The sequence below is a fragment of the Stegodyphus dumicola genome, chromosome 2 (assembly GCF_044657685.1).
Source record: "Stegodyphus dumicola isolate Sdum_Otavi_A_Nest chromosome 2, ASM4465768v1".
NCBI lineage: Eukaryota > Metazoa > Arthropoda > Arachnida > Araneae > Eresidae > Stegodyphus > Stegodyphus dumicola.
In genome coordinates this window covers 212922817-213168903 of record NC_140769.1, presented here as the reverse complement: position 1 = coordinate 213168903, position 246087 = coordinate 212922817, and the positions used below count along the sequence as shown (strand labels likewise).

The following is a 246087-nucleotide window of genomic DNA, read 5'->3' as shown; positions in this document are numbered from 1 at the left end:
TCCTTCGGTGTCCCTCTTGCCGCCGAAGACTCCGACATTGCTGCTGTGGACGGTGCGTTTAAGCTCCTAACATCTAGGGACCCACTCGTTCGCAAGCTTGCTTGGGATGATCTTTGTGGATACATTCGCGCTCGGATCCAGCTGTCTCCATCTCCTTCTATCGTCAGCCAGTTCCTTTCTGCATCGGATGAGGGACCATTCGCCGCCACCAGCAACCCCACCTCTTCACTATGGTCTGCTGCCCGCGCTGCCTCTCGCCGCCTTAACATCTCCTGGAGCTTTGACAACGACGGCTGCCCTTCCATCTCCTGTGGGAATTCTACCATCTTTCCTAGCAACAGGAACTCTATTTTCAAATCCTTTCGTCACCTTAGAAGATCTTGCAGGCTCCAAGATTTGGTGAATCTCCCAAGTCAAGGAAAATCCATGGAATGCGTTTCGGCTGCACGTGCAAGCTCACACTTCTTCCATGAGGGATCGTTCATTCGCTTTGCCGACTGGCGCTTTATCCACCGCGCCCGCCTCAACCTCGTGCCACTGAACGCCTCCAAACCATGGGATCGCACTCGCCGTGCATGTCGTCGCTGCCCCTTTCCAGAGGAGACTCTGCCTCATGTAATCTGTCATTGCATGAAGTATTCGCGGCTCTACCAGAACAGGCACAATTCCATCGTCAAGAGGTTAAAGGATGCTGCTTCTGGTCGCTGGAACGTCCTTTCTGAGAATCTGGCTATTGAAGGATCTTCCCTGAGACCCGATCTTGTCCTTTCCAAAGACGACTCTTGCCTCATTATTGATGTGACCGTCGCCTTTGAGAATCGACTCGCCTCTTTTCAACATGCAAGAACTGAGAAGGAGACCAAATATCGTCCTGTTGCCGACCTTCTAAGAAGAAAGTTTAGAAATGTTCGTACCGAGGCCATTGTTGTTGGTGCTCTAGGATCATGGGATCCGGCAAATGACAGAGTTGTGAGACGTCTCTGCACAAATAAGTATGCAAACTTAATGCGCAAACTTATTGTTAGCGAAACCATCCGGGCATCGAGAGACATTTATATCGAACATTTAACAGGCACACGCCAAAACAATCAAAACAACCAGTGATGTACATAATGCTAAATATTTTATTGTAAATAACGTTAAAGAAATTATATTGTTACGTCTTCATTGTTTTATCTTTTTGTCGAAATTCTTTATATTATTTATTAATAACGAAAATCGCACTGCGTGCGTCATTGTCTGACACGCCATGATCAGATCAATGCTGTGTAAAATGGCATGGAATATTTTAAATAAAGAATCTGTTCTTATCAGCTTAATATCTGATACGACATCCATAGGGTGTCAAGATATTAAACTAATTTTTGCAGAGAGGCTTGTGGTTAGGAATTTATTCCGCCCTTGCCACGGGTTGGCCTGCTATTGCACTACTTGCAGGATCGGCCCACAAAATTCAAAGAGAAGATTAAATTACTTCCACACTCTTCATCTATCCTTGTTAAAAAATTATGAGGTTGTATTTTTACTTATGAGAAAAAATGTAATATAATCCAGTCTATGGAAAGATTTATAATTTTATATTGTAAGTAGCAAAAAGAAAGAATTACTAATTAGAAGAGGTTTGTTAATTTCTGTGTTTTTTAATGTCTCCGTTTTTCCCCCCAGGATACCAAGGAGACCAGCTAACCCAACAAGAAAAAAAAAAGGAGAATGCAGGGTGTAACTCATAAGTCTGAAATTGCTGTCGTCCCCAAGATGGTTGATCTGTTTCGTATAACCATGACAAGAGAAGAATTTGTCCAGCGATTACGAGAAGGTGTTCCCAGCAGTGAAGCTTATGTCAGTCTAGTTCAAGGCACCATAATTGATTACTGTGACAAAGCTCGTGCCAATTCCTCACTTGTAGAACCTTCTAATTCCAGAGGAAAAACCGGACAGTAAGGATTGACCGGTCCAAAGCGAAGATCAACTCAAGCAGTGCCAGTTAAGGCTATCAAGGGGCGACTATTAAAGCCCTCAAGAAAAGGTACAGGACATAGACGCACCCCCATAGAGGAATTTGTCCTGAGTTGGAAGCTACTACGAGCTCAGATGAAGGACTAGATGTTGAAACGACTGGACCAACCTTCAGGCACATATGATTAGGGCGTCTCCATCCGAACCGGAACTGTCAACGGAGAACAACACCAGAACTTAGTACACTATTAACCTTCCATTCAGCAATTCCTCAGCAACTCCATCTCAGCCTCCCGCCAAGGCCACCTCCTTAGTTACATGGAGGGCCAAGTCATGAAGATGCACAAATGACCAGATTGGATGCCGCATGACTCATGATTAAGTTGAATTCTAACAGAATGAACAATAACAGAATCAACACTCGAGATTTGCACAATAACTCAGTGTCAATATTTTTAGTTATATGAAGGCAAAGCTATCCTTGCAAAAAGTTGCCTGAAGCTACCTATTTTAGAATTTTAATATGCTGTGGCAGCATATTAAATTCTGTTAATTGTAATTGTAATAACAAAAGTAGAACCCATAATAGAAAGGGCTTATATCTTCTCAGTGTCTCTTAGCATAATAAAAATCTTTTGAAACTTAGTTGATATTTTCATAACTGAAAGATAAAAATTTATGCCTTAATAATAGCAAACTCACTCGAAAAAACATTTCAGCTGTATTTTACGAAGAATATACATAACTAGAGGGAAAAAAATGGGAGAACTTATAGAACGCATCACAGAAAAACCCCTTTCCAATAACCTTAGAATAAACATAGTCGAAGGGTATGGAACTCTACAGCTAAATCGAACAAAACCGAAAACAGCTAACTACACGTAACACAAATAAATCATTTCGTTTCCCACTAAAACACTGCTAGTCTGATAAAATCGTCACATCCGAAAGTCCCTAATGTTTCATTACCGAAACCTGATAATACTAGACCACAAGAGATTATTTAAACACTCTTTCTTGTTTCGCAGTTATGGGCATAAGAATATTTTCCTCTTCCGTGCCGTTACATTATATACACTGAAGGGAAGTAAGGGACTTTGTCGTAATGAACGACTTTAGGCTTAAAATTTGACGACTTCCGGATCCGTCGTTCAGCTTATTTAGGACTGTTAAAAGGTGTCTGGAACAATTAAGGAGTAAGTTATTTCCGTCGAATCGGATCCCATAAGCATATCTTCTCACCGTTCAATCCATGTCCTGTAGCTCTCCTGCCGCATCGGTTTCTCCTTTTTTCCGTAGCCAAGTTAACTCGCACTCGTGCACCAGTAGCTCTCGTGTCGTATCGGGTTTCATCTTCTCCGTCGCCTAGGTTACTCGCTGTTATGCAAAATTGTACATCACTTCAAATCGTATCTAAGTTCTTAAATGTACTCAGGCGATGAAGGCGCATCCGGATTGCGAGCAAACAAGAGATCATAAAGCAGACGAAGGTCACGACCGAAGAGCATCTAAGATAGATAACAGCCAGTAGTCTCGTGGACAATTCTGCGATAGGCCAGTAGGAATAGTGGTAACTTCCGGTCCCAGTCCTGTTAGTTTCTGGAAACCACCATGGATGGCTTGATTAAATCTCTCTATCATGCCGTTTGACTGGGCATATGAAAGTGTCGTTTAGATTTTGTCGATGCCAAGTAGAATGCGGAGTTTCTTAATCCCGGGTACAATTTCTTCTGTGATCGCATTGCAACTAAGGAGGCACTCCGAATCTGGAAATCCAATCATGTACATTACTTCTGCTACCATGGCAGCCTTTTTTACTTCCTTGTACGAAGTAAAAAGGAAGTATTGTAATCGCGAAAAGTTTCAGGCAGCATATTTCAACGAAAATATCCATTTTGACCGCTTTCGAATGCAATTTAACGATGTTTTTGCGTGATATCTGTACGTAAGGACAGAATAAAAGACTTTTCCTCCAAAAAAATTATAAAACTGCTTTAAAATGAATTCTGAAGAGAATTTTTCGTGGCGTCTGTACGAACTTATGTACGTACGCATCTCGCATAACTCAAAAACGAGTAGCCTCAGAACGTTGAAATTTTGTATATAGGACTACTATAACATGTAGATTTGCACCTCGTATTTTGGTTGCAATCGGCCAAATCTTTCAATTTTTTTCATGAATAGTTTCAGCAACAGAATTTTTTTTTTTCAAGGAATTGCAATTTTTTCAAGGAGCTGCCAATCGGATCTTAAAATTGTCCAAGGTAAATGCAATTCATTTGGTAAATGAATTGCATTTATCTTGGACAATTTTAAGATCCGATTGGCAGCTCTGCGTGGGCGTTCAAACACAGGTATGTAAAAACTGTTTCTCTGGATTCGGTTCCAATCGAGCGAATTTTAGCCATAAGAATGGGTAATGGTAAGCATGGTGGTATCAGGTCAATCAGGGTCCTTGAGTCATGGTTAGTCAATGACTCAAGGATCCTGATTATCACTTCTTGGTCAGCAGCAATTTCCAATCCTCGGCCAATATTCTTGTGAAGGATGCAATCTTGTCACGTTCCACGAGGTGAGATGGTGCAGCAACCGTAGATCCGTCGAAGGCAAGGTTAGGAACTCGCGTTCTTCCATCACGAAATCAGACACCATAAACTTGAGACGTTATCACATCTAGCGACGGTGCCTGCTAGACGGGACTTTTCTGAGAAACGAAATTCTGATAACCCTGGTATAAACGGGAGGACTCCTAGAAAAAACAGCTCCGCTGGAAGCGAAATCCCGCCTAGCTACAGAAACGATGTACCGGCTACGCGGGATTTTTTGAAACCGCGTCGAAAATGTTTCGGCTGCAGCTCTGTCCTTGTAGAGATCAACCAATCAGACGAAAGTTCTGCTTCTGAAAGATCACGTTATCCCAATCTTTGCGATAATCAATAACGGTTTGGCGTTTAAGTCCTTGTAGCTGAAAATGGTAACCTAGCTACATAGGTTTCGTAGAAATGTGCGGGTTCTGAGAATTGTCCCTTTCGACGTCCAGTCTCTGGTAGCGGAAATATATGTGATTGGGGCTTTAGGGAGAGACAAATTCCGCTTGAAGTCAAGCAAGAAAGGGATCCTGATCAAGAAAGATTTTTTCCTGTATTGGAAAAATCCAAGGGAATTATCTTGCTTCTCTCTCTCTCTCTCTCTTTTTTTTTTTTTTTTTTTTGACTCTTGTTATCAGTCTGCGTTTGAGATAGAGGGCGAATACAAGAGTATTAATTAAGAGTTGCCAGTAATTTTTTAGCTTAATAAGCAAACAGGGAAAATTGGGGTCTGATTTTTATAATGTAGTAGTTGCAATTTTGTGATAAACACTAATGTTCAAATTGTACTTCAAATTCTTTGAAATTTTTCCCCAATTTATTTTGTTTTAACTTGAGAATATTTCTGTATAATGAGGAAGAATTATTGCATTTTAAATTTTTTTCGTGTATTACTGTATTAAATATATTGGATAAATACACATACACACGCACATATAATATTTTTGTGTTTTTCCCCACATCTAGGCGAAACATTCAGTTTATGGAACAGTATGTTTTTTAAAATATAAGATAAGCATTTAAAAACTTTACTTTTGATAGATGTGATCTTAAGCATAGGCAAATGCTAACTTGAAAACGTTAGAAATGTGTTAACAAATGAGCATGATGTCATAAGTAGTAATTAGTAATTATGTATAGTGGTAAACGATTAGACATGGCACTTTGAAAACTGCATTAATTTTATTTTAGGCAAAATGCGTCTACCCAAGTTATTTCTAGGCATTTTACAGTAAAATTATTAAACATTTAAATAAGGTTAGGAAAGGTTAATTTAGTTGGGTATACGAAATAATTTTGGGCATTATTGGCAACCAAATTTTTCCTTTCAATTTTACTACTTTTCGCTTTGATAATGGTTGCTAAATAAATATTTTACCAAAAATTGCCGACCTTGTACATATAAGTACTGAAAATTTATCAGAATATTATATTAAAATTCTTTTAGTAATAATCTTGGAAGGCTGATGTACATTATCTGGTTGCTCATGGATTTCAAGTTTCAGTCCCTTTAAATTCCACTTCATGAAGTTTTTTTGTAGAAAGCACATTTTTGCAGAATATCATTTGGAGACGATACTTATATCATCTACATATTAAGCAGTCAAACAGCTTCACAATCTTGGAAAATCTTCCTTTTAAAGCGTCAAAGTGCAAAATAAATCACTTGACTCATAGATACGGTTAGAGAAATTTTTCATTTGGCTTGACTATGTATTTTTTTCCTCATGGCTTATAAAAATTAGAGGAACTTGCCTGTTAATTAATGTTAAAATTTTGCTCATATCAATTACTTTATGGCAATAACAAAAAGTTGTCACATGTCATTTGCAAATCGAAAGGGAAAAAATCGCTATATGTTCTCATGAAGACTTGGACTTTATATGACAGTTAAATAATTCAGATTTCGATAATCTACAGCACTGTTAATTGTGATAACTTCTGAACATCAGATTTTTTTCCCCCAAATCTGAAAAAAAGATCTGAACGAAGAGAAGCTCATGCAACATTTTCGAGTCGTCTTTTCAGGAGTAACTAATGAAAAAGTACCAAACTGTAAATCAAGGAGTTTGTATATTATTAAAGAATTTTGCTAATAAAGGTCAAACTTAATTAGCAGCAGTGATGCACTCCTGTGATTTTAACCTTAATCTGAAGCAAAACTAATTCAGAATCATTATAAATGCCTAAGGTCCAAATTTTCAGTAATCGATATGTGACACTTGATTAGTGTTTTGTGTTATATAACTTAACATGGAAAAAATTTAAAGATAAATTCCTTAGACGAATAGTAAGAAATGAATGGAAATTTACTGTTTTAGAAATGTTAAAATAAGTGTCTGCTGGTCTTTATTTTTCATCACAATAAATTAAAGCATGGCTGTGGAGAAAATCGCTGACAAGCTTTGGTTCCTGGATAGGCCAGATCTCAAAACATAATCCTGTTACTCAATCATGAAAGCAGGGAAAGGTAGGCATAACAGAACTCCAAATCTTGAAGCAGTTTATTCTGTTCCTTCTTTGGAGTATGAATTTATTAGGCATCATTTGTTTTCCAGCCAGAGACATCAAATTGCAGTTTGTAGCCGAATAATGTGCTTCTGACATGCACAATGGGATTATAAAGCAGAAAGCATACTGGCCAATCGGTCGACCAAGACATTCTCCACTTCTTTGGCTTCATGAAATGTCACATTATCATCCATGAAAAGGAATGCTTCGTCAGTGGCACCATGGTTCAAATGTAAATGCATTCAACAACCTCCTTACGTATAGTTTGTCTGTTAGGGTATTATAGTCTATCACTTGTAGCTCAAGCCAAACAGCGGCCGAGCAGTAAGAGTCGCTGAACACTGGTCGCTTGTTATTGGCTTCAAACGCGGAGAAACGAGCTTTGCTGCATGGACATTTTTGTGGTAACCCATGCATAATTTTTACATGATCCTGTTTCCTTTAGAAAATCCTCCTAAAGCCTCCCTCGTGTGCTGTGCCATAGATGAACTGATATGTAGCATCTGATTGCAGACTAAATCAAATGACATCAGAGAACGAGACATTGATGCATCATCCAGTTTAACTCAAAATTACAGCAAATGCCTTTTGGGTAGCTTAACGAAGACGCTTCTTTTCGAGCATATGATATTATATAATTTAAAAGTGAAATCATTGTTTCGTAGGATATCCTAGTTCCTATTCTGCATTAGAGGCGATATGCAATTTACGAGGCTGTGTAGCATCAGTTGCATTTAGCTGGTACTGCTAGGGTATAGAAACTTTAAAGAATCTAGTATATGATTTGCAAACTTCCATGCACGTCATAGCAGATATTAAGAGTGTTTTCTGGTGAATCTGCTGATGTTGAAAAGCGTGAAAAAATTGGAACTGACAGAAAGATATTCTGAAAGAGTTAGTTATAATGCTGAAGAAACACTTGTATTCGTTCATGCACTTCCGGAAAATAGTTTTTCTTAAAAGAAGACAAAAATGTAAAGGCAAATTTTCTAAAGGGGGATTAGCGATCTATGCAGTGTGGTGTTATTATGGCTGGTGCAAAAGAAAAATCGTTTGCCATTGGCAAAGTATCTCGACATCACATCTTTAAGAAATTTCACTCATCGAACATACCAGATCATTTGAAAATTAATCGCAAAGTATAGATGACTTAAGAGACAATGATTGATTGGTTAGTTAGTTCATAGTGAAATAAATCCTCCTTCCCAATGTATTGTTAATACTTTAGATCAAGCCATCATTCACTCATTTATAAAGTTTTTTAGAGAAAGAATCTTCAGCAACAGATTTTATAAAAGCAGTCACAGTTTTTGATGCCATCCAATGGTCTAATACTGCATGGAAAGAAGTTAAGCAAGAAGTAATCATATATTGTTTTACAATAATTGGTTTTAATATATCCTACATGTATATAGCCCAAATACTATTTTGAGTTCTGAATGCATTTTAATTGATGATATGGCAGTAGTAAAATGTCTTGAATCAAACGTAATAAAATTAGCAAAACACCTTAGTGGTTTTGAATAGGAACAGGTGAGGAAAATTATGAATATTGCATTAATTCAAATCGTCTGTTACCGAATTAATTTTAACATGCAGTACACTAAACATTTAAAAAGCATTTTTTATTCGTAATAATGTTACTGAAAGTTTTAGATTATTTCCTGAATTAGAAGTTTGTGTTGAAAATCATATTATAAATGCGAAATGCCACCAGAAATATATTACTATTTATTTTAAACCAAAATAAAATGCAAGTATATTTTAATCATTAATTCATGTTAATTTACAATTTTTTTATCATTACGTTTTTAATCTTTTTAATATTGACAAAATATTAAATGTTAAGGGCGAAATTAAAGCAAAAATTTTATTTTCAATGATAGTGAATTACAAATTTGTTGACAATCTCAAATTTAAGAACATCTGTCATTTCGGAACACTCACTTCCGTCCCAAAGGTATCCTTTAATGTGAGGTTTAATTAGTATACTAGTTTTCTGGGATGTTAGTAGTATGAATGCCATACATATGATAGAAACATTGGCACAAAAGGTATTAAATGCTATATTATGTATAGTGCATTCTAAACGTAAAATAATCTAAAGACAATTTATTCATTTAAAAGCTTTTATTTTAAATTAATTCAATTAAAAGTTTTTCAGTCTTTATTAAATTAAAAGACATATATATGTGCGGGAATTTGAAGATATCACTCAGTAAATAATGAGGAATTCTTTCTCCACACCACAGAATATTTAATAACGTAAAAAGGTGTAGATTAATTTGGGGTATAACAAGTGGCTTAGCTCCTTTTCGCGCTAGTTGAACACAAGCACAATTTTGTATCACTTTAAATGTTAACACAGTCATTCAGTGCCTACTCGCGCTCGCAATCAGAACAAAGTCCATTGTTACCACCTTTTCGTTGTCTGTCCAAAGAACATGTTATGTATTCAATACATATTCTTTGGTTTATCATCTCCTAGTCTGTCCTCTGCTTTGTCTCCAAGTCGAAGGCGATGAGTTTTCCCTGTCAGGTGATGCCCTCAACCGTTCCCACAGTTCTATAATTTTAAAAAAGAAACGATTTTTTACAGTCTTGAGTTTGAATCGAGTATTTTATCTTTGTGAGTTATGTTCTGATGACTTTTTCTGTCTTGTAGCTCTGTATTCGGTGGAAAGCTGTTCTGCTAATTGAAACAGGAACTCTTTCCGTTGTATTTGTATTCCTGTCGTTTCTTTGTAAAGGATCCAAGCATTTATAGCAACCAATCCTAAAATATTGAAAAATATTTGGAGGGGCCATCTACGAGAACTAGCTTTTAATGTTCATTTTCTGGCCATTTGATCTGTCATATCAACTCTAAATTTTGTGCTGTTATAAAATTGAATAAAATCCGGTACCATTTTTTGAAAATTTTGTATCAATTTTCACAAATTTATGCTTAGAATTTAAAACGGCTACTCTTTTATTTGGTTTGCTTTTATACGAGGGTTGGAACTTTAATAGTGGCAACTATTTATTTACAAGGAATACAAAAGTGATTCATGTTACCATGTTTTACAGTCCTTCAATATAGTCGCCAGCATTGTGTACAACCCGTTTCCAATGATGTGGAAGTTGCAAAATACCTGTAGCAGCGCCTGTTTTGTTGATAGTTTGAATGGACCGGTCTACTGCTGCAAGAATCTCAGGAACAGTTTGGAAGCGAGTGCCACGAAGTGGTTCCTTCATCTTAGGAATCAAGTCATAGTCACAAGGGTTTAGATCTGGGGAGTATGGTGGATGGTAAAGCCCTTCCCAGCCCCCATCGCTTGAAAAAATCAGTCACAGCTTGTGCTGCATGTAGCCGAGCATTGTCATGCAAAATGAGAGGAGCGTTCTGCAGAAAGTGTCGCCGTTATTTTCTCAAAGCTGGTCGGAGATGAGCAGTAATACTGCGCAGTGACGGTCTGCTGTGGGGGAACGGTATGCGTTAGGATGACACCATCACAGTCGTACACGAGAATCACCATAACTTTCACATTGCTGGGGTTCTGACGAAATTTCGAACGTCGTGGTGACCCGTGACGACGCCATTCGTTTGATTGGCGTTTCAGTTCTGGCTGGTATGATTGGGCCCAAGTCTCAGCCAGCGTAATGATACGGCATAAAAAAGCATCTCTTTCGCGCTCATAGCGCTCCAGGTGGGTTCGGACAGCATCGTATCGTAGCCATTTCTGCATTTCCGTCAACTGATGTGGAACCCATCATGAAGCAATTTTTCTCATGGACAGGCGTTCCTTCAGAATGTGCAGCACAGTCGTATGCGCTAATCCTGTTTGTCCGGCCAGCTGACGAATCGTTTGGCGGCGATCACTGTCCATTAGTGCGGCAACAGCTTGCACGTCTGCATCGCTAACACTCGGATGACCTGGCCGCAGCATGTCTGCCACGTTTTGGCGTCCTTCATTGAATGCTTTCACCCATCTTGCTACGGTTCTGTAAGGCAATGCAGATTCCCCGCAAGCCTCTTGAAGCCCTTGATGACACTGTCGTGCTGTACGACCTCTGGCACATTCAATTTTTATTCAACATTGTTGTTCTTGTTTTGAAAACATCCTGACAACACTTACTTTATACCGCGAGCAGCAATACAAGCATTCGTTCTTCGCGTCACTCCGCATGCGCGTGACGTAGGCAGGACGAGTCTTTTTGCTGAGAGGTAAGGTAGCTATGTAGTTTACGTGTGGTATACGCGATATTCTTTGGTTTTGTTGCGTAGCGTTTTTTCAGCTGTGTTGCCACTATTAAAGTTCCAACCGTCGTATATTGTAAGAACACAATTCTCTGATTTATATAGCAGAGTGGAAAAACGAGGCATGTTATTCTGCGTTTGTCTGGCTGATTTGGGTAGTTCTCTTTTGTTTCCTTTGATAGTACCAATTAGAGTCTTTTTTTTTTGGCCAATAATTATGTCGCGAGTGACATGCTAGTGGAAAAGTTATCGGTCGTGATATTTCTTCCACAGCTTGTATATCGCTCGACAAGTTTCAGAACGTGTTCTTTGAGATTCGAATAACAAGTACTACTTTAGCATGTTGAGAACCTTGTCAAGTATACGCCGAAATCGACAATTTATCATGTATTTGTATGTTATCATGTGACGGTAATCGAAAAAAATGAAAACCGTTATTTAAATACAGAGCCAAACTGGTCATATAAGAAATTTACTCAATTCAATAAGAAGAGTCATTTGATTATTTAAAATTTCCCAAACAGTTAAAATGACTGCTTTTGGGCAATATAGGTGTAACACATATACAGTCAAAAGTCTTTAGTCCGGACTCGTCGGGACTTCGGCGATTCCGGATTATCGATTTTACCGGATTATAGATCCTCAATTTAAATCTGGTAAGATGACATGCAGAAATTATAAAATTAAAAATATGAAATCGTAATTTATGAAATAAAGAGCAATTTTGATCTAAAGGGTATCAAAATTTACAAAAAAAAGAAGCTTAATATTTATTTGTTTACTTTATTAAACTTTCTTTTAACGCGCGCATGCGTAAAGCATACATTACGCATAGTCGAAATTAGAAAATTGCAACCAGAAAACTATTTGATGTGTATTCGTGATATTTATAACTACGAGGAATTTGATTTAAATCATATCTGAGACGGAGTACATCGAGATGAAATACTACATTTAGTAAGGAATAAATAAATAAAATAAAAACATCTGCCCTGAAGATAAGGCTAGTGCTGACAGATCAACTTCCAGTTCATTGCGCACCGCGATGTTTCCCCCCTTCCCCGCAGAGCAGCGTGAAATTGATAAACAGATTTCATAGTTAGGAAACAAAGGATATGCCTTTATCCATTTTTTGCAGCATTTCCACTTTTTGTTTGATGGGCATCGATCGAAACATGCTTTCGCTTTGCAGATCCTTTGGCAGCTCCAGAATCGGAAATTCTTTTTGACATAATCGAAAGTTGAAGCTTACTTTTATAAAATTGCTCTAACAGTCTGCAAAAAATAATAAGCCGGATCCAATTAGAAGATTAAGGAACAATGCAATCTGCAACATTAACTGAAATAGATAATTAGATAATATTAGTTTGGCTTATACCGTCCGTTATACATTAAACGCGCATGCGTTATGCGTTTACGCATGCGCAGAATGTTTGTAGCTTTGACGTCCGGATTAAAGACTTTTGACTGTATATATACAGGAAATGAAAGAAAGGGGTAACTACAATTATTAATAAACGCATTTATAATGTTGTCCAAAAAGCCACAAAATTCTAAGAAATTGTGTCATTATATACATAATTGTTTTTTTAATTGAAATTAAAAAGCAGTCAAAATGACTTCCTTGTGCAATCTAGTGTTAAAATAGAGTTATAACTTACTTACCTTTAAGTTACGTTTTTAGAATTTAAAAATAGTTCTAGATGGGGTAGTGCATTGTGCGTGGCACCGTGGTGTCTAAGGCCACTGCTCCCTGTGGACTGTTTCAAAGGGTTGACAGTTCTGAAAAATGATATTGCTAAGTATTCAAGACTTCTGAATGACCCTTTTTCTTTGCATTGCAAAATGTGAATGACTTTTTATAATGTAAATTGTTAACAAAGTTTTATGAATTATTATTATCGAATTAATTATCCCTTTTAATGCTGGATTACTCAGAGCCGATCCTAGCGGAGGCAAAGTTGATGCACAGCACGTAGAAGCCAAATTTCTGGGCGGTAGAATGATTATTAATTTAAAAATTTAAAACATAAGGTTTGTAAAAAAAAAAAAAAAAAAAAGGGGGTCATGCCGTATCGTGACACTGATGGGGCATGTCTCGATTTTTCAAAGTGAACAAAATTCGCCAATTTAATTTCTGTGTAGCCTGGTACATAAAGTTGAAAATTTTTAACACCTAAATTCTTCCTGTAGTTTCATCTTCATGCGCAATAAGTTTTAATTTCATTGTAAAGATATTTTACATCTTATATTTGTATTAAATGCAATTTATATCATTACGTAATTTTATATTTTAATTCTTTTCCAAATATTAGTTTATAAACACATAATTATTAATAAAAATTGACATCGTTGATTAGTGCTAGTGAGTGAACAGTCCGTTGGCGACCCTGCATGCACCCAACGTCTATTATTAAGGAACAATACATATTCTTTGTTGCAGGCTCGCTGTACTTCTCGACTAGAACAGTGAGCAGCAAGTACATATAAGTACTAAGGCCGCCTTTTCGATCTGAAGCCATGCGGCAAAAATGAACCTTCATAAATAATACAAATTCTACAGAAAAAAAATTTAGTCCTTCAAATTGTCTGTCATTGATAAGGATCTAAAACCTGAACACATCAGCGACGGCGTTAGAAACTGCTATTAAATTTTATGAAACATGATAAAATTAAGTTGTTTGAGAACTCACCTTTCAGCTGGAACAATATGCTTATCCAGTTAATAGTACAGTTACTTAATTAAAGCTTCTATAATTTTCATCTTCTAATAATCTCCTGTTACAGTTTCATTCTTATTTTGACTTCTAGATGGCGCCACATAACAATGATTTCTAGCAAATTTTCTGTCCATCAACATGAATTTTCAACTGAAACCAAAAATTAGACGTTCTCTAAGACTTTTCTGTTACTAGCTCAATATAAGTGCGTATTAACATTTCTAAATAGCATGGAGGAAAACAACCTTCACCTCAGTTTCACCATTTAAGCCACGTTTTTTTTTTTTCGGAATAAATTGTCCCTTAATGTGGTTAGAAAGGGCGCGGCTAGTAACGCCTCTTTTGAAAATGAATGAAAAGTTTACGTACATTTTCTAAAATATATGTAAGAAAGTGTTAATTTTTCTTAGTAATAACTCAAAAGAAAATCAAAGATAACGGCGTTTCTAGCAGTCTTAAAATTTTTAATATTTAATAGAATCCGTTCATTTAAAAAAAGGGCGTGACTAATTTCCTGCTTTGCTAAACTTCCGATGCAATTCAGAATAAATTGTCACTTAGTTGGAAAGGGCGTGATTCGTAACGCCTCTCTTGTAATTGAATGAAAAGTTTATGTATATTTTCTAACGGTTGTAGGAAAAAATGTCACCCGGAAAAAAGGGAAACGGAAAGAATGTCCCCGGAAAATAAGGAAAGGAAAAAATGTCACCCTTCGTTTGCAATGAGAAATATAAGGCATGTTTAGAAAGATCGCCAAGCTGGGTGATAAAAGTTTTATCTCAACAACCGTAACCTCGGATGACCGGAAACATGTGCAAGCAAGCAGATGTGTTGGCTGCTTGTTTCTTCCATGGAGAATAAGCTGCGGTTTAGTGAAACATGTATTGACGCACAACAGAAAACTAATTCATCCTGAGCTTTGGTATAAGAAACAGTTGTAGATGCAATTTCAAGTTACGGTTTGCGATACGAACAGGACTAAATTTTTTACCTAATTAATTTTCGCATAATTTTTTTTTTCTCATTTGATTTTAATTAAAAGTAACGCTTCTGCACAGGAAACAATTGTTTAATTTTGCATTTAAGTTTGAAAACAAGAATACCACAGTTATTAAAATTAAGAGGTTTATTTCAAAATTATTAGTTCCTGAGGGACTAATGTTTTCATTTTGTGATTTTGCGTCGAATCACTCTGAATGTCCGTTTCACTTTTGAAACTGTTGCCACCAAATATTGTGATAAAACAACGGTACCTAGAGCCATCGAGTTTCGAATGACGTAATCCTACTGCGAATATGGGCAACTGGAAGCCCAAATTTGGAATTTGTTTTATTATCGATTTTATATTTTGTAACGAATTTTTGATTAACAAACTCAAGAATTTCAAAGCGAGCCATGGCAACGTTGTACAGAAAAAACATTTTTATCTCCAGTGCGTGAGACTGTGAATCGGAAATTCTAAAAATGTGCTAAATTTAAAATTATTTTGCGATACTGCTCTTGAACTGAATTTTATGGTTTAAGTGCGAAGAATATGATATTTAATAAATAAAGGTAACACACAAAATGTTAAAAAAAGGCCCATTTGGACGTAATTTAAAATCTGAAACCTTTCAGATTTTTTATTTTACTAAAATTTTAAAATCTAATTAAAATGGATCCTATAACCACGCGATCTGGATTTAAACATTTAATATGCAATGAACCCTCTTATGGCGACCTCTTCCAAAATAATTTCTCAGAGTAGAAATTAACACTTGTACCGAGCATTATCTCTTTAAGACGACCACTTCCACCAAAGGCCAAAATAATTAGAGACGCGGATGATCGTATTAGAGAGGATTTAATGCATTTTACAATGCACCAATGCTAACCTACTCAGAGCCTGACTATCCAGTAGCTCATAAACGATTGGTGACCATCTCCTTAAGACGATCACTTCCAAAAGTGACAGGCATTTCTATAGGTATAAACAAACGCTTGCACTGAATATCATCTTTCTAGGGTGGTGATCTTCACAGAATACCAAAAATCAACTAGAAACATGGATGGATTAGGATTATTCAATTATGGCAAAGCGCACGAGAGCTATCTACCTAAAGGGAGGGATGCCTTCGTGGAGAACTTTCTAAGGGAAACTGGCTCGTATACATATTACACATGGGGAAAACCACGAAAGTGCCCATGCAGCCAGCCCATTCGCGGTATTGGAATCTCGGACCGAACTACCAATGTTCAGCGTCTTTACCGCTCGGCCGCTGATAGGCTGAAATCTGATGGATGGCTGATGGATATCTTAGAAAGTATTTTTACTTATAGTAGTTATATTAATTACAATTACGTGTAAAGCTTATGGAAACTTAAAAGCGGCCGAGCGGTTAAGTTGCTGAATACCCTGGTTGTTAGATCTGGGTTCGATTCCTATCAAAGCAGCTTTTCGTGGTTTTTCCCCGATATAACGTGGTTACGAGCTAGTTTTCCTTAGGAAGCCCTCCACGAAGGCAACCATTCTCTTAGGCAGATACCTTTCGTGCGCTTTGTTATAGTAAAGTAAATCAAACCAAATTAAAGAAGCTTATTTCTTCTACTCTCCAAATTGAGCTCCAAATAAGTCATACGTGGGAGCTTTTCGTATTCATAACGTAAAACGTATCAAAACGGAAAATTAAATAAATTTAATTATTTAACTTGGTTATCTAGAATTCCAGTTTTTAATTTATCTCTTGTTTCCAAAAATCTGAGCATGAATAATTGTGTAATAAAGCATAGACCGATAACTTTGAAATTCAGAGAATAACTTAAATGGCCTTCGACCACTAGCAGCCGAGAGGTAAAAATCGTTGAATATTGGTAGTTCGACTGGCGTTCAAACCATGGCGGATGTGCTGCTTACCAGGAAATTTTCGTGTTTTTCTCCATGTGTAACATAAATACGAGTCAGTTTCTATCAGACGTATGAAATAATTTTTGTCAACTACTCGCTATAAACAGTCCTCCATGAAGGCATCCATATTCACTTCGGCAGATAATCTTATGGTACTTTGTCATAACCTAAATAATCTGATTTGATGATCATGCTAATTTTTTCTCATACTGAAGCCTGTGATGCTTTAATTGATGTTTTATTTATCATAAACTGTGTTAACTGCTTTAAATTAACCAAATCAGGATTTTTTTTTTTTTTTTTTTTTTTTTCTGTTACATTTCCTTCTTGAAATTTTTGACATCATTTTAGAAGCCTAAATATGTCAGATCGTTTTAGTAAGACGTATTATTTGTAACTGTTTTACATATAAGTACAGAGAATCTCATGACGGTGAACTCTAAAAGTGTTTCCTACAACATAAACAAACAGGCTTTTATACATTTGCCTCTCGTATGCAAGCATCTATAGAAGTGGCCTAAAAATCGCTTGAAGCGGCCGTTAGTGGTCGCATTAGAAAAGTCTCATTATATTTGCATTTTTGTGGCATTTAATAATTTCAGTTACATGTCTGCCTTATTGATTTTTCAAGGGCGTTTAACAACTTTCAATATAAATTAGAATAGTAATAATCTTTTACATTCCATTCGGATTATTGTATTCGTATGAAAGCCTTGAATCAATTGTTGATCATTATTTTGTACTATGCTATTGCAAAAATTTAAAAATTCTTAATTATGATATTTTCCGATATTCGGGCTTTAAATGCCCAAGTTATTTAATTTTATGCCAAGATTTAAACTTTGTGCATTTACAATAAGAAGATCTTAATTCTGGAACTTTTTAACATCTGAAGCTGGTTAAAACTAGTTGAAATGTGTTGCAGTCGCAGTTCGTATGCAAAACCATTCTCGCACTGATTTGTTTTATGCTTAATTTATAGCAATTTCCGTAAGTAACCAAATTTTAGATTTATATCATTTTTTTTAAATTGTGAAAATAAACAAAAAGAAAGGAGAAAATTTTTCTTTCTTACATTATAATTATTTTCAGTTCATCTTTTATGATAATTAGTGTATTTTTCAATTTTCCTCAACTGTCAAATCTTGTATTTCTAAATATTAGATTATTTACAGTCCCTGCAATTTTAGAGTTTTTATGTTAAACTCTAAAATAGTTATTAGAAGAATTATTAAAAGCATTTGATGTAATTAACGACGCACGTCGCCCATAGATTTACCCATAGATTCGCAAATTTTGAATTTTCAATATTGTTGGAAGCACTTGAGCAGAAAATTCGTCTTTTCTAGCAAATTGCAAATTTTAAAATTCAAAAAATTCAACTCCATCAATCCAATTTTCAGACTCAATTAAAGGCACTGAAGTTATTTAACATTTAAGAACTCTCGGTGATTTGGAACTCCCTGGAATTGGTACTCAAGAAATGATTTCAAAAATGCTCTTCTACATCTATTAATAATTGTTCTATCCCTTGAATAGCTAGTATCTACTGCATTTTCTTCTCATTTCTTCTTTGGTGGTTATTTGAATCATGGCAAAGCACGGGAACTGTCTGTCTAAGAGAAGGGATGAATTCGTGGAGGACTTAACGAAGTACGAGAAAGGGAAACTTGATTATATTTACCTTACACATGAAGAAATAACTAAATTATCTTGCAACCAGCTTGTTTGCTGGGATTTGAGCCCCTGTCGAACTATGAGTGTTAAGCGACCGCCTGAGTCGTAGCTAGGGTTTTCAGCGCCCAGGGACAACTGAAGATTTCGCGCCCCTTACTGCTTGCCAAGGATGGAAAACATTTAATTCTACAATGTCTAAATTCAATTTCGCCAGATAAATTTTCCATAAAATGAAAAAACAATTTTCAGTACACATAAATAATTAATTGAATGAATGTAAATTTTTACTGCAGAATACATAAACTTATTTTCAGCTCAATGTAAAACTGTTCCCAAGCAAAATTTATATTATAAGAAAAAGTTAAATGTCTGTTATGTCGAATATTTCTTCACTTAGATTGCAGAGACATTCGATATTTTATGGAAGCAGGAGACTTGAAAAATGAGCAACCCCCTCTCCGGGAATCGAACCGCGGATCTCTGGAATACGCGCCCAGCGTGCAGACCACTACACCACGAAAGCACGTCAATAAGGCTCAAGTCTAAAATTTATGCATATTTAGCATTAATTATATATTTTGCATATTAACATTAAAAAAAATACCTGACTAAATTACTCCTGGACGGTTGTGTATAAGCCTATGGTTTGTTTGATCAAGTGCGACTCATTTGTAAAGTATTGAATGGTGTACTCGCTTGCAAAACCTTGTGAATTTTGTGTTTCTTGAAAAATCGGCAATACTAAGTATGATTGCTAAATATTACGTTCTTTTTAAGGGAACATTATAGTATAATAATAAGAATATTTTCTCCTGGGATATACTTTCATCAATGATATGTTACTGTAGCGCAGTTTTGCTAAATTCCTATAAATCAGTTCTAATTATTCTAAGCTGATTTACTAAGACTTGGAATGATGCTCAAGGCCGGCGCTAGACGTTTTGCCGCACGGTGCCTGCTTTACAACTTCAAAATTCTGCCGCCCAGCTCTTTCCAAAGTTCTAAAAATTTTGCGTTCTCTCAATTCTGCCGCCCGGTGCGGCAGCACCGATTGGATATGCTCTGGCACCGGCCCTGATGATACTAGGAATGACTAGGATTGTCATTTCCTCATAAACATGATGCTTACTAAAAATTACAGATGTTTTAATTAATAACAACCTTAAAAACTCTTATTAGTAGCTTTAATTTTGACTCCATACACTTCAACAATTAAAAAAGCCAAAAGATAGGAAGTTTCCTTGTCAGTCTTTTTGAGTCCTTTTCTAATACTGCTAAAATTCAACATGATATTTTTTTTAGAACTGCTAAGAAACTGCTAACAAAATTTTAAATACAAAAGTTATACTGCAATTTTAAGTCTGAAAATTCTGTAATTCAGACTTGAAAGCTCTTGAAACATAGAACTTGAGCTCAAAACAATAAGAATAGAATTTTGCGTTCATTTTTTTTTTAAATTATACGATTGTTGCTTCATTGATAACAATGTTATAATTAGTTCGCTGCATTAGAATCCATATTTCTTACTAATTATTTAAATATGAAAAATGAGAACTATAATATTTATATGTACTTTTTAATCTCAAAAGTCATAATAAAGTTTTCTCATAAATAGGAAATTGACTGTTTTCAACAGTTTTCACCTCTTCTTCAAGAAAATTTCTTTTACGGTCCTAATTAAAAATTACAGAACAGCAGAACATAATCTATCTCACGAAATTTGCTAAAACAAATTCTTTCGCATTAATTTTGAATTTTATTTAACTCAAATTTATTCAATATTTCGAGTTCTGGATAATCAAATTAGCGGTATCATTCTAAAGCTGCAAAATGTAATTAAGAAGCTCAGCTTCGTTTTTAATGATTCATTTTACCACGCCACTGGGGAAAAAAAAAATATCTGAGTTTTCAGATTTTCAATTACGTCCAAAGGGCGTTTTTTTAATGTTTTGTGTGTTACCTTTATTTATTAAATATCATGTTATTCAATAGCAATGCCGCAGCATATCTTTAGAATTTCCGATACACAGTTCCGCGCGCTGGAGACAAAAAGGTTTTTCCCATCCGTAGAGTGTTGCCATTGCTCCCTTTTAAATCGCTGAGTTTGTTACTCAAAAATTCGTTAACGTTTTGCAAAATATAAAATCGATAATAAATCAAATTCCAAATTTAAAATTTGGTCTTCCACATGCCCATATTCGAAGGAGGATTACGTCATTCAAAATTCGATGGCTCTATGTACAATTGTTTTATCACAATGCGAGAAATATACATACATTTATGCAGATTTTTCATTATTTAAAGGAAAATCTGAAAGCTTTCATATTTCATATTGCGCCCAAAAGGATTTTTTTTAACGTTTTGTGTGCTACCTTTATTTATTAAATATAATGTTCTTCGCACTTTACCATAAAATTCAATTCCACAGCAATATCACAAAATATTTAAAAAGCGCAAAATTTAAGAATTTCCAATACACAGTTTCGGGCGCTGGAGATACATTTCTTTTTTCGTACAGTGTTCCCGTTGCACGCTTTTAAATGGATGAGTGTGTTAATTAAAAAATTCGTTAAAGTTTTGCAAAATTGGGAATAGCTAATAAAACAAATTCCAAATTCGGAATTTCAAGTGCTCATGTTTGGTTGGAGTACTACGTTATTCAAAATTGGATGGCTCTAGGTACCGTTGTTTTTTGAAAATGCGGAAACATTCATGCGTTTATGCAGAATCTTCATTATTTAGTTTCTTTAAATACAATGCATGGCAATAATATTTTGTAGCAACAGTTTGAAAAGTGAATCAACGCAGAAAGTGAAACCACGCAAAATGTCGTTTTGAGACTAATAGTCCTTTGGGTCTAACGCCCCTTTGGGCTAAAAAATAAATAAATAAATAAATATTAAATTAGCAAGTTAAAAATCGGAAATAGCAACATTTAACCGATAAGAAAGTCAGAACTCCTTACTACCTCGCTCGAAAAATGCAATTTTGAATACAATGATAATTTTGCTTCTTTATTAAATTATTCTTATACCAGGGCTTGCATGAATGGATTATATTCTACTACACGAAATTTTTTCATAGCAATAAATTGCTACAGTTAGAGAACGAAAGTACAGTAAACCCTTTCTAAGATGACTAGCACAGGTTCATAAGATTTTGGGCTTTTGCGAATTATAGAAATAGCTCTCAGCACCAATGTCCAAGTTCTCAGAAATATTAATCAAAGTAGGAAGATAATCACCAGAAGAAAAAATACTGTTCACATTCAGAAGTGCATTATTCTATAAATGAAAATACATTAAGCCGATTCGATTGCGTGTATGCCCGTATCTATATTTATATATAGTAAAAATTATAATATAAAATAAATATAGTGTAAAATATGTTACCGTTAAAACGTATAATGCAGTTATTTCCTCGAATATGTGAGTATTTGACAGGGAAAAAACTAGCCAAAGCTAATTATTTTAAAATAACTATATTAATTTGTATAGAATATAGTATTCTATCAACTAACTAATGATAAATGCCGCACAGACGGTGTAGTGGTTAGGGGAGCCAGCTGCGATACCTAACGGCCTGGGTTCGAGTCCAAGAAAATGCATAGTTCTAATTGCCCGTCCCTTCATAGGAGGCAAAGGTGGCCCACTTATTAGCTGCATGCATAATAAAGTGACAACTACTTCTGGCCGAAGTCGGCTGAAGGCCCATCATTCATATTAAAAAAAAAAAAAAGAAAACTTAATAACCAAAAAATCTGAAAGGTTTCAGGTTTTAAATTACGTCTAAAGTGGGCGGTTTTTTAAATTTTGTGTGTTACCTTTATTTATTAAATATCATGTTCTTTGCGCTTAAATCATAAAATTCAGTTCAATAGCAATGTCGCAAAATAATTTTAAAATGAGCATATATTTAGAATTTCCGATACACAGTTCCGCGCGCTGGAGATAATTTTTTTTTCGTATAATGTTGCCATTCTTCGCTTTTAAATCGTTGAGTTTGTTAATCAAAAATTTATTAAAGTTTTACAAAATATGAAATTGATAATAAAACAAATTTCAAATTTGGGCTTCCAGATGCCCATATTCGCAGGAGGATTACGTCATTCATAATTCGATGGTTCTATGCACTGTTGTTTTATCACAATGCGAAAAATACACATACATTTATGCAGATTTTTCATTATTTAATTTCTTCAAATATAATTCAGGTCTCTAACATTTGGTGGCAACAGTTTGAAAAGTGATTCGCCATTTATAGGGATTCAACGTAAAGTCGCAAAACGAATAGTCCTCTAGGAGCAAAGTCTCTTTAGCCCCACCTAATGATAAACCGTTAAAGTGAAAAAGAAATTGACACTAAAAAATATCTATCGTTTTATAAATTAACTGATGATAAATCCTTAGTGTTTAGAAAATTATATTTCATATTACGGATAGATTAAATAATAAAGGAATGCGTAATATAATATTATTGCTATATTCGCTAAACCGTAATAAAATATAACAGACTATACTACGCCAATAGTTCTGTTTAAATGTTTACAGCTTATCAAATTATTAAGCTATTTAGTCCTGCAAACAAGCAGCTTTCGCGTGCCGTCTTTACTAACGATTCCTCATTTATCAACACTTTAATGTGACACAAACTGTTAACTTCCAGTTAGGGATGGATGAAATTTAGTTTTAAGGGCGGCAATCATTGATATAACAGAGAAGAAACATTTGCTCCCCATGGATTCTTTCCTTCCGGGTGATGTGAGTCGATTTCCTAAATGAAACGGATGAAGCAAACGCGGGGGAGAACATACCATTTTCCCGCAGGCAAGTTGGAAAAACCTCCCATCGAAATGACCTTGCTCGGCTGCAGCCAGCTCAACGTCTTACCCTTAAAACCTCCCTCAAGAGAATTCGCTATAACCCTGCCGGTTAAATTAGAATTTGGCCGGTTTACAAAACTAAGATTGGCGGCATTATTTGGCGAGATTTTAGAGTTCCTTTTTTTCCGTTCCTTATTTTCCGGGTGACATTTTTTCCGTTCCTTATTTTCCGAGGACATTCTTTCCGTTTCCCTTTTTTCCGGGTGACATTTTTTCCGCACACCCTGTTGCACATAAATCCCTTTCTTACATAAAATATAAATGTATGTATAGAATAACTAAATAAATTGTAAAGGAAGTTTAATTAGCAACTATGAAATCTTAAAAAAGTACATAGTATGAAATTTATAATGGCAAACATTAAAAATAGATGAAAGTAAATAAAATTTAAATTATAGAATGTACTTTATAAAATTAATAATAAGTGGTTAAAAATATATTTTTTAATTACTTAAAACATAGAAGTTATTTGGCAGAGATTGTTGGATATGAAATTACTACTTCAAATTTTCAGATTACTATTGTTCGTATTTAAAGTCTCAACTTGCAGTCTTAATCCACATAACAACCATTGTAAAAATCACCCGTTATCATATTCCAAAGATCAGCAGCATACATTTTTTTCAAAATCGTGCATAATATTAAATATTGGCTTTTGATAGTCAAGTTGATACAAATAAGATGAACTGTTTTTATGATTTTAGACTAAGTTTATTCTTCCATTCACTTATTACAATATTTCATTTTTTATATGCTCGGCTATCCAAAATTTCAAGAGCTTTCCGGATATTTTTTTTGTCGAGTTTTTACTATACATACATTTCAGCATTTACATCGTCAAAATTACACAGACACATACTTGAAGTGAATTTACTTTTACAGCTAAACACAGGAACTGGAAAACAAAAAGTACTTATTCGGAGATTGTATTTCTTTTTCGTTCATGAAAATCAAAGTTCATTACACAAACATGCATTCACACTGCACAAGCATGTATGGAAATTCTTAATACATTTAGTAAATAAATCAGAAAATATTTTAATGTATAACAAATGAATAGTAAGTAACTAAGCTTTTAGTTAGTAGTTAGCTTTTAGAACTAGTTAAACTTTTATAAAACAGAGCATAATAACACAGTTACAAAGATATTTAATGTTATAAAGTTAGGTAATTTAGTAAATTTCAGTTGTTCATCAAAGCAATGAATTATGAAGTTCCTTGTGTATCTTTATAAATGAACTTTATTGCTGTTTTAAGCAACTTGAACAGCAATAAACTGTTCAAGTTATTTTAATAATTTTGAAATATATACACTAAAAGAAACAATAAAATGTATTAATCTATTTGTCAAACTTGATTTTGGCACGAAAGTCTGCAGAATGCTTCGTAGTTTTTAAGCACATAGAGGCACTGCAATTCTTATTCCTTGATCTGAAGTTTTCTGCAATTTTTTTTTTTTTTTTTATTTAAATTGCTGTATTGGCACACATATAATTTTTGTATAGTGGCTTCAGATGTGGATAAGTTTTTCAAACACTTTCGTTTATTTTACTGGCGTCGCTGAATTTTGCGATGAAATGCAGCACATTTATTGCCGAGTATCACCTTCCAGACTTTTCATACTGTTAATGTATACATCAGCAGTGAATTATTCTCCTCTTTCCTCAAATACACTACGGCGTTAAACAATAACCATTCACTAAAGATTTTGCGTAAATTTCCACTCATAATAATTTAAATTGCGAAAATCTCACAATTAGCACCTAAACACACTATTCAGGAGCACAATTCTTTCGAAAGCGCACCGTAGTAGTCAAAAGTGGGGTAGGCGTCTTGCCAAACTAGTCGATATTTCCGTGACGTCAAAAATTTGAAAAGTGGGGTAGGGTTTGGAAATACGCGTCTCCTTCCCTATGAGTATTAAGATATAGGTACTTTCGCCTCAGACGAAAGAAAAAAAAGTTCTGGGACTTGTATATATTATTTTCCATTTTTACTGTACGATACTGTGTCAAATCTACGATAATGTGTAAAAGATATGCCAAAATTATTAGTTGCTATTATAGCTTATCCAACGAAAACTTCATCTGTGGCCGATATATGGCGTTGTAGTGACCCAGTTATTGCATGAGAAATAATTATTTTTTATTTCATATATTTGTTCATGTGTTTAATTATTTTATAAAATTAACTTTAATATTTTGTTAATATTCATATTTATATTTAAATTTCTTTATGCTGAATGGCAACTAGTTCTAGTTCTGATTCATGATTGCTAGGTTTTGGTTTCAAAACGTTGCTCGTAGCGTCGCATTTCGATAGCTGGAAAATAAAATGCAATAACTTAGCTATTTGTTTATAATTCATGCTGTTACTAGTCATAAATTAATTTTAAACATTAGTAGCCAAGGCTACATCGTGGTGACCCTGATTAATTTTCGAAATGTCAACAAATGACTCTTCTGAAACTGCTATGAAAGATACGATACAGTCACCGGAGCTTCATAAGGTGAGTGTGAAAATACCTCCTTTTTGGATTGATAAACCGGAAATATGGTTTTTTCAAGTTGAAGCTCAGTTCAAACTTAGAAATATCGTTTCAGAAGAAACGAAATTTAATTATTTAGTTTCACAGCTTGAACCTAAGTTCGTCGAAAATATTTGGGACATTGTAACGAACGATAGTGCCACAAAATATTCGGATGCTAAAATTAGGTTATTACATTTATTCAAAGAAAGTGAAAATGTACGGATTAAACGTTTGATTACTGGTATCGAACTTGGAGACATGAAACCAAGCCAACGTTTGCAGAAGTTGAGATCAGTTGCTACTACAGATGTGTCTGAAAATCTAATCAAAACATTATGGCTGGAGAAGCTACCTGACTCCATAAAAATATATTATTAGTTAGTGATGAAGATGTAACCAAGTTAGCGTCTATGGCAGATAAAATTAGTGATATGAATCGGAAACCAGAAGTATTTAGTACTAATGCTCCTTCTGTTCCCGCAAATGATTTGTTGCAAAGAATTACCTTTCTTGAACAAAAAATTGATCAAGTAACCATTCGCTCAAGACGAAGGGACTCGGATTTACGTAATTCACGTTCACGATCTCGAAGCCAACCTCGTAAACGATATGACCCTACTGGCAAATTTTGTTTTTATCACTTTCGTTTTGGAGCAAAATTCATTCTAGAGAAATGCAAGCCTCCGTGTGCTTGGGTAAAAAACGATTTCAAAAACCAGGAAAACTCGAATCTGCAGTAGGTTCAGCGGCAAACGCTGCTGCAGAAAATATGAAGGATTGTCGCAAATTTCGTTTATTCGTTCGTGACCGAAGATCAAATTTGCACTTTCTTATTGATAGCGGAGCTGACGTAAGCATAATTCCTGCTACTTCACAGAATAAATGTAAAACTGAATATAAACTGTATGCAGCTAATGGCACAGATATTTCCACTTATGGCATAAAAACGCTAACTCTTGATTTGGGATTACGTCGTGATTTTCAGTTTCCATTCATAATTGCTGATGTCACAAAAGGTATTTTAGGAGCTGACTTTCTTCACAAATATAAATTGCTTGTCGATATAAATAAGAAAAAATTAATTGATGGCGTAACACAGCTTTGTGTCCAGTGTGATGTCGCTGCTATTTCCAGTGATTACTCAGTAACCACATTAAATAAATCCATAAAAATTTTCGATTTACTGTCGAAATATCCCAAAATTTCTAAACCTAACCTTTTTCCTACACAAATTAAACATGGTGTTACACATTTTATTTCGACTGTTGGTCAACCCGTTTATTCAAAGGCACGACAGCTCGATCCAAAACGCTTAGCTATAGCTAAAGAGGAATTTAAATTTATGCTTGACAATGGAATAATTCGTCCATCAAACTCCCAGTGGTCAAGCCCCTTGCACCTTGTTACGAAAAAGGATGGTTCATATCGTCCTTGCGGAGACTACCGACGATTGAATGCGCAGACGATACCTGATCGATACCCAATTCCTCGCATTGAAGATTTTCATCATATTTTAAGAGGTACAAATATTTTTTCTAAAATTGATTTATTCAAAGCTTATTTTCAAATTCCCATTGCAGAAGAAGACAAATGTAAAACGGCTATCATCACTCCTTTCGGTTTATACGAATTTAATGTAATGAGTTTCGGTTTAAAAAATGCTCCTGCAACGTTCCAAAGATTTATTCACGAAGTCTTTAGAGGATTAGAATTCGTTTTTCCCTATTTAGACGATATACTTATTGCATCCAGTACCCATGAAGAACACGAAAATCACCTTAAATTAGTTTTCGAAAGATTACATACATTTGGGTTAAGAATTAATGTTTCAAAATCTGTCTTTGCTGTTCCCCAAATCGAGTTTCTAGGCTACCTAATTACACCTAAGGGTTCCCGTCCTTTGCCAGAAAGAGTTCAAGCTATTACTAACTACAAACGACCAGAAACAATTCATGAACTTAGAACCTTTCTTGGAATACTTAACTTTTATCGTCGTTATATAAAGGATGCAGCGAAGAATCAAGCATTGTTACATGCGTATCTCAAGGGAGCTAAAAAGAGGGACAAACGTAAAATCGAATGGACTGAAGAAGCTGAAAAACAGTTTGAAACGTGCAAGAATGACCTGGTGAACACGGCACTGTTGTCTTTTCCCAATTCTGAATTACCTCTGGCGTTATTTACAGATGCTTCAGATACGGCGATTGGCTCAGTGTTGCAACAATATGAAAAAAAAATTAAGTGATACTCAGCAAAAATATAGCACCTATGATAGAGAACTATTAAGCATATATCTTTCAGTTAGACACTTTAAGCATTATCTAGAAGGAAGAGTATTTACAATTTATACAGATCACAAGCCCTTAATATTCGCCTTTCGTCAAAAACTTGACAAAGCAACACCTAGACATGCTCGCCAACTTCAATACATCTCCCAGGTTTCGACTGATATCAAATATTTAAAAGGTGAGAATAATATTGTGGCGGATACGTTATCTAGAGTTAATGAAATTTCATCGATAGATTATGATAAAATAGCTGATGAACAAACTCAAGATGAAGAACTGAAGAGTTTGCAAACCACTACTTCCTTGAATTTCAAGCAATGTTCTCTACCATCGGGGAAATATTTGTGGTGTGATACATCAACTAAACATGTTCGGCCGTATATTCCTCAGGCTTTCAGAAAACACGTCTTTCAAAGAATTCATGGTTTATCACATCCAGGAATAAAATCGACTATGAAATTAATGACATCAAAATTCATTTGGCCTAACATAAAAAAAGATGTACAGTTGTGGACAAGAACCTGCATTCATTGCCAAAAAGCTAAAATCAATCGGCACACCAAAACAAAATTAGGTGAGTTTGAAGTATCACCAGGAAGATTTTCTGTCATCCATATCGATCTCATAGGACCACTTCCACCATCTAAAGGGAATATTTATTGTCTTACTTGCATAGATAGATTTTCGAATTGGATGGAAGCAATTCCTTTAGAAAATATTTCTGCTGAGAACGTCGCAAGAACCTTTTATAGCAACTGGATTGCGCGTTTCGGAACGCCAAGTAAACTCATTAGTGATCGTGGATCCCAATTTAAAAGTGATACATTACGAGCTTTGTCCAAAATCTGTGGCATCAATTTACAACACACTACTGCCTACCACCCCTCGTGTAATGGCAATGTTGAGCGCCTTCATCGAACATTGAAAACAGCATTAAAAGCCCACAACAACATATCTTGGACGGACACGTTACCAACAGTACTTTTGGGTTTGTAAACTATTCAACAGCACTATTCAAGAAGATACCAATCATTCTATTGCGCAAGTAGTTTATGGCCAGAGTCTCAGACTTCCTGGCGAGTTTTTCAGCGAACCAAGTATCCAGACAGCATCGGAGACTTTTGCTAATAAACTCCAGAAACAGATGGAAGTTGTTGGACCGAGACTAATTCGTAAAAATTCATCTGAACAGATATTTGTCCATAAAGACTTAAAAACTTGTTCTCATGTGTTTCAGCGAATAGATCGGATAAAAAAAACCTTTGGAACCTCCTTATGAAGGACCATTTCCTGTTATTGATCGCAAGGACAAATATTTTACTATTAGCACAAAAGGAAAACATGTTAATGTATCCCTGGATCGCCTGAAACCAGCATATATTTTAGCTGAGGAAAATTCTCAGTTGATACAACCTGACTACAGTAATTTGCAGAGACCGGACTCAAATTCGGATGTGAATCAAAAACCTTCTCGCACAGGCAGAACTATACGTTTACCTGTTAGATTCAAGGACTGACTAAATTATTTTGATAGTGGTTAACACTGCAATACTAGTTACTACCTATTTCTCCATCTTCGTAACGTAACTTAGTTACTGGTGGGGGAGTAGTGTAGTGGCCCAGTTATTGCATGAGAAATAATTATTTTTTATTTCATATATTTGTTCATGTGTTTAATTATTTTATAAAATTAACTTTAATATTTTGTTAATATTCATATTTATATTTAAATTTCTTTATGCTGAATGGCAACTAGTTCTAGTTCTGATTCATGATTGCTAGGTTTTGGTTTCAAAACGTTGCTCGTAGCGTCGCATTTCGATAGCTGGAAAATAAAATGCAATAACTTAGCTATTTGTTTATAATTCATGCTGTTACTAGTCATAAATTAATTTTAAACATTAGTAGCCAAGGCTACAGCGTCACCCCTGATCAACTTCTTCGCAACTGAAGACTTTGCACTTTTATTACAAATGCATACGACTTTTCCAGTTTATGGAATTTAACGAACTTTTACAGGTCCTTAGGGGATTGATAAACATGTAGTGGTAAAGGCCCTCGGGTCGAACACTACTTAACGAATAATGATCTCTGATCTCCCCGTTGAATCACTATTATAAATGTTCGTTTTACTTTTCAAACTGTTGCCACCAAATGTTAGAGTCTTGCATTATATTTGAAGAAATTAAATAATGAAAAATTAGAGTAGCTCCTAAACACTATACCATCTGGGGGGCAAGATCTTTTTATTATAAATTAATTTTAATAGAAAAGTTATTTTAACATATGTGCGTTTAAGAAAAAAGAGCAGGGAAAATTTCCCAAAAACGCAAGCACATGAATTTTGGCAGCATAGTTTTGTCGAAAATTGCGCGATTTGGCAACGTTGAAACGTAAAGCTGATTCGCTGGTTGTGTTTGCGCCAATGAACAAATGTGTTATTTACCGTGTGCTTTTCTTTTTAAAAGTTCCGAGACTTCAATGGATATTGATGCGGGTGATGAAGAAGAACGCTTCAAAAGGCTTGCTGTGTATGTATTCACTTATATATATATTTTTTCAAATACACAAAATATTGGTAAAAGTTTACAATTGGGTGCCCCTTGTTTTTTGGCGATTCTTTTTTTGATGCCAAGATCGGCACCAGGAAGGTACAATTTCTTGATGGTCGCTACACAAAACAAAAATAAGAAGTCAAAGAATTGTACAGACTCTGTGTCCATGAACACATTGATCTGTTTTCACTTAAAAAAAAATCCTAGAATTGCACAAACTAGGCATTGCGCACTGCCTTAAATTTGCCCATGTACACATCAATCTATTTTCATTTAAATAAAATCAGGAAGCTAAAACAGAGTTAAAACTATCATGGTAACCAGAAGTAAGGTTTCATCGCCAAAATTTAAAAAAGTTGTCGTGAAGCGAAGGGGCACTCAGTTCTACGCTAGAGCGAAAATATTTATATTCGTGATCTGTTTGTATGTAGGAATTCAATATACAATTAAAGTAAAATGTTTGATATCCAAATGTAATCGAATATGTGTAGTTTCCTAAAAAAGTGCCAGAATATTTAAATGTGCGAAACTAAAAGTATAAAATGTTAGTTTCCTTGAATTATGCGTTTTCTTAGTCTTCATTTTACAATAAATCCAGATGTTAAGTATAAGTTCAAAAATAGGCTGACTATATTTTCGTCATGTCACATGTTATATTAAGTTGACCATTATTCTTCAGAACTGTATGTTTAGCTTAAAATGCTCGTTAAAAATGGGACAAAATGCCATAATGCACAAAATACCTTAGATGGAGCTCACACTGTAAATAAACTAGAAACTCTTAAATTTGTTATTAGTTTGCAAGTAGAAAAAGGGAATTTTTTAGTAAAATTTTTGGTGAATCTTCGGATTATGGTAACTTGGGGAAACTTTGGCGACCATCCCTGCTACAGCAACCTGCTAGTTTTTTTTTTTTTGGATGCCATTTTGTTTTCACGAAGTAAAGCCATGTTTTATTTTATTTTTTTTTTTTTACTCAAAATTTTTTCCAACAATCTGCTAGCCGAATTACGCTTATGCTAGAACTTTTATGGAACAAAAGTGCTTAATCATGACGAAGATTAGGTGCGAAATTGGGAGGAAGTGTAGAATCGCCCACTGCTTGCTGCGTTTTTAAGAATTGCATATACACGATATCTATGTACACATCAACCTATTATAACTTAAAAAAAATCCCAGAATTGCACAAAAATGGCATTGTGCACACTTTGGTATTGCGCACACAAAAATGACTTTATCCATGTACACATTGACCTATTTTCACTTAAAAAATAAAAATTAAAAAAAAAAAAAAAAAAAAAAAAATTACAAAAATCCAATTCTTCTTACTCTTGTAAAAAGCACCAAACAAATAAGTGGGCGATTCTGCACTTTAGCAGCGAAATTGTTTCTAAGTGCTTATTAGCTAAAATCCTGTTTGGAATTTTCCGGAAAATGTCACATGACATGTCTCATGATCTCTCATTTCTCTGAGACAAAATAATCTGTGATTCGAACTGTGTACTTCTCAGATTATTGCTAAAATCCTAGCTAGTAACCTTTATCACCTTACCAAAATGTCACCAAACTACCTGTTACCATGTTCCAAAGATTAACCAAATTTTTGAAATGATCTTTCTGAAAATTTCTAAAATCATGTATTTAACAGCTTTTGACACTATAACATATTTTCTGAAGCAGGGCAGAATTTGAAAGGTGAAACCTCTTGGAAAACACACAAAGATGTCTTGTAGAATATAATACAGTATTATCAATTAATTACATAACTGCTTTTCTCTTACTTGAAGCAGAACTTTACTAATCTTGTGAGATATTTAGTCCAAGACAATTTAATTATAATATTGGGTACTTTTCCATTTCGCCGGCGCAAATCTCGCCAAGCAGACTTTATTGGCAGCAACATACAGTATACACATAAAAAATTTAACCAATGTTAGTTTTAAGAATTTTTTATTTTGAAGGCATAAGCATTTTAGTATGGTTTAAAATTTTGTAAAAAACCAATAAATAAAGACAATAAATTTGTAAAAAGACATTAATTTAAGAATTTACTTTGCTTTCATCCTGATTCGCCGGTTCATATCACGTGACCCCAAGTGATCTTATCTCATGTAAACTACGCTACAAAAATATAATTCTCTCAGTAATTATCTACATTAATTTCAAGTTAAATCTTATGGAATACAAGTTCAAATGCAAGAATTATTTTAATTCGTACGAATAGCTTACTCAGAAATTATGTAAAACCGCAGTGCTTTACTTCGCTAGTGCATTCTCATTAGATTTGATGAATTTAACCCTTGATTTTCCTTTTCTATATCTTTGCGTTCAGGTGAGTGGTGTGATTGCATCGTAATTAATTACCGCGAATGGTCTTAGGGCAAAAAATTTAACTATCTTGTAAAAATTCTATGTAATTGTATGTCAGTATTGAAAGAAACAATCAATCTGATAAGAAATGGCTGCGACTTGTTTTGAAAATGAAGGGTAAAAGTTTGCCTGCGAAGATATTCCGTTTGGCATCAGTTGTACCATTATTGGCGACTTTATCGTTTGTGCCGGCAAAACGGAAAAGTACCTAATATTATTTTTCAAACTTAGGTATATTTATATTGTAATAGATGAGTAAGAATTAAGGATACAGTGGATATTTAGCTGAAATATGCTAATCAGCCTAAATGCTACTATTTATCCAGTAATGTTAAATATTTAGGAAGAGAAAGATTTCCACACTTTTTTTTAATAATTCAGGATCTTTATTGATTATTTATAATGGGGATATTTCCATTCTATTTTATTTCTTTCTTCCTGTTAAATAGTCTTAAAATTTGTTTTAATTAAAAATAAATAAAAGTTGTAGATTGATAGAAGCTTTCCGTAATGTAAAACAACCTTTCCATGAATACGTTTCTTCCCATAATGTTATGCAATTGCAACTTTAAAATATTAGATTATGTTAATTAAAATTTGGGTAAAATCCTATAAGAGCCCTTGCGACAAACTGGGAGAGTGCAGAATCACCCACTGCTCCGCACGTTTCTCAAAATTGCCAACTTGAAAATAGCAAGTAAAAAAATTGGGGTAGAGTAGACTTTAAGGTACCCCTTGTATTATGGTGAAGTTGTTGTTTGATTTATCACCAAGTTGTTGTTTCATTTATGGTAGCCTGAGTAGTTGAATGTTATGGAAATCCTATTGTGACATAATCAGGTGCATGATTCTGGGAAATTTTGAATCATGGGATGTTTTGTAAGCGTTTTGTGGTGTGTGTTGGTTTGATTCTTTAGACAGTAGAATGGCCGAATGTAGTAAGATTAATTTGAAGTTTCTGTACAATTTGGAGCAAAAGGGGAAAAGAGCTTTAATTGACTGGTGTGTAAATGTAGGTTTACTTAGTAGCCATTATAAGTGTTTTGTATGTAGGAAGGATATGCGTCTAGTCGAACGTAAAAATCGTTTAGATGGATTTGAATGGGTTTGTAGGAAGAAAAGTTCAGATGGTCACTATGTGAAGTGTTCGATCAGAAAGAGTACCTGGTTTGAAAAAAGTCATTTGAGTATGATTGATATTTTGATTTTTACGTGGCTCGGGGTGTACGAAGCGAACTCGAAAATCATGGTAAGTGAATATTTGCTTTTGGTAGTGCTTAAATATATAACATGTTTTTTCTTTTCTATGTTATTTTATTTTTTGGTTTAAAATGTATTTTATTGAGATTTTGCATTTTTTTCCCCTATATTGTAGAATTTGGTGCTCCTTTGACTTTTTAAGTGTAAATATATCAATGTGTACATGGACAAAGTAAAGGGAGTGTGCAATGCAAGTTTGTGCAATTCTGGGATTTTTTTTAAGTGAAAATAGGTCGACGTGTACATGGATAAAGTTAAAAGAGTGCACAATGCTATTTTTGTGAAATTCGGGGATTTTTTTTTTTTAAGTGAAAATAGATCGACGTGTACATGGATAAAGTTCGTGAAATAATGAAGTATTTATGACCTAAAGGGTATCAAAATTTACAAAAAAAAAAAAAAAAAAAAAAAAAAAAAAAAGAAGCTTAATATTGATTTGTTTGCCTTATTAAACATTTCTCTCAATGCAAGTTGTTTAAGTTGCTCCGTTTGTTGCGCTAATACATTCTCTTTAATTCTGTAGACAGGCATAATCCTTTGCTTAGTTACATTGTTGAAGTCCTGTAACTGCTGTTTCGAGAATTCCGATTAATTTGTCAATCAAAATTTTCTCGTTGTCAGTAACTTCTCTGTCACTTTCTTCACTATCAGTAGCGTATTTTCTGGATCTAGAACTATACTACAGATTTCGCCATTCATTAATTGATTGATGATTGAGAAGGATTGTCATCACAATGAAAACTTCTTTTATATCATCCTCATTTATTACAGCTTGTCCACATTTCTTTACAAAATCCGTTAATTGGAAAATTTCGCCTTTGTTTTGCTATATCCGAAAACCTTTAAAATTAGTGGCTATCATCATCAAATTTAGCTATCCTTCACTGTACATATTTGGCTATGCATCATGAGCTTGGCGACTAACGACAAGTTGTTCTGTTAAATTTTATCTTGCTTCTATCACGCACTGAGACAATTATGCCTGAATTATATTAGTTTTGTTATTTATCATACTTATGTCTATTTCTTTCACGTGCTTAAGGCTTATTAGAGTTCTGAATAAATAAATTCCCACATATATTTCAGCCTTATTGAAGGCCGGCGCTAGATATCTTACCGCCTGATGCAGTCTCTGTGGGTCCTAAATTCTCCGAGTCTCTGCAGCCATACGAGCCCTGGTGCTGGTTCTGGGTTTATGTGAATAACAAATCAATTATTCTTAATTCAAATAGCCATAAATTTAATCTTTGAGTCTATGAGTATCATCAACAAAATCTATTTTTATCACATGGAAAGAAATGTTTGGTAAATGTTTCCTCGTAAACATTTTTTTAGCACATTTAACTTAAATCTGTAATCATCGCCAAGCGTAATGTCAACATATAAGGTTACCATACACCTTTATTATTCAATTACTAACAAGAAAAATTGGGTACTTTTCCGTTTCGCCGGCGCAAATCTCGCCAAGCAGACTTTATTGGCGACAACAGACAGTATACACATAAAAAATATTAAAAAAATCTTAGTTCTAAGAATTCATTTTTTGAAGGCATAAACATTTTAATATCACTTAAAACTTTATAAAAAGCCGATAAATAAAGACAATAAATTTGTAAAAAGACATTAATTTAAGAATTTACTATGCTTTCATGGTTCAAAATCCTAATTCGCCGGTTTATATCACGTGACCCCAAGCTATCTCATCTCACGTAAACTACTCTACAAAAATCTAATGCTCTCAGTAATTATCTACATTAATTTCAAGTTAAATCTTAATTTGGAACACAAGTTTAAATGCAAGAAATATTTCAATTCGTACGAATAGCTTACTTAGAAATTATGTAAAACTGCAGTGCTTTACTTCGCTAATGTATCCTTATTAGAATTGATGAATTTAACCCTTGACTTTACCTTTTCTATATTTTCGGCTTCGGGTAAGAGCTGTGATTGCATCCTAATTGACTTAACTACTGAAAATGGCCTTAGACATAAAACTGAACTATCTGATAAAAATTCTATGTAATTATATGCCAGTATTGAAAAAACCAATCAATCTGATAAGAAAAAGCTGCGACTTGTTTTGAAAATGAGGCGTAAAAGGTTACCAGCGAGAATATTCCTTTTGGCATCGATTGTACCATTATTGGCGACTTTATCGCTTGCGCCGGCAAAACGGAAAAGTACCAAAAATTGTTTAGGCATCGCTACATGAGTCATTACTGAAGTTGTCATGTTTTGATAAACATGCGGTGATGAAAGGAAAGTATAATAAATAATGATTCCCAAGGTTGGCGTCAGATCAATGATGTATCTATGTGGAATGTTTCAGTTTGAGATGTGTACCATAAAGCGGATACGCAGGAATGAAACCAAGTTACTGATCCTGATCGTACATATTTATGCTAAAAGTTTTGTTTCTTCAATAACAATGTATTTCATTTAGTGTCAAAGTGAAATTAAGAATTGGCACACTCCAGATGTTTTATTATGCTCGGAGGGGGGTGGAATCAAATGTGCATGCGTAAAACTTAGGAGAAAAATGTTGTTGGTGGTTTTGAGGTCCGGATTTTAGATCATTTCGGATAATGGACGTCTGGATTTCAGACTTTGTACTGAATTTCTTATTTATTTTGATTAATATAGCAATTGGATTATATGGATGATCTTTAACTTTGTTAGAGATTTCTTGCTGGTAACTTTATGCTTTCTTGACTACTGTTATTATAATGACTTTTGAAATTGCTTGTTTTCATGAATGTGTTTGATTGATTTAGAAATTCTGAATTTTCATCCACAGAGAACCCGTTGGCGCCGTTGCTGTTTTACTCGCCAAGTTCACCTATGGTTGATGGGCGTTGGTTATGAGATATTAAAACACATGGAAGTAAGCCGCGTAAACATGATATTTAAAGAATATAATCAAAGTAATTAAAGAATAAGTAACATAAATTCACGTTAGCAGAGAAAACAATATATTAAGCATACGAAAGTGAAAATTCAAAATTAACTGGTTAAACACGATGCACGAAAATAAATTTGTATTTAATTCAAGTTAGCACAGAAAACAATATGTAAAGCTTAATGGAAGTAGAAAAATCATGTAATATTGAGCTTTGTAATAATGACCCTTTTTCTTGGCAATTTCTTGGGAAAATTGAGATCTGTCTTTGAATATCTTTCAGTATTATAAAATTCCAAAATATTTATGTTTTTAACAGTGCAGTTTCTAAAGAAATTGTGAATTTACGATTAATATCTTCATTGCATAATTTTAAAGTACTTCCAAAACTACGATTGAAAATCCATTATGATCGCATAAATGAAATGAATAGATATTCTCATTTAAATAGAAACTTAATTGCAACTGATTACATAAAAGTTTTTTTAGTAATAAATTATATTCTGCTCTGACTTATTTTTTTAAATTTTATGTATATGTTCATGTATTGCACGAAAAAACCAACATATTAACTTTACATTTGGCATATCGATTTTTATTAAGACTTGCTTTTTTGCATGTAACCAAGGTTCATAGCGGTCCTTATAAGTGCTTATAAGTCCTTATATTTGAAAATAAAATATAAAGGCCCTTATAGGTGCTTACTTTTTCTTTAAAGCCCTTATTTTTTTGTTTTTAGTGCTTATTTTTTGCTTTTAGTGCTTTTTTTTTAATGAACGCGCTATTTTCCCCCTACCAAAGCCGAAACTAAATAAACAACTTTTCTTAATATTGAATGTCAGGTGGTGAATCATACTCCCGGAAATAGCTTTTCCCCCTTTCTCTGCATTAACATAACCTTTGGTGCGCACAAAGAGTACAGACAGGTGCCCGTCGTTATATTGGTCAAAGAATTGCGAAAGCAGTAGAAAATTTCGGTACATTCGGCATTCTTTTCCTCTCACCCAAATACTATACACGTTTAAATTTCTATCCAGATCTTAATAATTTGCATTCTCGTTCCGCTTGGTCAGTTCATATTTGTGTTTATTATGATCATTATGCTTATATTATGAGTATATGTATGAATGTTTATAATAACAGTTGCAGTAACTGCTGAAGTATAGTAAACTTCCAAAAATGGTTGTATTTTAACACAGCGTTTTAGGAATAATACTCGGAATGGCTTAAATAAAGGGAAAGTAATCGAATAGTCAAAATAATTTAAATTTTTTTGGCCAATACATTATATAGTGCGAAGATTGGGAGGTTCTCCCCTTTCTCCGCAAAATCTCAAATATTGAAACTGTTACAAGTTCGCTGCAAAACAAGCAACGGACTTTTTTTTTTTTTTTTTTGTCACTTTCCAATCTGGATTGAATAGGACTAAAAGTTCTGTGGTCTACCAACCCAAGCGAAGAATGATTCTATTGCGGAAATTTAACGCCGTCTGTTGAAAATTAGAATGAAAAACACCCCAGTTACTCATATTTAGTTCTTTATTCTCCCAATTTCAGCAGCTGTTGATTCCGATTGCGTAATATCACGTAGGGAAGAATTATGGCACACGTATTGTGCAATAACGTTTGCGATATTTCGCAGAGATAATTAATTAATTAATTTTGATGTTCTGTTTGAGATTTGTTTATGAACACTTAAAAGAGTTTTACTGTGCTTGCTAAGCAGAATATTTTTCAGTTCCATTGGTTTATTTTTATATGATTCAGATATCAAAATGTCAAAAGCATTTATTTAGCGGAAATATCTAAAAAGTGGCTACAGTCAACCCCCCCCCCTCCGCTCCTCTTTTTCAAGTTACGCTCAACTGTCCGAATATTCGCCAGTTTCCAAGTATGCGGCTTAGTTAAGCTTTTACTGTTAAAGGATGACTGCATGAAGCAAATTTCTGTCTTCTGATTTCAGAAATGTTCCTCTTTTTTACTTAAATTACTTTGCTTGCAATATCTGTTAAGAGAAAACTGATATACAATGAAAATTTAGAAAATATTCAGAATTTAGATTTAAATTATTTAAATATTAATATGAGTGGAAAAATAAATTGTATTTATTATTAGGTTCCAAGCAAATACAATAAATATGCCTTATTATTATTTATTTTCTCTATTTTGAACTGAAATTTCATCATTAAATCTTGTAATATAGTTTAGTTCTGCATAGTTTTTTTTTTTTTTTTTTTCCTCTCATTGTAAACTAGTTCTGTAAATTGAACTGTTATTTAAAATTTAAAGGGAAAAAAAAAAGTAATTATTTTCCATGGTTGAGGTAATGCTTATTCTCTCTTAATAAATACTGCATTTCTCATATTTTAAATTACAAGTCTAATTAAGGTTATGCAGTTGTGTATAATGTCATTAGACAGGTGCTTATTTTTTTTCTTAAAATGTGCTTGAAAAGTGCTTATTTTTTTAACTAAAATGTGGCTATGAACCCTGTGTAACTCATAACGAGAACCAAGGAATATATCATTTTTTGTGCACTGCTTTGCAACTGATATACAGCTCATCAGCAGCTAAACAGTAAAGTGACTGAACTCTGGTAGTTTAGTTAGCCAAGCTAATGGGCAAGTTGTATGATTGTTTTCATGGTATTCCCAATATGTAACGTGGATTCAAACCAGTGTCCTTCAGAAAGACCTCCTTGAAGGCATCTTTTCTTTTAGGCAGATATCTCTCCCATGCTTTTCCATAATTTAAACAAACTCAAATGATGTATGCTGCTAAAAATTTTATTTAAAGTCCATATTTAATAACATTACAAAAATTGCAAATATGGTCCAAGTTAGATCATTTTTAAATGCATATATTTATTTTAATTACACTAATTGTATATATTTATTATATGAATATTTTAAATGTCCATTTTATCATTAATTATTATTAATATATTTATGGACAACATTTCTTTTTTGATTGTTCTGTCCAATGTATCCTTGATTTTAATTTCACATTTAAATTTTCACACCATAATTTTATAAGTCTTCTGAAATTTAGTCACAATTTCACTCAATTTAACCGCGTAGTTCACAAATGCAGCATAAAAACTATGTTAATATCAGTCACCAAGGATGTATGGATTAGGTTTTTCATGCATAACCATGAGTTTTTGAGTATCCATAAAACTATTCTGTCATTTTAGAGAATCAATAATACTTTTTATTTCAGTTTAATCATCTCTTTGTGTGTCACACCTGAAATCTTCTCAAATGTTATTGTTTTGTTTATTTCATGCTTATGACTGCATAAGAAGACTTAAGTGAAACAAATGTGTCACAAGCAGTGACACTGAGATGTTATTTCACATATAACTGAGAAGTACAGCACTAATTAGCACTGTAATTGTTAAAGAAAGTATCCTGGCTTGTAAAAAGCTTCGTTGCATGTAATGTGAACTTAATAACTTTATCATTTTAAAATTAAGAAGGGTTTGTGTGTACTTAATTCAATATACAAAGCATGTGAGAGCTAGCTGAAAAAGGCATGCTTTTGTGAATATTTTCTAGGGTAAATAGGCTCATGGAAAACCACGAAAATGTCACAAAATTCACAAAACACATACGAAAAAAATAACCTGCACAACCAGCTCGTTTTTCAGGATTTGAGCCGAGATTGAACTACCACTATTCAGCCTTCTTAACCACTCGTAGGACTAAATATGTAATATGTAATATCATGTAATCAAAAGTTAACTATGTGTTGTGTAACAGGATTGCTTTCTCAAGTATCGAGGTAGGAAATACTTAATCTATTCTTTTTTTTAAGTGTTTGGTCATGGTATTATTCATTACATGTACTTTCCATAATTCATATAGAATATTAATATTTCTACTACAAGTGTCTTTTTTAAATTTTTAAGTGTTTTGCTTGTTGATATTCTCAAAATTGTATCTGATAATTAGTATAATAGGTATAAATACAGTAGACATATATAATCGATCAGGAGTGGCTAAACTTTATGTAAGTGAGAACCACAACTGCATATTTACATCATAGGTGAAGTAGGTTTCAGACAGCAAGAAATGTCGATTCCAAACAATCATTCAGTGACAGTCTTAGTTCAATAAGAGCCATGTGCCTGTAATAAATTAATGAATGCATGACTTTTAATACATCCATTTTACATAAACAGTTTTTCAATGTTATTTTTATCAATTTACTTGTAAACAGTTTAAAGCATTTTATGTTGAAACAACTGCCTGTCTTTCATAGTATATTTGACAGTGCCAATAATTTTCAGTATTGAAATTCTATTCAGTAGCATTGTTAATAAAACTTTTGAAGAGTCATTTGCACTTGGATTCATTACACAAGTAGTGGTTTGCTAATTTTGATGACTTTGAGTATCCATAAAACTATTCTGTCATTTTAGAGAATCAATAATACTTTTTATTTCAGTTTAATCATCTCTTTGTGTGTCACACCTGAAATCTTCTCAAATGTTATTGTTGGAAAAGCATTAACAATATATTATCTGGTTAAAGTTTTAAGCCATAAATATTGTTTTTCTCATAATTTTAGATGACCATACCAATAATAAAAACATTACTTAATTAATTATTTAAAATGCATATTTTGGCAGGTGATGAAGTCAAAATATTTTATCGGTTGGAAACCTCATGATTCTGTGTGCTTAACGCTACGTTAACAGCCATGTTACCAATTATCATTAACCCCTCTCCCGCCATATTTTCTTCCACAAACTAGCATCTGTCACCGAAAACTTCCTTTATTATATGAAAATATTTCTATCTATTTGTTAAAAGTTCATAAATAATAACGTGAAAATACAAAAAAAAAATAATAATAAATAAGTGAAGAATAATTTAAATTGGCAAATGCGAACAATGACGGTGATAATTCAACAAAATGAACGTTAGAGGAATGGTTGCAACCTTCTTACAAGCGAATAGGTTGAATCTGCCGGATTACCAGGTTTGAACTATTATCGCCAGAGTTGGCGATGTTTACATTTGCCGGGTTCTTTGCGGAAGTGTTCCGAAATTCTAATTAGATGTAAACAAATTTCATTTAATAATAATTAAATGCCGTGTAAAGCTTCAAACTTATTTTTTTTTTAACTAATACTTAAAAGATCTAACATTGTGGTTCTCAACCTATTTTGCCCTATTCCACCCCTTTCACCATTGCTAGAAGATCATTCCCATCATGCCCTTCCTTTTCAGTACTTGAAAAATGCATATATATATTTATTTAGATTGCTTTTGAACTTACTTTATAAATTAAACCAAAAAAAGTACAGAAAATGTTGGTATATACCAGGATTCGAATAAAAATAGTTTTTTATATTTATAAACCACAGCTGCCAACTCTGCTTTTTCTTCTGGTCTCCTGGTAGATCACCAAATCTCGATAAACTTGTCTCAGTTGCAACAAACAGGGCGAAAAGAATGACCGGGGTAAGAAACGTTTTTGTTATTATTTTGAAAGGAAAAATCAGTGACAAGATCTTACTTACCATTGTATCATTCATCAAGAAGCGCTTTGTGCTCGACATTTCCAGAAGAAATTTGCAAAGTTATGGAATTCATAATTATATTATTGTTAACCTCATTATTACTACAGCTTTTAATCATCGCCAGTTTAAAGAATTTTTAGTTGAAATGGAGAGCGAGTACTCAGATCTTCTGCTGAATAATAAAGTGCGTTGGTTATCAAGAGGAAATGTTTTGAAATGTTTTGCATCCTTATTAACAGAAGTTAAAGCATTACTCCTTGAAATGAGTGTTTATAATCCAGAACTAATGAATGATCAGTAGATCCAAAAATTTTATTTTATGGTAGACGTTACATCTCATCTAAATCAGCTTAATCAAAAAACTATAGGGAAGAGGTGTGTGTGTGTGTGTGTGATTATGGCAAAGCCTCGAGGGCTATCTGCCTAAGAGGAGGGATGCCTTCGTGGAGGACTTTCTAAGGGAAACTGGCTCATTTTTAACACGTTACACATGGGGAAAACCACGAAAACGCCCATGCAGCCAGCCCGTTCGCGGGATTCGAACCTCCTATAGGGAAGAGGAAACACAATTTTTCTGATGTTGGAAGAAGTTATTTCATTTGAAAGCAAATTATCTCTTTCTGCTCAAGATTTTTGAAACAGAAACTTTGGTTCACTTTCCAAGCCTGTTGAAACATTCTCAAGAAAATAGATCTAATATTGACATTTGCCATTTCAAAACAACAGTTTTATGACAGAAGTTTTTCTCAGCAGGTTTCAGGAATTCTGAATCAGCAAAGCAACATTAGCCTTTGTTAAAAAACCTCTTAATACTAGTGCAACGGAATTGCATTTCTCTGTTTAATATTCACATTGGCAACTCTGAAATCAATTGCTGAATTTAAAAAAAAAAAAAAAAATTATGAAACTTGAAATTTGAACATTTTAAGTGCTGATGTAGAAACATTGGAGAAAAATAAATGTGTGCTTAGTTCACAGCACAAGTAATCTGGAGAAGGAAAACATGTGGAATAATATTATTCCCGACTCATGTAATCAGCTTAAAAAACTAACGTTTGATGTTTTTCTTATTCGAGTCTACATATTCATACGATCAATAATTTTCAAGCATGAACTTTTTGTCAAGAGTAAATAGAGAAGTCATCTTATTCATGAAAACTTGTAATAAGGCTTAAAATGAAAAACAACATACAAAATGCAAACTTTTCAAGAAGATGCAAGGCCATTGTTTACATTAGTGTTTTGTTAGTCATTATTGCGATTCAAGTTTTTCAATATATTGCAATTCTCTTTTATCAATAAAATAGTATCGTTATTAAGTATAATATCAAGTTTTATTCGACATATATATATAGTTTAACTAAGACTTAAAAACTGAAATATTGAGTTAATTTTAGGGAGTGTTGTGGAGCGAAAAAAGATGTAGTGTTGAGAAAGGTATAAGATGGTTTGGACATATGCAGAGAATGAATGGAAGAAGATACTTGAAAAGAGAATACAAGTATTAATAAATACAGTGCTGAACTGTTGATAATTGACTCTGTTGACTAATGAGTTTGCCTTCACTGGCCAAAGGGATATAAAACTGAACTGAGAGCAAATTGTGTGCCATCTCAAACCTTTTCTGCTGCATGTACTATGCCCTAAAAGGCTGAATTGTTATTATGCCCAACAGTGTTATGTTGTTATATGTAAAGATTTTAAACAATTATTTTTTTGTAACTGTTTCTGAAATTATTAACTTAGTGTTTTATGTTCAGTTTCAGCAGTTTTCTTAGTGTTGATTAAAGAGTTACTGTTTATTACATTTGCTATTCCTTATTACTGCACTAAAGGCTATGATTCTGTATACATTAATTAGCAGCATGTTTAAATTCTTAGTTAAAGGTCTTCAATTTAGTTTCATAATTATTTATTGTATACCTTCTTCATATTCATCTTAAATTTCAGAAGAAATTTACTTCCCAGTTTAGTCCTTTGAAGCAACTTATATGTAAATATTGTATAGCATATTCTGTTATGTACTGACTATTGAAATGCATTTTTATTTCTTTTTTGCAGGACATTTTGCAGTTTGAAGTCTCTATGTACTACTGAGGTAAAAAAATTCTTTTATATCTAATCTGAAAATGAAATATTTTTTCATAGGCAATAAATTCAGTTCTTGACAACTGCATTCTAAATTAGAATTTTAAGCACATGTGAGAAAACAGGAAAGTGCTTTCCAGTATTTAATTTTAAAAAAAGTTGAATTTTTATTTTCAGAAATCATCTTAAATTTATTTAATAAAGATCATGGCAAATGATTCCAAAATTTTTGGTGCATGTTTTACTTGTCCCCAGAACTTTCTGAGTTGTCCTGCTGTGGATAATTTCTACATAACCACTGAATTTCTGTGATTCTGATTAATTCAGGCTCCTAAGAACTTGATGTTTGTGTCATTATTTGATTTTTAGGAAAGTGATTATTCTAAACCTCATGTTTATAAAAAAATTTACTGTAGTTTGAAAATATGAGGCTTGGATGATAATATCAGCGACTCTTTTAAATATAAGCTACAACTTGCTTAAAAGTATCTTATGCAGTTAATGCCACTAGATACCTTTCAACATAAAAAACATCTTCAGAATTATTTTTATTTCTTGCATTTGCTGCAAACATGAAAGAAAAGAAAAATCTTATAATTAAATTTTGTTGCTGTTAAACATTTCTGTAGTAGAAGATAAGCATGTTTAATTTATAATACTTTTTATGTATTGTTTGACATATTTAGAAGTATTAAATATGTATATGATGCACAATTTTGAAATCTACAAAATAAATTTTGTTGTATATAAAATTTAATTATAAATATTGAAGTAAAATAACAGACAATAACATTGCAAAATTAAAAATTTACTCTTACAAACACTTCAAAAAAGTGAGAATAAAATGCATTAAAAATTTAAGCAATATTTTTTATAATTTAAAAAAGTATCTCTTCATATAGTATTAATAAATACAGTACAAAGTTCGAAATCCACACTAGCCGATTCCGGATTTGGGATATTTCCAAATCCTGTGGGGGGCTGTAAAGTAATGTTGCTTTCTTACATTAAATTCAAACAAATAAATTTGTAACAAGTTTTTATTTTTAAGCAATAATATAATCACCCTCGTTATCAGCAACCTTTTGCCATCTAGTATGCAGATTTCAATCCCAGATCAATAAAAATCAATTGGTTTTTGAGTAAAATATCTCAAGATGGCATTTTGGACATCATCAAAATTTTGAAATTTTTTGTTACTAAGAAAATGTTGTAGGGATTGGAATAAATGGAAATCCGAGGGTGCGATATCGGGCGAATATGGTGGGTGAGGCAGTACCTCCCACCCCAATTCATTATGTTTTTCCAGTGTTCGTCTTGCACAGTCGTGTTGCAGAATGACGCCTTTTCCGTTGACAATCGCCGGATATTTTCCAATTAAAGATTGGTTCACTAGATCCAATTGTTCAGAATAAAGGTCTACATTAACAGTTTTTCCAGATTTCAGCAATTCAAAATGAACAATTCCACGAATACTCCACCAAATACCCAGAAGTGCCTTTTCGGGATGTAAACCCTTTGTAACCCCTATTAAAACTGCCTTTTGAGTTTTGGATTATCATATAGGACTTATTTTTCTGTCTCCACTAATCAAGCGATCAAAAAATGGTTCTGTATGGTGCCGTTGAAGCAATACATTGCGTGTGATGGATAGGTTGGCCTTGTTCTCTTCGGACAGATTATGGGGGACTCAAACACCTGCTTTGCTTATTTTTCCATTCTGCTTTAAATGTTTTTGGTCGACCAAGGTTGGTTAAGAGTGTTTGACAGTTCCTCGATTGTTTGACATTGATTTGCGTCCACTTCTGCCCTTAGCATGTTGTTGTCTATCGTTGTTGTCGACATGCGTAGAAACGACATTACTTTTTGGTCCCCCTAATAATAGATCATCAATTTAAATCTGGTAAGATGGCATGCAGAAATTATACAATTAAAATTATGAAATTGTAATTTATGAAATAAAGAACAATTATGATCTAAAGGGTATCAAAATTTACAAAAGAAAGCTTAATATTTGTTTACTTTATTAAACATTTCGTTCAATGCAAGTTGTTTAAGATGCTCCCACAAAAAATTCAAAAAGTTCCTTTTTCTTTTTTCTTGTGTCATATACAGTGGACTTTCCAATGCCATACTCCTCACATAATTTTAAGACGAATATGCCTGTATGCATTTTTTGCAGCAATTCCACATTTTGTTTAATGGACTTCTAAACATGGTTTCGCTTTGTAGATCCCTTTTGTAACTCCAGAATTGGAAACTCTTTTCGACATAATCGAAAGTTCAAGCTTAGTTTTTATAAAATTTCTGTAATAATAACAGTCTGCGAAAATTAATAAACTGGGTCAAATTAGAAGGTCAGGGAGCAGCGCAGTCTGCTACATTAATTTAAAATGCCTTAGAATCAGTAATGATAATTTTAGCCTAACTTAATAGCGTGTGTTATACGTTATTGGCTATGTATCACAAGATTGGCAATGAAACCCAAGTGGTTTCGCTAAATTTTGTCTTGCTCCTATAGCGTTCTGAATTAAGCCTGAATTGTAATAGTTTAGTTTTTTACTATACCTACGTTTATTTCTTGCACATGCTTCAAACTAATATGAGTCCTGAATAAATAAACTCCCACATATATACTTAAGGCTTTATCTAGGGCTGGCGCTTGAAACCGCCTGGTATCGCCTCTACAGGTCCTAAATTCTGCTGCAAAGCGCTTTTGTAAGTTCTAAATTTTAACCATGCCTAAACTTTGGATCCCAGTGCTTTCCCTAAATCATAAATACTTCTCATCCCTTAATTTTGACACTCGGTGCTTTCCCAAATTCCAAAAATTTCAACTTCCCTAAATTCTGCCGTCCAATACACACATATCTATAGTGCAGGACGGGTTTAAAAATTTTGCTTTTAATTTTTAGCCTATTATTATGTTTTTTTTTATATGTATGTATATAGGCATAAATAAATGCAACAAAATAAAGAACAAGGTTATAAGGTATTTCTCCCGCCTTCCTAGCATCCCTTCGTGGTATAGTGGTTCTGCATGCTGAGCCGGTATTGTCAGAGGTCCGTGGTTCGATTCCCAGCAAAGGCGTTGTTAATTTTTCATCTTGCCTGCTTCCAGAAAAAAATACCTAATGTCTCTAAAGTGGCGCCCGAACTAAAAGGGTGTTTCATAAGGATTCTCTGCGCCCAGGATTTGGCGATTGGGTCCCCTAAAAACCTCAGTCGCCCTTTCAAAAGGGGAGTATGTAAGGTATTTCTCGTGCCTTCCTAGCATCCCTTCATGGTGTAGTGGTTCTGCACGCTGAGCCGGTATTGTCAGAGGTCCGTGGTTCGATTCCCGGCGAAGGCTCTGTTAATTTTCATTTTGCCTGATTCCGGAAAAAAATACCTAATGTCTCTACCAGGTATAAAATATGAAAGAAAAAAATCTTAAATATACAATGTTCATTAATGTATGTATATGTATATAATATCAATATAAATGTTAGGTTCTGAAGCAATTAGAAAATTTTTAATTACGCATACACACACATATATATATACATTTTATAAGCATATATAAAATAAAGCGATTTTTAAATTACTTATATGGTTTGTTGTGGTTTATTTAAATATAGCAAAGCACTCGACGGCTATCTGCCTAAGGGTAAGGATGCCTCTGTAGAGGACTTTCTAAGCAAAACTGGATCGTATATGCGTTATACATGGGGAAAACCACGTAAACGCCCATACAACATGAAAATGGATTGTCTGGTCCGCACTTCTTAAGCAGAAGTATCACCAGAGCCAATAGGCTAAGGAAATTTTCAATTTTGGAGCAAGAGCTCAAAGATCAAATAATGCCAATTAGAATTTTTGAAAGACCTAGTTAGAATTTTGAGGTCTTCTGACTAGGAGATGTGTTGGCCTCGCCAACGTCTTTATTGAAAAAATACATTACATAGCATGTTTTTATATTTACAAAACAAATTATTTTTTGAACATAAATTGAGTTATACAATGCAACATAGAATGATAGGAAGAACAAAGTAAAGAATCAATATTAAGTATTACAATAATTAAATGATTAATAACATGGCAAATAAAAGTACAAAGATATTACATGATACGATTGAATTTACAAGTACAGATCTAATTCATTGTGATATGAGTATTCCAATATAAGTACAATAATATTATATAATACAATCAATTTATAAGTACAGATCTGATTCATTATGGTATATGTATTCCATAAAACTTGATAACAAAGATCGTCCCTTGTCGTTCTTAATTAGTTGTTTTAGAGTTTCTAAAGTTATATTTTGTTTGAAAATTTCTCTACGTTTTGTTGATACACTGGAACAGTCTATAATCATATGAAGTGCATCTGCGGATTCACTACCACATTGACACTTGCATGTAGATTCCTTTAGTTTGAATCTGTTAATATAAATCGGAAAGGCTCCGTGATTAGTGATAACTTGATTTAAAAAAAATCACTGAAATGCCGTTTCTCCGAAACATTCGGTAGAAGTGTGAACGTTTGTCGTCCTGATGCTATTACTCATAGGGATCTTGCAGTCTAGGTACGTGTTCGAGTAAATCCCTTGTTTGGCTAGCTCGTCGGCTTTTTCATTGCCGGCAGTGCCTTGGTGTCCTCTTATCCAATGAAGCTTTGCTTTTGTAAAAGCCAGTAATTTCTTTATGGCGATAATGTTCTGATTATAGATATTGTATTTATGGATAGACTTTAAAACAGCCTGGCTATCCGAATATATATGCGCAGGACTGGGGTGTGATTTTAACCATAGTAATGCCGACTTTAATGCTAAAGTTTCAGCTTGATATACTGTACTAGTCTTATCCAGTTTAAACATAAATTGATCGTGACAAACTCCATTCATGAAGGAACAGAAGCCAGCTCCAGTGCCGTCTTCACTTTTTGAACCGTCCGTATAAATTTCTAAACCTTTATCGATTGGAGGCTTGTTGTCCCATCCGAAGACTTGAATATGAGCTGGATGAGAATGCCATTTAGGTACTGGGAATTCAATCTGATCCCGTGAAAGTTCTAAGTCCTCATATTTAAAGTCAGTCCATCCTCGTTTGGTACGTTGGATGATGCTTTCCATGTCCAATTTAAGATCAAGCGGCATAATTTCAGCAATCACTTGAAGAGCTGCAGTAGGGGCAGTCTTATAGCTTTTGGTCATTGCAAGAAGTGCTATGCGTTGTATAGAGTTTGTTTTGTTTCGCATTTTTACCGTAGGTGGGTACCACCAGGCAGGACATGTGTATACTATGGTACGCTCTATTGCACGTTTATAAAGTTCTTTCAGAACTGGTTTGGGCATCCCAAGTAATCTAAGAAGATTGTTCATTATTTTACAAACTTTAGATTTAATATAATCTAGATGAGGTAGCCAGGTAAGGCATTCATCTATGACTATTCCAAGATATTGAATGGATTTTTGTTGCTTAATGGTATGATCGTTCATCTTTATTGTCGGTGCTGAATAGGCTGCACCACGCTTTTTGATTGCTATAAACATAGACTTTGACTTTTCGGGAGAGAATTGAAGTTTGCACTTGAGTGCCCATTCTGATAGTTTTTGAAGTGCCAACTTTGCCTTGGTTTGAATTTGCATATGCATAGATCCTGTTACTAGGAGTGAAACGTCGTCCGCATAAGCTTGGATGTGGATTCCATCTTCAAATTCGAGTTTTAAAGCTATATTCATTACTATATTCCAGAATAGTGGTCCACAGTTGGATCCTTGTACACATCCTTTTTCTTGTTTTATGGAGTATTGAACATTATTTATTTCATAGATTATATGTCTATTATCCAATAAACTTTCAATAACTTTATAAATATTTAGAGGACATCCCAGATTGCGGAGTTCCTGTAGTAGGAACGGCCACCAAATATTGTTGAATGCACTCTTGATATCCAAAGAGATAACGTTGGTGTAATTATTATTACGTCGGTTTGCTTCTATTTGTGAGACTATGTTGTCCTTGATGGCATCTGCTGAGCATTTTCCCGCCGTGAAGCCATATTGTTGTTCACTTAATTTGGAATTCGATACTAAGAAATAAGTCAATCTGTTAGTGATTAATTTATCATAGACTTTACTCCATGCGTTAAGCAAGCAAATAGGGCGGTAAGCATCAGGAAGCTCACCATTTTTTCCTTCTTTTGAGAATAATACTAATTTCGCTGTCTTCCAGCAGTTAGGAAATATTCCTCGACGGAAGAGTTCATTAAGTAACGCTACTTGTAATTGTGGGTTAGCATAGAAAACTTCAGCTATAATTTCTTTAGATATATTGTCCATTCCAGGTGCTTTGCCTGGATTGAGGGATTTGATAGCATTTTCCACTTCTGGAATCGTAAACGGAACATCATTTATTGAATTATATGGATTCCTTAAGTTGTTACGAATTGTCGTATGAAACTCCGTGTCTTCGCTGATTATATCTTTAGGAAAGTGGTAATCCATTAGGAAACGTATAGTTTCTTCTATTGTGGAAGTCTTGGTTTTATCTGGTTTGAGTAACGCTTTTAATTGTAGAGGGGATTGCATAGTCCCCTTAGCAATGTCATAGTGTACCCCGAAGGGTGAACTAGGACTTAGACGCTCCAGATATCTTTTCCAGGTTGTTCTTTTGGCTTGCATAAGCTTTCTTTTATAGAGAGCAAGGTCTTTTTCATAGACTTGCTTATAGTGTGCCCTTAGTTCGTCATCATGAATACATTTGTGATAACGCTTTCTCAAAGCGAGGATTCTTTTTCGTAATATTGAGAGTTCCGGGGTCCACCAAGGGACACCTTTGTGTTGAGTTTTAACATATTTTCCCTTGGCGGGGGTTGCCAAGTCACAGTATTCCTTTATTTTCTGAGTCCACTTAATTATAAGTTGATTAAGATCAACTGTATCTTTAGGCAAGTAAGATTCCATTGAACCAAAAAAGTGACCAATTTTTGCCTTCAGTAAGAGCCAATCCATTTGTGTAAGTTTATATTTGACTCTTTGAGTTGAGCTAGAATGTTGATACGTAATTTCAAAAGAGATATAACAATGATCACTTAAAGTGATACAGTCCATAACTTTCCAATTATGAATGAAAGACGTGGAAGAGATTGATCTGGAAGCTGTAATATCAACCCAGCTCTTTCCCCTTGTGCAGTTGTAGGTAGGGGGACCACCCGGATCGTTTTCAACAGCCAGTCTATGCATTGTTAAGAATTCTCTAAGTGTGCGTTTTCTGGGATCCTTGAAGGGGGAGCCCCAGAGCACACTTTTCGCGTTTAAGTCGCCAAGGAGAAGAAGATCATGTTGATCGTCAAAGTAACGTTCAGCTAAGTTTAACAGAGTAGTTAAATCTGTTAAGTCCGTTATAGGTTGAGTATAACAGTTAAAAATGGTTATTGTCCTATGTTCAATCTTTAATGTAATAACATTTAAAGTAGAAGAAGCGTAAGTATTCAGAACCGTAAGTCGTGGGTTAACCACCACTGTGGCTGTTTTGGGGTGGTCATTTGGAGAAAAAATGTTTGAGTCGGAAAGCCAGACGGCTTGTCATTGATACAGTATGGTTCTTGAATAAAAATCAAGTCGTATTCAAAGATACAAGTCTTTAGTTGTGCTGTTGCGACATGTGATCTCGCTAAATTAATTTGCAACGCTTTTATATTTTGAATAAGTTCTCTAGCCATAATTGATTTTTCTTCGAAGATCTTCAATTTCTAGCTGTCTGCTAGGACAGTCTTTTGAGAAACTTGAGTGCTGCTCGTCAAGGTGCTTATCACTATTCGCATTTCTTTCTGCACAATGAATACATCTTTGGTAGTTATTGTCACAATTTTTGTGGGAATGTCCCACTTCTCCACAATGTCCACATGCCTCTTCTGTTTGGCATTGTTTAGAAATATGTCGGTATTGGCAGCATTTAAAACACTGCGTTGGTCTGATGTATTCTCTTAAATTGAAACGTTCCCAATTAACGCACAGTTTGCGTAACTTAGTAAGTGTTTGAAAACCTCCGGTGAGGTTTCACAAACCCAATGATTTCTGTTCTTATGCTTGATAGGAAATTTAACCTGTAGGCCATCACCATCGATGCCTTCGTTTTGGGCTAAAATGGCTTCCTTAAGTTCTTCCTTAGTCAAGTCCCTTGGAATATCATATATTATAATTTTAGGAAGCCTACGTGTAGGACGAACAATTTGTAGGTCCTTTTTAAGTTCTGGTACAGTATTTATTTCATTTTCTAGCGTCTCTATGTCTTCCGCTTTATTGGTCTCTATTAAGAGACCACCTTTTGCCTCATTTTTAAGTCTTTTCACTCCAATGTGGAGCTTTGTGGGATCAATAGTTTTTAAGAGCTTCTTTCTGATGTTGTCTGGTTTATCCCCTTCATTTGTGGGGTATAAAATAGTGACATGTTGTTTATCTGGTTTTCTCCATGTTTTGGATCGGTCACGAGCTGGACGTTTAAGTACGTCCGCATAAGAGTCTTTAATGTTTGGCGTTTGATGAATTTGTCCTTCCATGTGTGCCATCTCGACACACTGTTCAGTTAGAAGGTTGAACATCAATTGAAATTGATGTCGAATATCAGCGGCTACTGCCTTGTTTATGCCAGAATATGCCAGAATTTGTCAATATTGTCTCTAAGGTGGCAATATATGCCTGTCCTTCTTTGAGAATGTCTTTAGAACTCATTTTGATGTAGGTAGAGTTATTCAACGCTTAACTAAATAAGATGCACTGGGTCTGTAGACCGACCTGGTACCCTGGGGTTCACACCAAGTCAGTAAGTAGTAGGCACTTTTGCTCAGGCTTTCGACCCTCCTTGGAGAGGGAGCCCCCTGACCTTGCCAAGGTACCCGAGCACTGGGAAAGCACGAATGAACAGGTGAAACAAATATTCAAAATTATATCAATTTTGCACATTAATATCGCATTTCAATCGCATACAAATCGTATTTCTAATCGCTTTCCCCGGGGAGCGTAAACGCCCATACAGCCATTCCGTTCACTGGAATGCGAACTCCGGACCGAACTATCACTGTTTAGCGGCTTTACCACTCAGACGCTAATGAACCTTCTCCTCACATATACATGCATATATATATTATAATATTTACATGTAGAACATATGTTATGGTGAAATACCGAAATCTGGAGAATGTCGACTTTCACCGGTGAATGTTGAACATATAAGAATATATTTCTTCTCCGTAATTCAGTCACGAAAAAAAGCACTTGAGACTTAAAATAAGAACTTAAAACACACAGTACATTGAAAATGAGAAAGGAAAATAATAGAAGTTAAAAACTTACTTAATTATACAGTGCGTTCTAAATGAGAAAATAAAATAATAGTAATAAAAAGCTTACTAAATTATGTGACTCAAATCTTATTTATTGCAACAACTTAAACTATTATGACTTCTTATGAACTCTCTTTTCGACCTACACCAGAGCATATCTGTGATTGTCGACATAACATCGGTGAGGGTCCGAATGTACAAGAATGTAATGCAATATTCGATCTTTCACCGATGTATGTGGTAAATGTTGTCATTCTCCGGTGAAAGTCGATATCCTCCAATTTCGGTGTTTCACGGTAACATATACGTACACATTAAATTATTAAATTATATTTGCATGTCGATAAATTATATTTACAGGTTGATCATTGATAAAAAATTATAAAATATTGTACGGAATTACTTCGCTTCCTAGATTTTTCGTAAGCTTCATCATATTTCTAAAACAGAATCTAAGTGGTGATCCCATTTGCAAGCTGTTTATATATCTTATTTTTTCTGCACTGAATTATATTTAGAGAATTATTTCACATGATTATAGCTGAAAATGCAGTTTTACAAATGAAGAATTTAAAGGCAAGAAGAGAATTAGGTCCTTTTCTAATTATTCTTGAAGCATTTAAATTAAGAAAAACAAATGGCAGATTAATAGAGATCACTGAAATAAAGTGCTCATAGAGGACAGATTAATATGCAAATAAATTTTAGTTTTCATTAAGTAAAACAGAATTCATCTGGCTTCTGTGAGAAAGGAATCAATCCAAGAAACTATTTTTCTATTTTCGCAATCATAATTTTTTAAAAAAATATTCAAAGAATTCATATTCAAACATTGCAGTCTATTATAATCAGTAATAATTACCTAAAATGCAATTTTAATCAATATTAATTCTCATTTTCTCTTTGATAACCCCTCTTTAGAGTTAAATAGCAGTCACAGCATTTTTCGGCTACATTTTCCTTTATAATATGCTTACGTTTTCATTTACAACTTTTAATACTCTGGGAAAATTTCAGTATGAGAACCCAGAAAATTATTCTTAGTGATGCTAAGATTATTGATCATTGTCATGCCGCTGTGCTTCAAAAGAAATCCTATTGTTTAAAGGTTCATATCCTTAACCTTCCGACGTTCATATCCTGGCCTTAACATTACATTCATATCCTGACCTAAAAATAAAAGCTGCGAGTCAGAATTAAAGGGGTTGCTCATAGGCAACCTTAGTTAAAAAGAAGTTAGAGGAAATGTTAATCAATGCATAATATTATCTTTTGAATTAAACACTAACACACTATTTGATCAAGTTCAAATAGAAAACAGATATTCGGCATTTGATTTGAAAACAGATTAGACTTGCAAACAGATATTCGGCATTTGTAAAGAAAATAAGGATGAATCAATATGAGTTTGTTTTCTGATTGCAAAACCATCTTAAGATACTATCGGATTTAATCTTTAAATTATTCCAATAATATTCAGAATAGTGGGGAGCCACTATTCTTAACTAAAATTCACTAACGCAAATCCTATTTTGGGTTGAAATGATTTTCATTAATTACGTTTTGGAATCTATTAGGTCATTTTTTTATAATACGCCGAGAGGTATTTTTGAAAATGAGCAATGCCTTTTGCCAGGACTCGAACCTGAACCTCTCGAATACGCGCCTAGTGTGCTAACCGTCACACCACAAAGGCATACTGGAAGGAGAGAGAAAATACATTATCCCTTTTAAAGGGCAAATGGAAATTAGGAAACCCGATCGTTAAATCCTGGTTGTGAAGAATCATCGTTCACAACATTTTAGTTCGAGCGCCACTGTAGAGTCATTAGGTTATTTTAAAGGAGCTGTGAAAAATGTGCAAAGGAGTCGCCGGAACTTGAACCTGCACCTCTCGAATACGCGCCGAGTGTGCTACGGTTACACCACGAAGGCATGCAGAAAGGAGGGAGAAAATACCTTATAACGTTAATGAAAAAATACTAAAAATATCTAAAAAGTTAATTTTTTAATTACCTCAGTTTTTGTACTGATAAATGATAAACTATTATAATATGAAAGAACAAAAGGAATAAAATTAATTATTTACTGATATTTGAGAACTCACTTTTTTACTTCCTTGTACGAAGTAAGTTGTAAATAATGAGACAGACAGTGAACGAAGTAAGTTGTAAGTAAATCAAACGAAGTAAGTTGTACTTTTGTAAGAAGTGTCGCAGCCATGAAAATTTTCGGGTATCATATTTCAATGAAAATACCCATATATTAACTGCTATCAGATACAATGAACGATGTTTTTGCATGACATCTGTAGGTAAGAACAGAATAAAGGACTCTTTTTCCCAAAACGGTTTGCAAAAAGGATTTAAAATGGATTCAGGACAGATTTTTTTGTGATGTCTAGATGTACGTATGTAAGTATGTAGCTCGCATAAATCAAAAACGAGTAGACTCAAAACGTTGAAATTTTGTATATGATATAACATGTAGTTGTGCACCTACCTTTTTGGTTGGATTCGGCTGCACCAAAAGTGTATAAATAAGCAAATATACCCACTTTGTAACTCAGCTGCGTGAGCTCAGTTTTTTTTAAAAATAATTTTTATATATTGGTAAATTGTGCATGTTTTGCTTTAAAAATGATTGAATTATGTTGTTCTTATCTCCCAGTTAAAGTTCTTATGCCTTTAGTTAATCTGCATGCAATAGTTGTAGAATTATTAGCTATTTAAAAGTTTTTTAAGTGCGGCTAAGCCTAATTTTTTTTTACTATAGCTGCCATATTTGTTTGCATTTGAAACTTAGCGAAATAGTGAATTCAGTTTCTGCACTTTTAGTGTCTTTTTGCCAAGTGGGACCCAAAGTAAAAGTTTTGTGCACCGAAAAATCTGCCTTCTTGTCGCTGGCATAACTACTTGTTTTTGCGTAGAAACAATAATTTTAATTGTAAAAATTGTTTTTTTTTAATTGTTTTAATTGTATTTGGTGTTTCAAGTCTCTATATTTTGCAATTTTTAATAAAGCTATTTTGAGGTTTTATGTATTTTTGTCTTGTCGCAAAGTGAGAATTGAATTAATTGAAAGAGAAAACTATCTCTAATGAGAGAGGAAATAAGTTTCAATGAAATGCAGAAAAAAAATGTGCGTATAATTTAATATTCCGCGCAAGGGAAGTCGTGGTCTACATATCAGACTTTTTAATGCTGTGCTTACAACAAGAAGTGAAATAGATTTTGACAAGTAAATATAGCAGTACAAAATTGGGTGTGTTTCATTCACTATATGCGTAAAGTTCTTGATATTATCTATATCCATCACATTTAGGAGCTCACTTTCAGTTATATTAATACCAAATAATTCAGTGAAATACTTAAACCAGCTAATTTAATAAAAAAAATTCACACTTGTATTTTCGTACACTGAAAATTTTCTTATCCGTAATATAAAACACAGCACAAGAAATAAATATTTTGCAAAACAGACAATATATATATATATATATATATATATATATATTAATATTTAATAAGAATAAATCTTATTATGCAAATTTGAAAGGTAGTTCTGAATATTTTTTAATTGGCTGTTACATTGGCGAATGGCAACTGTGTGATGAAATGACTTGAAAAAGTGGTGGCGCTGTCTGTTACAAAAGTAATAACTAAGTACCAAAATTCGCCACATCGCAAGTCACGACAATACCCCTTTCCTGGCTCCCGGCCACTTTATAGTTGAGAAAAACGGGTCATAGCAGTACAGCAGTAAAGTCGCTGAACGCTGGTAGTTTGACCTGGACTCAATTTTGGGCGAACGGGCTGGCTGCATCGGCGTTATCGTCTTTTCCCCCATACATAACGTGGGTATGAGTCAGTTTTCCTTAGACATTTCTCCAGGAAAGTATCACTGCCCTTACTGAGGTAGTGTGCTATGCCGTAATCAAATAAACCAAGCCAAAAATGTGAAGAAAACGACGAAACTGCGATGCAGCTAGGATATGAACCCTGTTCGAACTACCTGTTTTCACCTATTTTTCCGCTTTGCCTCTGGTGAGCTAAATACAATTTGAAATGAATTGTATTAAGGAACTGGCAGAATTGAAGACTTTTAAGATTATATGACTGAATGTTGCTAAACATGATAGAAGCGGTAAAGCCATGTAAGAAATTATTTGACTTTATATGATATATCTCAAGATTTGTAAGCAATAAAAATAAACAATTCTCCCTGAATAAAACAAAAATCGGCTGCGTTTTCTTTCGATCTAGTTCCTTTCCAGTTTGTAGAATTAAGAACTAAATTACGTTTAGACTTTTTAAAGGTTCATGTCGTAACAAGCAAACCTTTTCTTTATGTTTGAACGTAAAGAGCTCTTTGTCCCCGCTAAGGTCTTTGAAATATTAAATTATAAACTGTTAGCTAAAAGTTGATTACGTTCGATTAGTAATTTACTTAAATAAGTGATTAGACAGAAATTATAATTATTTAATCGTCCATGTATGAACTTTTTAAAAGTCGCACAACATATTAAGCAGCAAGTTTTCTGTTTATGCTTCAACCTAAGACAGACAGAAGTCTTTCTTCCCGCAGGGTGTTGATTTTGATTGATGTATTGAGATTACGGTAAAGCACACTAGAGCTATCTGTCTAAGGAAAGGGATGCCTTTGTGGAGGTCTTTCTAAGGGAAACTGGCTCGTATACACATTACACGTGCGGAAAACCACGAGAATGTGCATGCAGCTAGAGGATTCGAACCTCGCCCGAACTGCCAGTGTTCAGCAACTTTTACCGCTCGGCCGCTAGTGGGCCTCTCCTCGCAGGTCGAAAGATCAAGCTTAGAGCGAACAAAGGGAAATTCTGTGTGAGAGAAAGCTAATTGTGCAGCATTTTAATACAGAATTTTTTAAAGACCAGATAAAATACTGCATTAAAAAAATGTTTGATTGGAATGTATTAATTTCTTCTCATTCAAGGCGATTACACTTAATTAACCATTCACTTTTTGTTGGGAATTAACAGAAATATTTCGAAAACTAGATCATTTGGGATACGGTTTATATGCTTTCACTATAAAGAATCAAATTGGAAAAAGGTTAAAAAGTCGCGAAGAAAAGTCTCTTTTCTGTGTTATAAGGGCAAAAAAATATCTTTTACTTATATATGCTATTAAAGAAGTGTGTGTCTTAATACAGTGTAAATTGATGGTTTAAAATTCATTTTATCTGGTAGTATCATTTAACTTTTACAGTGAGTGTTATTTTATCCTACGAGTATCACCCATAAGGAAGGTTTCTTTCTAGCAAGTTGTAAAAAAAGTCGATTGCAAAATTTGTGTCGTATTTTTAACTGCCTACCTTCAAAGTGAAAATCTGATCTTTTGCTTTTGTTTATTATTTGAAAGAAAATTACTAAGTAGTAGCATTATTTTCAAATAATAATTGTGAGGGAAAAAATCAAATAAATATAAATAAAAAAATTTTTGAAAGCATTCAGATTTTACATTACGCCCAAAGGGGCGCTTTTTTAACATTTTGTATGTTACCTTTACTTATTAAATATCATGTTCTTCGCATTTAAACCATAAAATTCAGTTCGTCAGCAATATTGCAAAATAATGTTAAACGGGGCATAGCTTTAGAATTTCCAATACACAGTCTCGCGCTCTGGAGATAAAAATGATTTTTCCTTACAGTCTTGCCGTTGTTCGCTTTGAAATCGTGGAGTTTGTTAATAAAAAATTTGTTAAAGTTTTACAAAATATAAAATCGAGAATTAAACAAATTCTAAATTTCGGCTTCCAAATGCCCATATTTGGGTGGAAATGTTCAGTATTCAAAGTTTGATGACTCTAGGTATTGTTGTTTTATCACAATGCGAGAAACATACAGGGGTTGGACAAAAATATGGAAACACCTTTAAAAAAACATGTTTCTTTGCTTAATATGAGGTAGGAAACCCGTTGGCATCCAAAACAGCTTGCAGTCTTCTCGGAATGGATAAATACAGTTCCTGTTTGTTTGCCAAGGGAATATTATACCATTCTTCCTGCAAAACGGTGGCAAGTTCAGATAACGATGTTGGCGGTGGATAACGAGAACGCACTTTCCGTTCCAATGTAGACCACAAAGGTTCGATAATATTCAGGTCTGGTGACTGTGGTGGCCAGGGGAGATGGGACAACTCATCCTCGTGCTCAGAAAACCAGTCCTGGACAATGTGAGCTGTGTGAACAGGGGCTTTGTCATCTTGGAAGACACCATCACCATCGGGGAACAAAGTTTGTACCATGGGATGAACTTGATCGGCCAAAATGTTCACATAAGTCTTGGCAGTCATGTGCTCTGACACAGTTATCATGGGGCTAGCAGAGAACCACGATATGGCTGCCCAAACCATAACAGAACCCCTGCCATGTTTCACTCTTGGCAACAAGCAGTCTGTATTATAGGCTTGAGATGGCGTTCTTCAGACGTAAACTCGGCCAGAAGTGGGAAACAATGTGAAAGAAGACTCGTCAGACCATATTACTCGCTTCCACTGCTCTGTAGTCCAGGCTTTATGACTTAAACACCACCTTTTCCTGTTACGGGCATTAGCATCACTGATGAGTGGCTTCTCAATTGCAGCACGGTCAGCAATTCCCTGTTTATGAAGCTCCCTTCTAATTGTTTTGGTACTCACAGGGTTTAATAACACAACATTCATTCAGGCAGTAACTTTTGCAGCTGTGGTCTTCTTATTTTTCGTCACAATTGCCCTTAATGATCGTCTGTCACGATCACTCAGGACACACTTTCGTCCGCGCTGTGATTTAGCAGATGATGTTTTTCCGCTTTTCAAATATGCGGAATAAATCTTTGATACAGTACCTCTTGAAACACTAAACACCTCGGCTACCTTGCTTACGGAAGCACCTACCATACGTGCTCCAACACTTTGCCCACGTTCGAAGTCTCTTAACTCTGACATAATGCAATGACAACCTCACATAACTGTACTCCGACAACAACTGAACTGTTTACCACATTTACGAAGTTGTATAGGTGGCGTCAGTAGTCAAAAATGCCAGCGCCACCTACATATTTCATTAAAATCAATCTTTCTTTTCAAACGTGCATTTCACAAGGTGTTTCCATATTTTTGTCCATCCACTGTACATAACATTCATGCAGACTCTTCATTAAATATAACACAACGGGGCTCTAATATTCGGCGGCAACAATTTAAAAAGTGAACCGACATTTATAGTGAGCCAACGTAGAATGCTGAAACGAAATTAATAGTCCTTCTGGGCAAATCGCCTCTTTGGAAAAATAAAAATGCAATTTATTACAATGATGGGAACGAAAAGCGGAATATTGGGACATTAATTTATTCAGAAATGCTTATAAGGTATTTCTCCCACTTCCCTAGCGTGCCTTCGTGGTGTAATGGTAGTACGCTGGGCCGGTATTCCAGAGGTCCGTGGTTCGATTCCAAGTGAAGGCGGTTGCATATTTTTCATCTTTTCTGCTTCTAATTAACCTAATGACTCTACAAGTGACACCCAAATTAAAAGGGTTGTGGATGAAGATTCTCCACACCCAGGATTTGGCGACTAGGTCCCCTAAAACCCTAGTCACCCTTTCAAAAAGGGGAGTATATAATGTATTTCTCCCACTTTCCTAGCGTTCTTCGGGTGTAGTGGTTCTGCACGTTGGGCCGGTATTCCAGAGGTCCGTGGTTCGATTCCCGGCGAAGGCGGTTGTTAATTTTTCATCTCTCTGGCTTCCAAAAAATCCTAATGATTCTACATGCTTTATTAATGTCGCTTTTAATTTAGATGATTTTGTAGAGTAAACCATTAGGCCAAATTTTGTCAAATGCGATGTCCAGGAAGCAGGCAACGAAACAAGATTTATTATTAAAAGCTTCTGCAATTTTTTTCTGCTAAAATTGAGAATTAGTTGTTGAATGTCCTTGACGAAAGCCGAATTGATTATTCTGAATGTTGGAGTGGGATCTGACCTTTCAGGTCAGGTCAGGTCATAACGTTATACTTCAAGTTTTGTACTAATAAAAGTACATTACTTGACCTGTTATATTATCCATTAAAGGCCTTAGAAATGTATTGGTGCTTGTCTCATAGGGATGCATGTAAGTAGTAAAATAGATTCCTGAATCACAGTGTTAATTCGAGATGTTGATTACAAAAGTGACATCTATGCCAGGGATGTAATTTCAATTTACTAACGTAAGTCAGAGGTGCTGGTCACGTGTGCTATTTCCGTGATGTTGATTGGCAGAGTCGAGAGATGCTCAAGATGACATATTTTGCTCTATATTAAAATAAATAATAGACTATTTACAAATCTGATGAATAGAATTGTATTCTAACATTATCAGTAAACTTAGAAAAATATCAGTATGATGATGCTGATGCATGATGATTAAAGAAAAATATAACTTGAGTATAGAGGTGTAGCTGCTAATCGGCCAATACAGTTGCAGATAAATAAGGTAATTCCTTCAATAAAAATTCATTCAAGGTTCAAAAGAATTGAAGTATAGCAAAAATCTTGAGTAAATACTGAATAATAAAATAATAAAATACGATGATGAGTATATACATATGTTACCAACGAACATTGTGATGAATTGTCCTTGGTCTTTTGTACGGCTGTTCTATAATGTAATCGTAATTGCCCATGTTTTTGACGAGATTTGAGGGATGATTTTCGATTTTATTGTAGAATTTATAGACGGTCTTTAGTATTTCTTCGTTAGTTGTGTTAATTTTCATATGTCTATGTAGGACTTCATTTCTTACGAACCACGGAGCACCCAGCATGGTTCTTATGATTTCATTTTGCAATGTTTGCAGAGGCTTTCTGTTCGTGCGTGCTGCTGCTGCCCACTGGCGAACCGTAAAGCATTACAGGACTTATGAGTTGTAAATAGATATTTTTTTTTGTATTTATGCTCAGTTTCGAGTGTCTATTGATTATTGAATATACACTCATAAAAGCTTGCATAGTTTTGGCTTTGGTAGCTTGTGGATGAATTTTAAAATTAAGTTTGGAATCTAGGTTAATGCCAAGATATTTGACTAAGTTATCTGTATTGACCGGTTGATTATTAATGTACAGATGATCGCATACAGGTCTTCTATTAGTGCGTTTGAAGATGATATTAGTACTTTCCTGTGAATTAATTTTAATCTTCCATTTTTGGAGTCAATCTTGGATATTATTAACAGCATTTTGCAATTTGTGTTGAGCATAGGTAAGGTTGATGGATGTAGAAAAGATAGCAGTACTATCAGCATACTGAGCTAACTCAGTACCTGGATAATTTGGGAAATCATTTATATAAATAATGTAAAGATAAGGAGCCAAATTTGCTCCCTGAGGGACGCCAGCATTAATTTTTCTTTTGTTTGAGTAGTCAGAGTTGATTCTAACTTGGAAGTATCTGTTTTGCAGATAATTGAAGATAATGATGATTAGAGCAGGAGGGAAATTGTAGGTAATAAGTTTGAATATAAGGCCAGTATGCCAAACTTTGTCAAATGCTTTTTCCACATCGAGGAAAAGAGCAGCTACTGTTTCCTTTTTATTAAAGGCTTCACCGATCTTTTCAACGATGCGGGAGACTTGGTGAGTGGTGGAGTAATTTTTCCTGAAGCCAAACTGATAAGGAGAAATTATGCTATTATCTTGAGCATATTGTTGCAATCTTTTTTGAATGATTTTTTCAAATAATTTGGAAATAGTAGGTAAAAGAGAAAATGGTGTAACTTGTGGTTAATTTTTTGTCCTTTCCAGGTTTTTTAATGACAATAATAGTAGCAATTTTCCAGACATTAGGGATGTAATTATTCCTCAGGCTGTCATTGAATAAGTTGACAAGAAAGATCATAGCTTTTTTAGGAAGATTCTGTATGGCAGTATTTGAAATTTTGTCATAACCGCTGGCTTTTTTAGGATTTAAATGCTTAATCAGATAGAATACTTCAGAGGGAGTGTTAGGAGGATTAGCTGTGCTCCTATTGGAATTAATAAAGTTATGAACTTGTTCTTTAATGTTGTTGTCTTCCGGATGCGAAAAGTTATTTTTGAATTGTTCTTCATAGACATCTGCAAATTCATTGGCAATATCTACAGGATGATAAATAACTGTGTTGTTGTTCTCAATAGGTCCAATTTTCTGGTTGGTATTTCTTAGTTTTCTGGCTAATTTTCAAACAGAATGATCTGTATGAGATAAGTTTTCTACAGAGTCGTTCCAGCTGTCTTTTTTAAATTCAAAGATAGAATGATCTGTATGAGATAAGTTTTCTACAGAGTCGTTCCAGCTGTCTTTTTTAAATTCAAAGCATAATTTTTTGACTGTGTAGTCACATCTTTTATAATTATTATGATCTCTCTGGTCTCTAGTTCTCTGCCAGATCTTCCTTAATCTGTTCTTGTTTCTAATTTCTTCTACAATATTGATAGGAAGGGAGTAGTCTTTTTTGGATGAATTTCTAGTTGCTTTATTGATGGCATCCAGAATTTTATTGTTAAATTTAGTAGTTGCTTCTTCTATTAAGTCTGGAGTAGTCATTTTAGCTGCAGCAGAGATATTGTTGTATAAGATATTAAACTAGTATATTTAAAGTCAGTCGAGTTTACTTGAGTAGGCTGTGGGGGCATATAATGCTTAATATTATTCAAAATGAACATAATGGGATTATGATCAGAGTCCAGGTCTGTGATATTGATAAGGTCTGGAATTTGAGGGATATTGCAGGTAATAAGTATGTCTATAACATAAGAGATGTGGTTATTATTAGCCGAAATGTGTGTTGGCTCTGTGGTAGCTAGAATATTGATAGGAGAGTTTTGCATATAATTATACAATCTAACTCCATTACTGTTAGTAAGTCTGGAGTGCCATGCTGGGTGTTTGCAATTTAGATCACCTGCAATGATGATAGGGTATCCCAAGTTGGAGATATAGTCAATTTCGGCAGTATTGATAATTTTTTGAGGTGGTTTGTGCACTGAAACAATTAGATATGGAGTATAATTATTGCTTTAGATTAGGCAGGCACAAGCTTCTATTGTAGAAAAATTTGGCAGAAGATATTCAGTATGTTTGACTGAATTTTTTACAATGATAGCTGTACCTCCTCCACTTTTGTGCATTTTATCATTTCTATAGACTCCATAATTTGCAACTTTGAATTTTTTATTGGGCTTGAGATGTTTCATTGAGTAACATCATATCTAGGTTGTTTTCAAACAAAAATTTAGTATTTTGTAAATGCTGCCTTAGTAAACCATCACAATTGTAGAAAATTATCTTGGTGTAGTTTAGTCTATTAAAATTTGAATAATTTTGGAAATTGTTTGTATTAGTCATTATTGATATTTTTGTAGATCCTGAGTGCTTCAAATCCTACAGTCATTTTGTCAGTGACAAATTTAGCATTACAGAAGTCATCATAAAGATCATATATTGAAGCCATGAAAGCTATGAATTTGTCTAGGTTTTCCCCTGTACGTTCATGCCTGTTATTTATATTTTTTCTCGGGATTGTTCCTTTTTGGCATTAGAATTGGAATTTTTGATGGGATTTATTTTATTTTAAACTTCAGTTGCATATGAGTTAGTGTTTTCAGATTGGTTAGCAGTATCACGTGACCTGTCATAACTTTTTTGAGAGTTTTCTGAGGTAGCATTGCTTTGAATATTTTCCATTTCAGAATATTTAATATTTTTTTTATTTCTTCATTGTGGTTATCGTTACTATTTAGATTTCCTGGTCTGCGTGGGCAAGAGATAGAGGATGCTAGGTGCGGTCCCAGGCATAGGATACACTTTGCATTATAATTTTGGGTGCCCTTAAAAGAGCAGAGATGGGATCTGTGATTTTCAGCACATCTTACCAAGAACAGACACTATAGTACCATATGATTCCTGCCGCGCCTGAACACAGCGAGGTGTATTATGACACGCTCGCTGTGTATGATTGTATCGTTGACAGTTATAACACTGGGTAGGCCCAGGTTTAGATTTGTATTTAATAATGCGGACCCATAGTCTTATGATTTTTTCGAGGACTATGGGTCCGCATTATTAAATACAAATCTAAACCTGGGCCTACCCAGCGGTACAACTGTCAACGATACAATCATAGTGATAATTTTTCGCGTTTTCACTCTTCTGATTTAAAGCATAGTTGCTGCAGTGGACGATTTTTCACCAAATATAAACAAATATTTCACTTCTTTTCTCATGATTCACTCTTCCACACATGCAGATGCAACTTTTAAGTAATTTAAGGGGCGTTTTTTTAACATTTTGTGTGTTGCCTTTATTTATTAAATATCGTGTTCTTCGCACTTAAACCATAAAATTCAGTTCAACAGCAATATCCAAAATAATTTTAAAATCAGCATATTTTTAGAATTTCCAAAACACAGTCTCGTGTGCTGGAGTGTTTCTTTTTTCTTTTTCTTTTTTTTTTTTGTTTTGTTGTTGTTGCCAATTCTCGCTTTGAAATCGTTGAGTTTCTTAATCAAAAAACTCATAAATGTTTTACAAAATATGAAACAGATAATAAAGCAAATTCCAGATTCCCAATTTGGGCTTCCAGTTGCCTATATTCGGATGGAGACGTGCGTTATTCAAAATTGGATGGCACTACGTACCGTTGTTTTATCACAATGCGAGAAACAAGCATACATTTATGCAGATTCTTCACTATTTAATTTCTTTAAATATAATACAGGGCTCTAATATTTGGTGGGAACAATATAAAAAGTGATTCGCCGTTTATAGTGAATAAACGCAAAATATAAAAACGAAACTAACAACCCTTCTTGGCTAACGCCCTTTGGGCTAAAAATGTGTTTATCTGTAGGAATAAGCGCGTTTGAATAGAGTAAGTAAAAAAAAAAAATAAAAAAAAAGTTCAGATTTTAATGATTGCCCAGATGAACTATTTTAAAGTTAATATTTTTTAACAGTAGGAATTATCGATCGAGATGTCCATGGATAACATGGGGACGTTATGTATCTTCTCTATATTTAAAAAATGACAAGGTGTGGAAAGTAATTCTATAAAAGTACTGAATGTTTTTTATTATATATATCATGAACGAAATATGCTTATTTTTTTAAATAAGTCGGATTAAAAAGGGAGGAAAATAATATTTCTCTTAAACAGTTTAGTTTGTTCATGAATAATAGATAGATTAAATATGAAATAAGAATGTCACGTTTGCGAACGGGAACAGACTCGAAATAAATAGAAACGACGCAAAATCTCTTTTCGAGACCAATAGCCCTTTTAAGTAAAAAAAGAGAAAGGTAACTGGGTACAGGACATTTAGTAATTAAAAATTCAACTATTATTAAAAAAATGTTTTTTGTAGGTAATACTGTATTAAATCTTTTACGATGAAATTGATAAAACTAATAAAGGATGAAATTAAATAAAACTAATAAAGGAATTAGTTATTTTGTGTATTTAAGTATTTTGTTTATTTTATTTATTTTATCGTTGGAAAATTAAAGTTAAAAATGTCTTGGAACATTGCGGTAATAGGTATGAGAAAGAACCAGTTCTGATAGGCTTTTCTTGTAAAACAGCTGGAAGAATTTTAAACTTTTGAAAATATAAGGTTCTAGTTTTTCTTTGTTAAAATGCGTCGAAAAAATTCTGAGATATTTTTTTGACGAGAGAAAATATACAACTTGCTTTTTATAATCGTGGAAAATTGAAGAGAAAAATAAGTGTAAAGTAAACGTGCATGAAATCTATTAATTCAAAATATTTACTTCGAAATACAGCAGAAATTTTTTTTAAAAAAATAAATTGCGAACAAAGCGTCTAAGGCATTTCAATAGCCGTGGAAGCTGGATCATTAAAAATAATATTAGTAATCTTTTAAAACGATAGCAGTTAAACTGAACGAATATTTAGAAAATCTGCTAATTAAGAAACCGTTGGGCCTATTTTAAGAAAAAATAATTTTCATGACCAAATAACTTGAAATAACCATTTCTCGTTGAAGCGAATTGAAAGGCAAATTTACACTTCGTTAAGATGTTTTGAAAACCTTCAAGGTTCTTCGTATTCAGTCAAATTGTAGGATTTTATGGTAAAATTAACCGGTTATGATTTGAAATTTTACTATTAATCTTTATCAAAATGAAACTTGATGATTATTTAAGTTGATGTTTTGAATGTTTCAGAATTAGAGCTCGCTTACAGTTACATATTATCGCCAGCTCTGCCAGAATTTAATCCGGCTTTAGATATTTTGCTAGCCGACTTTTGAAAAAGCGCGCCGTTATTTACTTAAGTAAACTATTTTGTGTGTAGTATCAGCCTTCTTTACTTGAATTTAAACGCTCAGTTCTATGTTATTTTAAGTACCGGAGGTGGTAGAGTTTCATCTGTACACAAGCAGTGCCTCCTGTTAATTTCAACAGTTCAATAAAAATGTTATTGCCTTAAAAAAAAAAAAAAAAAAAAAAAAAACTTTAAAAAAGACCTTTTTAAGAAACCTTAAAAAAATTTCTGTCATTTGAATTCAAGCTGGAGCGATAACTTATTGTCATTATAATAGGATCTGGGATAGGTCTTACAAGTTTGTTATTGTCTTACAAGTGAAGCTTTTCACATTGAGTTAACATAAGCTTCAATGTAAGTAAAACCCTATGATATTTGTAGGTAAAAATGAAGTCAGCATTTTTGGGAGTGATAGAAATCGAATGGTGTGAGGTATGGAAAAAAAACCCCATATTGAACTTCAAATGAAAATTTTACATTTATAAGGTATTTCTCCCGCCTTCCTAGCGTGCCTTCGTGGTGTAGTGGTTCTGCACGCTGGGCCGGTATTCCAGACGTCTGTGGTTCGATTCCCGGCGAAGGCATTGCTCATTTTTCATCTTGCCTGCTTCCAAAAATGCCTAATGTTTCTACAGTGGCGCCGGAACTAAAAGGGTGTTGGATGAGGATTCTCCACACCCAGGATTTGGCGATTGGGCCCTCCAAAAACCCCAGTCGCCCTTAAAAAGGGAGTGTATAAGGTATTTCTCCCAGCTTCCTAGCTTGCCTTCGTGGTGTAGTGGTTCTGCACGCTGGGCCGGTATTCCAGAGGTCCTGGTTTGATTCCCGGCGAAGGCGATTGCTCATTTTTTATCTCTCCGGCTTCCAAGAAATACCTAATGTCTCTACAGGTTAGGTTATAAATATGGTAAAGCGCACTTGTCCAAGGGGAGAGATGCCTTCATTGAGGATATTGTAAGGTAAACTGGCTCGATATGCGCATGGAGTTCAGGATTTACGCCAGCAAAATGCTCTATCTACCGATTAAAAAGAGTCCTGTACCACCTTAGCGCGCGATTTCCGCGAGCGTATTCTATTATAAAATTTGCTTATTTTGGTCCCTTTGTACACTGCGCAAATAAATAAATAAATAAAAATACAAGGACAATTCTAAATCTCCCATTCTACTGGGCCTATTGACGAAATTCAAACTGTATTTTTCATGTCTCGAAAGTGCGACTTATGATATATATTAGATAGAAATGGGAGCTTTAGAACTGTCTCTTTTTTTTTTCCCAGTGTACATATTTATTTTACTCCCTTTTTACCAGGAATACATACCATATTCCCGCGCATAACAGGCACCTTTAATTTCAAATTGCATTTTTTAATTTTTAGGTATATTCGCTGCATAACGGTGTAGAGTTCTTGGGATTTTTGAAGGAGACATGAAAAATGAGCAGTGCCCTCTCCCGGAGACGTAGCTAAGGTTTTGAGCGCTCGGGGACAACTGAAGATTTTGCGCCCATTTCTGTGTGCAAGAATGGAAAACATTTCATTTTAAAATTCGGTAACATCAATTTGGCGCTCCCTCGTTGCTGCGCCCGGTGACAGATGTCTCCCGCCACTGCCGTCGCCGGGACTCGAACCTGGACCTCTAGATTACGCACCCAGTTGCTAATATACTTCATACTACAAAAGGAAAAAAAAAAATGACATCGTATGTTAATTAGCACAAGACACAAAATGTGTTCTAAACCAATGTTTCTCAACCGCCGGTCCGCAAAAAAATATTTGCCGTCCGCGAAATATCCAGCTATGTGTCCAAAAATTGAGCCAATGGGTCAAATTATTAAACTTACCGGTCCGCTAGAACGTACCGAAATATTTTACCGGTCTTTGGAGTAAATCTAGTAGAGAAACACTGTTCTAAACTACAGATAGATATTATTTTTATTATCTTTTTACTTCTGCAAATAAATCTTTCCTTCTACGTAAATTAGGTTTAGAAATTCGATGAATTTGAACAGGCTAGTCTATTGAACATGAAATTAATGGTATATGTCTTTAAACAAATTTTATTCAGCGAAATTTTCTGCAAAAATTTGCATTAAGATCATGTTTATTATATTCATACAAGTGTTTGTGGCTGTAATATCCCAGCTTTACTTCTTGAAAATCGTTAATCGCTCTTTACAATTCAGATGATTTTTTTTTTCATTTAATTCGCATTTTAGAAAAGTTAATTTTTTAAGAGAAGAACTCGGTCTATCTCAAATAATTTATGATAGAAATCTAAACTATAATCACATAACTGAAAACTATTACAAAAAAAAAAAAAAAATTCCAGCGCACGAGACTGTCTATCGGAAATTCCAACAATATGCTCTTTAAAACATTTTGTGATACTGCTATTGAACAGATTTTTATGGTTTAAGTAAGAACATGATATTTAATAAAGAATAAAGGTAACACACAAAACGTTAAAAAACGCCCCTCTGGACGTAATATAAAAATCTGTTTTTTTTTTTTTTTTTTTTTTTTTTTTGAGCCCAAATGGCGTTAGCCCAGAAGGGCTATTAATTTCGTTTGGCATTTTGCGTCGAAAACTTTAAATGTTCGTTTGACTTTTCAAATTTTTGGCACCAAATATTATCACCCTGCGTTACATTTAAATAAATTATATAATAAAGAATTTACATAAATGTGTGTATGTTTCTCGCTCTGTCTTCAAACAACGGTACCTAGAGCCATCTAATTTTGAATAACGTAATCCTCCCTCGAATATGGGCATCTAGAAGCCCTAATTTGGGATTTAAAATTCATTTTATTATCGATTTCATATTTTACAACACTTTAACGAATTTTTGATTAATAACTGAACGATTTCAAAGCGAGCAATGGCAACACTATAGGGAGAGAGAGGGGGGAGCACTTTCATCTCCAGCGCGCGAGACTGTGTATCGGAAATTCTAAAGATATGCTCATTTTAAAATTATTTTGCGTTATTGTTGTTGAATTTATGGTTTAAGTGCGAAGAAAATTTATTTAATAAATAACGGTGACACACAAAACTTTAAAAAAGCGCACCTTAGGGCGTAATGTAAAATCTAAAAGCTTTCAGATTTGTAATTAAAAAAAACATCTTTTTTCCCATAAATATTTTTGTTTGCCTGATTCCTAGAAATAAAATCAGGAGTAATAATCACTCTTACTTGGAAATTCTGTTTTCCTTTTACGAAATCGTTTACATTTATCTTATCTAAAAACAATAAATTGTAATTTAAAAAGTTAAACGTTATTGATGCTACAGATTTTCAAATAGTTTTATAAGGTAAAAGCTCCGTTAAAAAGGATGATGTCAAGCAGAATGTAATTGTTTAGTTCATTAAAATCACCGCACTTAGCGTTATTTATTCTCAAGAACTAATAAATTTAGAAAATATTTTAGGAATATAATGATAACAAATTGCCAAATCAGACTGGAGTGAAAAACAAAAAAAAAGTTCTAGAAATACAATTTTGGAACACGTTGTTTATGTTCAGAGGCTATATTCTCTCGTCAATGTATAAGGCTTAAATGCTTCTGATGAAGTAAAACATGTTAGAGTATTAATAATAAAATACTGTGTAAGAATTTTTTGCAAGCCCTTTTTACTTCCTTGTACGAAGTAAAAAGGAAGTATTGTAATCGCGAAAAGTTTCAGGCAGCATATTTCAACGAAAATATCCATTTTGACCGCTATCGAATGCAATTTAACGATGTTTTTGCGCGATATCTGTACGTGAGGACAGAATAAAATACTCTTTTCCTTCAAAAAAATTATAAAACTGCTTTAAAATTAATTCTGAAGAGAATTTTTCGTCGCGTCTGTACGAACGTATGTACGTACGTGCATGCGTACGTACGTATCTCGCATAACTCAAAAACGAGTAGCCTCAGAACGTTGAAATCTTGTATATAGGACTGCTATAACATTTAGATGTGCACCTCGTATTTTGGTGCAATCGGCCGCACCAAACGTATATTTATATATATATCCACTATGTTACCCGGCTCAGTAATCTCAGTTTCTTTACTCTTATATGTTTGTAAATTGTACATTTTTTGCTTTAAAAATAATTGAATTATGTTGTTTTTATCTTCCGGTTAAGGATTTTATGCCTTTAGTAAATCTGTGTGCAATATTTTTAGAATTATCAGCAATTTTAAAGTTATTTAATTGCCGCTAAGCTTTTTTTAATGGCGGCCATTTGATGTTTACATTTGAAACAGGAGACTAGTGGATTTGTTGCCAATCTAGAGAAACTTAGCTTCGCAACAACAAAGATAACGCCTTCATTTATTATTTAAATCATGCTTAATCCTTTCTGGAATTTTTTCGAGGAAATAAGCGTTTAAAATTTACTTCGTAATTTTTAATATAGATATTTTGAGTTTTTATGTATTTTTGCCTTCTCGCGAAGTGAGAACTGAATTAATTAAATGAGAAACACTCAATCGTCTGTGAAAAACTATTTCTTTTTTTTTTTTTTTTTTTGCTTAATTTCTTTTATACATCATTCTAGCTTTATTATAGTATTTGAATAGAACATGTGGCAACGATTAGATAATTCTATTCTTTAAATGATATAAATTTTGTGCATTATGAGTTATAATATGAACGAAATATATGAGTTAACTGTTATGTAATTATTGGATTATATAACAGTTAACTTAGTTTCCGTTATAAAATTATTATATAAGTTAACTGTTATATAATTATTAATACTGTTAAGTGAACCTAGCGCCAGAGTGTCGCTATGGTAAACAAATACTAGAGTTAATTTTAAAGAATGCATTTATTCTATTGTGGTTTATGCGCTGTCGGCGAAGTAGATTTAATTCAATCCAATAAGTTTAAATGAAATGCAAGAAAAAATGCGTATAATTTAATATTCCAATACAAGGAAGTCATGGTGTACACATCAGATTTTTAATTCCGTAAGAAAGAGAGACTGTAATAAAAAATTCAGATTTTACATTACGGCCACACAGCCGTTTTTTTTTAACGTTTTGTGTGTTACCTTTATTTATTAAATATCATATTCTTCGCACTTAACCATAAAATTCAATTCAACGGCACTATCGCAAAATAATTTTTAAAATGAGCCTATCTTTAGAATTTCCGATATACAGTCTCGCGCGCTGGAGACAATTAGCCCATAGGGGCTTTGTCCCTGAAGAACTGTTGTTTTCGCTTTGCGATTTTGCGTTGGATCACTATAAATGTCCGTTTCACTTTTCAAACTGTTGCCACCAAATGTTAGAGACCTGCATTATATTTGAAGAAATTAAATAATGAAGAATCTGCATAAATATAAGTATGTTTTTCGCATTGTGATAAAACAACGAGACCTAGGGCCATCCAGTTTTGAATGACGTAATCCTACTGCGAATATGGACATCTGAAAGCCCAGATTTGAAATTTGTTTCATTATCGATTTCATATTTTGTAAAACTTTTACGAATTTGATTAACAAACTCTACGATTTGAAAGCGAGCAATGGCAACGTTGTACAGGGAAAGAAAAAAAAAAAAAAAAAAAAAAAATATATATATATATATATATATATATATATATATACACACACAGTAAGACCCCGCTTAACGCTGTTTCGTTTAGCGCTGTTTCGGTTTAGCGCTCTTTTATTTCAACCCGGGGATTCCACGAAATCGCTCGCAGCATAAGGGGATTCCCCGAAATATTATGCAGCGATAGGTTTCAAATACATATCCGAAAGAGTGTACTTGTATTTCTTGTTTGGTGCGGTATTGTACAGACATATTTTTATTATTGAAAACATTTGTTGACATTATTGTAAGTATTAATTTACATATTTAATACTATATTACAGTGTCAAATATTTTGATCTTTAGTTTTTTACTATGGGTGATAATGAAAAAGAAAAGAAAGCAACCAGAAAAAGCATTTCACTCAAAACTAAAATGGAAGTGATTAGAAGATTAGATTCTGGTGAACGTTTAACTCTAATTAGTGCTTCATTGAATTTGCCAACTTCAACAATAAGGACCATCATGAAGAATAAAGAAAAAATACTGTCATCGGCAACTGCAACTACGTCAAGCTCTGCAACTAAAATTACCCGTTCTAGAAATAATATCATAGAGGAAATGGAAAAACGACTGTCTATATGGATTGACGACGAAATTGACCGCAATATGCCATTAAGCCAATCTATCATAATGGAAAAAGCTAGAAGAATTTTTTATTACATTCAGGCTGAGACAATTGACAAAAGTGAAACTTTCGTTGCTAGTCGAAGATGGTTTAATAGATTTAAACATCGAAATAACCTTCACAACATAAAGATTACAGGAGAAGCAGCAAGTGGTGATACAAAAGCGGCGGCTGAATTTCCAGCGATATTAAAAAAAAATAAATAATAATTGAAGAAGGAAACTATCCTCCAGAATTGGTTTTTAATGTTGATGAAACAGGCTTGTTTTGGAAAAGAATGCCGAAACGAACATTTCTATCCCGTGAAGAGAAACGGGCACCAGGATTTAAAGCTGCAAAAGATCGCTTAACCCTTCTACTAGGTGGTAACGCAAGCGGAGATTTTAAATTAAAACCATTACTAATTTACCATTCCAAAAACCCAAGAGCGATGAAAGGCATATCTAAATCAACTTTACTTGTAATTTGGGAGTCTAATAAAAAATCATGGATAACTGCGAAAATTTTCCAGGATTGGTTCACTGAACATTTCTGCCCGTCTGTTAAACGTTATTGCAAAATTAAAAAACTTGAACAAAAAGCACTTCTGTTAATTGATAATGCTCCAAGCCACCCAACAAATTTATCAGACTTAACAACATGCATTCCAGTCGAAGTGGTTTTCTTGCCGCCTAACACAACTGCCTTAATTCAACCAATGGACCAAGGCGTTATATCAAATTTTAAGGCTTATTACTTGCGGCGAACCTTTAAGCAAATGTTTGAAAAAACAGACGGAGAAGAGAACCAGTCCATAAGAGAATTTTGGAAAAACTACAACATCGTGGATGCTGTAGAAAACATAGGCCTTTCTTGGAATGAGGTAACAGAAAGATCTTTGAAAGGAGTATGGAAGAATATTTGGCCGGATTTAAGTAAGAGCGATGACGTTGGACACTCTGTCGATGTGGATGAAATAGTGGAAGAGATAGTGAAATTAACGAAGCAAACCGGTTTTGAAGGGGTAAATGTGGAAGATGTCGTAGAAATAATTCAAGAAGCAGCGGCTAGTCTTTCTAATGATGAGCTCAAGGAATTAACTGAACAAGAAGAAAACAAAAATGTTGACAGCAGTGATTCAGAAGAAGAGCAAAAAGAACTTTCGATGGCGTTTGTAAAAAGGAGTTTGTCTACCATAACTGAAATAATGGATCAATTCATTGAAAATGATCCGAATTTTGACAGGAGCTCAAAAGTAAGGCGTGGTGTTAGAGATGCTCTATCCGTTTATGAAGAACTTTTAAGAGAACAACGCAAAAGAAAAAAGCAAACAACATTAGATGCTTTTGTCACAAAAAGGCAGAACACTGAAAACGCGGAAGGCTAACTAAATATGACTGACTGAGAATTTTATTTGTTTTTTTTTAAGAATATTCGTTTTGTTATTTATATTTTGTTTTTATTTTTGCAAGAAATAATAATGTGGTATTAATTTGGGCTTTAAGAAATAAATGTTTGGTTTTATTTTTATTAAAAAAAACATACTTTTTAAATTTAATACCTAACCAATTTCCTAGCCATCTTCCCCTAACCCCAATATTTACATGTAAAGATAGCCTCGTTTAGCGTTGTTTCGCATTACGCTCTACTTTGATGGAACGTATCCCCCGCGTTAAGCGGGGTCTTACTGTATTTTTTATCCTGCAGTTGTTTCTTATCCTTAGTTAAAATTGCTCTTCTTGACCGAAAGAGAAATTCACCCCACCTCATAAATTATTCACTTCCGAGGTTGGGAAACACAAAGCTTGGACCCACATAAGCTTTGTTTTTCCCGACGTAGTTAGTTTTTACAGAAGATTCGCTGCTTCTGACGTAAAAGGAGGTGCATCACTAGTTTTCCGCTGATACCATCACTGACCAGAGTTTTCTGCAGATTATGCTCTTCCAGCGTAGTAAATCTTCAAGGGAAACTCAAATTTTAAATTCTGAGAATTTTTTTTTTTCAGGTGTACAGGAATATTAATTAAAAATACTGATAAAAGTGTTAAAATATCAAACAATAACGGCACTCTTCTGTTATCGGGACTGGATTCAGAAATGTATGTATGTGTGTGTATGTATGCATGTAAGAAATGTATGTATTCAGAAATGTATGTGTGTGTATGTAACATATATACGTCCATACATACTATGTATGTATGTATGTATGGACGTATATATGTTAGAGTTGCCACGCTACCTGCAAAATCGGGAAAACCGGAAAAAGTCAGGGCATTCGAAAATTGACCAAAAAAGTCGGGGAAAAGTCAGGGAATTTAAATATTTTAGTCAAAATCGGGAAAAGTCAGGGAATGTCATACGGCCCAAGGCCCAAGGCGTTTGACTTCCGGAGTACCTTCGCAACTTAATGCAATTACCTCCACAACTTCGATAAGGAAAACTGAGTTGAATAAGAAAAAGCAATGGCTAAAGAAAAATGAACAAACCGTTAAGGGTTTACTATGAAAGAAATGAATAAGGAGTCCGCGCAAGGGACGAGTAATTCTCTCTGCTTTCAACTTGTAATCCAAGATTGAAAGAGAGAGAGGTGTTGATTGAGGCGAATTCCAGAACGCATTGCATTAATGGAATCGGAAAGGTTGGAAGAGAACAGCCGGGAAACATGTTGTTCCAGGGCTTGGGAAAGGTAATATTAGGTAATACGGACAGCCGCAGTAATGGCTGATGCCTTGGGGATGAACGGGGGGGGGAAGAGTCTTGCGACTAAACTGGAATCCAGGGAAGAAGGAGCGAAGAGGCATGGAGGTAGGAAAGGAACTTCCTACCTCCATGCGAAGAGGAGGGAGGGGATAGCCTATTCAGGAAGGCGAAAAGTTCTCCGACCGCCCGTGGCGAGTAGAGAATGGGAGCAACTTTTCGAGCGGAAGAGAACCGTGAAGAAAGTTAACTGCGAAAAAGACGGAGAAATTTTTAGAAGAGGATTTAAAGGGACTGGTATTGAGCAAAAGAAGGAAAGCAGGGAAAATAAAGGAAGGATTAAAAAGAGAAATTATATTAAATTTAATTATGGAAAAGGGTCGTGAAGTGATGAAATGCAAGCTTGTAATACCTGTGAAAAAATAAGGAATTGGAACTTAAATTTAAGTAAAAGGTGGTCTGCAGGAATGATTAAATTAAAGATAATTTATTGCAGGATTATTTAAGTCTCAAATTTAACGAAATTTTACTAGAAGTTAAATTAGTTTAATAAGTTGATGTTTAATATTGCTTATTTTTAAAGTTAACTTTAATGCTATAAGTCTGGTCCGTGAAAAATGAAAAGGTGAGGTCCTGATAAATGGGGGGAGGTCATGTTTAGTGGTACAGGTGTAGGTCGCGATGAACGAGGCCAGATTAGATCCGGCGGGCAGTGATGTAAAAAGGAGAGTTAGTTAAGGGTCGCCGGGTTAGGCCCGTGAAGTGCTGGTTAAAGTTTAAAGTTTTAAGATTAGAAAGAATTCCTAGTCAAGCAAGCACCTCCGCTTTGGCTTCCTAGGAAAGATGTTAAATGTTCTATCAAGAACGCTCTTAGGTCGCTTAGCAGAGCTGGGCTCTGCTGGATTATAGGCAGGAAGTGAATGCAAGACTGGGTTTTCAATCTGAGAAAGTCTATTGAAAAACTTGGCCGAATTTTGCCGAAAAAAGGCATCTAGGGGTAAAATTTTGAGATCGTTATGGAGCACTTCATTCCGGACGAAATAATGAGCATTGGTGAGTATGCGAAGCGTGACGCTCTGGAATACTTGGAGTTTCTTTAGGTGGCTGTTGGCTGCGGTTGACCAGATGATAGCTGCATAGGTGAGGATGGGAAGGATTGTACTGCGATAAAGGAGGATCTTGTTGCTGAGAGAGAGGTTGCTGGTTCGGTTGATAAGTGACATTAGTTGGGTTCTGACAGTTCTTGCTTTGGCTATTGTATAGTTGATATGGGTACTCCAGAGCAGCTTCGCATCTAGATAAACTCCCAGATATTTATAGGAATCCACCCAGGGTATCTCCTCTTCAAATAACCTGAGTGGTTGGAGTTGACTATGGACGTTCCTCTTTCTGGAAAAGAAAACGGTGGCGGCACTTTTTGCGACGTTAATTTTGATTTTCCAGGTAATGAGCCAGGACTCCAAGTCTGTTAAATAAAGTTGAAGGTGATTGAGAGTGGCGTTAAGTGTTGGCTGCTGAGAAATGATGGCTGTGTCGTCCGCACAAAGGGCTAGATCGACACTTGGTGATTGTGGTATGTCATTTACATACAAGTTGAAGAGCGTAGCGCTAAGAATTCCTCCCTGAGGCACCCCCGCTAGGATAGGCCGAGGAGAAGAAACAGAATATTTAACTTTGACAGAAAAGGTACGATTATTGAGGTAAGAGTGCATTATGTGCACGAAATTAGCCGAAATTTCAAGTCGCATGAGCTTGAATAAAATTCCGATATGCCAACACCTGTCGAAAGCCTTTGCTACGTCTAAATAGACTATAGTTGTAGGCTTTCCACTGCGAGATCCTGTGTGAATGATTTCTACTACCCTCAGTAGCTGGGTCTGAGTTGAGTGTTTTGCGCGAAAACCGAATTGTTGAGGAATAATAATATTTCGGTTTCGGCAGAAATCATTCAGGTATCTAAGCAGTATAGCTTCGTAGATTTTACTAAGTGAAGACAGGAGGCTGATCGGTCTGTAATTTTGAGGGACTTTGGGTCCATACCAGGTTTTAGAATAGGAATGACTAAAGCATTCTTCCAGCTATTAGGATAATATTTTAACCTTAGCATTGAGTTAATCAAAACTGCTAGGTAAAATATGAATTTAATAGGCAAATTTTTAATCATGCGATTAGAAATCCTATCAAGGCCAGGTGCTTTTGCAGGGGTGAGATTTTTGACAATTGCAGAAATCTCAGTCATGGTTGTGGTAATGGGTTCCTCAGAATGTGTATCTGAGGAGAGAAATTCTTCAACTTGGTGTTGGACTTCATGCGTGTGCGTTGCACAGGTATCGAACATGAGTCCAGTGTTTAATGAGAATTGTGTTTGAAGACTGTCCGCTATGCGTTCAGCCTTCTCAGTATCTGTTAATGCCATCCGGTCATTGACCGTGCTCATTAGGGGGGGAATGTCATGTTTAGGTTTGCGAAGCCGTGCGCTAGCAACCCAAAGGCTATTGTCAGAAGTCTTTAAGGACTTAAGATAATTTGAGTATTTATCATCTGCGTACTTTTTAATGTCAGACTTGATCTCATTCTGGATTCTTCGCAGTTGTACTCGAAAGGATTCTAAAAGTGTGTTTTGCCAATCTCTGCGAAGACGGTTTTTAATTTTGATTTTATCCTTAATGAAGTCAGGTAATTTATAGTGATTAGGCCTGAATTTGGGTTTGGAAGCAGCCGTGAACGCACTTCCCAGGGTTTGGTTGAGCCTGTCAATGGTTAAGTGAACCTCCTGATTATCGTTAATTTTGATAGGGGGGAGAATACTGTTTTCCAAAACATACCGAAAGTTGTCCCAGTTAGTCGAGACTTGCGCCGGTAAATTTTGATTGATTTTGGTAGTTTTAAGGGTGAGGTGAACCGGATAATGGTCAGAGGACAATTCCGGAATCACTTTGATCGAATAATCTAATGGAATATTTTTAAATAAAGCCAAATCAATAATGGAAGGAGCACCTAACCCCCCAGGAAACTGGTAATGGGTAGGTGAGTTCGGCGCTATAATTTGGGTACGGGCGTCCTGAGCCCAAATTTTGAGTTTATCGCCATAGTTGTTGGCATTGACACAATCCCAACTTCTATGACGGGCATTTAAGTCTCCTGCGATAATCAGGTTATTTGCTACACCACTTAATTTTCTGAGATCAGAGAGAAAGGCAGGTCCCTGTCTCGGAGGCATATAGCAGGACGCTACTGCTATTGGGGGGGGGAATTTTGAATATGAATTTGAATAATTGTCGCTTCTAGGGCCTCCAGTGGTGGCGTGGGTATTCTAGAATGCTTTAATGAGCGTTTTACATATATGCTAGTACCGCCACTAGCACGAACAGTGTCACTGATGCATACCTCTCTATCATTTCGGTAGCATAACATAATTCGCGATGTTCGCGCTAAGTCCCTCAACCAGATGTACAATCCTGTACGAGGAAGAGGTCCATGTGGTGCTTATTAATAAAATCCCGGACTTCGTGGATCTTGTTCTTTATTCCGTTGGCATTCCAGAACGAAATCAGTAGCTCTTCATCTCTATTTGGATCGTTGAACGTGCTGGTTTAGTTGAGGAGTCCAACGTAGGCCTCGTAGATAAAAAATGCTCGCTCAGGTCCGGTGGAGACTGTCCTTAGCTGAGGCAGGGCATTTCTGAAGGCTTGTAGTAAGGTTTTGTGGTCGATTCCGAACTCAGATGAGATCTGGAATACTCAACGGAGAGTGTCGGTACAGCTGCAGTCCTCAGGAGTTGGGGCTAGAGCCTGGGCCGGTGGTGCTGGCTGTGATGCAGGTCGCAGTGCCGGGGCTTGCTATGTCATACGGTGATCCTCCAAAAAGCGAGTTTTGCGCCAATGTTGGAAACGATCACTTTGTTGGCGACTTATGTATCGGATGAGTGTCATTCGGCCAGCTGGCGTAGAGCCAATTTTCGCATTGTCTTTTAGAAAGGCAAAGCAAGTTTTCGAACCGCGAGAATCCTAAAGACTCGCTTGTGCAGATTATGTTAAAACTGAAGAAAATACTTTTCCATTCTCGTATGCAACAAAATCGGTTTAATCCTAATATACGGTACCATGGACTCTGATCTAATGTAAGAATGTCTATGTAAAGAAAGAAAGGTTCCATAGACGTAATGTAAATCAGTTTGCTAGAGTGTCGGTAGAAAGCGGAGGGAAAAACTCGCCAAGGGAAAAGAATGCCAAGGGGATTTGGCGACGGAACCTGACGGCCAGAATTTCCCTTTCCGCGATGTTCTTAGACTTTCGTGATAATTTATACTCGGATTTTCGTACTTTTTTTTGCTCAAAATAGCTAATCTATTAATTAATTTACTCGCACAAAAATTATTTTCTTTTCCTTTAAAGGAAATTTAAAACGATATTCGTTTTATGTACTCTTGATAAACTTGACCTTTGAATTTCGCGAGCTCCGGCGACAGATATTTCGCGCATACGGAGCTGTTTCCCTCAACGTTGAGACGGAGCCATTTCTGTTGCAGAGAAGTTTTTTTTATCTTAACAATACATATTTAGTTTATTCTAACCTCCATGTACGGTACACACAGGATTTGGTGATATTATGATGAGCAGTAACAACAGTTACCTTTTCCTGTCTCTTAGTCTCTGTTTAAGAAGATGTTGGGCAGTAAACCGGTCATTTTGGTGTTGGCGGCAGTTTTCAAAATTCTACCAAGGCCGTAGCAAAGACTAGGATTTTATCGCAAAATCTTTTAAACTTTTTTTTTTTTTCATTTTAATAAATGCCTTATTTTTCATTTTGCAGTAAAATAAAAAATCGTAATCAGTCAGTAAAAATAGTAATCGTTTAATCTGACTATATTCGCCAAAATATCATTGATTATGGTAATTCAATTTTTAAGTAATTAACTTCATTTTAATGTTATTTATAGCATTTAATGTTTAAATCCTCTAAATTTATTTATTATTAGTTAACAATACTTTCAAATTTAGGCAAATTTCTCTGGCATAATTCTGAAACTAAATCTAGCAGTATGATGACATACTATCACGAAATTTAATGCACATATTTTTGTTTATGTATGCTGCTAAATAAATATAAAATACCTGAATTTATTTTAAAATATCATTAAATAGATTTATTTATTTCGTTTAGCTGCAAAATGTCTGCAAAAAAACTCGTTTTTTAATCCAGATCGGGCAGATTCTAATCTCAATCTTCAGTGGAGAAAACAGCTCCTATTATAGCTATAATAGTAATTCTTTCAGGATTTTATTATATAATGCCTCTGATGCAATTGACAAACTTTTGTGTTTACAAATGGTACTATAATTAATTTACTTCTCAGCGCAGCCAACACGCACTATGCGAATAGACTGGAGTTTTCTCAAAACACACCTGGAAAATCTGGAAAAGTCGGAATTTCATTCTCCTCTTTAAGAGGCATACATACTATGTATGTGCTTATATGTGTATATGTATGTGCGGACTTACAGTTAGTCAATAAAGTCTGCGTACATCAAGAAAAGTAGTATCAAATCCAAATTTTAAGGTGCGAAAAGGGTAGTTTCTTAAAGTTTTATTTTTTAAATATTTAGTTTCAATAAGGGACTTTGAAATTATTTAACTGTAATATTTTCATATCTAATAATTTATGCACACTAATTTTTAAAAGATAAGTGGCCAGAAATTAAAGCCTATAAAGTTTGCGTACAACGCGAAGGAGGCAGGGGATTTCTTATCTAACTTTTAAACTTCAAACTTGAGAATGCAAAGAAGGTTACACTTTGAAGGTCATTGACTTCCGAAGCAAATTTCACGTTGATTGGAAGTTGCTATTTCTATTTTCTTTGACGAAAATGACAACCAATAAAGAAATTCCTTTAGTTACGAGACAACTAATTATCAAATTGAGAGATGAAGGTAAACCTCTTCGTTATATTGGTAAAACCATTAGAAAACCATTTTCTAGTGTGCAAAGAGTTATTCAAAACTATCTTGACACTGGTAGTCTTGCTGTAAAACCAAGATGTGGGAGACCGAAGAAGCTAACGCAGAGAGAAGAAAGAAAAATTCTTTTACGAATTAAACAAAATCCTAAACTTTCTTCTGCAAGCATTGCAAAAGACATTTTTTTAACTAGCAACAAGGAAATTTCTACTGAAACTGTACGAAAAGTGCTGCGAAAGTCCAAATATCATAGACGCAAACCTAGGTCTAAGCCATACATTTCCGAGACAAATAGAAAGAAAAGAATTGCTTTTGCCAAAACATATTTAAACTCTTCGCAGGACTTCTGGAACAATGTAATTTGGTCAGATGAAAGTAAATGTACAATATTTAAAGTTAATGACCACCCTATTGTATGGAGAAAACCAGGAACAGAACTGAATCTGAGAAATTTAAATCCAACTGTCAAACATGGAGTTGGCGGTGTGGTAGTATGGTGGTGTATGTCGTCGAAAGGAGTAGGAAATTTTCACATTATTGATGAAGTCATGGATAAGTATGTTTATCTGGATATTCTGAAGAAAAATCTACGAGACAGTGCCCGAAATTTAAACCTTTCTAATACCTTTATTTTCCAACAAGACAACGACCCGAAACATACAGCTAAAATTGTGAAGGAATATCTCCTCTATCACACTCCAAAACAGTTGCGTACTCCACCACAGTCACCAGACCTCAATCCAATCGAATATTTGTGGGCAAAATTGGAGAAATGAATTCGAAAACACAATGTTACGTCGCGAAATAAGCTAATTAGTAAATTGCAGGAAGAATGGGCGAAATTTACGTCGGATGACACTGAAAAACTAGTTCAGTCAATGCCCAGACGTCTGCAAGCTGTTTTGAAGAATAAAGGATATCGTACAAAGTATTGAAGTAATGTAAAAAACTTATATTTTGCTTTTTTTTTAAAGTGTACGCAGACTTAACTGGAGGGAATTTCTGAGTTTTTTTGACAAAATATATTTTTGAAAAAATGTAAAAAGTATTACACTGATATTATTTACTTTTTATTTAAGCTTACAATTTTAGATAACAGAAGAAAAAAAATGCAATGATTAAAATACATTTTTCTATGCTTTAAGTGTTTTTTTAATTTAAAATTTAGTCTGTATGCAGACTTTCGTGACTAACTGTATGTAGGTGCCTGTATGTGTGCGTGTATACACAGACATGCATACGTTTTTACACTGCGCGAAAAGCGGGGGGGGGGAGTTCTTTATACCTTGTTCTACTGGGCCGATTGACAAAATTCAACTTGCGTTTTTCATGTCTCGAAAGCGCGACTTAGGATATGTATTAGAGTTATATATAGCATTGCTCTAACATAGGCATTTTGACACAAAATCGGACTTTTTCTGAAATAACGTACCATTTTTTTTCCCCTCTATATTTCGATTCTACGAGTTAATATTAAATTTTCTAATTTATTCTACGAGTTAATATTAAATTTTCTAATTTTTGGTGAAAAATTTATGGAGAAATTTCAAAAATCCACCTTGGAGCATTTTTTTTTTTTTTTTTTTTTGTTTCCCAGTTTGAGCCAAGATTAATTCACTCAGCGAACTTCTTAATTGGTACTTACGTATTATCGCAACCAGGTTGGCGCTATTTGTAAGTTTGAGTAAAAAAGTATGAATAGAAAGAAAATGTACATTTATTAATTACAGATAATTTTTAATACAGTTTTTTATATTATTTTGTTTTAAAATATAAAATAGCAATTAAACCCTTCCGGTTTCCAATTTGAATAAGTTGCAGAATTATTTTTTCGGCGGAAATCTTTTGGCTATTGCTTTTAGCACTGATTGAAAACCGTATTCGCCATAACCATGTACACGTCGACTTATTTTTACTTAAAAAAACATCCCAGAATTGCACAAAAATGGCACTGCGCACACTGTTGACTTTATCCATGTACACTGCTATTTTCTCATAAATTACAAAAATTTGCACGAAAATGCAGGAAAATTTTGTGAATTTCCACATGCTCTTTTTACAAAACTACGTATAACACGTAGGGGTGCCGTAAGTAGGGTAGCCAAATTTGGCAATTTATGCGAATTTTGGCCTGGTTGCGATAATACGTAAGTACCTCTTAATTTATTGCAATCTATTTTCCGTTCCTTTTTTTTTTAATTATACAGGAGCGGGAAAAAGTCATCGTTCTTACTTTCAACTAATTTTAACAAAGTGCGTAAATGAGATTTGGCGTTATTATCGCTTATAGCAAATATGCCAAATTTCAAAACGCCCCAATGTGTAAATTCACGTATATCTTAGGAAATTCTGGATAAAAAAAACTCGAATTTTCGTAGATATGCTTAGAAATACAACTACTTTAAGATGATGGTAAAAATTTTATAGGTCAGAATTCAAAATTTGTTTCGAAAAAGTGATAAAATTTGTTTAAAAATACAAATTAACAAATAAATCATAAAAAATGGGTGAATTTGATTTGGAATGAACTTAAATTTCGAAATGTGGAAGGAAAAATACAAAAAGTTTAATAAAAAAGAGATATTAATAAATATATATATTAAATTCAATTAACATGGAGGAGCTAAAATTTTGAGAGCGAATTTTTTAAAAATTCCCGTGCGAGTTTTTACAAAACTTGGCAATCTGGCATCATTTGAGTCGTAGAATCGAAATATGGAAAGAAGTAACATACTGTGGGTAAAAAAAAGTATTTGCACACCTACATTTTTGTTTGCAATTCATAAACAGAAGCATTAAGAAATAAAAAAATTGGTATTTCCAAATCAGAATAAGTTTAATCATCCGAAACAAACAGAAAAATTACAATAATATAAATAACAATGCTTTTTTGTAACAAAATTAAAATATCTCATATCAAAAAATATTTGCACACCTGCATGAATACAAAAGAAATAAAATATATAAGCAAATTTCAAATAACTAATATTTAGTATGCATTCCTTTAGCATCTATTACTGCTTGTAATCTTGCTGGCATTGATTTAATTAAATTTTCTGTAACAGTAGGGTCAGTATTCGACCACTCTTCAATAAGGGCTTAAGAGCAGATTTGCTTGAAATCTTCCTTTTTCTTATTTTTAAATCCAAAGAATTCCACAAATTTTCCAAAGGATTTAAGTCTGGTGATTGTGGTGAAGTGGCAAGTTTTCTGGGTACATTATAAAGCAACCACATACGTGTTATACCGGCAGTGTTTTTGGGATCATTGTCTTGCTGAAAATAGTACGAATTACTGATACCAATTTTATTGCACTTTGTGGCAAATTATCTCGCAACACATCAATATAGGTTCGAGCTATCATATTCCCATCAATAAAACACAAATCACCAACTCCTTTGCTAGCCATGCACCCCCAAATCATAACATAACCTCCTCCATGTTTAACTGTAGGTAACACATTTTGGGTATGAAAAGCAGTACAAGGTTTTCTCCAAATTATTTTCCTGCCATCTGATTTAAAGATATTGAACTTACTCTCGTCGGAGAATATGACATTTTTCCAGAAATGAATTGGCTTATTGTTATATTCCTTAGCGAATTCAAGTCTCTTCAGACTATTTCGTTCAGTTATGAGAGGTTTTTTTTCCTTGGTGATCTCCCATAAATGTGTGCTTCATGCAGGACATTTCGAACACTTTGGGCACAGGTTTGAACTCCAGATGTTGAAGCGACATCATTGGCTAAAGTAATTGCACTAACAAATGGACTTTTTGATGCTTCTCTTATGAATTTTCGCTTCATTCGCAGTGAAAGTTTCTTTGGGCGTCCAGAGCGCAAGTTATTTGATGTAGATCCTCTTTCTTTATAACGTTTTATAATATACCGAACAGTAGAGAAGCAAACATTTACTTTTTTACCTATTTCTCGATAACTTAGGCCATTTTCACGTAGAGACACAATTTTTTCTCGCAACGAAATCGGCAATTCAGATTTCTTAGGTGCCATTACAATTTGAATCGACAATCAACTGATAACGTTTCGACAACACCTAGTCGTCTTACGTACGTTATTTACTGCGGGATGACTGTCAAATAATAGCATAAAAATGCAAATTTGCTAAAGTTGAGTTGAGTGTGCAAATACTTTTTTGACATAAGCTATTTTAATATTGTTGCAAAAAATGTTTTTTTTTATTAATATTATTGTATTTTTTAATTAATTTATATAAATAAGCTTATTCTATTTTTAAATGCCAATTTTTGTATTTCTTAATGCATTTTCTTATAAATTGTGAACAAAAATGTATGTGTGCAAATACTTTTTGTACCCACTGTACGTATCCTAAGTCGCGCTTTCGAGACATGAAAAACGCAATTTGAATTTTGTTAATCGGCTCAGTAGAACGGCAGATACGGGAAGTGTCCCATTTTGTGTTTTTGCGCAGTGTACTTCGCCAACATCACGCCAAAGTCGCCTAATCTGTACTTTTACTATTTTCACTTAAACGCATTTCTTGTATTATTTTCAATGCTTCGCATTGTATCAGAAGGGAACACGCATATTTTGTGATAGTATTAGAAGAGATATTTTTTCTAGGAACGATAACTTGTTCGGTTTTCAGTCTCTTGAAGCAAACATTTTTAAATATTCTTGATTTTTGGTACGATGTCGACGACACATAAATCCACATGGCTCAATTTCTCTTCCTTGTTCTAAATCATGGGTATCTAAACTAGGACCGTTTGAGGGCCACTTTGTAAAGGATAAAAATTTGCGAGGCCGCATTGCAAAGAAAGAAAAATTTGCTGGGCCACACGTACAATATTTTTAACAAATTGAAATAAAAATTAGCTCTATGTTGTTTTATTAAAATAAATTAATTTCTTTTTATTATTAATTTATTAATATTTGAATTAGATATTTATGTTATTATTAATTAGTAAAAGTTTCATTTCATTTAGTTCGGATTTCATACAAATGGAAAAAGTTCGAATTAATGAAGATGGTTGAATTTGCTTTTGTTGAACAAGCAAATCGATATCGGGTTCAATAGACGAGATAGCAATTCTTAATGCATTTTCAGGATGTTTGTCAGTGATCTTTGTTCTATATTTGTATACTTCATTCTTGAAAATAATTGTTCACGAATATAAGTGAAGACATTAATAAAGCATGATTGTTAAAATTAGGATATTTATCGCGGGGTAGGTAATCTTTATAAAACTCCAGTAAAAAAAAAATTTCAAATTTTTCTTTCAGTTGAATGTCACTTTGCATATCAACATGACATACTAAGATGTTTTTATTTAAATTTTTATTTTAAAATAAATGCCAACGAATCGAGTTCAAACATTTATTTTTTTAATAAAAATTTAAATACTTTCACAATTTGCGTACTTTAGACACCCATGTTCTAAATGTGTGATAACAAAATGGATTGCGTATAAATCTAATTAAAATTAAATCCCGCAAACATGACTCCCCATATCCAGACATTCCGTATAACTCGACAACCTTTTTAAGATATTTCTAGGCCAAACAGAGCAAATATTACGTACAGTACATATAATTATTGTTTATCTTTCCTGTTCTCTTCAAGGATTTGAGTGTTCTTTTTCCGTAATTTTTGCCGTTTTTGCATTTTGCCATTAATTCTTGGAACTGTCTAACAAATTTCAAGGTATGTTGTAATACATGGCAACGCTGTTTGCTTCTTTAGAGGTGGTGGTGGTGTAATTAATTATGGCAAAGCACACTAGGGCTATCTGCCTAAGGGCAGGGATACCTTCGTGGAGGACGTTCTAAGGAAAACTGGCTCGTATACACGTTACACATGGGTAAAAACCACGAAAACACCCATGCAGCCAGCCCGTTCGCGGGATTCGAACCTCGGACCGAACTACCAGTGTCAGCGACTTTACCGCTCGGCCGCTGGTAGGCCGCTTCTTTAGAGGATACGAAAAAAGTCGGGTAGCGGCTGGCCGCTGTCTCACATACCTTTATATTGTTGCGAAATCAGAGCTTAAATTGCACGGGTTCTGGTACTTAATTACCGGAACTCGGCTATTAAGTACCGGGTTCCGGTACTTCTTAGTTTTTAGGATAAATAATAATGCTACCCGGAGCCCTAAAAAAGAAGGCTTCGGTACTTCTTCTATGGAACTGAACAACAATTTCAGTGGAAATTTGATATCGAAAATTTTATTTTAAGCAATAAAATTATATTAAAAATTACTTATTAGATTTATTAAAATTAGAGATAAATTTAAAAAAAAAGACAAAAAAGAAAATCTGAAAGGTTTCAGATTCTAAAGTACGTCCAAAGAGGCGTTTTTTTAAACATTTTGTGTGTTACCTTTACTTATTTAATATCCTGTTCTTTGCACTTAAACCATAAAATTCAGTTCAAGATAAATATCGCAAAATAATTTTAAATTGAACATATCTTTGTTTCCGAGACACAGTCTCACGCGCTGGAGATAAAAATGTTTTTTCTGTACAACGTTGCCATAGCTCGCTTTGAAATCGTAGAGTTTGTAAATCAAAAATTCGTTAAAGTTTTACAAAATATGAAATCGATAATGAAACAAATTTCAAATCTGTGCTTTCAGATGCCCATATTCGCAGTAGGATTACGTCATTCAAAATTGGATGGCTCTAGGTATCGTTCTTTTATCACAATGCGAAACACATACTTACATTTATGCAGATTCTTCATTATTTAATTTCTTCAAATATAATACAGGGCGATAATATTAGGTGACTACAGTTTGAAAAGTGAAGCGGGCATTCAGAGTGATTCGACACAAAATCGCAAACGAAAACAATAGTCTTTCAGAGACAAAGCCCCTTTGGACTAATAATCTAATATATAGTACGAGGGCCATCCAGGAAGTAGATTACGTTTCCGTCTGTGTCCGCTAGGGGCGGGGCTAGCGCGGCCATCTTGGGGTCAGAGCGTTGCGCAGCTCAGTCTGCATCTAGCCGTGCTAGTGAGAGGTTCGTGCTGTGCTCCGTTCAGATACTGTGACGGTTTGAAATGTCTGCGTTAATTGAAAATCCCGCGAGGTGCGCTCAGTAATAAGGTTTCTGACTGCAAAAAACTGTAAACCGATAGAAATCTATCGGCAGCTTCGTGAAGTGTATGGGGACAACATTATCACTGAAGGTGGAGTGCGTCAGTGGGTCATAAGATTTGAAAATGGCCGAACCAATGTTCACGACGAAGATCGAAGTGGGAGACCCAGCATAGTGACCGCCGAACTTCTCGAAAAAGTCGATGCTAAAGTCCGTGAAAATCGAAATTTCACAATAATGGAACTTTCTTTGAGTTTTCCACAAATTTCGCGAAGTTTGTTGCACGAAATCATCAGCGAAAAGCTTGGTTACCACAAGTTTTGTGCAAGATGGATTCCAAAAATCTTGACAGAGGACCACAAAAATCAGCGAATGGCTGCAGCGTTGAACTTTTTGGACGCTTACCATAAGGATGGTGACTCTTTACTCGATCGCATCGTTACTGGTGACGAAACATGGGTGAAACATGTGAACTGTGAAACGAAATTGCAATCAATGCAGTGGGGGCACACAAGTTCTCCCCAAAAACCCAAGAAATGCATGCAAACAATGTCGGCAAGGAAGATGATGGCGACTGTTTTTTGGGACAGAAAAGGTGTAATTTTGGTGGACTTCCTGGAAAGAGGCACTACAATAAACTCTCAAAGGTATTGCCAAACTCTCCAAAAACTCAGAAGAGCAATTCAAAACAAGCTCAGAGGAATGTTGAGCTCTAAGATCTTGTTGATTCACGACAACGCCCGGCCCCACACGGCAAATGTCACTCGTAAAGTTCTTGAATCTTTTAAGTGGGAGTTGTTTCCTCATCCGCCGTACAGTCCCGACCTGGCACCGAGCGACTTCCACCTATTCCCAGCAATGAAGAAGTGGCTGGCTATGCAGCGTTTTGATGACGACGCACAGCTGCAAGAAGAGGTAACGAAGTGGTTGAAGGCGCAGGCGGCCGAATTTTTCGACGAAGGAATTTCCAAGCTCGTACATCGCTACGATAAATGCCTTAATTTGTATGGTGACTATGTAGAAAAGTAGTATTTGAGTGTGGCTTTCATCTGTATATAATAAAATTTGTTTCCTATACTTTGTTTATTTTTTTATTCCAAAACGTAATCTACTTTCTGGATAGCCCTCGTATATTTAATCGAATAATAAATTATTCGATTAAATTATTATCTAATAATAAAGTTATTAGATTAAGTTATATTTAAAATCACCAAAGAAATAAATTTTAATATATTTCTTTTATTATTTATCACTTTGATCATTAATTATTTTAATGATTAACAATTTTATTAATTATTTTATTTATTTATTTATTCTTGTTCCTCTTTCCTGAGGGTCTACGGTAGGGCTTCGGCTCTCCTAATCTTAGAAATTAAGCCCTGTGTGAAACGTTAGAACAGCAGTTTTCAACCTTTTGTCTAACGCGTACCATCTAAACAAAAATTGATTGGATTGGATTATTTAATTATGACAAAGCACACGAGGGCTATCTGCCTAAAGGTAGGGATGCCTTTGTGGAGGACTTAAGGGAAACTGGCTCGTATACACGTTACACATGGGGAAAACCACGAAAACGCCTATGCAGCCAGCCCGTTCGTGGGATTCGAATCTCGGACCGAACTACCAGTGTTCAGCGTCTTTACCGCTCGGCCGCTGGTAGGCCCTAAACAAAAATTGAAAAACTTTAGTTCCACCACTACATTTTACATTGATTATTTTTCAATTTCTCAAATGGAGGAAAAAAAAGTTTGCCATTTGCACAACCTGTTGGCTATTTGCATTAAATATGCACGCATAAAAAATATTCGATTAAAAATGGGTTTCCATTTTAATTATCAAAATTTAAGTTATAATAATTAAATTCTAAAATTGAGTGCGAAATTGGGGCCCATTTAAGAGAGATAATTTTCATTATTTCTGGTTTTATTTCACTTAGTTTTAACCGTAAATTAGGATCCACTTTTAATTTAGTTCTGTATTTATTTTTAAAATACAGCATGGAAGAAAATCCTTATTCACACAAATAGGTTTTGCAAAAAGGCAATAAAATTTTAATAACTTTATTTGAAATGCCTTTAATTTTTTTCCACGGTTGAGCCGCTAGTTAGCCAGTTTTCTTCACGAGATTTTTGTGTGTGTGTGTGTGTGATTATGGCAAAGCCTCGAGGGCTATCACAACGAGATTTTTGAATTTAATATTTAAAAATACTTTGTTTCTCTTGATCCCAAAAGTGGCTCCCAAAAGTGTTCTTACACTTATGATTTTCATTGAAATAGGGCTCTATCCATTAATTAAAAGTAAACTTTCTGAATCAGATTTTAATAATAAGAAACTATAATCTATTCGTAACAAAATGACATGTAATATATTTAAAATAAGCGAAACTTTATTTTTAAGGAAATAATAATCAAAAAATGACAAACATTTTATCTCACAAAAGTCTTCGTACACTTCAAAAAAATCTTGACATATTATTAAATATTTTCATTTTTCGTTCAATTAATATTAGTAGGATATCCTTTAGCATCCACAACAGCTTTTAAATGTCTGGGAACAGATTTTAATTTTTTTTGTAATTTCTGTATCAATGTTCATCCATTCTTCCATCATGGCTGTTTTGAGTTCGCTTTTCGTTTTGATGTCGTGTTTTTGTACTTTAACCTCTAGCTCTTTCCAAATGTGTTCTATGAGGTTTAAATCTGGCGACTGAGTTGGTGTTTTCAAAACCTGTGGACAATTGTAGAGACACTACAGGCGAACGTTGAGAGAACTTAGAATCGTTATCATGAATAAAAATAAAGTTGTTTCCAATACCCAAATTTTGGGCTGATAATTTTAAATTGTCTCTTAAAATATTTAAATAAAGAGAATGATTCATTATGCATCAATTAATACCAAATTACTTAGTCCTGATGCTGTTATGCCCTTCCCCCACACAAGTACACCTCCACCGCTTTGCTTAACTGTTCCAACTAAGTTCTTAGAATAAAGTTCCTCATTTTTTCTTCTCCATACAGTTATTCGACCATCGGAACCAAAAATGTTAAATTTGCTTTCCTCAGCGAATAGGACATTATTCCAGTACGTTTCGGGTGTATTTATCTCTGATTTTGCGAATGAATGCCTAAGCTTTCTGTTTTTCTCACTAACAAAATTTTTTTACGGGGTGAACGCCCATGTAATCCAGCTTCTCTGAGAACTTGTCGAACAGTTTAAGGTGAAATTGAAGTAGAAAATTTTGCATTAATTTCTGCAGAAACTTTTACAGCACTCAAATGTGGGTTTTTCACAAATTTTCTAATAATAAATCTCTCATCACGTTTAAATAGTTCGTATATCACGTTTAAATAGTCTCATCACGTTTAGTTAACTTTCTCGGTCGACCTTTTTTTACCTTGTTTTCAATCCGATTTTCTTCTTTAAAGCGTTTTATCACATACTGCACTGTAGAATGTGATACGTTAACTAATTTAGCGATATTTCGAATTGATTTAACTCTACTGTGGTGACAAATTATCAATATTCGAATGCTGTTTGTAATTTCTTTACGACTGCAACCCATTTTTCAATAATAAATAGAATATTATGAAGTAAACAATAAAAAATTAAAGCAAGCGATTTTTTAAATGTCACCACATTGCAAAAGTTAAAAAAAAGCGGCGAACTGTAATTCTAATTTTGATTTTATCTAAAAATATTTCAGTGTACAAAGACTTTTGTGAGATAAAATGTTTGTCATTTTTTTATTGTTAATTTCTTAAAAATAAAGTTTCGCTATATTTTAAAAATCATGTAATTTTGTTATGAATATGTTATAGATCTTATTATTAAAATCTCATTGAAAAAGTTTACTTTTGATTAATGGATAGAGCCCTATTTCAATGAAAATCATAAGTGTTCGAACACTTTTGGGAGCCACTGTACCTAGCCAACCGGAAAAAAGAAGAAAGAAACAAAGTTCTTTCATTTCGTTAGAGATATATCCGAGTTCTTTAGGGTGAAAGGCAACAGCAAGAGCAAAGTTAAATTCCCAGCGAGTAACTAAAGGACATGTCTGAATATAATAACAGAAAATACGAATAAAATTCTGTTGACTTTGCATCTTTCGATACGCGCCAAAGCGGAAAAATAGATACTGTTTATGAGCTTTGCATCTGCCTTTTAAAACACTGCAGTTGAAGTGAACTAACTTTGTGATTCATGAATTTCCTTACATCTACCTTTTCGTTTCCAACGTTTTCGTATAGTAGCTAGGGTTGCCATAAGGTAACTAAGATTAATTAGGAAAAAAAAAAAGAATACTATTTAAAACTGTGTGATTACTTTGAAAATGGCTAAATTTCTTACAGATACAAAGCATACTGATCGGAAATCATATCCAAGAAAGCTAAGCTAATTGTCATTCTAGCCCACGATGCAAATTTCCAGAGAATATTTTCATTAATGGTCCTCAGGAATCGGATAAAAGTAACAAGTTTGCAGTGGAGGCAGTTGAAGCAATTCTGATTTGTCATTACAATGACTCACGCTCAATTTTGAAATTATGTGAAAGAAGAAAATGATATAAGTAAGAAAGTAAAATCAACATAAAATATGACTGGCATAAAAAGGATTGGTTTTACATCTTTTTTATTACTCATTGTTTAGGTTCCAAAAACTTTATTCATTTTTTGTCAGAGTAAAATAAACCATTTTAAATGTAGCCTGTAAACATCCCCTATCAATGCTTAACAGTTATGCCATTCCTATTCATAGCAGTTAAATTTTAACGTAGGAGGTCCACCAGCTGCCGAGCGCTAAAGTCGCTGAACACTGGTAGTTCGAGTCCTGGCTAACGGGCTGGCATGGGTGTTTTCTTAGTTTTCCCCAGTTTGAGCCAATTTCACTTAGGCTTAGGAACTCCTCCACGAAGGCATCCCTTCTCTCAGGCAGATAGTCCTCGTGTACTTTGCAGTAATTTAACAAAACATTAATTTAGGAAACCTGCCGTCCAGACGGGAACGTAACCGTAACCGAAGAGCCTGATTTCGAATCCCGGAGAAGGCATGTATGTAAATTGTCTGTGCCTTCATAGGACGTAACGGTGGCCGCCGGCCCCATAATAAAACGACCTCCTTTTCTGACCTTAGTAGGGGGCAACGCCTATAATCGGTTAGTGCCCGCCATAATTTAAAAAATAAATAAATAAATAAAATAAAATAGAAAGGCTTTCACGTGTTATATTACTCTCAAAGGGGCCTTTTTTTTTTTTTTTTTTTTTTTTTTTTTTTTTTTTAATTACGTACATATACACGTTTGTGTTGGTTGTGCTGCGTTAACCATGAGGCCTATTATTATCGGCCAGGAGGGTTGCAGTACACTCGTATATATTACATTACGTTACACATACACATTTCGAGAGCATTTGGGCTAAAAATATTTAAAAACAGCATATCTTTAGAATTTCCGACAGATAGTCTTGCGCGCTGGAGATAAAAGTGTTTTTTCAATACAATGTTACCGTTACTTGATTTGAAATCGTTGAGTTTGCTAATCAAAAATTCGTTTTGACAAGTTTTACAAAATATGAAATAGACAATAAAAGAAATTCTAAATTCGGGTTTCCGGGTATCCATATTCGGGTAGAGAACTACGATATTCAGAGTTTAACGTCTCTAAGTAACCCCCCCTTTTTTTTTCCCGCACGATGCGAGAACCATACATGCATTCATGCAGATTCTGCATTATTTAATTTCTTTAAATATAATACAGGCTCTAATATTTGGGGGCAACAATTTAAAAAGTGATTCGCTGTTTATAGTGAATCCACGCAAAATGCCAAAACGAAATTAATAGCCCTGCTGAGCCAACGCCCTTTGGGCTAAAAAAAATAGGAAAGCTAAACTTCAGTCCACTTCAGGTAGTTTTTATTAGAATTTACGACTACCTGGATTTAGTGTCAAAATGGTCTTCAGTTTTTAATTTTTTTCGAAATTGTTTATGTCGCCAATATCGCCAATTTAAAAAATAATAATGAAAAATCTGAAAGGGTTGATTTTACCGATCGTCCAGAAGGGCCTTTTTTTCCCTTTGAAAGTGGAGATTATGGGCAGAGACGTCCCAGGTGGAATAACGGAATATTTTAAAGGATAATACAGGTACATAATACATTTAGGGTAACACAGGAATGTTCTGTATCTCTTGTGTACTTAAAAACTGAAGGAAATATAAAATGCAATTCTATATAATTAGATGTATCATGAATTAAGTGCATTTTTACTTAAACATATTAAAATGTAAATAGATAATATTCTTTAGAATTGCATCTATTTCTTTTAAATAGCTTAGTTGTTAATACTGGACAAACGAAAGAATTATATCTTCCGTTTTTCCGAAAGGCAACTGACTCGCATGAAAAGTGAAACAACGAAAAATCTTGTTTCAAGCGGGGGGGGGGGCGACAGAGGCAAGACAACACGCGCCAAACAATTTTCTCTAGACTAAGTTTCGATCAAGGTTAATTTTTCTAAACTAAAGTTTAGTTTAGAAATCTCTATTTTAATTAGTTACTGAAGTTATCTTTAGTTTCTAAACTAAAGCTGTCTTTAGTTATCTTTAGTTTTTATCCCTGTCTTGAGCTAGCTGTAACGATCTGTAAACAAGTAACGAAGTAAGAATCATATTCAGTTGCTTTGAAAATGTGGAACACATTTAGTTTAATCTTGGTTAAATAAATAAATAAAAATATTTTTTTTTAAAAAATCAATCTTAGCTTTTCCAAAACCCCACGAGTGACCACTCAATACCGGTAGTTCGACTAAAATTGCAAACCTCTTCGAACTAGTGGGCTACATGAGTACTTCTCTTGGTTTTTCACTTGTCTGTAACATGAGTATAATCTAGTTTCCTGAGAAAGACCTCCACAAAGGCGTCCCATCCCTGAAGGTGATACCCCTACAGTACTGTGTGTATTCAGTTAACATAACCTAATTTTTTAACCCGAGCGGGCGGTGAGCCAGAAGGGCTATTAGTCTCAAAACGGCATTTTATGGCGTTTCACTATAAACGGCGAATCACTCTTTAAATTGTTGCCACCAAATATTACCGACCTGTATTATATTTAAAGAAATTAAATAATGAAGAAGCTGCATGAATGTATGCATGTTTCTAGCACTGTGAAGAAAGTACGGTACCTACAGTCATCCAATTTTTAATAACGTAATCCTCCACCCGAACATGAGCACCTGGACCCCCGAATTTTGAATTTCGAATTTTTTCCATATTTTGGAAAATTTTAAGGAATTTTTGATTAACAAACTCAACGATTTTAAAGCCAGTAGTGGCAACACCGTACAGAAGAAAAGTGTTTTTATCTCCTGCGCGCGACACTGTCTACAGATGTTCTGTTTTTAAACATTTTGCGATATTGCTGTTGAATTGAATATTATGTGGCCTGAGTGTGAACACACAAAACGTTAAAAGACGCAGTTTTGAATGTCATATAAAATCTGAAAACTTTCAGAATTTTTTTAAAATTTTACTTACTTATTTGTTTATGTATTTTTCAAAATTGGTTTCACGCTGATTTCCTTCAAATGTTAGGTTAGGTTATTTGGCCAAGCACATTGGCCAAATAACGTAGGTTTGATTTCGTGGAGTAATTTCTAAGGAAAACTGATTGCATAGTAAAAATCACAAAAGCCAACGCAGTAGTCAACAGTTTTAACTACTCGGGTACAGTGGAGCCAGATTTGCTTCTAAAGAATTTGGAATTTAGTGACAGAATATTACAGCCATGCGCCAAAAAAAATGGATAATGATCCAATTCCAGATGAAAAAAAAAATCATATTTTCTTGAAAGGAAAATCATGCAAACTGTCATTCTGTCAACCAAGAGTTTGAATCCCCCCCCCCCTGTTAATCAGAAATTGTAAAATACAGTAAATGCCCCTTAATGTTATCATTTGGATATTGTTATCGAACTGCAGAAATTCCTCTAATTTGTATATGAAAACATGAAAAATACATCACTCATTGCGATTAACAGTTCGGTTAATACGATCCAAATATTACAAATACATTTTTTAAACAAAGGTTTCTTTTAAAGTTTAATATGGTTTATCAGTTTGAGTTTATGTATAAACATGGCTCAAGTGGAATAGCGACACATTTTACAGGATATTAGATGAATTATGCGTTTAGACTAACGTATTTCGTCCATTTTACGCCTATTTATTTCGTTTTTTCATAGTTGCCGGTTTTTCCCGGTTGCATATTTCCGAATTCTATCCCACCCCCTTTTCGAATTCAAATAAAATCGTGACTGTTTCGTATCATTTAAGTCGTTATTGTATTTTTCTCCATGGATAATTGATGTCATTTTTATTGCCGAAAAGGAAGATTGAGCGATTCTCCAATTGTATGAGGTTTTAGATTTTTCGTAATTAAATATGAAATTTGTAAGGATGCCGATGAAACCTCAGGAACTGTTGTATATTTTCTCAAAAATACATTTTGATATTTCACGCTGTTAGTTAATTTCTTAAAAATTAATCAGATTTATTTACTAAATCGTTATGTTTAGTTTCCAAATATAGTTTTAATTTAACAGGTTTCATGCATTCATTTTTCATTGCATTTAACACACAACGGATATTCATTTTCCACTGATAATGCAACATGTAAAACAGTATCTAATAAACTCTTCTTGATATTTACTTGATTTTTTATTAGAAGTAGAAAGAAAAATGTTTATTAGATGTCTGGCCATCATTCCCATTTTCACTCTTGCCGATTTAATCCCAGTATACGTTACACACGGGATTGGGTGAATTTTGCGACATTATTATAAGCAGTAAACGGGTCATTTTGGTGTTGGCGAAAATTTTCAAACTCGCGCCAAGACCATACCGCGTTCTAGGATTGTACCCTCTTGTGTAGCCATTTATCCATCAAACAAAACTGTTTTTTTTTTTTTTTTTTTTTTTTTTTTTTTTTTTTTATCATCCTTCAAGCACGCAATCGAATTTTCCAATACTTCGAAAATGTTATATGCTTGCTTGACAACAAATTTGGTTAGAAATAGGGAACACAAGTGTGTAAACTATGCATATTACAATTATCGCTGCGCGCTTTGAAATTCGATTCTCGAATTGTTCAAGCATAACGCCTGAATCAAGGGGAAAACAATACAATCAAAATTAATATATGGAAATGATTAATTTAAAATTCCTAGTAAATGTTAAACATCCAAAATTCTTTTCAAATGCCGTTATATTTTTTGTTGTCAAATAAATTTTTTTTGAATTTAGCGACCCCCCAAAATTTCTTCGCGACTTGCGTACCATTGCCATAATAACGCTTTGTATTCATGTAAACCTGATTAATTCTGAAGTGGTTTAAATTCTGTCAGAAACAGTACAAGTGATCTATTTTTCAATTGCATTTGGAAAAAATGATTTCAGACTTGTTTTCAACTGCATGTAACAGAGTATTATCAGAATTACGGGAAAGTGCGACTGTGAAAATGGATAAACATCAGCTGTCCAATGTGAAAAATAATGTTATCATTTGGATATTGTTATCGAATTGCAGAACGCCCTTCAGTTTGTATACGAAAACATGGAAAATGCATCGCTTATTGTGATCAACAGTTCGGTTAATACGATCCAAATATTACAAATACATTTTTTTAAACAAGGTTTCTTTTAAATTTTAATATGGTATATCAATAGAGTTTATGGATGGACATGGGTCAAGTGGAATAGCGACACATTCTACAGGATATTAGATGAATATGCGTTTAGACTAACATATAATATAACATCTTTCATATATTCCAAAACGAAAAAAGACTTTCGGCCCGCCGCGTATTTAGAGTGCCCCCCATACCGCACAGACACTATACATTTACAAACATCCATGCAGTCTCCGGGATTCGAGCGCGAGTCTTTCGGTACGGTACTCAGAGTCACTAATCACTATCCCGGTTGGAAAAATGTGATCACATTTAATGGAGTCTTGGTGTATCACGATGGAACGGTGTTTGGACACAACAAGGTGCCCAGGCACAGTCGCCTTAACCCTTCTACAACAAGTAAAAAATTCCTAAATAGTGCACGAAATAACTAGAGCAACGCATATAATTTATATGTATATTTGTATCTAATTTAATTCTTGCTTTTAATTTATTCCTTTTACAATTGAAATTTTGTTATTCATGATTTAATTCCAGTCCCCGTTAAACATTTTTAACAATTTTCATTCAAGTTGCTTAAAAACATCTTTCGAAATAGAACTTACTAAGTATGGATTCACTCTTTTCAGATAAATCTACTATAATTAATCTTAGAAGATAAATATAATCAATATTATTTAGTAAATAAATTATATATATATATATATATATATATATATATATATATATGGATATGGTATGTGTGTGTGTGAGAGAGAGAACACGTTTTAATTCTAGTTTGCAGTACATACGGGATTCGGCGGCATTATGTGTCATTTTGGTGTTGGCGACGATTTTTAAAGTCGCGTCAAATGCTGTTCCGTATACTAGGATTTTACCTAGAACAGGGTTTCTTAAACTGTAGGTCACGACTCCCGTGTTGGTCGCGGGACCTGCAGTAGGATGTTGCCAAAATTTTAGCAGTTTTGATATTTCTTTAACTTAATATAATAATTTTACAGTTATCAAATATTTTTACACAATGTATCTGAAAATAAAAAAAGCTAGACAATACAGACAAAGGGAAAAACGAAAACGTTTCGACGCATTCTTTTTATAATATAAACGTTCATTTTCCTTGCTTTGCACGTGAAGCTGTCATTTCGTTTGTTACATATTTAAAAATTTCACATCGTTCTATGTCTTAAAATTAGAAATTAAAGGGAATGACCTGAAACTGCAATAGTATATTACAGTACAAGTGAAAAAAATTGAGAGTTTCACTCACGCGTGTGTCTTATTTGCGCAATACTTATGGAGTCCCACAAAATTTGTGTAAATATTACGGGGTCCTGAGGTTTAAATGAAAGTTTATTGCAAGGTGGTAGTAGAAAGTTTTCCCTGCCATTTATATAACCGTACTTGCTACAATAAGATATTCCGCCTCTCCCGAGTAGCTAGTCAAATTATTTCGTTTGTCTAAAACTGAAGTGAAACTCATTTCAATTTAAATCTGACAGTTTTCGGAAGCGAAGTGTTTGTTTTAGACTAAAAAAATCACCAGCATTAATTGAAATGGTAACAAAGGATTCGAATTTGCAATGACCAATGCCTTTATCCCCACATCATCAAAGAATTATTTTTATCGCCAAAAAGAGGGTTCCTTAAAGAGGTAAAATTTAGTGCCAAATGTTAAATTTAACAAGAGTAACTGCCTTCTACAGTGAAAAAAAGGTAAAAACACTGAAGGACTTAATTTAGTAAATTTTTTTGTGTCAAAAAAGGGCCAGAATCAATTTTGTGAGGGGTTACATCATGAATTTTGACAAGCATCGACGTTTCCTTGATCAGTGGTTGTTAACAAGAGCAGAGTGAAAACGCTCGAACTTTATGTCGCCAAGTGCTTCGGGTCTGGGAGGGGGCCGAAATTTACAATTAGCAAACGGTGCAAATCCATCCAATGAAATTTTAGTGTAATTTTTAACTGATTTTTCTGATTGGCTAGAAAGGGCACATGACCGTTCGCCACTGACTTCGCGACGAAGTGCAAAAGCTTTACGGCTCATACTAAGGCTATACACACTACGCATCATCTCAAAAGCACACTGGTATGTTAGGAACGAAGCCATTCATAGAGAACTAAACATTACCCAAATACACGAATTCATGAAACACGTATCCACTAAATTCTACACAAAGTTACATAAATCCAATAATCCTAGCATACCAGCACTCACATATGACATCAACCTTCCCGCTAATCGAAGACGACCAAGAGCCATTTTAAGAACTGTGCCTTAGTCATGTACATGGTAATAAAAAAAAAAAAAAAAAAAAAAAAAAAAAAAGAAAATGTATATACATAGATCATACGTACTTATATGTATATCTAAGAAAATCTATCAAAAAATATGGAAAAAATGGAAAAATATAATGAACTAGAAAAATTAAACAAAAAAAAAAAAAAAAAAAAAAAAAAAAGGGGAACTCCTTTTGGTTCATGCGACTAAGGCACATTACACTACTCAACATACAGTAACAACTCTTACATTCACTCCCACTAATCCAAACACTTTGCATGTGATACCCCTCAGCAAACCCTTAAGCTTTCGCATCGAAGAGACGGCAGTGGATGGCCGCATGCACGTGACAGCCACCAGCTCCTCCAACACGCCAGCGCGACTACTCCAGTTCCAGACAAGACTTCACCGAGGAAGGAAGCTCTGCCTTACTGTATGCCGACCGTGAAAAGCTGCCTCCGCGGACTTACCCTCCGGCTTCTAATTGCAGTCGCTTTCTGTCATCCTACTTTTCGATTATGACATCTCATCGAAACATCTACATGCGTATCCCAGCCGAAAAGATATGTCATACAAAAATTATGCCATACAAACACGTCCAGAATAAGAATCGAAAAGCAACGAAGTCGTCGATCGGGATAGGACACTTCAGTCCAGGCGCCCGTTGAAAGGAACCTGCCGGTTCATGGATGATACTAAGGCTATACTAAGGTTTAGAGGAGCCTTAGCTCATACTAGACTTTAACTTTGTTGGATCTAGGTGCTATTCTTGCGATTATAAATTCTCTATATATTTTTCATTGTCTAATTTGATCTAATTTTCTAATTCTTTTTAAGATCTTTAATAGCTTTCTGTTTGATATATTTTTTGTATAATTTTCTAATTCTTTTTAAGATCTTTAATAGCTTTCTGTTTGATATATTTTTTGTATAATTTTCTAATTCTTTTTAAGATATTTAATCTTAAATATCTTTGTATTTTTGATTTTTTTTAATATAATTTTCTAATTCTTTTTAAGAATCTTTAATATTTTTGTATTTGATATATTTTTTATAAATTTTCTAATTCCTTTTTCAGATATTTTATCTTTGTATTTGATATATTTTTTTATATAATTTTCTAATTCTTTTTCAGATATTTAAGCTTTAATATCTTCGTACATAACTAACCTTACTAACATTTGTATATAAATACTAATTTTTCTTACTAACTATTAACATTTGTATATAATATTTTTGTAAATAATCTTTGTAATAAATACTTTTTTTCTTGCCATTAAAATTTTTGTATTGTAGTATATATATTGTAATTTACTTGTGTAATAAAAATAAAAATTTCTGAAATGGAGTCCGAGCCTTTCAGCTCCAGGTAATGTATATTTGCGTATTTATATTGTTTTATTTATTTTTTAGCACTTCACTCGGTTTGTCGGTACTACCAATGTCCCGGTTAAATCTTTGTTGATGAAAATTAAATTATCTGCATTAAGTTTTTCATAATAAACTGTAGTTAAATTCTTTTAATGTATTGCATCAGTCTATTCTATTGGTTATCTATTTAATTAAGTGTTAATATTTGTGTTTAATTTTTTACATCAGTAATTGTTACTTAACGAAAGTTCATCCACTCATTAGTATGTACATGATTATTAATTTTATTTTCATCGTATTTAAAATTACAGTTGGCGTCGTTTGATTTGCGTAACGTTTGTCTAGAGCTATTTTGTTAACTATATATATCGTTGAGCATAGCAGCAGAATTCAATTAATTTACTATAAATATAACTATAAACGGATAAATCGATGCTTTCACAGTATATTAGGAAAAGGAAACAATTGGTTTAATCCTCTGTTTGAAACAACGCAGCAAATATAAAATTAGGGTGTGAAGTGCAGAATCGCCCACTTATTTGGCGCTTTTTACAAGAGTAAGAAAAACTGGATTTTTGTCAATTTCCTTTGACTTTTTTACATCAATGTGTACTTGAACAAAGGAAGATGCACATTGCCGATATTGTGCAATTCTCTGATGTTTTTTTAAGTGAAAATACGTCGATGTGTTACCGGATAGGGTAAATCATCTTTATATGTCACAAATTTCATTTACATGATCAGCGCAAACTGATGCAAAACGGTGATATACAATCTTTTCTAAATTTGAAAAACTGAGATTTTAGTTGGAAAATGAGCTAGACAAGTTAAGGTACTGCTAAAATGCAGCTTTGTATTAACAAAACACAGAATCACAATGAACAGTATTTCGATAGACTTGCTTTCGATCGAATTTCGGATCCTTTAAATTCGGTGATATCGGAAAAGCTGTGATAGAAGTGGCGGTACGCCTCAATGCCGTATAGGCTATCTATCTTGTCCGGAAAAGGTCTAATATTTTTTGCCGATTTGAATATATTTTTTAAAGTTTGTTCAGCATATTGTGAATTTCAGAAATGTTGCATGAGTATATGAACACAAGATTCATGTAATGAGAAGTGCAGTGCATATGGATTGCTTTTGGAGCAAAAGCTTTAATCTGAGCTCCAATTCCCTTTTTTATCACGTTACCTGCTCCATCATAACTCATAGCTAATGTTGCTACCATCTAACCCGGATTTTGAAATTATTGAGATTATAGAATTATTATTGAGTGGACCTGTAATCTTAGCTAGTCTGAGAAAATGTAGGATGTCTTTCTTATCTAATATTTTTTGACTGTTCACAAATCATCTTGTACACCATCATAAAGTTTCCTTATTATTTGAAGTGACTTCATCAGTTATAATGGAATAAAAGTGAGCAATGGTATTGCTGTATGAGAAAAAAATTTTGTTACCTCTAGCACGCAAGGCTATTGGAAATTTTGAAGATAGGCCTTTTTTAAATATTTTTTTTATATAGCTGTTTACTTGAATTTTATGTGATTTATGTACGAAGAACAGGCTATTTGAGAATTAAAGGTAACACACAAAACATTAAAAGAATTCCCTTTGGGTGTAATATAAAATTTGAAATCTTTCAGCTTTTATTTTAATATTTTTAATTTTATATTTTTTTCTAAAGCACAAATGTGAATTACCCCAGAAGGGCTATTAGTTTCAAAATGGCATTTTGTGTCAAATCACTTTAAATGTCCGAAGCACTTTTCTAATTGTTGTCACCAAATATTATCACCCTGTATCATATTTCATGAAATTAAATAATGATAATTTGCATGAACATATGTATGTTTACGCATTGTTGAAAAACAATGTTGCCTATAGTCATTAAATTTTGGATAACGTAGTCCTCCACCCGAACATATAGGCACTTGGAAGCCTGAATTTGGAATTAACATATTTTTATTATCTATTTTATACTTTGTAGAAATTTAACAAATTTTTGATTAAAAATCATAGTTTTAAAGTGAGCAGTGTAATTATTTTACATTTTGTAAAAATTTAACTAATTTTATATTGTAAACTGAATTTAATAAAAGTAGTTAAATAAGAAATTAAAAGATCCAACTCAGTAAGTCAGAGCCGGAACAGCTAATGAAGGTTATGAGACTGTGATATTACTTTTGGTTTTGTGAAACGAAGGATTACTAGGATACTTTCAGATTGAAGTTCTGTAGAAACAAAAGTTTAAGTACCCTCCCCCTTTCTGAAGCTCTTTATTTGTTTATTGACTTTTGCTTATTAAAATGTCACTAAAGGAGATATGAGCAGAAAAACGTACATTCGGAGTTGCGATTCGTATGTTACGCTGTAAGAAAGAAACGTAGTGCCAGAGTGTCACTATGGTAAATAAATGTATTGAAAGTAAAAGTGTTATTTTCTGTAATGTGTGTGGTGTTATTTTATTGTGATATATAGCTATTCATGAGAAATAGAATAATTCAATTCAAGTGTGTTTGGTGAATTGAATTATTCTATTTCTCGTCAATAGCTATATATCGCAATAAAATAACACCACACACACATTACAGAAAATAACACTTTTACTTTCAATACATTTATTTTCCATGGCGACAGTCTAGCGCTAGCTTTCTTTCTTACAGAGTAACATATGATTCGCAACTCCGAATGTGTACAACAAGAATCAAGTTTATCGAAAATATATTTCAGCGGCGATTCTAGTGGCGCATGCGCTATTAGACAAGATTCTGCTCTGTCGCCAAGTATTTCTCAGCTAATACAAAACAAAGCCACTGTACTGAAGATAACACAGTTCAGTGAAAGAGTCTCTAAATGTCAATTACATTTAATGTTGCTGACGCAGACTCATTTTGCGTAGGATGCATATTCATAAATCGTTTCAGATGAACATACACTTGTTCGTGGTGATTAGAGAACCTTTCTTCTAGTAATGAAAAGGCTAATTTATAATTAGAGTCAACTATGGATATTGACTGAACAATACGATTAGCATCTCCTCTTAGCTCAGATTTTAAGTACTGTAATTTGACCACATCTGTTAAATTAGGATTTGAATCAACACTGGCTAAAAAATATCTTTAAGTGAAAGCTACTCGTGTAAGTTACCCGAAAACGTTGGCAAAATAATTTTGGATAATTTAACATTGACCTAAGCATTCGTGAAAACCAAAGGTTCCTATTCAATTTCTTTGGAAAGCTTAGCTAATTTACGATTTAATTCGACTTCTACATCTAAGACAATATCGTCAATCTCTTCTTTCTCTTTTACATAAGCATCAATACAATCAAAAGTCTTTAATCCGGACTTGTCAGGACTTCAGCGATTCCAGATTATCGGTTTTCCCGGATTATAGATCATCAGTTTAAATCTGGTAAAATGGCATGCATAAATTATAAAATTAAAAATATAAAACCGTAATTTATGAAATAAAGAGCAATTATGATCTAAAGGGTATCAAAATTTACAAAAAAATCTTAATATTTGTTTGTTTACTTTATTAAACATTTCTTTCAACAAGCACATGCGTAAAGCATACATTAAGCATAGTCGAAATTAGAAAATTGCAACCAGAAAACTATTTGATGTGTACTAGTGATATTTATAATGACAAAGAATTTGATTTAAATCATATCAAAGAGGGAGCAAATCGAGATGAAATACTACATTTAATAAGGAATTATAAGCCGATTAAAATAAAAACATCTGCCATGAAGATGAGGATAGTGCTGAGAGATCAATTTCCAGTTCATTGCACGCCGTGACGTCTTCCCCCCCGCAGAGCAGCTTGAAATTGATAAACAGATTTTGGAATGGTTAGAGAAACAAAGGATATGCCTTTATCCATTTTTTGCAGCAATTCCACTTTTTGTTTGATGGACATCGAAACATGCTTTCCCTTTGTAGATTCTTTGCAGCTCCAGTATCGGAAATTGTGTTTGACATAATCGAAAGTTCCAACTTACTTTTATTAAATTGCTCTAATAGTCTAAAAGAAAATAATAAGCCGTATCCAATTAGAAGATTAAGGAACAACACAATCTGCAACATTAACTGAAATAGATTATTTTAGCTTAGCTTATACCGTCCGTTATACATTAAACGCGCATGCGTAAACGTATTATGCATATGCGTAAACGCATGCGCGGAAAATTTGTAGCTTTGAGGTCCGGATTATAGATCATTCCGGATTATGGATGTCCGGATTAAAGACTTTTGACTGCACTTTCTTCAATACATAACCCGAACAAAGAATCGAAATTGGAATTTATCTTTGTCTCGAACACTTTAAACTTATTCTTCAGCACTTCCAAATCACTTCTTTGGATATTTTTGTCGGCAACGTTTTGTTTTAACTTTGTTTTCAATGTATGTTTTTTCGCTGATATCTCCTTTAGTGACCTTTTAATTACCAAAAGTCAATAAACAAATAAAGAGCTTCAGAAAGAGGGATGGTACTTACTTTTTTGTTTCTACAGAACTTCAATCTGAAAGTATCCTATGTAATTCTTCATTTCACAAAACCGAAAGTAATATCACAGTCTCATAAACTTCATTAGCTGTTCCGGCTCTGACCGCCTAAACAATTAATTAAACAACGTTGAACAATTTAATTAATTGTAACAAATTGCCTCAGGCTCTTTTATAAGTATTAGTTTATGTTTTATAAAAATTTAGCAAATTTTTGATTAAGAAACATATTTTTAAGGCAAGCAGTGTAATTAATAAAACATTTGTATTTTAAGTGTGCAAGACAGTCTGTCTGAAATTGTAGCTTTTAAATACTTTTAGTCCAAAGTAGCATTAGCCCAAACATCTAATGATTGTCTGTAAATGAAAAAAATTGCCCATTTGGACCTAATTTTTATCCTATAAAATCTGAGATTGTTTTCATTATTTATTTGAGGGGTACTGAACCCAAGGTTTGCATAACTTTTCAACCACAAGGTTTGTGCTTACATTATTTTCTTATTTTTTATAAAAAGTTTTAGAAAAGTATTTAAAATAAATGGATCTTATATCGAGTTAAAGAAAGTGCTTACAGATTGTATTTTTTAAATAAGCTAATTATCTTTAAGATAAATGCTATTATTTTTTTATGATGACAATAATAGGAAAATAAGGGGAATAAAGTCTCCTGAATATTTCTTTTTGCAGAGTTATTTATATTAAAATAAATTTCATAATCCTTAATTTTATTTGCATGAATTTCACATATTTCATAAAAAAACAGATGCATATTTGTATCCTATAAAATAATTTGTTAAAATTCTACAGGATATTTGAGTGGGCTTCCCAGACACTGTTATTTCATAAAATAACAAGCAAATATTTATATTGTATACATCAATGCCTTTAAAGATTACGTTATTTCATGTAATTGTAAGATACCTGTTTAAGTATTTATTCCATGCTAAAAGAAATTATTTGTAAATTAGGTGATATTAATTTCTTTAAAAGTAATTCATGGGTTCAGTGCAAATTGCATTTTATTTTATAGAAGAAATTTTGTTTCACAAACTTTTTGCATACACAAAGCTTTCGGTCGAAGGCTTCTTAGTATTTTTCGGTTTCGGCACGAAAATCGCCTACAGGTCGGCAGATAGTGTGGCTGGATACGAGGTTTTTATTTATGAACCTCACGCTGTAACATCTTTCTCTATTGATTGCTATTTCCCTACTGCCAGTTGCCGCATTCATTCGAAACCATTTCGTATTTATCAAAATCTGACAAGAATATTCTGCGTGTCGTGATTTGGAAAGCCATCTTTCAATACGAAATAATCCGTAGATACACCTAGAAGATTAAAGGTGCCATTTAGTTGTTGAGTTATCGATGAAATGGTTTCATTTCATGGTTCTTGGACTATAGTTTAAGCCTAATTTTCTATCACGAATGAGGCCCACCAGCGGCCGAGCGGTGGAGTCACCGAACGCTGGTAGTCGGTCCGAGGTTCGAATCCCAGGAACGGGCTGGGCGTTTTCGTGGTTTTCCCCATGTGTAACGTGTATACAAGCCAGTTTCCCTTAGAAAGTGCTCCACAAAGGCACAGGCAGATAGCCCTTGAGGCTTTGTCATAATCACACACAATCATGAATGATGCCTTTTCTTTGTCAAAATTTTATTGCAAATTTTTCATCTCTGGCAATTTCTAAATAGATAGATTCGATGCACTTTTAAAAAGTTTAAAAAGTATACCAGTATTTCAGTGGTAAATTAAAATTTAGAGCTATCTAAATTTATGTGCAGTCATAATTCACTTGCATTTAGAAGTATCTAAATTTATGTGATGTCAATTTATGATTTAAATGGATGTGTGTGCCAAGTTTGGTGCTTTTATGCATGTACTGTCACTGTGGTTTATTATGGTCTCGGTAATAAAATTGTACCTATTTTTGTTTATTATAGGAATGCGAAGCGCCCAAGAAGAGGATGTGAGCAAACAGGCCCTGTGGATGTGGAGGCTGAGAGGTAAGATACCAATTTTTTCTCTTGGCTTCTTTTTTTTGTTATTGTTGCTTCTTTGTCTTTGAGTATGGTAATAAAGTCATGCTGCGATAATGATGTTAATGTCACACTGCGACTTTTGTATAACTTCACAAAGTGACATAAATTTAATTGCTTTAAAGCAGCGGTTCTCAACCTTTTGACTAACACATACCATCTAAACAAAAATTTAAAAACCTTAGTACAACCAGTATAATTATTGTACATTTTATAATACTTATTCAGTTTCTCAATATAAATAGAAAAAATAAATGTTTTGCCATTTGCACAAGCTATTGGCTATTTGTATTAAATAGGCACACATAAAAAATATTAATTAAGAATTGGTTACCATTTTAATTATCAAAATTTAAGTTATATACTTAAATTTAGTGTAAAATTTGGGCCTGTTTAAGAGAGATCAATTTCTTTGTCTGGCCTTATTTCACTTAGCTTTAAGTGTGATCCACTTTTAATTTTATTCTGTATTTATTTTTCAAATAAAACATGGAAGAAAATCCTTGTTCACACAAATAGGTTGTGCGAAAAGGCAATAAAAATTTAGCTTTATTTGAAATGCCTTTAAATTCTTTTTTTCGGTGTAGCCAAAAGTTGTTATTTATGAAATCTTCAGTGGAAGTGCAATCACAGGAATTTTCTAACAATTGTTCTTTTTTTCTTCATAGAATTTTTGAACTTTGTTTCTTTGCCTTCCACCTATTTTTTATCTTGTGTACCACCTGTTGAGAATTGCTGCTTTAAAGATCTGTGTGGGTGTCGCACAGTGTTACATTAGTTTAATCAGTATAATGTCGCAATAGCAGTATTTCAGACATCTCCTCCAGTAAAACTGATAACAGCAGAAAAGCGTTTTATTGATCCAGTAAGAAGTTACTCTTCCAGTTATTAAAATCTTACTGGAATCTTTGGAATTTTTTAATTATTGAATATAGTCATCACAATCATATCAGATTTCCTCAGTGATTATTGTTATATCTCATTGTATTGAAATTATATAACAGATGCGTTTATGATTCATTTACATTTTTATGTAAAACTTTGCTCTCATAAATTGCTATAAAACTATATGCTCATAGTTTTTGTGTATCACTTTTGTGTACTTGCGTGTATTGCTATAAAACATATGCTAATAGTTTTTGTGCAAATAAAACTTACATTTCTTCATTCAAATATTTAGTATAGCCAAATAACTACAGTGAGCATAGTTATGTGAATGAAATTAAGCATATAAAACAATTTGTTTTCCAATAAATGTAAGAAAGTTTTAAATAGCAAATTTTCTAGTGTATAAGACGCACTTTTTTTCTTTGAAAATAAGTCGGGAAAAAAAGGAGGTGCATCTTGTATGTCGATACTCAGTTTTTGATTGCATTAATTTCTGGAAATTTCCTCTTTTTTTGGAGTTATGTGATTTTTTTCTTGTTTCCTTGCGATGTGTGGGAATATTACAGTTACGGAGAGCTTAGTAAATGTGCATCTGGCATGAAAACTGCAATTTTTGCGAACGACTTTTAAGTGTGGGAAATTTCAACTGTTTGGTGTTTCTTAAGTTTGTTGGCAAATTATGGTTCAAAAACAATGTTGAAATTGCTGTAACAAAGCATGCAAGCTGGATGCAGGCTTCAAATTTTGAGGTTACACCATCAAGAAGAAGGGGAAGGCCTAACATTTGGAAAGTTTGTGAATGGGTCAAAGCATCTTGGGATGCTGTGAAAACAGAGGCAGAGGTTAAATCATGTATGAAGTGTGGCATTATTAATACACTGGATGGTACAGAGGACAATCTGTTGTATGAGGACTCGAATGCTGATTTAGGAGAGGTTTCAAGTGACTTTTCATTTAGCTATGGTGATGAGTGTTTAGGTTTTGATGAAGAAAATTAAAAGCTCTTCCCCAGATGAATTGTGGGTATAAAGTATTACTTTGTATTTATATTTAAAATACTGTAAATTCATTATAATGAAATGTGTATAAAAAAAGGGGGATGTGCCTTATGCGCCTGCAAATACGGTAATAAAGATATAAAAATATCCATTCACTTAAGAGAAACTTAAATTCATTTCCTGCAAAAATTTTAAAAGATCCTTTTAATATATTTAATGCAGCCTTTTCTTAATTAATAAGAAGTTAATATTGTTAATAACATATTTTATTTATATCGGCAATTCTGTCAATGTATACATGTTTTTCGAATGGCCTTTCATCGAATTTTACAAAATATGACTCGTATTCATAATATAAGTTTACAATGTCTCCTTCAGCCTCATGAAATTAAACAAAATATGCATTATTATTATAAAAAATTATAATGCTATTATATGCATTGAGATGAGCAGTGACTGGCAAGAGTTTTAAAGCTATTTATTAAATTTTAAATTACTTTAAAATTGAAAGAAAGCTCCAAATTTTTAAATAGGTACTAAACATTTTGATGATTGTTTGATTTACTATTTTGAAGCTTTATTATTTATCATTTATACTTTTATTATTTTTGAAACTCGGACGCTTCCAAACATATGAATTTATAATACTTACAATTCAGTAAAAACAAATACAAACTTAAAATTTTAGATTCTAAGCTTTCAAGACAGCTTCTGTACACAAAAGTACTCGCTGTTATACACTCATGTCCATAAATTAAGGATAATGCAAAATCAGGCAAAGGAAAAGTTAGAAGCAAAACAAATTTGACTTATTTGTAAAGCTTATTTATTAAACAAAAGGTAAAGAGCAAAAACAGATGCTATATGTTTGATATTATTAAAAAAATTAGCGATTTTTTTTTCTCCCTGGAGCAAATTACCAAAAAAAAAAAAAAAAACTTATTTACAAAAAACCAATATTACATGGTTGGTTTGATTGTTAATACATTGTATGTCTCCCAGACGATGCAATACAGTCCGTACAACGCCTAGGCATCTGAGTATCAAATTATCGATCTGATCTTGGGGGATATTACATCACTCAAAAAGCAATGCACTCCGAAGTTCCGCTAGACATGTAGAAGGAGGTTGACGGGCTGCAACTCGTCGGCCAAGCATGTCCCACACGTGTTCTACTGGTTCAAGTCTGGTGAGAATGCTGGCCAGTCTGTACGGGTGATATCCTCCGATTGAAGGCATTCGCTTACGATATTTGCACGGTGAGGACTGGCGTTGTCATCCATAAACAAATTGTGTGCCCATGGCACCCCGAAACAAATGTACATGTTGTTCCAGAATGACGTCCCGATAGATATGGCTTGTCATGATTCCAATTTGAACATGAAGGTCAGTTCTGGAACCCAGAATAATTCCACCCCAAACGAGCACTCCTACACCACCGTAACGGTGTCGTTCAATGATGCTTTCTTGGTGGTAACGAATACCTGGAGCTCTCCATATGAAAGTCCGGCGAGAATCAGACTGCAAGCTAAACCTGGACTCGTCGGAAAACATCACACAAGCCCACTGTTGCGGTGTCCACAGTGCATGCTCTCTACTCCAGGCTAACCGCAGGCGACAGTGAGTTGCAGTAAGTGGAACGCATCTGACAGGTCTACGAACATATAAACCAATCTGCCCTAAGCGTCTGTACACGGTCTGCCTTGAAATTGTCGTACCAGTGGCTGAAGAGAGCTGACGAGGCAGGTCTCAGGCTGTGCTCCACCTGTTTGTTTTGGCAGTAACTGCCAAATACCGGTCCTTATTCGGCGCTGTAACTCTGGGGCGACCTGTGCTGTAACGTCTACTCACATTACCATCATCTCCAGTATCGGAAATTGTGTTTGACATAATCGAAAGTTCCAACTTACTTTTATTAAATTGCTCTAATAGTCTAAAAGAAAATAATAAGCCGTATCCAATTAGAAGATTAAGGAACAACACAATCTGCAACATTAACTGAAATAGATTATTTTAGCTTAGCTTATACCGTCCGTTATACATTAAACGCGCATGCGTAAACGTATTATGCATATGCGTAAACGCATGCACGGAAAATTTGTAGCTTTGAGGTCCGGATTATAGATCATTCCGGATTATGGATGTCCGGATTAAAGACTTTTGACTGCACTTTTTTCAATACATAACCCGAACAAAGAATCGAAATTGGAATTTATCTTTGTCTCGAACACTTTAAACTTATTCTTCAGCACTTCCAAATCACTTCTTTGGATATTTTTGTCGGCAACGTTTTGTTTTAACTTTGTTTTCAATGTATGTTTTTTCGCTGATATCTCCTTTAGTGACCTTTTAATTACCAAAAGTCAATAAACAAATAAAGAGCTTCAGAAAGAGGGATGGTACTTACTTTTTTGTTTCTACAGAACTTCAATCTGAAAGTATCCTATGTAATTCTTCATTTCACAAAACCGAAAGTAATATCACAGTCTCATAAACTTCATTAGCTGTTCCGGCTCTGACCGCCTAAACAATTAATTAAACAACGTTGAACAATTTAATTAATTGTAACAAATTGCCTCAGGCTCTTTTATAAGTATTAGTTTATGTTTTATAAAAATTTAGCAAATTTTTGATTAAGAAACATATTTTTAAGGCAAGCAGTGTAATTAATAAAACATTTGTATTTTAAGTGTACAAGACAGTCTGTCTGAAATTGTAGCTTTTAAATACTTTTAGTCCAAAGTAGCATTAGCCCAAACATCTAATGATTGTCTGTAAATGAAAAAAATTGCCCGTTTGGACCTAATTTTTATCCTATAAAATCTGAGATTGTTTTCATTATTTATTTGAGGGGTACTGAACCCAAGGTTTGCATAACTTTTCAACCACAAGGTTTGTGCTTACATTATTTTCTTATTTTTTATAAAAAGTTTTAGAAAAGTATTTAAAATAAATGGATCTTATATCGAGTTAAAGAAAGTGCTTACAGATTGTATTTTTTAAATAAGCTAATTATCTTTAAGATAAATGCTATTATTTTTTTATGATGACAATAATAGGAAAATAAGGGGAATAAAGTCTCCTGAATATTTCTTTTTGCAGAGTTATTTATATTAAAATAAATTTCATAATCCTTAATTTTATTTGCATGAATTTCACATATTTCATAAAAAAACAGATGCATATTTGTATCCTATAAAATAATTTGTTAAAATTCTACAGGATATTTGAGTGGGCTTCCCAGACACTGTTATTTCATAAAATAACAAGCAAATATTTATATTGTATACATCAATGCCTTTAAAGATTACGTTATTTCATGTAATTGTAAGATACCTGTTTAAGTATTTATTCCATGCTAAAAGAAATTATTTGTAAATTAGGTGATATTAATTTCTTTAAAAGTAATTCATGGGTTCAGTGCAAATTGCATTTTATTTTATAGAAGAAATTTTGTTTCACAAACTTTTTGCATACACAAAGCTTTCGGTCGAAGGCTTCTTAGTATTTTTCGGTTTCGGCACGAAAATCGCCTACAGGTCGGCAGATAGTGTGGCTGGATACAAGGTTTTTATTTATGAACCTCACGCTGTAACATCTTTCTCTATTGATTGCTATTTCCCTACTGCCAGTTGCCGCATTCATTCGAAACCATTTCGTATTTATCAAAATCTGACAAGAATATTCTGCGTGTCGTGATTTGGAAAGCCATCTTTCAATACGAAATAATCCGTAGATACACCTAGAAGATTAAAGGTGCCATTTAGTTGTTGAGTTATCGATGAAATGGTTTCATTTCATGGTTCTTGGACTATAGTTTAAGCCTAATTTTCTATCACGAATGAGGCCCACCAGTGGCCGAGCGGTGGAGTCACCGAACGCTGGTAGTCGGTCCGAGGTTCGAATCCCAGGAACGGGCTGGGCGTTTTCGTGGTTTTCCCCATGTGTAACGTGTATACAAGCCAGTTTCCTTTAGAAAGTGCTCCACAAAGGCACAGGCAGATAGCCCTTGAGGCTTTGTCATAATCACACACAATCATGAATGATGCCTTTTCTTTGTCAAAATTTTATTGCAAATTTTTCATCTCTGGCAATTTCTAAATAGATAGATTCGATGCACTTTTAAAAAGTTTAAAAAGTATACCAGTATTTCAGTGGTAAATTAAAATTTAGAGCTATCTAAATTTATGTGCAGTCATAATTCACTTGCATTTAGAAGTATCTAAATTTATGTGATGTCAATTTATGATTTAAATGGATGTGTGTGCCAAGTTTGGTGCTTTTATGCATGTACTGTCACTGTGGTTTATTATGGTCTCGGTAATAAAATTGTACCTATTTTTGTTTATTATAGGAATGCGAAGCGCCCAAGAAGAGGATGTGAGCAAACAGGCCCTGTGGATGTGGAGGCTGAGAGGTAAGATACCAATTTTTTCTCTTGGCTTCTTTTTTTTGTTATTGTTGCTTCTTTGTCTTTGAGTATGGTAATAAAGTCATGCTGCGATAATGATGTTAATGTCACACTGCGACTTTTGTATAACTTCACAAAGTGACATAAATTTAATTGCTTTAAAGCAGCGGTTCTCAACCTTTTGACTAACACATACCATCTAAACAAAAATTTAAAAACCTTAGTACAACCAGTATAATTATTGTACATTTTATAATACTTATTCAGTTTCTCAATATAAATAGAAAAAATAAATGTTTTGCCATTTGCACAAGCTATTGGCTATTTGTATTAAATAGGCACACATAAAAAATATTAATTAAGAATTGGTTACCATTTTAATTATCAAAATTTAAGTTATATACTTAAATTTAGTGTAAAATTTGGGCCTGTTTAAGAGAGATCAATTTCTTTGTCTGGCCTTATTTCACTTAGCTTTAAGTGTGATCCACTTTTAATTTTATTCTGTATTTATTTTTCAAATAAAACATGGAAGAAAATCCTTGTTCACACAAATAGGTTGTGCGAAAAGGCAATAAAAATTTAGCTTTATTTGAAATGCCTTTAAATTCTTTTTTTCGGTGTAGCCAAAAGTTGTTATTTATGAAATCTTCAGTGGAAGTGCAATCACAGGAATTTTCTAACAATTGTTCTTTTTTTCTTCATAGAATTTTTGAACTTTGTTTCTTTGCCTACCACCTATTTTTTATCTTGTGTACCACCTGTTGAGAATTGCTGCTTTAAAGATCTGTGTGGGTGTCGCACAGTGTTACATTAGTTTAATCAGTATAATGTCGCAATAGCAGTATTTCAGACATCTCCTCCAGTAAAACTGATAACAGCAGAAAAGCGTTTTATTGATCCAGTAAGAAGTTACTCTTCCAGTTATTAAAATCTTACTGGAATCTTTGGAATTTTTTAATTATTGAATATAGTCATCACAATCATATCAGATTTCCTCAGTGATTATTGTTATATCTCATTGTATTGAAATTATATAACAGATGCGTTTATGATTAATTTACATTTTTATGTAAAACTTTGCTCTCATAAATTGCTATAAAACTATATGCTCATAGTTTTTGTGTATCACTTTTGTGTACTTGCGTGTATTGCTATAAAACATATGCTAATAGTTTTTGTGCAAATAAAACTTACATTTCTTCATTCAAATATTTAGTATAGCCAATAACTACAGTGAGCATAGTTATGTGAATGAAATTAAGCATATAAAACAATTTGTTTTCCAATAAATGTAAGAAAGTTTTAAATAGCAAATTTTCTAGTGTATAAGACGCACTTTTTTTCTTTGAAAATAAGTCGGGAAAAAAAGGAGGTGCATCTTGTATGTCGATACTCAGTTTTTGATTGCATTAATTTCTGGAAATTTCCTCTTTTTTTGGAGTTATGTTATTTTTTTCTTGTTTCCTTGCGATGTGTGGGAATATTACAGTTACGGAGAGCTTAGTAAATGTGCATCTGGCATGAAAACTGCAATTTTTGCGAACGACTTTTAAGTGTGGGAAATTTCAACTGTTTGGTGTTTCTTAAGTTTGTTGGCAAATTATGGTTCAAAAACAATGTTGAAATTGCTGTAACAAAGCATGCAAGCTGGATGCAGGCTTCAAATTTTGAGGTTACACCATCAAGAAGAAGGGGAAGGCCTAACATTTGGAAAGTTTGTGAATGGGTCAAAGCATCTTGGGATGCTGTGAAAACAGAGGCAGAGGTTAAATCATGTATGAAGTGTGGCATTATTAATACACTGGATGGTACAGAGGACAATCTGTTGTATGAGGACTCGAATGCTGATTTAGGAGAGGTTTCAAGTGACTTTTCATTTAGCTATGGTGATGAGTGTTTAGGTTTTGATGAAGAAAATTAAAAGCTCTTCCTCAGATGAATTGTGGGTATAAAGTATTACTTTGTATTTATATTTAAAATACTGTAAATTCATTATAATGAAATGTGTATAAAAAAAGGGGGATGTGCCTTATGCGCCTGCAAATACGGTAATAAAGATATAAAAATATCCATTCACTTAAGAGAAACTTAAATTCATTTCCTGCAAAAATTTTAAAAGATCCTTTTAATATATTTAATGCAGCCTTTTCTTAATTAATAAGAAGTTAATATTGTTAATAACATATTTTATTTATATCGGCAATTCTGTCAATGTATACATGTTTTTCGAATGGCCTTTCATCGAATTTTACAAAATATGACTCGTATTCATAATATAAGTTTACAATGTCTCCTTCAGCCTCATGAAATTAAACAAAATATGCATTATTATTATAAAAAATTATAATGCTATTATATGCATTGAGATGAGCAGTGACTGGCAAGAGTTTTAAAGCTATTTATTAAATTTTAAATTACTTTAAAATTGAAAGAAAGCTCCAAATTTTTAAATAGGTACTAAACATTTTGATGATTGTTTGATTTACTATTTTGAAGCTTTATTATTTATCATTTATACTTTTATTATTTTTGAAACTCGGACGCTTCCAAACATATGAATTTATAATACTTACAATTCAGTAAAAACAAATACAAACTTAAAATTTTAGATTCTAAGCTTTCAAGACAGCTTCTGTACACAAAAGTACTCGCTGTTATACACTCATGTCCATAAATTAAGGATAATGCAAAATCAGGCAAAGGAAAAGTTAGAAGCAAAACAAATTTGACTTATTTGTAAAGCTTATTTATTAAACAAAAGGTAAAGAGCAAAAACAGATGCTATATGTTTGATATTATTAAAAAAATTAGCGATTTTTTTTTTCTCCCTGGAGCAAATTACCAAAAAAAAAAAAAAAACTTATTTACAAAAAACCAATATTACATGGTTGGTTTGATTGTTAATACATTGTATGTCTCCCAGACGATGCAATACAGTCCGTACAACGCCTAGGCATCTGAGTATCAAATTATCGATCTGATCTTGGGGGATATTACATCACTCAAAAAGCAATGCACTCCGAAGTTCCGCTAGACATGTAGAAGGAGGTTGACGGGCTGCAACTCGTCGGCCAAGCATGTCCCACACGTGTTCTACTGGTTCAAGTCTGGTGAGAATGCTGGCCAGTCTGTACGGGTGATATCCTCCGATTGAAGGCATTCGCTTACGATATTTGCACGGTGAGGACTGGCGTTGTCATCCATAAACAAATTGTGTGCCCATGGCACCCCGAAACAAATGTACATGTTGTTCCAGAATGACGTCCCGATAGATATGGCTTGTCATGATTCCAATTTGAACATGAAGGTCAGTTCTGGAACCCAGAATAATTCCACCCCAAACGAGCACTCCTACACCACCGTGACGGTGTCGTTCAATGATGCTTTCTTGGTGGTAACGAATACCTGGAGCTCTCCATATGAAAGTCCGGCGAGAATCAGACTGCAAGCTAAACCTGGACTCGTCGGAAAACATCACACAAGCCCACTGTTGCGGTGTCCACAGTGCATGCTCTCTACTCCAGGCTAACCGCAGGCGACAGTGAGTTGCAGTAAGTGGAACGCATCTGACAGGTCTACGAACATATAAACCAATCTGCCCTAAGCGTCTGTACACGGTCTGCCTTGAAATTGTCGTACCAGTGGCTGAAGAGAGCTGACGAGGCAGGTCTCAGGCTGTGCTCCACCTGTTTGTTTTGGCAGTAACTGCCAAATACCGGTCCTTATTCGGCGCTGTAACTCTGGGGCGACCTGTGCTGTAACGTCTACTCACATTACCATCATCTCCAGTATCGGAAATTGTGTTTGACATAATCGAAAGTTCCAACTTACTTTTATTAAATTGCTCTAATAGTCTAAAAGAAAATAATAAGCCGTATCCAATTAGAAGATTAAGGAACAACACAATCTGCAACATTAACTGAAATAGATTATTTTAGCTTAGCTTATACCGTCCGTTATACATTAAACGCGCATGCGTAAACGTATTATGCATATGCGTAAACGCATGCACGGAAAATTTGTAGCTTTGAGGTCCGGATTATAGATCATTCCGGATTATGGATGTCCGGATTAAAGACTTTTGACTGCACTTTCTTCAATACATAACCCGAACAAAGAATCGAAATTGGAATTTATCTTTGTCTCGAACACTTTAAACTTATTCTTCAGCACTTCCAAATCACTTCTTTGGATATTTTTGTCGGCAACGTTTTGTTTTAACTTTGTTTTCAATGTATGTTTTTTCGCTGATATCTCCTTTAGTGACCTTTTAATTACCAAAAGTCAATAAACAAATAAAGAGCTTCAGAAAGAGGGATGGTACTTACTTTTTTGTTTCTACAGAACTTCAATCTGAAAGTATCCTATGTAATTCTTCATTTCACAAAACCGAAAGTAATATCACAGTCTCGTAAACTTCATTAGCTGTTCCGGCTCTGACCGCCTAAACAATTAATTAAACAACGTTGAACAATTTAATTAATTGTAACAAATTGCCTCAGGCTCTTTTATAAGTATTAGTTTATGTTTTATAAAAATTTAGCAAATTTTTGATTAAGAAACATATTTTTAAGGCAAGCAGTGTAATTAATAAAACATTTGTATTTTAAGTGTACAAGACAGTCTGTCTGAAATTGTAGCTTTTAAATACTTTTAGTCCAAAGTAGCATTAGCCCAAACATCTAATGATTGTCTGTAAATGAAAAAAATTGCCCGTTTGGACCTAATTTTTATCCTATAAAATCTGAGATTGTTTTCATTATTTATTTGAGGGGTACTGAACCCAAGGTTTGCATAACTTTTCAACCACAAGGTTTGTGCTTACATTATTTTCTTATTTTTTATAAAAAGTTTTAGAAAAGTATTTAAAATAAATGGATCTTATATCGAGTTAAAGAAAGTGCTTACAGATTGCATTTTTTAAATAAGCTAATTATCTTTAAGATAAATGCTATTATTTTTTTATGATGACAATAATAGGAAAATAAGGGGAATAAAGTCTCCTGAATATTTCTTTTTGCAGAGTTATTTATATTAAAATAAATTTCATAATCCTTAATTTTATTTGCATGAATTTCACATATTTCATAAAAAAACAGATGCATATTTGTATCCTATAAAATAATTTGTTAAAATTCTACAGGATATTTGAGTGGGCTTCCCAGACACTGTTATTTCATAAAATAACAAGCAAATATTTATATTGTATACATCAATGCCTTTAAAGATTACGTTATTTCATGTAATTGTAAGATACCTGTTTAAGTATTTATTCCATGCTAAAAGAAATTATTTGTAAATTAGGTGATATTAATTTCTTTAAAAGTAATTCATGGGTTCAGTGCAAATTGCATTTTATTTTATAGAAGAAATTTTGTTTCACAAACTTTTTGCATACACAAAGCTTTCGGTCGAAGGCTTCTTAGTATTTTTCGGTTTCGGCACGAAAATCGCCTACAGGTCGGCAGATAGTGTGGCTGGATACGAGGTTTTTATTTATGAACCTCGCGCTGTAACATCTTTCTCTATTGATTGCTATTTCCCTACTGCCAGTTGCCGCATTCATTCGAAACCATTTCGTATTTATCAAAATCTGACAAGAATATTCTGCGTGTCGTGATTTGGAAAGCCATCTTTCAATACGAAATAATCCGTAGATACACCTAGAAGATTAAAGGTGCCATTTAGTTGTTGAGTTATCGATGAAATGGTTTCATTTCATGGTTCTTGGACTATAGTTTAAGCCTAATTTTCTATCACGAATGAGGCCCACCAGCGGCCGAGCGGTGGAGTCACCGAACGCTGGTAGTCGGTCCGAGGTTCGAATCCCAGGAACGGGCTGGGCGTTTTCGTGGTTTTCCCCATGTGTAACGTGTATACAAGCCAGTTTCCCTTAGAAAGTGCTCCACAAAGGCACAGGCAGATAGCCCTTGAGGCTTTGTCATAATCACACACAATCATGAATGATGCCTTTTCTTTGTCAAAATTTTATTGCAAATTTTTCATCTCTGGCAATTTCTAAATAGATAGATTCGATGCACTTTTAAAAAGTTTAAAAAGTATACCAGTATTTCAGTGGTAAATTAAAATTTAGAGCTATCTAAATTTATGTGCAGTCATAATTCACTTGCATTTAGAAGTATCTAAATTTATGTGATGTCAATTTATGATTTAAATGGATGTGTGTGCCAAGTTTGGTGCTTTTATGCATGTACTGTCACTGTGGTTTATTATGGTCTCGGTAATAAAATTGTACCTATTTTTGTTTATTATAGGAATGCGAAGCGCCCAAGAAGAGGATGTGAGCAAACAGGCCCTGTGGATGTGGAGGCTGAGAGGTAAGATACCAATTTTTTCTCTTGGCTTCTTTTTTTTGTTATTGTTGCTTCTTTGTCTTTGAGTATGGTAGTAAAGTCATGCTGCGATAATGATGTTAATGTCACACTGCGACTTTTGTATAACTTCACAAAGTGACATAAATTTAATTGCTTTAAAGCAGCGGTTCTCAACCTTTTGACTAACACATACCATCTAAACAAAAATTTAAAAACCTTAGTACAACCAGTATAATTATTGTACATTTTATAATACTTATTCAGTTTCTCAATATAAATAGAAAAAATAAATGTTTTGCCATTTGCACAAGCTATTGGCTATTTGTATTAAATAGGCACACATAAAAAATATTAATTAAGAATTGGTTACCATTTTAATTATCAAAATTTAAGTTATATACTTAAATTTAGTGTAAAATTTGGGCCTGTTTAAGAGAGATCAATTTCTTTGTCTGGCCTTATTTCACTTAGCTTTAAGTGTGATCCACTTTTAATTTTATTCTGTATTTATTTTTCAAATAAAACATGGAAGAAAATCCTTGTTCACACAAATAGGTTGTGCGAAAAGGCAATAAAAATTTAGCTTTATTTGAAATGCCTTTAAATTCTTTTTTTCGGTGTAGCCAAAAGTTGTTATTTATGAAATCTTCAGTGGAAGTGCAATCACAGGAATTTTCTAACAATTGTTCTTTTTTTCTTCATAGAATTTTTGAACTTTGTTTCTTTGCCTACCACCTATTTTTTATCTTGTGTACCACCTGTTGAGAATTGCTGCTTTAAAGATCTGTGTGGGTGTCGCACAGTGTTACATTAGTTTAATCAGTATAATGTCGCAATAGCAGTATTTCAGACATCTCCTCCAGTAAAACTGATAACAGCAGAAAAGCGTTTTATTGATCCAGTAAGAAGTTACTCTTCCAGTTATTAAAATCTTACTGGAATCTTTGGAATTTTTTAATTATTGAATATAGTCATCACAATCATATCAGATTTCCTCAGTGATTATTGTTATATCTCATTGTATTGAAATTATATAACAGATGCGTTTATGATTAATTTACATTTTTATGTAAAACTTTGCTCTCATAAATTGCTATAAAACTATATGCTCATAGTTTTTGTGTATCACTTTTGTGTACTTGCGTGTATTGCTATAAAACATATGCTAATAGTTTTTGTGCAAATAAAACTTACATTTCTTCATTCAAATATTTAGTATAGCCAATAACTACAGTGAGCATAGTTATGTGAATGAAATTAAGCATATAAAACAATTTGTTTTCCAATAAATGTAAGAAAGTTTTAAATAGCAAATTTTCTAGTGTATAAGACGCACTTTTTTTCTTTGAAAATAAGTCGGGAAAAAAAGGAGGTGCATCTTGTATGTCGATACTCAGTTTTTGATTGCATTAATTTCTGGAAATTTCCTCTTTTTTTGGAGTTATGTTATTTTTTTCTTGTTTCCTTGCGATGTGTGGGAATATTACAGTTACGGAGAGCTTAGTAAATGTGCATCTGGCATGAAAACTGCAATTTTTGCGAACGACTTTTAAGTGTGGGAAATTTCAACTGTTTGGTGTTTCTTAAGTTTGTTGGCAAATTATGGTTCAAAAACAATGTTGAAATTGCTGTAACAAAGCATGCAAGCTGGATGCAGGCTTCAAATTTTGAGGTTACACCATCAAGAAGAAGGGGAAGGCCTAACATTTGGAAAGTTTGTGAATGGGTCAAAGCATCTTGGGATGCTGTGAAAACAGAGGCAGAGGTTAAATCATGTATGAAGTGTGGCATTATTAATACACTGGATGGTACAGAGGACAATCTGTTGTATGAGGACTCGAATGCTGATTTAGGAGAGGTTTCAAGTGACTTTTCATTTAGCTATGGTGATGAGTGTTTAGGTTTTGATGAAGAAAATTAAAAGCTCTTCCTCAGATGAATTGTGGGTATAAAGTATTACTTTGTATTTATATTTAAAATACTGTAAATTCATTATAATGAAATGTGTATAAAAAAAGGGGGATGTGCCTTATGCGCCTGCAAATACGGTAATAAAGATATAAAAATATCCATTCACTTAAGAGAAACTTAAATTCATTTCCTGCAAAAATTTTAAAAGATCCTTTTAATATATTTAATGCAGCCTTTTCTTAATTAATAAGAAGTTAATATTGTTAATAACATATTTTATTTATATCGGCAATTCTGTCAATGTATACATGTTTTTCGAATGGCCTTTCATCGAATTTTACAAAATATGACTCGTATTCATAATATAAGTTTACAATGTCTCCTTCAGCCTCATGAAATTAAACAAAATATGCATTATTATTATAAAAAATTATAATGCTATTATATGCATTGAGATGAGCAGTGACTGGCAAGAGTTTTAAAGCTATTTATTAAATTTTAAATTACTTTAAAATTGAAAGAAAGCTCCAAATTTTTAAATAGGTACTAAACATTTTGATGATTGTTTGATTTACTATTTTGAAGCTTTATTATTTATCATTTATACTTTTATTATTTTTGAAACTCGGACGCTTCCAAACATATGAATTTATAATACTTACAATTCAGTAAAAACAAATACAAACTTAAAATTTTAGATTCTAAGCTTTCAAGACAGCTTCTGTACACAAAAGTACTCGCTGTTATACACTCATGTCCATAAATTAAGGATAATGCAAAATCAGGCAAAGGAAAAGTTAGAAGCAAAACAAATTTGACTTATTTGTAAAGCTTATTTATTAAACAAAAGGTAAAGAGCAAAAACAGATGCTATATGTTTGATATTATTAAAAAAATTAGCGATTTTTTTTCTCCCTGGAGCAAATTACCAAAAAAAAAAAAAAAAAAAAAAAAAAAAAACTTATTTACAAAAAACCAATATTACATGGTTGGTTTGATTGTTAATGCATTGTATGTCTCCCAGACGATGCAATACAGTCCGTACAACGCCTAGGCATCTGAGTATCAAATTATCGATCTGATCTTGGGGGATATTACATCACTCAAAAAGCAATGCACTCCGAAGTTCCGGTAGACATGTAGAAGGAGGTTGACGGGCTGCAACTCGTCGGCCAAGCATGTCCCACACGTGTTCTACTGGTTCAAGTCTGGTGAGAATGCTGGCCAGTCTGTACGGGTGATATCCTCCGATTGAAGGCATTCGCTTACGATATTTGCACGGTGAGGACTGGCGTTGTCATCCATAAACAAATTGTGTGCCCATGGCACCCCGAAACAAATGTACATGTTGTTCCAGAATGACGTCCCGATAGATATGGCTTGTCATGATTCCAATTTGAACATGAAGGTCAGTTCTGGAACCCAGAATAATTCCACCCCAAACGAGCACTCCTACACCACCGTAACGGTGTCGTTCAATGATGCTTTCTTGGTGGTAACGAATACCTGGAGCTCTCCATATGAAAGTCCGGCGAGAATCAGACTGCAAGCTAAACCTGGACTCGTCGGAAAACATCACACAAGCCCACTGTTGCGGTGTCCACAGTGCATGCTCTCTACTCCAGGCTAACCGCAGGCGACAGTGAGTTGCAGTAAGTGGAACGCATCTGACAGGTCTACGAACATATAAACCAATCTGCCCTAAACGTCTGTACACGGTCTGCCTTGAAATTGTCGTACCAGTGGCTGAAGAGAGCTGACGAGGCAGGTCTCAGGCTGTGCTCCACCTGTTTGTTTTGGCAGTAACTGCCAAATACCGGTCCTTATTCGGCGCTGTAACTCTGGGGCGACCTGTGCTGTAACGTCTACTCACATTACCATCATCTGGGAATCGTTGCCAAAGGCTGGAGATGACACTCTGGGCAATTCCAAGTTTGTCTGATACTTCCAGTTGGGTATGCCCACATTCCAGACGGCCGATAATTCTACCACGTAAAAAATCATCCAAATGCGTCCTTTGTCGGTTATTGCACTGAAATGCTTATAAAGCCCCTGCGAACTATTTGGTTATTGCACTGAAATGCTTATAAAGTGCCTGCGAACAATTTTACTTCTTTGCCTGTATTCGTTATATATCACTTTCTTACATTCTCGTCATTGTGAAGTACCATCGGTGTCATCTGGTTACTTCCTAAAATTTGCATATGATTCTTGAAGATGTGTGTTGTGATGTTACAGGTGATATTTTAGTATATTTTAGAGTTCGATTTCCGCGTGACTCCGAATTATCCTTAATTTATGGACATGAGTGTAGTAGCAACTTTGTTGCAGCATATTTTGGGTGCCCCCATGCTGCACAGACACTATACATTTACCACCCACCAACCTTTTTGAGATTAACTGTTATAGTAGCACCTTTCTTTTCAATTGTTGCAGGGAGATGAGTTTGCACTATCTCTAAAAAATACATTAAATGGAAAATTTACTTGTGAATTTTTAATTATAATTACTGCATATTTAAACAGAAAGTCAATTAATTAAAAACCATAACATTTTTGCGATGCAACTATCACACGGAGGACGAGTCCAAGGATTTTCAAGTTCTCTTTCCCTACGATCAGCTTCTTGAAAGAACTTTTCGGCTTGCAGCATATTTTGGGTGCCCCCATGATGCACAGACACTATGCATTTACAACCCCCGAACTTTTTCCGAGATTCGAACCCGAGTGCTTTGGTACGGCAGTCGGCCTGATCGAGCGGTAAAATATAATGTAAAAGAACAAAGCTTTACTTAATTCAGCTCAATTACTGACAAGTGGATAGATAACAAACTAAGTAACAATACATCATAAAAATTAAATAGCAGAACAAATGAGGATTAAACATCATTTTAAGAATAAAAAAAAGTTAGACATTTTAAATAACATTTTAAACATTTGCGATCAGATAAAACTGCTATTTTATGTTGTCTTCTAATTCATTTAAAGTCTTCTTGACATAACAGGTTCATACACTAAATATATTACTTTTCCTTCATGCATTGGGATATCTTTCCAGATGCTAATATCTACCTGCTTTATTTCTTCTGGGATGGTCACATATGCATTTAGTAGCACTATGCACTATTCATGGAAGTCTGGTCTTATTTTATTCGATTTTTTGAATAATTAAGATTTGACTCAGGCTGAGAGCTACGGGTGCTGGGTGTGACTTAATTTGGCAGATTTCATATTATACGTAATGTAAGTTATCAAGATATTTTGTAAATGATGATGTACATAAAAATATATTTATAAATGTTGACTTATGTAAAATAACCTATGATAACTTCAGGGATTTAAATGCCCCCCTTTTTTTTTTCACTTACCCAACTGTACTCTTCGGCTAGCGTGTCCGACATCACTTCAAAATATTTGTTACGATTACTATTAATATGTTTACGTTAGTCTCCTTTAACATTAATATGTTTCAATTCATTGACCTAAATAAATAAATATATAAATAAAAATTGACTTTAATCTATAAATGCATAACCAACAAGATTTCTTATTCTATCATTTAAGAAAATTATTTCAACTTCACAGAACACTCAAGAAATCTAACTTTCCTCAAAATAAAATGCAAATGTAATGGAAACTTATTTATAAAATCATAACGTTTTCATTGCTTTGAGTTCCATATTTGTATTTTAGTACATTTTATGCAGTTAGTTTTTATATAAAGAAAATAAGATAATACTGAAATAGAAAATTTCATTTAAGCAAAAACGTAACAGAAATTACTTTATAAAATGAAAATGTGTGCAAAAAGTAAACAAAATAAAATAAAAAAAAAAAAAAAAAAAAAAACTATTAGGATTAATGTAAAATATTATTTTACAATACCACAGGAGCTATGTTGTTGAGAAACATTCTCTCTAAAAATTGAAGTTCTAATTCAGTTTTTAATTGGAATATATTTAATTCTGAATTTTTCGGTTGATTGCACAGTTAGGAGTTTTCAGCAACTCCACCTTTTCTTGCAATATTTGTAATCTAGATAAAGAATTTAAATTTTTTAAGATTAGATGTTGAAGTTCTGCGGAAGAGAAAAGGTCAGGGTATTACATATTTAATTCAGAAGTCAAACAACAAAAATCAGCGTTATATTTACAAAATTTTCACAGTAAACAGTCACTGTGAAAATTTTGTAAATATAACGCTGATTTTTGTTGTTTGACTTCTGAATTAGTATTTATTCGGCGTGTTATTGTGTCTTTATTACATAATTATTCTAAAAACCTGAAAACAGAACACTTTTAAAAAATTGACTATTGGCAAATTCAGAAAGTTACTGTTAAAAAATTTCCAGCTGCGGTAAGATAGATTTCCCACAAAGCAGGTTTAGGATTTGCTAGATTTGGCGAGAAATCACCCATTTGGCAACATCTTTCAGCGAAATTGGCAATATGCCGTAGACGGATGGAGAACCATTTAGAACGAGTTCTTACTGGTTTGACTTAGAATGTTCTCGAATGCATGCTAAAAGCTATATAAACCCTGCCTGTATGCGGAGTAGCAGTAGTATCTCGAGTCTATCGAGTTGATTTTCAGTCTAGTATTGAGTTGATTGGGGAGTGCGTAGAGAGAGTCTCTTAATGTATCGCGAGTTAGTGCATCATCGAGTCTTATCTTGGAGTGTGTTGAGCTCCAAGAACGATTGAACTGAGTCAGAAGCTGTATTCTAGTGCTTATTGTGGAGTGCATCGCGAGTTATAGCGTCGAGAATCTCGACAGTACGTCGAGTTCTGAGAAGACTGAACCTAGTCGGGAGCTGTACTCTAGCACTTTGCTGTGAAGCTGTCTTCACTGTTACAGCCTAAAGGCTCTGTTGCTGATTGTTTCAATGTGCTTGTCGCAGTTTTTGGACGACTGTAAACATGTTTTTGGAGATGTCCTGAATAATACTGGCAAATACATTGTGTGTTTATTAAGTGTCATCGTTAATCACTCCAAATTGCATGAACCTGTACAGGAATGCAACAGTACGAAACCTTTATTGGGTCTTTCTGATGAGCCTGCTTTTGGAGTATTAGTCCTCAGATTTGCAGTGAGGACTAGCTAAAACAGATGCAGAAAATTCTGGTTGAAAATATTTTCCTTGTGTGCACTCTGGTAGCAATGGCAAGCACAGCTCTGCTAGCTTTTTTACTATAGTACTTTTTTACTGTTTTTTACTTGTTTACTTTTTTTACTCATCTGAAGAATCGGAGAATTTAAATCGCTGGTGTTTTTTTTTTTTTTTTTGTTGTTGTTGTTTCCGCACCAAATTCTGCACTTTTCGATGTCTGAAAACTTCATAGCCAACTTTAACTTTTCTATGCCTTTTTCACTGAAAATTTTAAATTTCCGTTATCACTCATAAACAATAATTTAACATAAAGCAAAAAGAATGAATTAAATAATCGTTTAATGTTAGATTAAACATCTAAATGTTCTAGCAGCATTTATTTGCTCATGTATAATTATCGAAATATTTGATGTAAAATTAAATTAACAGTCATGGCTACATTATTTTATAAAATTCTGCAAATTTCAGATATTTTGCAACAATTTATTCAATAAATAAATCAAATAGAATTTTTATGGTTTCGAATTGTAGGATTATACTATTTCATTATTTTTCCACTGCAAAATTAAGGTGACCGAATAGATTTTGAGAGCATCAAATTTGTATAAAAAAAATGCAGTTAAATGTTAAAGCAAATATATATTATATCCTGATATGATTGTTAATTTTTGAATTTTTTAATACATGCATTCCTATTTTTAAACAACTAGTCTGGTAATTAAAATAATGTTAAGATTCAAAAACCAAACTACCAACTCGTACTAATAATTTATGGATAAAAGTACTAAAAATGGAGATGTTACTATATTTTAAAAATATTTTGGTACTGATGTCATTCATAACAGCATTTTCCATGTTCTATTCAGCTTTCTAAATTATACAGTGAGAAAAATGAGCAACAAGAACACATAATTATAGAAAATATCATACTTGTCGATGCAAAAATTTAGAGAACCCGGTGAAATTGCCAAAGTTCTCAATAATCTGGGGCTTGATGTGATGCAATCATTTTGTTCAGTTTGATTCATTTTTTCATATTACATATGTCATTTATCCATATCAGCCCAAAACCAAGAATTTGGCACCGTTTGTACACCTTCATCAAATTCAGCAATGTAAAAGAAACTCTTGAAAAGCTAAAATAATTATTTTAGGTATTTTAGGTAAATTTAAAATAGATCAAGTCTTAAAATAAATAAAAAAGCACTATTTCATTCAAAATATTTCAGGTTCAAAGCATAAGTTTAGAGAAGAACAATTTACAAATAGATTTGAGTTTTAATACAATTTATTCCTGTGTTCTTATTAAATACGCATTACTGTTCTTTTTTAATCGATACAGATTTAAGTTTTGGTAGAGGGATAATTTTTTTTTACTTTGGTGTAATAAAGGCGTTTCTTCGAAAACATAAATTGGAAGAAATATTCTTGATGAATACTTACAAAATAATCTCTCTCTCTCTTTATTTATTTATTTATTTATTTTTAAATCTTAAATGATCATAAACAGCGTTTTTGTTAAAAATGCTATCTGTAAAATTTTCTTTAGTAAACACCAGCAAAATGGAAACTGCCCTAACATAATTAGAATTTTATTTATTTTATTAATGTATGTATAATGATGTATCTAAGTATGAAATCAATTAAAAATCAGCTTGCCATTTAAAAAAAAGCCTTGCTTTTATCAATTAACCCAAGTACATTTAGAAACAAATTTAATTGGTTTAATTATTCAGAGACTACTTTTAAGGAATGACTATATAGAAAATATTTCATATGAAATAAAGTTGCAACACTTAACTAATAGGATCACGTTCATTATTCTTTGCAGAACTTTATTGACATAGCTAATTTTATCTGCATATACATGTTTATGAATTAAATGTATATTCAACTGAGTAAAAGGAAATAATTATTTAATTTAAATTTTGTATATTTTGCTCTTTAAACAACCTGTTATTAGTAGTATATTCTGAGGCAGGAAAATGATGTTCTATTTTTATTGCATTGCATGATTATTTTCGTGTTATTTAAAAAAACATTAGCAAGCCTTGTGAAAACATAATCGAGTATATTTAGTTATCAATTAAATAAATTACATCATCAATTAAATAAATTACACAGACATCAGAAGTATGCAACCTGATAATGTAATGAAAGTATGTAGCATTTATGAAAAATTGTGGCTCGAATTGAAAGAACAGGAAATTTCTACAAATATTCTCATATTTAGAGTTGATTTTGGACTGACATCACTTTCATGAATTATTAGTTTTTTCTTCTTGATTGGTATGATGTCTCTTTCATCACTTGAGTATTCGTGATACAATTCTGCTTCAATAGATGATAAATTAGGGGAGATCTCACATCGACTAGACTTCATGATGAAATCCATAATTAACAATTGCCTGTTGTTTTTTTGTCCCCCTAAATCTTTTTAAACATCCGTATATAGATTTAAACACTTACTAAGCTCCCCTTGGAATCGGAGATTTCATTCGACATTTGTGTCATATTGTAAAAAATGATTACCTAATTTTCTTCCCAATTCAAGTCCTACACTGATGACTTTAGCTGTGAATGCAGCTGGTTCAGATTGGTCTTCATCATGTTTATTTGTTTCATGAATCATGTTAACTAACTCATCCTCATTTAGTTCTTCATCAACCATTATTCCTTTAATATATGCTTGAGCTAAATCCTCAAAACCTTCTCCTACTACAGTTTGAGCCAATTTAGTGATCTGAGAATATTCACACTCTAATGGTAATCTATCATTCTCATCTTTAGCAACATCCAGCGTATTGCTTTCCAGCATGCGTTGAGCATTGATTGTTTAATCTGAGTATATGACAGTCCAACACAATCTAAGATTGTAAATTTCTTCCAAGCATCCATAAGAGTAAGATTCATTATTCTCCATTTTTTCTAAAATATACCTAAAGGTTTGTTTGATATACACAATGTTGTAAAAGCCAGAAAATATTACTTGATTCAATGGCTGTAATAAAGAAGTTGTATTTTTTGGGCAAAAAGACTATTTCTACTTTTTTGTGTTGTAAATTTTGAAGATGACCAGGTGCATTATCTATTAAAAGAAGAGTCTTAAAAGGCAATCCTTTTTTACCTAAATAATTTTTGACATCTGGGACAAACATGGTAAGAAATCATTCATTGAACCTTATGGCAGTGACCCGTGCTTTCCTGTTAGGCATCCAATAAAAGGGAAGGTTATTTATATTTGTTCCTTTAAATGAACATGGTGTTTTTGATTTGTTAATAACCAATGGTTTCATTATATAATTGCCTGAAGCATTGCAACAGAAAAAAATTGTATGACTTTTCACTACCTTATGACCACTAGCTGATTTGCAAGGTACAGTCAAAAGTCGTTAATTCGGACACCTATAATCCGGAATGATCTATAATCCGGACCTCAAAGCTAAAAACTTTCTGCGCATGTGCCGCGTTAGCACAGGCGTTTTACGCGAGCGCGTAAGAACTTGACTACTGCGCATATGCGTGTGAGCAAGCGCAGAATACGTTTTCGCCTGCGCGTTTAATGTATAACGGACGGTGTAGGCTAAAATTATCTAATTATCTATTTCAGTTAATGTTAATGATTGCGTTGTTCCTTAATCTTCGAATAGGATCCCGCTTATTATTTTTTGCAGACTGTAAGAGCAATTTTATAAAAGTAAACTTGAACTTTCGATTATGTCAAATAGAATTTCCGATGCTGGAACTTCCAAAGGATCTACAAAACGAAAGTATGTTTCAATGTCCAACAAACAAAAAGTGAAATTGCTGAAAAAAATGGATAAAGACATGAAGAATGTGACAGAGAGGTTAGTGAAAACGAAAAAATTTCCATTGACCAGTTAGTCGGTATTCTCGGCACAGCAATTAACGGGACTTGAACAGCAGAACTCTTTAACTGAAAAGAAATTATGTCTGTTTATAGAATTAAAGAGAAAGTATTAGTATCACATAAAATGAAGCAACTTAAACAACTTACATTGAAAGAAATGTTTAATAAAGTAAACAAATAAATATTAAGCTTTTTTTTTTTGTAAATTTTGATACCCTTTAGATCATAATTGTTCTTTATTTCATAAATTACGGTTTCATATTTTTAATTTTAGAATTTCTGCATGCCATCTTACGAGATTTAAACTGATGATCTATAATCCGGAAAAATCGATAATCCGGAATCGCCGAAGTCCCGACGAGTCCGGATTAACGACTTTTGACTGTATTTTTTTTTTTTTTTTTCAGAACAACGTAGACACGTCAGCATTGAAGATCTGATCAGAAATGTAGGAGATCGTGGCAATTGATTTCAGCAAATTTTGCTGGATATTGTTGTTACATTCGAATCAGCAGATGCACTTTCTCCTTTCAATCTTAGATTATGTAAAGAATGCCTTTGTTTAAATATTATTAAATCTCTCAAACCAACCATGACTTGTGGAAAAAGATACCTTTTTTTCATCTGACAAAGTCGATAGTGACCGATTCTTAAGTGCTTTATAAATTTTTAAAGCCTTGTTTCTAATAGCATCAGTATCAATTGGAATCCATTTTAAATTTTCGTCTTCTACCCATATCTAATTCTTTTTCTAGTAGAGTCTTCATTTTTTTTTTTTTAATTGTCCTTATTGTGGCTTCGTTCATGGAGTAAAATTTAGCAACATTTGTTACTCCTTCTCTATTACATAGATGATCTAATATTTTAATTTTTGCTTCTAATTTCATTTTTGATTTTTTTTTAAAAATCGTTTTGGCATTATAATACTTTAAAAAATTTACATAAATTATAAAAAATGCCACAAAAACTATAAATGTTGAAAACTTGCTAGTAAACATTCAGATATGTAGATAAAAATGATGTAATCCTTGCTGCTAAAATACTGATACTGCATTAGTTCGCGTGAACCATATAATTTAAAATTTTACTGTTATGAAATACATATACATACTATTGAGATTCCCCTAACACGGGGAATCCCCATCCTTGTTGTTGCCACCAGTGTTACCAAAGAAATGAGATTAAAAAATGACTTCAAATGTATGTATTTGCATTTATGCAGCAAATACTATTTTACTAAGTTTTTGAAATCTGTTAATTTTTAAACTGTGTAAAACTGAAATCATGTAAAACAGGTAAGTACTGTATAAATCGAGGGATAGGTGTATTTCCACGAGATGTTAATACATCAGAACTTTAAATGTCTGTACATATATACTTGAAGATGAAATCCTGCAAAGTTGACAAATGTTTTTAGGAAAATGAAAATTAAAATGGAAATACAAATTTAAATTTCAATAAATTTGACTTTCTTATCGTCAAGACTGCACTTGCATTGTTTTAGAGTGGAATTCATACAGAAAAGCTTCTAATTTCAAAATTGTCGTGTAGTTTTTGTAGTAAAATATATTCCTGTTTCTAACTTTTCCAGGTCTAATAAAGAATACTGCTTTAACATATGGTTAAATAAAATGAAAAGGCATGATCTTTTGTAGTATTTGTAATAATTTGTCTGTCATGTTACCACAAGTTTTTGTTGGTGTTAATTGTTTTTTATTTTCATTTTTTACTCAGAATTGCAGAATTCCAGGTCTTTAAATTTCTAGAAGATAAGCAACAAAGCATAGTATTTAAGAAAAATTTTTATTATTTGCACTTCAAATGCCGCATATGTCAACTAAGTTTAAAGTTGTATATTTTAATACAGAATTAAAAAGAATTAACACCAACGTGCTGCTAATTTGTGTGTGTCCAGTGAATTAGAGGAAAGACCATTCTTAATGCCCATCAACCATGATTTACCAACAATGCGAGAAACAGGCCATCTTTGGAAATCAGAATTTATTTTAGCAACATAAACGTTATTTATACTAGATTTGCATTTGCTGTCATGTAAGTTTTTGATGGGCTTCTGAAACAAAAGAAAATATTTGTTGGTGGTATGATGAAATAAAATATTTGATACTAATACTCTCCGACTGTCATCTAAAATCACACAATCGTTTCCTTTGTTGAAACAATTTATTGTGAATAGGTTTTCTTTTCCTTTTTTATTTGGACATCTGCAGCTTCATTTAGAGTATGCCCTTCCTCGATGAACTAATGTTCAGTTGTAGTGGGTTCCTGGGCATAGCCTTATCCCAGTGTAGTAAGTTAATACTTTTACGAATGTTAAAGAAATAATGTTGCTGAAGTTCGTAAAAATAAAAATTCGAAGAGCAGTTATGGCAGTGAAATGAAATGAAAGCAATTGTGACATTATAATCAGTAGTAATGGCAGAGTTTGCAGCAAATATAAGATGATGAGTTTTGAAGTTAAAACCTAGAGCTAGTTGGAGTGTGAGCAGCAGAGGCAATCGGGGGCGGAGAGAGAAGAAAAAGCCCTTTTCTTCTTTTTTCTTCCCCCTCTCCTCGAGTATTCAAGGCTGAATGGTTCAGTAGTCAGGTGGTAGGCGGGAGCTTGTTGAACTTCTGTTGGCTGGCAGAGGAGTAATCCTATTGGGTGAAGTGTGATTTACAGTGTGCTACGGGGAAGGCCTAGGCTGTTTTCAATCCATACTCCTTTAGAAGGGTACAAAGACACACATCATTTCCAGGTTCCTGGGTTGTACCTTATCCTGTGTATAGCACGTGAAATACACTGGTGTGCAAAAATTAAGGACGAAGTCGAAAAATTAGCATATCAGCTGAACGAAGAGGCAGAGCGGACAGAAAGACCAATCCCGAGATTAAGTAAGGTGATCTACGGTAGCACTTGCGCAGATATGCAGGTAGACATAATGGGGGAGTGTCTGAGTTGTATAAAGCATGTTCTCGGTGAAAGATCAGTATTTCTGGCAAAGAGATTGCACACCGTATAGCAGTTAAAATCACACTGAGTTGCTGCCTCGGCGAGAAATGGCGAATAATCAATCTGTTAGATGACATCTGGATGCTTTTACCCGAGGTCATTGGGAAGTTGGAGGAAGGCCGCCGTGTGACAAGTGTGGCTGCAGAGATCGGAATTGCTCACAGCATCGTTTCACGACTTTGGAGACAATTTAAAACTACAGGAACAGCTATCCGGGGGTTTAGTAGTGGTCGTTCACGAGGAACCACACCTGCAGATGACCGGTATATTGCCTTACAGGCCAGAAGAAACAGGCGGCAGACAGCGGGAGAAATCGCTAGACACACGACGCAGGCGACTGGACGACAGATATCGCGTTTTACCGTGGCCAGAAGACTGCAGGGTGGTGGTCTGTTTGCACGACGCCCTGTACGGTGTGTACCTCTAACGCCTGCCCATCGGAGAAGGCGTTCTCTGTGGTGCCGGGAACACCGGAATTGGAGAGACAATGAATGGGGACGAGTACTCTTTACAGATGAGAGCAGATTCAGTCTGAGTAGCGATTCTCGTCGCATACTCATCTGGAGAGAGCGGGGAAGCCGCAATAATCGATCGAACATCATTGAAAGGGACAGGTATGGAGGTGGCGGTGTTAACTTCCGAAGGTTTAGCAAGACGGATGTTGTCTGTTTTTGGTTATGAAAAGTATAAATTGTTAGTGTAACTAACTGTGCGTTCTGTGTCTGGGTGTGAGATGTTAATGTAAAACTGAGTAGCGTAGTGATCAGCTAGTGACTCAGCTTTCTCAGTTTCTGTGTATGTGATCCCAGAGGGGCCATTAAGGGGCAGAATATTTGTGTAGCATCTATTATATCTAGAAGCAGCTTTCCATATACATGATCATCAGTAGAGAGTGATTCTAAATATCTAGACCATTTGTTTTGTGCGTGTACTGACTTCCTGATTCAGCCGATTTAAAATTCTCTTAACTTCTGGGCATCTGGTCCTCTGCCATATTTTTCTAGCTCTCTTTCTGTTAGCTAAAAGTTCTCTAATAGCAGGATCTCTGGCCCTACCAGTCAACGGGACCGCCTTGCTATTTTTCAGAGCACGGTTAAGTGTGCTAGTAAAATCTTCGATAACTGCGTCTAACTCGTCTTCACTGTGTATCGCGGGTAACGGGTACTGAGTGTTGTTTAGAGCTACCCAGTTCATAATAAAGGCTCTTTTGTGTGATGTACTATAGCTACTGATATTCACCTCCATTAAAACAGGGTTATAATCAGAGAATAGTTCACGTAATCTTTCTATCCTTGATGGTTGATAAATATTTTTTAGCAGGAAAAATTCAATAATGCTTGCAGATCTATAGCATGTTGGGTAGGAGGGAGCTACAACAGTAAAGTTGGCCGTTGAGGCAAATTGATTAACAATGTGACCATTTGAATTATCATTTCTGCAGTTCCGATTTTTGTGGTGTGAGTTAAAGTCTCTACCTATGATAATTTTATTGTTTAGTTTGGATATAGCCATTAAATCGGCGAAAAATCCTTCTGTGGTTTACGGTTGAGTAACTAGATCGAGACGAACGTGATTGGTTGTAGAGTGTGTGGTATGATTATGATAGCTACCGCCTTCATGGCCGAAAGCTGTTGAACTGTGATTACAAAGTGAGAGATGGAGCGCTTAAGGATCCTCGTTAAGCGCTCCATCTCTCACTTATTTCAATTTTTTCCACCAGCATTTTTTGTGATTGGTTGAAATTCTTTCTTGTCTTCAATCCATACTAATTTAAAGGGATGGCTGAGTGAATGAGGGGCTAGAGGACATGATGGACAAATTAAATTAAGCCTGCTTCAATATTAATTAGTGATGCGATAGGAATAAAAATTTTAATTTTCCCAATTTTTGGTGCTAAGCTAGGCAATTAGGTATATTACAATAATTAGTTAAAGAATAATTAATTAGTTTTTTGGGTCTTTTTTAAACTGGTGTAAAGGCCCTTATTTTCGTGAGCCCGTCGTAATCGCAAAAATCAAAGCTTTGCGAAATACTTTTTTTCCCCCCCAACTTTACTTAAGTACTTTTAAAATTTTTCAACTTTCTGTTCTGTTCATATAAAATTCGTGAAATTTTCAACTCGCGAAATCACCGATATATTCATTTTTGTGAAAATTACGGCCTGCAAAAATAAGGGCCTTTACAGTAATTAAACGTTTATCAAAAACCTTTATTGTATGTCTCTGAGGATGGTTTTAGGCCTTTTCCTGTGTTCTTCGGATTTGATATGATTTAAAATTGGTATTGTGGACTTGTTTGCCCTGGTTATATCATTGTAGAATTTTTGACTGGAGGAACAACTTTTGGTTGTGGTGGTGTAGGTAAATTTTGACTTGAAGTGCTTCGTTGATTTACAGTGTTAACTGCATTCTGGACATAATTAGTATCGTTTTCAGGGTCCAGAGGACGAAATATATTTTTCATGGCAATGAAATTTGATGCATCTCTAAGAATTACAGTTTTTTAAAATCTGTTTTACACGGGAACCGATTGTCCGATTTTGATGCGGTTTCCTGCATTCAATAGCAATTTCATGCTCCACAAATTTTATATCTGCATCTCAAATAGGATGCAAGTTGTAGGAAAATGCTTTTGAAAGCAGCAAGCCGCATCAAAATCACACGACTCGAAAGTTAATGATCCATTTTGATGCGTTTTGCTGCTTTCAACTGCAAATGCATGCCCCATCATTTTGATATAAGTTTTATGTCTGTATCTCAATTAGGGCGTAATTTCGCCGGGTTGTCTGTCTATACCAGGGTTTCTTAAACTGGAGTCGCTGGACTTGCAGCAGGGGGTTGCCTAGAATTTTAGCAGTTTTGATATTTCTTTAATTTATTATAATACTTTTACAATTACCAAATATTTTTACATAATACAATACATCTTAAAATAGATATGGCAATACAGACAAAGAAAAAAAAAATGAATCCGTTTCGACGCCTTCATTTTATAATAGAAACGTTCATTTTTCTTGCTTTGCACGTGACGCTGTCATTTCATCTGTTACTTATTTAAAATGTTCACATTGTTCTATGTCTTAAAATTAGAAATTAAATGTAGTGACCTAAAACTGCAAGTGTACAAAAGAAAAAATTGACAGTTTCACTCACGCATGTGTCGGATTTGCGCAGTACTTATTGGGTTCCACAGAATTTTTGTAAATACAGTCAAAAGTAGTTAATCCGGACTCATCGGGACTTTGGCGATTCCGGATTATAGATCATCAGTTTAAATCTGGTAAGATGGCATGAAGAAATTATACAATTAAAAATATGAAACCGTTATTTATGAAATAAAGAACAATTATGATCTAAAGGGTATCAAAATTTACAAAAAAAAGCTTAATATTTATTTGTTTACTTTATTAAACATTTCTTTCAACAAGCACATGCGTAAAGCATACATTAAGCATAGTCGAAATTAGAAAATTGCAACCAGAAAACTATTTGATGTGTACTTGTGGTATTTATAATGACAAGGAATTTGATTTAAATCATATCAAAGACGGAATACATCGAGATGAAATACTACATTTAGTAAGGAATTATAAGCCGAATAAAATAAAAACATTTGCCCTGAAGATAAGGATAGTGCTGACAAATCAACTTCCAGTTCATTGCGCGCTGCGATGTCCCCCCTGCAGAGCAGCATGAAATTGATAAACAGATTTCGGAATGGTTAAGAAACAAAGGATATGCCTTTTTCCATTTTTTGCAGCAATTCCACTTTTTGTTTAATGGACTTCGAAACATACTTTTGCTTTGTAGATCCTGTACATATTAGTAAATATATATCGGAAATTCTGTTTGACATAATCGAAAGTTCAAGCTTACTTTTATAAAATTGCTCTAACAGTCTGCAAAAAATAATAAGCCTGATCCAATTCGAAGATTAAGGAACAACGCAATCTGCAACATTAACTGAATTAGATAATTTTAGCTCAGCTTATACCGTCTGTTATACGTTAAACGCGCATGCGTAAACGTATTATGCGCATGTGCACAGGCAAAGTCACAGCCGTAAAGGTCTTATGAGCACACGTAAACGCGACGTATGCGCAGAAAGTTTGTAGCTTTGAGGTCCGGATTATAGATCATTCCGGAGTATGGGTGTCTGAATTAATGACTTTTTGACTGTATTATGGCGTCCTGGGAATCGCAAAAAATTCTCAGTGGTAATAAGGTATTGCAACTGAAAAATATACTATACGTATGTATGCCTTATAGGCTTACCATCCTCGTGGTTAGAATTAGCGTTTGAATTATCCGAGATTTCATGTTGTTTTCTTTTTATATTTAACTTAAAATTATCATTAAAAGCATTAGCAAGGCTATCTAAGGGTTTTTTTAGCATACTGAGATATTTAAAAACACACTTACCCTTAAGGGGCTCCAGTACTTTCAATGTATCACAGTTTGCTTTTGCCGTAAGAGGTGTATGCTGGTCCATGTCCGATGCGACTCTTACAGCATCCAATTGTTGCTTGAGGAGACGAGTATTCTCAATCTTAGCTTCTAAGGGGATGATTTGAGTATGGAACGAGTTAAGAGAAGATTAAGAGACATATCCTAAAATAATATGTCCAATTGTATCAAAATATTAGCAGTTTACAGCTATAAGGTGAATTATTCAGTATAATGATTTTTTAATGTTGACACTGATGGCAAATTGCTGCTAGAAATTCTGTGGTTTAGAGATATATAATCGTCCAGAATATAATATTTCATCACAATTATTCTTTTTCAAAGTAAAAAAATAAAATTTACAATAAAGCTTAGAACTAACATGAAAACTAATAGATAGTTCTTGTAACTATGCAATACATCTGGATTTATATCATAAAAATATTTTTCAATAAATAATAGATCAATAAATAAGTATCTTAATATTTTATTCATACTTACAAGCCAGATGATGGGTAACAGGTATAAGAACACACCTCTATTTTCCATGCAATGCAGAAAAATACATAGTAGCTTCATCTGCCAAACGGTCTAGTACATTTATGCAGCATTGTTGTCTAACAAGACTCCAGGTAACTCGAGAATCATGGGAATATTCCAAGTAAACACCACTTTCCCATTGAAATTTTTAAATTTCAGTCACTTAAATCTAATATCCATACATAATTTACATAATCTTACCACATAAAAGATTAATCATTATTATAATTAAAAGATTTACTTCAAAAGATATTTTACAAATAGATATTTTAGATAGGAGAAAAACATATTTATTATATATGCCTTGTACAATGACTAGAACTTTAAGCACTTAAGTGTAACTAAGCAGATGGAACAAATAAATATAATACTGGTTTTTGAGTAAATGGAATCTAATTTCAAATTTTTAAACAAAGTAAGGGGGGGTATCAAAGTATCAATATACGACAATTCCAATAATGAGTATAAGGATGGTACCTTACTCTAGATATAATATTACATGAATAATTAATTTTTATTAATCATGTATAAATATTCCTTTCTTTAGTTTTGTTAGTCAAAACATACTTTTATTTTTAATTATTAACTGTAGAATGTTTGTCATTTCACAGCAAAATGCATTGTGAAGGAAATACATAAAGTCCATGCGGTGACCAGACAAAAGGACGAAAGTGCACACGACAAAAGCCCACAAAAATGACCCCACTGGGATAATTGCCCACGCGACTAATACCCACACCGATGAAAGCGCACATTGATGAAAGCCCACACAGATAAAAGCCCACATAGATAGAAGGGCACGCTGATAAAAGTCCACACTAACAAAAACCCACACCGATATATACGTCATGAATAGAGATAAAATAAAAAATAAATGAATAAGAAATAATTGAACAATAAATTTAAGTAGCGGAACACATTTCATTTTCGTCTCCGGCTGAATTAAATTCGTATATATATATATATAGTACAGAGAGTCAATCAAAATAATATAATTAAAAACATATACATGTATGTATCTTTGTTTTTATATTTACGCAAGAAATGGAAGTGCCTTTGTATAAGTGTGACAAAGGGAGGTGAAAGGGAATACTGGCCACACAGCTTATTTTAATTCTACAAAATTATAAGGAGTATAATATGTATGTAAATTTTCATCATATACAGAGAATAATTTATGAATAATTTAACACTACAGAAAATTTTGCATTATATGAATTTAATATGGAGAATTAAAGCCGAACTTTCATTTTAACGAAAAAAAATAAAAGTACAGTATTCTATTATGATTAAGCGCAAACACCGTTTTAATGGTGAATAAAAAGCATGGTTTCAAATAATCCAGTTAAATTTTGACAACTTGGATTTTACATAAATTAATTTCATTCCCACTTGAAATTTAATTTTTTTAATCATAATAATTACTCGTAAAATTTTTCAGGAAGTCATAGTTATTTTGGATTTCCTGAAAATGTGTGCTGGTTTTAAGTGGGCATTCGTCTTGTGGGCTTTTGTCATGTAGTTTTCTAACTGGCCGCTGGCTATTCAGGCAGGAAACCATTGCCTTCCTTTTCTTTTGCCCCCAGCTGTGTGAAAAAGCAGTTAAAGAGAGGAGAGCCTTGCTTAATTGCTTTATTCCCTATGGAACCTGGGGCGCCAAAGAAGGCCTCAGAAGGGAGGGTGTGGCAGGAGAACAATTAAAGAGGATTTTAAATGTTTTTTGTTAGTTACCTACTAGAAAATAACATTATCTGAAATTCCCCTTGTAACTGAAGTTAACCCCTTTCTTACATTTCTTTAGTATAGTTCTTGAATAACCTTTTGTCTAAGGATTTAGTTAGAATTTCAATTATTTTAAAAATTTCAATAATTGGAAAATGAAAGGAATTAAATATTTTTTAACCATTTTTAAAGGGATAATTCACTGTTTTTGCAGTAAAACTGCAGAGTGGAAAAATATGCTAGTTCCTGATTTGATAGTGTCTCTAACAACTTTTTGATGAACTAATTAAACATGCTTGTTATATCAAAGCCATTGTTTAAAAGTAAAACTACTGAACTATTTCTAAAAACATTAAATTATTACATATATTAAAATTTACGTACAAGTAATATTTTTCATTTTAACTTTCATATGGTTGAAAACGCAACCATGTGAAAGTTAAAATGAAAAATATGAAACCGTAATAAAAGTTAAACTATTCGAATAATTTTAATAACACAGGTTTCTGAACTTAGCAACAAGAGGATTTTTAAGAACCATGAGCCCAGCGTTGTAAGAAAAGTAATCTTGCACATTAAAAATAATTTTTATTTCAATAAAAATATTATATTACTCGATTAACTGTAAACGCTTAAAAAACAGTTCATTTCAATTTACCGTAATTATTTATATACAAAAACTTTGATTGAAGCAAATTTAAACAGCATTTAGAAACTGAAAATTCACTGGAACATTTCTTTTGTGGGTTTTATGCTGTTATTATGTGTTGAATATTATTTCGCCTAGATTAAGAAAAAGAAACTCATAACATGTAAAAATTTATTAGGTAGAAAAACTATCAAATTAAGGTCATTTTCTTCTCCTCGAAGTGCATTGATTTCCTTATACGAATTTCATATTCTGACAGCACAGAAATAGTGGCCACATATCTTGTAGGAGGTATTTCTTAAAAGCCTCATGTGTTGACGATCAAGTAGAAAAAAAAATGTTTTGTTATGGAGTTACGTTTTGAATAACTTTTTTCTTCTATTGAATGAGTTCAAAGTTTCTAATATCTTGTTTTCTAGCATGAAATGTTTCACCAGTTTTTAAGGTTCTTTTCTAAGAATAATTCTAATTCATTAAGCAGAAGTTAGTAAGAACAAGTAAGGTGTACTTCAAATTTGATCTCTTAGGTTTATTAGGTCTGGCTACCAAATAACTGTTTTTGAATTCAACATCAAATTTTAAACATATATTTTTTTTTAAATTTGTGTCTTTTATTTTCAAAAAACATGCACGTAATCCGAAGTTTCTGTGACAAAAGTTAGTATAAGAAAAGTGGGACAAATTAAATTATCTGTATATTTAGTCACTATTAAAAACGAATTCTGGCTAGACTATGGGTCCTCAATCAGGAGGAATAGCCCTAAGGGGAATTTCAAAGTTTCAGAGAGTAATTTAGTCCACCTTTTCTTTACGTATTAAGTATTTAGATTTAGTTTATGAATACAAAAAAGAACATTTATTCAAATTTTGGTATTTACCAACATGTTTGATACTTGTTTAATTTACTTAAAAAATAATCCGTATTTAAACAAACACATATCTACTTTTCAAGTTTTGGGAAGGAGAGGTTGAATGATCATTTAGCAATGGTGGAAAGGGTATATGGGGAAAAAGCTGGTGAGAATCACTGGTCTAGACTGAGCCAACTTGATTTAAATTTAGAATTTTATACTCTATATAGAATTTTATACGAATCTTTAGTTCTTACTGTAGAGTCATTAGGTTTTATATATATATATATATAATGTTGTATGATCTTAAATCCATTTAGTGCGAATACAAGTTATTATTACTTGCGCAATTGCTGCAAAGTTAGTTAATAATAATTTATTTCCTAAACAGTATTGATTAATTGATTATATTATCTCCCGAGTTTAATTAAAGTAGAATTATTTTAAAAGTGTGAATCTATACTGTATATAGGTATACAAAGATACACATACATATACATGTATGTGTATCTTTGTTTTTATATTTACGCAAGAAATGGAAGTGCCTTTGTATCAGTGTGACAAAGGGAGGTGAAAGGGAATACTGGCCACACTGCTTATTTTAATTCTAAAAACTGGTAAGTTATAACTGGTAAGTTACTGGTTAATACTGGTAAGTTATATTTTGAAAGATGTTTTGAAGTAATTTGAAAGCAAAATGTTAATAATGTTTTAACGGGGACTGGAGTTAAATCATCACGAAGAATAAAATTTCAATTGTAAAAGGAAAATTAAAACATGTAATCATTGTCATTGATCGAAAATTAGTTGACTTTTCAAGGGAATCAAACCAACTCCCGTTCAATGAACAATAATTGATAAAAATACGTAAATACGAAAGTGTTTCGTCTGGTGTCCGCCGACAACATCGCGGCAAAAACATCGCGGAGGAAAACGTCGCGGAGAAAACAACGCAAGGCGAAAACGTCGTGCTACAAAACATCGTGGGAGAACACATCGCAAAGAGAAAAACATCGCAGTTCTAAAACATCGTGGTGCAAAATATCGTCGTCGAAAATAAAGCGGTTCAAAAACTTCGCAATTTAAAAACATAGTCGTCGAAAATATCGTGATAAAAAATAAAGTATCTACAAATCATCGCATGACGATAACATCACAGACATGCTTTTTTCAGACATGCTTTAATAACTGTAAATGGATATTCCCATAATGATTCGTGAGCGCAAGAGGGTAAGAAGGATAATTTTTACTTTCATATTTTTTATTAATACATTTTTGCTGAGAAAATAAAAAGGAAACTTAAGTATAGAAAATTAATGCAACTTATAGCACTTAATAGAATTTTAAATCGACATAGTTAACTAACAAAGACCATAATAAATTATTTTTAATAAAGATTTTACAGGTAATTTTTCATAAAAAGTATAATCTATTAAGTTGCATTTAATTTTCTATGCTTAAGTTTCCTTCTTATTTTTTCAGCAAAAATTTATTAGTTAATAAAAAAATGTGAAAGTAAAAATTATCCTTCCTTACATCACTTGCGCTCACAAATCATTATGGGAATATCCATTTACAGTTATTAAAGCCTGAAAAAAGCATGTCTGCGATGTTATCGTCATGCGATGATTAATAGATACTTTATTTCTTACCACGATATTTTCGACGGCGATATTTTTAAACTGCGAAGTTTTTGAACCGCTTTATTTTCGACGACGATGTTTTGTACCACGATGTTTTAGAACTGCGATGTTTTCTCCCACGATGTTTTCGCCTTGCGTTGTTTTCTCCGCGATGTTTTCGTCCGCGATGTTTTTGCCGCGATGTTTTCGGCTGTAACCGTTTCGTCTTTACTCGAGTTATAAGTTAAAGCCAAACCGGCAATTCTAGTCAGGCCAAATATTTCCGCGAATAGAAGGAATTATGAACCAATGCTGATATTGAAAGAACTTATTCTTATGAAGCATTTTAGTCAATTCAATTTGGAGTAAAAATCAATTACTGTAGAGAAATCCTATTTAACTCGAGTAATCGTCCCCGACACTTTGATGTTTATGCATTTGAGTACTATATTATTTGTAGAAATTAAACATTGGAAATTGTCATTATGAAATCGAATTCAAAGTAAAGTTGAAATAAACATAGAAGATTATAAAAAAAGATAAATAATGCAAAATTTGTAAAAACAAATCAAAGACAATATAAAAATAATATAAAAAATAATATAGAAAATAATATAAATAAGATCAGTGAATGTACATGAAGATATAAAGGCCAGAAAAGGTATTAAGTAACTGTCTATTAGCTCTTGGACAGTGAAAATGCTTTTTTCCTTTCTTAAATTCTTAATCATTGCGACACGACAATTAGCCAGAAATTAATTAATTTCCATTCACTAGTATTTTCAAAAAAATCTTAACAGATGGTGTCTCTCAGATAAGAACTCCACAAAATACATCCCTCAAGAATTCCAAGTCCCACCCACTACCATAAATTGCTTCAAGTTTTACCGACTGATATTATTCAAAGCCCCTACTGCCGTTAAGAATTTTCGGACACCCTACACTTCTGAGTCAGACACGAAGAGAACACTTTGCCAACTCCCCCACTAGAAAGAATGTAAGTTACTTAATACCTTTTCTGGCCTTTATATCTTCCTGTACATTCACTGTTCTTATTATATATTATTTTCTATATTATTTTTTATATTATTTTTATATTGTCTTTGATTTGTTTTTACAAATTTTGCATTATTTATCTTTTTTTATAATCTTCTATGTTTATTTCAACTTTACTTTGAATTCGATTTCATAATGACAATTTCCAATGTTTAATTTCTACAAATAATATGGTACTCAAATGCATAAACATGAAAGTGTCGGGGACGATTACTCGAGTTAAATAGGATTTCTCTACAGTAATTGATTTTTACTCCAAATTGAATTGACTAAAATGCTTCATAAGAATAAGTTCTTTGAATATCAGCATTGGTTCATAATTCCTTCTATTCGCGGAAATATTTGGCCTGACTAGAATTGCCGGTTTGCCTTTAACTTATAACTCGAGTAAAGACGAAACACTTTCGTATTTACGTATTTTTATCAATTATTGTTCATTGAACGGGAGTTGGTTTGTTCCCCTTGAAAAGTCAACTAATTTCCGATCAATGACAATGATTACATGTTTTAATTTTTCCTTTTACAATTGAAATTTTATTCTTCATGATGATTTAACTCCAGTCCCCGTTAAAACATTATTAACATTTTGCTTTCAAATTACTTCAAAACATCTTTCAAAATATAACTTACCAGTATGGATGCACGCTTTTAAAATAATTCTACTTTAATTAAACTTAGGAGATAATATAATCAATTAATCAATACTGTTTAGGAAATAAATTATATATATATATATATATATATATATATATATATATGCGGGAGAAAGGAAAAATAAGCAATGCCCTCTTCGAGACTCGAGCCTGGATCTTTCGAATACGAGCCAATTGTACTAACCGTTACACCATGAAGGCATTCTAGAAGGAGGGAGAAAATACCTTATATTAATATCAAGTGTCATACATTACAAGTTTAAAAAATTGTATTTGAACTCGAGTGGATAAACTTGAGTATTTTATGAACGATTGGAAATTCGAACAAGATATAGGCAGAGTGTGAGCTAATAGTAGAATTTTAATAAAGGCAATTTTACAGGAAATTAAAGTATTTCAAAATATTTAACCTCATTTTACACTTTTAAAATATATTAAAAGTATTTTAATTGAAATTAATATATTTATATTCAAAATTCTTGGAAAGAAGATTTGGCTTGTCATCCCAATCGTTTTTCTATTTATTATTCTTAATATTATTACGTTAAAAGCCTTTTTGAAAACAGTGATTTTTTAATATGATAGCTTTATAATTCGTGATGACGAAATTTCTTAAAAGGAATTAAAACAAAATGTTGAATTATACTCCATCCGTCCCAAATTAGTTGTTACGTTTAGGTCGAAAATTTTGTCCCAAATTAGTTGCTACATTTCAAGTCGGTGGAGTTATAAGTAACTTTCTAAGCAGTTTAGTAAATTGACATCCGTAAAATTATATTAACAGTTACAGCAGTTTAAAATCAGATACATCCCATCTACATTAAACATCTAAAAGTTGTTATAAACATAAAAAGCATTTATTATTGGAAACTTTAAATCATATGTTTCAAGTAAACCTTCAGCAAGGGAAAATCTTCAGCAGAGGGAAAAGAAAAAAACACAAGTAGTGTCTTTGTGTGTATGTATGTTTTACGAAAACGAGTACAAACGTTTTCGCTGGGTAAACATTGTTTGGTTCTTTCCACAAACAATCCGATACGGGCTAGTGTATCCGATTGTTTCGAGAAGAGCTGTTGAGTTGGCCCTGAAAAGGCAAAGACGTCTGTGTATATTCTTTGGAAAATTGTCGTAGCATTGAAAATTTTTTAAACGTTAGCGATGGAAAAATAGACGGGAAAATCGCATGTGCAAGAATTCTAGCTTCCCTCTTGGATGAAAGTTATAGAACCGCCTCACATACATACTGACGTTTCGAGATGTAGACAGGAGTGCTGTAATGCCACACTTTATATAAACACCGCTTCGCCTCAAGAGACAACGCAATTTGATTAAAAAAAGAGAAGATACGGCCACGTAATATTAAAATCGTAACACTAGCTGAATTGTTCTAACGTAAAAGTGTACGAGAAATCTGGTGAGTAATAAACAAGTAGTAATGTTTTGTAGAGACTACTAGTTTCGTTAACATAATAATAAATCTAGGATGCCTGTTATGAATCGATCACCCTCTCAAGCGCAACCCTGGTTGGCATTGTGCCAAAACACATAGACTCGTCCAAAAGGGGTGGTATTACTTGCTGCGACGTGAAAGGTCTTCTCATCTCCGGAAAAGCTATGCTGGAGGGAAAGAAAGTCCCCATCCTTTCACCCTATTTTGAGAATAATTCGGTCCGAAATGCGCATGCGTGTTTGCGATCATGGTCGCGGATGAGTCGGTCATGCTATATCACAGTTCTTTGTGTTGCCCTCTGCAGCTTAAGCGATGGTGTAAAATTGAAATTACAAACGATAACCGCTTCGCCGACACAGCGTAATGCAAAGTTATGTTCGGGCTGGTAACCCAACATAGCGGAGAGGCGTGGCTTATAGGATGATTATGCTTGGTGGAAGTAAACACAGGAATTTAATTGTAGTTTAAATAACAAGCTTGAAAGATGGTACGAGACAACTGACGAATGTTCGAATTCCGATAATGAAAGTAAACATGCTTTAATTCCGAGTTTTATAAGTAGTGCGAAAAATTGAGAACTAAATGCGAGATAAATGTGATAGATGAAAACTACCAGTTTAAAAGGCAGGTGGTTGATATTTGGAAACCCGTCAGGATACATAATCTAGAGTAGACACTCCCATATGATAGTCAAACATTAAGGCATTAAGCTATACATTGAGGCAAAATTTTAATTATTAATTACAAGTGAAAATTAAGTATTTGTAATAAAATATCAAACGAGAGCATGTTAATGTAAATCCGGGCATAGAATCATAGGTTTAATAATTGAGAATTTCTTTTAAAGGAATGCCATTGATGTAGAGTTGGCTTCGATCGCATCGATTCGATTTATTGCATCATCACGTAGTTTTGATAAACGTTAAGTTGGAGTAGAAGAATTAAACCACCGTGAAATTAAAAAGAACAGTAACTGATTTTCTGTTTGTGAAATCCGATAGGAAAGAATGCAAATAAATGTTAATCTTCAGTGAAGTGTAGGCTTCAGACAAGTGTTTTAGCCTTTTACATAATAAAAACGTTCCAATAAAACCGTTGAAAAAAGAATGCAGAAAATTAAAAACTTGCATTGTCGACTGGTAAACAAAGTTATTCATTCATGATACTGCTTAATATGAGAAATGAACACAAGTTTAAACTGACATGCAAACATTTTAACAATATCTGCTTCACAGCCTAAGCGATAAAATGAATTTAATAACTATTAATCACCCCCTGTGACAGCATATAATTGAAAAATCTCCTCTCTCCACAAACACTTTCATGCGTATGAGTTTTCCTATATTTTAGAAATTAATTTTATCAGATTAGTGGGAAAAGGTTTATTAGTGGTTTGTGACTCAGGACAGTTTAAAGGATTACTTGTATTCTTACACTGTTTAAAACATTCTGCTTTGTACATAGTCCTACACTTTACAAATTCTACTCTGTACAAATTGGATATATTACACACAATATTTGCCTTTGTTAATAAAATAATTTTATCTTTTCAAATATGTAGTAGTGCACAATATGGGACATCAAACTGAACTCTGACCATCATTAGTGCACACCTGCTTCCTGTTCAAAGTATATGAAATGCAGATATGAAATGTTCTCAGTGATAAATAAACTCACAATTAGGGTTAATTCCCTAGAGAACTCGAGCTTAAATAAGCCTGAAAATTAACCCTCGGGCCGACGCTATCGAACACTTTAGCCACGTTTATCATGACTAAGACAACACATTGTTTATTATTAAAGGCACCTCTAATAAATTCTGTCAGACGCACCAACTGCTTCGTCACAGAGATTTTTTCTAAAGCCAAATTGCTGTGCGGGAAATCTGTCAAAAAAGGATGTATTCTGGCATGGATAACCTTTTCAAAATTTTGCTCGCATCGAAAAGAGGGCTGATAGTACTCAGTTTTTGTGAGGTCTTTGTGAGTGTTAGGCATCTTTTAACAGATTACGCAACGAGTGATGGTGTAGCACCGGGGTGCCTGGGTCTTAGACCCTATCCACAAATGAAAATATGCCACTTCGGGTACAATACAAAGTTACAACTTATAGTATTATATAAATATGCCCAGGATATCTTAAGGGTTTTTTTTCAAATAATTATTTATAATGGCCTTAATAAATGACTTGATGAATATTTGTAACACGCATACATGATTCGGTGATGAAAATGCTGTCCAGAAAAGCTGCAAACTCCGTCGAGCCATTGGGAACAATAATAAATGAACACATGAAAATTGTCAAGCAAACATTTGGTAAATACAAGACCCAGTCAGCATTATTAAAAATGTGATCATAATCATAGAATAAATTAAGTAAGGAGCTCAAGTTAAAAGTAAACAGTTACATACAATACAAAATCATACTATATATAAGGTAGCCATGGTGCAGTTAAGCTTAATCAAGAGTGTAACTAAGAACGGCCATAGGACTTTTGATATTACATTGATCATTTGCGTCGTAATCATAAATTTTAATTGCAGTGTTGTTAATAAACTCTATGTCTTTATAGAATTTCTTAGCAAGGCGATAGTAAAAGGTTAAAATGTGGTCAATTTTCAGTTCAGCATGCAAATCTGTAAATCCGAAGCTACCATAAAACATTACTAATTTGTCTCAAAACCCTGTTTTGTGCAGTTTTCAATTTCTTCCTTAAGGATCAACTAGAATAAGCCCAAACAGAGCAAGCATAAGGCAATATTGGACGTAGAAGGGACTTGTTAAATGAGTAACTTGTTGTCTATAGAAAGAATGCTATTTCACGCTGTTAACCCGCGAAGACGCGCGCTGCTTTTAGCTACGCGAGGACGCGCGTCGGGCTCCGTAGGTCCGAAACGTTATTTCTTAACGAAATAAAAATAAAATTGTTTGTGTAATCGAAGAAAAAAATTAAATAATAAAAAGTATATAAAATATAAAAATATACTTTGAATTTAATAATTCTAAAAAAATTGTATTTTAATACACTTTTAAGATTGAAATTATTTATCATTAACAGAAAAAATCAGACTGATTTCTTTTTGTGAGCAAACGAAATTTAATACTAATTTATGTAATATTAAATTTTTACAGAAATATTTTCAAAAAAAAACTTACATTTCACATTTTTTTTTGCAAAAAATCGCGCTGTGTTTACCGCAAACATTTTTCTCTCACTTAGCGCAGCAAATTTGTGGTTTTCGGTCCTTTACGCTATTACATATATGGCATCTTTCCCTAGAACACTCCTGTTTTTTTGGCGAGTGTCCTTCCCAATTTTCCCTATATCTGCAATTTCATTTTTCACTCAATTCGCGTGGAAATTTTGCTGCGAGCTTCTTTCTTGAATGTGATCCTTGAAAAGTTCTAATGCAAATTCTTTGATAAATAAACTTCGTTTTCTATATTGCACTACTGGCGTCCTCGAAGATAACAATAATATTCTAGTATTCATAGCTGCAATGTTGAACATACTAAAGAATACTGCCATTGGTCATCTGTTGCTAATTCTAGCAGTACTATAAATGGTTACTACATCTATAGCACCCTTTGTTAAATCATTAAAAGTCATAATTTCTGTTTTTTTTATTTGCTTCTCCAGTCAAAACATCGATGGCTCTGTCATTATGCATGGTGGACAATAGAACAACGCATTTATTTTTGTTTGGTGTGTAGGAAACTAATGTCATATTTCTTTGAAATCCAAATAATGATGATCAAACTTCTCTTTTTCTGCCACAAGTAAAATATATTGGCAGTTCTTTTTTATTTTTTCTGATAGTTCCCACGAGCGTAATTTTCTTTTCAAGGTGATTCTTTACCAAGGTATAACTGGTAAACCAGTTGTACACGGTAAGGTTGCGCCCTGGATTCAAAATAGGCTCTCTAAACCTCTTGACTACTTTATCAAGACCATTTTCTGAGCTGCACGACCGTTTGGGTTGTGTTCCTGCATGAATTTCAAGATTTGAAGTACAAAATGTCCTTGCATCAAAAACAGCAAAAACTTTAATTCCATATTTTGCAGGTTTACTTGGAATATATTGAAGAAAGGAGCATCTTCTTATAAAAGGTCCTAATTTTTCGTCAGTTGTGATGTATTCGCCAGCATTTTTAACGAACTTTTCAAAATCATTTCTTACCGGAGCCAGTTTATCCATTTCTCTTCTAGAAGGACGATCTCTTAGGTCATCAAATCCCAAACATCTCATTAGGATTAAAAAAACGTTTATGAGACACTGTTCGATGAAAAATGTCAAGCCCTGTCCCGTCAGTCGCCCAAACTTCGCAACATTTACGTGAGAAGCCTTCTATTTTAAAACAAAATTCTCCAAAACAAAGAAGACAGATAAATGATCTGATTTCTGTAATATTCTTGTGTCGAGCAGCTCTCTACCTTTCAAATTTGATGGCTATCTTTGACAAGATATCAATTCACGGAAACAGAAATGCTGAATTCATTACTAGATTCATCGCTTGAATCTAATGTCTCTTCAGAATTCGATTGGTGATCACTAAACTGTTCTTCATCAATTATTTCTTCGTCTTCTTCATTAACTGAATTTTCATCAGTCAACATTTCGGCTAATAGTTTCTGTAATCTTTTCATTTCATCGTCATAAATCAAATAGCGTGACATTTTTGCAACTGATTGACATCTTTCACATTTTTAAATGACAATGCTAGCGAGGGTCTCGGGCCTGGGAAGCCCGGCTACTCAGTTTCTGAGAAAAGATGGAGGGATAAATTCCGGAAATGATTGTGAATGACATGTACCTGACCTTAAACTCAGCTACTAAGAAGTTCGATAAATTTCACCAAAGGGTGAAATTTTTGTATTATGTTTTTGTAACGACCGGGCCTGGTCGGACTTGCCTGTACCAGGGAATTGACACTCCGTAGAAATGTAGGTTTTTATTGAACTTCTCCTTTTTTGTTAACAGGATTGCCTGAGTCTTTTCCACATTAACCTTAATTTTCCATCTGATGAGTCAAGTCTCTAATGCATGTATGTGGTTTTGTAGCTGTTGTATAGCCGGCCTTGTGTAAGGATCACAGTGTCATCAGCATACATTGCGAGTTTTGTGTTGTTCAGAGTGGGTATGTCATTCACGTATATATTAAAAAGTATAGGTCCGCGAAGACTTCCCTGGGGGACGCCTGCAAGGAAAAGTTTAGGTGTAGAGAGAATTCCTGTGACACGAAAGACAAAGTGTCTACCTGTCATGCAGGATTTAATTATGTGTTTAATGTACTCTTGGAGCCCCGAAATGTGTAAATTGTAAATAAGAGCACCCAGCCAAACACGATCGAAAGTCTTAGCTTTGTCGAGAAAAAAGCCTCTTGTGACGTTATTACGTTGCAAGCCTTTACTGATTAATTCTAAATCTCTATACAGCTCTACACAGTAAAAGAGTCACAGAAAAACGGCTCAGAGTAAGTTTGTAATCACGTAAGTCAGGCACAGTCTTCTCATTTTCACTTCGATTAAGGATTCTGTACATACTAGCATAAGAAATATATTAGTTCATGCAGTTTTATACGTCGATATTTATAGATAATTGTTTTGGCTATGTTTATTATAATCTTGTTCATCGTAACGGCTGGAGTGCCTAAACCATCATGCTGTGTAAACAAAACTGAAATCTTCATCTCTGAATACTGTTTCACTAGTGTTTAAACCACTGAAATGGTGATTATGGTAGAACATCTTTGGTAAAAATTTACTCTACGGTAACCCTTGGCAAATCGTTTCTTATTTTATATCAAGATCGTCACCTGGAAGAATCGGCACAAATTTCAAGATTGCCGTTACACAAAACCAAAATAAGAAGTCAAAGACATACACAAACTTGGTGTCCATGTACACATCGACCTATTTTAACTTAAAAAAAAACAGAAAACTGCACAAACTAGGTATTGTGCACTGCCTTAACTTTGCACATGTACACATTGATCTATTTTCACTTTAAGAAAACCAGAAAGTTAAAAATATCATGTTTACAAGAAAATATTCGCCACTGTCTTAACACACAGAGACAACCAAAAATACAAAAACAGAGAGGAATAAGTTACCAAAAATACATATTTTCTAACATAAAAATATTAAACAACAAAAAGAAAAATTAACACACAGAGACGAATAAATAAATGAAGCGTCATTTTTTTAACATACCTTTTTTTTCACATGCATACGTTTAGGCTTTCCACCACCATTTCCTCCATCCTCCAGATAAGCAATTCAATTAAATTCATCGTCTGTTATTCACCTCAGACATACTCAAACGATGGTACCCACACCAAAATAATAGCAAGTTCAAAATACAAGACCATACCACTTACGTGCAACCAAACATAGCAATTAAAAAGAATGGTAAGAACCAAAAACACGGGTCCGTACAAAAGGGTTACTATTACAAAATGTAGCCCAAAACTAAATTTATCACAACACGTTGGCAATATTTCCAGAAATAACCCCTTTATATTGACAAAAACTTATTTTTTTCAAAGGCTATTTTCGCCAACATTATCAACATTACAATAACGGAAAAACTTATTTGTCGCAATGGGCTTCCAGATTTCACGAACAACCAATACCACTTGGCGATTTTTTCAGACAAAAAACAAGGTGTACCATACAGTAAAGATTAGCCGCATCTTGATTTACTACTGCTACAACATAAAATATACGTCTTTCGTAGATTTCTGCAGTTAAACTCAAAAGTTTAAAATTGCATTTTGCTTATCATGACCAGATTTTATTTTCTGCACGTAGTTAACAATTACTTATGTGTTGTCAGATAAATGTTACCAGATACAGTTAATTATTTTTTACTATCTCATGAGACAAGTTTTTTTGCTCCTGCAAGACAGCTTTACTTTGTGTTGCAAAATAAATTCCTTCTCACTCTTTTTAGACTTGCCTACACATTAAATTTTATGATTAGGTAAGATGTGATTATCATAATTTTGTTTCTCTCCTTATTTTGGCAACTTTATATGTTGATTCGTTATTTAGGTTACCTACCAGTGGCTGACTGATACAACTGCTCATATGGTTCAGCTGGTAGGTTGAGTTTAATTTCTGACATAAAAAATTTAAAAGGCATACCCCATGTTTATTTTACTATAATCGAATAGTCAAATTGAAGAAATAAATGAGCCTAAATAGATTGTAATATCAATGAACATTTTTAATGACAGAGATTAACTTAAACATAGTTGCATACAGCAGAGAAAAAAGGGCGAAGAAGTAAGAATGGTATACATATACATACATACGTAATAAACAGTTACGTCATCATACACCGCGCGGATAAACGCGAACGGCGCATGCGTCAGGAGAAGCTCTCTTAAGCTAAACGTCGTATTATAATTTATGATACAACACAAATAATGGCTACTCTGTTTATAGGTACTATATGTTAAAATATTTTAAAAGCTTCCTTTAATTTGCATTCTAATAGTGATTTGTTTAAATTTAATTATGAATTATATTCACATGTAGTAATTGCATTTTATTTATTTTTGGCAATGGCTAAGCTCCAGTTTAACTCCAGTATTTAGAGTTTTTATATACAGATGAATACATATTCCTCTTTTACATGGATATAAGATTATTTTTCAGGAATTTAAGGAAAATGTGATAAATTGGATTTATAAAAACTATTTTGAATTTTGAAAAGTGTTTTTCCTCTGTTAACCATAATATAGTGCCATAAATTTCTGAATGTGTTTAGTTTTCATCCAAATAAATAGGTTTACAAAAATTTGTCATATTAATAGTTATTGCAGGATTTAGCATTATTATAAATATTTATTATAACAGATTTAGCTGAACTACATGTTTAGTCTCTCTGCAGATGAAGTCAAAAGTAAGTGGTTAGATATTTTTCTGTATTCCCCATTACGTAATTTTATCTGGTAAATTACCATTACTTATATACTAAAGGTGAAAGAATAAGCTTTCCTTGAAAATACAAAAATTTTTAGACATTTAAAAAAATTGGTATACTTAAAAAAAATCTCAAGCTGCCACATATGCGAAACTGAAAATGTTATATATAAAATATTTCAGAAATATAAATATTTTCACTGTTTGTTAACTATAATTCACTGAATTTGTTATATATAATCACAGATTAAGGTAGCAGTGCTTTTTCTCACTGCGATTTCTCATGTATTTTGATTCATAAATACATAAATATGTTGTATAAATATTTTCAACATTTCTGATTTTTCGATAGTAACCATAGGAGAAGGATTTGAGACTATCTGTGTAAAGTAATTAGGTTTTAGATCATCACTACACCTTCATATACTTTCACTGGAAGTTTTCTCTGTATATATACTGGGATGTGACACTAAGCAGTTGACAGTATGTATTTAAGAGGTCAAAGGTATATTGTAATTAGTATTTAAAATCCTGATAACATCCCATACACTGTCGGTGGAACCTAGATAGGATGTCCAAAGGATATACTGGGATGTGACATTAAGCACTCGGGAAGATGAGTTTAGGAGGAAATTGGGATATTGTGGGATGTCCTGAGGATGTAGTAAGTAGGACTTTAAATCCTACCAACATCCCATACGCTGTTGATGGGACATAGATAGGATGATTTTTGGATAAAATGGGTTGTGTTTAGGAGATGAGTGGGATGTCCTGAGGATGTAATAAGTAAGAGTTCATATCCTAATAACATGCCGTACGCTGTCGATGGGACTTAGTTAGGATGTCCTGAGGATATACTGGGATGTGACACTAAGAACTCTGGAGGAGGTGTTTAGGAGGTTCGAGAGATATTCCGCGATGTCCTGAGGATGTGCGCATACCCCGCGAGCAACATCTTCGGGATATCCCAGGCATGTTTTTGTGCTATGTGGGTTATTTGTTTTTTCATCAAACTTGTTTTCTGATTCCAGTTACATAGCTTTTAAGGCCAGAAATTCGTCAACAAGTTAAAGTAAATTTGAATGATAGACGTTAGATGCAGTTTTCACAAATAGTTTAGCTTTCTAACAAGGTTTACTCATCTCAAGCGAACATAGTTTGCAGATTAGGTTACCGTGCTGTTTGAGCTGTGACAGATTAACAAATAGAATATGGTCTTTGTGCTGAAAATACAGCAAAGTCTAATAGATCGATACCATGAACTATTAGACCAAAACTCTGTTAAAAATTAATGTTTCATTCTGCTCAAAAACACTAATCTTAAAAGCTATTGGTCTGAACCTAGAGGCCATCCAAGTAATCTTAGAGAGCCAGCAAATGCATTTTTCTTCAGTTATTTAGCATTATTATGATACTATTTATCATGTCAAGGATTTGTAAGAACAAAATCGTGAAAATCCTGAGGATTTTCATGATTTTGAATTCAAATTTATATTATTTCGATTCTCACCAAAACCGGAACTGAAAATTGTGATATTAAACAAATTCAGAAATTTGAAGTTATTCATTTGATTATTTATGACTTGGCATTAAAATCGTTATAGACTATTTGGTTTTCATAATTATTTTTTACTTTCACTGCTGCTTGTATACTCATGTTTAAAGAATCAGGGAACTTCCCGAATTAATACAATATACACATTGACTACAGACACCTTGATATATAAAAAACTAAATTTAAGGAAAAAATATCTAGTAACAAAGTGCAGATCAGTGTTTTCACACACGCGTTTTGATACCCAATTGAGACACTTAAACTATACCTGGCTAGTAGAGAAAAATAATATAAAACTGTTAAAATTAAGACTTGGATGTTGAATAAATCTCACAAATACTTCGTTTCTGTTTTTGAACAAATGCATGGTATTCTCGTTCATTACTGTCGAGGAATATTATCATTTGTCTCCGACAGCTCTTAAAAAAATCTGTCATAACACTTTACTAAAACAAATGCATGCAACTTATACGGATTCGAGTATTAAATATTTAGGAAAATTAGTTCTTCAAATTTCACATTTCTTTATGCAATACATGTGACATGGAAACAGGTTTCGATACGATATTGCTATGGATTTTTAAAAGTTTATTTCAAATTTGAAATTATTATGAGAAAAGTTATTACCAATTTCTTACTCAGTGGTTTTTTCGTACATTCTTGAGGTACATACATTATTAAAATTGCGAACTACAACACAATATTTAAGAAGAACTAACACGGCATTTTATGACGCCGCTAAGGAGTGCCAACATATGGACATTTTCAACCTATTTCACTATGAAATTTTACACGAGGACAGGCACCTCCGTCCATATGCCGCTTTTCTACTCAGTGGAAATCAGGATTTTCCAACATAATTTGTGTTTTTAAGTATGTAGTACTCTGAAAAACTTATTTGACTTGTAAATAATGATGTTTAGAAATCTTAGCCGGATGATCATGTGACACACACAGCCATGCCCACAAGATATTACTTATATTTTTCCTGTATATACTATTTTACTTTTTGGAATCGTATTTTATTTTCTGCATTTATGACTGCAACACACACCTTTTATGAACTGATTTAGTACTATTTTATGTATAACTATTGTAAAACTTCAGATTTACAGCGCTACGATGCCTGGATACCTCATCGCCAACCAGATGTCTTATCGCTCATCACGTGACATTGGTCTCACCCCCTGCATCTGCTATCCTGTCTCCACGAGAACTACGTTCGGCATTTCCTTACCTGCAGCGCTCCTAGAAGCACCAAAGTTCGATAGCCGGAACACAACCTGCGATTTCGCAGGTTAATCGCGGCAAATAAGCGAGTTGGAGTTGGAGACTGCAACACATAACAATAAATAAACATTTTGTTTTAAATGAAACTGCTTTGTCTTTTTAAGGCAGAGCGGTGGCTTATGAATAAATTCTATTTTTGTATTAATTTGTATGCTAGGTTCTGTCCCTAAATTATTTCTACAGTTTTATGCCCATCACAAAAGATAATAAAAATGTAAAGCTTATGTTTGATTTGCAGCGTGTTGAAGATTTTAATATTTTTTGATTAAAAATTTGATTTATGCCTTCAAAAGCTGAATTATGTTTAGTTGAGGACCGCTTTTTATGTAGCCCTTTAAGACGGTCAGAGCATACGCTTGGTTTCAAGATTTCTTTCACGTGCGCGTTCGAAGTTTCATGCCGCATTTCGCTATATAGCTCCCCACCGTTCCCTGGGTATTTATGCCTGTTGCGATCCTTGCTGTTTTGTATTTTTTGAGTGATCGTTTTGCTGTGTTTAATTGCTGCGATATTTTTGGATTACTATGAATATTATTTCGGCCATAGATATTGAATTTTCCCGCTGGGACATTCTTCGAATTTTACGAGCTAAAATGGCACCAGACCTAGTTCGTAAGCCGATACCTCGTGCTCTTCGTATAAAGATACTATGTCCCTGGATGTGTAATCTTCTACTAATTTTTTTCGTGTGACACTTCAGACATTTTGGCTATTTCCGAATAATAAGATGTTCGACCATAATTATTTGGATAAATTATTATCTCTGGATGTTTCAAAATGTGATACTTCGCGCTGTGCACGTGTTGACTTGCTCATCGAAAATTTGAAACGTATCGGTATTGAAGCATACGCTTTCGCTCTTAAGGATAATATCGGTTCTCTGTTGCATTACTATAATTTACCTCAATCCAATGACCTTCAGGCGTGTGAGCAACAATTTCGTTGTGATAATTTCAAGAAAATTAACAAATGTGAAGACTGTTCTACTTCGATAATGGGTAAATTCGATTTCTTTTGCCAAGCAGAGAACGCGTATCATCAACGGGCAGTATCAAAGGAGTTCCTTGCAGTATGACCCTCGACATAACAGCCAATTTCACCATCACAGGGAAAAATTTAACTCAAAAATTTAGAGATAACCTCATTTAGACGCCATCCTGTGTTACACTTCAGATTCTGTATGGTGACAAAATATCATCTCTGAAAGATGCTAACTTTTTGCAAGGCTCCTCCCTAACTGCGCAGTGACATATTTATTCGCGATTACCAAACCAATTTTAGTTCGAATATCAGATATACAATTTACGAAATACTCGAATATAACTGACAAATGCCCTTCAGAATCACTTTCATTCAAAAATGTTTTCTTATATTACCGAAATTAATTTTATGCTTAGCTTTATGAGAAAACATTTACTATTTGTTTGAAACAATTGACACTTTAAATGATTAATCGTATTCTTGCAATGTTTACAAATCCTGTTTTTACATACTGGATATGTAACATACAATAATTTATTTTTGTTAACCCATTAACCGCTGGTGTTGCGTTCACGCAACGGTCAAAATAAATGCGTATATAAATATAACTACCTAAAATATTTTATACCAGCAGATGATTTTGTGTAGGGAATATTATGAAGATTATATCTGTAAAAAATATTTGCCTTCAACAATTCATTTTGTTTATAATAATTAATCTCATACTTTAAGCAAAATTATCGACCGTGTATTTTTGCTGAAAATATTTAAAGAAAGAATCGCCGTCTTTATGAGTGATCTATTTTTAGTCAAGGTCACCGTTTATCAGAACATTACATCACTCAGATGTTTAAATTTGATTTGGAAAGGAAAGGAAAATAAGTGTTGCGCTGACGTCAGCAGGAAAAGGGTAGTCGATCTTCTTTTTCACTCATTCCTTTCGATGTTCTGGTTCATGTTCTGGTTGTTTAAAAATGCCTAGAACGAGGTATCTTACATTAGAAGAAGCCCTACCCTTCAAAGATTTTTTGATGAAGAAATAGATGATGATAATGTTAATAATGACCAGAATGAAACTGATATTGTTGTTGTTCCCCCAGAAATTGCAGAATCTGGTGGCGAACAAGAAAGGAATGGCAAGACCTAGTATATTCAGCATTCAAAAACCATTGTATGGAGATGGTAGACATTTTATCGTAAAGTCCGTTGATAACAAAAGACTTTGTTGTAAAGAGTACCATAGCCAGACTATTTATAGATGCGAAGTATGTAATGTAGCTTTACATCATGATTGTAATCAAGCTTGTCATGCTTGAATCTTTCCATTGAAATAATCTGTATTTGTAAAAGAAATACAATGTATATTTTAATATTAAATTAATTAAAAGTAAAGTGATTTGGTAGATTTATAAAACGTTATACATCAAAAATGTAATCCTGCGCTCCACTCAAAAGAAACATCACACGAGTACAATCCTACTCACTAAACATCCGTAGTCTTATTCCGCTGACGTTGCGCGAACGCAACACTCGCGTTTTCCACAGGTGAGAGCATTTTTTTTTTTTTTTTTTTTTTTTATTTTCAATGTAAATTTATATTATAAATGCTTAATTTGATATTTGTTATTATTTTCATGAGAAAAGAAACATTCCTTGTAGTTTTGGCGATTAATGGGTTAATAAAGGTATTTTACCGTTTTAAATATGAAAGTCTTAAGATTCTCCTCCCCCGACCATAGCCTACTCACTTCCTCTGAGATTACACTTATTTTAGTATCATCTTTTCCTCTTTTTATCATTTTACGTCTCTATAATAGTTTTTATTTTTTAGTATTCCTTTCGCATTTGGTTATTAATGAGCAGAAACGGACGTTTGTCCCTGATGGGACATTAGACTCGAAACAGCATTTTTGTCGAAGCACTTATATCCGTTGTATTACTTTTCATGTTGATCACACACGATATTATCGCGCTGTACTATATTTAAAGAAATTATATGAAACATCCCTGGGTTAGGTGCTCATTTTCAGCCCGTTAGATCCTCGTGAATGGAAAAAATAAAAACTGGAGCTATATTCCAAGAAAACACTTTTCACAATAAAATGTTCAAATTGCTAACTTTTGCCTCTTAGTTCTTTTATTTAAAGAAACAAGTCTGGATTGCCATACTGCTGTGAAAATTATTACTATAAAATAATTTTGAAATTTTCCTATATATTCGCACACTATACATTAAATGCAGCATTGTTGGCACTGAAGTTTCCAATCTACGTTCGGAATTACGTTGCTGCAACGCATAGAAGTAATAAACATGCAGAAAAATTTTCCAGCTGTGACAGAAAACATTAGAAAACCACCGCTTCATCTCTAAGAGACAATGCAGTTCCATTCCAAAAATGAGAAATAGAACATTTCTTGATGCGAAATCAAGGAGAGTATATAAAGTTTTATACCGTATAAAAAATACTCGAAAACTGATATGGAAAAAACGAGCAATATTTTTTAATTGAAAGTACAGGATTCGTTTTGTTAATATTAAAATACAACCATTGCCATAAAAATTTGTGTAAAGAGAGAGTTGTCAGAATTAAACGAAATTTTACATATATAATTATTACTTTGATATAAGTAAGTGATTAGAAAATCAAAGAAAAGAGGATAATTTATTGCAGAAAAAAGTACACATGAACGGAAGTTTTAGTACTCTGTTAAACCACCTGTAGCGCGAATGCACGATGCAATACGAGCGAGCATTGTGGCATACAAGTTCCGTACGGTGTCCTGAGACATATCGTTACACAGTTGCTGTAAATGCGCCTCTGCTTCGGCTAATCTCGTCGGCTGACCAACTCGCCATCCCAAATGATCCCAGATGGACCCGCTTGGTGACGAATCTGGGGATCGAGCAGGCCAGATAAGGATGGTAATGTGCCGAAGGCAGTCTTGTGAGATCCGTGCTGTGTGTGGCCGAGCATTGTCTTGTTGAAAACAGGCTTTTGGGTGCCCTGCCATGAGTGGCAACACATGTGGCTGAAGGATGTCATGGACGTACCGCTGGCCTGCCATTGTGCCATGGATCAATATTAGGCGTGACCGTGTATCGTAAGCAATGGCACCCCTTACCGTCACACCAACTGTGGGAACGGTCTGTCGCTGTAAAGCGGATCCAGGATTGAGGCGTTCACCACGAGTGCTCCACACACGAAAGGGATTGTCATCACTGGTCAAATTGAATCTAGATTCGTCGCTGAAGGTGACCTGGTTCCATTCCGTTAAAGTACAATCTTGTTGTGCGCGAAATCACTCGAAACGGAGGCGTCGTCGGGTGGGTGTAGTTGGCAGCACACGTAATGGGTGCTACTATACTGGATGTCCCTCAAACCAGGCGCTTTGCGATGGTTCGGGAAGACACAGGATTCCGTATTGAAGCAGCTGCCTGTGTCCGGATAGCGGCCAATGAGGCAGTTGGCTCTACGCGTGCATGTTGTATGATGTGACGGTCGTCTCGACGACTGGTCTGACCAGGTCGTCGCCCTGTAAATGACGTCACGCAGGCCCACAATAAAAATTAATGGAGAGCGGATTAAGATAGTGTCGAAACTCAGATACCTTGGCGTCATTTTTGACGAAAAAATGAATTGGATCCCCCACGTGCAAAGCCTTAAACTAAGGACAACTGCAATAGCTCGACAAATGAAGATGTTCTATGGATATAAATGGGGACTGAACCCCCACATACAAAAGGTGCTGTATTCCACAGTGGTAGAAAGAATAGTCACGTATGCTGCGGCAGTATGGGCCTATCCAATGCAAGGGAGAAAGGTTAAACACACCTTAATGCCATTCAACGACCCTTTGCATTGGGTATTACCCGGGCCTATCGCACCACTTCAAGCGAAGAAATTAATGTGCTGGCAGGCTTACTGCCCCTGCACATCCGTGCTGAGGAGGAGGCGGCACGACAGCAAGTCTTACAACTAAAAAAATGGTCACATTTGATGAAGAAATTTACTCCCCTGAGGAGTATGAGGAAAGCTGCAACCCGTTGGATGTACACCCAGCGGCTAAAGGAAGAGGGGTATACGTCTCGGTGAAGCCTAAGGATAATAACCAGCCACTTGGCCTGACAGCTTACACGGACGGGTCAAAGTTGGACTAGAAAGTGGGCTGTGCCTACGCCGCCATGAGGCAGGGTTCATCATAGAAAAATGGAAGGGCCGGCTCAGACAAAACAACAGCGTTTTCCAAAGTGAAGCCTTGGCCATATTGCAAGCAATCCACTATGTACATTCCATAAGATGCAGGCAGGCCACAATAAAAACTGACAGCTTGTCAACATTACATGCGATATGGAACCCCGACCATCCCTCTGAAATTATTCAAGAGATACAGAAGGCCCTTAGAAATAATCCAAATTTTAAGATCACATTAGAATGGATAAAAGCACACGAGGGCCATGAAGGGAATGAAATGGCAGATCAGCTTGCAAAGGAGGCCACCACAGAAACAGCAATAGCAGAGACAGTTATACCATGGCCGCGTTCTTACTTTAAGCGTACGCTGAGATTGAAAGCCATGGGGAAGTGGCAATGTGAATGGGACGAGAGCAACACAGAGAGGAGGACCCATTACTTCTGTGGTTATGTGGACACAGACAGAAATATAGCAAACACGCAGCTCGCAAGGTTTATCTCAGGGCATGGTCCCTTTCCTGACATTTTCTACAAATGTGGTTTCTGCAATACAAGTCAGTGCGCATGTGGAGAACCGGGCTCGCCAGAGCATTACTTGGAGACATGCCCGCTGACTGAGGGTCTCCACATTAGACTACCAGATAATAACAGACAACCGTTCTGTAAATATCTGATTAAGCAACGGCACCTAATTAAAAAGATTGTGCAGCTAATGGACAAATTAGCGGAACTTAATCTGGATTTGTGCCAAATTGAGCTCCGTCACATAAACCGTATGTTATCCTCAAAATAAAATACCCTATGCAACTATAAGATTTAATTTCAGCAGTAAAAATTATAGACCCAGAATCAATGAGAGTATTAAGAATGTAAATATGTAAATAAATATAATAAGCTCGCGAGTAATACTATATAAATTTGCATGAGTCATACCTTCAACAAGCAATACAAACAGAAATGTAGAGTGGTGCAAGCAAGCAATGTACAGTGCATCCCCCTCAAAGTACAACGTAAATATGCTCAGTGCAAATGTGTTTATTAAGCAAGCGTGTTAATCAAGTGTGTTTTCAAGTGTACTCCAATTTACTGGCACACAGCATTATCACATATGTACCCGAAAATGTGCACTGTATACTCGAAAATGTGCATATAGGCCATCCTTAATATAAGAAATCTTATGCAATCATAAGGCCCAATGGTATCAGTAAAGATTATACATCTAGTATTTAAGAGAATACTCAAGAATGTAACTATGTAAATAGATTTCATAAGCATCGCTTGTAATATGTAATATGCTCCGCGTAAGTAAATATGTAAATATGATTGATGCGAAAGTATTAATCGAGTGCGTCGCAAATTGATTTCAGCATAAATAGTGCAAATATGTAATTAAGCCTCCTCAGTCTAGCAAGCAACATTACAAGTGTTGCCTCAATGTGGAAAGAGAGTTATGCAATGGTGTAAATATGTAAATAAGTTTCTATTGATAGCAAGCACTATTACAGGTGCAAAAACAAACGTTCACAACAGGATATGAATATAAAACTGCAGCAAATAAGGGATGTGAATATAAACTGCAGCGAATAAGTTTAGCAGGAACCCGAGGATGGACGACACTATGAATGTCTCAAAGCTTATAACACATGAACTACTACCAATGAACCGAACTAATAAACAGAAATCCAATGACTGTACTATATGTATCAGTAATTACAGACAATCATATGTAATAATCGAATAACAATGTAACAAACAGAATTATAATGTACTAGAAAGCAATATAATGTGCCAGAAAGAAAAATCTGTATGTAAAACCAGAAAATGCATGTAATCATATGAGTAGCCATTGTAATGCCATCTGTATATTATTTCTATGATTAAATAAATAATGTGCCCGGGCGGTAGGATGGAGTGAGCTCCCGGGGGCAGTTTTAGACAGTAGGACCGCCACCGGGGTGAATTAGGCGTTGGGTTTGGGCGCCAGGTGTGGGGCCCTTGTGTGGCTTCACGGCTGTTTTAGATAAAGGTGGACGTGATGCTACACCAATTAACCTATGGTGGAGGGGTGGTGCCCACGTCCTCCGTCGCATGTCGCATGTCCACTGGGTCGAACACCTCCTCAAAGAAAACTCAGAACGGCCAACCTGACGAGCTGCTCGCCGAGCTAACCACCCAGCTTCCATCATCCGGATGATTCTCCACCTCTCGAACTGTGACAGCTGCTGATATTGGCTTCGATGGCAGCGTAACGGCATGTCAACCTCAGCGTTTCCTGAGTAAAATATTAAGTACACTCAAACAATTCCTAGTTCTGCTGATATGCTAGAATTATCATGCGAACCTGCGTAACGTGATCCGTCTCTCTGAAGTAGTGCCGTTCGAAGCCTGGGTGTGGCATTTCTTGACTAACTGCTGTCGTGTTTGAAGGAGCGCTGAGGGTGAGGTAAGGAGTGTGACCATTGCCACGTGGGTGGGGAAATTTCAACTCATTGGTCTGGAGGAGTTTTGATTTGCTGTCCTGTGTCTCGTGAGTTGATAATGTCTGCTGATTTGTTGTGAGGATATTATACAGCATTTTTTACAAACAGTAATACAATATGAAACTTAAGATGGATAAGATAAATTTATTTACACTATATACAGGTCACGATAGCATTTCAATATTCGCAAATTAGTTAGGAAAATTTGTATCAATCATATGAGCTACAAAGGGTCTTAGTGTTCGATTTTCGTCTAACAGTTCATAATGGAAGGTAGCGAAATAGCTCAGAGTATCGCACTCAAGGGCTTTCGTAAAAAAACCTTCATTTCTTCGATTGAGATATTTTTACGTCCAATTTGAGGTCTTTATGCAGCTGGTCGTTACGCACGTAATAGTGTGCATTAATTACCAGACGGAGAAATTTAGATTGTAAAATTTTCAGTTTACAGATGCTCTTATCCGTAACCACAGCGCAAGCAGATGAGGCGTAAATTAGGATAGGCCTAAAGGTTAAAGTATAAATAAGTTTTTCTTCTTCAGGTCCACTCTGGAATTTTTCTCTATCATTGAGAAGACACTCAAACAATCTCTGCTTACCTGTTTTATACCCCAAGAAGAACCAAGTTCAACGCCATCAAGTGGCATTACGCAATTGGCTATTTCTAACGCTGCATTTCTAAGCATTTCCATATTTACCCGACATGTATCTTCATGCCAAATCTCCTTACGATCTCACAGTTACTTCTTGGTGTGCAAATTTTTATGGCAATGAGTGTATATTGCGTTGGCATGTGGATGCCTGTTTCCAGAATTCCCTTTGTTGCTGTTTCCAGCTATGTGTTCTGTATGAATCTACAGATGTTGATGAACGCTTTACTCAGATTACCATATTGGGTTTGATTACCATATTGCGCACCAGTACATTAATTATAAAAATTTGCAATCACAGAAATAAAAGCAATAGATTTGTAAAGATATATATTAAGGCAAATTCCTTTCTATTATTAAATTGCATTAAATATGAAAATTATTTGAAAATAATTGTAGTATCAGTACATACGGATTTAAACTGCTCTGAAATTTTGTTTACACTGTTATATACAATTTTAGAAGCTATTTCTATACGCTCAGCATGTGAGGGTCCCACTAGCAATAGAGAATTAAAGTCGCTGGGCACTAGTTCCAATCCACGCGAACGAAAGGGCCAGCTGCAAGGGCGTTTTCTTGATTTTGACTTTCTGCATGCCTTCGTGATGTAACAATAGCATACTCGGAGCGTATTCGAGAGATCCTGGTTCGAGTCCCGGCTGCGGTATTGCTCAATTTTTATGTTTTCACTACGTGATCAGTGCTGGTGTTGTGTTGTACCCCGACAACATCTGACGCATACGGCGAATTCCATAGGTGTCTGAGCCTCCATCCTATAGCTCCCATGTTGCTTTCAAGTATTTCCACTGGTTCTTGCATCTGAAGACTTTCCTGTCCGGGCATCACTTTACCACAAGAGAAATGTTGCAGGCAACTATGACAGGCTGCCTTCCTTCCCAGGCGGCAGACTTCTATGAGACTGGACTGCATATACTTAACCGACGATATAACAATTGATACAGTTCCGATGCTTGTTATGCTGAGAAGCAGCTGAAATATAGCTGTATCTTTTGCAGTAGGTCTTTAAAAGTTATAGTGCTTTGTTTTTTTTATGGTGTGCGGAAAATTGATTTTTCAGATGACCCTAGTATTGTTTAAATAATCATCATCTAAATCAGTATCTAACCCATTGAAATGATCATCTAAATATAAATCTTCAAAATCCAATCAAATTCATCCGCTAAATTTAAATCAGCATCTAAGTCAGCTAAATAATCATAACTATCCAAAAGATATCATCATTTCAAACCGTCATATATATATCATTTCATCATCATTGAAAACATCGCCAAATTAAGATAAATCATCATCGTTCAAATTAAATAAAAAAATCAGTATAATCTAAAGCTTCATCATCAAGAACACCATTCTCATTTGATCAGTATCTTCATCATCTAAACCATGTAAATGATCATCTAAATTTTTATCTAAATCACCAGAATATAGATTATAAAATTATCACCAGATAAATCAAAATTATCATCTAAATCATTTAAATTATCCCCATCATCCAAAACATATCATCAGGTTAAACCGTCGGTTTAACATCAGTTTAACATCGTCACTAACCTCATCGTCGAGATAGATAAATTATAATCCTCCAGTTCACCTAAATAGAAAGCAATGTAACCCAAATCATCTTCTTCTTCATCGTCATTTAACCATCGTCTCCACTGCCGAAACCCTCTAAACTATTCTATAGATCACTATCATATCAGCTATAAAATCCTCATCAGTCAAATCTATATCATCATCAAAATCATCTAAATATTCCTCACCACACAAAACACATCATCATTTTAAACCATCGGATCACTATCACCATCGTCAGAATAAAATAAACCACAATCACACAAATCACATCATCATTCCCATACTAATCATACGAAACTATATATCATATACACCATCATCATTGAAGTCGTCAAATAATAAAATCACCTGAATACAAAGTACTATCACCTAAAGTTTTATTACCATCATACTCATTTAATCACATTCTTCATCACTATAACATATAATCACGATAACTTAAATAAAAAATCATCAGCAGTTAGTATAAATCCTCATCCTTAAAATACCAGCTAAATTATTTAAATCATCATCATTTAAATCAAGATTTTTTTTTTTTGGTGTTTCGCTAGTATAACATCAAAACGAGCCACTTTCATTTAGATACATACATGTACAGGTAAAAGTGTTGGAGCTTCATTAAAGATTGCACATCTATAGCTCCCAATCACTAACCGAATAGAGCACGGACGGAAGCCCAGAAGAAGAATAAACCTGCTGATAGTTCTTTAAAGAGAGATTTAGAAGTTAGTTTTTAAGTGAGGAGGACAAAAAGGGAGAACGGTTAATAGAAGAAATGAAAAAAACTAGAAGAAGGGTCATTAGAAGGTAGTAGTAATATTGTAGTGGGTAAATCAATTATTAGCCCATCGGATGAGACCAGAACTCGAAACTTTGTGCTGTTGGGAAAGGAGGGAAATCTAATAAAACAGGTTTTACATCAAGCTTGTATAGAACACTAGCAGCTTCGTCTGGCTATAAATGTACCGGAAAAATGGCTGAAAGAAACACCAAACGGTAAATTTAAAAACAGCGTAGAATTTTACTCTGCAGAACAACTTCATAAAAAAAGTTATTACGTGTAACAAAACTACAATGAAATAAGCAATATCCCTTAATACAAATATTAATTATCCTAATAAATAAATTAACCAACTTCTCTTTGCAAAATCTTAAGAACTCAAATGGTATAAAGGAGGTTAAGAACTTTGTTTCCTAAAAAAATCACTCAGAACTTTTCAAAATCTTAAAAACAGTGAAATGAGCAATAAATAACACAAAATAATACAAGAAACAAAAAATTTCTTGAAAACAAAGTATAATTAATGATATTTTATCTTATATTTTCAAGAGAAAAAAATTACAATGAAATAAGCTATATCTCTTAATGCAAATAATTATTAACCTAATAAAAAATTAACGAACTTTCCGTTTAAGAAAAAAAAAATATGCAAAACTTTTCAGTATCTTACAAAAAGTGAAATAAGCAAAAAATAACATGAAAACAACTCAAAAAACATAAAATTCCGCGCAGAATTTTACTCTACAGAACAACTTTATCAAAAAAAATTAATAAAAATGTATTATATATATATATATGTGAAGAATTTCAATCATTTATGCTGTGTTTTTTTTAGCAGCACAAAAACGAGCAAGATTAAATAGTGTACTCAACAGCCAAGTAAGAACATATTTTAAGAAATTATTATTTTTTTTTGAAGAATCATAAATGTAGTCTTAGCTTAAATTATCAGATGATAAGTTTAAAAAACAGGATCCATTTATTATTATTCAGGCGAAATAGCAGTTACAAAAATCAGATATGCGGAGTAAATAAAAAAGAATTATTAATAACTTTTTGTATGAAGTTTACTGCATCGTAACATTTAACAAAAAGCCCCGATATTCCTTTTGCGAGTCTTTTTATAGCCTCTGGAAAGGCGGAGCTTCCAAAAATGACGTCAGCCAATCCAGTTCGCTTTAAATATTTCGAGAACATTCTATAACTGTACATGTAGAAAAGGCGGGAAAAACAACTTGACTACGGGGCTGTGGATTTAATTCCGCGTACTTTCAAATAAGAGCACGTCGCCATTAAAAATGAAAAGACATACAGATAGAATTTCAAGTGTATTCTTGATTATGGAATATTATTATTACATATATATAAATGACAGTGAAATATGCCAATCTCTTAAAAACAGTGACATAAGAAATACGATGAAAACTTGTTGCCAAACCCATATTTCTAAAACAATGGTGTATTGGTGTGTATTTTAATTATGGCAAAGCACACTAGAGCTATCTGCCTAAGAGGAGGGATGCCTTCGTGGAGGACTTTCTAAGGGAAACTTGGTCGTATACACGTGGGGAAAACCACGAAAACACCCATGCAGCCAGCCCGTTCGCGGGATTCGAACCTCAGACCGAACTACCAGTGTTCAGCGACTTTACCGCTCGGCCGCTGGTGCGCCCTAAAAGAATGAAACTATTCAAAATGATGCGATTTCATCAAAAATCTATCAACAACAATAAGACAGGAAAATTGTTTCCAAAATCACATTTTTAAAGATGTGAGATGTGTGAAGTGTACTCGGAAGCTTCATTTAAACATATTTTTAAAAGTACAAAATATTATCAGTTTTCCAAAATTACTTTTGTAAAAGCAGTCGCAAGGATGAAAGTTTAACGTGTCCAAAAATCAAAGAAAAATAAACTGTACATTTTTAAAAATAAACTTTTTTAGAAAATATCCCTTTGAAAATGTGTTAAGCTCCATTTGTTAAATAAAATCGTATTTAATCGATTTATTGAAACAAGAAATATATTTTAAAATCGTAAAATATCTAAGTGCTTACGTTTCATGACGATTTGAAAATGGAGTGTGTAGAGTAAAATCTCGCTTTCCTATAGGCCATTATGTCTCAAAACGACGCGATTTCGTCACAAAACATAAAATTAAAAAAAAATTCGAATTAGAATTTCGAAACAATCGCTTCGAGGTGCACTGGCCCTTGTCTAGATACACCTATGTAGCAAATTTTGTAGCCGTGTGTCTATTAGCTTACGCGCAGTGCAAAGGAAAGAAACACACAGAACACACAGACAGACTCTTTCTTTTATTATATGTAGAGATATCATATGGCAAATTTGGAATAATTCTTAAAATAGAAGAAAAATATATGTAGAATAATACATCAAGTATACAATAACACATAATGTGCCATTATAATAAAATTATAATTTTGAATAAAGTGCTAAAATATAGGATAATACATGATGAATCATATAATAAAATTAATAAAATATAAGTATAACATGTAGAAGAGAATAAAATTGTATTTTAGAATTCATAATCTCAAATAGTTTTCAGTATTCATTAGGCAGAGTTCATAAGTCAGTAAAGTGTTCATGATTAGAGAGATCATAAAAAGTTCCTCGTTTAAGTTCATATATTTTACATGATTCATACAATATTCATAGCTCATTTTTGTCATGACACAGCAAATCAGTATCATGACTCACCTATTCAGTTCTAGTTTACTCTCACGACTCAATTTTTATATTTCATTCTGTTTATTATGGATTTTGCAAGGCTTTTTTTATTACGATCAGTAGAAATAAGTATTTGTGACAAAGATCGATAATTATCTTAAAATTCTACAAGGGTGAAAATTAAATATTTTGTTATATTTCGTCTGTTGTAGATGGGGTTACTCTGCATGGATTTAATCCAATTGTGTTAAGTTTTGGTGAATTTGTTTCATATTAGAATGAACATGTTGAAATTTGCTGATCGTTCTTTTGAATGATATATCAATATTTCTGGGTGCGCGAACAGGATACGTTTTCTTGAGAGGAGATGAGAAAAGATAGTGATCACTGTCTCCTTTCTAGCAGCATATACAGAAGTCAGTGTTTATTAAGTTTCTTTGACGAAAATAAACACGATATGGCCCATGGCCAGTAATATTACATGTTAAAAAGGATTTTGTACTCTTGGTGTCAGTATTGCAATAGGGGTAGAACTAGTAATTTCGTCGACCTGTAGATGCGTTATTCCATTGTTCTTGGCATATTTGGGTAATTTGTTCTTTTATGGAGAATCGAAGATAAGATTTGGGAAATTTCGTATATAGGAAATTGCTTTCTTGATTAGGAACAGCTTCTTTGCAAGTTTGTCGAATGTTTCGTTACCGGCATTTCTGCTATGGCCTCTTATCCATGATATATGAATTTTTAAATTATCTGTTTCTTAGAGAGGTTATTGATGTCATGAGCAATAAAAGACTGATTTTCTGGGTTAGAGATAGCATAGATGGCAGATTGACGGTCAGTATTAATATTTGATTCTATAATTAAATACTTCAATTGAATTGTTTTTAGTTTTAGTTTTTATTGATGTTTTCATTTTTGGGTGTGATACAGCAGGAGATGTCTATTGTAAGGAGCAGGGCGCATTTCGTAATCCTCTGTGATGTATATGGTTTTGTTATAAGTAATATTATGGCGAAGTTGATATATTGTAGAATAAATTGCTTCTTGAATGGATTCCACATGGAGTAGAATAGTTCCAGCTAAGATATTAAGAGCAGTACTGGAGGTAGTTCCAAAGCCTCTGGTAATATTAAGCGTAAATTGTCGTTGTGTTGAGGTAAGAATTTTTTCTTTTCTTGTTGTTATAGGGAATGGCCAGATGGCAGAGCCGTATGTAATAATTTTGGTTATTACTGTACGATATAGTAATTTGGTGATATGGCGATTTAAACCCCAGTTTGTGCCATGCACATGTCGAAGATTTTGACTTATAGAATGTGTACGAATTTTAAGTTCTTTGAGATATTCGATAAAATTTTGTTTTGATGTATTATACTTTCCTAGGTATTTGATTGATTTAGTATGCTTGATTTTTTTTGCCATTTATTTTAAGAGAAAGTTGCTTAGTAAGATTTTGTCCAGGTTTATTATTTGTCATGATTCTAGATTTGGAGGATGAAATATCAAGTTTAATTTTCTTGCATTCTTGCTGGAATATGGCTATTATTTCTTGACAATTTCTTCGAAGGATTAAATGGGACCTTCCACTAATAACAAATGCGACATCATCGGCGAAAGCAGTAATTTTAGCAAAAGGAAGCCAGGCACTTTTTATAATTTTATTAAATGTAATATTCCATAATTCTGCGCTCATACATGCGCCTTGTGAACATCCACGAACTTGTTTTCTTCTGATTAAAGTATTATTATATAAAATGAGACTATGCCGATTATCAAGGAAATTATTGATAATTTGATAGATATTATAAGGACATTCAATATTTCTAAGTGCTTCTTTAATTGAGGGCTGCCATAATGAATCAAAGGCTGATTTAAGATCTAAGTTGATTATTGCGGAGTGTAGGTTATTGATTTTATTAACATTGATTTGGTTTAGGACTGCACTGGTTGCATGAATGGTAGATTTTTGCTGCCTAAATCCCTACTGATTTTCATTAATGAATTTATGATGGTGAAAATGGTATTCAAGTCTTCCTATAATACAACGTTCAAGAATTTCTCCAAGAGCTTGAAGAAGGTTAATTGGCCGATAGGAATTAGGAATATCAGGAACTTTTTTCGTTTTGAGGAAGAGTGTGATTTGTCCTGTTTTTAAGCAGTCTTGAAAAATACAAAGTTGAAGACATTTATTGCAGATTAGAATTAGCTTACGATTAGTTTTATGTATAATTTGGATGCAGATTCTATCTGGTCCAGGAGCATTTTTGTTATTGAGTTTTTTAATAATTCGATTGAGTTCCATGGATGTAAATGGGATATCATTTTCGTGGAAGTAGATTAAAACGAATTAATCTTTGTTCAGTTGAATCATCATATATGCTTTCGTTTGGTAGAATAACATCTAGGATGTTTTCTAAAGTCATCTTCGTAACATTTTTATCATTATTTCCCGTATTAGTGACTGTAAGTTGCGTTGGGTGGAAGATTTTGTTGGTTTCAATTTCGTACAATGAGCCATACGTATCCTGGTTGTTTGAACAATAGTTGCACCATGCTTAACGTTTTGCAGATATTATTTGCTTTTTATGTGAGGCTTTTCGTTTTTTGTATTTTTGAAGTAGGTTGAGTCGTTCTTCATCAGTTTGCGATGATTTGAGTTTTCTTGATCTTTTGAAGAAGGTACGTTCTTAGGTATCTTGAAACTTTCTGATAAACTCCTTGGTAATATTATTAAGTTCTGTTTTAGTTGTGCACAGAATAATAGAATTTAGAAAGTCATTTGAAATTGGATTGAACTTTCTTTTCTTTGTTATTATTGATTTTAAATCTTGTAAGTGCAGTAAAGGACGTATATTCAGTTATATCAAAAGAGATATATTTGTTATCAGATTCAGTGTTCATTTAGTATTGATCTGTTGTTAATTTTATTATCAAGATGTGTTGTAGAAATAAGAAGATCAGTCCAATCTTTATTGTAGGTATTATCAAAGGTAGGTCGGTCAGTAAAATGATTATGTAGAATGAGATTGTTTGCATTTAAAAATTCTTCAAGTATTTCTCCTCTGTGATCGGTTTGTAAGTATCCCCATTAAGTACTATGGGAGTTAAAGTCTCCACTAAAACATGCGGACTATTATTATTGTTGTAAGATTTCATTTAGTATGGATAAGGTTTGATTTGGATTTTTGACGGAGATATATAGATACTAGTAATAAGAAGCTGAGATGCATTAGTATTGATTGAAATTGTGATTATATCTCGAGTATTAATAATTATTGTAGAATTCCATTCATTGTTTGGAATGAATATGGCTGTACGAGGAGTTAAAACAGCAGTTGAAGCATGACGTTGAATAATTGCCCAGTTATTTGGACTTCTTACTAATTTGCCAGTGATGCAATAATGTTCTTGTTTTATAATAAAATCTGCCAGATAATCTACTTGATACTGACATAGTTGGTCGGTGGCGGTCTTTGCTCTTTGAAGATTTATTTTGAGAAAGCGGATGCCATTGTTATTCTTTTTATTGATGGAAAGGGTCTATAGATAGTCTGCAGGATCTTGCATTATTGTTGATAATATGTATTGGATTTTACTCGTCTAACTTTTGTTTGATATGTGGACCAGGAAATAGCTAAAGCTGGATGTTTACAGTCAAATTTTGTTTCATACTTTTTATTGTTAATCCAACAGATTATGCAGTACGGAGTTTGGGAATAACAGCAAGAAACATGATATTTTCCGCCGCAGAATGAGCATTTTGGTTTGTTTGTCTTATGAGAGAAATCCTGACAGACTTGACATCTGCGTACACCGATAAACTCGGTTATTTTATTGGTGCGCCATCCAATATATATTTGTTTTTTACTCATAAGATTTTGGAAAGTTTGACCGTGACATTTTATGATCCATTTATCAGTATTATTTTGATCATTCAGTTTAAATAAAGGTCTTAGCTCGGAAATATTTGATTATGTTTCTTGGGCTATAATTTGAATCAAGGCGTCAGAGTTGAAATGTTTTTGGAATATTATGAATTGTACATTTTGGTATTCTGGCTTCAGGAAATTTTACGTTAACTATATCTTTTACAACTGTTTTGGCAATGAGGTTATAGCTGATTTTTCCTATACCTTCTAGGTTATGACAGTGTATTCCAAGGCTTCCTTGAAGAAGGGTGTTTATTTTTTTGACGTTGATATTTAATGCTTGCAGTGGTATTATTTGCAGTGGTATATGATTTATTTGTTCTATTTTTCTTTTCCGGATCTTGCTTCGTTTGGTCATTAAATCAATCGTTCTACAGTCGTTATCCAGTTCTGGCTCTTTTCGGTGTTCATCCGGTTTCCTTTTCGGGTTTGACAGTTCTTTTTCGGTTCCAGCTTGTTTTTCAGATTTGGATTCTTTTCCGTTTTTTGCTTCTTTTCCAGGTATTGCGACTTTTCTGACTCGTCTATATTTTCCAGTTCTGGCATCTTTTCCGGCTCTTGCTTCTTTTCCATTTTTTGCATTTTTTCCAGTTTCTTCTTCATTTTCAGTTCTTTGTTTTTTATTTTTTGCATTTTTTCCAGTTTCTTCTTCTTTTTGAGTTCTTCTTTGTTTTTTAGTTTTTGCATTTTTTCCAGTTTCTTCTGCCTTTTCAGTTCTTCTTTGTTTACTTGTTTTTGTATCTCTTCCAGTTGTTTCTCCATTTTCAGTTCTTCTTTCTTTTCTAGTTTTTGTATCTCCTCCAGTTTTTTCTTGTTTTTTAGTTCTTCTTTCTTTTCTAATTTTTGAATCCATTCCAGTGTTTGCTTCTTTTTCAGTTCTTGCTTCTTTTCTAGTTTCTGTTGCTTTTCCAGTTTTTGTTTGTTTTTCAGTTCTCCCTTCTTTTCCAGTTTTTGCTTCTTTTTCTGCTCTTGTTTCATTTTCAGTTCTTGCTTCTTTTCCAGTTTTTGTTTCGCTTCCTGGTCTTCCTTCTTTTTCAGTTCTTGCTTCTTTTCCAGTTCTTGTATCTTCTCCGGTTCTTGATTCTTTTCTAGTTTTTGTATCTTTTCCAGCTTTTTCTTCTTTTTCAGTTCTTGCTTCTTTTCTAGTTTTTGTGTCAATTCCAGTTTTTTCTTCTTTTTCAGTTCTTGCTTCTTTTCCAGTTTCTCCTTCTTTTCCTGTTCTACCTTTTTATTCAGTTCTTGTTTCTTTTCCAGTTCTTGCATCTTTTCCGGTTCTCGCTTCTTTTCTAGTTCTTTCTCGTTTTCCAGTTTTTGCTCCTTTTCATGATCACAAGGAGGGTTTTCCAATCTACAAAATAATCAGTATATCTTTATTTCAGTAGTAAAAAAGTGAAAGTAATGCAACGACGATCACGTTTAACATGTACAACACTTTAATATTTAGATACTATATAACACTTTGGGCTCAGTTTCATAGGGAAAAATCTCCCCGTAGATTTATTGCCTGACAGAATATTTTTCTACAAAGGGCGAATTGGTTGTTTTCGTTATAAGGACCTAAAGCCAAGCAGAGAAGTTAAAGAATTTGGCGTGATTTGTATGCAATAAGCTACCACCATGAATCTCACGTAGAGCGTGATAATTTGCAAAGTTTCACTGCCTTACTTTTCCTTACTTAATTTTTACATATGTTGTAATAATAATAATAGTAATAATAAACAGGTGTCTTAAAAACAGAGGGAAAGAATGGCGAAAATTGCAAAATAGGAGGAAAAATGAAACTGAAATGAAAAATGAAACAACTACAAACAAAGGATGGAAAAAGCATTTCAGAAGATATACACCTAACGTACTTTCTGAATCAGCAAAACCTGTATTTAAACGAGTATAAGTTTGAGAGCTTTAGATTCATTTATTTTTTGAATCAATTACTATTTCTTACGCATGCCAGATATTTTAAATTTCTTCAATTTTTGTATAATTTACTTACGTATTTTGTATTTTAACCTTTTCTTATTATTATCCCAGTAGAGGTAACCTTACACATCATTAAATTATCTCCGAGTTTCATCATTTAAGTCATCTTTCTCTCAGAACAATCTCTTTGCATCGCTGGCTGCACAGGTTTCAAATTTTCTCTTGTTATTCCAAATTCGGAAAATATTGCTGGTCTATTTCGTCGTCCAGCAGAGCAGCACTAGGAGTTTTGCCACCATTTGTTTTCAATTGAAAATTTTATTCTCATTCTTCAGTTACATTCTTTAAGTTTTAATTATTTATACAGGAAGAAAGAAAGAAATCAAACACAGTAAAACAAATTAGGAAAAGAAATATCTGTTTTCTCCTATATTTATTGTTCCCTGTAATTTCTTTTGCCTGTTCCATTAAATTTATTGAAGGAAAATTTGCTAAGTTTTTCAAAATGTATTTCCTAAATCCTTATGCGAATTAAGCCTTTCGGAGCGTTTCGGCTACACTTTAATGGTTTTTAAAATGTAATGTTTGAATATTGACAGCTGCCTATACTGAAATATTTTCTCCATAGTCTTTAAAAAAAGAAGAATTAAAGTTCCAGGAGATTTTTTTAATGAAGGACACACATTTCTTATTTGAAGGGCAAGAGGAAAAAAAAAGATATTTTCGGATGGGAATATGTAGCATTGTAAACACCGTGTTTGTAAATTTCATCATATAGTAGCGACACTTGAGTCATAAGTAATTATGCACATATATGAGAGAGACGACATCGAGGAAAAATGAAATGGCAAAACAGGGCCGAAACAACTTTCCTGGCCGCTACAAACAACACAAAACACAAGAAAGAACGGACACCAATTATGCTTAGCACAAGAGAAATTAAAAAATAGGAACAAAATTAGACACTTATGGACCTCAAAGAAGGTGTTCGAAATTACGACCTGCGCCCTGATGCAGGTATCACATCTCTCGCACATCGACCATAAGATGTTCTGGAAAATACTGTGCATCCTGAGGACTTTCCCAGCAGCTGCCACGATATGTGCCACAAGTTCCTGTTGGACTTCTAACAGGGATTTCGTGCACTAATGTGTTGACGTACCCCGAGCGGAAGTGATAATGCAAGTGAACTCTCGTGATCTTGCTGAACAATGCACTGGACTACCCCTACCAAACCCATGTTTAGGATACTTTCCTAAGGAACTTTCGAATACTTTCTTTGATGACGATCCAATGTTTTTGTTCTTATTTCATAGTTTCCGCTGCGCTAAGAATAATAAAGAAATATCTTTACACTGTTCGTACCCTATTTTTCTTGTGTAGTCTCTCGTCACTATGGCGCCAGGAAAGCATTTCCGACCATGCATTGCAATAAACGATTATATATATATATAATTTATTTCCTAAACAATATTGATTAATTGATTATATTATCTCCTAAGTTTAATTAAAGTAGAATTATTTTAAAAGAGTGAATCCATACTGGTAAGTTATATTTCGAAAGATGTTTTGAAGTAATTTGAAAGCAAAATGTTAAAAATGTTTTAACGGGGACTAGAGTTAAACCATCATGAAGAATAAAATTTCAATTGTAAAAGGAAAATTAAAAACATGTAATCATTGTCATTGATCGGAAATTAATTGACTTTTCAAGGGGAACAAACCAACTCCCGTTCAACGAACAATAATTGATAAAAATACGTAAATACGAAGGTGTTTCGTCTTTACTCGAGTTATAAGTTAAAGCCAAACCGGCAATTCTAGTCAAATATCCTAAATATCTTCGCGAATAGAAGGGATTATGATCCAAAGCTTATAGTCAAAGAACTTATTCTTATGAAGCAATTTTGTCAATTCAATTTGAAGTAAAAAGCAAAATCTGTAGAGAAATCCGATATAACCCGAGTAACCGTCCCCGACACCTTCATGTTTATGCATTTGAGTTCTATATTATTTGTAAAAATTAAACATTGGAAATTGTTATTATGAAATCGAATTCAAAGTAAAGTTGAAATAAACATAGAAGATTACAAAATAAGATAAATAATGCAAAGTTTGTAAAAACAAATCAAAGACAATATAAAGTAATATAGAAAAATGTAAAAAATAATATATAATAAAAACAGTGAATGTACATGAAGATATAAAGGCCAGAAAAGGTATTAAGTAACTTACATTCTTTCTAGTGGGGGAGTTGGCAAAGTATTCTCTTCATGTCTGACTCATAAGTGTTGGGTGTCCGAAAATTCTTAGCGGCAGTGGGGGCTTTGAATAATATCAGTCGGTAAGACTTGGGTGAAGTAATTTATGGTAGTGGGTTGGACTCGGAATTCTTGAGGGATGTATTATGTGGAGTTCTTATTTGAGGGAGACTGTGTGTTAAGATTTTTTTGAAAATACTATTGAATGGAAATTATTAATTTTTGGCTAATTGTCGTGTCACAATGATTAAGAATTTAAGAAAGGAAAAAATAATTTTCACTGTCAGAGAGCTATTAGACAGTCATGAAATAGGCCCATTTTTTTTAGCTAAAGTCATGAAATAGGCCCATTTTTTTAGTAACAGTATAATAACAGCATGAGTCTGAAGACAATTAGCTTTTTACAATATATACAATTGAGTAATTACATTATATACAAATCCTTCAACTGATAGTCATACAACTTATACCGCCTTCTCAGGTTTAGGAACAAATTATCATATCCCTATCAGTTACATGATTTAGAGTGAGTATTTAACGCCTGCTCTTTTAAGGCAATGGTTGATAAATTGAATGGGTATTAGATTATTTTTGAGAATTTTAATAATGAGCAAAATTTCGCGTTGTAAATCTATTGTATCTGTGCATATAATTTTAATTCGTTGTATTTGATTAATTATACTATTGTTAATTACTTTTTTGGATATGTTGGAGTTCCAATTTATTAATTTCTTAGTATTGAAATTGAAGTTTCTTGTTTTGTCAAAAAGTAAAATTTTTTTGTAGTTAATGATTTGAAGATCTAGAAAGTCTATGCTATTTTGTGAATTATTAGTTTTATTAAGTGTAAGACAATTCGGATAAATCTCGGAGTGTTCAATTTTATCAAAATTATTAATTGTAATAAGGTCATCAATATATCTGTAGGTGTGTTTGTAGTAATTTAACTCTTGTGGTTGTAGATTTTTTTGGAAGTTAAAATCTTTGACAAATAAAAAGATATTACAGATCGAGGTGCTGGAATGTAAGCCCATTGGCAATCCTCTGACTTGTTTAAAAATTTGATTTTGAAACTTGATGTAGTTATGAAAAAGTGTGCATTTTAGGTAGGTTTCCCATTTGTCAAGAGTCATGATATTGAGCATATCAGGGAAGAGTTTAGTTAGATCAAGTAGACTGGTATAGATTTCTTCTAGAGGAAGTGAGGTATATAAGTTTTCAAAGTCATAGCAATTAATGTTTTGGATGTTAATGGTTTGAATGGTATTAATGACAGGAGTGTTATTATGAATGATCCAGGATTGTTATGATTAGTCTTACAATCATTGAAAATAAATTTACAGATTTTATTAAGTTGAATTAAAAAATAATAGTCTACATTTTTCTTGTAATTTATTAGTTCCATTAGCAATAAATCTGAATTTTAATTGAATTTTAATTGTGTTTTATGGAAATTGGGAATCGCCTAAAGATTAGTAAATCTGTTGTAGTTTGCATTGAAAGTAATATTGAGTTTCTTATGAAAAGTTTTAAACCTGTTTATTATAGATGTTTCTGTAAGGTTGGCTAATTGATAAGTAGTTGCGTTGAGAAGTTCTTTATGAATAATTTCTGCGTAGAATTGTTTTCATATAATAAGTTATTAGTTGCTTTATCTATTTTTGTAATAGTAAAAAGCTGTTTTAATGTTTTAATATCTGATGGAATTTGTGACCAATTCAGTGTACTTTTAAACTTGAGGTGACTGATTTCGGTGGATATGCGTTGAAGAATTTTAGCTTTCCATTTTTAGAAGGTATCTATGGGTAAATTCAGTTGATAGCTTGCTTTAACTATAACTTTGTTGATAGTGTTTTCGAAAGTCTTGTAACAGAAATTTGTAGTCATGTTTCTGACTGGTCTAAATTTTGTACCATAACTCATTAGTGTTTTAAGTTGATGGTTTTATATGATATTCAGGTTGCCAGTAATTATGTGCTGGTGATGAGAATTCACGTAATTGCTGTAAATTGGTGTCTTACAATGTCATTCTGCTGTTTCATCTATTTCATGGTGGTTAGTCAGCAAGTTGCTTAAGGTCCTTTGATATTTAAATGCAACCATAGGTAATGTGTAAACTGCGGGGAAGTAATCTTTACAATCTCTGATTATTCTTGAGAAATGAATATTGTCAAACTGCGGATGTAGAAAATTGACTTTAAAATAAATTTTGCGTTGAGTGAGACTATTAGAGAGTCCGAAAAGACTAAAATGGAGAATCATGTCTTTAATGATTTGTATATCATCGTAGCTTTCTTGAATGAATTTTTTTAGTTTGATAAGGAATTTATTAGTACAGGAGTGTAACAGTTGAAAAGTTTCTTGGGAAAGTTGTCTGAGTCAAAAAAACATTTCAATTGTTTTTTCAATGCAAATGTATCCAAAGTGGATAAAAATCTTGCATTATTTTTTATTTTGCTTCCTCTTATTTCTCTCTGCGTTTTGTTGCTGTAGTGCTTAAATTGGCTGAAAATAGACTTCTTAGAAGTATCTCTATGACTATGTATATAAGTGTTAAGTCCATATGGATAAAGTGAACGTTGTTTTAGTATATAGAGAGATTCCTAAAAAATTCGTGTTTTGTGATTGGGTATTATATCTAGTATCTGAAGTTGAATAGAGTTGAAGTCATGGTGTTTAAAGTGCTCTAATTCTGCTGTATTGAGTTGTGATGGTGTACTTATTTTAATGCTATTTTTTGTGCGTTGAATTTTTTGATTTGAGCTCTATGGTTATTGATTCGAAAGTTAAGATTGTTTTTAGTCTGTCCTATATATTTTATATGTCAAGTGCCGCATGTAATCATGTAAATACAGTTAAATGTTTTTTATAAAAATTGTTTTTTGGGTTTATCTGTAGCAGGCATGGCGTTAAATTTTCAAGTTTTTCATCTCGTGGAATGACATTTAATGATTTCAATTTCAGATAAACTAGCAAGATATAAAAGTAAGGAGGCTGCTAACCTTCAATACAGTAAAGGTTTTGTATAAGAACTTTATAAATTTTAAAAATTGAAATATTAAAAAAGAAGAATGGAGGTAATATATAAAGTGGGTACATTAGGCAAGAGATAAATAGCGCTAATAGCTGCTATTTAGCATATCAAATGTTGTATGATCTTAAATTCATTAAGTGCGAAAACAAGTTACTATTACTTGCGCAATTGCTGCAAAGTTAGTTAATAATAATTTATTTCCTAAACAATATTGATTAATTGATTATATTATCTCCTAAGTTTAATTAAAGTAGAATTATTTTAAAAGAGTGAATCCATACTGGTAAGTTATATTTCGAAAGATGTTTTGAAGTAATTTCAAAGCAAAATGTTAATAATGTTTTAACGGGGACTAGAGTTAAATCATCATGAAGAATAAAATTTCAATTGTAAAAGGAAAATTAAAAACATGTAATCATTGTCATATATCATATATATATATATATATATATATATATATATATAATCCTTATATATATATATATATATATATATATATATATATATATATATGTTACCGTAAAAGACCGAAATTGGAGAATGTCGACTTTCACCGGAGAATGTCAACATTCACCAAATACGTCGGTGAAAGATCGAATATTGCATTACATTCTTGTACTCGTACATTCGGACCCTCACCGGTGTATGTCGACACTCACGGATGTGCTCTGGTGTAGGTTGAAAAGAGAGGAGTATATGTACACGCTGTCATTGCAAAAGGAAGTGTTCCACAAATATATGCTGTTGTAAAAGCAAGGGCCTCTTGTGCAATTGAAAGTGTCATAAGAGTTTAAGTTGTTGCAATAAATAAGATTTGAATCACGTAATTTAGTAAGTTTTAAACTTCTATTATTTTCCTTTCTCATTTTGAATGTACAGTGTGTTTTAAGTTCTTATATTCTTAAGTTCTTAATTTAAGTGCGTTTTTTCGTGACCGAATTACGGAGAAAATATAATATTCTTATGTGTTCAACATTCCCCATAAGTAGATGGTGAATGTGGACATTTACCGGTGTAAGTCAGAAATAAGAGTATTTGGAAAATATTTCGGACATACAACAAGCGACTACGTGAATGTTGACATTCACCGGTGAAAGTCGACATTCTCCAGATTTCGGCGTTTCACCATAACATATATACGATAAACGTATATATATAGATATATATGTAAATGTGTGTGTGTGTGAATTAATGTTAGGAATTCTGATCGCACATATTGATCTATAATACAGAGCAAATTTGGCAGATGAATAAGATAAAATATTCAGATTTATTTCAATTCATATTTGCGGCTCCAATTCATTTGAAATTCTAAACCTACCTATTTCTAGAATATTTATATTTCTCATACTGTTGGAATAGGAAGAAAGTAGCACGACGTCGTGTCAGCGGTGACAGAGATAGAAAAAAATGTGCATAGTTCGACAATATTGTGGCTTAGTAAGAGAAATATTTGATTCAGGAAATTTAAATTCCCACTTAGCTAGATCATCATCTTTATGTAAATCATGTGATGGGGATATATATATCTACATAAATATATTTTAATTAATTAATTTTTATTTTTTAATTTTCTATTAATTCAAAATTATTTAATATTATATATTAAAAAAATAATTACAATGAAAAGTTGGAATCTGGAAATTTTTATTATGTTTGATGAGTACATTCTCAAAACTCGAGTTAAATAATATTCTAAATCTCTGTAAATCTAGAAATATATAGTCTAACAGAAACAGATGAAGAGAACAATTTATATTAGATTTGTTCCGAATAGAGTATAGGATGGATTTCAGTGTTTACGTAATTTGTTTTACATACATATATATTATTATTTATAAACATAAAGTCCTTTTTGTCTTTGTTACTCTAATTATATCAACTATTTGACATTCAACAACTAACTTCATAACAACTTCTCATTCACAAATTTTACAAACTGGCCGTTTAAACACGTGTATTTTGTATATTAGCTTTCTGTTTAGATATTTCATTAGTTAATGCAATAACGTTTCCTCATAATCAAAAGGTATGACAATAAATTTGAATTCTTCACAATAGGATTTTCCATCTTAAACATTTATAATATATTTTTGTAATGAAGGAATGAAAAAAACATTAAGCATTATAAATCTGAAAACGTATTATTTTCCAGACCAGCGTTTTTGTCAAAAAATTATTAAAGGTATAATTAAACTGGACCTGAAACATTATGTTTTGTTTTATTATTTTTTCCGAAAAGACTTACGTTTCCGACACGTATTGCAATCTTAAACATTGGGGATCCAATTCTTCTAGTAGTTGATCGCTGTAGTATATTCCTGCTTCTCCTTCTTCTTCTTCAAATATACGTCGATAATTATTTGCGCTGAAATATTTTTATTTTATTAAATATATATGTTCATATGTTTGAATTAATTAATTTAATAAATGATTACTTATACGTTTTTTGTCAAAAGTAGTAAGTTACAGTTTGCGAACATTTTTACAGATTGTCAAAGATTTCTAAACGCTCAATGTTCCACGAAGAAAATATCTTTACTTATTCAAAATCTTTTAAAAACAATAAATATGGAAATGAATATTCCTCTTATTAGCCTAAATTCCATTATGAGGATATACAGGTATAAAAGGAAATAAAGTTGCTGGGACCAGCAGCTCAAGATGCTATATTATAAGGTCTGATTGACATCTATCATCTCAAATCAAACCTTGCAATGAGGGAAATAATTTCCAAACACGTTTTAATAAAATAACAAACAGGATGGGACGAGGCAGATACAAGAAGATTGCTCGACGGTTACCTCCCGCAAGTATCCCTATAAAGAATAAATTTTTTCTCCAATTAGATTGGCAACAAGTCATGGAAAGTTCCCATTTTATTTCCAGAGATTCTTAAGAAGCACGTAAAATGCGAGCGCGAAAAACCTGCAAATCTAGCAACATTTAAGCTTTATAAATGGCACACTTCCTATTCCTTCATATGTATACTTTCCTTTCCTTCATATGTATTGCAATTTATCATATGATCATTATTTACAGCAATGATTCTTAAATGTCTTCGACCTAAGGCTCCTAATGATGCCGAGGAAAACTTGCGCAACTGTGACAAAAAGAATATTTAAAAATACAATAAAAGCTTGAAAGGTAATAAAAATGCCTGAATTTAATTTCCTTTTATTTAAATGAAGCTTAATTTTTTTAAAGGAAATTGAATATTGTAAACAGGAATCAACAATATAAATATCTGTGGATTTTTGCCTCTTTGTTTTTTTCTTCGTAACATCATATCTCCGGAACGGGGAGTTTGAGTTTGGAAGGAGGTATCCCCGGATTTCAAAACTTCTTGGTTAAACTTTCCGACTATTGTTATCTTCCTACGACTATCACTCGAGATATTATATAAAATTTCGGAAAACGGTAATTTTTCGTATTTATTTTTCCAAGTGGCCGAAGTCTAGCGCACTGGACATCAAAATGCTTTACTTGGAAAAATGTTGGCCCTTCTCACTTTCAAATCGTAGAGTTTGTTTAAGAGATATTTTTAAGTTAAAAAAAATATGAAATAAATAGTATTGCCAAACGTGAAACTTATTGTTATTATTATTTACGGTTATATTCTGAAGTTGAAGAAAGCACGTGATTCCATATAACGTCATTGTATGTCGAAAATCTTTCGTTAATATCAGTATTTTAAATGAATAGCTGCTTTTGGCAACTTTTATGTTTCACCTTTGGATACGTGACACGATATGCTATCGCTACGTTAATTCCTTTATTGAGATTTTGAAAATTTGTTATATTGAAATAAATTTAAATCATAACCTCCAATGTATTACCTGAAGTGTCAAAGGTCTTTGTTTCCTGAGTTGGCAAGAAAAATGTATTTACGAATCGCTGGTTGCTTGGAAAGAATGAATACATTTTCTTCATAATGAAATGTTTCTATGCATTTTATGCTATTCTAAATTTATTTATAAAAATTTAATTTCTTTTATTGTATACTTACTTTCTGAGTAGAAGTTTAAACATCTGTAGATATTTAACGTATTTTAGATGCAATGTTACTTTACTACAGTTAAATAATTTTTTTTTTCCAATTTACTAAAATGTCTGAACGCAAGAAGAGAGCACAAATGGTACAGCGAGCTACAGAAAAATGAAGTAAAAAACACTAGGAGACTCAACAGGCAAGTAGAAGAAAACTTGCATGCTTCAAAAATGAATGAAGATACAACTAGAAACTCAGCAGGCAAGCATAGTGACAAGAAAGGTTACGCATTCAAGAAACTGAAGAAGAAACGAATAGGAGTTCCAGCAGACAAGCAACAACTCAAGAAACTTCGCTGGCTCAAACTGTATCAGAAACTAGTAGCAGACGCAAAAGACCTTCAGAAAACCAAGAATCACTGCGTGCTCCGGAAAGGTAAGCAGAAGCGAAACGGAGGCCCATTAGGAAAGCGGAACGTCAAAAGAATATGCGCGATGACGGGAAGAAGTCGCAAGTAAACGAAGGATGCAAGACTGTCCGCGTCATCGTCAGATTCGACAGGAAATACCAGAACAGCTCAAGAAGCTGCATAAACAACTCAAGACGCTGCAGATTACGGACAATTTCGGTTCGAAGAGGCAGAGCTCATACGAGGAAACAAGCTTCGCATGAACACATCACGACATACACGTAGTACTCTTCACAATGCAGGAAGTTTACTTTGAGCAACACACTGTATACGTAGAGCTCGTAGACATATATAGTAAAGATTTTGCTTTGTCAACAGCCCCCTAGTAAAATGTATGAAGTTTATATTGACATCTCACAATACCTGAAAGAAATTTTTCTATTTACTTCTTCATTTACTATTTTCTTAAATTTCTTATCAGTAATCCTGTCTATATATTATAGATATCAAAATCAGAAAAAAATTAATTAATTATCTTTAAATGTATCTAAGTAATGAATACTTCGCCCCTGTTCGTACCGAAACAACACGATGTAATTGTAGATACCTAGAAAGTAAAATGTATTCAGCAGGCTGTACAGCAAGCGACACCTATAAATGGTGATAACACAAGAATGTTATATAATGTTATATACTGGCAGAATTTAAAAAAAAGAACATATACATCAGTGTTTTAAAAATACGAATTTTGCATCAAATTGCAAAACAAATATCTTAACTTCTGTCTTTTCATGCATAAGAGTTCAGCATTCGGAAAATTATATTTTCGTAAATGGTTTAGCAAAAATAACGAAAATTATTGCCCTGAGAAATGGATAAGCTTGGTATGAATCCGAATTACGCCAAGACTACCCGTCAATGGTTGTTTTGAACACGCCCTTAATGAATATATATAACCCTTAACAAACGTAAAGTCAGTGAATCTACTATCCGAGTGTGTCTTTATATCTTGAGTATTTAAGAAATGCATTTATCTATCTGGATAAAGCTAACGCTATTGCCTGAATAACAACGTTTATTTAACATTTGATATAACCAACTTCATATATATCTTGAAATAAAACATAAATTTCTTAATAAGATACTAAAAATTGCAGAAAAAATACAAAAATAATGGAATTTCTAATAACACTACAAGTAACATACCGAGGAATAAATTGCGCAGCAAAACTGATGCAATCTACAATATGTATACCAAAAAATTTATGTACCGCAATAGAAATGCAAAAGAATGAGAAATGAAACTATCATGAGATTTATAATGAAAAATTTACCATAAACTATTGATATATGTTAATAAATATATGCTTTTAATACTATTCATTTAAATATGCTGAAACTTTCATAATATTCATTACTTACGAACGCTTTTTCATCCATCGAAACATAGCACAAGCCATTCTCAATTCAGTGCTGGTGCACGCCAATAAAATAAGGATAAATCCAAATTTTTACAAAAAATCAATCGCCTTGACTCGTTTCTCAGAAAACGTATGTCTACAAATGCAGTATTAATATATCACATCAATATAATTCGGGATCATAAAATCTCCAAACAACGCATTAAACGCAAAAAATCGCATTAAGGCAGAATGAAGAATTTTCACTCTTACAATGGCTTTTACAACAATATACAATAGAATCTAATTTCTAAACTAAGTGTTCATTGTTACACCATATTTCATTTTTTGGGGAATCTTTCATGGTTGTTCAGTAATTCTAACTGTTTACTTGTTTAAATAGAATTATGATTTCATATATATGCACAGACTTATATATGTATATATTAATACGTATCTGTAGTAACATACATCCTATTATTATATGTAGGCGTATAATTCTAAATTAATTATACTAGTCAACAGAATTTATATATTGATAGCATCAGACTTTTAAAATTATTTATTACTCTCTGCTTGCTAACGATTAGATAATTACGTACAGTGGTACCTCGACATACGTGTTTAATTCGTTTCGTAACCTTGCTCGTATGTCAAATTGCTCGTATCTCAAAGCAATTTTCCACATTGAAATTAATCGAAATGCCATTAATCCGTTCCAGATCCCAAAACAAGACCTCAGTTGTTTTTTAAGTGTTTTTAAATAAGAATCAAAAACAAGAAGAAACATTTATTTATAAATAACAAATACATATTCTATAAAAACATAATTAAAAGAAAAAGTGAAGTGCCTACGGAAGAGCTTAATTTTTGTCACTGGTCTTCGCTTTTTTCGTCATGATCTGCTTATTTCCACCCGCAGATCGTTTAAAAAAACTTTCCAAGGAAGTTTGTTTCTTCCTCCGTGTCAAGGATGCACGACTAGTTGCAACGTTTTCGCGGTGATGTTTATCCACGAACTCTACAACTTTCTCCCACATTCCCAAGACCTGTTTTATATCTCTTGTAGGGATAACCTTGTCCACCTCTAGCTCCTCTTCAAAACTAATTTTTCGTTAACCCAACGTATGCTGCTGCAAATACAGATCGTGTAACTAATCGGTTGTCAGCTCCTGAGACTGTTGTTCGACGAGTTCGTTCATATCTCTCCCATCCACCTCCAGACTCATGGATTTTCCCAGAGAAACAAGCTCCACTACCTATGCGACTTTGGGTTCCAATCGTTCGAAGGCCCTTTCAGCAACAGCCTCAGGCCACAGCTTCTTCCATGCAGAGGTTAAGGTCCTCGTTGTAACACCCAGCCAGGCCTGATCAATAATTCCTAGGCATATGACGATCTTAAAGTGGCCTTTCCAGAACTCTCGAAGGGTAAGGTTTGTGTTCTCCGTCACCTCAAAGCAGCCCAAAAAAATGTGCTTGGTGTACAATTTCTTAAAATTAGAAATCACCTGCTGATCCATGGTCTGCAGGATAGGAGTGGTGTTGGGTGGTAGGTAGGGAACTTTTATAAACTTGAACTCTTGGAGTAAATCATCTTCGAGATTTGGTGGGTGAGTAGGGGCATTGTCGAGGAAGAGAAGGGGTTGCATGGGTAGGTTGTTTTTCTGTGGGTATTTTTTAACAGAAGGGCCAAACACCAGGTTTATCCACTCCGCAAAGAATTTCCTGGTGACCCACGCCTTCGGATTTGTCCTCCACATAACTGGCAGATTTTCTTTTGAAATATTATATGACTTAAAGACTCTGGGATTTTCCGAATGGTATACTAGCAGAGGCTTGATTTTACAGTCGCCAATCTCATTGGCGCAAATTGCTAGAGTTAATCTATCCTTCATGGGTTTGAGACCTGGCATCGTCTTCTCCTCTGCCGTTATGTAAGTTCTATTCGCCATCCTTTTCCAGAAAAGCACTGTCTCGTCACAGTTGAAGACTTGCTGGGGGGATGTATCCTTTGGCTAGTATCAGTTCGGAAAACATTTTGATGTAAACCTCAGCTGCCTCACCATGTCTGACGACGGAGTGAATGCCGGTCCTTTTCCTAAAGATGTCAAGCCAGCCCTACTGGATTTAAACAAGTCTTCCGATTCCTCATTTTTAGAAGTGTGTGGGATCTTCTTTAGCAAATAACCGTAAATTGCTCGTGCCTTCTCACATATGATGCTTTATGTTAAGGTTCCTCCTTGAAGCTGCTTCTCTCTCACCCACCCCATCAGTAGTTTCTCCATCTATTCACGGAGAGAGGTCCAGAGTTTAGACATTATTTTATCGGCCTTAGATGGCGTTATACCCTTTATCAACTCCTTTTGTTTAAGCACAGTACATATCATTGATGTGCTACGACCGTACATCATCGCCAAGTCAATTACTTGCACTCCTTGCTCATGGTTTTCTATGATTTTACGCTGTAATTCAATAGACATCATCTTCTTCTTTGTACCCATGGTTGTAAAAATAAATATGATAATGTTTTCTAAATGTACAAAAAGCAAAAAGCGCCAACCCAGCTTATCAAAGATGCTTCCAAAACGAGGGAAACAAGCACACAGACTGAGATCTTGTCTGAGGTGGGAGAAACTGTTAGACGCTGCATCTAAATATAAATAACCATCGTCTTCACTGCCGAAACCCTCTAAACTATTCTATAAATCACTATCAAAAAAGTTATTACGTATAACAAAATTACCATGAAATAAGCAATATCCCTTAATTCAAATATTAATGATCCTAATAAATAAATTAACCAACTTCCCTTTGCAAAATCTTAAGAACTCAAATGGTATAAAGGAGGTTAAGAACTTTGTTTCCAAAAAAATCACTCAAAACTTTTCAGTATCTTAAAATCAGTGAAATGAGCAACAAAGAACACAAAAGAATACAAAAAAAAAAATTCTGGAAAGCAAAGTATAATTAATGATAATGCAAAGTATAATTAATGATATCCCTTGTAATGTTGCGCGCTTCCTACCTGCACGCAACAATAGTGGTGACTGCAAAGAACTGGAAAGTAGACAAATTCTTGAGAAGGGTTTAAATCCCTTTTCATTCAGCTTTAGAAATTACAAATGCGTGCTCTTGACGCTCGCAAACTACGCCGACCCGGAGGTAAAATAAAAATAAGAAACTAAAAAAAGAATTTTTTGAACGATTTATTTTCCTTAGTTACTGCTTAATGCACATACATTCAAGTATTCAAACATGAATTTAACTTTACCCTGGCTCTCCACCATGTGTGGTGTCAAACGAGAATATTCGTGTTTTAGTATTGCAACACTTCTCCTAACCACAATGATTTGTTAGAATTCAACGACCAAATAGACACACCTTACTCGACATTCTACAACTCGATGAGCTACTTTAACATTCTTAAAATTCAAGTCTAGGTGGAGAACCCTGCAAAGCACATTCATTCTAACTTCCCTCTCATTTATCCTTAGACATGCAGGCTTTCGCTCTAAAGCATGATTTTATCTACAGTTTAATACTTAAATTTGAATTCATTGCTATTGAGCCTTTACTTTTAGCATTTAAAGTTTTATGCTTCTAGACTAAATTCTACTTTTACATAACTTTCAAGCATTTACGTATTTTTTACAAAATTCTAATAAATATGATTTTTACAATTTACCATAAAATGAATAAGAGAAAAATAAATTTTTACTTTACTCATTCTTCGCCAAGCTGGAGGCACTGAAACTAAAGTAGTTATTAATACAAGAATACGAAGTTATTTTTATCTTCGGCCAAATTTTGGCTTTAAAATAACAGAATTAGTCTTTCGACCAACAGAAACTACTTGTTCCTAGATTTTATACTTAAAGAAAATAATACTTTTGCCTTAGCTAAATAAAGAAAAGAAAACTAAATCTCAACCGAGACACATTGACTTCCGTCAAAACATAGAACTTTGTATTTACGCATAACAAAAGAAAAAAATGTTATAGAAGATTTTTAACTTATCTTTGATTTTTCGATGATTGTAACTCCGACATCCTCTTCTGGCAGAACTGCTCCCACGTTATAGATTTCATCGACGTCAGTCGTCTCCTTAGGGTCCTTCGAGTGTCGTCCACGTTGCTTCTTCTTTTTTGCCCTGAGCATGCTGGCCTCTTGGAGTGGTAGTCGTCGGGTTGCTGTCTTTTCCGTTCTGCCCCTGGACGGCTGGTCTTGGCGTCCTCCCGTCTGGAATCGTGCTTGGATTTCTTCTGTTGGTGGTGGTCTTTTCGTTCCTCCTGCTGTGTTTTTGTTCTCGGGAACGGCGGCCTTGTTTGCACCTGACTCTCTGGCCCTGGAAGCGTTCTACTCGATGTAGAATTTCTACTGCGATACGTTGTAAGTAGCATTTTCCTCTTTACCAAAGTGTCTTTACGCGGCGGCTTTGCTTTCTTGTATTTCTTAAATGCTGGAGTCTGACGTTTTCATTTCTTCTTTTCGGTACCGCCGCATGACTTATAGAAGGGCTAGGTTTCTCTTCAGTTCTCTGCTTCTTGGGTTGTGGAACGGGTGACGTTACTTCTGGACCTTCTACTTCATTTACGCTTGAGTCCTGCAAGAAACTTCTAAGGATTTCAAAATCATTTTGATTATAATATTTTTCACCTGGTCGGGACTTGCTTTACAGATTTCCCCTCTCTCGTTCTTAAGGTACAATACGACTCCCTTGATTTCCTGAATTACATATGGGCCTTCAAATTTTGGAGCTAACTTTGCAGTAAAATTATCTGGGGCACTTGATAAAGAAAATTTCCGCTTCAACACTTTATCTCCAACTTTAAAATCTGCTTCACGGCGTTTTCTATCATAGTATAACTTTTGCCTATTTCTTGCCGTATCCGATCTTTTAACCGCCTGGTCAATAAGTGTTTGCACATCTTTCTGTTTAAATTCTTGCTCTCTTTGTTGTACAAAGAATAATTTATCTAATGGCGAAATTAACTTTCGTCCTAAAAATAATTCTGCTGGGGTTTTCCCGTAGTATTGTGATTTGCCGTTTAGTTGCCTTGAACTAAAAAGCATCAGCTTTGTATAATAAACTTTATTCTTATTCTAAAACATAAAATTCTTTAAGAGAAATATTGCCTGCAGCGCAGTGCGGCTAAGAACGCTATTCTACTGAAACATAAACATGAACAACTGTTGCAATTCACACAAACTTTATAGTAAAATAAAGCACGTTGCCAGTAACAAGATTATTGCAAAAATCATAACATAAAATTAAGCAGTGAGGAAATAAAATATACAAAAAAAAAAAAAAAAAGAAAAGCAAATATTAAATATGCATCCAACATTAACTCCCACCCTTGCCATTGCATTAACATAGATCATTCCCGATGCAATGGCAACGGTAAAAGTTTTACTACGGGTATTTTAAAATAACCATTAACAGTTTTCACTGTAACAACTCTAATATTGCCATTAATTGATTATTAGATGACAATTTATATCTGTGACAAACAATACATTTATGGATAAAGGACTGAATAAGTTTCTTACCATTTACAATCCAATAGCTTTGCTTTAAAATGTTAGCTAGTAAACTGGGCCCTGCATGCATATAAGTTACATGATATTGTTTAACAAGCAACAAAGCAATCCTGTGTTGACCTGGTATAATTATGGGATGCTTAGCATTGAATGACAAGTCAGAATTTTGCAGCCTACCTCCCACCCGTAAAACACCATCATCATCTAGAAAAGGAAAAAGTGAACTTAAAACACTTTTAGGACTTAAAGATGAATTATTTTTGAGATCCTTTATATCTTTATGGAAGTGCACAAACTGGATCCATTTAATGATCAACTTCATAGCTGCTTGCCTTTCATTAGATGAAGGTACTACTGCAGGACTTTTTAACCTATTATCTTCAGAACCAAAGACCCGTTCTTTGCACCTAGAAATAAATCTTAAACAAAAAGAAATTACATTAACTATTTTAGATAAAGAAGAACAGTTCTGAAATAAATTGTCCAGAGTGTCATTAGTCAAATAAGCTGTTGTACAAAAAAATGATTTTGTCCTTTGTTCAGTTAAGACAGTTGCATCGCTGTTAGTCTCATTACTGACAGAACATTGTAGAGGCCACTTTGAACTGTCGAACGCTAAGAATGATGGCCCATGCCACCATAGGCATATGTTCGGTAGAACTTTAGGATCGATTCCTCTAGAAGGAAGATCGGCAGGATTCTGTTTCGACGAAATATAGCTCCACTGTTGATAGGGAACAGCATCTAATATTTCTGAAGTCCTGTTTGCCACAAAAAGCTTCCATTTTAGAGGATGAGCTGCTAACCAACAGAGAACAACCTTAGAGTCAGTCCAAGCGTGAAAGGAAATTTCAGTGGTGGAGAAGGCTTTACGAACAGCTTTGATTAATCTGGCAAGGAGCAATGCACCTAGGAGTTCCAGTCTAGGTATGGACACTTGTTTAATGGGAGCAACTTTGGTTTTAGCAACCACCAAATTGACTTCATTTCTGTCGTGAGATGTTGGTTAAACACAGTAGATAACAGCAGCGTAAGGAGATTCTGACGCGTCACAAAAACCATGCAGATAGATGTGGTTAGACGTAGTTTGAAGCCACCTCGAAATTTTAACATTTTTGAGAGCCTTAAGATCTTTTTGAAGTCGCTGCAACTTCTCTTCCCATTCTTTAGGCAGTGGGGCATCCCAGTCAAGTTTTAAAAACCACAATTGCTGATAAAACATTTTCAACTTGACTGTACATGGTGATAGCAAGCCAAGAGGATCAAAGATTTTAGAAGATTGAGAAATGAACCTTCTTTTAGTAATTTCAGTCCCAAAATCCATAGAAATGTTAAATAAAAATACTTCTTCTGTAGAGTTCCAAAACAGCCCTAAAGCCTTGGCACATTCATCTGAGTGAACTTCCAGGTCATCTTCTTCATGATTATCAATGGATAAATTTTCGAGAAGCTTTGAGCAGTTTGACCTCCATTTCCTTAAATTAAATCCACGTTTCTGTAATAGCTGTGAAAGCTTAGAGCATAGGTCAACTGCTTCCTCTAAACTGTTTGCTCCAGATAAACAATCATCTACATAGAAATCATTTTTAAGAACGGAGGATACATGAGGATGATCCTGTTCTGCATCCAAAGCAATTTGCCACAAACAGCGTGTTGCTAAAAATGGTGCAGATGCAGTGCCATAACTAACTGTACATAATTTATATGTCTGCATTTTTGAATTAATAGATTCTCTCCAAACAATTCTTTGTAAATGTTGATCCTCATTATCTACTAAAATCTGGCGGTACATTTTTTCTATGTCAGCAGAAAAAGCTATTTTATGTATACAAAAGTTGAGCAATATTGAAAATATATCTCGTTGTAGTGTTGCACCTACCCCTAAAACAGAGTTCAAAGAAACTGAATTTTTAGGTTTACATGAACCGTCAAATACTACACGAAGTTTAGTGGTAGAGCTACTTGGTTTAACAACAGCATGATGCGGTAGATAATATACTTGCTTATTTTCTTCATTCTCAACAACTGGAACCATATGATTTAAAGTTTCGTATTCTTGCATGAACTCCTATTATTGCCTACCAAGTTCTTTATCTAAATCAAATTTTCTTTCCATGGATAGAAGACGAGAAATAGCCAAAGGTTTGGAGTCGCCTAACTCTTCAGCATTACTGAAAACGGGCAGTCGGACAACAAATCTGCCATTTCCGTTTACTCGATAATTTTCTTTAAAATGCTTCTCACAAAACTCTTCTTCAATCGTTGATTTCTGATTTTGGAACGTTAATTCTTCCAACTCCCAAAAACGCTTAAGTGTTGCATCGACGTTATCCTCAATATGTAAACTAATGCGATTAACACTAATGGGATGCGGAGTATTGCCTTCTGTTTTAATTCTGCCTGATACAACCCAACCAAAAATAGTATTTTGCGCAATTACATTTTTATAGCCAAAAATCTGCCCTGGCTGAAGCAGAGAAAAGAAATAGTCAGCTCCAATTATCATGTCTATTTGTTTGGGCGTACTGAAATTTGGATCTGCAAGATTAATTGAATTCAAATAATCAAGGTCCTTGCTATCAATCTTTACTGAAGGCAAATGCGAAGTTAATTTTTTAAGAATATATGCTTGTATTAAAACACCATTTTTTTTCAACTCAGATTTGGGAAACAATTTTACATTTACATAACCACGAGTCAAAGCTGCTTCAGAATCACCAAGTCCCTTTACGCAAATACGGGCATTTTGTCTGCGTATGTTTAATTGTCGAATAAATGATTCACTGATAAAAGAAGCTTCACTTCCACTGTCAAAAAGAATGATACATTCGTGACCTTGACCAGCAGAATCGTAAATTATTACTGCCGCCGTTGGTAAAAATGAAGTACTCTGACCCTGAATAGAAAAACTCGAAATATTATTTTGTTCGTCTGAATTAGAAATTTGTTCATCAGATGGAGATGAATTTGACACAACTACGTTAACACTTTTAATATCTTCATGCAGTAAAGTATGGTGTTTTGCTTTGCAAATAGAACACACATTCTGCGATGAACAAAATTTTAATTGATGATTTCCGAAACAATTGAAGCATAATAAATTCTTGCGAATGATATTTTTCCTAGTCGTAATATCTGCACCTTTAAATTTATAACACTTTGATAAAAAATGAGAACCATTGCAATGCTGACATTTTAGAACAGAATTTTTATTATTATGTGAAACATTCTTCGAAACAGAGCACTGATTTTTATGCGATACTCGCTTTTCATTATTATGAGTGTTTAACATTTCAAGTGAAACACATCTTGAGTTTAAGAATTCCAAAAAACATTCTAAGGTAGGAAATTCTTCTTCACCATTTTTTTGTGACCATAAATGGCGCGTTTCTGGATCGACTTTTTCTAACAAAAAATAAATTAGCCAAACATCTCTAGACGAAGCCTTTTCGCCAAGAGATTTTAATCCACGGATAACTTCATCAGATGTATCAGATAGTTTTCTTAGATTAACAGAATCAGCGCTAGTAATTTTTGGTTGCTCAAGAAATGTTCTGACAAGCGACATTACAATTTGATTTTTTCTATCATAACGATTCATCAATTTGTCCCAAGCCTCATCGTATGTAGTTTCGGAAATCGGAATATGCTTAATAATAGCAGCTGGTTCGTCTTTTAAAAGTCCTATCAAATATTGGAATTTCTGAATTTTCGCTAATGACTGATTGGTATGAACTGTCGCCATGTACAGATCTTTAAAATTAAGCCAATCAGTATATTTACCATTGAAACTCGGAATGTTTAACCGCGGAAGTTTAACACCCCGAGCGTTACGGGTTTTTTCAGGAAACGACGTAAAAATAATCGTGTTTTGTTACCATGTCTGTCGCAAAAGCGGCAAGCATTTTTACTCAAACTGCTTCAAAAGCGGACCCCCTTACCATGTGGATATAATTAAGCTAATTCTCCCCTCCGTTGAATTTAGCGAGTGAAATTATTTTTTCTCCCTATGGTATCTTCGTCACGAGACTGGTTGCTAAAATAGTATTTTATCTCCTATTTGGCTACTTTATATAATTTGCACACTAACACATATTACTGTATATTACTCGTACCTTAAAATCAAGATATGTGCCGAATACAGAAAGTTAGTCAATATACATCAGTAAGAGAAACTACGTAAAATGCTTTAAATTTCCAGTTTCTTTAAGGAATTGCTTCGATAATGGTGAAAAATTAATCTTGCATTTTTTTATCCTTATTTTCTGAGGAAATATTTTTTAATATACAAAGGGATTTTGTGAGAATTTTTTTCTCTCGTGTTCCAATTTTTCGAATACAAATTATTCGCAACTTATTTTAGTATTATGTTTGTATTTAATTTTCAAATATTATAAGTTTATTCCAGTTTAAAATGTTAGATTTAAATAATTCTTTAGATTGCACCATAAATTTATTAGTAGTTAGTTATTTATGACACCGTTTTGACTTGTGAGAAATAAATAAAGTATTGTAATCGCGAAACATTTCGATTTTCATATTTCAAAGGAAATTTCCATTTTGAATAGTTCCATCATGACGTTTAAACGTACGTATGTCGCATAACTTAACATAAAATGTTGAAATTTTATATTTGGGACTTATGACTAGTTTTAGCGCGACGTATGTATGCATGTATATCGCATAACTCAACAGCAGAATAGATGAAGTGGCTGATGAATGAGATCAGGCAGTTCGGCTTTCATAGAATAAAATCACTTTGGGGGTAGAAAACAAGTAAACAGCTTGGACAAAGGAGCTTCTTGAGAAAATAAATGTATTTTCGAGTTACAATGCAATTTCCTTGTAATTAGCTATATATGAGTTACAATGCAAGTATTTATATACTACGTGCATTATCGAGATGTTAATAGAAACCAAAAAAAAAAAAAAAAAAAATTCTTTGTAGCAAAATTGTTAACGATATTATTTCTCCAAGACATTTACGCAGATGTGTATTCTTTTCATGAAGGATGAAAAATAAGTTAACAGTTTTTCGAGCAGATGCTCCAAATTATACAGCTTTGAAGATTAAGTAATGAAAACATAAACTCTTATTTCTGGTTATGTGCTGAAAAAGATATTACCCTTTTCAAAGAAAACACCTAATAGCGGAATCTCCAAGTTGACTTCAACGTAAATATACCTCCAGGGGTATATTTTAGTTTACTGAACTAAAAGCTTACCACCTTTGTACATTTTCTACTTTATATGGGAGACCATTACCTTTGTGCAAGGACAAAAAAGCATCCGCTATCTATTTTTCTCAGTTCTTTCATTTTGTTAACTATGACGAGAAATGGAGCTGCCGAAAATTCTAAATTTATTGCTTCTTCCAAAGACTCTGATTTCAAGTTGTGTATTTGCCGTCTGTTAGTAATTTAAGGCCTTAAATTCAGAAACATCCTTTCATCAGTAATTACAGTACATATAAACACAATATCATTATTTAAATTCAGACTTTAAAAACTTCATTTATGTTAATCTATGGAAAGCGCAATATATATATATATATATATATATATATATATATATATATATATATATATAAATCTAGTAAGCTCGCATAAAAGTTACCAAGAGCTGTTGCTCCAAAAATTGCACAAGATGTTTTCTAGACCAAAATTAGTTTTTCAAAATTGTAATTACTACCTTGCTTGATATATATATATAAATTTAAGCAGTTTATTTCGTGAAAATTTATCACACTTTTCGTAGGAATTATTAAAACTGTTTTGCTGTTAAAATTATTAAAACTGTTATATGTAAACTATATATATATATATATATGTAAACACACAATACAAAACACTGTGTATACATATGGTGATGTAAGTTTGTGAGCATGTGTGCGCGTGTATGTTATATTTCCCTATTATATATCATATCAGTATTTTATTGAAAGTAGTTGTAGACAACATTTAATAGAAAAAACTGAAAAGTATAGTAAATCTCAAAATGATAGTGCAATTATGAAACTGAATATTACATAAAATCGAAAATTTATGTGAAGCAACTATGGAATGAAAATAAATTCTAGTTAGGTTTCACAGCATACAAAATAACACTTTAATCTAACCACTTGAGTAAAACGAATGCCAAGAAAATATCCTGAAAATGTATATCGGGAAAAAAAATTCTCCGGAAAATGCCTCACGGAAAATATGCACCTGGTTAAAAATATCTCTAGAATAATAAACAATGTAAATATTTTTATCAGGTACATATACACATGCACCTTGAAAAATATTTGTAATTTTTATACTTTGTAGAGATATATAGAGGATTCTTTAGTATTAAATATATTTTTCAATTATTTATTACAAAATATTCTTTCTTACTAAAAATATGCTTAATGATTACATCGTTTATATATCCTAATTAATTATGAATATTTTTTTTAGCTTTTTGTTATTTGTGTTTCGTTTCTGAGAATTATTAAAATTCAAGCAATCTGAATTTTACACAAAAATAAATTCTTTCCTTAGTGACAAGTATAACTTTTGCATTAGAAATTATTCATGATAAATGCAATCTTGCTTTTTTGCCAACAGAATGTTTTGGCTTATTTGACTACATCAAAGCATACTAGAGCTGTCTGCCTAAGAGGAGGGTCTCTTCGTGGAGGACTTTTTAAAGGTTAGGTTATTTAATTACGGCAAAGCCTCGAGGGCTATCTGCCTAAGGGGAGGGATGGCGTCGTGGAGGACTTTCTAAGGGAAACTGGCTCGTATACACGTTACACATGATGAAAACCACGAAAACACCCATGCAGCCAGCCCGTTCGCGGGATTCGAACCTCGGACCGAACTACCAGTGTTCAGCGACTTTATCGCTCGGCCGCTGGTGGGCCCCAGGACTTTTTAAAGAAACTGCTCGTATATATGTTATATATACGGAAAACTATGAAAACTCCCATGCAGCCAGCCCGGTCTCTTAGAATCGAACTTAAGTCAGAACTCGGTATTCTGCGACTATTCAGCGACTTTACCGTTCGGCTGACAGTGACAGAATGTCTGCTACCTATACATTAATATACTACATAGGTAGATTTGTTTCCGAGAAAGAGATGCGAAACAGAAAAGATATGAGAATCATATCCATCTCACTGAGATGAATATGATCATTTTCAATGTGCCATTTGGTAGTGCTCTATTTAAATGGTCAACGTGTAAGTTAAGTGGGTGGCCAAATACCAGACAAGACATTTTTTAAAGCATAAAGATAATTAAATGTATTTTAAAAATTGAGTTTGTAATCAAGTTTCGCTATCTAGGAATAAGACATAGCTTGCAGTTAAGTTATATTCTTTCTTAAAAAAATATTTCTTTTGTTCACCTATTAAAAATAACAATCAGCAGCGTGTGTTTTTGAAAATATCCCTAAATGCAACATAAATACACGGCAGATTTCTTTAGGGAATTCTTTACGAAGACATTTTACCACTTAGGTGGAAAACGTTTTGCTAAATTAAACTCTAAATTTACAAAGGCGATTTTATGAGAAAACAGAAGGAGGACTCTACATTGGACTAATAATTAGCAAGTTGCTCATCAGTGAAACATGATGACAATCTTGTATAAAATGAAAATCAGAACGATATTATTGCAAATTCTTCAATAAAGCATCTAACGTATTGCAAATTAAAAATTTATAAAAGCGTTCTTTATTTTGTGAGTTTATTTGTGAAACTATTTGAGAAATAACCTCATTTTATCTTGTAATATTGGAAAATATTTTCAGCTGTCATTATCTATCACAAATTAAATACTTTGAAAGTAGATTCATTTTAAGCTGTTTAAAATATGATTTGTGTTCGTGCTTAGGGTGAAGAAATGTTTGTGTGCTGTGTTCATTCATAAGTATATGTATTTCGCCAGGATTTTGATTTTGCACTTCCCAGTTTTTATCAAATAATATAAAATTAGCATTTCATGGGGAAAAAACAACATTTTTTGTTTATCTTTAATTTAAACTACAAAGGGATTAGAATTTTTGTTACTTTGCAAAAAGTACTTAGATAAAAGATGGATTTCGAATTTGAAATGTTTTTGCTATTTGGTTAGTAAATTAATTAATATAATGTAGTATACTACTCAGTTAACTATGTTTTTATTGGGAACCATTTAAGGACATATTATAACGGTGGAAATTACTTTTGTTCTGTTTTAAATTCCTCTATACATTATAAAATTAACCAATTGATAAAAATTTGCATTATACAATAAAATAAGTACTATAACACAACAACGATAAATAGCCTTCTTATATAACAGCCTCAATTAAAATTACTAACTAAAAACAACGAACGTGGAGACATTTCTATTATGTAGTAAAGTAAGCTTTAAAATATTTTGGAAGAACTGGTCAGAAATTATGTGAAAGAAAGTGAATCCAATTTTCATTTTAAAAAATTTTCTTATAATGTGTGAGCTTATTTTAAGCCATTTTACCTAGTAATAACAACTTGATATTGTTTCAGATTAAAAATAATGAATGCAATATCATCCATATTTCAAAATGGGCTTATTTAGTTATGCTGTTATAACTACTAATAACTGTTGATGAAACATTTCCACAGCAACATAATTTTGATCTGCTATGCAAGTTTATTTATGTGTTTATTTTTTAAACAAATATTGAATCGTCGAATGTAAAAAAAAAAAAAAAAAAAAAAAAAAAAAAAAAAAAAAAAAGCATTAATAAAATCTTTAAATGCCCGTCTTTGAATTTGAGTTCGAATACAGCATATTTAAAACAAGAGACTATTACAAGACTTTGCTAGGATCCTGCTAGCCGCCCAAGACGCTTTGTTAGAAGGAAACAACTGATTGAAAGCATGTGTTCAAATTATCACATCTGTCATTTATCTGTCGAACAAAAGGTAGGACTTTTGTATGAGTATGTTTCAAAGCTTGTTTTTCCGTTCCGTAAGTACGCCAATCCCCAGGGGTGTAATTAGTCTTTTACAACAAATCTGAACTACTACAGTTCTTCCGAAACGTGAAGAGAATATACTTACGATGACCTTACTGAATGATCTGAAAACCATCTGCTATTCTGAACTATTTTGTACTTTCTTTAAAAATGCAGAAGTTTATAAGTACAGGTTTTTTTCGCATCTACAGTTATTGTTTTCTAATTACTGTCATGTAACATAAATGCAAAAGCATTTAATATTACTGTCATGTAATATTGTTGTGTTATAGTACTTATTAATCTTTCACATAATATGTCAAAACAAATTTCTCTTAAGTCATCTGTTTATGGCTGAAGTTGCTATGTGTATTTCTTTAATTTATGCTATGGAAGTTAAAAGTACAGCGATCAATAAAAAATATAAAAATTCTGCACATGTGAAAATAAAATTATGATGCTTGAACACCATCTCCAAAACAAGAGACTAAATTTTGAAAAAATCATGTTTGAGCTAAAATATTAATGTCTTGCAAAATCTTTCTAACATACGTGACAATTTTCGATAGAGGGACAGGCTTTCTTTTACTGCTTAGACCTAGAGTACTTTTTTTTACTTCTTACTAAACAATCATAGATCCTTTCCCAGATTTACTAATCAGGTCTTGCTGGCCTAAGATGTAATACTTTGATAAAAAAATTCTAAAAAGTTTAGCTTTTTTTATTTCAGTAACTCTGAATACTTATAAAAATTCGGACTACTACAAATTTTAGTAAAACTCATCCTATGATTCAAAAAGTTGCTTCAGACCGCTGGCGAAGTTTTTAAATTAAAAAGAAACTGTATTTGATATGGTAATGAAGTTAAAATATCATTGAACCTGCTTAGACAATATTCAATCTAAGAATGCTACTATTTTAGAGAATTCTATGCATTTCAAATAAAAAATAGCACAAATAATTATTATATATTCAAATTATACACGACTACTGCGTCATTCGCAAACAACATGCATTCAAAAAACAATAAAAATTTTTTAAAAAAAAATCTTACAGGTCTCAGATTTTAAATTACGTCCAAAAAGACATTTCTTTAACGTTTTGTGTGGTACCTTTATTTATCAAATATCATGTTCTTTGCACTTACGCCATAAAATTCAGTTCAATAGCAATGTCGATAATTAATTTTAAAATGAGCATATATTTAGAATTTCCGGTACACAATTCCGCGCGCTGGAGATAAAAAGGTTTCCACCCCCGTAGAGTGTTGCTATTGCTTGCTTTGAAATCGTTGAGTTTGTTACTCAAAAATTCGTTAAAGTTTCACAAAATATGAAATAGATAATATAAAATTTGATCTTCCACATGCCCATATTCGTAGGAGGATTACGGCATTCAAACTTGGATGGCCTTTTTTCAAACCTTTTTTTTATCACAATGCCAGAAATATACACACATTTACGCAGATTTTCATTATTTACTTACTTCAAATGTAATGCGGGACTCTAACATTTGGTGGCAACAGTCTGAAAAGTGATTCGCCGTTTATAGTGATTCAACGCAAAATCGCAAAAACGAAAACAGTATTAGTATTTAAAACAATAGTCTCTCAAGGACTATTGTTTTAAATACTAATAAGCCCCTTTGAACTAATAAATAAAAATATGAAAGGTTTCAGATTTTAAACTGCGTCCAAAGGAGTGTTTTTAACGTTTTGTGTGTTACCTCATTAAATATCATGTTCTACGTACTCAAACCACAAAGTTCAGTTCAACAGCAATATCTCAAAATTATTTTAAAATGAGCGTATCTTAGAGTCTCTCGCGCTGGAGATAAAATCGCTTTGGAACTTGCTTTGAAATCGTTTAGTTTTTTAATCAAAAATTCGTTGAAGTGTTATAAAATATGAAATCGATAATAAAACAAATTTCAAATTCAAATTAGGGCTTCCATTTTTGAAATTTTGATAGCTCTAGGTACCGTTGTTTTATTACAATGCGAGAAACATACGTACATTCATGCAGATTCTTCATTATTTAATTTCTTTAAGTATAATACAGAGCGATAAAATTTAGTGGCAACAATTGGAAAAGTGATCCGCCGTTTATAGTTTCCAATGAAAAATGCCAAAGCGAAATTAAAAGTTCTTCAGGGCAAATTGCCCCTTTCAACTAAAAATAAAGTAAGCAAACATAAATAAATAAAAAAAAAAATCTGAAATTTTTCAGATTTTAAATTATGTCCAAAGGGGCGTTTTTTTAACGTTTTGAGTGTTACCTTTATTTATTAAATATCGTGTTCTTTGCACTTAAACCATAAAATTCAGTTCAAGAGCAATATCGCAAAATAATGTTAAATTAAGCATATCTTTAGAATTTCCGATATACACAGTCTCGCGAGCTGGAGATAAAAGTATTTTTTTTTCTATATAACGTTGCCATTTCTCGCTTTTAAAGCATTGAGTTTGTAAATCAAAAATTCGTTAAAGTTTTACAAAATATAAAATCTATAATAAAACAAATTCCAAATTTGGGATTTCAGATGCTCATATTCGCAGTAGGATTTCGTCATTCAAAATTCGATGGCTCTATGTACCATTGTTTTATCACAATGCGAGAAATAGACAATCATTTATGCAGATTTTTCACTATTTAATTTCTTCAAATATAATGCAGGACTCTAACATTTTGTGGCAACAGTTTGAAAAGTGAACCGACGTTTATGAGTCCGACGCAAAATGCCAAAACGAAAGCAATAGTCCTTCGGGACTGAAATCTCTTTGGACTAAAAAGTAAATTTTCGTGCTTCTTTTCTTAATAGTATTTCGTTTTATTTATTAACTGCGGTTTTTTTTAACTGAAATTTGTTACTTTTAGAAAAGTTGCGGGTTATATTTCGGACATTCAGTTGTTAGGCTGTAGGTTGGTTATTTTAATAATTTATATAGCAAAATACAGAAATTTTAACACACCTTTGCCTTTCTGCTTGTAGTTATTTTGCGTTGAACAATGTAATTACAATTATGTAAGAAAATCAAACTAATTGAATTTTTTTCTAATAAAAATCGCATTGAAATCAATGTACATATAAAGATTTGGAATATTTGAAATGAATTTGAACAGAACTTCATCAAACCAGTATAAGCGACGAATATTGTTCCAAAATGAATAAATAATTCGCCATTATTATTTTTACTATAAAATTAGATTATGCTTCATAAACCCGTTCAAAATACGCTTATTATAAATTACTGTTGATGGCTAATTTTTATTTGAATTATTGCTTAATTATGTTATTCTTTACATGTAATTATATATAACTCATATTAAATGCAGTATTAAATTAAATGCAGTAATTAAATGCGCTATTCGTTCGCTCGAATAATTAAAACTTATAACTTGTCGGTTTTAATTATGTATCTATATATCCATAAGTAAATTTGTTTAAATATTTCCTAATGCTATTTTTTAATTGAATTCACGAGCATTTCGCATATTTCTGAACAATCAATTTAAAAACTAAAGGATATTTTATGAAAATGTTATCTGTTTAAAGAGACTATTGAAAAAACATGCTTACATGATACTTTTTCATTTCGCGAAGAATGCCCACGTTTGTTTGTTGTTTATAAACCATTACATGTTCAAGCGTTTTCTTGGCGATTAAACATAGCGGTCTAAAACGAAAAAGACAACCCTCTTTGCCTTCTACTGAGAACTGTCATTTAGAGATCTCCAGGGTTTCAGAAATAAGGAGGGCAGGAGACATCTGCACGGCCGCTTTAAAGCGGTCATAACGCTTTCGAGGTCTTCATCACTGACCGCCTAGAACCGTCAGTAACGCTTTCGAACACTTTTCCAGTGACCGCCTAGAAGCGTCCGTAACGCTTTCGAGGTAGGCCGTCTTGACCGCCTAAACCCGGTCATAACGCTCAGAGGGTTAAAAGAGCTTCAACGTTTTCATATGAACGTGTATTTCTGTTGAAATTCAACTAGTTGCATAAGCACAAATCTTCATAATTTATTTTGAGATGGTGGAAAAACAGTGCTGATGTGTTATCAAGCTAAAAACAAAAGGGAGGACTGTGCTTTATCTCCCGTTCTACTGGCCCGATTGACAAAATTCAAACTGCGTTTTTCATGTCTCGAAAGCGCGACTTAGGAATATATTAGATTTATACATAGCACTATTCTAACATAGGCATCTAACATAGGCATGTGTTGAAATCTTACTCCAGCTTTGGATTAGCGTGAAACGTGATTGTTTACAAGCTCTTTTGCGATTTCTAAATTTCTTTTGACTTTTTTGAAGGTGTTTTTATTATAACATTGCAGTTTTTGTTTAGTATTTTTATCACCTGATAATTATGGAAAATTGTGAGGAAGATGTAAAATATAAAAGATCTTATATTCATCGACCAAAGAAAAAAAGTTCCAGGGAAATCAGCATAACGATACAATGAATAAGAAGTGTGGTGTCAGTTCTTCGTTTAAAAAATTAAATAGTGACACTGATTTGCCACCAAGAGATAAAGATAACTTTAGAGCCTAATTTTAGTGGTTATAGACTATTTCATTTGGATATCCTATTTCAATTTATTGAAAATAATTTATGTTGTAAAATTTGTAATGTTCATTTAAGTGAACTATTTCATCATGGTTTAAGCTCAAAATTTGAGTTACTATGCTCAAAGTGTTCATGTAAAAGAACTTTCAGAAACTCTAATATGATAGGTGTCCGAAAAAATATATCAGAGCTAAACAGAAGATTTACGTATGCAATGCGAACTCTTGGTCAAGGGAAAGCTGCTATGGAGAAATTCTGCTGCATTATGGATCTCCCTCCTGTGATTGCACATCGTTCTTTCAAATTCGTCGTTAAATGTGACTGTAAGTGGAGACGGTACATGGAAGACTCGAGGACATACGTCTTTGGTTGGAGTCTGTTCCATAATAGGGTCAGAAAGCAACACAGTAATCGATACAGAAATACTGTCTTATATTGCAAAGGTTGCGAGTCATTTCTAGGAAATGGCGTAAGTGAACACAAGGCCTGTTTGGAGAATAATGCTGGTTCTTCAGGGAAAATGGAAATGAATGGAAAGATAAACAATTTTTCATGTTCCATGGAAAAAAGAGGTGTAAAATATACTTCTTATATTGGTGACGGTATCAGGTTCAATGTTCTGTCTTACTTTTTTCGGGAACATGCAAGGACCTGACTCGGAACAGAGAGCTTACTAAAGCTATGTTCAATAACTGTGGGAAGTAGACAGGATACACAAGAAGGGTATACAAAACCCTTTGTTTTCCTCTCTTTACAATAATTTCCGTACTTCGGAATGCAAAGACCCACTACTTGTGGTCTAAACGTAAGAATATAAAAATATTTAACTAAACTCTAACTTAACTTTGGAATAATAAACGTGGAAGATTGGCCTTATATTAACAGGAAGCCGTATGTAGTACAGAGAACTGTTAACACTACAATACGTTTAAAAATTATCACGAGGATTAAACCTCTGGCCTGGAAGGCAACCAGCAACTGAGTAAAACTTCTAAGGTAAGCGGCCTGCTTCAACTAACTCCATCCTCTATCTCGCTTGGCAAAAAGCCACAACTTAAGTACTTGGCGTTCACCAGACAAATTTTGCATAAATAAGTTAACGCTTTTAATTCTGGCCGGAAGTAGAAAATAAGAAGTGATAGTAAAGATTTAAAATAAAATAAACGTTAGTAAAACTTAAGATCCTTACATACTTCCCGCCAGAGTTAATTAGTTTTAAACTGAGGTCTAAAACGACCTTGTTGAAAACATTTAGCTCTAGAATCTAACGCGAGGCTAATCTTTTACAAACATTTCTCACTAGAAACTAGAAATTAAAAAAAAAAAAAAAAAAAAAAAAAAAAAAAGAAATTTGTTTTTACAATAGCAGCTCCAAGGACACGCAATTTTTCATCTGTACTGCATCTAAACAGGAGCTTTTATTCAAATCTGTTTCCTTCCAGAGATGTGGAAGGAAAACTAGTTTAATGAAATGTTACACAATGAAATGGCAAGTAACATGCATATTTATATTTCTCTTAACATTCTTATTTCATTCATGACTATTTTAATTATCTCTCCCCGTGCTCTCTGACATGTGTTGTAAAAGAACACCAAACACGAATGTGTTTATGTATACGTGTTCAACACTTCCTCCTACAATCAAAACACTAACGTGTTAAAAATTCAACATACCAAGCCCTCATAACACACCCTAACTTCAACTCTAAACCCTGAGGTACTATTCTGAAAGTGGCTAACTCTGAAGTGTAGCATCAGAGAGCCTAACTACATTCATTCAACCTTTAACACATATTCACCATGATTTGGTCTTTTTACAGTCACACGAATAAAAAAACATTTTAACATTACTTTCACTTTTACCATATCACGGTATTTCTTAACATTTAAAATAACAGTTCACATTGTATATAAGAACATATGAACATGCCGTTAATTTTACGCATTTGAAAACATACATTAGTAGTACATTGTTAACTTCTATTCTTTTCAAATCAAGTGCTAATTCTTCTACATTGAAATACTACATTTCAAAAAGTCTTTCAGACTAAAACTTCTTTCTTGCCAGGATGTTTTAAATAAAATTTATACAATAACTTTTACAATATTTAAGTCTTTACATATTCCTATTATACATCAACTTTTGTTTTACGCGCGAGTAATTGAAAAACATAATACCAAAATCGGTAACAACTCATTTCTCGCCTTTTTGGCGATAAAGGTAGACCTCGCATGACGTAAAACTTCTTGAAATCTGCCACTTGCAGTAAGAATGAAAGATTAACTTAAGTTTGCAAAGTAACATAAAATTTTACTTATCTTTGTTATATTCGGACATTCTTTTCTGAGCCCAGTCCTGGAAGGTAGCGCAGATTCTCGTTTGATTTATCCTCCTTCTTGTGCGGGCTCGCCCTTCAGGGCCTTCCTCTAGAAGCTTTCTTTTTTCTCCAGTTCGGTCACCCTTGAATACCTTCCTTTTCGCCGCTGCCTGTGGTCTTGGCCGTTTGATGGCAGCTGGTCTTGGCGGAACCGGGAGAATCCTTTCGCGTTCCTGCTTGGACCTCGTTGCTGGCCGTTCAAATTTTCCTTGTAACTTTTCCTCCGCCGCTGGTGGCCCTTCCGCAGTTCGGCGACATTTGCTGCGGAGAGTCCTGTCGGATGAGTAGATCTTCCGTTTTAGAGCCGGATTATAGTTGCCGTCATTTCTCCTGGCTCTCTTTGCATACGTCGTCCTTCTCCCTTCTTCATTCTGGGGGTGTTCGTGAGCTCTCTTTTCTGGACGGTGGAACGGTTTCTTTTTCTTGTAACCTTTAATTTTCCCGCGGGGAAACTTTCTTTTCACTTGCTCCTGCCTCTTAATGGCTTGCCCTTGTACTTGTCGTTGTTCCACCTCTGGAGCTTGTGCCCGCCGTGTCTGTCGTGCCGGATCCTGCAAAAGATCTGTAATTATTTGCATTTTATTACGATCATAGTAGGGTTTGATTTGATCAATGTTTGCGGAGCAGGTTTCACAATTCCTGGCTTTTAACACTACTACAGCGTGAGTTATATTTTCTATGACATATGGTCCTTCAAATCGTGGAAAAATTTTGGCAGTTTTATCTTCTGGTGCTGAAGATAGTGAATGCTTAATTTTTAACACTTCATCCCCTACTTTATAAGTTACTCCCCGTCGTTTCAAGTCATAATGCAGCTTTTGTTTTCTCTGTGCTACTTCAGTATTCTTTTTTGCTTCTTTAATTAGTTTTTCTATATCACCCATTTTAAATTCTGGGGCTCTTTGTTGCACATAAAATAATTTATCTAACGGCGTTATAATCTTTCTGCCTAAAAATAACTCAGCAGGAGTTTTGCCCGTTGTATCATGTTTTGCGGTCCTAAGGGCGAAAGCAAATTCATTGACATAGTTATCCCAGCTTTTATGAAAATTGTTAACATAACTACGGATAATTTTCACTATATTTCTATTCAGCCGTTCCGCTATATTTGATTGCGGCCGATACGGGACCATTTTTAAATGACATATGACCAGTTTTGGGCACATGTCTTCAAATACATTACTTACAAATTGAGGACCATTATATAACTTTTAGGGGCGCTCCGTATTTTAAAATATATTTATTTAAAATAGAATCAGTAACTAATTTCGCGGAGGCTCGTTTTAAGGGAACAATTTCGGTCCACTTACTAAAATGATCAACCATAACAAGGAGATAGCGACTTTTATTTAACTGACTTTTTGTGAAAGGGCCCAATAAATCGATGCCAATTATTTCATTTGGAAATTCGGATTTAATACTATTTAGAAACCCGGCCGGGCGGAAATTAATATAATTAACTGCTTGACATGTTGGGCAGGACTGGACATACGCCCTTGTTAACTTTTGCAGTTCAGGAAAATAGACTGCCTCGCGTACGCGTTGGATAGGTTTTCGAATACCAGCATGAGAAGCTAAAGGGCTGTCATGGAGCTCCTACAGGATATTTAATCTAAGACTAGCTGGGATAACAGGTCGAAATTCGTTGTTGGAATTCGTAGTTTTTGTATAAATTAATAGACCATCTATTAGTTCGTAATGGGCCGCCCTACTTCTTATCGCCACAATATCTTGGTGGCTAAAATTTTCAGGATCCTTTAAATACTCATAAATGCTTCCAAACTCAGGATCCTTACCCAGTTCGGTTATTACAGTTTCTCGGGAATTTATTGTACATGTTGTGAGCATTGCCACCTTTACAGTATTACCTTCTTCATCTATTTTAATTCTGGATAGGGCATCTGCTACGATATTTTCCTTTCCGGGGGTATGCTTGATTACCAGATTATATTCTTGTAGCTTGAGTGCCCATCTTATTAACCTTGGGGATAAGTTTTTCCCTGAGTACAATCTAGTTACCGCCGCATGATCAGTGTACACTGTTATTGGCGCCTTCCCAAAATAGACTCGGAACTTTTGCACTACTAACAGAACTGCAAGTGCCTCTCTCTCGGTTGCGGAATAATTTCTTTGTGTTTGATTTAAAGTTCGGCTAAAAAATGCCACGGGCTGCTGATTTTGCGAAAGTAGCGCTCCTACCGCATAATCCGAAGCATCCGCTGAAATTTCTAAATTCTCATCCTTTTCAGGAAATTTCAACAGAGGGGCTTGCGTTAATGCTTGTTTTAATTTTTCGAAAGAACTATTGGCTTCGGCCGTCCACTAGAATCTCGCCTTTTTCCTTTTTAATTTTAACAATGGTTCAGCAATAGCTGCAAAATCTTTTATAAAGGACCTATAATATGAACAAAGTCCTAGAAAAGAAGAGAGCTTCTTCGCCGTGTTTGGAGTCGGATACTTTTGTACAGCGATTATTTTTGATTCGTCTGTCTCTATTCCTTTCTGAGATATTTTGTAACCTAAATATTTTAATTGAGGGGCTGCAAATTTGCACTTTTCGACATTAACTTTTAGACCGGCTTCATTTAATAAAGAAAACACCTGTCTTAAATCCTGTACATGTTGGTCGAGATTATCACTAGTAATAATGATATCCTCTAAATAGATAAATGTGGACTTTCCATGAACAGGCCTTAACACAATGTCCATATATCGCTGAAATGTTGCCGGTGCCCCTGAAAGGCCAAATGGCATACGCAGAAATGCATAAGTGCCAGACGTGGTTATAAAAGCAGTCTTAGGCACGTCCTCAGGCCTAACCCCTATTTGAAAATAACCAGTCGTTAAGTCTAAAGTCGTCATATATTTGGTGGATGTTATGTTCCTTAGAATTTCTTCAATAATAGGTAACGGATATACCGGATATTTAGTTATGGAGTTTAATTTACGGTAGTCAATTGCGAATCTCCACATTTTTGGATGTGTCAATGGATAGTCATTATTTTTCTTACATAAAACCACCGGGCTAGCATAACTACTTGAGATGGGCGTTATGATCTTTTTACGTAGCTTATCGGTGATATGCCATTCTATAATTTTTTCCTTATTCTTATCATACCGGTATGCTTTGTGGCGAACTGGCATTGAATCTCCGGTGTCAATACTATGGTTAGTAACCTGAGTAAATCCTGGAATATCACTAAATAACGAAGCAAATTCACTTACCACTTGTCGGATTCTTCGTTGCTCTTCATTAGGCAGGTGGTCAAGGTTTAAAATCGGCGGTTCAGCCTTTTCTTCACGAACTGGTTTCATTGTCAGCTTAAGGGACGCTTCTTAAAAATCTAGCGTTGCTTGTGCCTCTGAAAGAAAATCTATTCCTAAGATAATATGTGCTTGCAGATTCTTTACTATGAAAAACATAACCTTTACTTGTTCGTCCTTGATACGGACATACAGCGGTAATTTACCTATACACTTACATCTTTCTCCTTGCGCAGCTAACACTGTCGTATTATCCGAATTATATATACGATATTTACGAAAATACTTCCTAAAAAAATCTTCTGCCACACAGGAACACTGCGCGCCTGTATCCAGGAGTGCGGTGGCTGGGATATTATTCACCAACACTTCAATCTTCGGAAGAGTCAAATTTTTCACCATTACTGTATTTAACTTGAAGGAAGAGGGGTTTTCGTGGCCTTCGGATTTCCGCACCCTCCCGTCAGCAGAAATTCGTTTTAGTTTAAATTATTTTTCATTTCCGTGCTTTTCTTCTTTTTCCACTGGCCTTGAGACTTTTTTCCTGGATTGCTATTGAACTGTGGACGTTCGCCGGCTGTTTTTGAATGCTCGGGTTTCCTTGCCCACTGATTCGCTTTGCTTCCGTAGCCGTGTGCTTCAGTTTGCTGTAGTCTTGGCGCACCAAATTGGTTTCGCTGTTGATAATGGCGTCTTCTTTCAATGTCCGCCGTTCTTCTACTTTCAAACTGGATTGCTAGCATAAAATAACTTTTCCAGTGTAGTCGGATTTCTTAATTGAATAAAGTCTTGCACTTGGGGCAGTAACCTCGGCAAAATCACTTGAATTATCTCAGGATCCGGACGGTTTCCTAACAAGATTTTGAAGACGTGAATTTTTCTTAAAATACAGCTTGAGAGATTTTCGATTCTTTGCTGATATATGCTGAAAAGTTCCGTTTCTAGTTTCGCACGATCCCTTACGACAGGGAAGGCTTTTACTAGGGCAGTCTTGAAATTCTCGTAAGTATAGGTGGGACTTCCTGCTTGACCCAAGAGACTTCTGCCTATACATTTGAACCAATTAAGCGCTTGGCCCCTCAAAGCGCTGGTAGCTAAGGTAACTTTTTGAAATTCGTGCACGGGGTAGAGCATGAAGTGGTCATCCAATTTTTCCAAAAAACTGGTTACCGGTGAGTTTCCATTAAATGTTGCTTCTGGTTTCATCGAAGCGCACATAGTCTGGACGATGTAACCAAATCTTTCCAGGGCGGCAGCTGGCATTTCTGGATTCTGAGCCGCTTCTGCAGGCAGCACAGGTTCTTCTTGAAACTCGGCCATGGTTATTCTTCTTCGTTGGGCGCCACTCTCAGGTTCAATGTTCCGTCTTACTTTCTTCGGGTATATGCAAGGACCTGACTCGGAACAGAGAGCTTACTAAAGCTATGTTCAATAACTGTGGGAAGTAGACAGGATACACAAGAAAGGTATACAAAACACTTTATTTTTCTCTCTTTACAATAATTTCCGTACTTCGGAATACAAAGACCCACTACTTGTGGTCTAAACGTAAGAATATAAAAATATTTAACTAAACTCTAACTTAACTTTGGAATAATAAACGTGGAAGATTAGCCTTATATTAACAGGAAGCCGTATGTAGTACAGAGAACTGTTAACACTACATATACGTTTAAAAATTATCACGAGGATTAAACCTCTGGCCTGGAAGGCAACCAGCAACTGAGTAAAACTTCTAAGGTAAGCGGCCTGCTTCGACTAACTCCTTCCTCTCTCTCGCTTGGCAAAAAGCCACATCTTAAGTAACGGCGTTCGCTACACAAATTTTGCATAAATAAGTTAACGCTTTTAATTCTGGCCGGAAGTAGAAAATAAGAAGTGATAGTAAAGATTTAAAATAAAATAAACGTTAGTAAAACTTAAGATCCTTACATAGGTGATGCAAAACCATTTGCAGGTATAACTGACGCCAAACCATATGGTTCATTAAATATAGAAAAATTTGAGTGTGTTGGACATATTCAAAAACGAATGGGAATATGGCTACGCAAATTAAAACTTGAAAGAAAAAAAGTAAAATTAAATGACGGTAAAATCTGTCTGGGAAAGGGAGACTAACAGATAAGTTAATAAATGAAATAACTTCGTATTATGGTAATGCGATTAGAGAATATAATGAGTCTGTTAGTGATATCAGAAAAGCCATTTGGGCAATTTACTACCAGAAAATATCGAGTGATGAAAAGCCGATTCATGACGTTTGTCCTACAAATGAAACCACATGGTGCAAATACAATATAGCTAAGCAAAATAAAGCTGATTATAAGCATATAAATTCTGAACCAGTCGCTGTAATGGAGGCAATAAAGCCAGTTTTTATAGATTTGTCACAACCTTCGTTATTGAGACGTTGCCTTGGCGGCAAAACACAAAATAATAATGAATCATTTAATTCCTGAATTTCGAAATTTTGTACAAAGACATGTCGTGCTGGTAGTAGGATAGTTCAAATTGCTGGAAATGAAGCAGTGATTGCTTTTAACGAAAGGTCTGTTGGTAGACATTCTGTAATGAATGAGCTACAGCTTTTTAGAAGTAAGTTTTCTATTGAAGGATTTTTACAAATCGATAACAAGAGAATAGATAACGCAGAAAAGAAAGGCTTGTCAGAAACAAAACAACAGCGTAAACTTGAAAGGCAGCAAAAAATGTCAGAAGTGCAGGCCTCCATAAAAATGATGGGGATGTTTATTGTGCTGGTGCGTTTTAATTTGTAAATAAAATTTTAGCAGTTTAGCATACAATTTGAAGTAAGTCGTAAAAGATTTTTTCACACATGTTAAATAATATGTATATTATACAATATAATACATATCATATGCTTAAATGCTTGAGTTTATTTAACTAAAGTGGTTATGTAAAAATAAATTTTTGTGCAAATATGCTACATGTATTTTAATATACGGCTATCACTCTGTCATGGTAATGTATATAGCAAAGTAAATTTAACGTGTTTCATACTAACAAAAGCTTCTGCAATTTATTAGGATTTATACTTTTTAAATGTATTTTGAAAATAAATATACTATGCACTTTATTATTAGAAAGTTATATACTGAAGTATTGGCATTAAAACTCAAATTTCTTAAAATACGGTTTTTCGCAGTTGTATACATAGCATTTAAAGCATGCTAAAGTTACATTGTGGAAGAACTATTAAATGTTTTATATGTTTGATATACAGTAATATATTACAGAGAACTTGAGCTAAGACATTTGGCTAAGACATTTGTCTATAAGTAAATTCTTATTTGTAAGGAAGTTTTAGTTTTATCATTCTTAGTCGATATGTTATACTTCGATGAATGTAGCAGTTTAGCATACAATTTCAAATAAGTCTTAAAGGTTTTTTTCCCACCTATGTTTAAATAATGTTGCATAATATGATACATATCATATGCTTAAATGCTTGAAAGTACTTAACTGATGTGGTTATGTAAAAATAAATTATTTGTTCAAATATGCTACACGTATTTTAATACACGGCTATCATTCTGTCATGGTATTTTATATAGTATGGTAATTTTAATGTGTTTCATATTGACAAAAGCTTATGCAATTTATTAGGATTTATACATTTTAAATATATCATTTTGAAAATAAATATACTATGCACTTTATTATTAGAAAGTTGTATACTGAAATATTTGCATCAAAACTCGATTTTCTTAAAATGCATTTTTTCCCAGTTGTATACATAGCATTTAGAGTATGCTAAAGTTACTCTGTGGAAGAACTATTAAATGATTTATATGTTTGATATACAATAATACATTACAGAGAACTTTACCTGAAACATTTTCCTATAAGTAAGTTCCAATTTGTAAGAAAAATTTAGTTGTATTATTGATAGCGTAGAAGTTTCAAATCATTTTTAGTTGATATGTTATACTTTGATGATGGCAGCTTATTTTACATTAATTATGCTTATACCAACTATTGGAAATTATATAATATTACAATATCTCTCACAAAATAAGCATTTTATATATTTTATAACAAGAGAAGTATTTAAAATAAATATTTACATTAAAACTTGATTATCTCAAAACATAAATTTTCACTGTTGCGCGCATGATATTTTAAAAACGGTTCTTGGTACACACTTTAAATTTAATGGACTTCTTTATATGAGTATTATCATCGAACTGAACCAAAAAATATATTGAATATTTTAATAGTCAAAAATTTTACGCATGGAAATATTAAAAATTTTTTATTAAAATGCATTGTATAAATTTCTTAAGATTTTTGGTTCACAGTAGTCTTTAGATGCTATACAAGCTGTATATTAACTATGAAGTTAAAATATATAACAGAATGTTTTAAATTGTGCACGCAAAGTGGGAGTATTACGTGAACATATAAAAAATTACCTCACAAAGAAGATTAAATTATAAAAACATTTGTGGCAACACAAACTATTTGCTTACTAATTCAGCTGCGCTATGTAGTCAGCTGTAAAAAACTGGAAGTAATAGCTTTAAAAATAAATATGCTATCCCAATTCTTACAACAGGATCATATTCAGAGATTTTGAGGGTTTTAAGGTGTACGAGACCCCTTAACGTAGTTCAATGGAGAACGTGATGCAACCACTTCTCATTCCCCAATGACTTTAGCTTTGGCACTTACGTTTCAACCGTCACAGGAATGACGGCCTTGATAATTCAACGAAAGAACATATTATTAGTACTCATTTCGTGCTCTTAACGTTCTTAGCATATTTCATAATGCCTTACCGGAAATTTCTGTTTTCAGCTATAATCCTGGAAGGAAAAGTTCTGTTCATGCTGGTTCTATCATCTCGACTTGAGGTTTTGGATGATGGTAAATTACTCATGTATCGATTGTTATACTAAGGGAACTCTATTTTTATGCCTCATGATTGAGAAGTCCAATATTGCCACCAACCATAACCGAAATCTGAAAGGATTTTATGTGGGACTTCTCAATATCTGGCAATCTCTGGCAAATTCCGCTCAACATCCACGATTTGTTTTCGTGACTTCTTGCTGATTAGCAGCATTATCTTCTGTGTCCTAATGTGTTCTGCAGTTCTTTCGTAAGTGTTCATCACCACTGCAGTTCTAGCATACTAAGGTCGCTTTCGTCTGACGTCTGTTCCGCCTTAAGACACTTACTTAAGTGGGTAGACTGCCTGGACGAGCTGTCACTTGTCCACTAGCTTCTGGGTTGGAGTAGTTCCGATTGGGCAATGGTGTGTGCAAGTTTCTGAAAGGACTGCCACGTTTTTCATGGCGTACACTCTAGGCATTTTTTAAATCCTTGAGATCCACTATTCGCAATTGTTTCTATACCTCAGGTTCCCGTATGCCACCGAGGAAGTATTTCATGGATTGTACTTCACGTATTTCTGTTGAGCAGTCAAAAAAGGAGAGATGGGAGAGCATTTCCATAACAATGGCGAGCTTCTGGATTATTTTGTTGAGCTTCTGCTGTCGAGATATTAACTGCAGCCTTCTGTAGTCTTTTAAACACTTCTTAGTAGAGCTTTCGCGTACCGGGTACAGCATCAAAATCTAGCCTCTGGGTTTCTAGAAGAGTGGGACCGATATCGTCTTCTTCTATTCTCAGAGAAGCTGCGAAATTACAGGTTTGTCTTCGGAATCCTACCCATTTCCATTTGGAGCTATACAGAACTGAGCCTTGTACATATGTCACATGTTTTTTCCATCACACGTGGAAAGCATGACAAAATGGGTCGGAAAACATAGGTACCTATTTAAAGGTATCACAATCGTCTCCAGTTGTCATTATGAATGTGTTAAAGCTGTCAGATTCTTTGGCGACAACAGCAGAGACTTTGTCATCGATTTGTTGTTCGACATCAGAAACTCTTCCTTTGATTTGTAGTTTGACAGCATTAACTCTTTCTTTGATTTGCTGTTTGACAGCAGAAACAAGTTCTCCAGTTTCTCTAACTCTCCTTTCGACCATGTTATTTCTGCTTTCAAAATCCTCGAAAATCTTCTACTGTTGTCTTTTATTTTTTCTTGACAGGCTTAAGTATCAATTTTGGATAGATTCCATCTTTCCTTGAACTGGTATTATTTCCCCTTTCTCTCTTTTGTTGGACGCATTTATCTCTTCTGTAAAGGAATCAACCTCTCCTTTTATATCTTCCTGGAATGCAGCAAAGACTGTCACAAGCTGCCTCAGATGCTCCTCAATTGTTCTTGTCACTAGCATTCTGTCCTACTTCTAACACCCAAAATTGTTCCTGGCATAAAGGTTCGTAAAGCATGCGGAAGAGCTGGTAGTTTGTTAGAATTTATTTGTCCCGAAAAAACACTAAACAATTCTGGAGTTTTTCGAAAAGTACGAGTAAAAAATATAATTCCAAAAATATACGAAATATAAAGGAACACTGCTAGTAGTTATCACTTTAAAGTGCTGAGAATGATGAAGAAAATACGATGAAAAGCGCAGGTAAAGAGCGAACATAAATCTGTCAATACTCCTTACTCTATGCTGAACTGCAGAGTTCAGAACTGAAGTTCATTCTGGTCTTATCTCATTTTCTCACTCTCCATACCAAAAGCCCGAAACTGACAAAACTGTTGGACGTTCGAAATTTTGGAAGAGAAAACAAATGAAGCCACAAGGAAAAATCTACATGGCTTATAATGATTGTCACATTAAAAAAAGGAGTTCTAAAGTATAACGCCAACTAAGGGCGTTACAATAATTTTTAAGCTCCGACCTCTCTCCGTCAAGACATGGAGAAACTACTGATGGTGTGAGTGAGAGAGAAGCAGCTTCAAGGAGGAACCTTAACACAAAGCATCTTTTGTGAGAAGGCACTATTACGAGTTATTTACGAGCGATTTACGGTTATTTTCTAAAGAAGATCCCACACACTTCTACAAACGTGGAATCGGAAGACCCGTTTAAAGCCAGTCGGGGCTGGTTTGACAACTTTAGGGAAAGGACCGACCTTCACTCCGTCGTCAGGCATGGTGAGGCAGCAAATCCGGATGTAAAGGCAGCTGATGTTTACATCAAAATGTTTTCCGAACAGATAGTAGCCAAAGGATACATCCCCCCAGCAAGTCCTCAACTGTGACGAGACAGGGCATTTCTGGAAAAGGATGCCGAATAGAACTTACATAACGGCAGAGGAGAAGATGCCAGGTCACAAACCCATTAAGGATAGATTAAATCTAGCAATTTGCGTCAATGCGAATGGCGACTGTAAAATCAAGCCTCCGTTAGTATACCATTCGGAAAACCCCAGAGGCTTTAAGTCATATAATATTTTAAAAGAAAACCTGCCAGTTATAATTTTAAGAAGATATGTGGAGGGCAAATCCGAAGGCGTGGGACAGAATGAACTTCTTTGTGGAGTGGATAATTCTGGTGTTCTGTTCTGGTGTTGGCCTCGACAATGCCCCTACTCACCCATCAAATCTCGAAGATGATTTACTCGAAGAGTTCAAGTATATAAAATTTCCCTACCTACCACCCAACACCACTCCTATCCTGCAGCCCATGGATCAGCAGGAGATTTCTAATTTTAAGAATTTGTACACCAAGGACATTTTTCGCCGCTGCTTTGAGGTGACAGAGAACACAAACCTTACCATTCGAGAGTTCTGGAAAAACCACTTTAACATCGTGATGTGCCTAAGAATTATTGTTCAGGCCTGGCTGGGTGTTACAACGTCTGCATGGAAGAAGCTGTGGCCTGAGGCTGTAGCTGAAAGAGAATTCGAAGGATTGGAACCGAAAGTGTCAGTGGTAGAGGAGCTTGTTTCTCTGGGAAAATCCATGAGTCTGGAGGTGGAGGAGAGAGATGTGAACGAACTCGTAGAGGAACAGTCTCAGGAGCTGACAACCGAGGAGTTACACGATCTGCATTTGCAGCAGCATACGGTGGTTCAACGAAAAATTAGTTTTGAAGAGGAGCCAGAGATGGAGGAGGTTATCCCTGCAAGAAATATAAAACAGATCTTGAGAATGTGGGATAAAGTTGTAGAGTTCGTGGATAAAAATCACCGCGAAAAAGTTGCAACTAGTCCTAAATCGGAGTTGTTCAACGAAACTTGCCTAACTCGATTACGCAATACCTTGACAGGTAGGAAGAAACAAACCTCCTTGGACAGTTTTTTTAAACGATCTGCGGGTGAAAATGAGCAGATCATGACAAAAAGAGCGAAGACCAGTGACAAAAATTAAGCGCTTCCGTAGGCACTTTTTCTTTTAATTATGTTTTTATAGAATATGTATTTGTTATTTATAAATAAAGGTTTCTTCTTGTTTTTGAATAAGAAACTACATTTTTCTTATTCAAAAACACTTAAAAAAACAGCTGAGGTCGTGTTTTGGGAGCTGGAACGGATTAATGGCATTTCGATTACTTTCAATGCGGAAAATTGCTTTGAGATACGAGCAAGGTTACGAAACATATTAAACTCGTTTGTCGAGGAACCACTGTACTTAATTATATAATCGTTAGCAAGCAGATAGTAATAAATAATTTTAAAACTGTGCTGCTATCAATATACAAATTATGTTGACTAGTATAATTAATTTAGAATTATGCGAATACATATAATATAAGATGATGTATGTTACTACAGATACGTGTTAATATAATACATATATAAGTCTGTGCATATATATGAAATCATAATTCTTTTTATACCAGTTAACAGTTAGAATTACTGAACAACCTTGAAAGGTTCCCCAAGAATGAAATATGGTGTAACAATGAACACTTAGTTTAGAAATTCGATTCTATTATATATTGTTGTAAAAGTCATTGTAAGAGTGAAAATTCTTCATTCTGCCTTAATGCGAGTTTTTGCGTTTAATGCGTTGTTTGGTGATTTTATGATCCCGAATTATATTGATGTGATATATTAATACTGCATTTGTAGACATACGTTTTCTGAGAAACGAGTCAAGGCGATTGATTTTTTGTAAAAATTTGGATTTATCCTTATTTTATTGACGTGCACCAGCACAGAATTGAGAATGGCTTGTGCTATGCTTCGATGGATGAAGAAGCGTTTGTAAGTAATGAATATTATGAACGTTTGAACATATTTAAATGAATAGTATTAAAAGTATATATTTACTTATATCATATACTAATAGTTTATGGTAAATTTTCATTATAAATCTCATCACAGTTTCATTTCTCATTCTATTGCATTTCTATAGCGGTACATACATTTTGTGGTTTACATATTGTAGATTGCATCAGTTTTGCAGCGCAATTTATTCCTCGGTATGTTACTTGTAGTGTTATTAGAAATTCCATTATTTTTGTATTTTTTCTGCAATTTTTAGTATCTTATTAAGAAATTTATGTTTTATTTCAAGATATATATGAAGTTGGTTATATCAAATGTTAAATAAACGTTGTTATTCAGGCAATAGCGTTAGCTTTATCCAGATAGATAAATGCATTTCTTAAATACTCAAGATATAAAGACACACTCGGATAGTAGATTCACTGACTTTACGTTTGTTAAGGGTTATATATATTCATTAAGGGCGTGTTCAAAACAACCATTGACGGGTAGTCTTGGCGTAATTCGGATTCATACCAAGCTTATCCATTTCTCAGGGCAATAATTTTCGTTATTTTTGCTAAACCATTTACGAAAATATAATTTTCCGAATGCTGAACTCTTATGCATGAAAAGACAGAAGTTAAGATATTTGTTTTGCAATTTGATGCAAAATTCGTATTTTTAAAACACTGATGTATATGTTCTTTTTTTTAAATTCTGCCAGTATATAACATTATATAACATTCTTGTGTTATCACCATTTATAGGTGTCGCTTGCTGTACAGCCTGCTGAATACATTTTACTTTCTAGGTATCTACAATTACATCGTGTTGTTTCGGTACGAACAGGGGCGAAGTATTCATTACTTAGATACATTTAAAGATAATTAATTAATTTTTTTCTGATTTTGATATCTATAATATATAGACAGGATTACTGATAAGAAATTTAAGAAAATAGTAAATGAAGAAGTAAATAGAAAAATTTCTTTCAGGTATTGTGAGATGTCAATATAAACTTCATACATTTTACTAGGGGGCTGTTGACAAAGCAAAATCTTTACTATATATGTCTACGAGCTCTACGTATACAGTGTGTTGCTCAAAGTAAACTTCCTGCATTGTGAAGAGTACTACGTGTATGTCGTGATGTGTTCATGCGAAGCTTGTTTCCTCGTATGAGCTCTGCCTCTTCGAACCGAAATTGTCCGTAATCTGCAGCGTCTTGAGTTGTTTATGCAGCTTCTTGAGCTGTTCTGGTATTTCCTGTCGAATCTGACGATGACGCGGACAGTCTTGCATCCTTCGTTTACTTGCGACTTCTTCCCGTCATCGCGCATATTCTTTTGACGTTCCGCTTTCCTAATGGGCCTCCGTTTCGCTTCTGCTTACCTTTCCGGAGCACGCAGTGATTCTTGGTTTTCTGAAGGTCTTTTGCGTCTGCTACTAGTTTCTGATACAGTTTGAGCCAGCGAAGTTTCTTGAGTTGTTGCTTGTCTGCTGGAACTCCTATTCGTTTCTTCTTCAGTTTCTTGAATGCGTAACCTTTCTTGTCACTATGCTTGCCTGCTGAGTTTCTAGTTGTATCTTCATTCATTTTTGAAGCATGCAAGTTTTCTTCTACTTGCCTGCTGAGTCTCCTAGTGCTTTTTACTTCATTTTTTATGTAGCTCGCTGTAACATTTGTGCTGTCTTCTTGCGTTCAGACATTTTAGTAAATTGAAAAAAAAATTATGTAACTGTAGTAAAGTAACATTCATCTAAAATATGTTAAATACCTACAGAAGTTTAAACTTCTACTCAGAAAGGAACTATACAATAAAAGAAATTAAATTTTTATAAATAAAATTAGAATAGCATAAAATGCATAGAAACATTTCATTATGAAGAAAATGTATTCATTCTTTCCAAGCAACCAGCTATTCGTAAATAAATTTTTCTTGCCAAGTCAGGAAACAAAGAACTTTGACACTTGGGGTAATACATTTGAAGTTATGATTTAAATTTATTTTAATATAACAAATTTGCAAAATCTCAATAAAAGAATTAACGTAGCGATAGCATATCGTGTCACGTATCTAAAGGTGAAACATAAAAGTTGCCAAAAGCAGCTATTCATTTAAAATACTGAAATTAACGAAATATTTTTCGACATACAGTGACGTTATATGGAATCACGTGCTTTCTTCAACTCAGAATATAACCGTAAATAATAACAATAAGTTTCGAGTTTGGCAATACTATTTATTTCATATTTTTTTAACTTAAAAATTTCTCTTAAACAATACGATTTGAGAGTGAGAAGAGCCATCATTTTTCTAAATAAAGCAATTTGATCTCCAGCGCTTTCCGAAATTTTATATAACATCTCGAGTGATAGTCGTAGGAAGATAACAATAGTCGAAAAGTTTTACCAAGAATTTTTCAAATCCGAGGGTACCTCCTTCTAAACTCAAATCTCCCCCCCCCCCGTTCCGGAGGATATGATGTTACGAAGAAAAAAAAAAAAAAAAACAAAGAGGCAAAATCCCACATATATTTAAACTGCTGACTCCTGTTTACAATATTCAATTTCCTTTAAAAACATTAAGCTTCATTTAAATAAAAGGAAAATAAATTCACACATTTTCCCTAGCTTTCAAGCTTTTATTGTACTTTTAAATATTCTTTTTGTCACTGTTGCGCAAGTTTTCCGCGGCGTCATTAGGAGCCGTAGGTCGAAAACATATAAGAATCATTGCTGTAAATAATGATCATATGATAAATTGCATACATATGCGATTCTTTTGATTAGAATTTGAGTACAATTCTTTATACATCAGCTACTATGCCCCTTTATGTAACGACAAGGATTATTTTCAATGATTATCCGATGAGAATGATTCTTTACAATGATTATTTGATGACAAAGATCATTTGCAAAGAATATTAAAGCCGATGACTACGATTACTTAAATAGAATATGCATGTCATTCGATGACAACGATTATTTCCAAAGAATCTTCGATCACGTCACTATTGTATATCGCTATACTTCTGGGTTTGGGGGGTTGTGTATTATACTACGGCCCTGTAATTAAGCGTTTTAAATGACATCAAAAACGTTAGTAAAACTTAGGATCCTTACATACTATCCGCCAGAGTTAATTAGTTTGAAACTGAGGTCTAAAACGACCTTGTTGAAAACTTTTAGCTCTAGAATCTAACGCGAGGCCAATCTTTTACAAACATTTCTCTCTAGAAACTAGATATTAAAAAGTCGTTTTTACATTATCATCTCTATGGACAAGTATTTTCATCTGTACTGCATCTATAAACAGGAGTTTCTTAGTTGAAATCTGGTTCCTTATGGAAGGAAAACTAGTTTAATGAAATGTTACACAATCAAATGGCAAGTAACATGAATATTTATATTTCTCCTTTAAAATTCTTATTTCATTCATGACGTTATTTAATTATCTCCCCGTGCTCTCTGACTTGTGTTGTAAAGAAAAACACCAAACACGAGCGTGTCTATGTACAAGTGTTCAACACTACCGCCTGCAATCAAAGCACTAACGTCTTAAAATTCAACATAACAAAACCTCAGAACACACCTTATATTCATCTCTAAACCCTGAGCTACAATTCTGAAAAGTGGCTAACTCTGAAGTGTAGTGTCAGAGAGCCTAACTACATTCATTCAACCTTTATCACATATTCACAATAATTTGCTCTTTTTACAGTCACACGAATAAGTTAAAATTTTTGGCATTACTCTAATATTTTTACTTTTAACATATCACAATATTTCTTAACTTTTAAGATAACAGTTCACATTGTATATAAGGACATATTAACATGCCGTTAATTTTACGCATTTTAAAACATACATTAGTAGTACATTGTTAACTTCTATTCTTTTCCAAGCAAGTGCCAGTTCTTCTGCATTGAAATTCTACATTTCAAAAGTCTTTCAGATTAAAACTTCTTTCTTGCCAGAATCTTTTAAATAAAATTTTATACAATAATTTTTACAATTTTCTTAAGGTACCTTTCTCAAAGATTATCAATGCTTTTTCAATATTCAAGTATTTACACATTCCTATTATACATTAATTTTAGTTTTACTCGCGAGTAACTGAAAAACAATACCAAAATAGGTAACAACTCCTTTCTCGCCTTTTTGGCGATAAAGGTAGGCCTCACATGAGGTAAAAATTCTTGAATTCTGCCACTTGCAGTAAGATTGAAAAATTAACTTACGGTTTCAAAGTAACATAAAGTTTTACTTATCTTTGTGATATTCAGACATCCTTTTTTCTGCCCAGTCCTGGAAGGTAGCGAAGACTACGGTCTGGTTGATCTTCCTTCTTGTGCGGGTTCGCCCTTCGGTCCCTTCCTTTAGCATCTGCCTGTGGTCACGGCCGTTTGATGGCAGCTGGTCTTGGCGGAACCGGGACAACTGTCTCTCGTTGTTGCCTGGATCTCGTTGCTGGCTGTTCAAATTTTTCTTGCGTCTTTGCATCTGCAGCTGGTCTTCCTTCATCAATTCGTCGACATTTGCTGCGTAGACTCCTATCCGATGGGTAGATCTTCTGTTTTGGAGCCGTGTTATAGTTGCTGTCATTTCTCCTGGCTTTCTTTGCATTAGTCGTACTTCTCCCTTCTTCATTCTGGGGGTGGTCGTGCTCTCTCTTCTCTGGTCGGTGGAACGACTTCTTTTTCTTGTTACCTTCAGTTTTCCAACGGGGGAACTTTCTTTTCAATTGCTCCTGTCTACTAATGGCTTGCCCTTGGGATTGTCGTTGTTCCACCTCTGGAGCTTGTGCCTGCCGTGCCGGATCCTGCAAAAGATCTTGAAATATTGGCATTTTATTACGATTATAAAATGGTTTTATCTGGTCTACGTTTGCGGTGCAGGTTTCACCATTCCTGGCTTTTAACACCACTAAGCATGAGTTACTTTTTCTATGACATATGGTCCTTCAAATCGTGGATAAAATTTAGCAGTTTTATCTTCTGGTGCTGAAGAAAGTGAATGCTTAATTTTTAACACTTCATGTCCTACTTTATAAGTTACTCCCCGTCGTTTCATATCATAATAAAGCTTCTGTTTTCTCTGTGCTACTTCAGTGTTCTTTTTTGCTTTTTTAATTTATTTTTCTATATTGCCCATTTTAAATTCTGGGGCTCTTTGTTGAACATAAAATAATTTATCTGACGGCGTTATAATCTTTCTGCCTAAAAATAACTCAGCAGGAGTTTTGCCCGTCGTATCATGTTTTGCGGTCCTAAGGGAGAAACCTAATTCATTGACATAGTTAACCCAGCTTTTATGAAAATTTTTAACATAACTACGGACAATTTTCATTATATTTCTATTGACCCGTTCCGCTATATTTGATTGCGGCCGATACGGAACCATTTTTAAATGACGTATGCCCAGTTTTTGGCACATGTCTTCAAATATATTACTTACAAATTGAGGACCATTATCCGATATTACTTTTAGGGGCGCCCCGTATTTTAAAATATATTTATTTAAAATAGAATCAGTAACTAATTTCGAGGAGGCTCGTTTTAAGGAAACAATTTCGATCCACTTACTAAAATAATCAACCATAACAAGGTGATAGCCACTTTTATTTAACTGACTTTTTGGGAAAGGGCCCAATAAATCGATGCCAATTATTTCCTTTGGAAATTCCGATTTAATACTATTTAGAAACCCGGCCGGGCGGAAATTAATATAATTAACTGCTTGACATGTTGGGCAGGACTGGACATACGCCCTTGTTAACTTTTGCAGCTCAGGAAAATAAACTGCTTCGCGTACGCGTTGGATGGTTTCTCGAATACCAGCATGAGAAGCTAAAGCGGAGTCGTAACTCCTGCAGTACGTTTAATCTAAGACTAGCTGGGATAACAGGTCGAAATTCGTTGTTGGAATTCGTAGTTTTTGTATAAAATAATAGACCATCTATTAGTTCGTAATGGGCCGCCCTATTTCTTATCGCCACAATATATTGGTGGCTAAAATTTTCAGGATCCTTTAAATAATCATAAATATTTTTAAATTCAGGATCCTTACTCAGTTCGGTTATCACAGTTTCTCGGGAATGTAACTTACATGCTGTGAGCATTGCCACCTTTACAGTATTAACTTCTTCATCTATTTTTATTCTGGATAGGGCATCTGCTACGATATTTTCCTTTCCGGGGCGTGTGCTTAATTACCAGATTATACTCTTGTAACTTTAGTGCCCATTTTATTAACCTTGTGGATAAGTTTTTCCCTGAGTACAATCTAGTTCCCGCCGCATGATCAGAATACACTGTTATTGGACCTTTCGAAAATAGACTCGGAACTTTTGCACTGCTAACAGAACTGCAAGTGCCTCTCTCTCAGTCGCGGAATAATTTTTTTGTGTTTGATTTAAAGTTCTACTAAAAAATGCCACGGGCTGCTGATTTTGCGAAAGTACCGCTCCTAGCGCATAATCCGAAGCATCCACTGAAATTTCTAAATTCTCATCGTTTTCAGGAAATTTCAAAACAGGGGCTTGCGTTAATGCTTGCTTTAATTTCTCGAAAGCACTATTGGCTTCGGCCGTGGACGAGAAAATTGCCTTTTTCCTTTTTAATTTTAACAATGGTTCAACAATAGCTGCAAAATCTTTTATAAAACTCTAACTTCAATCTTTGGAAGAGTCAAAATTTTCACAATAACTGTATTTAACTTGAAGAAAGAGGGCTTTTCTTGGCCTTCGGATTTCCGCACCCTCCCGTCAGCAGAAATCCGTTTTAGTTTAATTTTCTTTCTTCCTTTCCATGCCTTCCTTGTTTTTCCGCTGGCCTTCAGACTTTTTTTCTGGCTTACTATTGAACTGTCGACGTTCGCCGGTTGTTTTTGGATACTCAGGTTTCCTTGCCCTCTGATTCGATTTGCTTCCGTAGCCGTGTTCTTGCCTTTGCTGTGGTCTTGGCGCACCAAATTGGCTTCGTTGCTCAAACTGGCGTCTTCATTCGATGTCCGCCGTTCTTCTATTTTCAAACTGGATTGTTAGCTCAAATAACTTTTCCAGTGTAGTCGGATTCCTTAATTAAAAAAAGTCTTGTACTTGGGGAACTAAACTCGGCAAAATCACTTGAATTATCTCAGGATCCGGACGGTTTCCATACAAGAGTTTAAAGACGTGAATTTTTCTTAAAATAAAGGTGGAAAGATTTTCGATTCGTTGCTGGTATATGCTGAAGAGTTCCGTTTCTAAACTTGCACGATCTCTTACGACAGGGAAGGGTTTTACTAAGGCAGTCTTAAAATTTTCGTAAGTATAGGTGGGACTTCCCGCTTGACCCAAGAGGCTTCTGCCTATACATTTGAACCAATTAAGCGCTTGGCCCCTCAAAGCGCTGGTAGCTAAGGTGACTTTATGGAACTCATGGACTGGATACAGCATGAAGTGGTCATCCAATTTTTCCAAAAAACTGGTTACCGGTGAGTTTCCATTAAATGTTGCTTCTGGTTTCATCGATGCGCGCATGGTCTGTACGATGTACCCAAATCCTTCCAGGGCGGCAGCTGGCATTTCTGGATTCTGAGTCGCTTCTGCAGGCACCACAGGTTCTTCTTGAAACTCGGCCATGGTTATTCTTCTTCGTCGGGCGCCACTATCAGGACTTGTATTCCTCTTTACTTGCTTTGGAAACATGAACTATCCTGACTCGGAACAGGGAGCTTACTCAAGCTATGTTTACTAAATTACGTGATTCAAATCTTATTTATTGCAACAACTTAAACTGTTATGACACTTTCAATTGCACAAGAGGCCCTTGCTTTTACAACTGCATTTATTTGCGGAACACTTCCTTTTGCAATAACAGTGTGTACATATACTCCTCTCTTTTCAATCTACACCAGAGCATATCTGTGATTGTCGACATACACCGGTGAGGGTCCGAATGTAGAAGAATGTAATGCAATATTCGATCTTTCACCGACGTATTTGGTGAATGTTAACATTCTCCGGTGAAAGTCGACATTCTTTAATTTCGGTCTTTCGAGGTAACATATTTTTATACGATTATATACATATATATATATATATATATATATAATATATATAACACTTTAAATTGCACAAGAGGCCCTTGCTTTTACAACTGCATTTATTTGTGGAACACTTCCTTTTGCAATAACAATGTGTACATATACTCCGCTCTTTTCAATCTACACCAGAGCATATCTGTGATTATCGAAGTACACCGGTGAGGGTCCGAATGTAGAAGAATGTAATGCAATATTTGATCTTTCACCGACGTATTTGGTGAATGTTGACATGCTCCGGTGAATGTCGATATTCTCCAATTTCGGTCTTTCACGGTAACATATGTTTATAAGATTATATATATATATATATATCTCGTGTATATATATTGTTTATATATATATATATATAATCGTTTATTGCAATGTATTGTCGGAAACGCTTTCCTGGCCCATAGTGACGAGAGACAACACAAGAAAAATATGGTACGAACATTGTAAAGATATTTTTTTATTTTCCTTAGCGCAGCGGAAACCAAGAAATAAGAACAAAAGCAGGGGATCGCCATCAAAGAAAGTATTCGAAAGTTCCTTCGGAACGTATCCTAAACATGGGTTTGGTAGAGATAGTCCAGTGCATTGTTCAGCAAGATCACGAGAACTAACTTGCATTATCAGTTCGTCTCGGGGTACTTCAACACATAAGTGCACGAAACCCCAGTTAGAAGTCCAACAGGAACTTGTGGCACATATTGTGGCAGGTGCTGGTAAAGTCCTGGGGATGCACGGTATTTTCCAGAGCATGTCATGTTGGATGTACGAGAGATGGGATACCCGTAACAGGGTGCAGGTCGTAATTTCGAACACCTTTTTTGAGGTCCATAAGTGTCTAATTTTGTTCCTACTTTTTAATTTCTCTTGTGCTAAGCGTAACTGGTGTCCGATCTTTCTTGTGTTTTGTGTTGTTTGCACCGGCCAGGAAAGTGTTTTCGGCCATGTTTTGCCATTTAATTTTTCGTCATCGTCGTCTCTCTCATATATGTGTATAATTACATATGACTCAAGTGTTGCTACTATATGATGACATTTACAAACACGGTGTTTAAAATGCTACATATTCCCATCCGAAAATATATTTTTCTTTTCCTCTTGCCCTTCAAATAAGATATATGTGTCCTTCATTGCAAAATTACCTGGAACTTTAATTTTCCTTTTTTCGAGGACAATGGAGAGCATATTTCAGTATAGGCAGCTGTCAATATTCAAACATCAAATTGTAAAAGCCATTAAAGTGTGGCCGAAATGATCAGAAGGGCTAAATTCGCATAAGGATTTAGGAAATACATTTTGAATGATTTTGTAAATTTTCCTTCAATAAATTTAATGCAACAGGCAAAAGAAATTACAGGGAACAATAAATATAGGAGAAAACAGGTATATCTTTTCCTAATTTACTTTGATTTGATTGATTTCTTTCTTTCTTCCTGTATAAATAAATAAACTTTAAGAATGCAACTGAAGAATGAGAATAAAAGTTTCAATTGAAACAAATGGTGGCAAAAATCCTAGTGCGGCTCTGATGGACTACGAAAAAGACCAGCAATATGATCCGAATTTTGAATAACGAGAGAAAATTTGAAATCTGTGCAGCCAGCGATGCAAAGAGACTCGTTAAAATACAGGTTTGGCTGATTCAGAAAGAACGTTACGTGTATATCTTCTAAAATGCTTTTTCCATCCTTTGTTTGTAGTTGTTTCCCTTTTCATTTCAGTTTCCTTTTTTCCTCCTATTTTGCAATTTTCGTCATTGTTTCCCTCTGTTTTTAAGCCACCTGTTTATTATTTCTGTTATTATTATTGCAACTTATGTAAAAATTAAGTAAGGAAAAGTAAGGCACTGAAACTTTGCAAATTATTACGCTCTACGTGAGATTCATGGAGGCCGCTTATTGCATACAAATAACGCAAAATACTTTAACTTATCTGCTTGGCTTTAGGTCAGAACAACGAAAACAACAAATTCACCCTTTGTAGAAAACAATTCTGCCAGGCAATAATCTACGGGGAGTTTTTTCCCTATGAAACTGAGCCAAAAGTGTTATATAGTATCTAAATATGGAAGTGTTGTACATGTTAAACGTGATCGTCATTGCATTACTTTCACTATTTTACTAATGAAATAAAGATATACCGATTTTTTTGTAGATTGGAAAATCCTCCTTGTGATCATGAAAAGGAGCAAAAACTGGAAAACGAGAAAGAACTGGAAAACGAGAAGGAACTGGAAAAGAAGCGAGAACCGGAAAATATGCAAAAACTGGAAAAGAATCAAAAACTGAATAAAAAGGAAGAACAGGAAAAGAAGGAGAAACTGGAAAAGAAGCAAGAACTCGAAAACAAGAGAAAACTGGAAATGACACAAAAACTAGAAAAGAAGCAAGAACTGAAAAAGAAACAAAAGCTGGAAGAGATACAAAAACTAGAAAAGAAGCAGGAACAGGAAAAGATACAAGAATTAGAACAGAAGCAAGAACTGAAAAAGAAGCAAAAATTGGAAAAGAAGCAAGAAATGAAAATGAAACAAGAGCAGAAAAAGAAGCAAAAACTGGAAAAGAAGGAAGAACTGAAAAACAAACAAAAACTGGAAAAGCAACAGAAACTAGAAAAGAAGAAAGAACTGGAAAAGAAGCAATTACTGGAATGGATTCAAAAACTAGAAAAGAAAGAAGAACTGAAAAAGAAGAAAATACGGGAAGGAATACAAAAACTAGAAAAGAAAGAAGAACTGAAAATGGAGAAACATATTGAAGAGATGCTAAAACAAGCACACAAAAGTGAACTGGAAAGGCAAAAGTTGAGGGAAAAATTGCAAAAACCAAAAAAGAGAGACCTGAAAATGAAGAAGGAACTGGAAAAAATGCAAAAACTGGAAAAGAAGCAAGAGCCGGAAAAGATGCCAGAAATGGAAAATATAGAGGAGTCTGAAAAGACGCAATACCTGGAAAAGAAGCAAAAAACGGAAAAGATTCCAAATCTGAAAGACAAGCTGGAACCGGCCGGAAAAGAACTGTCAAACCCGAAAAGGAAACCGGTTGAACTGCGAAAAGAGCCAGAACTGGATACCGACTGTAGAACGATTGATTTAATAACCAAACGAAGCAAGACCCGGAAAAGAAAAATAGAACAAATAAATCATATACCTGCTTCATTTTACCAAAATTTATTATCAACAACATTTTTATTATCAAGAACTTTATGGTGTTCTTAGTATATGGACGGCATTTGATAATATTTTGCTCGGTAAGTGTAACTACTGATATATTATAAGCTAGTAATTAGTCATGCTAACTTTAAGATACCAGTATTATTTTAGCAGCAACTAAGTACACTCTTTCGTAGTTCAGATCTATGTTTTCAGTGCCTTTCATGGCTGCGAGGTCTTCCGGTTTTACCTGGAAAGTCACAGTTTATTGACTTTTTTAACACATAGCTTTACACATGACAATATTTTTCAACAATAAATTTATGTTGTGCTACTGGCTTTAAATTGTGCAAATAAATATTGCACGGCATATCTTTCATAATTGAACTCATGAAATTAATTTATACAAATTTCATTTTAAAATTTGTTTGACCCTGAGCTGTCTTATCCAACTGCAGATATTCATAGAACTTTATATCAAGGTTCAAAGAAACGTTCAAAAAGGAATGTTTATCCACTTTTAATTATGTGTTAATCAGCATGATTTGCATTACTAAGATTGTAATTCTAAACAAATTAAAAGCTATTGTAGTATGTACATTAGCTTTTCATTTGCTTTCACCTTGTTTAAATTCAGTTTGACATACCACAGTTTCCGTCTCTACTCAGGATTTTTTCAGTGTAAAAATTCAAGATTACAAATTGAAATGAGCGAAAGAAATAACTTTTAAAATGTGTGTATACATTACATCAGAATCATAATATAATTAGATAAATAAACTGAATAATATGTTATAAAGCGAATTTATATCAATTTCGATTTCTTTCAAAATAGAAATTCCTTCGCACCTCACAAATCTCACAGAAACTCTCGGTTTGTGATTCGTGAGCTTTAGTTTTTTATATTTGGAATTTGGCAGCAATATGATTCACTGTTACGATGCAAATTCTTGCTCACAAATTGGTTATCTAACTAGAAAATGGTATAATTAAAATAAAATGAATATTATTAGATGGAAATGTTGGTTTCCTTTGCGTTTATCTGAATGGTATCGTATATATAAACCTGTTGGAGACGTTTTTTTCCCACACATCGAATAGAGACACATAGTCACATAATACAAATAATATGAATACAAGAATATAGTGTAAGATGATGCTCTACCACATTTCTCTATTACTTAAGACTGCGAAAGATTTGTTAAAGCATTACAGGATCATACTCTGATGGATCTCGCCGTTCTGTTTCATTTTCTGCCCTCGAAAACACATTATCTTAGTACAATAGATTACTTTTGAAGGAATGGATTATTTGAAAACATTGTAACTGTAAGAATTATTCTCTGACGTTATTACTGAAAAAGCGGCTGAGAGCATAATCTTTGGCTATGCTCTTTAAGCTGTATTAAAACCATTTTGAAATGTAAGGCCTACAAACTGAAACGTAAATTTATCTTATTTCTGTACTATTCATTAGAGTTATATACATTCCCATCAATAGATACTGAATGGCTAAATATTCTGCTTACCCAAATCAGTTATTTTTTTTCTCTCTTCTTTTTCTTAATTTTAATTAGTCCGGAAAGTAAAGCTATAGAGAATTTCACTTCTTCATTAGAAATCTGATTTAGAATTTTGTTTTCGGAGATAAAAGTTTGAATTCTTTATCCCTTTTCTAAACACAAAGATTGAAAAACGTAACATCGAAATTTTGAAAACATTTATACACTAATAGAAGGGAAAAAAAACAGAATATAATGCTTCAGCAAGCATGTAAATATCTCTATCACTTAAGTTTCAGCTATGTTTGCTATAGTATATTCAGGCGTATAAGGCGCACTTTTAAAAGAAAATGCAAGATTGAAATTTATGGGTACGCGCTGTACGCCAGCTATAAAAATGTTATGTTTAGAAATATGGAAAAAGTGATTAGAATTAGATAAAATTAGATTTCTGCGTGTAATTAAATGCTTTTTATTTAAGAGAAATAACATAGTTTATGTACTTAAAAATTTTCGTTATCGGATTCTGTTTCATTTTCACCTTCACCTCTGATCCATACTTGCATAGACAGATCCAAGTTCCTCATATACGTCTCAATCTATAACTTCAAGCACATCATCGAATTCTGTTTCAGTTTTGCCGTAACTTTTACTCTGATCCACACATAAATAATCATCTTTCGTTGCATCTAGACCGTCAGATATACCACATAAATTAAACGGGTTTAATTTTATTCCGTGATTTTATTATCTACTGACACACTATTTATGCACTGACATGACGTATTTGGTCTCCATTTGTAATTAGTTTTTTCACCTTCACTTTTGTTCGAGTATTCCACTAACGTTTAAAATATTCTATCGATGATTTATTGACATATATGTCTAATATATGAACTAATGGCAATAATCCGCTTGGATAAACTGTCATATCTGTGTAACACTCTTTCAACAACATATTTGTGCTATCCGTTAGATGGAGGATGAACATGTCCCAAAGTATTAGACTTTCTTGATTATCTGAGGCAAAAGGAAGCTTTTGCCAAATATTTCTTATCCACAGTTTCACAACATTTTTCTCCGCCGATCATTTCTCGTGAATACGGATGAAAACACTTTCGGGAAACTGCACTTCAGCAAAGTCTTTCTTTTCAAGATATCGATGAGCTTTTAATTTCGTACGGTCGGCTAAGCAGGAGATCAGTACGGTGAGGTGAGATTTCTCGTTGGCCTATTGATTTTATGTTAACCGTTATTTTTCTTTCATATCATTGTTTCTTTATCTCCTACTATATCAAAACTTCAGGAATGACATCGATATTTGCAACACGTGATAGTAAATAAAGTTTAACATATTTTTAAAAACTCATCAAAGTTTTATCTCTATATTTTCGAAGCCTTTGAAAAAATTTTATCTCTTTTTCTCGGAGAACTGAATTATTCCGTGAAGTAAATCGAATACACAACCTCAGTTTGCTTTAGAGTTTTCACTTCCATTTGCACTCGTTTTTTCTATTTTTAAGGCAAAGAAACGTACGCTGTTTCTTGTTACAATTAATCCATTCTAGTGATGATGGGGATTTTCTACAATGCAGTTTCCAACACTTTCGCCGACGGTAAGCTATTTCATTACTTCTTTATGCAATACACATTTATTCTTTGGCGCAATAATCATTGTAAAATTTCATGCCTCTTCCACTCGTGTACGAAGCATTCACGAAAACCATCCTGCATGATTTCCATTTTCTTTCGCAAACTGAATGACTTAACATTTGAAACTTGCATAGTGTTTGTTTCGTTCGGCGAAAGCCATAACTACTGGTGAAGAAAGCACTGGATGAACTACACTTCACTAAAAGCAAATGTGATATCGTTAAGTCTTTGATGTTGACATCAGAACCACGGCTTCAAATGACTACAGAAAGAAGAAACATGACTCCTAATTCCGCAAATTCACTTTGGTCGAAAGTGCACTCTTATCCAAATGATGTTCCTTATTTCTCGAAGTCCTAGAATAACATTCTCTTCCACATCCAGAATGAATACAAATCACCTCCTACCTTGCAGAAATATTTTCCCCGATAATCATTTCTCCTGCGCACCACCTTATCGCTTGCCAAACTGCAATGTTTCCGCAATTGACATATTTGCTCGTGTTTCCTAAGGTATGAAATAATCAAGAAGAGCTGTTGCGAGATATGATGTTTTTGGTATTGCCAAACCACCATGTGTATTTTATTGCTTTCTTTATTTACTAAAGACCTGATGCATTGTAATTAAGCGATATAAGAACTTGATTTATATGCGATTACGTTTTCTTATACAAAATGTTCCAACAAGGTGCTTATGGGTTGTAATTTCATTTATTCAAAACTCAGTCTAGTTATATTTATAAAATTTTCAATAGCAAACGAAAGTTTTAAGAAAACAGTTTAAACGTTTTGGGTCAAGATACTTTTCAAAAAAAGTCTAATCCAAGAATTATTTATATGAGAAATTTTATGTAAAAACAAATGGCGCACATTTTTACGTTTGAAATTTACTGGCATATTCCATGCCAAATTTAGTAAGAGATTTCAGGTTTTTACCAGCTATAGGAAGTCAAGGATTTCTAGAATAATTTACAAAGTCAAGGACGAGTTCTGTCTATTGTTAATTGGTATTTTCATTTCCAAAATAGAACATTGAAAATTAAATTTTGAGAGAAGTCTTTTTAATTTTTTTGGCACGCTGCATAATGAGTTCATTTCAAAAAAGCTGAAAATAAAAGTATCAGTTTTCTACATTTTACTAATTATTCTTTCCTCCAATACCTAGACTTCATTTCGGAAACTTTCCTTTTGGTTATAAGAAATAAATCACAAAACAATTGACTGATGTCAATCGAAATCAGACGGAGATACTTATGTTCAAAATTATTTCATAACGAGTGCAAACTTTTTCCTCATAAAATTATGAGTGTCGGAGAAACATATGAAGAGCTAGGCTTCGTAATTTTTACAAAACAAATGACTTTAAATTTAAAAGTACCAAAGCGCAAACATTTACGTTTTTCAAAACACATTTGTACTTGCAAGTCAATGCCTACCACAAACGACCAAGATCCGGTCTGAACTTTTGCAGACAGTGCACAGACATGCGTTTCGAGTACCTTTCATTTTGGTTATTTGCGTATGCCATGTAACCTTCTCAAATATTCTCATGCTTGTGACTCAGAATTGAAATATCATTTTAACTGATATTTTTATGTGATGTGTAACAATAATTTTGTTTATTTTTCAGGATGAAGATTCAGGCCCCCTTTGCGCATACCGACTGTAATTTGAATAGCCAGTTTACAATAACAAGCTTAATAGTAACCGACCGTCATAGGAAGACGCCCGAGGCTTAAAGGAACGCGAATCTCTATCAAAGTTGCAACTTGTGTAAATGCAATTTTGACTTTTAAATTCTTTTATTTTCCCTTTCTCGTGTCAAAAATGTTTCTTTCTTCAATATTTAGTTTAATAACGTGAAACTTTAATTTAAATTTTTCTTTTCGCTATTTTTACTTTAAAAAGATTTTAAGTTCTTTCATTTTACAAAAGTAATACTGATTTTAAAAACTATAAATATTTCCTTTTGGTTTTTTATTTTAAAAAATTGCTTTTAAATTCTCACTTTATTTATTTTACAGAAATATTATATACTCTTATAAGCTAAACATATTTCTTTTTTGTATTTCCATAAATGCCATTTTTTCAAAAAATAGTTTACTCCTTTTCATTAAGGGGTGTTGGAAACCCTATAGCAACAATGTTGAATTGGCAATTTTTGGATTACCTTTTCTGAAAATCTGCTGTTCTTACAGGCTTGAAGGTTTTTACGTAATTAAAGTACATCTATCACCTCGCGCTCTTACAAGCACGAGGCAGGTTCGTCTATGCGCTCGCCATAGTAGGAAAATAATCTCTATCTTTGAAATTTTATCCTCTAATTTATTACACATAACGGTACACAATATACAATAAAACAAATATCACTAGTATAGTATACATTTAATTATATACATAATATAAGGCGTGCAAAACATGTTTTAAGTAATCTCAACTATATACATAATATAAGGCGCGCAAAACATGTTTTAAGTAATCTCTTTCCACACGGCATGGCTGCCGGTCCAATCGCTAAAGTACCAAGTCTCGTATTCACGCCACCAGCCTGCCTCGATCGGTTTTTCCGAGGAATCTCGAATTCTTTTAATACGGTGTCTTTAATCATAATATTGTTATATCAATCCATTTCATCGAGAGTCGCGATCAAACTTTTAACTTTTGTTTTTAAACTCTGCAAAATAATTTTCCCTTCTTCAGATATTTTATAGAGATTAAGAATCACTTCATCATGATGTAAAAAGAACAGCCATTTCTCAGCTTTCGATGGTGGGTCAAACATAACTCCTTTCATTATTTTCAAATGTTTCAATAATCGTTTCCCTTGCTCTAAGAATCTCCTATATCTTGATAAAAATAAGAACCTTAATTTCTCATTTCCATATAAAATATACTTTCTCGGTGTCTACTGGTTTTAACGCCTGACATTCGAATCATGTTATTAACAGACATAAAAACAATTATAATTTTCTAAGTTAATATGGTTAATATATAAATTAAGAAGGACTTACCTTTGATCCCGATAGTGAAAATATCGAACGAAGAGCACAACTTGACGCTGATAACTTTAATCATGAGCACACTGCAGTGGCACGTAACTTGACATGATTACAACACGGTAATTCACATTATCCCTGATTTAACTTTTCATGATTTCACTAGGATGATGAACACTGATGATCCCATTTTACCACTCACTGGCTGTTAACTTTTTAGCACATCACGCTTTCACAAATCGGATGAATTTATTCGCACACATGGCCCTAAACGCGCCATTTTCTTTCGTCATAAAAATCTTCTCTCATCGTAGATCCATTCGTGAACTATCACCGAATTTCATTTTATAACTTTCAGTAACTTTTTACAACCATATTTATTTATTATTTTCACTATTTAGTGATTTCCTTTTTCACAATCTTATCCTATCGACTGCGCCGATTTGCACCTCGCGCCGTTTCAAGTCCGAGGCGGGTTCGGTCATTTCTCATGCACTCGCCATAATAGGAAAATAATCTCCATCAGCTTTGAAATTTTATCCACTAATTTATTAAACAATACACAATAAAACAAATACCACTACTATACATTTAGCTTAAGTTATCTCTTTGCACACGGCATGACTGCCGGTCCAACCGCAAAAGTCACAAGTCTCGTATTCTTCCCACCAGCTTGCCTCCACTCTGTTTTCCGGCGTAACTACGTCCCTTCCTTTAACCGTCTTTCGCCCCTCGCGGATAAAATGTTCTGGAAACGTCTTTCGCTAAGGGAAGTAACATCACAATACCTAGCTGAATATACTGAAAAGAGCTTTTTTATCATTTTAAATTTTAGAGTATTTTACAGTATATTTTGTTACGCATAGTAAAATTTAGCACTGATTATAATCAAAAGCTCTTTTCGGCAAATATTTGGAAGCGTAGTAAATAAGGTATAAAAATTTCAGATACCTGTGAGCAGTAGTTCTTGAGAACAGGTACTACATCGAGTATAAAAAATCACGTTCGGGGGGAAAACGCGATTTTATGTAAAAATTCTCAATTATCAAAGTATTCAATGACAAATTAAAGCTAGATTTTGTACAGTCCTAATTTTCATAGAGATTAAAGAACGGTGTTTTAAGAAAGCTAAAATTGTAGAGAATTTGAAAATGCAAATATCAGAAATCCTCATTTTATGAAATGTTTTGGCTTTCATCACCCCTTCAACTATTCTATTCTTTAAAGTCCTTTCTCTTTTTTTTCTATTCTGGTAAAACTTGATATATAAATTTAATTCTTTGTCTTTTAATTTTTAATTTTATATCTCTGGTCGCATTTCTCTTTAACGATTAACATTTTGCATTTGGCTTATTATTATTATATTAAAATTATGCAAAATGAACAAACAGTAAATAATGAGATGCTCAATTAAAAACAAATACAGATTTAATGATAAAAGGGAAATTTTTAATGTCATTACAAACAAGATTTCAAGGGGTTCAAGAGGCCGTTGCCTAAAAAAAAAAGAAAACAATTCGTCGTTTCCGGAAGAAATGAAACTTTAAAAAATATTTTCGTTGTCACAAAAACCAAACTTTTTGAAACATTACGTTATTCAAACTCTTACGTCACTTCCGAGTGTCACGTTATCTAAGATGGCATAGGTTTCGGCTACGTACCCAAGCCTCTGGCATCTCCTGAGGGCGGTTGGTTACTACACCTGAACCAACGATAGTGAACTTCCAATGATATCCTTCTGTCTGTACCTGAATGAAACTGGCTCTATTTGACGGCACACTAGCGAAACACTAAAAAGTCATGATTTAAACGACGATGATTTGAATAATTTAACTGGAATTTTGAGGACGACAATTTAGATTAACTGCTGCTGATTTTTTATTTAGGTGGTCGTGAGTATATGGTTTAGTGATGAAGAGTATGAATAATTGAGTAGGATGATAATAAAACTTTAGGTGATCGGGCTTTGTATCTAGGTGAAGTTTTTTTATTCTGACGACGACTTCAATGATGATGATGAAGATGATACATAGGATGGTTTAGAATGACTGCTGTGATTTGGGTGATGATGGTTTATCTTATTCTGACGATGATCATGGTGACGCGATATACATGATGGTTAAAATGACGATGTGTATTAAGTGATAATAAATATTTAGATGAATTTGATGGTGACATAGTTTTGACTGATGACGATTTTATACATGATGTGAGAGTGATTTATATAATACTTTAGAGGAGTTAGACAATAAAGACGATGATTAAATGAGGATGAAGAAGATGATGATTTGGTTGATATTGCTTTCTATTTAGATGATCTGGAAGATTATGATTTATCTATCTCGACGATGATAATGGTGATGATGACATATACGACGGTTTAAACTGAAGGTATGATTTCGATGATGATGATTATTTAAATGATGGTTTTGAATTATCTGGTGATAATTTTATAATTTCTTTCTTGGTTATTCAGATAACAATTTTGATGGTGATTTAGAAGTTTGAGGTGATAAAGACGATGATCAAATGATACTGCTTTTTATTTAGTTGATTTGAGCTATAATGATTTATCTTAATTTGGCGATATTTTCAATGACGATGATGATGATAATATATATATATATGATGGTTTAACATGAAGATGTGTTTTGGGTAGTTATGCTTAGTTAGATGTCTTAGATTAGCAGATGAAGTTGATTGGATTTAGAAGGAAATTTATATATATGATGATTTCAATGAGTTAGATATTGATTTAGATGAAGGTATATTCATTTGATAATGATTATTTAAACAATAAGAGGGTCGTCCGAAAAATTACTTTGCCGTAAACCATAAAAAACAAAGTCTTATTACCTGGAAAAACCTATTGCAAAAGATACAGCTATATTTCTGCTACTTCTCAGCATAAGAAACATCGGAACTATACCAATTGTCATAGCGTCGGTTACCTATTTCCATTAGAGTGTCATAGAAGTCTGTCGCCTGGGAAGAAAGGCAGCCCGTCACATTTGTCTGCAACATTTCACCTGTAGGAAAGTGTGCCCAGACAAGAACGTCTTCAGGTGCAATAACACGTGGAAGTACTTAACAGCAAGATCGAAGCCATAGAATGGATGGTCAGACATCTCCCAGCGAAACGTCTGCAACATATATTTTGTGGAATTCCCCGTATGCGTCCGATGTTGTCGTAGGACACCACAACACCAGCACTGAGCATCCCAAACCATTTGTTCTGAATGGCTCTTCAGATGTTCTCTAGTAAAGCGCAATAAAGATCAGCTTTCACCGGAGCACCACTCGCCAATTCGTCAATGAGCAGAATGCCTTTACTATCCCAGAATACCGTGGACTTCAATTTCCGTGCATAGACTGAGGATCGTCCGGCGCGTGGATCCCTGTGACGCCAATCAATTGTGAGTTGCTGTTTTCTGTGGTGAAGTGAGCTACCCACATCTCATCACCTGTAACGATTCTGTTAAATTGCGTTCAATAAACTGATTTATGTATCTGCTGCCTCTAGTTCTTTGTGTTTAAGTTTTGAGTATTCGAAATGGAACTCAAATACAATCAATCATATATATAGATTACATATCAATTCATATATTTGAATTAAATACATATTTACTTACCGGCCCGAAACTTTCTTAACACGTTGAGCGCGGCGCCGGTCTCTGGGGATTGACAGTGAACTTTCCGTGTGGCCGGCGTCGGTCCCTGGGAACCGGCACTGGAATTTTCGTTTGCCTGGCGTCGTTCCACGGAACCGACAGTATAAGTTAAAAAATAAATATAGTCTCAATGAAATGTGATCAAATTTAGCATTAATGAAAT

The 246087-nt window shown here is 33.9% G+C and overlaps 1 protein-coding gene, 1 long non-coding RNA gene and 1 pseudogene across 9 annotated transcripts; 2 read left to right on the top strand and 1 right to left on the bottom strand.

Annotated features, from left to right (window-relative positions):
• Nucleotides 1-1273: 1273 nt before the first annotated feature.
• On the top strand, nucleotides 1274-1453 carry LOC146998838 (U2 spliceosomal RNA; annotated as a pseudogene).
• Nucleotides 1454-30092: 28639 nt separating this feature from the next.
• On the top strand, nucleotides 30093-245765 carry LOC146998836 (uncharacterized). 5 transcript variants are annotated; one of them, XR_015039762.1, is made up of 4 exons: nucleotides 30093-30807; nucleotides 37259-37345; nucleotides 44954-44990; nucleotides 57146-57586. XR_015039762.1 is itself a non-coding variant. In XM_085811717.1 (2 exons), exon 1 carries the CDS (start codon nucleotides 235210-235212, stop codon nucleotides 236167-236169), a length of 960 nt encoding a protein of 319 aa, XP_085667843.1. In that variant the 5' UTR covers nucleotides 234916-235209; the 3' UTR covers nucleotides 236170-236201; nucleotides 240888-245765. The 5 variants fall into 5 exon arrangements, 1 of the variants encoding a protein (XP_085667843.1); XR_015039763.1 differs by lacking the exons at nucleotides 37259-37345; nucleotides 57146-57586 and adding an exon at nucleotides 240888-245765; XR_015039760.1 differs by lacking the exon at nucleotides 37259-37345.
• LOC146998837 (uncharacterized) lies at nucleotides 40130-142078 on the bottom strand. 4 transcript variants are annotated; one of them, XR_015039765.1, is made up of 4 exons: nucleotides 141402-142078; nucleotides 133978-134036; nucleotides 131030-131235; nucleotides 40130-41491 (listed from the first exon to the last, which is right to left on the bottom strand). It is a non-coding gene; the product is annotated as an uncharacterized LOC146998837 (long non-coding RNA). The 4 variants fall into 4 exon arrangements; XR_015039768.1 differs by lacking the exon at nucleotides 40130-41491 and adding an exon at nucleotides 45940-46855; XR_015039766.1 differs by lacking the exon at nucleotides 133978-134036.
• Nucleotides 245766-246087: the final 322 nt, after the last annotated feature.

Excerpts from the sequence above, each read along its gene's own strand:
- LOC146998836 (XM_085811717.1), top strand. The coding sequence starts at position 235,210 with ATGCAAAAACTGGAAAAGAATCAAAAACTGAATAAAAAGGAAGAACAG.